The following is a 288358-nucleotide window of genomic DNA, read 5'->3' as shown; positions in this document are numbered from 1 at the left end:
CTTGCGTATCTATCTTCCATGCAAATTCCTGTCAACCACAGGCAGTAACCATGAAGTTTTACACTACTGGCCACTATAATTGCTACTCCAAGAGGAAATGCAGGTGTTAAACGGGTATTCATTGGACAAATATACACTCCTGGAAATGGAAAAAAGAACACATTGACACCGGTGTGTCAGACCCACCATACTTGCTCCGGACACTGCGAGAGGGCTGTACAAGCAATGATCACACGCACGGCACAGCGGACACACCAGGAACCGCGGTGTTGGCCGTCGAATGGCGCTAGCTGCGCAGCATTTGTGCACCGCCGCCGTCAGTGTCAGCCAGTTTGCCGTGGCATACGGAGCTCCATCGCAGTCTTTAACACTGGTAGCATGCCGCGACAGCGTAGACGTGAACCGTATGTGCAGTTGACGGACTTTGAGCGAGGGCGTATAGTGGGCATGCGGGAGGCCGGGTGGACGTACCGCCGAATTGCTCAACACGTGGGGCGTGAGGTCTCCACAGTACATCGATGTTGTCGCCAGTGGTCGGCGGAAGGTGCACGTGCCCGTCGACCTGGGACCGGACCGCAGCGACGACGGATGCACGCCAAGACCGTAGAATCCTACGCAGTGCCGTAGGGGACCGCACCGCCACTTCCCAGCAAATTAGGGACACTGTAGCTCCTGGGGTATCGGCGAGGACCATTCGCAACCGTCTCCATGAAGCTGGGCTACGGTCCCGCACACCGTTAGGCCGTCTTCCGCTCACGCCCCAACATCGTGCAGCCCGCCTCCAGTGGTGTCGCGACAGGCGTGAATGGAGGGACGAATGGAGACGTGTCGTCTTCAGCGATGAGAGTCGCTTCTGCCTTGGTGCCAATGATGGTCGTATGCGTGTTTGGCGCCGTGCAGGTGAGCGCCACAATCAGGACTGCATACGACCGAGGCACACAGGGCCAACACCCGGCATCATGGTGTGGGGAGCGATCTCCTACACTGGCCGTACACCACTGGTGATCGTCGAGGGGACACTGAATAGTGCACGGTACATCCAAACCGTCATCGAACCCATCGTTCTACCATTCCTAGACCGGCAAGGGAACTTGCTGTTCCAACAGGACAATGCACGTCCGCATGTATCCCGTGCCACCCAACGTGCTCTAGAAGGTGTAAGTCAACTACTCTGGCCAGCAAGATCTCCGGATCTGTCCCCCATTGAGCATGTTTGGGACTGGATGAAGCGTCGTCTCACGCGGTCTGCACGTCCAGCACGAACGCTGGTCCAACTGAGGCGCCAGGTGGAAATGGCATGGCAAGCCGTTCCACAGGACTACATCCAGCATCTCTACGATCGTCTCCATGGGAGAATAGCAGCCTGCATTGCCGCGAAAGGTGGATATACACTGTACTAGTGTCGACATTGTGCATGCTCTGTTGCCTGTGTCTATGTGCCTGTGGTTCTGTCAGTGTGATTATGTGATGTATCTGACCCCAGGAATGTGTCAATAAAGTTTCCCCTTCCTGGGACAATGAATTCACGGTGTTCTTATTTCAATTTCCAGGAGTGTATTATACTAGAACTGACATGTGATTACATTTTCACGCAATTTGGGTGCATAGATCCTGAGAAATCAGTACCCAGAACAACCACCTCTGGCCGTAATAATGGCCTTGATACGCCTGGGCATTGAGTCAAACAGATCTTGGATGGCGTGTACAGGTACATCTGCAGATCCAGCTTCAACACGATACCACAGTTCATCAAGAGTAGTGACTGGCGTATTGTGACGAGCCAGTTGCTCGGTCACCATTGACCAGACGTTTTCAATTGGTGAGAGATCTGGAGAATGTGCTGGCCAGGCAGCAGTCAAACATTTTCTGTATCCAGAAAGGCCCGTACAGGACCTGCAACATGCAGTCGTGCATTATCCTGCTGAGATGTAGGGTTTAGGAGGAATCGAGTTAAGGGTAGAGCCACGGGTCGTAATACATCTGAAATGTAACGTCCACTGTTCAAAGTGCCGTCAATGCGAACAAGAGGTGGCCGAGACGTGTAACTAATGGCACCCCATACCATCACGCCAGCTGATACGCCACTATGGCGATGACGAATACACGCTTCCAATGTGCATTCACCGCGATGTCGCAAAACACGGATGCGACCATCATGATGCTGTAAACAGAACCAGAATTCATCCGAAAAAATGACGTTTTGCCATTCGAGCACCGAGGTTCGTCGTTGAATACACCATCGCAGGCGCTCCTGTCTGTGATGCAGCATCATGGGTAGCCGCAGCCATGGTCTCCGAGCTGATAGTCCGTGCTGCTGCAAACGTCGTCGAACTGTTCGTGCAGATGGTTGTTGTCTTTCAAAGTCCCCATCTGTTGACTCAAGGATCGAGACGTGGCAGCACGATGCGTTACAGCCATAGGGATAAGATGACTGTCATCTCGACTGCTAGTGATACGAGGCCGTTGGGATCCGGAACGGCGTTCCGTATTACCCTCCTGAACCCACCGATTCCATATTCTGCTAACAGTCATTGGATCTCGACCAACGCGAGCAGCAATGTCGCGATACGATAAACCGCAATCGCGATAGGCTAGAATCTGACCTTTATCAAAGTCGGAAACGCGAAGGTACGCATTTCTCCTCCTTACACGAGGCATCACAACAACGTTTCACCAGGAAACGCCGGTCAACTACTGTTTGTGTATGAGAAATCGGTTGGAAACTTTCCTCATGTCAGCACGTTGTAGGTGTCACCACCGGCGTCAACCTTGTGTGAATGCTCTGAAAAGCTAATCATTTGCATAGCCGGCCGGAGTGGCCGTGCGGTTCTAGGCGCTACAGTCTGGAGCCGAGCGACCGCTACGGTCGCAGGTTCGAATCCTGCCTCGGGCATGGATGTGTGTGATGTCCTTAGGTTGGTTAGGTTTAAGTAGTTCTACGTTCTAGGCGACTGATGACCACAGAAGTTAAGTCGCATAGTGCTCAGAGTCATTTTCATTTGGATATCATACCATCTTCTTCCTGTCGGTTAAATTTCGCGTCTGTAGCACGTCATCTTCGTGGTGTAGCAATTTTAATGGCCTGTTGTGTAATTACCTACTCGAAAAAATAAAGTTAGGTGATCTTTTGTCAGTGAGCTGCACTGCTTTTGGCTCATCTAGCAGCGTACGACAGTACTTTGTACCACTGCGGTATGTTATGAGACGTACCACGACGAAAGAGACGTCTCTGCAAGCAAACAAAAATTTAATTTCCTAATTTATTTCCGAGATGGTAATTACATTATTCCTTCCATGTTTTTAACTTTTTCATCTTAGCTTAATACTGGTTTGTCATCTGAGTTCCTATAACAACAGCTCAGATAGCAATCCAGTATTAAGCGACGTGGGGGAAGATGGAAAGAGTACATTCTTTGTTATTATTTAATCTTATACATCAATTACAACAACAAATTCAACACATATTTTAAAAAAATACGCATGTGGAACAATTTACACTGTATGATCTTGAATGACTCAGACTACAAAAGAATGTCTAAAGAGTCAATTTGGCGGAGCGCTTCGTCAGAAGAGTTATGTAGAGCCTTGTTAGCACCACGGAAACGTCTGTTAAGGCACTAATTTACAATGTGGCTCATTGTCTGAATATCACCACAGTCACACCAACTGTCAATGTGAAAGCCCCACTCGTGCATGTTGAATCTGAACTTATCTTCTTCAGTATGGTATTTCTTAAGCCGTACCCACGCCTCCCTTTGATAACGAAAGACTCGAACTTTAACAGTTTAGTTGGCAATAAGTTCGTGGTTCTGGGTTTCCGTGGCTTGCCACTCACGTTTCCATTCAGCATCCTTGTTGAACCCAGTGGAGATTGTTTGGACTCCTTCATATACTAGTCTTCTGGAACTGAGTCGTTTCCCAGGTAGCGAGAGCAGTTCTTCGCGAAGCAGGACTGACTCACTTTTAGAAACTTGATGGAAAACGTAGTAAAGACCAAAGGATAATGACCGTAAAGGCAGTATTACATAAAAGGAAGAGGAAGTAAACGATGATGAGATGGGAAACATGATACCGTAGGAAGAATTTGACAGAGCGCTGAAGTAGACGATATTGTCTCAGAATTATTAAGACTTTTGGTGAGTCAGCCATGACTAAACTATTTCATCTTGTGTACAAGACACACGAGGAAGGTGAAATACTCTCAGACTTCACGAGGCAGGTAAAATACCCTCAATCCTTAAGAAGAAACGAATAACTCCAGTTCAAAGTTTGACAGGTGCTGACAGGTGTCAATACTGGTGAATCATCAGTTTAGTAAGTCATGGTTCCAAAATACCTACGTGAAGTATTTACAGAAGATCGGGAAGCCTGAAAGCAGCTATCCCTGCGAAGGACATATTTATTGTACAGGATGGCGGGTATGGGCAGGCGGTGGGCGTCATGGATTAATAGGGTAATTTTTAGAGAAAAGCCATTTATTGGCTAAAGCATGATGAAAAGGGGCTAGGGAGGTGAGGGTGAGCCAGAGCTTACAATTTGGCGAACATTGTTCGCGAAGCTACCGAAAGTGGTTGTCTGCCAAAACTAAGTCCACAGTGCCGCAGCACCGGGAGAAGCGGGAGATGTTCAATGCTACAGGGCGCGCATCCGACTCGCGGGTGAGCAAGAATACAAGAGAGCGGGCCCGGCGACGGGCGGCCGGGTATGTTCGACGCACCACGCGGCTTCCTCCGCCCTGATTGGTCAGGACCGAGCAAACCGTGCTGGCGGCATGGAACTTTCCAGAGCGTTGCCTGTTAAGCGACGCCTGGGGCGGCGTTACCTCGTCAGCACATGAGAGAGGCGCGTGAACAAGGTGCCCTTCATCGGTGCTGACTTCCTGTTACTAAACCGTGGGACGAAAGAATTTACAGGCAGCTAACACTGCCGGCCGTGGCTTGGCCGTAATGGAAAAATGAAGTTACCGGTTTGAGGCTCATATAATAAAGTAAAATCCCTTATTGTCTGGCTCATCCTTTACATTCCTCCCCCTTCCGTGGGAGCGGAGAACGTATGTGAATTCGCTCAATGTAATTAGCATTTAAATGTAAACAAATTTAGCTTGCAAAACAAAGTAAACATTACTTGATTAAGAATGGCCCTCACGGAAGACGGCAGGGGTCTTAACCTACTGGAGGATATAGAGACTCTAAAGACCTCCTAGTGGTCGCAAAGGAACTTACACATGTCAACAATATTGTGTGTATACAAGAATCATCATAAAACATCAAAACATTGTAAAACATCAGATCATCGTAAATATCATAGAATATCAAAACAAAATTAGAACAAAACATAGCAGTGTGAATTAGATAAACATGCCAAGTGTTCTTGTTGCTAAGTTGAAGTAAAAATGTTGCCTGCTCCACAAGAATTGAATAAAGAACTCCCCAATCCAATCACAAATTTCATTTAATATCGTACTTTCGCTTATAAGCGCTGGTGTGATACTGCAGTCAGTAAATACTGCAACTGCCTAACTGTCTTCATCCTTGGTTTTAGGGATGTCGTGTGAGAAAAGTGCGAGTTGCGTTGGCCGTCGACACAGTTTCACACCGTCACCTAATAAACAAAAGCCATGCATACGGAATATACGAACTGTTTTTAGTGGAAGACATCCTAGCAAACAGATCCCAATATGCCGTTCAAATGAGGTGCCATAGTCAGTAGCATCCGGCGTACCTAAGGAAATCCAGACGCTTGAACAATAGGAAATTTGAAAATAATACGAAAAATCCACTGTTATTTTGTTATTGTGCTGTTGAAGGTGATCACATGTTTTAGGAATATTTATACTAATAGTAGTATTAATTTGGTGAAAACGATTTTACTTGGATTAATCTAAGAGTAGAACGAATAATGGCAGTTAATACAGCAGCTTATAAGACATTTGAAAGAAGGATCAGTAGGAAGAACTTGTGCTAACTTACCTGCGTGACGTTCTTGATCAAGTCCAATACATTTTAGGCACAGATGTAAATTATCAGGTAAACAGTTCAATTGCCGGAGTATTCAATTCACGACATTCAATGTATATTATGCTCGATTTGTGAAGTCCAGTATTATACGTGTACAGGTTCACAGTTTGAAAGCTTAAGCCTTGTTGAACGTCAACTTATTAATTTAGGGAGACATCCCGTACTTACTACTTACGTTGGAAATAACAAACCTCACCAACCCTGAATGAATCTTTCACTAACAAAAAGTGCTCTGTTTTGAAATTATTCTGGCAAACTGAAACTGTGTGTCGGACTAGGATCCCGACATGAAACAACAGTTCCATCTGTCTGAAGCATTTATTTTAAAAAACAGCGCTATATATGTTATCACTGATGATTGGGAAGAAGTTTTATGTAACTTAATTCCTGGTTGAAGACCAGATTGAAACATAAGTGAGTACATTTTTAGTGGTGTCTCTTGCAGAGTGACAGTACTTCTCGTACTGAATCACTGCTTATAATTTTTTGATCTGGATGTTCAAGAAATAAATCATTGATATTTACAGATAAAAGAACACACGTCGCCCACAAATTTCCGAGAGAGTATAAACTCTTTTTTTATGGATACACTCCCAAATGTCAATGCGGTACTTTTTTCGATTGATGACACTCTAATCTTTCTGTGATGAACATTGGTGATGTTATTCGTTAATATTGATACATTAGTTAATTCAGTATTAATCAAAATACAATGATATAATTTATTTCTAAGGAATTACTTTACATAAATTTACGCAGTTTGTTGCAAGTGCTAGCTTAACTCGAATTTTTTTTATAGATACACTTCCACATGTCTATGTGGTTTCTGAAAATGCTAGTTTCACTCATGAGCGCTTATGAATATACTTCAGTTACAGGAACTGAACCTCAGTCACAGGAATTTCAGCCATTAATTGTGTTTCAACAATACGATTCAACGCCACAGAGCGGGTTATTTTGCTCACGAGTTCTTGGATGAAACCTTTCCGGACAGATTGATAGGTAGAGACGGCCCGGCATTCTGGCCATCACGTTCATTAGACTTGATCCCTCTTTCTTTTTTTTTTGTGCTGTTACGTTAATGGAAAAGTGTTCAGTCCACCAGCAGGTGGTGTGCAAATTCATACAGCCCGAATACGAGATGCTGAAGAAATGTTGGGAAAGATATGGAGCGAAATTGAGTATCACTTAGTCATTCTACGGCAACAAGCGAACCACGTGTGAAAGTGCATTCAGAAAAATCTTTGAGTTAAGCTACCATTTGCAAGAAACCACATAGCTGTGTCTATTACAGTTCCTTCTTAATAAATTTTTGTAACCTGGCATGACTTTATGCTTATCCTGCATAGCCTTTTACGCACTTTCTTTTTCTCTACCGAGATAGGAGACAACCGACATCAGCAATAGCACAAATGCTCTTACAAATGATGCTTTCAAAGGATAATAAGCAAATTACACATCGTGTGTGATGGATCAGCTTAATGAAGAAGTCAGGTGTAAAGTCCGTTATGTGTCTATGAACTATATGTACAGCTGTCATCCAATAAATGTTTGTATAATTTGGCGTATAGATAACACTTACAGTTGCACGTGTATGTTGAATTCATATTCACACGAATGAATACATGTGGTGAGTCTGGAGTCAAATAAGTAAGAATACTGTAAGCATAATTTAGGTATTCTCGGAACTGTATTGAGTGGTACTGGTACTGAAAGGTAGTTTAAATATGATTAATACGTCTGCGTGAGCGCCAGATAGACAGTAACCAATTTTCTGTGTAAGAAGGAAAAAAAGGGTGAGCGTGAGTTTTAACTCTGGGAAAAGATCGCAGTGTCTGCACATGGAAGGCGATGACACTAATCAAAATAGATGTATGTTCCATACTCGAAATTGTATGGTAAAATAGAACGCGATACCTCTAATGAATATCTAGAAATCAGATGTCGAACAGTCGTATAACTTAGCGATGTTAAGCTCAGGAAGACAGCAGGAATGGAGGTGCTGATCTTCGATATCTACTGACAGTCTTTCCTAGCGCCCCTTACTTCAGAGTGGAGAAGAGCGATGAGACGCCTCGAGGTAGGCAGCCGGACGACACACGCAGAGCTTCTGGTAGGAGCTCCGAACAGTTTGCTAAGAGGAAGTCGTCTCAAACCTGCGCCTTTCAGACTCGCTCGCGATAAGTTACAATTCTTGAACAACTTACTAAAAGTCCTGCCGCATTACAGAACATGATATAAGTCCATCTCATGCTCGTAAATCTCTTAGCAGTATTTAGGTCACTCCGGGGACAGACTTCAACTACATAACTCATTCCTAAAATCGTGTGCATAGCGTAGAGCCACAGATTGCACACGTTGCTACCCATTTAGATGATAACAATTAAAAACATCATGTTTTTACACTTTCACACTGCTTCTTTAATATCCTTCAAATATTTACCTTGAGCACTGACGCATCGTGTAGAGTCATTCTGGGGAGATTATATGGACTCATCGCAGAGTATATCCATGTTATAAAGCACTTAAAGTATTTGCGAGTCATCGGTGTTTCCTCACAGACAAAACACACGAGATGTTACATCTAATGACCGTACAAGCCACTTTGTTTTTATTCAGATAACTGATTCAACATAGAGAAATGTACTTTTAACCCTTAAGTGTCAAAACGGCGCAGCCAGAAGAACAATGAAATACTTGTCAGTAGTTACTCTTCAGGAATAGTAAACAGTAGAGCTCTTCAATTCATTATTTGTTTCCAATTCCATGGAGTATCAAAAATTCATACCTATAAACCAGGAGCACAAAACCGTACCTGTTAATTTCACTGATAAGTTTGAAAAGATTTGCAGGAAATATTCACTGTGAAATTCCTTTAGTCACAGATGCCCTCAAGAGGGAGGCATATCTCAAAGGAACGGGATTCATAAACAGCTTTAGACCATGAATATAAATCCACATTTGCAGCCACATCAACATCAATCAGTTTCACGACTTTCAAAAACTGATTCTTCAGGCATAGGCAAACAGTCTACACTACCTGCTGAATCAGTACTAGATGTTTCACCCACATGTCCGTATCACTCAGACTACCATCAGTTACTATAACAGTGTTTGAAATGGTAGAGACAGTAGCTACATCATCTGCATCGATGTCTCCTCCAAATTCTGAATTTCTGCATGCTCCTCTGTACCTCTTCCCAGCGGTTCATTACATGACCCACCTGGACTTCATCTTCCATGGACATATGTCACTTCCATGAAGTCAGGTTCAATATGGCTCTGAGCACTATGCGACTTAACTTCTGAGGTCATCAGTCGCCTAGAACTTAGAACTAATTAAATCTAACTAACCTAAGGACATCACACACATCCATGCCCAAGGCAGGATTCGAACCTGCGACCGGCTCCATGAAGTCAGCCTTATAGATCTAAAGAAATGTTCACTAATGTCAGTATGATGCCTCTTACTATAAAAACATACTTACATGAGTAGACGGTATGTCTATTACACTCAAGTGTGAACATAATCTGTTTTCGTCATGTTACATATTTTCAGTAATTATCCTACTTGTGCACTGTCAGCGGGCATATTTATATTACTTCAGTGGCTAACAGTTTAGAGATAATTTACGAAACAATATTATCAGCAATGTTCATTCTTCGTCAGAAGAAGCTTTTCACAGCATAAAACAGTAACATTGGATGTCACTAGGAATTCAATTCACAATAATCTATTACCTTACTTCTACGGCGCGGAAGAAAACTATCTGTAATTATGCTGACACATGACTCCCGTATTGATCTTATACTTTATATTTGGGAAATGTTTCTGTGAATTACGCGTACCGCCGTTTATACAGGTATCAATATATCGAAGAAAAAATCCACAGGCAACAAATTTTAACTGAACACAAAATCACTTCTGAAGAAGGTTGCCTTAAAGACCATCGTCAAATGTTCACACCATTTGTTCGCTGATATCTCATGTCTAACGACTTAAAATAGATAAATGCTATTCATACTTACCAGAGAAACTAAGAATTCATCTACTTACCTGTGTGGAATGGAATCCGGCATGCTCGTACGCCATGGACTGTGCCACGTCCAGTGGAATGCCTTCCACTGACTGCTTAAGCGTATCTTTTAGGAACCTTATATATTATAGCTGGTAGCGGTTCCGTCAATAAAAGATGAACCAAATACGCCATTCTTGACAGATCCGCACTAAAATCGTTGTTTATCTCTTCTTTCAGTCAGCATGGATTGTCAGCTAACCACTAGAGCATCTTGTGAATATTAATACGTCCGTATTTTGTAAGAAACGTATCATCCGTAAACAAAATTCATAATAAAAACATCACTACACTTTGCAGTTTTCGGAAAACTGTAACCTATTTTGCAAGTCATTTCCATGAATCTTTTAATGGAGTGAAATTCGGAAAGGATGAAATGCGTTGGAGAGTAGTTTACGCAGAACACTGCTACTCCCACATTCGTTCGCCGCTCATGGTCACGCGGTAGCGTTCTTGCTTCCCAGCACGGTGTCCCGCGTTCGATTCCCGGCGGGGTCAGGGACTTTTAGATTTTCACCTGCCCCGAGATGACTGGGTGTTGTGTCGTCTACATTATAATCATTCATCTACATTACGGTCGGAGGAAGGCAACGGCAAACCGCTTCCATTAGGACCTTGCCTAGTACGGCGGTGCGAGTCTCCCGCATCGTTCCCTTACGCTCTGTCAAGAAGCATGGGACTTCATTTCCATTCCCACATTCAAGCTGCCTTGCAATGACGTGTGAGTGCTGCGTACTGCTGCATTTCCTGTTCCTTTTCGTTGGCGTCTTTTATTCTCCACACTTCAAGTCCTCGACATTTTTTAAATATTTTTTCAGAGACAGATCGTGTTGACTTGGCAATCCCACCGCTGCTAGAACAGTTTGACGACATTATACATTATTTTGTGTTAGCAGAAGAGCCAACACCGTGTTACGAGTGGAGGCCGAAATGCACGCGTTTTAGCTCACGTAGGCTGGCGTGAGGAGGGAAGAACTATACTGACGTGAGGTCTGGAACATAACAAGGAATGAGAATTCAGAAAGCGGACGTAATTAGTTTGATACTTAACTTTAATCCATTAATGATGAACGTCGCTCTTGACGGTACATGATTCACAATATTGTTCAGAATACATTCATAGTAGCTGAATATGGCGCCTTGCTATGTCGTAGCAAATGAAGTAGCTGAAGGCTATGCTAAACTGTCGTCTCTGCAAATGAGAGCGTATGTAGACAGTGAACCATCGCTAGCAAAGTCGGCTGTACAACTGGGACGAGTGCTAGGGAGTCTCTCTAGACTAGACCTGCCGTGTGGCGGCGCTCGGTCTGCAAGCGGCGACACGCGGATCCGACGTATACTAACGAACCGCGGCCGATTTAAAGGCTACCACCTAGCAAGTGTGGTGTCTGTGGGTGACACCACACATTAACTAAAATCACATGTAATACTTTTATTGCTGTCTACTGTCGCATTTCTGTTAATGGCCGGTTTCGTTCAAATTTCGAACATCTTCAGCTCTGTTAAAACAAGTTACCTTACGAAACTAATCTAACACACACATATGATGAATATAAAAGTGTATACGATACCACTGTAGTTGCAGAGCAGATATGTCGGTTCATATTCTGTGTGTAGCTTTCAGAGGTCACTAACGTACACACATTACAAAGTCAAGTCTTATAGAGAGTGTGAGCAAGCGTGGTAGGTTCGCCTTCTTACGCGATACATCAGGATGCTATGAAGTCATTGAATTAAGAGAAATAGTTACAAAATAAAGAAAAATTATGGCCAGTGTATAAAAGTGAAATTGGAATGGAAGAGAATCTCGCAGTTCGCATTTCGAACACATTTTCTTCAGTCTTGAATATTAGTGTACTGCTTTTTTGCGAGTATTCTACCAGAGGGCGTCGCTTTTCGTCGCTCAGAAACACACAATGCACCGTACAGTCCAACTGCGCTGCTGGGCTTTTCTCTTCGCTGGCGAATTAATCACACCGGCCAATGTAAAAGTGCGGCCTAACTGGGCCAATGTAAACTGACTGTTCCAGCCTGTATGTGGCGATATCTGTCTACGAAAAACTGTGCATCTGAAAACAGTTTTGTTCGATAAGCAGTTTGCCTGGCTACATCAAGCGATGAGCGAAACTTTCAAGTTCCTCCAGCAATTGAGAAAATTACTCTTTGTGGTAGTTTGCATTACTTCCATGCGTTACTGTGATTTGTGACTTATGATTTGCATGGTTTATGTACGTACCAATCCAAGTTTTATTATTTGTACCTCCGTGTTCCTTTAACAGTATACGGAAATGGACCCAGCCTGTCCTATGTAAAACTTAACACACTCTGCACAGTTTACTTTGTCTTTCTGATATACTGTACATTCATGTGAAGTCGTTGAACATACATCGTAGTCAGCTTTCACTGGAACTTGTGCTTTAAGAAAACATCTTGCTACTTTTTTGCAGTATGTTTCCTGTATATCTTTCGTGTTAATGGTACGTATAGATTTGCTTTTTGAAAGTTGTTGCATTTTACTTTCAATTTTTACGCATTTTAATTACTTATCTCATTTTAAAGCATGTATCAGTGCCACTTGCTTCAGGGTGTCTAATTGGTGAAGCTTTTCTAGTTGTCAAGAACAGTTTTAAAGGTCTATTAATCACGCTATTAATGAAAACTCTTTTATTGACCTGCCCAGATAGCCGTACGTGTTGAAGCGTCGTTTCCAGGATGGGAAAGTGTGCCGACTCCAGATACAACACATCCATGCCCTAGGCAGGATTCGAACCTGCGACCGTAGCGGTCGCGCTGTTCCAGACCGAAGCTCCTAGAACCGCTTGACCACAACGGCCGGCCCAGATACGACAACACGGCGGATTAACGACGAGAGTCAGTGTGCCGGGTAGCCTGGATGTGGTTTTTAGGCGGTTTCCCACATCCCACTAGGACCCAAGTTCCACCTCAGGTGCAAGATTCGTAAACATTTTGAAAAACATTCGCTCATTTTCACACGACTCACAATACACGCAGCCAGGTGAGGTGCATGTATTCGGCCTCAGTGTGTAACAGCGTGGCGTCAGGAAGAGCATCCGGCCACCGCTTAAACTAACCATGCCAAATCCCTTAATAACCATGCCGACCCTGCGCCGATGCGGCCAAAAGGCACAAAAAAGGAAGAAAAAAGTAAGGTCATTTATGCTGTATGGTGTGGCAAAAGAACGTCGGTTTTCGAACATGTGTTCTCCTTCATTTGTAGAGATGGCTGTGTCAAAAAGTTAATAGCTTCATTTTCTTAATATTCAATGGCTAAGCTGATTTGTGGATGTTGCTCGTTAAGTTTGGCTGCTATGCATTCGATGTCCTGCTTCCCTCCTTTAAGTGGCATGATCTAGTTACGGACATACATATTATTCTGTCTGTGGTATGCGGGTTATTTTATTCGATATATTTTTATAAACTTTAATACATTGCGTTTTTCATCTTGATGTGCTACAGATGCTTGATCATACATCTTCATAAATACTGGCTTTGTAACATATGTACATTACGAAGTTATGGAAGTTGCACGCAGCATGTAGAACGACGGGTTACTCTGCGGCACAATCGATATCTTATACAGTTTTATATTTATCATAGCAGAGTTTCAGATTAGTAATGTAATATCAAACTTAGCAGTTTTTTATATGTAACAGATCTTAAGATATTCGAAATTAGAACAACAACTGTAATTCTTACAGAGAAAAGGCAAGAATAGATTGCATCAAATAAAGATTTCTATAATAGTATCATGGGTATACCTCTCCACTCGACTGAAGTATAACTGTGACAGTCTGAATAACTTTATGAGCAAGTGGTCTGTTCGCAACAATTGCAGAATAACAGACTGATAGGCAGATAACACAGATATCATACGAACGATGCCTGAGGGCAGACGATTGTGGCACTTTTCCTGATGTGGAGAGAGTGTTCTCCAGCGCTGTTATCTTGTTACTTTTTGATGAAGTTCTGCACATGTTATGTCGTCGAAGACGTCTTCGAAAGTTCTTTCCAATACTGTAGAGAAGCACAGAATTACACTTAAAAAAAGGAACAAGTCCGTGTCATAACTGCAATCGCTATCATTGAAAACTGCTTGAGTACGTGATAAATTTCACCATATTATCCTTTCACAACTTAGCAGAAACCGCACCTCATTTTGATAACTCTTTATGACTATATTTTGAGCAGCCTCTCGTAACTGCCTCACCTGCCTGAGTGAAAATTGGCTTAGCTCGATAAATCTTCTCATGGAATGTTTTGTCCAACTCTGAGTGTCAGTACACAAACTTCTTTTCGGTTCACATTACAAATGAAATTGGGTTTCAAACTGTTATTTATGTTGTCAGTCTATGACACCATAGCTGTAAAGATCTACTGATTTATTTTGCCTTTTGTTTTATTTAATGTTATAACATTGAGTATCTGTAAAGGCTGTTGGACTGAATCGATAGCACAAAATTGTATACTCCTTTCTTTGTAAAAACTTTGATGTCATGGTTTGATTCTATGATTCTATGCAATTTAGTATATCTGTCATTTAAATTCATTGTCTCAATTGGAGGGAAACAAAACTTACTGTATACATTTGGAATTTGGGTGAATAATTTTTTTGTAGAAATACTAAAATGTGCAAATGTTCTGTTTTATTTAAAATGTTTGTTTGCTGTTATGTAAACTGCTGACCTTCACTTAGGGTTCTTAGTTTGTATGGTAAAGGTACAGTGTGAATTTTAAAATTTTCACGGCGAATTGACTGTTCAAACAAATTTCGGGCATGCAGCCGGTCGTCGTTCAATACTTCGCACGATATTTCAACTGGGCACCTGCCAGTCACCTTCAGGTGAGCCGTCGCAGACTGGCGATAACTTTTTTTTTTTTTTGTCTTTATTGTGATTTTGATCACCTTACACAAGGCGGGCTGTCAGCAGCTGAGTACGCCGCTCTTCAGCCTTGAGTTTTACAATAAGTAATAGGTGGCACAGAGAATACAATCAAAACGGTGGGCAAAAAATATAGACACTTAAAAAACAGAAAACATGCAGCCGTTCACGCTGGACGAGAAAACATCACTAACACTAGTTGGTTCAAATGGTTTAAATGGCTCTGAGCACTATGGTACTTAACATCTGAGGTCATCAGTACCCTAGAACTACTTAAATCGAACTAACCTAAGGACATCCCACATATCCATGCCCGAGGCAGGATTCGAACCTGCGACCGTAGCGGTCGCGCGGTTCCAGACTGAAGCGCTTAGAACCGCTCGGCCACATCGGCCGGCAACACTAGTTGACACGGCGCACATAACAGGGACGATGGCGACGGTGCACGTGGACAGTGGTGGCGTGACGGCGAACAAACACTAAACACAAACGAAGAATCCGTAGAAATACGACTGGCGGAAAATCTGCTAAACCGTGACAGCGGCTACCAGCTGGGCAGTGCATGGAATCCCATCATCTCCACGATTTGCTCAAATCGAAGACGACAGAGTGCGTCGACGGCCGTGGCAAACAGCAACGCAGAGGGCGACTGAGTTCCGCTATTCCACCAGCGAGGGCGCTGCCGGCGGGCAGTGTTGGTTCAACTATCAAGCTTTCGACGCATGCGCAGAATAGTTACAGTACGCTACATACTGCGGAGCGGAGGACGTTATCGCGTCTGCGACGGCTCACCTGAAGATGACTGGCAGGTGCCCAGTTGAAATATCGTGCGAAGTATTGAACGACGACCGGCTGCAAGCCCGAAATTTGTTTGACAGTCAATTCGCAGGGAAAATTTTAAAATTCACATCAGACGCCTTTACGGGGAGGAGATGGCCTCACATATCCGAAGTTTCGAGAAGCTACGTGGTAAATGAGCAAAGATTTATGTTCATTAACCTTTTTATTGAGATGTCGGGACGACGGCATAATACCAAAATTTGCTAGAGTGTCTCATTTCATTAAGACCGCTACTGCACGGAAGATTACTGAGAAGGCTAGTCATGCTATTGTCAAGGAGAGGATTTGCTATACAAGACGAAGGTTAAATGCTATTTCAGCAGAACGTTACCAGTTACATCTGAAGGTTGCAAGGTATCTTTCTCCTGTACCATGGGACTGGGTTGATGGAGTGACTTCGGCCAAGTTCGAGTGGATCCACAATGATGCTAATTGTCGGCAGATATCAAAATTTGATCGACTGTTGCCACAGAAGCCGTCGCCACAAGGGATAATGGTACGACGTTCCATTGTCAATCTCACGGAGAAGAATTTGGACGAAGCTACGATGTCTGTATTAAGCAAGTGACTCAATTTTGCACCTACACATACAGCACCGCCATTAATAAGTATTTTGAGTTGTGTTGAAGAAGCTGTACGACGTCTTCCTTTGGATGCCGCAGACGAAATAAGAAGGGAAACTTGCCGTGCTCTGTTGAAGGCTCCTACTCAACGCAGTAATTTAACCTCTGCAGAAAGGGCTGCATTACGAAATCTGAGAGAGGACCCTGACGTAGTGGTATTGAAAGCTGACAAAGGTAATGCAACTGTTTTGTTACCTCGTGGTGTGTATAAAGATAAGATGTATGGTCTGCTAAGTGACTCTCCCTTTAGGAGGATTGATTACGATCCTACAGGACGTGTGCAACGAAAAACTTCAGCACTATTAAATTCCTCCTCCTTACCGCAAGAGACCATCAAGAGGTTAAAACCACATGGTTGTGTACCTCCAAGACTGTATGGCCTCACAAAGATTCATAAAGAGGGTGTTCCTCTGCGTCCAATAGTGAGCAACATTGGAGCTCCTACATATGATTTAGCTAAACATCTCGCTTCCTTACTGAGACCTTTCGTAGGCAAGTGCTCACATCACATCACATACGAAACTCAGCTGATTTTATCAATAGACTGGGGGCTCTTCGCCTTAGCAGTGTAGACCTTCTAGTAAGTTTTGATGTGGTCTCACTTTTTACAAAAGTACCTCTTGCAGATTCTTTGACACTGATTGGTAACACGTTTCCTGTTGATATCACTGCTTTGTTCAGGCACGCACTTTCCTCAACTTCTTCTTCTTCTTCTTCCTCAGTAGCTCTACAGCCCTTGGTGAGCCTTGGCTTCTTCAACAATCTTCCTCCACACTTCTCGGTTATTTGCTGCTCTTTTCCACCCCCGGACTCCCATATTGCTGATGTCCATTATTACCTCATCGATCCATCTTCTTCTAGGTCTCCCTTTTCACCTAACTGAATGGATCATACCTTTCATCATTTTCTTTGGAATTCTATCCTCTGCCATTCTCTCCAAGTGTCCTAGCAATCGTATTCGCAGTGATTTAACAAATTTTACTATGTCCCTGCCTTGTATTAACTCCTGTAATTCAGCACTGTAGCGTATTCTCCAGCCTTCTTCCTCCCTTATTGGCCCATAGATTTTGCGTAGTATTTTCCGCTCAATGCTTCTTAGAGCATTTTTATCGTGTTCTGTCAACGTCCATACCTCTGAGCCGTATGTGATAACTGGGCGGACTAGGGAATTATATATTAGCAATTTAGTTTTTCTTGTAACAAGGCTACTTTTGAAAAGCTGCATATTTGCAAAGTAAGCTCTGTTTCCTGCTTGTATTCTTTCCCTTATAGCCTTTCCAATACTGTTATCATTTGTTATTAGGGCTCCCAAGTAGTTAAAAGAGGACACTCCATTGAAGCATTTCCCATTGATGTTTAGGTTTTTAGGGGTTCTTCTGGCCTCAGATTGTGACATTACCATATATTTTGTTTTGTTTACATTTACTATGAGGCCAATTTTTAACGCTTCTGTTTCCATTGCCCGGTATGTTTCTAGGAGTGTATTGGTATTTCTTCCTACTATAGCAATGTCATCAGCGTATGCACATATCTGGCTAGTTTTCATAAATATGGTGCTTCTTTTGTTGATTTTATTTACTGCACTATGCAGGACAATGTTGAATAGGACAGTAGAGAGACTATCCCCTTGCTTCACACCTTTATTAAAGTCAACGCTTTCACTTGTTCTGCTAAGGACCTTTACTTTTGCTCTTGTCTCTGTCATTGTCATTCTGATTAGTCTTATTAATTTAGCACATATACCAATTTCTTTCAGTACTCTGTATAGTTCTTGCCGATTTATGCTGTCAAAGGCCTGTTTGAAATCGATGAATAAGAAATGCAGATCTATATCATATTCATAGAACTTTTCCATGATTTGCCTTATCACAAATATTTGATCAGTTGTTCCTCTGCCCGGTCGAAAGCCACAGTGATATTCCCCTAGTATGCCTTCTGCACACTTCCGTATCCTTTCGTTTAATATACTTGTGAAGATCTTATAAGCTGTACTTAGGAGTGTTACACCTCTATAGTTTTCACATGCAGTTCTGTCCCCTTTCTTATAAATCGGGACTATTATTCCAATTTTCCAATTATCTGGCATAGTTTCTGTTTCCCATATATCAGATATTAATGTGTGCAGTTCCTTTATTACAGCCTCACCACCAGTTTTTATTAATTCAGCAATTATGCTGTCTTCCCCAGGGGCTCGATTGTTTTTTGACTTGTGCACAGCCTGGGAGACCTCTTGTAGTGTTGGTTTTCTTGCCTCATTGGTTTCATTGTCTACTTCCAGCTCCACTCTTCCCTCCTGTGCAGCTGTCTCTTCATCTTCTAGGCTGGTGCTTAGTGTACCTTTGAAATATTCTGCCCATCTTCCCGCTATCTGTTCTTCCTCCCTTATCATTTTCGCATCTTTACTGGAACAGGCACGCACTTTCCTCAACTTATTTTATGTTTAATCAAGCATATTTTGAACAGACTGACGGTGTCGCCATGGGTAGCCCCCTGTCTCCTTTGGTCGCCAACCTTTTTATGGAGGATTTTGAAGAGAGAGCGCTTGAATCAGCTGCCCTGAAGCCAACAGTTTTTTGGCGGTATGTGGATGACGCTTTCATAGTGTGGCCTCATGGAGAAGATAAATTAATGGAGTTTCTACATCACCTCAACTCCATTCATAGCAACATCCTGTTCACCATGGAAATAGAGAAAGATGGTTGTTTGCCTTTCTTGGGTGTCCTGGTTCGAAGGAAGAATGATGGTTCTCTAGGGCATTCAGTTTACCGGAAACCCACTCATACTGATTTGTACCTGCAAGCATCGTGTTGCCATCACCCATCGCAAACCAAGAGTTTGCTTAAAACACTTGTTCATAGAGCTCATACTGTCTCAGATCTACATATCTTGTCTCAAGAACTCGCCCATCTAAAGACAGTATTCAGCGGAAAACTAAGCAGCAGGAAGTGAATAAAGAGGAGAACATGCCGGAACAATCTTTAGCCTATCTTCCTTTCGTTGGCAACACTTCGTCTAAAATAGCAAGAATCCTCCGAAAATTTCAGATAAAAGTGGTTTTCCGCCCACCATCTGATTGCGGACCTTGTGGGATCAGTTAAGGACAATCTGTTACTACGAAAGGCCGGAATTTACAAGATACCGAGCCAATGTGGTATGGCTTACATAGGTCAAACCACACGCACCGTGAAAGAACGCTGCACTGAACATCAACGTTACACCCACCTTTTGCAGCCAAGCAAGTCCGCTATTGCTGAACATTGTATTTCTACTGGACATTCAGTGGAGTATGAGAAAACAATGATTTTGTCCACAGCAACGTCTTTCTGGGACTCCATTATTAAAGAATCCGTAGAAATACGACTGGCGGCTACCAGCTGGACAGTGCATGGAATCCCATCATCTCCACGATTTGCTCAAATCGAAGACGACAGAGTGCGTCGACGGCCGTGGCAAACAGCAACGCGGAGGGCGACTGAGTTCCGCTATTCCACCAGCGAGGGCGCTGCCGGCGGGCAGTGTGGTTCAACTATCAAGTTTTCGTCGCATGCGCAAAATAGTTACAGTACGCTATATATTGCGGAGCGGAGGACGTTATCGCCAGTCTGCAACGGCTCACCTGAAGATGACTGGCAGGTGCCCAGTTGAAATATCGTGCGAAGTATTGAACGACGACCGGCTGCAAGCCCGAAATTTGTTTGAACGAGGTATAGTGGTTCCCCTCGGGAACGGAACTGTGTAGCGCGCGCAAATTGTGGTTGGCCTAGGTAGAAAAGGTGGAACAAGAGTCAGTCTGGGACGAGCTACCAAACTGTGCACTGCCCATGTAAAAGTTGTATATTGTGCTGGTTCCGAGAGAGGCTTTTCCTGCCGCTTACCAATGCCTCGGATGGATGGATAAAGAGCTGGAACTATTCTTGAATTGGTATCTATCATCGCCACCAAGAAGGGACAGAGTTCAGCAATTCTACTTGCAAATCCACCTACCATCATGCAATCTCCACCATATTGTGCAATCACTATAATGGAGCACTATAGTAATGTACAGTTAAGGATCAGCTCATTGGATGTTTTAGTGTGCACAAATATAAGGTAACTTACAAGTGAATTCATGTACCTACCTTGATTTTTTCCCTATCACAACACCTTTCAGGTTCTTCACCATTTGAACTATGATTACGGAGTGTCCTAGTTTGTGAAAAAAATGAAAGCCTCAAAGCCAAATAGTTAATTAAAAAAAATGTTGTTTGATCTTTGGTAAGAAGGGAGTATTCAGATTTACTGTGGATTTAGTGAAATTGTGGGAGGTAGTAAATGTGGTTTTGTGAAAGCCTCCATGTGATGGAAACAGTCCAATTTAAAGTTTTGTGGAGTTTCAATGTCACCTATTTAATCATTTACTTGAAAGTAGAAGACTGTGGTAATGAAGACAATTTTCTGTTTCTTTTAAAGATTAAAAGTTCTTAAAACTAAGGATTATAAAGTTTTGCTTAGTTAATGATCATAGTGCTGCCTGTAGTAAATTTTAAAAGGTGAGTCAATTTCTTGCAACTTTCTCAACATTGTGTCTCACTGCAGTAAAAGTCGTGAATTGCAGTTATGGAAAGTTATATACTCACGCTAGCTAAGCACTTGTTTCTTTGGGGTATTGAAAGTGCATATTAATAGTGTAATAAGATCCACAGGTTATCCTTTACAATTTTTATGAAAACAATAATTTCTTTATTCAAAAGACATTGAGAAGTAACCTGTTAGTGAATTCCATTTAACTTTCATTCTAAGTAGCATAGTATTTAGTTGAGAGATATTTAACCTGTGACCAGTTCATAATTTTGCAGTGAACTACATTTATAATTTTATGTGAGCTAGGAAAATGTTTGAACAATAATACTAAACCTATGTCCAATTAATGATTCTGCAGTGAATATTAATAGTAATGTTATAAAGACCATTCAGTTTAAATAAGCCCTGAAAGTAATAGTGTGTTTCGTTATCTGTTATATTTATGCAAATAGTTTGTTTAGCTCTGTCAGCTCAAATCTTACCGTGAACATATGCAGGTATTAGAGTTCATTGCACTCGCGTGTAGCAAAGTATATGTTGTGTTTGTCCGTTATGGTTATTCATACTTAATTTCTTTAACATGAATTTCAATCATTCTCTCGCCTAATTAGGCTGGCGACCGTTTTCCTTGTTCTTTGAACAGTGTAGATAGGTATAATATTGTTGTACTGTTCAAATATTTACGTAATTCTGACTTTCATTTCCGATAAGCCACCCCCGTTCGGTACAACACGGTCAACATAACAAAATTCCTCTCAGAGTGTAACATTGCTCTGTTGCTTTATACCATAATTGCTCTAACAAGATAGTTTTATTTCACGAGCTGTCTCCAACTTTAAGGTTATGGTATAGCAGTAGCGGACAGGAGTGTTATAAGTCGACACGCGAGAAACCACCTAAAATAACCAGAGTGCGGCAGAGCTGATTCGTGGGAAGACAGCCAAGCTAGTTGATGAAGAGAGAACACCACAAATTCAAGGGACAATAATTTTCATTGGCATAATAGTGCCTTTGACAAATCTGCTCAGTTCTGCATTTCCAAACATGTAGCAACGGCAGATAACTTACGCAGATGTGCATTGCTTCGTAGCGATGAAAGCAGAGTCGCTTCGCGCGGTTCGCCGCGGCACGTTGTATATTCATGAGGAGCAAAAAGAAATAGGAAGAGGAATCTCGTCCGTGCAGCCACGAAATTTAATGAACCAACGGCAGACTTCCGGATTTCCCCGTTGGCTCCCGTGGTGCTACTGGCTTCAAACGAAATAATCTCCACGTGCGTTCGCTTTGGTGATGCCGTTGAGCTTAAACGAGGCGTCTGAAGTGAGAGAGGGAGATAGAACGTCAGAGAAGCAGAGAGAGAAAATCGGCTTAGCTTATGCGCGCTGAAACTTCTCCATTGGTGCGGTTGAACTCCTCTGTTGCTGAAAATGCCTACACGTGTTTCCGCGTTATAATGCTCACGTCCTGCCGCCCCCTCCCTTCTCACCACGATACTAAATAGTGCCTTTTATTTCAAGTCCTAACTGACACCTTAGGAAGTAATTTTGGCAAAATAACAAAGGGTAACAAAGGGCTATGTGGTTCACTGGAAGGATACCACGGAAATGCAGTTTATGTACAGAAGTGTATGCATACAAAACACTTGTACGAGAGTTAGGTGAATGGCGTTTACGTTTTTGAAATCCATATCACGCCGAACGATTGGGAGCGCGCAAAAAGGAAAGCATTGTGAACGGTCACGGGATTATTCTAATGACATGTTTCTATGAATGATGATTTATTTTAAAGATTTTTACTAGCTGAGCTCGCAAATGGCAAATTTCATAACGAGTTTCGACCAGTCATCTTCAGATCAAATATACACAGCAGTGTACAGACGACACTTAGACAGTTCTGCGTATACCTTGATGTGAAAAGACCGGTAAAGATCGAAACTAGTTACGAAACTTTCTGATTTCATAAAAGAAATCCACATTTATTGCTATAATAGATGTCGTCCCTAGACTGACCATTTCAAGCAACGACAACATTTGGCTTTCTTGTTCGCACATAGGACGTGTTCTGGATCAAATACATTACCGACGTCCATCCTTTCCAAAGTAAAAATCCAAGTCAGTAATGGTTTACATTTACAAACCAATAGTGTGCCCTGAATGCAAAGTTAGGTGAAAAACGGCAATATTTTCCTCGTAATTTTTCATTCTTAGAAGAATGTGGCTACGTGAATCGACAATATCCATCGACAAGCTACAAGATGGACAGTAGAACTGGAGAATAAACACGGTAAACGGATAGAAACAACAGTAGGGGTTAAGAGAGGAAAAGGATCACGTTCATCAATGGTACACAACGAATCAAAGAATAAAGGATTTCCCACCCCCACCCCCCCTTCCACCGAGTAAGTGTCCTACAATTCCTCAAAGTTTCTCAGGATGACCTCTGTTTGGACATATAAAGGACGAAATTAATACTCAATTAAGTTAATAGGAAAACTTATGTTTGGTAATCAACTTCGGCTTCGTCGGTTACCCTTAGTGGATAATGGTAAGTAGAAGAAGGTATAATTAGATAAATGGCCAAAACTCACTTCACTTAACGAAGATTTGTTCAGCACTTGAACATAAAATAGCGCGGAGCGAACTGCCTCTGGCCAGAACACATACGGTATATATACAGTTACACACATTACAGTACAGTGATTCTTGACGTTTGTGGATACTTCTAGAATGTACTCGAACCGAGTATAGAAATTAAAATTTTACATTTCAGGTGAGCTTCTTGTTTTTATTTTTATTTTTTGTTTATTTTTTTTTTATAGTGGACCGGTGGGTGCTCGGGGGGCAAAGTGGGCAGGGGTCGAAACCCGAGGCCTGGCCACAGTATCCCCCTCACCACCACAGAGCCTGTGGGGCATAGGGAAATGGAAGACAAAGGAATCAACAGAAGTGGAAGGCGTTGTTGTTTATTTATTTATATTATGTTTTTGTAATATTCACTATTATCATGAAATTATGTGGAACACATCGGCGACAGAGAACAAATATGTAAATGCTGGGTAAAGAAAAAGAAAATAAAAAGCAAAAGAAAAAAAGAAATAAAATCCGCGCAATCTACGACGCTCTCTCCCATCCGCGTAGAATCGATTATAGGCGGCTTGAACTCAGACACTGCTGGGGGGGGGGGGGGGGGGGGGGGGGGGGGAGGGAGACGTGCCCTCTGCTCCAGGCACCGCCCAACTTAGAACTTAGTGGAGGTCTAACAAAGACCCCTCGAAGGTAGTTAGCAAATGATGTTCGGTAACGTGGCGCGTTTTCGAGAGCTGCATGGGCTCTTCGTAAATAGGTCCAGAAGTCGAGGCGGGATTTAGATCCCCCATGAAAGGGATAAGCGAGCGCCCATCCTTAGACCCATGTAATAGCATGACATTTGGCGGCGGAAAAATGTTTGTCCTCCGGGTATAGAAACATTCGAGGTTCGATTGTGTCTGATGGCAATCGGAGACAGCAGGCAATGATTTGCTGCACAAAGCGCCAGACATCTTGCGAAAAGGCGCATGTCAGACGGTGGTCATCAGTGTCCAGTTGCTGGCAAAGGAGACAAAGAGGGGAATCTGACAAGGCAATGTTGTCCAGTCGCTGTTTCGTGGAAAATTTCCTGTTGACTATGCGATACCACGGTTTCCGGACGTTCGTAGGTAGGAAGGGCTGGTGGACGGTAGTCTACACTACGGGCCACTGGATGTAGGGATGTTTGGTCTCAATCACATTCCGGGGAACGGCGCAGTAGCAGGCTGAAAAAATCCTTAGTCCTGGCTGGGAGACTGGTATGTACGTAACTGTAGTCGACGAAACAGGTCGAAATATGAGACAAATGAGGCACTATATGGCCGACAGTCACCGGTGGTGAGGTGGAAGCAGGCAGGAGGACCTCGAGCAAGCTGCGTGTTTGAGACGAGCCGCCGGCCGAAGTGGCCGTGCGGTTAAAGGCGCTGCAGTCTGGAACCGCAAGACCGCTATGGTCGCAGGTTCGAATCCTGCCTCGGGCATGGATGTTTGTGATGTCCTTAGGTTAGTTAGGTTTAACTAGTTCTAAGTTCTAGGGGACTAATGACCTCAGCAGTTGAGTCCCATAGTGCTCAGAGCCATTTGAACCATTTTTTGAGACGAGCCCCGGCCGGTCCACTGTCTTCTCATGGTACTCATGTACAAGGCTGCAGCTCGCATACGGACACTGACGAGCCCGAGGCCAGCATCCCGTGGGGGCAGGGTAAGTGTATCATAACAAACTTTAAACATGAACCAGCCGTGAGATAATAGCCAAAAGCCACCTGAAGGTTGCGCCCAATCGCAGTCGGCAAAGGGAGAACTTGCGCGAAATGGACCGATTTTTATGTCACATAAAGATTAGGAAACTCAAGTGTGTCCTGGCGTCGCAAAAGGTTCTGGCTGATGTAATTGCGGATGACATGCAACAGGCGACGGAAATTCTTTACCGCTGTGCGCGAGACCGCGGAAGTTCCGCACAAGTGGCAGGGGTGCCACTTCACCTTCCTGGAGGCCTCGTTCAATGTGCACTGCACACGATTTGGCGACATTCATGGCACTGCCAGCGGCAGCCCCATAACGGGTAATCAATTCGAATCTCAGAGCCGGAGTGAATGAGGAGGAGGAGGTCATCAGCATACGCCCGACAGCGAGAAGTGTGTTGGCGTAGGGTGAGGCCAGAGAGCTTGCTTGTCAAGCCCCCAATGAGGGGCTCAAGGGCAATGGCATACAGGAAGGTAGAGAGGGGGCACCCTTGCCGTATGGAACGGCAGATGGGTACCGGCCCTGCTAAACGTCCGTTGACTTGGACACGTGAACTGGCACTGTTGTAAAGACACTGGAGGACGTCGAGGAATGGAGGGGGGATGCCCATTCGGGCCGCCACCGAAAAGAGGAAACGATGGCGCACTTTATCGAAGGTGCTGTCGAAGTCTATAGCGACGACCGCTGTACGGTGTCTGCAGGCTGCCGCCATGCAATTAAGCTGCGGCATTCCCCTGTGGCAGTCTGTATGTTAACCTGTCCCCTAGGCGTCGTTTGTTCTGGGGAGAGGATATGAGGGAGTATTGTTCGGAGCCGCATTGCCAGTAAGCGCGCGAAAGTCTTGTAACCGGTATTGAGTAGGGTGAGCGGTCTGTAACTCGTGACCATCGAACCACGGACTGGTTTGTGGACTGGTATGGTGATGCCCTCAGCAGAGGCGGGTGGGATTGCTTGGCCACGTGTCATCAATCTGATATATATAGCCGTCCACCGCGGTGCCATGAGGTCCCGGAAGGTACGGTAAAACTCAATCGGTAAGCCGTCAATGCCGGGCGATCTGTTGAAAGCACCCTTGTCGATTGCGTTGTCGACTTCGTTTCGCGTGACTGCCACTGTCAAAGCATCCGCCGCTGTGTGGGGGAGGGTGCGCGTGACGTAATGCAAAATGGAGCCGTCTGCTTCAGTATCAGCATCTTCTTCTCTGTAAGTACGACGGTAGCGTTCGACGAATGCGTGGAAGATGTCATTCTGATTGATCACCTGCGTGCCATGAGGCGTGGTCAGAGTGTTAATGATGTGCCGAAGACGCCGTCGCTCGTCGGACACTGTATGATGCGTGGATGGAACTTCTAAACCCGCGTGATCGTGGCGCAGAGTCCGCATTACCACCCCCTGCAGTTTCCGGCGTGCCAGCGCAATTATCCTCGCCTTAGTTCCTTACCGTCCCAACTGGTTGTCTGGGGTTGGCGGCTGAGTGTCCAGATCTCGGACAATCGCCTAATAGAAGTCAACAGTGTTGCGACGCCAGTCGGCCATGTCCTTCCCATATCTCATCAGTGTCCTCCGGACCGCCGGTTTGGCGCAGTCCATCCACCATGTCAATGTCGATTGGTAGCGGGGAAGGCGTCGTTCACAGGCTGTCCATGTCTCAGTGACTTGTTGGTGACATGCCAGGACATGCAGATGAGAAGTATTTAGTTTCCATGGTGTACGGCTGCGCCATACAGATTGCGGCGGAAGGGGGACCGTACAGATGTAAGCGCAATGGTCGGAAAAGGCCAGTGGCCAGCTTTCGGCGCCCCGTATCGCAGATCTAAGAGTTTGTGAGGCATATATCCTGTCTAGTCGGCTTGTGGAATGACTAGTAAGAAACGTATAGCCAGAACGGTCGCCGTGTTGAACTTCCCAGGTGTCGTGAAGCAGGAGGTCCCGCATCACTATACGTAGTTCCTGGCATGTAGTATTGTGCGGAATCTGATGTTTGGGGTGCAGGACGCAGTTGTGATCACCTCCTAGTAGACAGTGGTCATATAGTCCTAAAACAGGGGGAGGGGGGCTGACGTAGATGGCCACTCCGCGGCCCATATGATCACTCGCGGAGGTGTGGGCGGTGTAGCCATTGATATTGTAATATCCACGATATAAATTTTAGCTACAGTGAGACGAGAGAAAATTATGCCTCCAACAGTTATAAACATTATCTATCCGACATATGAAAAAAAAACAGTGAAATAAAACGATGATAAATATTAATTATTTATATAATACCTTATGATGTAATTGGACATATCGATGTGTATCATACAAAAGCAATGATAATTGTAAATTTCTTGTATGATCTGCGTTTGTCTTCCTTTGTTTTTACCTTTTGTTGGTTGGCTTTTGTAGGTTGCAGACGCAAGACGTATATCAAACTGAGGTCTGTTAAGAAATTGTAATTATTTGTTAATTATTACTTGAGAATACAGTTCATTATTATTATAAATATGAGTGAATAATCATTTGTAACTTTAATTCCTCTCTCAATAAGCGTTATCTGAGTTAGTTATTTCTTTCCGCTGCAAGGAGCGCAGCCATTGATGATAGCGATTTGTATCTGTGTTTCTTACGAAAGTATCAAAGGTTTCCTTGATGAAAATTAGTCTAAATAGCGCACAATATGAAAGGAAAGTTTAATAAGCATTTCAAATACTTGTCCTGTTAAAAGGAAATTTGCTCTAACAATAGAAAGTCTCTATCAATTGTATGTCGCCATCTTAACAATTATCTCAGAGGCAAATTCAAATTACGCAACTCTGCAGACATAAATGCCGAAGGTAATAAAAATGTGTAAAAATAAATTTTAATGATAATAATTAGAATCAGATTTGTTCTTTAAAAAACAGTGTTCATAGGACGATCCATATAACAAACTTTCCTTGCTGATGTATGGAGCTGAAATTAATTACGCACGAGTTGCGAAGAATATTGTTTCAGGTAACATACGTCAGTGTTGTGCGCGGCTGATATTCGGTGGTTTTAATGATCATTTTGCTGAAGATAACTGTTTCCATCGTAATCAACAGTTGAATAGAATCTGATGTATGAACTGTAATTTAGTGACACGTCTTGCGTCCGCAACCTACAAAAGCCAACCAACAAAAGGTAAAAACAAAGGATGACAAACGCAGATCATAAATGGAATTTACAATTATCATTGCCTTTGTATGATACACATCGATATGTCCAATTACATCATAAAATATTATCTAAATAATTAATATTTATCATCGTTTTATTTCACTGTTTTTTCATATGTCGGGTAGATAATGTTTATAACTGTTAGAGGCATAATTTCCTCTCGTCGCACTGTAGCTAAAATTTATCTCGTGGATGTTACAATATCCGGGATAATGGCCAAGTGAACTTCCTGCAGAATTGCGAAATCAATATCAGAAGCCCAGAACATGTCCTGCATTTGGCGGATTTTCACCCTGGAATGGATGTTGTTGGTGTTGATGGTTGCTATCCGGTAGGCCTGGTGGCGGACTGCTGGAAGCTGGTCCACTCTGCCTTCAGCGCTAGGGCGCGGGCGTCGCAGTGGAACGTTATCCCGCTCGCCCGCAGGGTAGTCTGGGGAGAGTATGATCAGTGGTTCGGCCCCGACGGGGCAGGGTCCCGTAACGGGTCCTGCTCCTCGACCTCCTCCTCATGTCACGCCGTGGAAGCGGGTACCGGTGTATCGTCCATTTTGTCTGCAGAAGATGTTGTAATGGTGCGTGGTGTAGTGTCGCCTGTGATATGTGCGTGAAGTAGTTCAGCGTCCGCATGGGGCGTCGGGGAGACGGGCGCAGGCACACCCGTGGATGTTTCCGCGCTCATAACGTCTTCGCCAGCAGCAGCAGGTTCTGGGGCGTCGTGCTGGTCGACGGTTGCGTCATCCTCTTGGCCGGAAACGGTGCGGCGCCTTCGCTTGCGACGTTTCGCAGAACATTTTTTCCTTATGCGATCCTCCGTGTCCGAAGACGGATGGGAGTCGCATTGCTCTGGCAGGAACGCCGCCGTAGGGACGATGAGCGATTCGATCTCCATCGTGTTGCCGTGGTCAGGGTCAGCGTCCGGTTGCGTCGGCATCATCGGAGCGGCGTCGACGGCCGGCCGAGGCGGCGGGTCATCTGAGGCGGTCTCCGTCGGTGTCTTGTCGGGCTCGTTGGTGGCGTCGTTGGTGGCGCCCGGGCGGCGTTGCGAAGCGGTAGGAGAAGCTAGAGCAGCGGCGTAGCTCACCGGTAGCACTGTAGGTTGCGACGTGGGTGGTCCTTGGGCAGCTGTAAGTTGCGTAATACGCCGCTGTAGGCATTCGGATCTAAGGTCCGAGACTGGCCGTGGCATATTATTGCACGGCATCCGCCGATCTGTAGGTAGGATGGGACGTGGCTTCGGAGATCAATGGTAACCTGTCGGACCCCGTTAACGACAGGATACGTCCGAAACTGTGTCCTCTTTGTAATGGTACTTGAATTACGTAACCATTGCGGCACCTCAACTCAACCTCTCGATACCAGCAATATTCTACTGTGTTTCTGTAAAGTAGTTGACATATTTCTGAGACAACATTCAGATTTGATTTCATTAATGTACAGTTACTTTGATACATCGATATGTTTGTATTGCAATGATATTATTCTTATGTATATTCTTCCTTTTGTCACTATGATCTTTGACGTAATTGTAACTCTGATATTTGGGCGCGTAAGCGATTATTAGTTAGTTGTTAGAGAGTCGGACCTTGAGAAAATCAAGTCTTGGTCGTCATGTGGGAAAGACGCATATTGTAGTCAGCTTATAAAATGTGAACTTTAACAGTGAGGAAGATGTTTTCAAGTATCCTTTGTTTTGTGAAGTGATGTTTTGTGTGTTACGTGACATTGCAGCAAAAGTAATAAAAAAGAAGTGTAACTTAAATTCGGACTGCTGATTACTTTTTTACATCACCATTGTCCTGCAAAAGTGTAATCTTCAAGAATGGTTTTTGAAGCGCATCTACAAAACTTTTGAATATCGCAGAATAAAAAAAAAAAAAATGGTTCAAATGGCTCTGAGCACTATGGGACTCAACATCTTAGGTCATAAGTCCCCTACCACAACAAAGGTCAAAATTTAATAATGATTTTGGTGTTGCTCACGCTGCTAAATACTGCATTTTCGGGCAATAACAGAGTTATTATGTGACAGGTGTCATTAGAGCACAGTTAATAAAGTCATTTCATGTAATAATGAATAAACTAGGCACTCATATTTTCGTGTTTCCCACGCTAGTCTCGTTGTCAACTCATGGGTAAATCGTCGAAAATCTAGGTGGTGATGATTCCAAGCTCGGATGCAAAGAGGCTTAGGTTTTATTCTGCGCCGGCCGCGGTGGCCGTGCGGTTCTGGCGCTGCAGTCCGGAACCGCGGGGCTGCTACGGTCGCAGGTTCGAATCCTGCCTCGGGCTTGGGTGTGTGTGATGCCCTTAGGTTAGTTAGGTTTAAGTAGTTCTAAGTTCTAGGAGACTGGCGACCAAAGATGTTAAGTCCCATAGTCCTCAGAGCCATTTGAACCATTTTTTTCGGTTTGTTACCGAAATGAATAGCGGACCATTCTGCTGCTTACAGTGCGTTGCGTCAATCATACAGCCTGGAACACACAAGGAACACACGGCACCAGGTCAGAGGAACTCCCATTCGTCAAGGCCATCTATCATGACAACGATGCAGTTTCAGATAAATGTTCATAGGACCTTTTTACCCTCCATTTCCAGTCCAGCGGCGTCGGTAGCAACAAAACGAAACGGAGTAGAAAATCGAGACAGGCGGGCGAGAACCAGAGAGGGCAGACTGAGACAAGGAACGGGTTCGAAAGGAGACTGAATGCGGCGAAGAAGATGAGTCATGTAACACTGCTGAGATAGAAGAATAGTGAGGGCATAAGACAGGAGTGATGTGTGAACAAGTTTTATTTATACAAACTTCTGAACAGAATGAACGAATGTGGTGCACTCCTAAGAATTTGTGATAGCTGTTGTTGGCAAAAATGATAAATGAAAAATAATAAACGACAGATCTAATAGAAAGAATTGTAGGTCTATTATTTCGTTGAATTACTAAAGCGGTGCTGCTAGTACACTCCATTTAAAGCGTTTGCATGCCAGTGATATTAGAGAACCACTAGATTCATTGTCGTGGTACTCTGTGGCATAACAAGAATTTTCCTATGTTAATAGCCATGAAAAATGGCCTTTGGATGTGAGAATGGACCCACCTGTGTTTTATTTTAGTCTGTCACACATCCCATTTCCTGAATGAGATTTTCACTCTGCAGCGGAGTGTGCGCTCATATGAAACTTCCAGGCAGATTAAAACTGTGTGCCGGACCGAGACTCGAACTCAGGACCTTTGCCTTTCGCGGGCAAGTGCTCTACCAAATGAGCTACCCAAGCACGACTCACGCCCCGTCCTCACAGCTAGAGTAGCTCAGTTGGTAGAGCACTTATCCGCGAAAGGCAAAGATCCCGAGTTCGAGTCTCGGTCCGGCACACAGCTTTAATCTTCAAGGAAGTTTCATCGCATTTCCTGTCTACACCGTTCGATGAGTGTGTGATTGCATGAAGTTTGAATGTGATCGGATATAGAAAGGTGAGAAACTAGCCAAAGTGGGCTTTGTCAAAGTATAACCCGTGGGAAATCTAAGCAAAGAGATTGCCTGAAGATTCCGGAAATGGTCGACGGAGACGAGAGTGGAGGGTGTCAGATGTCTACAGACAATAGGAGAGGTTCCCCTCTAGGCAGTTCGAACAAGGAGACGTCTCTGGAAGTCCGCCATACGTGGGCACTGTTGGACGAGATAGCCAGAGGTGCAGATGCTATTGTGGAGCTCTTGTTGATATGGTGAATGAAAGGTACAAAAATAAGTTGCATCATCGTGGATGACGTTTGCAATGCATCGTGTAGAATCAATGTAGTTATGGCCGTGTTACAAGACGATTTAATTATCATAATGTTGATGGTGTAAAGTAAAGTTCTGTGGTTGATTTATCATCTTAAAAGTTTGCTAAAGAAATTAGAAGTCGGGCCAGAGTATTTTCATTGAATTATTTTATAAACTTATTTTCTATCAATTACTTAATAAACATTGAGCACTCTTTTGTGACCTGTCATGGAGCTATAGTGCTCGCCACTGGGTGCATGGAATATGTTCTCAGTCCACGAAAGTATCAGTGTACATTAAAGTGTGTTAATGTTTTCTAAAACTGATTCTAAGGAATTTGATACGATTTTTGTGAGGATTTTTAACTTGTTTCTTTGTAAGTGAGATCTGTCTATATGTGTAACAGTAGTTCACGTGGTACTTAAATCAGGAGTGATTCAGATATTGTTTAATTTCTTGTTGTAGAATATAATGACTTTCATACTCCTCAGCCACGTAATACATAACAATTTAATAATTCTCAGTGAGTTGCTTTTATGAATGCTAACAGACCCCACGTGTTCGCGTGATTGTGTGTTCACTATCCCGTGTCCGTCTAAGCCGTTTGTCTCAATCCTTCGGCGCGTAATAGTCGCCCATGAAAGCTAAATTCATTAATTTATAACACATTTGCAGCTTCATTCATCTGTTTTTCATTTGTTGAGCCACCCCTCCACAGCTTGTTTTGATAAAACGATATCAAATACAGTGGCTTTTGTGTTTGTATACCTACATAATTTGTGTACCAGTGCTCATCAGTGTGGATTATACAAAGCCCCTAAGCAATCTCCGCTTTGTTTAGCGTTCCGATGGTGCAAGCTGGCGCATTTCGTCGAAATACTGATCATGTCTTCACCCCCTCCCCTCTTTCCAGCAGTCGTTACGCGTTCATGTGTGAACATTATGTCGCGTCCTGCTACACTGAGCGACACTGAAATTGATCCATGCTTCTACCCTGCAGTATGACTGAAATTTATTTTGTACCTAGGAGACCAAGTAATGTAAAATCCTTAACTGCTGTCATTGACTGAAACGTGGTTATCGTACTAATAATCAATGTTAAATATACAACGTCATATTGAAAGCAGGGTCTTAGACGAATACATGTAGATAATTATAAAAAAACACATTTTGAGATAGATATAACTAGATCACCACTCCTTTTCCTTACTTAATGCAGATTGTGTTGGACCTCATTTGCAAGAATTGATTTGAAATATGAAGTAAAAGATTGCAGGAAGAATGATTAAAGTTTTAATGATTCAGAAGTCAATAACAGGCTAAGTATAGAATGATAAAGCAGACGTTTACCTCCATCTGTACTGAATGTATTGGTACGAGGTACAGTAAGTCTTATCCGTTGTATTGTTAAATTGATGAGATTTCAGGTTCCTTGTAGAAACCGTAAATATATAATTAAAATAGGACAGTCCTTGTTAATTAAAATTCCTGTACTAAAAACCCCAACATACAGTAAGAGTTTGAGATGTGGTTAGGAATTATCAGAGAGTAGATACATGTATAAGCCCATCGGCATGAATATTGAGCAGAATAGCACACAACAGGACAGTATGTGCAGTTCATGTACCACAGTTATACACTATACCAATGATGGTAACCGTGCATCACTTACATACGAAACATCTTGAAGTATGGATCGATGCACTCGAGCTCAGTTCACCATCGTCGTTTAAATTATAGCAGATATTATATATGTGTCGCAGAGTAATTCTTCCAAGATCGTGGACATTTCAGTGATCACATTTAAGAGTTTTCGTGCTGCGGATTATTAAAGTAACATTTTTGTAGCAGACATCTAACATCATAGGGAAAGGTAAAATCCACTGCGCAAATAAAAATTAAAAATTAACTCTTAAAACTGCATAAAAAGTTCAGTACTACTTTGGGTAACATTGGTTCCACAAGTAAGGACTGGAACAGACAGAAACAGTAAAAACAGTTAAATCAAAGTACATTTAAATGTAAAGACCCACAGACAATAAGACATTGTTGCTTGCCTTTCTGATATCAACTGTTTCCTACCCTGAACGTAGACAGTGAAATAATTTGTAGCAGCAGCGACTACAAAAAGGTCAAATTACAAATGCTTCCAATATCATATTTCACATTTGACGGCTATTTATAAACATATACTCCACACTGATTTACAGGCAAGAGGCCGGCCGGAGTGGCCAAGCGGTTCTAGGCGCTACAGTCCTGAACCGCGCGACCGCTACGGTCGCAGGTTCGAATCCTGCCTCGGGCATGGATGTTTGTGATGTCCTTAGGTTAGTTAGGTTTAAGTGGTTCTAAGTTCTAGGGGACTTATGACCTCAGCAGTTGAGTCCCATAGTGCTCAGAGCCATTTGAACCATTTTTTATAGGCAAAAGACAAATTCAAAATAAAAAGTATTTTGCTGTTTACATTGTAGTTGTCCAAAGCGCAGTCCATAATAATTAATGACCACAAATATCTTTAAGGAGAGAATGTGCTAAGAAGTCAATGTAACAGTTACAGAAAGTGTACAAGACGTGTTGTTATTTAACTTTACATTTAACATTACATTTCATTGTATTATTCTTTTGAATAAATTTATTACTCGACTGCGTTACTCCACAACACAGTTCTCTGAGACAAAAAGAAGTTCCCGAAATACTATGGCGTAATTTCTGGTTGATAACTAAAGAGACAGTGAGTGCAAAACATGCTGAAATAATTGATGGCAGTTCTACTAATGAAACCATCTGTCAAGAAATTACGAAGAGGAGTCAAAAGAAAATGATTTCATTATCGAGCCAATACCTGACGGAACAGGCACAATTTACACTCCTGGAAATGGAAAAAAGAACACATTGACACCGGTGTGTCAGACCCACCATACTTGCTCCGGACACTGCGAGAGGGCTGTACAAGCAATGATCACACGCACGGCACAGCGGACACACCAGGAACCGCGGTGTTGGCCGTCGAATGGCGCCAGCTGCGCAGCATTTGTGCACCGCCGCCGTCAGTGTCAGCCAGTTTGCCGTGGCATACGGAGCTCCATCGCAGTCTTTAACACTGGTAGCATGCCGCGACAGCGTGGACGTGAACCGTATGTGCAGTTGACGGACTTTGAGCGAGGGCGTATAGTGGGCATGAGGGAGGCCGGATGGACGTACCGCCGAATTGCTCAACACGTGGGGCGTGAGGTCTCCACAGTACATCGATGTTGTCGCCAGTGGTCGGCGGAAGGTGCACGTGCCCGTCGACCTGGGACCGGACCGCAGCGACGCACGGATGCACGCCAAGACCGTAGGATCCTACGCAGTGCCGTAGGGGACCGCACCGCCACTTCCCAGCAAATTAGGGACACTGTTGCTCCTGGGGTATCGGCGAGGACCATTCGCAACCGTCTCCATGAAGCTGGGCTACGGTCCCGCACACCGTTAGGCCGTCTTCCGCTCACGCCCCAACATCGTGCAGCCCGCCTCCAGTGGTGTCGCGACAGGCGTGAATGGAGGGACGAATGGAGACGTGTCGTCTTCAGCGATGAGAGTCGCTTCTGCCTTGGTGCCAATGATGGTCGTATGCGTGTTTGGTGCCGTGCAGGTGAGCGCCACAATCAGGACTGCATACGACCGAGGCACACAGGGCCAACACCCGGCATCATGGCGTGGGGAACGATCTCCTACACTGGCTGTACACCACTGGTGATCGTCGAGGGGACACTGAATAGTGCACGGTACATCCAAACCGTCATCGAACCCATCGTTCTACCATTCCTAGCCCGGTAAGGGAACTTGCTGTTCCAACAGGACAATGCACGTCCGCATGTATCCCGTGCCACCCAACGTGCTCTAGAAGGTGTAAGTCAACTACCCTGGCCAGCAAGATCTCCGGATCTGTCCCCCATTGAGCATGTTTGGGACTGGATGAAGCGTCGTCTCACGCGGTCTGCACGTCCAGCACGAACGCTGGTCCAACTGAGGCGCCAGGTGGAAATGGCATGGCAAGCCGTTCCACAGGACTACATCCAGCATCTCTACGATCGTCTCCATGGGAGAATAGCAGCCTGCATTGCTGCGAAAGGTGGATTTACACTGTACTAGTGCCGACATTGTGCATGCTCTGTTGCCTGTGTCTATGTGCCTGTGGTTCTGTCAGTGTGATCATGTGATGTATCTGACCCCAGGAATGTGTCAATAAAGTTTCCCCTTCCTGGGACAATGAATTCACGGTGTTCTTATTTCAATTTCCAGGAGTGTAAAAAGAGAGTTTTAATTTCAGATCGCAGCACTGAACAGAAGAAAAAATTTTGATGATGATTTTTCTCATCAATTTTAATTCAGAACCTGAAAATATATGACAGGGTATCTACCTTTTTCCCCTTAGAGGCCATTCGGCTTTTCCTAGAGATCTCTCCTTCATTTCATGTAATAAGATCAATCAAATAATTGGAAGTACCAGATGACTGAGATATCGTTATTACTCGTTCTCGACGCCACTAAGCACCTTTTAGCATCTGCTTAGAGAATCAGTCAACGGCATTCAACGTGAAGCAACCTGGTGACAGGTACTTTCCCTCTTCTGTGAAATAAAGTGCTGAATTCAAGAGACAATACAAAAAGTTTGATACCAAGGCAGGTACATTTTTGAACGGGGCAGTTACGCTGAGTTTTGCCCAACAAAACTCAGTGAAGATTCTACACGAGTTAACGTTCAACCACGTTTACAATGACAAAATAAACGCTAAGAAGACTTCGCCGAGAAATGAGAGGCAAAACTTCTATAATATACTAATTACAGGAAGAAGACTGACTGACGACAGTAGTCGAGAGAAAACATGAAAAATCTGTTATTTTTTAGCTATCTGCAGTTGCGATATAATTTTATCTCACTTCCACGTAAATATTAGCGTGCCAGGATGTTAGCAACAAATTTCTACTAAAAAAGCCAATTGTCCGTGAAACTGTATTTTACAAAAAAATTCTCCTTGTTTGGCAGCAATATACATTACTCTTATTTCATTACTTGTGTCTTCAATCATGTAGTACATTAGAAAGGAAGAAATTCTCGACATGGCCTGTTATTAAAGTATTTATTCACCATAATAGCGAGTTCGGTCTATTACTCCATTTTCAAGTGATGGCTTACTATGAAACGCTTCAGTGTATCGCTCCATTTAAGACAACACTGTCCTTCTGTCGAACCATGTTTGGATATTCCTTGTGTGAAACAAGACGGGAGTATTCGTCATTTATAGAAGTGTTATGTTCTTTTATTTAATGGACAAGGGCTTCGGTTTTATTATAGATGTGGAACATGTAAACATGGTATGAAAGGAGAAGAATGTCCTCTTAAAGGATTCATAGTTATCTATCATTTGAAAATGGCATAACGGGCCGAATTCGCAATTGTGATAAATAAATACACTAACAACAGCCCACATGGAGAATGATTGGTTTTTAAAATAAGTCACTGTGATGTCATATGTACATTGGAATATCAACAAAAAACCATAGCTGAGATACAGATCATATTGAACATGTTATAAGCCTCCCGTTTACTTGTTTACAATTTTTTTGACTGTCGGAATACTGATTATCGACTTTCGATCATACCATCGTAGAGGCAAGTTTTATGATTGAGACTAAAATCTTAAAAGACTGTATCTGTAATTTCATTTTCCACTATCGTCTAGATTTTGCTATTTCTTGCAGTACCAAGGTCTGAATCTGGCACTCCACTATCAAGCCCTCACTTGCATCGGAGTGTGTTAATACTCTCAGCAGGTAAAGACGGGCTGCCAATTACGCGACACGAACTGCAATGCAAAAGCAGCAAAATCCTAGGGACAATTACGTGAGACTGTAATGTCAGGGAAACGAGACTTGCAGCAAAAAGTTTTCCGACTCAAGCAATCTAAACTTTGAATTAACACTGCGACTGTTTACGTGTCGAATTTGTCAGCGAATAACCGGCTCCCTGGATCTCGTAATGTAATTAAAACTTGCGCTGATCAGAACTGTCTTGCGCTGGGATAGCCTCGAGAAAGCACGGCCGGCGTCTGTTTGCTAATGGGCTGCATGCGAAGTGTCGTCCCATTCCAGCTCCAGCGGACCGCGCTTAGTCTCCTAATGCACTCCATTAACACGTAAATTGAAATTTTAATAGCCTGATCGGCTGCCGATATTACTTCTCATCGTCCGCCGTGTTCCGAAGCGAGTGCCTATGTCCTAGCTTTCAGCGGGCGTCTATTTCCTTTAGCACGCGGGTGGGCGACAAGCGAAAATATAATCCAATTACTACCTATTCCATATCAATGAGTCTCATTTTTACGCTGTGTGATGTGTCTCACCATTATGCACATCTTTACCACTAACTGTTGGTTAGAAGAACAGCGAAATGAAAGCACAAGCACTCTTATTTATTTTTTTAATTTTTTATTTTACATGGTTTGCTTCTGAATATATTTACAAACTGCGTGGTCGTTTGATATTTGTACGGAGAAGTTTCGATACACCTCACTTATCTTTTTTAGCTGCAAGTTATCACTAAAGATAACCAAGAAAAAAACCTTCCTTTTTTTTGTTTCAACAAGTGACATAAAAGTCTTTTGCCGAGGACGTTACTAACTGTAATAGTGTGGTACTCGTAGTAACTATGAGATTTATCACTAGAGATACATAAGTAATACATAGCAGGGGTTCAGTCTGTGAACAAATAACCACTTAATGTATAAATTACTGCACACGGTTTCTTCTTGTTGACCGATGTGTACCTGTAAATTAATCAGACAATGTGGATGCTGTGGATCGGTTAATCTACATCATGTAATTTGTAGACGAATGTCCATTTCTTAAAAATTGAATCATATGTGGGCATAGATTTTTGTCTGCACCACAAGGTTCGTGCACTTTTAAGAAAGTGAATTCCCAACTTGACTGTTGCTTTATAGAGTTTGGCTTTGGTCATTTACTACTACCAGTTCTGATGGATGATCTTCGTGGTATGACGTTTGAAACGATGGAGATGTGCACGATAACACCCATGTCCTCTTTAAGTTCTTATTGCTGATCTTAAATGACGTCTTGTAAGTTTTTGAGTACCAAGTTCCTTACCGAGAGAACGCTTGAATGCTTGAAATGTTCCGTCCTCACGCTATCAAAGAGGTTGTCTGTGAAACATAGACGTACTGAAAATGGCAGCCTTCGGCGATACCACTCTTTTCTAAAATGTATTTCATTGTGAGTGATTCCCGTCTGTCCTTTTACTTAGAGTTGTTGCACTTTTTTGCGTTGCAATACATTAGTAAGTTAGTTCCTGAACATGAAAGAGGTAATACGGGAGCATGCTGGAAAGTAATGACTCAGATCGTTTTACGTGAAAACTCTTATATCTTTTTAAACAAAACGAACGTTATTAACAATATACGTCCTTATCCTTGATATTTACATATTTATTTCTCAACATAGCAATCCTGGCAACGAGCACATCTCTTCCAAAGGCTGACCAGTTTGTTGATACCGCCACTACATAATGTTTGTAGACCGAGCCACAAACTAACCTCTGCTTGAACCGCTTCATCAGCATCGAAGTGATGTCCTCGAAGATGTTCTTTAAGTCTTGGAAAAATGAAAATCGGATCGAGCCAAGTCGGAACTGCAGGAGGATGATCGATCAGCAGCGCGGAGTGGCAACGCGGTTCAGGGCACTCTGTTACGGATTGAGCGGCCCCTCCTGCCGGAGGTTCGAGTCCTCCCTCGGGCATGGGTGTATGTGTTGTCCTTAGCATAAGTCGCTTTAAGTTAGTTGAAGTAGTGTGTAAGTCTAGGGACCGATGACCTCAGCCGTTTGGTCCATAGACATTCACATACATTTGAACATTTTTTCGATGATCGATGACAGTGAACCCAGTGCGTCGGATTGTTGCAGATGTCACAGTGCTCGGGGGTGACCTGGCATTGTGATGCTGCAAAGGGTGGTCTTTGTATGGACGAACTCTTCGGATTCGAAACTCGATTACAGCATGCTGTTTCTCACACAGTGAAATAGCTACATCACTCAACGCAATGATACACACTACAATTCGGAGCCTTCTAACGGCAGGTGGCTGCAAATATGTAGACATGAAGAATAAAGATGTAGAATGTTAATAACGTTTTCTTTTTATTTAAAAAATTTTAAGAGTTTTCAAAAATAAATTCCGAATCATTGCTTGTCAATGCGTTCCAGCAGTTCGTTTTCAAGAACCCAGATTTATGTGAATATTGAAATTTTCCCTGCAAGAAGTCCTTAACTTCTCAGGTAATTTCTTTTGTCACACCTGTCCCAGGTGCGGTCTGAGGGACCGCTATATTCTACCAGCCATAAAAATCACATTTATCAATTCCAATGGAACAGTTCATATTTTATGTAAAAGGTTGCATTAATAACACACAAAAGATATATTCAAATAAATTGAAAAGTTAATTTTTACGAAAAAAGTTTTAAAGTAAAAACTGTGTAAAATAAACACAATATTACATGATAATGTTAGAGCTATGAAAACTCGAATACCCTGCACTTCAAATTTTACTTTTTGTTACATTTTTATTGTTAATTGCAGATGTAATAATACAAACACAAAAAACACCAACAAAACATTTAAAAAATGCAAATTACCTCAGTACTTTCGACGGGGCGGGGTTGGTGCGCTGCGATGTGATTTAATTACTGATGTCCACCTACCTCAGTACAGCGTCCATTCACCACCCGTTGCTCTGCGTTCGTAGGTACTATGTAGACGATGAGAAAAGCAGCGTTGAAGAAAACCACCGTTCATACTTACGATTACAAAGGCCGCGTAACTCAAGTAACAACATAAACCTGTAAATCTCTATTAATAACGGGAAAAGTGGGTGCTTCCTCCCTTCACTGAAAATGTTTGTTTGTAGACACTGATGTTTTATTACGGTCCTTTTCATTTATGGTGTCACCAGGCCCACACTTACGTTGGTAGTACATCCACTACTAGTTCGTGAAGCTTACATGACACGTAAGACAGCCAGAAATGTGCTGAGTTCAACTCGAAATGTTACGAGATTCACACAGACATTCGGTCTTTTTCAGTGGATTCTTCGAATGAAGATGCTCTCCAAAATGTTCTGTACATGCATACGGATCACGCCATGCACAATTATACACAAAGGCTTACAGTTTTGCACGTGGTATTTTTTGCAACTAACATTCCAAAACCTCTCAAAACTTCACCTAAATGTCAGTAAATTCCTCTACTAGCACGGCGATATAAACCGAGTGCGATTTAACCGTCATTTTTTCGTCTTACAGATAATTTTTTCGGCCACATTTAACATGACCTTCTCGTCCGACACCGACTCCACGAGTGCCTGAATGCCGTCGCTCACAGGGCATATAACTCATTCAATTACGCGGGAAAGACTTCTCTCTCATCGGTTGATCATAACGATCATCCAATCCGATTAAGCTTTCATGATCAATTTCGCGCGCAAAGCCGTTTTACTCCAATCATCATTCGCAGATGCATCTACGTCATTTCATATTGCAAAAATTCACAAAATGTTCCATAAAACCAAACGAAACGAAAATTAAAAGAAAAGTATGGTTGAAATATAGTTTAGAACCAAGTATTCTCTTACTATCTTTCTGGCTGCCTCATTACAAAAGCAAACGCTCCTAGACATACGTCATCCACCAATTAGGGGGTTTCACCTTTTTCAGGACACCCTGGTTACGAACACTTGCTAGTTACGGATGGTGTAATACATTATATAAGTGAAATTTGACATATGTCCCCGCATACACACTCACATTCACTTTCACCCACTCCCACCCTAACACAAAATATAAATATCAACTTTTAAAGTATTATTTTACTTATGAAAGCACAATTATTAAAAGTTTAGAATTAAAATTCTTTAAAAATAGCTTGTGCGCACTGAGAGTGCTGTTAGTATTTTCAAATGACATAGAAACTTAAACTATCATGATTCCTATCTGAATTAGTAAAGTGTCGGTTAAGTACTTTTCAATAGATTTTTTATATTTTCTGCAAAACTCTGCGGCCGTGCAAATAGCTGCCCCCCCCCCCCCCCCCCCCCGACCATGAACCATGGACTTTGACGTTGGTGGGAAGGCTTGCGAGCCGGCCGGAGTCGCCGTGCGGTTCTGGGCGCTACAGTCTGGAGCCGAGCGACCGCTACGGTCGCAGGTTCCTGCCTCGGGCATGGATGTGTGTGATGTCCTTAGGTTAGCTAGGTTTAATTAGTTCTAAGTTCTAGACGACTGATGACCTCAGAAGTTAAGTCGCATCGTGCTCAGAGCCATTTGAACCATTTTTGAAGGCTTGCGTGCCTCAGCGATACAGATAGCCATACCGTAGGTGCAACCACAACGGAGGGGTATCTGTTGAGAGGCCAGACAAACGTGTGGTTCCTGAAGAGGGGCAGCAGTCTTTTCAGTAGTTGCAGGGGCCACAGTCTGGATGATTGACTGATCCGGCCTTGCTGTGCTGGTACTGCGAACGGCTGAAAGCAAGGGGAAACTACAGCCGTAATTTTTCCCGAGGGCATGAGGCCTTACTGTATGATTGAATGATGAGTCCTCATGGGTAAAATATTCCGGAGGTAAAATAGTCCCCCATTCGGATCTCCGGGCGCGGACTACTCAAGTGGACGTCGTTATCAGGAGGAAGAAAACTGGCGTTCTACGGATCGGAGCGTGAAATGTCAGATCCGTTAATCGGGCAGGGAGGTTAGAAAATTTAAAAAGGGAAATGCATAGGTTAAAGTTAGATAAAGTGGGAATTAGTGAAGTTCGGAGGCAGGAGGAACAAGACTTTTGGTCAGGGGAATACAGGGTTATAAATACAAACTCAAATAGGGGTAAAGCAGGAGTAGGTACAATAATGAATGAAAAAATAGGAATGCGGATAAGCTACTACAAACAGCATAGTGAACGCATTATTGTGGCCAAGATGGACACGAAGCCCACGCCTACTACAGTAGTACAAGTTTATATGCCAACTACCTCTACAGACGACGAAGAAATTGATGAAATGTATCGTGAGGTAAAGAAATTATTCAGGTTGTGAAGGGAGACGAAAATTTAATAACCATGGTGACTGGAAAGGGACAGAACGAATCACAGTAGGTGAATATGGATTGTGCGTAAGAAATGAAAGAGGAAGCCACCTGGTAGAATTCTGCACAGAGCATAACTTAATCATTGCTAACACTTGGTTCAAGAATCATGAAATAAGGTTTTATACATGGAAGAAGCCTTGGATTACTAGAAGGTATCAGATAGATTGTATAATGGTTTAGGAACCAGGTTTTAAATTGTAAGACATTTCCAGGGGCAGATGTGGACTGACCACAATCTATTGGTTATGACCTGTAGATTAAAACTGAAGAAACTGCAAAAAGATGGAAATTTAAGGAGATGGGACCTGGATAAAGTGACTAAACCAGAGGTTGTACAGAGTTTCAGCGAGAGCATAAGGGAACAATTGACAGGAATGCGGGAAAGAAATACAGTAGAAGAAGAATGGGTAGCTTTGAGGGATAAAGTAGCGAAGGCAGCAGAAGATCAAGTTGGTAAAAAGATGGAGGCTAGTAGAAATCCTTGGGTAACAGAAGAAACATTGAATTTAAATGATGAAAGGAGAATATAAAAGTGCAGTAAATGAAGCAGACAAAAAGGAATAAAAACGTCTCACAAATGAGATTGACAGGAAGTGCAAAATGGCTAAGTGGGGAGGACAAATGTAAGGATGTAGAGGCTTATCTCACTAGGGGTAAGACGGATACTGCCTACAGTAAAATTAAAGAGACCTTTGGAGAAAAGAGAACCACTTGTATGAATATCAAGAGCTCAGATGGAAGCCCTGTGCTAAGCAATGTAGGGAAACCAGAAGTGTGGAAGGAGTGTATAGAGGGACTATACGAGGACGATGTACTTAAAGACAATATTATGGAAATGGAAGAGGATGTAGATGAAGATGAAATGGGAGATATGATACTGCGTGAAGAGTTTGACAGAGCGCTGAAAGACCTGAGTCGAAACAAGGCCCTGGGAGTAGACAACATTCCATTAGAGCTACTGATGGCCTTGGGAGAGCCAGCCCTGACAAAACTCTACCATCTGGTGAGCAAGATGTATGAGACAGGCGAAATACCATCAGACTTCAAGAATATAATAATTCCAATCCCAAAGAAAGCAGGTGTTGACAGATGTGAAAATTACCGAACCATCAGTTTAATAAGTCACAGCTGCAAAATACTAACGCGAATTCTTTACAGACGAATGGAAAAACTGGTAGAAGCCGATCTCAGGGAAGATCAGTTTGGATTCCGTAGAAATATGGGAACACGTGAGGCAATACTGACCTTATGACTTATCTTAGAAGAAAGATTAAGGAAAGGCAAACCTACGTTTCTAGCATTTCTAGACTTAGAGAAAGCTTTTGACAATGTTGACTGGAATACTCTCTTTCAAATTCTAAAGGTGGCAAGGGTGAAATACAGGGAGCGAAAGGCTATTTACAATTTGTACAGAAACCAGATGGCAGTTATAAGAGTCGAGGTATATGAAAGGGAAGCAGTGGTTGGGAAGGGAGTGAGACAGGGTTGTAGCTTTTCACCGATGTTATTCAATCTGTATATTGTGAAGGAAACAAAAAAAATTCGGAGTAGGTATTAAAATTCATGGAGAAGAAATAAAAACTTTGAGGTTCGCCGATGACACTGTAATTGTGTCAGAGACAGCAAAGGACTTGGAAGAGCAGTTGAACGGCATGGACAGTGTCTTGAAAGGAGGATATAAGATGAACATCAACAAAAGCAAAACGAGGATAATGGAATGTAGTCAAATTAAGTCGGGTGATGCTGAGGGAATTAGATTAGGAAATGAGACACTTAAAGTAGTAAAGGAGTTTTGCTATTTGGGGAGCAAAATAACTGATGATGGTCGAAGTAGAGATGATATAAAATGTAGACTGGCAATGGCAAGGAAAGCGTTTCTGAAGAAGAGAAATTTGTTAACATCGAGTATAGATTTAAGTGTCAGGAAGTCGTTTCTGAAAGTATTTGTATGGAGTGTAGCCATGTATGGAAGTGAAACATGGACGATAAATAGTTTGGACAGGAAGAGAATAGAAGCTTTCGAAATTTGGTGCTACAGAAGAATGCTGAAGATTAGATGGGTGGAACGCATAACTAATGAGGAGGTATTGAATAGAATTGGGGAGAAGAGGAGCTTGTGAAACAACTTGACTAGAAGGAGGGATCGGTTGGTAGGACATGTTCTGAGGCATCAATGGATCACCAATTTTGTATTGGAGGGCAGCGTGGAGGGTAAAAATCGCAGAGGGAGACCAAGAGATGAATACACTAAACAGATTCATAAGGATGTAGGTTTCAGTAGGTACTGGGAGATGAAGAAGCTTGCACAGGATAGGGTTGCTTCGAGAGCTGCATCAAACCAGTCTCAGGACTGAAGACCACAACAACAACAGTACTTTCACTTCCCAGAGATTTTCTTTGCACTTGCTAGAAATTTTTGTTGGGATTTCAAGTCAGATGGGCTTCTTCAAAGAATGGCTAATGTAACTTGTGTTTCTCTTCTTTCTTGAGTCACAGGTGGAGCATGGTTTGCGTCTTTCGAATCGTTCTCGACGACTTCTACAATTGGTTATGTTTCGGGAGTGCAGTCATTTGTCGTCCACCACAATCTGGGTACCTACCAAATATGTTGAGATGCGCCGCCGAAACTGATATCGGCTGTCTCGTCGCACAACTTAGTAACGTCACGTAGCACACGGCTAGCAGGCAGCGGCCCCAGATGACGGAAATGTAAGACTGTCATGTGTGTTGCCACTCGCCGTGGTCCTCAGCACCTGTCGTCTTCTCTGAGAAACCGTGGTTCTGATTAATAATTTTTTCCATTTCCCGTATCTCCAGGTCTCTTTAATACTGGAATCCCAATAAGAATTATCAATTGCTGGAACTGTTGATTTATCTTGTTCCAATGAATGCTCGCCGAGTACGAACTGTCCAGTAATGGCAGACTTCATGGGTTGCTAGGCGCGAATATAGCGTTGATGTTCTGCGCAATGTTATCTCACGGTGCCTGGGGTCTAACTTACACGAGCCACACAACACAGAGAAGGAATTTTATTCGTACGTTCCTGCCTTCCGCCGATCCAAGTTGATCTGCTATTTAGATGGTGGGTATAAAACCATTCTAACTTGAAATTTCCGGGTTATCCTGTCGAACTAGGAAAATACGTAGTCAACAAGCGGAAGATATCGCTGGCATACTAGCCCCCTTATATAAGTGCTTGCTTTTGGCTTTAACTGTAAACTACTGCCATGAAGTTCCACTGGACTGAAAATCTACTGTCCCTTAAGACTATTCTTAAATACTCAGCTCCTGAGACAAACTTACAGAGTCCGAAACTGCGTGTGCCTTTTGTGCAGTGACTGAAATACTATCTTGGTTTACAACGACAACTATAACACTGTAATTATAAACCAGTGTGAAAGGGCTCACGCTAAACTGGATAAACCATCCGGTACCTTTTTCTATTCTCTTGATGAGCTAAATGTTCTTACGAAGAGAGCTGATGTGGTGCGAAAATTCAATTAATTTGTCCTCTCCATGTGGTCACGCGATGATTGGGTCAGCAACGTATCTCCAAGAAAACAGTTAAGGGCTAATCATTCCATGGCACGTTTCTTCAAAATCCTTGTAGAAGTTTGGTCACCAAGGGAGAGAGATGAGCTACCGTGGTGACCCCGTCAGTGTGTTCAAAACGTTCCCTGTTAAGCATAAAATACGTCTCCATCTACATTTGCATAATTACACCGCAAGGCTTCATATGGTGTATAACGGAGTTATACGTTTCTATTTCACTCGCAAATGGAGCGAGACCTAAGTTCTCTTGCCTTGTCTTCGCAGTCCTTATGCGAAATGTACTTTGGCGCCAGTAGAATCGTTCTGCAGACAAAGAACGTCGTCATCCCACCAGAGTTTCCAATTGAGTTGAAGAAAAATCTCCGTAAACAAATTTAGCAGCGTGGTTCTGAAATGCTTCGACGTCTTCCTCAAGACTAGGTCACGTAAGTGTTCCCTAAGCTGTCTTCTTTAGAGATGAGCTACACTTTCCTAAAATTCCCCTAATAAAACGAAGTCCACCATTCACCTTCCCTACCAACGTCCCTAGGTGCTCGTTACGTTTCGTATCACATTGAAATTTTTCATCTAGACATGACTATATAAAGTGGCACACCGCTAGTATCTGATTCAAACATTACACGTTCTTCCCACTCATCTCCATTAACTTACATTGTTCTATATTTAGAGCAAGCTGACATTTATTACTTCATAAAGAAATCCTGCATCAGTTATCCTGTGTCCTTCTGCAGGCACCCAGTATACTGCAGCGTCATCAACAAACTGTCGCAGAATGCAACTTATCCTGTCCCTCAGAACCTCAGATCATTTAAGTACCCTATGTGATCAAAAGTATCCGTACACCTCCAAAAACATACGTTTTTCATATTAGGTGCATTTTGCTGACACCTATTGCCACGTAATCGATATCAGCTATCTCAGTAGTCATTAGACACCGTGAGAGCAGAATGGGGCGCTCCGCGGAACTCACGGACTTCCAACGTAGTCAGGTGATTGGGTTTCACTTATGTCTTACGTCTGTACGCGAGATTTCCAACAGGCCCATCTCGTCTGTTGACTGACAGAGATGGCGGACAGTTGAAGACGTGTAATAGGCATACATCTATCCAGAAGATCATACAGGAATTCCAAACTGCATCAGGATCCACTGCAACTACTATGACAGTTAGGCGGGATCTGGGAAAACTTGGATTTCATGGTCGAGCGGCTGCTCATGAGCCACACATCACGCCGGTAAATGCCAAACGACGCCTCTCTTGATGTAAGGAGCGTAAACACTGGACAATTGAACAGTGGAAAAACGTTGTGTGGAGTGACGAATCACGGTACACAATGTGGCGATCCGATGCGGTGGTGTTACGGTGTGGTCGTCTCTTTCATGGAGGGGGTTTGCATCCCTTGTTGTTTTGCGTAGCACTATCACTGCAAAGGCCTACATTGATGTTGTAAGCAACTTCTTTCTTCCCACTGTTGAAGAGCAATTCGGAGATGGCGACTGCATCTTTCAACACGATCGAGCACCTGTTCATACGGCACGGCCTGTGGTAGAGTGGTTACACATCCCTGTAATGGACTGGCCTGCGCAGAGTCCTGACCTGTGGGCTGTCTTGAAACGCCGTCTTCGAGCCAGGCTTCACCGACCGACATCAATACCTGTCCTCAGTGCAGCACTCCGTGAAGAATGGGTTGCCATTCCCCAAAAAACCTTCAAACACCTGATTGAACGTATGCCTGCGAGAGCGGAAGCTGTAATTAAGGCTAAGGGTGGCCCAAAACCATACTGAATTCCAGCATTAACGATGGAGGGCGCCACGAACTTGTAAGTCATTTTCAGTCGGGTGTCCGGATACTTTGATAACATACTGTGTATACGTTGAAGTTAGAGGATGCCGGAATAAGCCTGTGATATCTACCTGAATTTTATTGTTAATCACTATCACGGTGTCTGCGAGTGGGACAACATCAAAATTGGTTAAAAGACTTGTGTTGCTTAGACGAACTGCACAACGTCTGCTGATGAAATCGATCCAGTTGCGAATGTGACTTAAATATTTACGCACAAATGGCGTGTCAGGCAATGCCATCACATTGCCCACTGTGAACGGACAAAGGAGACCTGAGCTCAATCCAGAAAATGGTAAAGACCCACACACTGTCGAGCCTGAGGAAGGGTGATGGACTCATACGGACTTTGAAGATCGCCCCCCTGGCTAACTTAGGAATTCATCACAGTTAACAGCCACACGCCAGGGAGTGCGGGCCCGGAAGAGTATACGTCATATGAGGGATTCACGACGCTATGTAGACGTTGGCACAGTGTGTGCATATCAGGTGGGCAAGAGAGCAGAGGCAATGTTCATCGAGTCCAGACCTGATTCGTTACACCAACCGTCTGCTGTTGAGAGCAGCAGAGAGCCGCAGGTCAGCGTTAAAATCGATTTCAAGCAGCTTAATGTCTCGGTGACGTTGAGCGGTTCAGGCCTGCACCAATACACATAGCTCGCGATTTATAGTCACTGAGGCAACTGCCCGACGCGTCGCCGTAGTTCGCCACCCACTCCAGCACCTCTCGGGTATCATCAGCACTTCGAAGGCAGAGGATCAAATCGTCCGCATAGGCAGTACAGTGGAATCACCCCCATCGTCAGTTGTTACCGTAGTCCACATAATAATGGCTTTAAGGCGAAAGCGTACAACAGTGCAGACAGGGGACAGCCCAGTCACAATGAACCTGATCAGGTTCAGTTCTGTGAGCCCACCATTATACAGCAGCCGGGATGTCGCACCTTGAAGGAGACGTATGACCACCTTGGCAATAGTTTTTGTGTATCCCATGCGATGGAACACATACTTAAGAAAAGCTCCACCTAGCGATACCTGATCATGGGACGCTACATGATTGGCCATCCTGTTAAGTCTCGCTGCCAAAAGACGTGTAAAGATCTCCATCTCGCAATTTACCAGAGTCAAAAGGCTGTAGTCTTCAACTTGTGGAGCGCCATTGAGTTTGTGAATAGGGACCATGAGGTAATTGGGATCTTCACCATGGGGGACATCACTTCTGAACAGGTAACAGTCTACATGGGTAGTAAGAGATGTCACAAAGCACGACAGAATTCGAGGGGGATGCTATCAGGGCCAGATGACTTATTAGCAGTTTCTGCTTGCATAACATCAGGAACTTCGTCTTCCGTTAATGGTGCCTCCAAAGTCAGTGCCACATCCTCTGGTATGGTGCCAAATATGTGGCGAGAGATTTCTTCAGTGGCAGCTGGTGAAAGGGGTTGGTTAGCGTAAAACCTAGCAAATGTCGCATGTTGCCAGCCTTTGTCATGAGTGATGGTTCAAATGAGGGTCCGGCGCCATCGTCAGCTGTCTGTCAGAAGGTGGTACATCGACGAAGCTTCCAAAGCCATACAGTCACAAGTGTAGGCTCACCCCATGGTCTCTTTGAGCTGGCAATGCGTAAGGGCTGTGATCTGTGCTTTATCATGGTTCACTATTGTACCTCAGGTGAAAAAGGTATTGTAGAGCAGCCCGTCTACACTTGATAATAGAAGTTCATCGATTTCTCCTCGAACCTGAGTCTCTGTCATACATCATGTCTGTTGGAGGGCAGGTTTCACACAGGACAGTAACCATGGGCAAGCGCAATGGCAGTGGTGACATGAATACTAACTCACCTCAATAAGCTGCCAATGGTCGGCAGACGCCAGTAGTGCCACATTCACAACCCTTCCATTCCACACCCACTAGCGGTCGTGTGTGTCTGTGCACACATACGCTGCATAGTCGTAAAAAGTGAAAGGCAAAATCTCAGCCGCTTTGGTTCCTCACACCAGTGAGCGCTATGTATAAAATAGATCAATACGACTGGAAGAATGCGCAGTGTAGTTAATGAAACTGGGGATTCGCCATATGCCCACCAGGTGGAGACAGTCGATGATAGTGCAAGCTCTGCACAAGGTGAATGACGCGGCAACTGATCTTTGGGGCGTACTGGAGAAAGTCGTCGTCCCAAAAGATTGCAGATATGAGGCATGTGAACGTGCGTTCTCCTTGATGTATGGCCAGGAACTAGTGTAATTTTCAGGTACTTCTACCGCCCCCCATCCCTATCTCACCCTCCCTCCCTCCATCTATGCAGGGGACACAAGTCTTATCAAGTGTCAACTGCTACTGAGGACCTCACGGCCTACCACCCTCCACCAACACAACAGAATGTAAAGCCAAACAAACAATACAATACACTATAAATGAAGGCCGCCCCAACTGCAACTTTTTAGTTCTTTTAAAAATTAGCGGCACCGCTCCGCCCCACACGCTGCCCCATGGCTGGGACACAGCTCCCTAGGATGATTACACAACCATCTCCACACAGCCTCCGCAAACGCCCATCGATTTGAACGTGAAAACACTGCACTGTAACAATTGTATTTAACATTAAAGCATCTCTTGTAATCAGCCATCTATTAAAACGAAAACACAATCACGATGATAATAAATGTCCTCTTTCCACGAAAATAGGCGCAGTCCATTTTCTTTTAGTTTTATGCGCAAAATCGATATAGATTTTACGTACGACTGCAGATAATAATTTGCATCTTATTAATTTGAGACATCCAACGAAATGCATAGCCCCCGATTACAGATGGCCAAAATTCAAAGGTCGGGCTATACACCACTTATAATAAAATTGGGGAAAAAATCAGCTACTATTTTACTTCGACAACTATCGATCACCACGGATTGTGCTCATTATTTCGAAATCGTCATCGAAGGAAAAACACCTATATTAAACAGATGGACAAATTATATGACCTGAGAGCATCTCTTGCATTCAAATCAATGTCTGTAAATAAACTGTTATGCATGTTGTAATATTTCTGGCTTTACAGCCATCATATTTGGCTACAAGAAGCTCTTCTTAGAGCAGTTTAGAAGGCAGCAGTGGCAAGATGGCGTAATTTAGTGAGATACCAACGACAGATTGTTTGTTTAGTGCAGGTATCATAAGAAAGAGCACCTAAATTGCGGCCCTTCTCTAGGATTGGCTGCTGCGTTCGGAAATGCGCGCCAAAGTGATAATATGCTGTTATTAATATTAGAATAACTAAACAGCGTTTTTACTTGCATTTCTTATTAAAGCATCTCTCAGTATCTTGCTATCATTCCATTATTTCAAAAGTATTAATAACCAGCAGTATAATAACTGCCAAATGAAAGGCAGACGAAGCGCTTTGATGATCTCCCGATAGCGCCTAGCTTGGATGGTGGACGATGTAGTTCGGCTGTAAGATCATAGCTGGTTGGGCAGGATCAGAGGTCAGACATTCTGTATGCCACGGTCGGTATCAGTTAAGACTTTATTAGCAATCTCTGTTATTTGATGTACTTGAGAACCATGTGATAGTGATTATGGAAACACGCAGTTCTTTATTTCATTGAAGAAGGGAAATTATTTGTGAGTCTAAAGCGGAAGGAAATTGTGGAGTTTCTCGTGTTCTGGTAGTAATAAAAAGCCAGTGGCATCCCATATAAACAAACTAATTGGAAATTTAATTGTTTATAACATATCAGTTTCTGCCAAGAGTTTATTAGAGCCTCAAGATGATGGGTTCACGATGTACACGGTGTTTTCTGCACAGGGGACAATAACTACAGAGATTCCAGCTTGGTGAACATTACTTGGAACTTTTTCATTCCACTCACGGCTCTGGAAGCAAATAGGCGCCTCACCTGTACTGCAGTCTGAGTACAAATGAGATCAGTGACTCGTCATCTGTTGTAGCACGGAAGAGATATGAAGGAGAGAAATTTTCGAAGGAAGGAGTTTATCATACAAACGTGTATATCACCCCCTCCTCCCTCACTACTGGTTAGACACTGGACTCGCATTCGGGAGGACGACGATTCAATCCCGCGTCCGGCCATCCTGATTTAGGTTTTCCGTGATTTGCCTAAATCGCTCCAGGCAAATGCCGGGATGGTTCCTTTCAAAGGGCACGGCCGACTTCCTTCCCCGTCCTTCCCCAATCCGATGAGATCGATGACCTCGCTGTCTGGTCTCCTTCCCCGAAACAACCAACCAACCAACCATCCCTCACTACACACACACACACACACACACACACACACTCCCTCTCTTCCTCTCTCTTTTCAACTTGCCGCAGGTGGCATCCCTTGGTGGGATAATCTTGCAAGTCGAAATGCTTTGGAATTACGTGACTAGATTTTACTAGCAATAACTGTGAACTGTAACCCACCAGCAAACTGTGTAACGACTGTGATACATCTGAACTGTCAATGACCAGATAACTGCATGAGAAGTAGGCTTTGAACTGTGTTTAAACAGATTTCCAGCTTTAGTTGAACTATACCTGATGCCGCAAAATCAAATTTTCCGTTACAATTGAAGTAGCGTCGTTGTAATGCAGGAATAAAAAGTGCTGAAGTGTTACGAGAATAAAAGTTAAAGCTACGTGTGCGCTACATGGGATTACGTTATAAATCATCCTTCAAAATTCTTCATGCTACGGGAGGGCGCAGTGTGTAGAGCAGCAAGACTCGGCCACACGGAACAGGTTTGGTGGCAGCAGGCAGCGGCCGGAGCAGTTAGCAGTTCAGCACAACACGATAACGGAGTTCCAGCCGGCGGTGCAGCCCACAGCTACGAGAATCAGCGGCAGTACGTCGAGGTTGGAAAGTAGTGTGTTGCACTTGCATATGGCAGTTTGAGATTAGTAATTGGAACATTGGTATTCGTAAAATATCTGGGAGAAAGGAAGTAAGTCATGGTACAGCATCAGCTGACACTTTTCCAACTCAGAATCATCAGTATAAAAGGTCTATGCTAAAATTAATTTTGCAAGAACAAACAGAAAATAAGAAGGAATTAAGTAATAAAACAGATAAGGTGTTTAATGGACATCAATGTAGGAGTGTCTCAAATTAATGCTATGTTCGATGCTTTGGAGAAAAAGCTCACAAATCATGCAGCTAAAACTGAGGGATGTAGTAAGGAAATAGATTATGAAACAATAGAATGGGGTAAAAAATTTGAATTCTGTAAATCAGAAATAAATCAAAAGGTTGACTATGAAATCAAAAAGTTAAATAAGAATTTGCAGGATCAAATTGGGATGACAGAAACAACAGTTAATGAAATTAGTAATGTAAGACAAAGCTATCAAAGCATGCCAGGATAAGGACACAATACTACTGAATAGCTTATGAGGTATCAGAAACTATCATGGAATAGTTAATCATAATATTTCACATGCAGAATCCTCTTGTAAAGGCAACACAATTACGATTCATGGCAAATTGAGAGAAAAAGAGTAGAAAGTAGTTACTGACGTGCAAGAAAAAACGGAAAATGAATTTAAACAAAAAGTGTAAATTTCGTGTGAACTAGAAGGAAAGGAAGGTGTGGTTCATTTAAGTTACGTAGCAAATTATGCTAATGCGTATAAATTCCATCATTTATCTACTAATGGAATTATACACCTAGTAGCCTTCATTGAACAGTTTGAGGGTATCATCCTGAAAACATGATTGAAGAACAAAAAATGGAATCTGTGGCCAGTAGAGTAGAAGGAGAAGCAAAATCATGGGAAACAGGTGTAAGTAACACATGCAAAAGATATAAAGATTTTGTTCAAGCATTCTTGAATCAAGACTGGTCTTGCAGCACACAAAACAGAGAGAAAGGTGAAGTATATGTGGACAGAAGGTTTGATGGCGGAAAAGTCATTTATCTGAAAAGGATAGGAGTAAAGTACTAAAAGGTCCCGTGCCGAAGTTCAATGGCGTCAAGATATCAATAGACACAAATATGACAGCCAGCTTTTGTCAGAGGCCACTAGCAAAAAATTATCAAATGAATACTGCATTCGTCTATGGAAGACAAAGTTATCAGTTCAATTCTAAGAAGTATCATATAGGGATAGATTACGTTGCTGAATTTGAGAAAATTGTGAATGAAGTGCCTCGTTCTACCACGAAAATACCGCTACTACAATTATCAGATGAAATGTCAATCACTAACATGAAAAAATCTTACGACTACTAACCTCAGGGGGCAATAACGTTCTTTGTATTGCTAGGTAATTGATGATTACCTGGTGCCCGGCCGCCCGCTGTGACCGAGCGATTCTAGGCGCTTCCGTCCGGAACCACGCTGCTGTTACGGTCGCGGGTTCGAATCCTGCTTCCCGCATGGATGTGGGTGATGTCCTTAGGTTAGTTAGGTTTAAGTAGTTCTAAGTCTAGGGCACTGATGACCTCAGATGTTAAGTCCCATGGTGCTTAGAGCCATTTGAACCATTTGACCCTGGTGCCTAGTTAACTGACAGCATCTACATCTACATCTACATCCATACTCCGCAAGCCACCTGACGGTGTGTGGCGGAGGGTACCCTGAGTACCTCTATCGGTTCTCCCTTCTGTTCCAGTTTCGTATTGTTCGTGGAAAGAAGGATTGTCGGTATGCTTCTGTGTGAGCTCTAATCTCTCTCCATTGAGAATGACATGCTGCGTTCTGTTATCTAGGAACTCTTCAATCCAATCACACAATTGGTCTGATAGTCCATATGCTCTTACTTTGTTCTTTAAACGACTGTGGGGCACTGTATCGAACGCCTTGCGGAAGTCAAGAAACACGGCATCTACCTGTGAACCCATGTCTATGGCCCTCTGAGTCTCGTGGACGAATAGCGCGAGCTGGGTTTCACACGACCGTCTTTTTCGAAACCCATGCTGATTCCTACAGAGTAGATTTCTAGTCTCCAGAAAAGTCATTATACTCGAACATAATACGTGTTCCAAAATTCTACAACTTCATTTTCTTTTCCTGCTGTTCGTTCTTCACCTCCTTTCATTCAAAACTATATCTATTTTCTTTAACACCCTTCAGTATTGAGCTTAAGATGAGCAATTTTATTACACTGGATGTGGCAACAAATGAAAAAGTATGACAAAAACAAAGCAGCCCAGCAGAATAAACATCTGCATAGGACGGGTGAAAAACATTTACTGGAATTATGTGGAAAGGCCCTTGCATACGAAGTATAGGATTACAGATGCACCAGCGAGAGAACGCAGTATATAGTTACAACAAGACACTAGCATTTCATTAACGCACATGGCAAAAACATATCAAACATATCATACAGTATATAGTGGCACAATTTTTAAACATTTATAGCAACGATAAACAAAGCTTTATGTCTGAAAATATTTTCAGAACAGGAAAGCAAACGAGGGCTATTAAATACAAAGCACAAAAATAAACTGAAAGCTGCAGAATAAGACGACGACACTAATCCAGGTAAGTGAAAATCACAATGTATAATAGAAACAATTCTGGTGGCAAAGATAATGAAAATAACTAAATCTTGTCTTGAGATGATGTACAGATTGTGGCAAAATAGACATATCGTTACTCTTCAGTATTAATTGAAAAGGCGAAATGGTTTCCGATATAATAAATTATGATACAGTAATAAGCTAGGAATTGTCCTGCCAAAGAGGTAATGGTAGACGGAGCGTTTTGGTTACTAGGCGATTGAAAAGTCTGCACATTATTTACGAACAAAGAAAATAGGTAAATTGAGAGTTATAGATTAGCTGACAGAAAAGACAGCCAATTATTTACATACAGAGAGAAAGGAGAAGTATGGTTTCTAGGTAACAGGAAAATACGCCAGTCATTTATGAAGAGCGAGGGAGGAAAAGCAAAAGGCGATCTGTACATCGGCCATTAAGTAGTATTCATAGGCGAAGTTGTTCCTCCAACTATTTTATGAAGTACAGGGGAGCAGATATATTGTCAACATAAGATGCTGCACTGATATGAAAAATCTCATGCAAGACGTAATCGTAGTAAAAGAGGTTTAAATACAACGCTACGTAATATGAAGTATAGAGAGTAACGATACACACTGGTTTTAAATATGATGGAAGCTAGAATAAAGATCTAGCTAAGAATAAGAAAGTTAGCCCCTACATATTACAAAGCTACAGAATACTCGTATCTGAAAGTCATTAGGTAATACATAGTCATTACGTGAATAAAGTTCCACTAGTACTTTCTGTAGAAACAGTGACACTTACATATAGAAGAAATGATACCTCATACAGTGGATTTAAGAAACGATTTGATAAATGAGAGTTTGTGCCTTATGTACGAAGCACGATTCTTAAAGGTTCTCTCGATGCATCTGTGAATCGCAATTGTAAGCCCTTGTAGCTAAGGTTTAAAGAGCATAGCAGGTGTCGACGGGTAGCAGTGTGAGTCATTACCGAAGCGGGACAGTAAGTAATAAGATTGTGCGAACAAGTTCAGAGCTCTTAAAGAGCGTGAAGGGCAATACCTTGGCTGTATGTAGCTACAGCTGTGAAAAACAAAAAAAAACCACTGATGAACCACCGTCGTTCGCAGTCCGATGTAAACAGTGGCATTGTTTATAAACACCCAAAATCAGAACAAAATATTACATATTATGTATTTATATTGTAATAATGTATGTAAATATGTTTACTTAAAATTTGCTCAAAATTATTAGGAAACTAATCTAAAGTATATTGTGTTGCTTCATGGAATTGTACTGGAGCTATGTGCTGAGACTGGAGATGGGAGAATGGACTGACAGTTGTTCACTTTGGAAGGCATGGAGTTCTACAACGCAAGGCCACATCATGGGCAACAGAATAATAGGTATGGGTTGCTGTTGTGGATTGCTTGCTTATGTTCTGGTAAAAAGGTGAGAGTGTAATGTTCTTCTGTTTCCACATATTTGTGAAATGTATTGGTGTTGTGTTTGTTTTATTTGTAACCATGGAAGTGGACGTCTTTATGACGCATTAAAATACAAATAAGCGCAGAACGGAATGGCGCCCACGCAATAGTGAGAAAAAGTGTAAAGTGTGACGAATGTTTGATCGAATTGAGAGGATGGCAATGCACAGATATTTGTTGAATGGCAGTGTCACTTATAACAAATAATTGCTCAATTTAAAAGAGCAGCAATGTGACAAAAGTGAGTAGCAATGTAAATTCTTATTGAGAAGTATTTTGTTGAATTTAATGGACGGCATTGCACCGATAGTAGCTTAACAGCAATACAAAATGTTGTAAATGAAACTTGCCTAGAAGACAATGCACTGCTGTAGAGTATTCAGCAGAAAATGATAGATTGTAAATTAACTAGAATAATGTAATTAGTCCAGAAAATGTTACTAAAGATTAACGATATTTGGACATAAAGTCATACACAAACTGACTGAGGATAACAATCATTTTTTCTAATGTCAAAGTAATTAAGTCATTGGTTATATAAGCAAATTAATAATCCGAAGCTGCTCATCAAAATGATAATGTTCTGAGTCATTTTTTTTCTTTTTTTTTTTTTGTACAGGAGAAAGATCATATCCGGCAGCCTGTCAATCACAAGAGAGGATTCCTGTATTGTTCCTTCATGAACAGTTTAGCACACTGTGTTTTTCGCTGTAACACATCCAAGCAGTGTACAACAACAGCTTAGTACACAGCCATACGAGTACACTCTGTTTTTCCGCCATGAGTTCGAGGTCTGTGTCAGGTGCTGAACCAGCATCAACATATTTGGATCTATTGGCTCTCACAGATAGCTGAACATCACATGGTGTAAACTAAGCAGCTCCCACAACATGCAGGTTGGTAAAAATAAAACACAGAGGCGATGTTTCTCATTGACAAAAATGTGGAAAACATTACAATATGGAAACTAGAAGAGTTTGTGGCACTGTAGATCATTTTCAAAAGCTATCCAAAAATGATGACCTATAAAGCTAATCTTATCTTCCACAGTGATGGGGTAGTAGATGTCTCAGTTTTCCTTTTCAGAGAGCATTTTTTCCTCATTTTGCAATCGTGTACATGATAACTGTTCCAGTGTTCACTACCACCAGAAGGTGCTGTTCACAGCACGTGTGATGCAGTAGAAATGAAAGGAGATACTGTTATCTTATTGGTGGGAAAAAACAAAACATGTGGGGGGTATCGCACCATATGGAAATAGGTCGAATCTGCGGTATTGAGCAGTGCTTCCAAACAAATGTCTGAAGGTTTAATCCCATGCTTCACAGTGACAGATAGCAGATATCCAGTGTTCCAACAAGACTCCCTCCATCTGAACCAAGTGGTGTCAGTCAATCATTGTGTGGTAGTCAACACAGTACCAGTGGAGAGATGGGATGGAAAAGACACCAGTGATATGAGACAAAGTACTGTAATATGCAGCTCAGTTGATAGTCTGATCAATTTTAGCAATTTTACCAGTTGTTCTGTAATTTCAACACCAGCCAATGACACAGCAGATTGCTCCCCAATTTCTGTATCATCGCTAAATCATCCTCCACTACTTTGCAAGTACCATATACTAGATTTCAAACGCAGATAGATGATTGTGCAGCGCGTCCATTCGGCCATATACACCAAAGTATACCAGACAGCGTCCCATAACGATGCAATTAGGTTATCTACATATTTCCAGCACATCAGTCGTAGTGCAGAATTTACGATTACGTCTGACCACCTTTCTCTGTGTGGATGGGCGTCACAAAGTATTCTCGCATTCATAGGATGAAGTCGCAGATTGAAAGGTCCTCCCACACTGTCCTTGACCAATCCTCCCTACAACACAGTCGCTACTTTAATCTGAAACTAACCAGAAGGATGAAGTCCTACCCTCACTACATTCCACGTCTCACGTAGGAACAGGGTGAGCTGTATCAGAAACTTCTGTTCAGAAAAGACTGTCCTGCACCAGTCTTAGCCACGGCACCCATCCAAAGGCACAAGACCTCTCCAGATGCATGCATGTCGAGGAGGGTAGCACCTCTTATCGATGTATAGTAAACATGAAAGTGATGCGGTGATATAACAGATGGTTAAGAATAAAAGTGTGGTTTACACGTGATGGAGCTGCAGACGGATGGATTTTGAAACATTTCTCGTAAATCATTCGTGCTATCAGTTCTGAAGCATTGTTACACTATCTGAAGTCAGCACCAGGAAGGTACCAGCATGAGAGAAATGATCGTAGAGCATAAATGTACACGCCAGTGATTACACAGTTCTGCACCTCAAAATGCTATATTGTTACAGCCATATGGTTTCCGAAGAATTAGTGGTGTGGAATGCAACGCTCTTAATACTCTAATGCTGGATATATTTGTCCGAGATCAGACATACAACCACCTCACAAGTTTTCTACTCCAATCACTATGGTGACAAACTTTAAAATGATGAAATTACTTCCTTGTACACCATTTTTGTCTCCTAGGAAATGTCGACAGTGTATATCTGCTCCTCGAGCTGCTTATAAACCAACTAGAACAAAGTCAGGATACTACTGTTCTGTCTCTTACGAAATTAATGGATTTTTTACAGCCATCGTTTAAGATTTTGTACGTCTTTTCCAGTGAGGAACTTAAGTACTCTCAAACACACTTCCGACATCAGTCCTGCTTATCATTAGTGGTAGGACTATTGGTTTTGACTTGGAAATAGAGCTAGGAAAAAACAGCATCAATATTTTCGACAACTGATACATAGGTACCACCCACGCCCTGTTACAAGAAAATGCACGCGAAGAAGCAGCAACTTATTATGAGGGAGTAAGCACCATCAATCAGTAAACAGAGGAGATGTAGCAGTCTTTTTGTTGTTTACAGTCTTATTGTTGTTTAGAGTTCTGGTAGCATTCCTCCCACACTAATACGTCCTGGCCTGATGTTAGGTAGTTTTCCTCATGTGTAGGATAATACAAGAATTTCATGCTAACACCACATCTCTCGAGTACACCCCCCACACACTATTAAATGTGATATATGTGGCATCGTTCCATTCTCCAACAGAACGCTCTAGGGAATGGTTCAAGTCTGATAAACACATTGATTCTTCTCCTTAATACTGAAGGAATAACATTGTTTTTGAGTACGAACGGTAATTTCGTAATATTTATATTTGACTGCAAGTGTAAGAACACAGTTAAGGACTGGGATACACATGTTTTACCTCTGTGTAATACTTACGTCGCCTTTGTTGAAGTATTGTTGTGTTACAAAAACTCATGTAGTTTACAGGGGGCGGGGGAGGGTTAAAAGTGAATGAAGTCAGAGGATAATTTTTAAGCTTTTCTGGGTTTTGAGTGTCTCGGTACCACCCAGCCCACCTCATTTCCCCGCATTTCGTGGTACTTTATGTCTAATTTTATATATTCTCAGCCAATTAACCTAATTTTGGAAGTTTTTTCGAGATTTTACAAATTTCGTAGCATTTCCCTCAATTTTATGTATTTCCCATCCATTTGTCGTAATTATACGAGGTTTTCCTCGATTTTTACCGATTTTATGCCATTTTTCATGCTCTTTGATATTTTTCAGCACGTATATGATCAAACTGCCGGCATACCCGTAAGTTGTCTGATTTTATACGAGGATATTTGCGTGTCCTATACACGAGCCTACTAAAAAAAGTCCTAAGAATTCCCCTATTCCCGGTTATCTAGATGTATGCATTTTGTTTAGGAATATCATGAAAGGTACAGTAACGCTCGCCTCGTACCTAGATGAGGCTCAAGGAGTGGTGCACATTGGAAACTCGTAGTGTGGAAACAAATCACTGTACTGCTACGACACGTCAGAGAGCCTGTCGGCAGACTCACGTAGCGATGCACTTGATGGAAACTCAAAGTCTGACACAGTTCTGCACGTCACCTGACTCAAAATCTACCGTGTAGGGATCTGCATCAGGGAGTTTATACGTGTACAGAGTTGATTTATGTTGCTGCTCTGAGATATTTTTCCCACAAATGAATGCTCTGATTACTTACCAGATGAGCTTCGCTACTTTTGTTTACACCTTCCAACTGTGATGTGTCCCCACAACCATGTCACGACATCTATAAACTGTAGATTTCGGGTGTTACAGTGTGCGCACCCCTGCCAACGTAATTTATAGCTGAATAATTAACAAATTATGTGTTCGAACCGCAACCGTCCGCCGCTGACAGCTCGACACACATACACTCCTGGAAATTGAAATAAGAACACCGTGAATTCATTGTCCCAGGAAGGGGAAACTTTATTGACACATTTCTGGGGTCAGATACATCACATGATCACACTGACAGAACCACAGGCACATAGACACAGGCAACAGAGCATGCACAATGTCGGCACTAGTACAGTGTATATCCACCTTTCGCAGCAATGCAGGCTGCTGTTCTCCCATGGAGACGATCATAGAGATGCTGGATGTAGTCCTGTGGAACGGCTTGCCATGCCATTTCCACCTGGCGCCTCAGTTGGACCAGCGTTCGTGCTGGACGTGCAGACCGCGTGAGACGACGCTTCATCCAGTCCCAAACATGCTCAATGGGGGACAGATCCGGAGATCTTGCTGGCCAGGGTAGTTGACTTACACCTTCTAGAGCACGTTGGGTGGCACGGGATACATGCGGACGTGCATTGTCCTGTTGGAACAGCAAGTTCCCTTGCCGGTCTAGGAATGGTAGAACGATGGGTTCGATGACGGTTTGGATGTACCGTGCACTATTCAGTGTCCCCTCGACGACCACCAGTGGTGTACGGCCAGTGTAGGAGATCGCTCCCCACACCATGATGCCGGGTGTTGGCCCTGTGTGCCTCGGTCGTATGCAGTCCTGATTGTGGCGCTCACCTGCACGGCGCCAAACACGCATACGACCATCATTGGCACCAAGGCAGAAGCGACTCTCATCGCTGAAGACGACACGTCTCCATTCGTCCCTCCATTCACGCCTGTCGCGACACCACTGGAGGCGGGCTGCACGATGTTTGGGCGTGAGCGGAAGACGGCCTAACGGTGTGCGGGACCGTAGCCCAGCTTCATGGAGATGGTTGCGAATGGTCCTCGCCGATACCCCAGGAGCAACAGTGTCCCTAATTTGCTGGGAAGTGGCGGTGCGGTCCCCTACGGCACTGCGTAGGATCCTACGGTCTTGGCGTGCATCCGTGCGTCGCTGCGGTCCGGTCCCAGGTCTACGGGAACGTGCACCTTCCGCCGACCACTGGCGACAACATCGATGTACTGTGGAGACCTCACGCCCCACGTGTTGAGCAATTCGGCGGTACGTCCACCCGGCCTCCCGCATGCCCACTATACGCCCTCGCTCAAAGTCCGTCAACTGCACATACGGTTCACGTCCACGCTGTCGCGGCAAGCTACCAGTGTTAAAGACTTCGATGGAGCTCCGTATGCCACGGCAAACTGGCTGACACTGACGGCGGCGGTGCACAAATGCTGCGCAGCTAGCGCCATTCGACGGCCAACACCGCGGTTCCTGGTGTGTCCGCTGTGCCGTGCGTGTGATCATTGCTTGTACAGCCCTCTCGCAGTGTCCGGAGCAAGTATGGTGGGTCTGACACACCGGTGTCAATGTGTTCTTTTTTCCATTTCCAGGAGTGTACATACAGAGACCATGCGCGCATGTTACCGATTGCCAAGTCTCGATTTGAACGGCTTGTACTTTATTATCGACAGTGCTGCAGCCCCGAAAATAGCGAAAAACTCTAAGCAAAATGATTCTGTAGGGAAGGTAAGTACTTTTGAATTCATCCTGCATTTTCTATCCAATTTATGTTACCGATATTTCGTAACAATATCACCTGGATTCTCCAGTAATAACAACAAACCAAGACATAATGCTGCGCCTATCACACCTCTCTTTATACTCTTAAAGATCCACGATTGCGGCACATAACCATCCCGATTCCACCATTTCGTGTGCTAGACGTGTGTTGGAAGGACGGATACAGTCCTTCATGAGTATTATTCTTATGTACAAGACAGAACAGCACATTGGGCGGATGGTATAGTATAGCACTGTAGTCGGATGCGCCCAGTCTTCCATAACCAAATTTTCGTCAGATGCAGTGCATTTGCTCTATTTTCTGGATGTCTATGACTTTGCTTGTGTCATGGATGGGTCCTTATCTTTAGATTGCGAGGGATTTTTTCAAATTTTATTTCTTTTGTGTTTTTTTCAAACAACTTCCGTGACTGTAATTTGAACAAACATGTATTGTAATACAGTGCTACATGCGTGCTAAAAGACCTGCAGCAGAAGTAGAAAATTTCCAGTCTTGGTGAAGTAGAAATAAGTAAAAAAATGTAGATTTTGTGTCACGGTACAATGAAAAACTTTGTGGTGCTTGCGACAGACGTTCTAGAAGTTGGAAATACAGAATGTCAATAAATCTTTACCCTGTTTTCAAGATTAAATATTAACTATATTAACCATGGCAGTGTTTGTTTCTTGTTGCAGTTGTATTAGGGATACCATGAAGTTACTGTACAGCTGTGTCTCATTCAAATCCTTTTAGGAACCCATGAAGTTTCTGTACAACTGTGTCTCAATCAACACTTTCGCCACAAGGAGCACTGTTTGAGCTATATCGTAAGACCAGCTCCCTCCCCCCTCTCCCCCCCTCCCCCCCCCCCCCTCCCCCAGGAGAAAACGCAATTTGCTGTGTGGATAGCAGAAAGCAAATCACCGAGTACTGTGTAGCGAAATTTTATGTCCCATTATGGAAAGAAAGCACTCGACATCAAGTTAATCAAAACATGGATAAAAACTTTTTTAGCAACGGAATCGGTTCAGAAACGTACAAGCAGCGGGAAACCATCAGTTTCAGCGGAGACTGTGAATGCAGTTCGAACCGCATTCACGAGATCGACACAGAAATCGATTAGACAAGCTTTGCCAGAGCTTCAAGTGCCAGAGAGTACAGTGCATAAAGCGGTTCACGAATGTGTTAAATTGTATGCATAGAAGGTCCAAATTGTTCAGGCGTTACAACCAGATGATCGCCCAAAATGTGAACAATTTGCAGTGAACATGCTGAACCGTTTGGATGAGAACAATATTTTCTTCAAGTGTATGTGTTTCTCCAATGAGGTTGCATTTCATGTTTGTGGGTGAATCAACCACCATAATGTCCGGATCTGAAGATCAGAAGATCCTCATGTCGTACGAGAACACATTCAGGACAGTCCAAAGGTTAATGTGTGCTCGAGTGATTGGCCCATTTTTCTTCCTTGAAAGCGTTGTAAGTGGATATTTTTATCTAGATGTGTTGGTGAATTCTACAGCTACAGGACATGCAAGACACTACCATCTGCCAGAAAGATGGCGCTCCCGCTCACTGGACTCTAGAAGTCTGCGATTTTCTTAATGAAACCTTCCCCAATAGGTGGACTGGCAGTGACGGCCAAATTCCATGGAGCCCAGGATCACCTGACATTAAGCCCTTACATTTCTTTATTTGGGGATATGTGAAAGATATTGTGTACAAAGCAGCAGTTCCATATATTGTGACATTGCAACAATGCATCAGAGAAGCGACTGGGACAGTCACGCCAGACATGTTGCAGAGTGTGTGGCAAGAGATAGGATATCGGCTTGATATTTTGCGTGTTACTGGTGGTCCCACATTTTGAAGTGATTTAAATGTTGAAGCCTATTATCTGTATTAAAAGTTTATGTAAACTTCAAAACTTAATGGGACATAAGTGATATACTGCATGTTTCATTTACTGTATCCAATAAAGAGTTACTTTTAATTGTTATCTGGGTAAAAATTTATGAACAACCTGTATTTCATTCACCAACCAGAACTAAATTATTCTCAAATAATTTTTTGAAATAAATGGTAGAGTAAGATGACTGAATATTTTCTCTATTCGTCATAAGTTCACTCTATGATGTGGATGGGGAGCATATGGTTCAGTGATTACAACGTCCCTGCGGTTACATTCCGCGAGTGACGGTTTACCGTATCATCGCCGCACTACGGCAGGACTTAGCTGCAGCAGGCGCTCGATCTGCCGCCGACGCGATTACGAATGTCTGCCCACGCTAAACACATCGCAATTTCCCAGCCGGCAAATCCATTTTCGTGCGCGGCTAACCGTTTAAGCTGCATTAACCGCTCCGTCCACCGCCCACGTTCATTCGGCCTTGACTAATCGTATCTCTCCTTCGATGCCGTGTTCCTGTGCGCATAAGCAAGAAGAAGCCACTAGGCTCTGCCTGTCAAAGAACACAGCCAAAAGAAAACACACATTGAATCATAGTCTTTTCCTTTTGGGAGATGAGGCGTGGACTGGTGTGATGCGACCCACTATGATTTCCTTGTCTATCATTCTCTTCGCCTGAACGTAACAGTTATGACCTATAACCTTAATAATTACTCAGACGTATCCAATATCTGTTTCCCCTCTACAGCTGTCTATCAACAACAGAACCCATGGTCTAGGGGTAGCGTCTTTGATAAGAAATCAAGAAGTTCCTAGGTCCAGTGTTCGAAACCTCCCACTGTTTACATTTTGCTTAACAATCAGTATTGGCGGCCGAAGACCCTCATTCTGCCAACGGCCTTGTCAAACAGAGCGGAGAAGCAGACGGAGGTTCAGAGCATTCTCTTGCCCTGGGGATGGGAAACTGCTCCTAAAAGCAGAAGAATCAGCAATAATCAATGGCATGAGGATGCAGAAGGCAATGGAAACCCACTGCATTAAAGACACGTTGCGTGTATCCATAGTGCCTGTGGCATGTAACTGAAAAAAATGTCACGATGATATCCCCACTGGCAACAGATTCCGAAATAGTCCTCCATTCGAATCACCGTGAAGGAACTGCCAAGGGGGAGGTGACCATGAGAAAAATATTGAATAATCAACGAAAGGATAACGTGGTATGTCAGAAGCTTGAACGTGGCAGGGAAACCAGAAAATCTGAAAACGGAAATGCAAAGGCTCAATCTAGATATAGTAGCGGTCAGTGGAGTGAAATGGAAAGAACAGAAGGAGTTCTGGTCAAATGAGTATACGGAAATATCAACAGCAGCAGAAAATGGTATAACGGGAGTAGAATTTGTTATGAATGGGAAGGTAGGGCGAAGAGTGTCGTGCTGTGATCAGTTCACTGAAAGGGCTGTTCTTACCAGACTCGACAGCAAACCGACACAGACAACGATAGTTCAGGTATACAAGCAAGCTGGAGATGAACAGGTGGAGAAAGTGTACGAAAATACTGAAAGGATAATGCAGTACGAAAAGGTAGATGAAAATCTAATAGTCATGGGGGACTGGAATGCAGTTGTAGGGGAAGGGGTAGAAGAGAAGGTGACAAGAGAATATCGGCTTGTGACAAGGAATGAGACATGAGAAAATGGTTCAAATGGCTCTCAGCACTATGGGACTTAACATCTGAGGTCATCAATCCCCTAGAACTTAGAACTACTTAAACCTAACTAACCTAAGGACATCACTCACATCCATGCCCGAGGCAGGATTCGAACCTGCGACCGTAGCGGTCGCGCGGGTCCAGACTGAAGCGCCTAGAACCGCTCGGCCACTCCGGCCGCCTAGACAGGACAAAGACAAATTGAGTTCTCTAATAAATTTCGTCTAGTAGTAGCAAATTCTCCGTTCAAGAATCACCAGGGGAGTAGGTATATTTGGAAAAGGCCGGGTAATCTTTCAACTACACTCCTGGAAATTGAAATAAGAACACCGTGAATTCATTGTCCCAGGAAGGGGAAACTTTATTGACACATTCCTGGGGTCAGATACATCACATGATCACACTGACAGAACCACAGGCACATAGACACAGGCAACAGAGCATGCACAATGTCGGCACTAGTACAGTGTATATCCACCTTTCGCAGCAATGCAGGCTGCTATTCTCCCATGGAGACGATCGTAGAGATGCTGGATGTAGTCCTGTGGAACGGCTTGCCATGCCATTTCCACCTGGCGCCTCAGTTGGACCAGCGTTCGTGCTGGACGTGCAGACCGCGTGAGACGACGCTTCATCCAGTCCCAAACATGCTCAATGGGGGACAGATCCGGAGATCTTGCTGGCCAGAGTAGTTGACTTACACCTTCTAGAGCACGTTGGGTGGCACGGGATACATGCGGACGTGCATTGTCCTGTTGGAACAGCAAGTTCCCTTGCCGGTCTAGGAATGGTAGAACGATGGGTTCGATGACGGTTTGAATGTACCGTGCACTATTCAGAGTCCCCTCGACGATCACCAGTGGTGTACGGCCAGTGTAGGAGATCGCTCCCCACACCATGATGCTGGGTGTTGGCCCTGTGTGCCTCGGTCGTATGCAGTCCTGATTGTGGCGCTCACCTGCACGGCGCCAAACACGCATACGACCATCATTGGCACCAAGGCAGAAGCGACTCTCATCGCTGAAGACGACACGTCTCCATTCGTCCCTCCATTCACGCCTGTCGCGACACCACTGGAGGCGGGCTGCACGATGTTGGGGCGTGAACGGAAGACGGCCTAACGGTGTGCAGGACCGTAGCCCAGCTTCATGGAGACGGTTGCAAATGGTCTTCGCCGATACCCCAGGAGCAACAGTGTCCCTAATTTGCTGGGAAGTGGCGGTGCGGTCCCCTACGGCACTGCGTAGGATCCTACGGTCTTGGCGTGCATCCGTGCGTCGCTGCGGTCCGGTCCCAGGTCGACGGGCACGTGCACCTTCCGCCGACCACTGGCGACAACATCGATGTACTGTGAAGACCTCACGCCCCACGTGTTGAGCAATTCGGCGGTACGTCCACCCGGCCTCCCGCATGCCCACTATACGCCCTCGCTCAAAGTCCGTCAACTGCACATACGGTTCACGTCCACACTGTCGCGGCATGCTACCAGTGTTAAAGACTGCGATGGAGCTCCGTATGCCACGGCAAACTGGCTGACACTGACGGCGGCGGTGCACAAATGCTGCGCAGCTAGCGCCATTCGACGGCCAACACCGCGGTTCCTGGTGTGTCCGCTGTGCCGTGCGTGTGATCATTGCTTGTACAGCCCTCTCGCAGTGTCCGGAGCAAGTATGGTGGGTCTGACACACCGGTGTCAATGTGTTCTTTTTTCCATTTCCAGGAGTGTAGATTACAACAACGTCAGACAGAGATGCCGAAATCAAATACCGGATTGTAAGGCGTATCCAAGAATAGATATAGCCTTAGATCGCAATGTAGTAGTGATGAAGAGTAGGCTGAAGTTTAAGACATTAGTCAGGAAGACTCAATTCGCAGAGAAGCGGGGCACAGAAGTACTAAGGAATGACGAGATGTGCTTGAAGTTCTCTAAGGTTATAGATACAGCAATAAGGCATGGCTCAGAAGGCAGTACAGTTGAAGAGAAATGGACATCTCTAAAAAGAGCCAACACAGAAGTTTGAAAGAAAGAAATAGGCACAAATAAGGTGACTGCGAAAAAAAAAAAAACAGGAATAACCGAAGAAATAGTTCTGTTGATGGATGAAAGACGGAAGTACAGAAATGTCCCGGGAAACTCAGGAGCACAGAAATAAAAGTCACCGAGAAATGAAATAAATAGGAAGTGCACGGAAATTAAGACGAAATTGCTGCATGAAAAATGTGAAGAAATCGAAAAAGAAATGAGTGTCGGAAGAACAGACTCAGCGTATAGGAAAGTCAAAACAACCATAGGTGAAAATAAAAGTATCAGTGGTAACATTAAGAGTGCAACGGGAATTCCACTGCAGAATCGGTGAGGAAAGAAATTTGTGGGATGCACTTCCTAAAACAAGTGACAGGATGATTCACAACATATTAAAATGTCAGGGAATAGTTTCCATGGCACTTGCGGGTTCTTTTTTCTTTCTTTCTTTTTTTTTCAGTCATCGGTCTCCAGACTGGTTTGATGCGGCCCGCCATAAAATCCTCTCCTGCGCCAAATTCTTCATCTCAGAGCAGCCGTTCCAACCTACGTCCTCAGTTATTTGCTGGATGTATTCCAATGTCTATCTCTCTCTACAGTTTTTGCCCTCTTCAGCTCCCTCTAGTACCATGGAAGTCATTCCCAGATATCTTAACAGATGTCCTATCATCCTGTCCCTTCTGCTTGTCAATGTTTTCCGCATACTCCTTTCCTCTTCGATCCTGTCCGGAAACTTCTCGTTCCTTACCCTAATAGTCCAGCTAATTTTCAACATTGGTCTGTAGCACCATATCTCAAATGCTTTGATTCTCTTCTGTTTCGATTTCCTCAGAATCCATGTTTCACTACTGTTGTATTCTCCAACAGTTTATTCGACGTAACTTCTTCTACAATACAATATCTGGCTGTACAATAGATGTAGATGTCCGTCGATCCAGCCGGAGATGTGGTTCCTCTCGGTCGGCTGGTACTTCGATCGGCGGTGCAGTACAGCGGCTTCGGTGATATCTTCTCGGAGACTCTGCTATAGCGGTTGCCATTAGCAGCGGACGAAGACAAGTCTGCCTTCGACCGGCCAGGCCTATATAGTGAGCTGGAGCCAATAGAAACCCGGCTTAGGAATCCGTGGCCGGATATGTCGCGGCGACCTCTGCAAGGAAAGGTTCATATTAATAGACTGGAATCTTCGGCGTGTTTTCCTGATGTCCTCGCCTGTTTGGCTGTTGGTTTGTTTCCCTCATAGCGTGGCTGTTATGTGCGGTGCTGCCTGCCATTTAGGGGAACCCGATGGCAGACAGTACAACTACCATACAGTGATGTACTCCAGACGTACATTCTCAGAAATGTCTTCCTCAAATTAAGGCATATGTTTGATAGTAGTAGACTTATCTTAGTCAGGAATGCCCTTTTTGAAATTGCTAGTCTGCTTTTGTTTCCTCCTTGCTCCGTCCGTCATTGGTTATTTTGCTTCCTAGATAGCAGAAATCCTTAACTTCATCTACTTCGTGACCATCAATCCTGAAGTCGATTTGGAGGAGGTAGGAGATCCAGTATTTGAATCGGAATTTAAAAGAGCTTTGTAAGGACTTAAAATAAAGTAAGGTGGAAGGGATAGATAATATTCCATCAGAAATTCTAATATCATTATGGGAAGTGGCAACAAACTTTCTATTTACATTGGTGAGTAGTATGTATGAGTCTGGCGACATACCATCTGACTTTCGAAAATATATCATCCAGACAATTCCGAAGACTGGAAAAACTGGCAAGTGCGAGAATTATCGCGAAATTAGCTTAAAAGATGATGCAACCAAGTTGTGGAGGGCGGACGTGATCCACCAGAACTTTGAGGACGCGAATGTCTTCCTTTGTGTTCCCATGCAGTCGAACATCGAGTCATCGTCACATTCAATGCTCCTTAAATATAGATATCGCGCATTTCGACCATGCCTGCTAATTTCGCTTAACACAAACAATTCCATTGCAACTGTAATCATTTACCACCATTGGCGTGTATGTGGCATACAACTAAGTCTTCTGGGTGCTTAACTTCTTTTATGAGGTGGTGTATTATCATAACAAAATCTGACAAAGAGAATACTCTATAACGCATGAAAACAAAAAATATATAAATAAAAGAGAGGAATTCTTCACCAAAAACTACATAAGTAAGTTAAAACCCTACAAACAGATTTCAAACACTTGATAAGTAGACTCTTAGGAAAACATAGCATACATTTTCAGCCAAGGAGAAATACAAACGTGTACAAAAGAACTTTTATGTACCTAAGTTTAGATGCCACTGTGTAAGACAGAAATTCTCATCTTACCCACAGAAAAGTTCAAGGCAGAAAAAATGCAAACGCTGCTCACCTTCTACCATAAACCTGCATCTTATACAACACTAAGAACAAAAATTTAGCTAATACATCACATGAGGGATATAAAAATTCCGTGTGCAGTAACACTGATGTCCTTTCATGTAGAAAGCATGTACTGTTACATACCTGTTGATGAGACCATAAAACTTACAGTACAAAGCCCAACAACATACAGCCAACTGAAGAAAGAATATGTATATGAAACCACATAACTATTTCAGGTACCATTACAACAGAACTAAACAAAAGATAGAAAAAGGCTTACCTAATGGCTCACGTATTTTAGGAATACTAGCCAACGTCTTCATTAATTGCACAGGAAAAGTAGTATTTAAACGTGTAATGCAAATAAGGCCACACCAGCATCTACTGAATCAGGTACGTAGATGACATAATATACACGATGGATGAATCTTGGATCAAAACATAATTGGAGAAAAACGTAAATACACTGAACCGCCAAAGAAACTGGTATAGGCATACGTCTTCAAATACGCAGATATGTATACAAGAAGAATATAATGCTGCTGTCGGCAACGCCTATATAAGACAACAACTGTCTAGAGCAGTTGTTAGATCAGTTACTACTGCTACAATTGCAACTTATCAAGATTTAAGTGAGTTTGAAAGTGGTGAACTTTGAATATCAGGAATTCGGTAAAACATCAAATCTCCGACACTGCTGCGGCCGGAAAAAGATCCTGCAAGAACAGCATCAACGATGACTGAAGAGAATCGTTCAACGTGACAGGAGTGCAACCCCTCCGCAAACTGCTGCAGATTTCAATGCTGGATCATCAGCAAGTGTCAGCGTGCGAGCCATTCAACGAAACATCATCGATATGGGCTTTCGGAGGACCACACGTGTACCATTGATGACTGCGCGACACAAAGCTTTACGCCTCTCCTGGGGCCGTCAACAACGACATTGGATGTTGATGACTGGAAAAATGTTGCCCAGTCGGACAAGTCTCGTTTCAAATTGTATCGAGTAGATGGACGTGTACGGGTATGGTGACAACCTCATGAATCCATGGACGCTGCATGTCGGCAGGGGACGTTCGAGTTGGTGGGGCCTCTACAGTGGAGTGGGGCGTGTGCAGTTGGAGTGATATGGAGTCCCCGATACGTCTAGGTACGACTATGACGGGTGACATGTACGTGAGCATCCTGTATGATCACCCGCATCCTTTCACGAGCATTGTGCATTCCGACTGACTAGGGCAATTTCACCAGGACAATGCAACACCCTACACGTTCAGATTTGGAACAGAGTGGCTCCAGGAACATTCTTCTGAGTTTAAACGCTTCCGCTGGCCACCAAACTCCCCAGACATGAGCATTATTGAGCATATCTGGGATGGCTTGCAATATGCTGTTCAGAAGAGATTTCCATCCCCTCGTACTCCTATGGACAGCCCTGCAGGATTCATGATGTCAGTTCCTTACAGCACTACTTCTGACATTAGTCGATTCCATGCCACATCGTGTTGTTGTACTTCAGCGTGCTCTCCGGAGCCCTACACGATATTAGGCAGGTGTACCAGTTTCTTTGGTTCTTCAGTGTAGAATACACAATATAAGTAGCCTGTTTATATGTTTGTACGTTGGCAGCGCTGTAGACTGCATTAATATCACTGACAGCGCTGTGCACCCTCTGTAAGAGACTCTGTGGCTGGTCGGACTCGCAGTTAGAAGTTAATAGTTAGCAGTGATGGAGGTGAGAAATAGTGTTAGTGCGAGCGGACGGTCTGGACGTGTGTCCGTCATGGAGATAATATTGGTTGGATATGGATTATAAAATGTGGATAATGGAATTATTGAGGGTCATAAATGAATACAATAATTTTGAGCTGTATTTGTCAGTGTTGAAACGATAAAGACAAGCAAAGTGACAGTACTTTAGTTTCATTCAGTAGTTTTAGAGTTAAGTAAAGAAGTTTCAACAAGAACGTAACGTTTTCGATAAAGAACGAGAACAAAACGTTTTCTGGACGTACCATGTAAAAAGGACAAGCACAACCGGCTTCTTACATATTCAGGATGTTACACAACTCCTATTACAGGCTGGCTGAAGGTGTAGAGCGACCTTAGTTGGTGAGCTTTCGATAAGGAACAGATATCCAGAAGGGTGCCTGTTTGATATACAATAAGTTTGAAGACAGGATCATCCCTCGCTTCATGGTACGCATACAAAGTAAGATGAAGGATATGTCTTCAGTCTTTGTTGTAATTACCAGATCACAGACAATTTTCGTCTGAATACAACACCTGTGAGAAACTGGTTCGTTGGTAAGAGGAGGGTCGACTGTGATGCTAAATGGACGCGCCGCACTCTCGACATTCAGGAGACTGTTCTTCGTCATGAACAGGAGAACCCAATGGCTACCAGTTGGTACATTGTCCGTGCCGTGGACTCCTGTAGAACAGACAGGTCAAATCTCACTGTCTTCTCTGTTTACATATTGTGAAGTGGGAGATTTGAAAGTGATTTGATCTTCAAACTTATTTTACATCCCAACTGTAAATTTTCGGGCTTGTATTCCTTATCAACATTTTGACTTTTAAATCCCCTCTGGAAGCCCTAGAAGCCTGTAATGTAAGAAAAATGCAATACCCACAGCCGTCCTTATAATGTCATTTATTCTATGGCGACCAGTTTCGGTGCTTCAGTGCACCATCTTCAGTCCTGTATGCAAGAACATAATGATAGCATCATCAAGTTACCCACCATGCAATACAAAGACGAACTGAAAACGGAATAAGAATTAAGGACAAGACTCTACAAGTGAATTTGGAGCAATCACTTGATAAAACCAACAGATGCATCCATCGCCACGTATCTAAAGTATGCCATAACGAATTTGCACTCTATAAATTGTAAAAATATACTATTTATTAATAATTTAATTCAAGAATGGCTCTGAGCACTATGGGACTTAACTTCTGAGGTAATCAGTCGCCTAGAGCTTAGAACTACTTAAGCCTAACTAACCTAAAGACATCACACACATCCATGCCTGAGGCAGGATTCGAACCTGCGACTGTAGCGGTCGCGCGGTTCCAGACTGAAGCGACTAGAACCGTTCGGCCACTCCGGCCGGCTAACTTTATTAATTAAATATTCCATGATTTTATAGGACGTTGGACGATACATTACACAATCGTGAAATAACCTACTAAACGACAAAAATAATTGTAGATAATGATAAATGTACGAAAGAAACTACAATCTCAGAAATAAGTAAAGCGAAGAAACATGCCTCTATGCGCAAGTGGTCCTTGCACATGGACAACATCACATCAAAATTATAAAATGTTAAGCTGAAAACCGAAAACAGGCATATATATATATATATAAAATGAATGTCCAAAAACGTGTCTAGAGTCCAGGTGCAGAGAATCACCTATGTCATACCATACACTGCATATATATCGGTAGAACTCAAGATAATGTTCAGGATGAACAACTTCTACACATCCATTAGAATGTAGTTCTTGCTGAAAGACGAACTAAAGAAAATATACTTGTCAGTATGGTAAGCTGTCAAAATGACAATACAAATGCATCTATGTGTCATGACAAAGTATAAAAATACTCAAGATGTAAGCCACTGAGGGGCATACTTATGTCACATACATAAAATTAATGTCCAAGACGTGTCAGAGGACCAAATATAAGACACCACTAACAATTATAAAATATGCACAATATATGAATAACCGCACAAGAAACTATGCATGGTGAACAACATTCATGTCCGATTGCATCCAAATATCATGCACTGCCCTGAAACACTAACATGCAAGGACACTATCTAACTAGCCTACAAGTATGCAGTGCACCATAAAGGATAACTCAGTCGTATCTGTTCATGAAGTATCAAAAAGCTTTCTGACTAGCGAACCATTCCAAAAGTACTCATTTGTATTAAACACAAGTGAACACAGAAAGTAAAATGAAATTTAAAATTACATATGCGTACGAATAAATGTACTATTATGTACTATAACCAGTACACACCTTGGTCTTTCAACCAGATTAAAACCAAAAACCATTACGTCCTCACAATCAAAAGTTCAAAAGAAACAAACTGGTCATGCATATCGTCTAAAAGACAAACCACTCTATTGATTGACCAGTGAGGAGGCCACAGAACACTACAGTAACTAAAAAATAAGAAAATCCAACGCATATGTGTAATGTAAGATTGCGAACACGTGACAGCAATCTATGATTTGACAATACCTACACTATTATAACAAGAACACTGGCAATCCCCAAGCCACCTCCAGTGGGACCTAAGTGAGGGTAATCGCAAATCCATGTAAAAGCTGAAGACGGCTGCATAATCACTAAATGTCTGACATACGACTAAATTAATTGCATGTTGAAGACAGGAGACATGCGAAGATATCTAGTTGTACTTATAGGGATAACACGCACAGTTCTATCACTAAGCACCTAACTACAGTCATGTCCAGTGGAACCCAAATGAAGGTAAATGCAAATCCATGTAAAACTGAAGATGGGTGCAAAGCCACTAAATGTGTCACATCTGACTAAAATAATTTAATCTAGTTATAATTCTAGAACTAACACACACAGTTCTACCACTGGGCACCTAACTAGAAATCAAAGACAGCAACATAAGCATCAGCATAGATCATTACCCGAAAAATCCTCTGAAATATGCTACAAACAATTTATCATGTATGAAAGCGAGCGCGATCACATAACCCAAACCAAGTCCAGTAACAGTTGTATCATGAGGCAACCAATTACCAATGACAGTGGCATTGCCAGTGGTTTTGTTATAATAGTGTATGTATTTTCAGCTCATAGACTGCTGCCACGAGTTCATAGTCTTATATAAAACAGACATATTGGATTTACTTATGATTTGGTTACTGGCATGCTGTGTAGCCTCGTCACTGGTCAATTACAATATGTATGGCCAGTATACTTCTTCTGAAATTTGATTGCATGGATGTGTTGAAAGACCAGGGCGTGTACTGGTTACAGTACATTTATTCATAAGTACATGTAATTCCAGATTTCATTTTATGTTTTTGCATTGATTTGTGTTTAATACATAGCCCATTTCTGTTACCATCCTCGCGAAGCTTAGACTTGTGCTCTAAGCCTTGCAGGGCAGTAATGTAAAGAGCATGGAAGCAAATCTTTATTCCACTTAATAAAAAAGGTTTATATAACTTATACCTGGAAAGTAAGAAATCCACTTTTTTATTTTATAAATTTACGTGCAAAGGTTATAGTCACTATATAAGTTACAGATAATCGTTGTTTCCCAGTAAAGGGCTGCATTATTTAATAAGTTTAAAATTTCTAACAATGAAGACTTACACCGTTTTACAAGAAAGAGCTTTTCAGGAAAGAGAAGTTATTTATGGAGTAACGGTTAAAACCTTCAGGTTATGTAGGTAAAAACCTGCTGGAAACATTGTTTCGATGATAAAAGATTCTGGTAATCAAAGGATGGGTTGAAGTGATTATTAAAAAAGCTGTGCACAGTGATAAGGTGCTAGACATTAGATAGGACGGGGATTCAAATGCAGCATCAGATCCTTCTAATTTTTATCTTTGTAGGGGCAGGCACCTGGTGGCATCCTTAAACTCTGAAATAGTGCAAAAGGAAAATGATGATGTGCTAGGTGAAATTTTAGGAAGCTGAAATCTGTGAGACGAGATTTTAAGAAAAGAAAATACACAGGACAGGCAATTCTGATGCTATTCTTGCTAATGGAAATAAGACCCAAGAAATGCCAAGACAACCAAAAAAACTTTTTTATGTCAAACAAGCGTTCAACAATGTGTGAAAGTTACTTAAAATTCTCAATAGAATACATGCGCTCGATGGGGAAGGAAGGTCAGTACACAATACGTGTAAGAACCCAGAGGTAACAGTATGAACTGAAGTCCACGGGAGAAGTGCTCACATTACAATAGGCGTGAGGCAAAGAAGCAGTCGTTCTTCTCTACTTTCCAACGTCTGTATCGAAGATGCAAGTGAAGAAATAAAATAAAGAGTCACGAGTCCGACAACATTTCAGCGTGAAATAATATGAGAAATAAGACTCGTCTACATCTACATTGATAATCTGCAAATCACATTTAAGTGCCAGGCAGAGGGTTCGTCGAACCACCTTCACAATTCTCTATTATTTCAATCTCGTATAGTGCCCGGGAAGAATGAACACCTATATCTTTCCGCACGATCTCTGATTTCCCTTATTTTATCTTGGTGATCGTTCATCCCTATGCAGGTCGTTGTCAACAAAACATTTTCGCATTCGGAGGAGAAAGTTGGTGATTGGAATTTCGTGTGAACAATCCGTTGCAACGAAAAACGCCTTTCTTTTAATGATATCCAGCCCAAATCCTATATCATTTCTGACACACACTCTCCAATTTCGCGATAATACAAAACGTGCTGCCTTTCTTTGAACTTTTTCGATGTACTCCGTCAGTCCTATCGTCGATGATATATTTCATGTAATGAGCTACTTACTAAGCACAAAATATTGGAAGCGGACCAAAGAAAGACGAAGGCACTGAGAAATATAATAAACAATGTTAGTGACAAGGTAATTATTAGAAAAGGGGAGCATAAGATAGAGACTACCATGGACAAAGGGAACATTCCTCGCCGTGAAGTTTACTAGTATCAAGCGTCATCCTTAATTTGAAAAACAAATTTCTGAGGATTCTCACCTGGAACACAGCACTGGAGGGGGGAGCGGAAGAAGGGACAGGATGCTAGGATGTATCTTGAGACATCAGGGAATACCTTCCACGGTAGCAGAGGGAGAAACAGAGGATAAATGTGGGGAAGGCGGACATTGGAATGTATCTAACAAGTAGTAGAAGATGTCGGGGCCTACAGCTATTAGATTGACACAGGAACGGAAATTGATAATATATGAAACCAGCGAGAAGAATGAGGACTCAATATACGATTGTATAAAGGAAACTTAGTCGTAAAAGGTGTCGTTTGGATAGTCTGAACAGTATTTATTAAAAGGTTAGCACAACGCATTGCTGTAGAGGTAGTGGACAGCTTGTGTGATGGAAACACATCCAAACGATAGAAAAGCAAGACAGTTATGTCCTGGTCGAAGCCAAAAGACAGTAAGGTGACATAGCGATATGATTACTGGGTTTTCCGCTGACTTTCTATTCAGAACCCCCTGTTGTTGTTGTTTTGGTCTTCAGTCCTGAGACTAGTTTGATGCAGCTCTCCATGCTACTCTATCCTGTGCAAGCTGCTTCATCTCCCAGTATGTACTGCAGCCTACATCCTTCTGAATCTGCTTAGTGTATTCATCTCTTGGTCTCCCTCTACGATTTTTACCCTCCACGCTGCCCTTCAATACTAAATTGGTGATCCCTTGATGCCTCAGGACATGTCCTACCAACCGATCCCTTCTTCTAGTCACGTTGTGCCACAAACTCCTCTTCTCCCCAATTCTATTCAATACCTCCTCATTAGTTATGTAATCTACCCATCTAATCTTCAGCATTCTTCTGTAGCATCACATTTCGAAAGCTTCTATTCTCTTCTTGTCTAAACTATTTATCGTCCATGTTTCACTTCCATACATCGCTACACTCCATACAAATACTTTCAGAAACGACTTCCTGACACTTAAATCTATACTCGATGATAACAAATTTCTCTTCTTCAGAAACGCTTCAGTTATTTTTCTCCCCAAATAGCAAAACTCCTTTACTACTTTAAGAGTCTCATTCCCTAATCTAATTCCCTCAGCATCACCCGAGTTAACTCGACTACATTCCATTATCCTCGTTTTGCTTTTGTTCATGTTCATCTTATATCCTCCTTTCAAGACTGCTCTTCCAAGTCCTTTGCTGTCTCTGACAGAACTACAATGTCATCGGCGAACCTCAAAGATTTTATTTCTTCTCCATGGATTTTTCTTTTGTTTCCTTATTGCTTGATCAATATACAGATTGAATAACATCGGGGAGATGATACAACCCTGTCGCACTCCCTTCCCAACCACTGCTTCCCTTTCATGTCCCTCGACTCATATAACTGCCATCTGGTTTCTGTACAGTTTGTAAATAGCCTTTCGCTCCCCTAAGCAGTACAAATTCCTCGCTTCCAGCAGTCAGCACTATTCAAAGTAAGCTGCAGCTCATATTGCACACATGTGCGTCAGCAGGGGCCAAGAACGACCACAATGCGCTGAAGTGTGGAGCGCTATGGCGGCTGGGGCGTTGTTTTCACGACCACGCGAGCGTCGTAAAACCCAGCAGAGGTCCAGCTGTCCGCCGTAAGCCGTCGTAAACGCGGCGGTTGCCGGCAGAGCGCGCACCCCACAGTAAAGCCGCCTGCCGGACTGCCTACTGGAACTCCAGCACTGCACAGCGTAGAGCCTGGGATGTGCAAGTCGGCCTAGTGCTGCACATGTTATTTATCATGTAACTAGTGTCTGCACAGAAAGTGGAATTACGACATGTAGTAAGAAGGGCAGTTTACATTTCAGGTAATACAACTCTCAGAAATTCTCTTTCTACTGTACACTATCACACCGTTCGCCAACAAAAAGAATCATCGCACATATTTCCTGAATTTCAGAGCCATTTGATGCACTAACTTACTCTCTACCGCCTAGATCCCGCACTCTGATAATTTTGTCCGCTCAGTCAATGTACCATATCACAGTACAAGTGTATACTTTTATTTTTATAATTATATATTTTATGATTTTGGTTGGGGTGGCTATAAATATTGTGGGCTAGCATGAGACTTTTAATTAACTTATACCACGATAACACTCGTACGGACATCGGCTGCCCTGAAGTACGTCCGATATAATAATTTTTAAACACAGCGTGACTCACCGCCTTCTAATAAATAGTTTGCGTGAGCGCTGCTATTTACAAAAGAAAATATGCGTATTCTTACGCAAACTGTAATTATTAATATGGGTCTCAGGGGTTACTGGTTATTTATGTAGCAAATTACATAAAGATTAACTAAGATATTGCAGAATGTAATGATTTTCAACATTTCTTTTTCATTATTTGCAAGCCAAATATGGAGAGAATCTCGTCTGCTGTTAGGCGGCCAAAATGAAACATGCTGAAATCATTTAGTGCTGTGAATTTTGGTAACTGAAATTAATTTTAACTTCGAAATCAATGAAAGATCAAAATTGAGAAGTCTCTCGCAATTACATTTGATAACATGAATCGTCAGCGTAGTGGCTGACTAAATCCTCCTAGGGGAGATGAGATCCCTGCACTACGAAGTCCTGTAAAAACTTTGTTAATTATAATTAATGGTTGCAATCTTGAAAGATGACAACTAAGTCAATTACACACACTTTCTAATAACAATTTCTATTATATGTTTCAAAAATACAGATTAAAGTTACGTTAATTATCAGACACCACTACAATGGCGGCCTACCGCTAGACGAAACAAAGCAGGAGAGATAGTTCAATCATAGCACTGTCTCTGATCTTCATGGCCTATGTTACACAGAGATTATTCCAAAAAAACTGTGTTTTGTTAATTACATCGATATTTGTGTTTTGATAATAATAACTTACGTTCTTTACTATTTGTTACACATTGCGCACACGTACACAATCTTGAAATAATTTATAATTCACACGTCTCATAATAAAAACTTCCTTTCCCTTTCTCCAAATGTCCATTTATGTGACGTACCGTCACAACCACCTCCAAATCGCGGAGCAGTGCCTTCTGATTGGCTGTAACACAGTGGTATTGTGGACCTAATCTCGTTGTGTTACACTGAATGATCTTAAGTGTGTTAACCAAGAGTGATTAATGTCACATGTACGATTCGAGCAGTGGCTATCAAGGTTGCAGAATCAGCATCGCAGCCTCCAGTAGTAAAATAAACCGTCAGTAAGGCACTATTAATACGCGGCTAGGATACCCATCTGGGATCCGCTGGGCAGTCTGGCGGCCGTCACTCGAACGACATGGGACGTCGGACGTCAGAGTCCGTGGTTCGGCGCTGCTCGGGCCACACAGCCTCACCGACGCCTTCAGCACTTTGGTCGTGTCTGCTCATGTTGTGGGGTTCGAGCAGTGATGCAGGCAAGCGCATGAACGACTCCAAACTCCGAACTCCAATGTCCGTTGACGAGTGGCAGCCGTCGGCCATTAACTATTCAACAGGTCCCGAACAGATCATCCGGTGTCTGATTCGGTGCGTGATAATAGTCTACTACGGGTTGACATGCTGGTTTTGGAAGCGACATCACGTAGCTGCCTCTTTTGACCCATCAGGGACAGGGGACATCAACTGGAGAAGTAATTAGCAATATCAATTAAATTTGCCAACAGCGGTGTAAGTGAGATGTTATTTTATTTTATTTTACTTTGACTGCCGGTTTGGCATTCCACTATGCCATCTTCAGGCCCCTGCGTAATAAAAGAGTAACATGTAGCATAAATCAGGATATACAAAGAAAGCTTACACAAGGTGAAGGGGAATCATAAAAGCACTTAAAGCAACAAAATGAAAGTAGTGGTGCTAAGATAAATCTCTGTGTACATCCAGAACAATAGAATAACACATGTGTACATATCTTTTAGTCATAAAACTATTTAACACTACGGAATTACAAGAGAAAATGCAAAAATTTTGAAAAGGTCAGAACTAGACAGTATACAATCAGGAGCTGGGCTGAACAAAGCTTGTCATTTATATATATAAATTCCCATGTAATTCCTATAGATGACGATATACTAGGGATTTCCTCATTTATAAGAATTATATAGGATTTTATATACATATATATATATATAAACAAATGGCAAGTTTTGTTCAGCCCAGCTCCTGATTGTATACTGTTTAGTTTAGAACTTTTTAATATTTTTGGTTGTTATCTTGTAATTCCGTAGTGTTAAACAGTTTTATGGCTAACAAATATGTACACATGTGTTATTTTATTGTCCTGGATGTACAAACAGATTTGTCTTAACGCAACTAATTTTCATTTTGTAGCTACAAGTGCTTTTATGTTTACCCGTCGCTTTGTGTAAGCTTTCTATGTACATCCTGATATACGTTACATGTATACTCTTTTATTATGCACAGGCCTGAAGATGACATAGTGGTATGCCGAAACTGGTACTCAAAACAAAATAAAATAAAATAAAATAACATCTCAGTTACACGGCTGTTGGCGAATTTCATTGATATTGACAGTCACGTAGCTGCCGCCTCTGCAATGCTGACGACATCCTGGACAGGCAGAGTTTGACGGATGCTGCAATTTTGCCGTAATATTGAGCACGTCAGTGACGTATGGCAACTTCTGCAATAGAGGCGGAAAGCGGACGGCAGTGCAATAGTGCGCATTACGAAGTTTTTGGAGAACGATTGTCTGTTCTATATTACTCAACATGGATTCCGTAAGTAGAGTTCTTAAGAAACATAGCTCTCTGTCTCCAACTGTTCACTCTAGACAAAGGATACCAGTTGGACATGCGGCACTATACAGCATCTCGTCGACGACTCTGGTCCTCATATTGCACAAACTGTGTTAGTAGCAGTTTATAACAGAACCAATAGTATGTCTTTGTCGCTTGTTTGACCTTTTCTGGATATGTAATGTTCCTAATCCATTATAAAGGGTGAATCAGGAGGAAAGATACGTGTTTTGACGGGTGATAGCATTAGTGATTCTGAACAAAGAACTTGATGTGGATATATGTCCTATTCCGAATGGTTTCCGAGATAGAACACTTTTAATGTACACTTCTATTTATTTTCTGTATTATTTATTGTCATTGTTTAATACGTACCACAGTAATATCAAGAAAATTGAGACGAACGTTTTGATACAGGACGCTTGTGGTCTATCAAGTCGGAAAATTACCTGAAACTGGCCTACAAAATGCACCTAAGCTACAGGCAAGCGCGTCGAGTGAGATTTTCAATATTCTCGCGCAAACAGTTAGTCCTCGAAAAAAAAAATGAATAGCACCTTTTTTGTAGCAAATTTAATTTAGTTTAATTGTGTACTGAGACACGTTTTCGTTAGAGTAATTAAACAAAAATGTACAAAAGTGATATTAAACGTGTTGTATCTCGGAAACCATTCGTAATAGGGCACATGTCCACATGAAGTTGTTTGTTCAAAAACACTAATACAATCGCATCCCAAAGCAGGTACGTTTCCTTCTGACTCACCCTGTATAAGGAAATATTTTCATGCGTCATTCTTGCATTCACGGTACCTAGTGGTCAAAATTGGAACTAACAATTTTTTTTTCCTGTTGTAAATCGGTTTCGCATTAGAGTACCATTACATTTCGCTACTATATGATAATTACGGTGTGCACTGGAAGTCTTTGAGTAGCTGCACTTTAATACCGCCCGATGTATAGGAAGGTTGCAACGCGAAATACTGCATCGAATTGCAGCAATATCGGCAAATTATCCACCGATAGGTGCAGGAACAATCCTGAAGGTAGATAAATGAAACGTAGTGCGCATAAACAGACAGAGACATATGCTACTGTTATGTCCAGATATTGACAATAAACCGCTCGAAATAATATAAATACATTACTGGCCATTAAAATTGCTACACCAAGAAGAAATTCAGATGATAAACGGGTATTCATTGGACAAATATATTGAACTAGAACTGACATGTGATAACATTTTCACGCAATTTGGGTGCACAGATTCTGAGAAATCAGTACCCAAAACAACCACTTCTGGCGGTAATAACGCCCTTGATACGCCTGGGCTTGAGTCAAACAGAGCTTGGATGGCGTGTACAGGTACAACTGCCCACGCAGCTTCAACACGATGCCTCAGTTCATCAAGAGTAGTGACTGGCGTATTGTGACGAACCAGTTGCTCGGCCACCATTGACCAGACGTTTTCAATTGGTGAGAGATTTGGAGAATGTACTGGCCAGGGCAGCAGTCGAACCTTCTCTGTATCCAGAAAGGCCCGTACAGGACCTGCAACATGCGGTCGTGCATTATTCTGCTGAAATGTAGGGTTTCGCAGGGATCGAATGAAGGGTAGAGCCACGGGTCGTAACACATCTGAAATGCAACGTCCACAGTTCAAAGTGCCGTCAATGCGAACAAGAGGTGACCGAGACGTGTAACCTATGGCACCCCATACCATCACGCCAGGTGATACGCCAGTATGGCGATGACGAATACACGCTTCCAATGTGCATTCACCCCGGTGTCGCCAAACACGGATGCGACCATCATGATTCTGTAAACAGAACCTGGATTCATCCGAAAGAATGACGTTTTGCATTCGTGCGCCCAGGTTCGTCGTTGAGTACACCATCGCAGGCGCTCCTGCCTGTGATGCAGCGTCAAGAGTAACCGCAGCCACGGCCTCCGAGCTGATTGTCCATGATTCTGCAAACGTCGTCTAACTGTTCGTGCATATGGTTGTTGTCTTGCAAACGTCCTCATCTGTTGACTCAGGGATCGAGACGTGGCTGCACGATCCGTTACAGCCATGCGGATAAGATGCCTGTCATCTCGACTGCTAGTGATACGAGGCCATTGGGATTCAGCACGGCGTTCCGTATTACCCTCCTGAACCCACCGATTCCATATTCTGCTAACAATCATTGGATCTCGACCAACGCGAGCAGCAATGTCGCGATAGGATAAACCGCAATCGCGATTGACTACAATCCGACCTTTATCAAAGTTGGAAACGAGATGGTATGCATTTCTCCTCCTTACACTAGGCATCACAACAACGTTTCACCAGGCAACGCCGGTCAGTTGCTGTTTGTGTATGAGAAATCGGTTGGAAACTTTCCCCATGTCAGCACGTTGTAGGTGTCGCCACCGGCGCCAACCTTGTGTAAATGCTCTGAAAAGCTGATCATTTGCATATCACATCATCTTCCTGTCGGCTAAATTTCGCGTCTGTAGCACGTCATCTTCGTGGTGTAGCAATTTTAATTGCCAGTAGTGTAGTAGAGGATCTAGGTGAAAACCTCCACACAGTCCTAAAATGGAATGACTACATCGAACTTATTCTAGGAAAAGATCTTAGACTGAAGTTAGTTGGAAAACTGATAGAGAAGGTAATTCATCGACGAAAGAAGTGGCATACAAAACACTTCTCAGACTGATTCTTGTGTATTGCTAATCAGTGTGCGACACTTCCCTGGTTGGGTTAATATTTATGAAACTAGTTTAGCGCCCGCTGCTTCGCTCCCGTAGACTGTATATTCTGCACAATTTCTTTTATTTTTCTTTTATCGGATTTCTATGTTGATCACAATTTGCAACATGTTTTAAACTTTTCACGCTAATTGAGGTCATAGAACTTCGGTCAATCCGAATGTACTTTTGACCAAACAACAATTTTGGTAGCTGTAGTCGGAGTTCTTTCTTAATCCTGCCTGCGTTGTGAGTTTCTATGAATTCATCCACTAAAACATATTTCTTTAGAAGTCAAATACCAGTTTTCGTGTATTTAGCTTTAAATGTGTTTTGATATAACGAAAAATTTTTATAAAAATTTCATCTTCTGCTTTATCCCCTTAGGACTTGAATTTACAAAACACAAAAGGACGCACTTTTTATATTTATAACCGAGAAGCAGAATATAAATTTTCTTATATTTAGCTTTAAAATTTTCATAAAAGTAGTTCAGTAACTATTTATTTTCAAAATAAAGTTTCAGCCACTATACACCTCCTTACTGCTTGAATTTCCAAAAGTTCTGAAAGCACTCCGTCTTCAGGCCACAAGTGGACCTTCGGTACCATCCGACCGCCGTGTCATTCTCAGTTGACGATGCGGATAGGAGGGGCGTGTGGTCAGCACGCCGCTCTCCCGGTCGTTATGATGGTTTTCTTTGACCGGAGCCGCTGCTATTCGATCGAATAGCTCCTCAAATGGCATCACGAGGCTGAGTGCACCCCGAAAAATGGCAACAGCACATGGGGACCCTACTGGTCACTCATCCAAGTGCCGGCCACGCCTGACAGCGCTTTACTTCGGTGATCTGACGGGAACTGCTGTACCCACTGTGTTACTGAGAAATCAAATACCAATATTCGCAATTCTAGATTCAAAATTGCCTTAATAGCGACATATTTTCAAAATTATTTCATTCCCTACTTCCAAAAGGGGCGAATTTCTAAAAATCCCTTCTTAAGTGTGGCATACATTTCCGAATTTGAGGTTTCTATCCTTACCAGTTTGCGGTGGCCGATGAAGAGCCAGTCAGTCAGTCAGTCGTTAGTAAATTTCGTTTTAGATATATAGATAGAGAATATCCAAAGAATAGTGGTGCATTTCGTCACGGAATCGTATACGAAGCTCGAGAGCGGTATGGAGTTGCTGAGCGAAATCCAGTGGCAAACGCGTTATGGAGTCGTGCGAGGTATTTCCTCCATCAACATAATCTTCACGAAATGATCACGACGAGAAAATCAGGTAAATTAGAGGTCAATGGAGGCTCATGGACTGTCGCTCTTCCCATGTATCATTCGCAAATAGAATAGAGAGCTGCTGCTACACACTGAAATTGTGCGGAGCATATATCCTGATGCAGACAAAAGTCTTTCTTCAGGATTTGCAGAAATGAAAGTAAATCTGTGTTGCAGGAATGTTTCATTGTATTTTTGCACACAGAGGCAACAATGTCTTTAGTTTTAGCTATTACTCATTGCCTATTATAGCTGGATCTATAACTTCATTATTACTTGTTGTCATGACGTTTGACTGATTTAAGCAATTATCCACTGGTAAGACATTGTGGCATTTTTTTGGCAACTCTTAACTTACTAAACATACTATGTTATGCATTGAGGTGAAAAAAATCATGAGATACCTCTTAATATCGTGTCAGATAGCTTTTAGCTGACGTACAGCAGAAAGTTGACGTGGAATGGACTTAACGAGTTGTTGAAAGTGCCCTGCAGAAATATTGAGCCATGCTACCTCTTTAGCCATCCATAATTCAGAAGGTGTTGCTGGTGCAGGATTATATTCACGAACTGACCTCTCGACTACACCCCATAAACGTTCTGTGGGATTCATGTCGGGGAAGTTGTTTGGTCCTATCATTCGCTAGAATTGTCCAGAGTGTTCTTCACACCAATTGCGAACATTGCGGCCCGGAAAACGGCTCTAAGCACTATGGGACTTAACATCTGAGGTCATTAGTCCCCTAGACTTAGAACTACTTAAACCTAACTAACCTAAGGACATCACACACATCCATGCCCAAAGCAGGATTCGAACCTTCGACCGTAGCAGCAGCGCGGTTCCGGACTGAAGCGCCTATAACCGCTCGGTCACAGCGGCCGGCGATTTCGGCCCAGTGACATGGCTACAAATGGTCTCCAAGTAGCTGAAGATAACCATTTACAGCCAACAATCTGTTCAGTTGGACTGGATGATCCCGTTCATTGCATGTAAGCACAGTCCACACTATTATGGAGCCACTTTGCGTAGTTGACAACTTGGACCATGGTTTCGTGGGGTTTGCGCGACACTCGAACCCTACCATCAGCTCTTACCAACTGAAATCGGGACTCGTCTGACCAGTCCACCGTTTCCCTGCCATCTAGGGTCCAACCGATATGGTCGCGAGTCCAGAGGAGGTGCGGCCATGGTGTCACCAAAGTCATTCGCGACGGCCATCTGCTGCCGTAGCCCATTAGCGCCGTATTTCACCGCACTGCCATAGCAGATACGTTCACCGTACGTCGCAAATTGATTTCTGCGGTTATTTCACGCAGAGTTGCTTGTCTGTTATCACAGACAACTTTACACGAACGCCGCTGCTCTCGGTTGTTAAGTGAAGGCCGTCGGCCACTGTCTCGTTTGTGGTGAGACGTAATGGCTGAAATTTAATATTCTTGGCATACTCTTGACACTGTGGATTTTGGAATACTGAATTCGCTAACAATTTCCGAGATGCAGTGTCCCACGCGTCTACCTCCAACTGTCTATCGTGCGGCTATGACAGCCCCGCCTATGCACTGCCCTTTTGTACCTTATGTACGCGATACCACCGCCGTCTATGTACGGTATTTGCATATCGCTATCCCATGACCTGTGTTAGCTCAGTACGTACGTAGTTTGTCTATCGTGCTCTGATGATGATGTCTGGTTTGTGGGGCCTTCAACTGCGCAGTCATCAGCGCCTGTTCGTGCACTGAATTTTTATAGAAGTTAAACACTGTGGCCGGCCGAGGTGGCCGAGCGGTTCTAGACGCTACAGTCTGGAACTGCGAGACTGCTACGGTCGAAGGTTCGAATCCTGCCTCGGGCATGGATGTGTGTGATGTCCTTGGGTTAGTTAGGTTTAAGTAGTTCTAAGTTCTAGGGGACTGATGACTTCAGAAGTTAAGTCCCATGAGTGCTCAGAGCCATTTTTTTAAACACTGTGAATGAAACTGAACAACTTGCCATATCACCCAAACAATGGATAACAAAATGTTAATAACTGTTACATACACAGCTGCCGTGAACAACAACGGAGATACTCTGCGAAAGCGATTGTCGGAACGTTATAGGTGTTCCCTAAAGCCCCACAATTCTTCGTCGGAGAAAATAGGCAACAGAGTGGTCAAACGCCACATCAAACGAATTTGAACATTTCTCGTTATTGAAAACTGTTACTGTTTGCAATAAAGTACTGAAGATTGTAATCAATGGGTATCACCAGAGAGTGGTTAAGGTTCTTCACCTTTAACTGTACAGAAATGTTAACCCTAAAATTTCCTGGCAGTTTAGAACCGTGTGTCTGACCGGTACCCGAACCTGTAATCTTTTGCCTGTCGTGGCCAAGTGCTACACCAACTAAGCTATCCAAGCTCCACTCACGGTCCACCCACGCAGCTGTGTGTGCGTTTCGTGTTGATAGCTCAGTCCCGGGCCTCCACACAGTTTTAATCTGCTGGGAAGCTACAAATCAGCACACGCTCCATTTTATGGTGGAAATTCATTCTGGTATGTCAAAATTGCTGGTTAAGTAGTAGTGTAAGCTTAGGGACTGATGACCTTAGCAGTTACGTCCCGAAAGAAACAAAATAACAAGATTAAAAATTACGATAAACAGTTTCTTCCAGGATAGTTGTTTTATCATTAAACATGTTCAAGCGTCCTCCAGCGTGGTCAAAGTCCCTGTCTGAGAAACCCTGTATACCACGAAGTAATTCAATTACAGGACAAGGACAGCTATGAAATGACTGATTTCAAAAAAATGGCTCTGAGCACTATGGGACTTAACATCTGTGGTCATCAGTCCCCTAGAACTTAGAACTACTTAAATCTAACTAACCTAAGGACATCACACACATCCATGTCCGAGGCAGGATTCGAACCTGCGACCGTAGCGGTCGCGCGGTTCCAAACTGACGCGCTTAGAACCGCACGGCCACACCGGCCGGCTAACTACTGCATACATTCAGTATCAATATCTTCCTTTAATAATCACAAACTGAGAAGAGGCCTACGTGACAAATACTTCATCGTAACTAAACTGAATGTTTATGTTATTTCTTTATAATTTATTATGATAGAAAATACGCCTCTAGGCGATTTATTGATGGTAGCTAGATTTCCCGGTATTCGTTACAGTCTTGTGGCGTTGCAACTTCCTGCTGTACAACAACTTATATATCGAGTTGAAAAAACTCGTGGCTTGCCTCCTAATATGGTGTCGGACCTCCTTTTGCCCGGCGTAATGCAGCAACGTGAAGTGTCATTAACTCAACTAGTTGGAACCATTTATAGTTACGAGAGTGTTTCCGGTGCTCGATTTTGTGAACGAACTTTCCTCTCGATTACATCCCACAAATTTTCGATGGGTGCTCAGATCATTCGGCCGATGTGTCCAGAGTGTTCTTAAACCAATCGCGAACAGTTGTAGTAGCGTAACATGGCTCACTGTCATCGATAAAATTTCGTTCTTTTTTGGCGACACGAAGTCCGAGTAGCCGAACGTAACTATTTCCAGTCAATGATCCAGTACATTCCATGTCAATACAGCCCAAACTATTATGCAGACACCAGCAGCTTGCACAGCGCCTTGTTGACAACCTTGGTCCATGACTTCGTGGGGTCTGAGCCACACTCTAACCCTACCATCGGCTCTTATCAACTGAAATCGGGATTCATCTGACCACGCCACGGTTTTCCAGTTGGCTAGGGTCTAATCGATATGGTAACTAGTCTAGGAGAGGCGCTGCCTTGTTGTTATCAAAGGCACTTGCGTCGGTCGGCTGTTGCTATAGCTCATTAACGCCACACTGACCTAACGGAAACGTTCGTCTCACAGCTCACATCAATTTCTGCTGTTATTTCATGCAGTGTTGCTTGTCTTTCAGCACTGTCCACTCTACGCAAATGCCGCTTCCCTCAGTCGTTAAGTGAAGGCTGTCGACCACTGCGTTATCCGTGGTGAGAGGCAATGCCAGCAATTTGCTACTTTCGGCCCACTTGTCGCGTAATCCCCACCGTGTTTTTGACTTTATATGGAATAATATTTTAATTAACTGTATAATGCTTATTGTTGCGAGCACAATAGACAAAATGCGATTCTTATTATTAGTTTCTGCAGTTGAAAATATTTTAACTTTGTGCACTTTGATCTATTACGTAGGGATTCGCACAACATTAAAAGATTTCCCGCTGTGCACGTATGATCTTTAATTTGCAAACTATTTTTGTGTAACCCTGATCTGGCTTGTTATAAATGGAACACGGTATCATTACTTTAACTAATTATGAATTTAAACATGTCCTTCGCTACTTTCATCTCTGTGATGCACTGAAAATTACTCTTATTATACGTACAGAAGTTACAGTATGCTATGTTCGCTAAACGTAAAAGCTGCAGTGGATTTTTTAAATATATGAACACTATTGATTGCCACGACTAACACGAGAGCATGAAACTAAAAATGGAATTTGGTTTTTGTATTATTAGCCAGAACAGGTTTCATCACAGCAGTCTTTGATATCACACAAGTAAAATTTTATTGCTCTTATTGACTTAAATTAATTAGGTCACTGATATTGTAATAGCAGTTGGCCATGTCCACCTGAAAATGACATATAAAATCCACTATTCACGTCTGATGTCTCCGGGAAGTTGAAAGAAATAATTTTAATGTTGCGGGAAAAAAGCTTTCACTCAATTTAATTTGAATTTGCCGCGGCAGCGGCTCCCGCGATCTCTGCACACCTCTGCGTCATGTAAAATTCTAAATATGCTGAAAACGGCTAAAAATGTGGAATGACATACTGGGCAAGCTAGCAATAAATTATTACAAGTATTTTTAACAATTTCTATATTCAAAAATCAACATTAATTTAATGTGCACACCTTTTTCATTCATTAGCCTCCAATGGCGTCTTTCTCGAACAAGGAACAAAAGAATGTTAACTAAGCATTCAATCGAGCGTTACAGGCTCTAACAACTTTAACGGATACAAGAAGACAGAGAGAGTAATGTCTTACCCTCCACTATTTATAGGCAATTTAATATGCATCTTCGTTATTTTTTTAATTATCATTGTCTGCCTCGATTTCCATACTCGCCGACCACAGACGTTATTTGCAAAATATAGATATATAATTATTGCACAAACATATAAATGAAAAAAGATTATTTATTTTTTTACAAAGTCTACATTATCGACAACCGTTCATACAGATATGAAATAATAATAATAGTAGAGATAAATGTTTCTTTTTTCACATATATTGCAACGATTTTGTGAATGTCTTGCCAGGGGACGTCACACACTCTTGACACTGTGGTTCTTGGAATATTGAATTCCCTAACGGTATCCGGAATACAAAGGTCCAAGCGTCCAGCTCCAACTACCGTTCCCGATTCAGTCTTTTAATTCGCGTCTTAAAGCCATAATCACGTAGAAATCCTTCTCATATGAATCATCTGAATATAAACGATAGCTCCGCCAATGCGCTGCCCTTTTATACCTTGTGCACGCTATACTATCGCCATATATATATGTGCTTATCGGTATCCTATGATTTTTGTCACTTCAGTGACAGCCAGGATCGTATAACACTCCCTTTGGATACTGCGCAACTTACTTTTCCCGCTGACAATTCGTCCGTTTAAGAATGACGTGTTGGGTACCATGATATTGTTCACAAGTCTTCGTTCACGCCTAACACGGTGGTAATAAAGTTTTTCGATCAGGTTATTCTATACAAGCGGTTGACGTCACTTTATAAGTGGTAGTTACGAGAACGAAGAGAGCAAATTATCAAGGATTGAACACTGGCGGTCTCCAGAGCACACACATTTCCATAATGACTTCTCCAACCCCAGCCGAATCGTCGACGTCTGTTTTTAAGGTAGGCATCGAATCACAGTATTACAGTGAAAAATTCCGCTCCTAACCAATACGTCGAAATCAAGACTATCAAAGGCCTTGCTGGAATCAACCAATGTTAAAATTGTTGCTTCATGCCAGTCCATGTCACGTTTGATGTCACAGCCATGATGTTTTCAAAACCCTGATTGATAATTGTCTTGGCTCTTAAACGATTTGAAGGAATCCGACAGCTGTTTATGAAAAATGTACACTAATGATGTCATCTCTGTAACTACGATTTCGGCGATCGTGCTATGACTGAAAGGAGGAACCGTATTACGATCTCCTGCGACAAAACAGTTTCGGAAGACCGAACTCAGTATTTCTGTTTTCACTGAGGTGACAAAAGTCACAGGATACCTTCTGATTTCGTGTCGGACTTCCTTTCGCCGACCACTGTATGGACTCAACAAGTCGTTAGTGACCCCTGCAGAAATACTCAGCAATGCTGCCTCTACAGCTGTCCATAACAGAGAAAGCGTAGCCGGTGAACGGTGCTCGATGTGTTCCACGAACTTACCTCTCGATCATGTCCCATAAATATTCCTAGGGATTCTTGTCGGGAGATCTGGGTGGCTTAATCATTAGTTCGAAATGTGCAGAAAGTTCTTCGAAACAATCGCAGTGACTTGGTCCATTATCATCCGCAAAAATTCCTTCGTGATTCGGACCATGAAGTCCATGAATGGGTGCAAATGGTGTCAGTTGGTCCAGTGGAGCCTGTCCACTACACATAAACACAGCCCATACCATTATGCGGCCACCATCTGCTTGCATAGTTCGTTGTTGACACTTTGGTCCACGGCTTCGCGGGGTCTAGCCATACTCAAACCGAAATCGGGACTCATCTGACCAGGCCACGGTTTTCCAGTCATCAAGGGTCCAACCGATATGGTCACGAACAAGGAGAGGTTCTGCGGACGATGTTCTGTTAGCAAAGGAACTCGTGAAGGTCGTCTGCTGCCAGGGCACATTAACTCCAAGTTTCGCCACACTGTTCTATCGGATACATTCGTCGTACGTCCCACACTGATTTCTGCGACGATTTCAAGCAGTGTTGCTTGTCTGTTAGCACTGGCAACCCTACCCAAACGCGCTGCTCTCGATCGTGAAGCGAAGGCTGTCGGCCACTGCGTTGTCCGTAGTGCGAGATAATGTCAGAAATTTGGTATCCTCGAGACACTCTTGGCAGTGTCGATCTCGGAATATTGGATTCCCCAACGATTTCCAGAATGGAATACCCCGAGCGTCTAGCTCCAACTACCATTCCGCGTGCAAAGTATGTTACTTCCCGTCGTGTGGCCATAATCGTTGAGTACAAATCACAGCGCCGCAGATGCACTGCCCCCTTTTTACCTTATGTACCCGATACTGCCTCCATCTGTATATGTGCATATCGCCATCCTATACCTCTTGTCACCTCAGTTTAGATAAACAGTAATGCCATCTCGTGCCGTCCTGTTGAACGCCTCTTGTCTTACTATGTTCCTCACTGGAAACCAGTGCTTACGCTAGATTGACAAAAATAAAATAAAACAAATAAAATAAAACATGGAAAAAAACAAGTAATGCTTTTAACAGTTTCCACAATGAAACATTGTCTCAAAATATGGTAGAAAACCCGAAGAGATTCTGATCGTATGTAAAGTACACCAGTGGAAAAAAACAGTCAATACCGTCACTGCGCGATAGCAATGGAAATGTTATGATGATGGTGCCACTAAAGCGGACTTACTAAATACACTTTTCCGTAACTCCTTCACGAAAGAAGAGCAAGTAAAATTCCAGAATTCTAAACCAGAACAACTGTTAGCATGAGTGACATAAAAGTAGATATCTTAGGTGTTACGAAACAACTCAAATCTCTTAAGAAAGACAAGTCCTCCGGTCCTGATGGTGTACCAATCACGTTTCTCTCGGAGTATGCAGACACAATAGTGCCTTTCGTAGCAATCATATACAACCACTCACTTGACGGAAGGTCTGTTCCTAAAGAGTGGAAAGCAGCACAGGTCACACCAATATTCAAGAAAGGAAATAGGAGTAACCCATTGAATCACAGACCCTTATCACCGACCTCAATTTGCAGCAGGATTTTGGAGCATATACTGTACTCGAACATTATGGTTCAAAAAAATGGTTCAAATGGCTCTGAGCACTATGGGACTTAACATCTATGGTCATCAGTCCTCTAGAACTTAGAACTACTTAAACCTAACTAACCTAAGGACAGCACACAACACCCAGTCATCACGAGGCAGAAAAAATCCCTGACCCCGCCGGGAATCGAACCCGGGAACCCGGGCGCGGGAAGCGAGAACGCTACCCCACGACCACGAGCTGCGGACGGCGCGAATATTATGAATCACCTTGAAGATAATTACTTATTGATACATAACCAACACCGATTCAGAAAATATCGTTCTTGTGCAACGCAGCTAGCTCTAATTCCATGAAGTAATGAGTGCTGTAGACAAGGGATCTCAGATCGATTCCATATTCCTAAATTTCCAGAAGGCTTTTGATACCGTTCCTCACAAGCGACTACTAATCAAATTGCTTGCATATGGAGTATCGTCTCAGTTGTGTGACTGGATTCGTGATTTCCTCTCAGAGAGGTCACAGTTCGTAGTGAAAGACGGTAAGTCATCGAGTAGAACAGAAGTGATATCTGGCGTTCCGCGAGGTAGAGTCATAGGCCCTCTGCTGTTTCTGATTTATATGAATGATCTAGGTGATAATCTGAGCAGCCCCTTAGATTGTTTGCAGATGACCCTGTAATTTACCGTCTAGTAAAATCATCAGACGATCAATTCCAATTACAAAATGATCTAGAGAGAATTTCCGTATGGTGAGAAAAGCGGCAATTGCACTAACAGAAAAGTGCGAGGACATCCACATACTAAAAGAAATCCGATAAATTTTGGGTATTCGATAAATCGCACAAATCTAAAGGCTGTCAATTAGACTAAATATCTAGGAATTACAATTACGAGCAACTAAAATTAGAAAGACCACATAGATAATATTGTGGGGAAGGCGAAACAAAGACTGCTCTTTTTTGGCAGAACACTTACAAGATGCGACAAGCCCACCAAAGAGAGAGCCTACATTACGGTTGTCCGTCCTCTGCTGGAATATTGCTGCGCGGTGTGGGATCCTTACCAGGTAGGATTTACGGAGGACATCGATAAAGTGCAAATAAGGGCAGCTCGTTTCGTGTTATCGCGCAACAGGAGCGAAAGTATCACTGATTTCATATGCGGGTTGCGGTGGCAGTCACTGAAACAAAGGCGAATTTCTTTGCGACGAGATCTATTTACGAAATTTCAATCACCAACTTTCTCTTCCGAATGCGAAAATATTTTGATGACAACCACCTACGCAGGGAGAGATGATCATAATAATAAAATAAGAGAAATCAGAGCTAGAACGGAAATATTTAGGTGTTTCTTTTTCCTACGCGCCATTCTAGAGTCGAATGGTAGAGAAGTAGTATGAAAATGGTTCGATGAACCCTCTGCTAGGCACTTAAGTGTGAATTGCAGAGTAACCATGTAGATGTAGAAACTGATATGAAAAGACGCCTTTAATGTTCATCAATCCTGCTTTCTGTGTAGGGAGTGACCAGAGCAGAAGTATGTTCAGTGAACAATTGGCAGAGAGTACTCTACTCAGTCCGCCACACCTAGATCTCAATAAGTGACACCTCGAGCCGAAGGGAGGTGACAGTGAGCTCTACAGACTTTCACCTCACTTCCTTTTCCTTGTCAGACAACCTGGTTTCTCCCAGGCGGCATGACAAGCGGGTAACGAAGCGTTCGGTTCAGTTGGAGCTGTTACTCGGTAACAATTTGCATGCCGTGCACTCGCGCAGTGTGACAGAACGTCAGATACGGCGTGGCCTCGCGTTGTTATTCAGATCGCATCACGCAGATAAACAGCTTTAAATATTCACGAGCTGTCCTCCGGACGTTCGTGGCGACATGGCTGTTCCCCTCCCGCGAACAGCTCTCCTCCACGGATTCGCGTGCTCTTATCAGTATCGCTGAAAGCATAAACCTCGCTCGGCGGCGTGGTCTAAAAGCGGAAAATAGCACCCAGATTACGTGTTTGTACAACAGATACCATCTTCCATAGTTACGACTTTATGCAGCCAGTTTGGTTGAAATCCCTAAACTAGCAGGACAGAGCGGGTGAGGTTACATTTGTAGAAAGGAGCCAAACTAAGTTCCTGTCAGTTACACTCAACATATAAGTTTTATTAGTTAAAATACACAATAACATAAGCAAGAATTAAAAACTCTCAAGGTTTTAACAAAAGAGCTCCTTTGATTTGATTTAAATCGGCTGAAAGCCACATATAAAAATCCAGGGTCCAACAGGTAAGCAAGGAATTGAGGTCCAGGAGTTCTGGAAGTTTCACTTCTTCAAAAAAAAAATTTTTTTTTGCTTCAATAAAAATAGGCTGATGGCCACACATTAAGCAAGAACAGTGTTACGGCTTAAGGCCAAAACAAAGATTTTCAATGTTAATTCTAAATAGGCTGAAACCTGGCTGAAGGCCACATTTCACCCACCAAACAATTTAACGGCTTACAGCCTAGGAAGAAGGGCTTTCAATTTAACAAGCTAAGGGCCTTAGCTTGAAACATTTCATGCAAACTCGGCTGAAGGCCACATACTAAAGAATAACGATCTTATTACTTAAGGGCAAGACAAAGTTTTCAATTTTCAATTTAAGAGAGATTAAACTCGGCTGAAGGCCACATACTAGAGAATAAGTCTTATTACCCAAGGGCAAGACCAAACTTTTGAAATTTTAATTTAAAGGAGATTAAAACTCAGCTGAAAGCCACACACCATGTCAAAACGATTTTACAGCTTAAGGCCTAGGAAGAAGGGCTTCAATTTGAAAAGCGTGAGGAACTTAGTTTAAAACATTTCATGCAAACTCGGCCTAAGGCCATGTACACCCCCCCCCCCCCCAACAAAAACAATGTTATGACTTAACGGCAAGAGAAACATTTTAAATTTTCAGTTTAAGAGAGTTTAAAACTCGGCTGCAGGCCACACATCATGTCAAAACAATTTTACGGCTTAAGGACAAAAGAGAAAAAAACTTACATTTTTAATAAGCTAAAACTTGGTGAAGGCCACACAGAGTACTTACGACTAAAACGAAGTCACTGTGTAAAACACAAGGAGAGGCGCTCAGAAGGTTCCAAGGGTCGGTCTTGGAAGTAACACTAACGCACGTTTAGGTGAGGCAGGCAGCCAGACCGACAACCTCTTGATCGGAAGGCAACACAACCGAAGGCCAGCCGACATACCAACCAACCAAATCAGTTCTGCTCCACCCGACAAGCAAAACGACAAGAAGACGTCAATAGCTCAACATTCTGGATACTGGTGCCCAATCCAGCCTAGTCAGAATAAACGCCCAAAACTACCAACACATCTCAGCTGTCGAACTACACGCCGTGCTCGATAGCAACAACACGACGAGGAAAATACACTGCCAAAATCTATGTCAACGCCCAGGGCAGGTAACCAGAACGTCAATGGCCGCAATACAGAGGATACCGCTGGTGTGCTTCACTAATGAAGGAGTGAATTAAATTAAGTTAAACCCCATCCAAGAAAACGGCTGAAGTTCTAGCCGACTTCAATGCACACATGCTGCTGCGCTTGGGAATCTAGCAGAAAGCAACAAAAAAAATGTTCAAATGTATGTGAAATCTTATGGGACTTAACTGCTAAGGTCATCAGTCCCTAAGCTTACACACTACTTAACCTAAATTATCCTAAGGACAAACACACACACACTCCCATGCCCGAGGGAGGTCTCGAACCTTCGCAGGGAGCAGCCATACAGTCCATGACTGCAGCGCCTCAGACCGCTCGGCTAATCCCGCGCGGCAGAAAGCAACAACCAGGATCAAACGAAGAGAAGTGATAGCAGCTGAGGCTTGATAGTAGGCTAAGTGAGCAAACTTTGTGACCCCCTCAAGAAGCGCCTTACAACTCCAAGCGCGCGTGCACGCCGCCAGCGGCTCCGGCCCGGCTCTGCGCGATTGGGACCTCCTCGCTGCTCTGCGCCAACCGACCGACTGCCCGACACCGGGAAACGGTCAAAAGATCAAATACACGTCGGCCGATGAGATGACCGACTGAACGACCAACCAACGGTCGTTCCCGTTCCAGTCTTCTTCAGTCGGGCAGTACGTGTGTCGCCAGCAGTCGGCAAGCACTGGCTGTCCGCGCCTCACCAGCGCTCCGTCCCCGACTTCACTGCTGCTGCGTCCCGACTGCACTCCTGGTCCGTCTCCAACTCAACTCCAGACACACGACGACCCGGAAGAACTATCGATCTATCCCGATATGTGGTACGACAGTGCACTTATCGATAAGCGCTGCTGCTGCCACTCACGGGCAAGTAAGGCAGAAATTAGTGCCACCAGTAAATGGAATAAGAAAACGAGGTGGCATTACCGTAAAAGAAGATGACAAACAATAAATGGCATGAACACCAGCCGCGCATTGGTAGTACATCTACTTCTCTACTCTGCAAATCATCTTGCACTAAGTGGCAGGGGCGTACTTTTTATCGTTCGACACAGAGCGCTTATTATTAATTGTGTACTTAGTGAGTATATCTTATACCCAACAGCAAAAATGAATGTACAAAAATTGACTATTAAACTACATACGATTTCGCCTGCCGGGGTGGCCAATCGGTTCTAGGCGCTACAGTCTGGAACCGCGTGACCGCTACGGTCGCAGGTTCGAATCCTGCCTCAGGCATGGATGTGTGTGATCTCCTTAGGTTAGTTAGGTTTAAGTAGTTCCAAGTTCTAGGGGACTGATGACCTTAGACGTTAAGTCCCATAGTGCTCAGAGCCATTTGAACCATTTTTACATACGGTTTCTGCTTGAGTTACTTTTGCTAAGAGCTTGGCACTTTTCAATTCGACATTGGAACCATCTTGGTGTGCTTATGCGTTGTTAATAGATAACGCAGAGTGGTTCACTGATTTTATACGAGATATTTTACTTGATGCAGCATAAGCATACTTAGCAAGTATTGTCATTTGCATCGCGTGACAGAACGAGCCATTTCTAACTTAAATACATGCAGTCATCCCAGAATCATGTCAGATAGAACAAGCTATAAGGGTCAGGAGTTATTGTATTTTTGGTATTCCTTTATCTGGTACTCTACACTGATAAATGCACTCCACAACCCACTTTATGCTCCATGGCTGGAAATACTTCGTAGCAGTAGTATAGGATATCCGTTCTACTGCTTACATGTATTGAGCGAAAAACGCTCCTACATGCCTGTCCCCGCCTTAATTACTCTTATTCTCACGATCTCTATACAAGTTATGGCAGCAGCAAATCATCTCACAGTCTTCGTCATATATCGGTTCTCCGATTTTTGTGGAAACGAAAATGTCCTTTGTTTCAAAGAGCCCCCCTCAAATTTCCCACGCATCACTCTTGTTCTTTCAAATGAGCTATAGCGATGTGTTATGAACCTTGCAGAGCATCTAAATTATTCCGATATGTGTCCAACGCTTGAGCAATATCCTAAATTTTGCCGCACTTGTGTCTTGTATGTTGTTTTCGTCACAGTCTCAATCCCACTGCAACTTTTACGTGTTAATCCCATTTCATATCGCTTCTTAATATCATCGCTGATCACTAAAAGAATGGACATGCTCTACAAGTTCACCGTATAACTTCTAGTTAGGGACTTCTTTCTTTTTGTGATGCAAGCCATATCATATGCATCCACATTCAAAGAAAGCTGCCGTCTAGTAAACCAAGAGGAACTTGAATTCTTTCTACATTTTCAACAATAATATTCTCCTGTGCACAACAGCATCGTCAGCAATCTGTTCGTCCTGCTGACCCTACATGATAAGTCGTTTCTATAAACTGAGAAAATCACGCTTTTGGAGCAAATTCGATGTTACTCTCGTTTCTATTTAACAGTCAGTTACAATCAATCCACAATTAGTAATTTAAATGTATCCAGAAAAAATCTTTTCAATGGTTTAAAGAACTGCTTGCATAATTGCTGTATATATAAACCATCCTGTTATAACCAGGAACAACAGAATAAATGTCTCCGTTCTATGGTTTATTGACACAGTATTGATACAAAATAATTCTATTACCAAGCGCCAAGTTGTAGATGAACACTTTACGGAAAATTATATAAATTGATGGTGGCTATGCCACTGTCCAGGAAGTGCAACTGGAACCCTAATTATGGCGGAAATCACAAGTGAAGTCAAAGTTCCAGTATAGGATTCGGATTCTAAGTCCAGAGCACAGCCAAATCAACGTTGAACAGCAGGTCCATGACAGCGTAGCACTTCCTGTTCTGAAGTAGAACACAGCACGATGAGAACTGCCTTGCGGAGGATTTTTTTTTTCTTTATTGTAATTTCATTCCCCTGCCCCATATGGATAGGGGAGCGCTGGCAGAGCACAGTCCACCGCTCTTCAGCCAAACGGGTTTACAAAATACATGAAAGGGGAATCCTTACAAAAAAGGGGGGATAAAAGGGGGTCATAAAAAACAAATTAAATGGAGATGATGAGAGTTAAAATATAAACTAATTCAGGGACATGAACAGGGGGATAGTTAAAAAGTCGACATAAAGTAAAAAGAACACAGCTGGCAACAAAGTCGGCCACAGTATAAAAAATCGTACAGTCATGGACTACATACAGGTCGAGCACACAATTAAAACCACATCACTTGGTGACACTGTATAACGGCACCGAACACAACACTAACATAGCACACTCGATAATGAATAAAAACCTGGGAGGATCTCCCAGGGGTGACCTACAAGGTAGAAGGGAAAAGGAGACGAGAAGGAGGGGAGAGAAAGGGAGATGAGGTGGGGGGCGCGCCGAAAAGGTGCCAGGGAGGGAAGGGTCAGGAGAGAGCTGAGGAGGGGATGCAGGAACTCAGGGTGGAAGGAGGAAAATCCTCTCTGGGGGAAGGAGGGGAGAGGAAAAGGGGAACCCTGAGGAGGAGGGAAACAAGGCCAGGCTACAGTTAGTAGGAAGTGTAGATGTCAAGGCAAAGTTCAACATCTGGGGGGGACAGGTGCTGAAAATAGCCCTGATGAAGGAGGTGGAGGGTGCAGAGGTGGAGAGAGGGAGGGATACAGCGATAGACGTGTGGCAATGAGCAGGGAGTGGAGAGGAATGAGGAAATCAGGGGGTGGGGGGGATTGAGTTTGCAGACAGTGTAAAGGATGTGGAAATGTCTCTAGGAAAAGGAGGAGGTGGGCAAAGGGGATAAGGTCATACAGGAATCGTGTGGGGGAAGGAAGGCGGATACAGAAGGCAAGGTGGAGTGTGTGCCATTCTAGGATTTGGAGGGCCTTAGAATAGCAGAGGGGGAGGGGGCAGAGATCCCGGCAATGCTGGCATAACAGAGGACAGAGGACAGGACTGATGAGGGATTTGTATGTGTGGAGGATGGTGAAAGAATGCAAACCCCATGTCTGGCCAGACAGGAATTTCAGGAGGCAGAGGTGGGAATGGGATTTCTGCTTTATGATCAGGAGATGATGGGTCCAGGTGAGGTGACAGTTGAGGCTGAGGCCAAGGTATCTCTGGGTGGGGTGAGCTGGATGGGATAACAATATGTGGTGAGGAAGAAATCATGGAGACGGAAGGAGCAGGTGGTGTAGCCTATGGTGATTGCCTGCATTTTTGAGGGGTTCATATGAACGAATCACTGGTTACACTGAGTGGTGAACTGGTCAAGGTGGGTTTCAAGGAAGTGCTGGGACTGTTGAATGGTAGGATAGAAAGTCAGGAAGGAGTGTCATCAGCATATTGGAGGAGATGGATAGGTGGGGGTGGCTTGGGCAAATCGGTGGTGTATAGGAGATAGAGGAAAGGGGAGAGGACGGAGCCCTGGGGGGGGGGGGGGGCAGCAGCGAGATAAAAGAGACCGGAGTTGCTGTCATGGAGGGATGGAGGGTGACATAGGAAGGATGGCTTGAGAGGAAGGAAGTGACCAGACAGACAAAATTGATAGACAGGGTGTAGGTTTGGAGTGTTTAAAGCGAAGACCAGGATGCCATATGCTGTCATAGGCATTTTGGAGGTCGAGGGAAACAAAAATGGCAGAGTGACAGGAGTTAAGTTGGAGGATGGTGGAGGAGTTTAAGGAATTGGTCTTCAGTAAAGAAGGAGGGTCGGAATCTACACTGGGTAAAGGGGAGGAGGTGGCGTTGATGGAGGTAGTGGTGGATACGAAGGGAGAGGATGGATTCGAAGACCTTGCTGAAGACAGAGTTGAGGCAGATAGGACAATAGGAAGAGTTGAGAGAAGGGAGGTTGTTGGGTTTGAGGAATAAGAGGATGCGGGAAGTCTTCCACAGGTCAGGGTAAAAGCCATTAGAGAGGATGACATTAGATAGATTGGCAAGGACAGTCAGGAAGGAGAAGGGTCATTCTGTAAAGTGGCAGTAGGTGACACAGTCATGACCAGGGACCATGTTGCGTTTTGATCGGAGGATAAGTTCAATCTCTTATGCTGTGATGGGAATGTTGATGTTGGAGAGGGCAACAGCCTCAAGTACTGGAGACTGGGAGCAAGTGGAGTGACCGAGATATTGGCGCATTCGATAATGGTGGTGAAAAGAGAATAACCAAAGTGGGGATCATCAGGGATGGAGAAGACCTTGGAAAAGTGGGAAGCGAAGTGGTTGGCCTTACTGAGGTTGTTGGGAAGGGGGCATTCGTTATCGAGAAGGGGGTAATGGGGTGTGAAATGGGAACCAGTAAGGTGATGGAAGGCTGACCTGTACTGGGAGGAGTTTATAGGGAGGGTGGCGTTCAGTTGTGTACAGGTCTGGCGCCATTCCCGGCATTTCTTTGCTGTAGTAAGGTTCCATATATGTTGCTGTATTTGCCAGTGGGATTGGGGTGTATCCCTGTCATGAGTGCGCAGGAAGGAGCAACAGAGGCAGCAGGATTCATGGAGGATGTAGACAACTGGCAGAGGGAGAGTGGGATGGTAGAAGTGGAAGGTTTCAGTGCAAACATGGGCCTCCATGGCGTCAGTATTGGCCAATGTCGTCAGGATGGTGGCAGGTAAGAGTGTGGCTTTCGACCTGAGGGGCGATGGATTCCCGGTAGGCATCCCAGTTGGCACAACAGTAGTCAAGGACTACCTTGGGAGGGAGTGTAGGGTGGGGAACTGCAGGCAGTTGGTGAGCAGACATTATGGTGAGTAGGTCGCTACCTGTAGTGTCAAGGATGTCGATGGTGATATGTCCAAGGCGGCTGACAGAGACAAAAACAACATAGGGGGTGGCATCACTTTCAGGACGGGTGTGCTGGGGAAAGGGAACAAGATCACCTTTGATCACGAGGTTGAGCTGATGCCACTGCCGAAGGAGTGGCTATGGATGTTGATGCCAGCAGCAATCATATGGAAGTCTCGGTGTGGTCAATGTGGGAGGGGAAGTCTAAGGGAATAGGACCAGTGGAGCAGACATAGCTGGTGGCGCAGGTGATGGTGACAGAAGGGAAGAAGACACTGAGGGTAAGGTGTTCAATGGGGTCATTGAGGAGGGGTTGTGGCTGGACAGGGGTGTTTTTAAGGTGGCCAATGGTGACTCCACCCTGCACTCAGGGACAAGGAACATCAGTTCGGTGGAGGATTCAGGGAGAGGTGTGGATAGTATGGTAGGCTGGAGAAAGGTTTCGTTCAGGAGGAAGGCGTCAATCTGGTGGTGAGAGAGGGTGTCCAGGAGTAGGTAATTGTTGGCGCAGGAGGAGTGGATGTTCTGGAAGAGGATGCACCATGCCATGACTGGAAGAGAGGGAGGTGAAGAGAGGGTACAGAACAGGTGTAACTAGGGTGTTGAGGCAGGTGAAGGTGAAGTAGGCTTGGTTGTGGGAGTAAGTGGCGACGGTGTTGAGGTGAAAGATGGAGCAGACAGTGAGGGAGATCTGTTGGAGGGTGTGGAGGCATTCAAAAGGGTGAATGTTTTGGAGGACTATGGTGAGGAAACGGATGATATCTCTGCTGTGGGGGTGGATAGAAGGAATTGTTGGGGTGGGTTGGGGTATTGATGGGATGGACAGGGACATTAACTCAGGGATAACAGGAAGAGGCTTAGCTTTACACTTGTGGGAGTAGGTAGGGTGGGGGCCATGGCAGGTGTTACAGGAAGGAGGGTTGGCGAGGTTGGGGAACTTTTTGAAAAAATGGGAGCCCTGCAATGGGGACAGGTGGAGGGTTTTTGCAATTGGGGGTCAGGACATAAGGCAGTGCTCACAGCAGTAGGATTGGAGAGAGGATGTGGAGGATTCAACAGGGTGGTGGAGGTGGAAAATCAGGGCACTCTGGATGAGAAGGTGGTCAATGGAGGGGATGGGCTCTGAAGAGCCTGCATGAGATAGGTGGGACAGGAGGAACTGTGGATACGGCGGGCAGAGCGGTTTCCAGGTCGGGCTGGGAGTTCAGTTCAGCCAACACCACCTCCGCTGTGATGACTGGGCTGAGCTTGGTAAGCATGGCGGTGTTAGTTGTGGGGCAGTGGGAAGGCTGAGGCTCGCAACGAGAGGAAGAGAAGACGAAGGGTGTCAGAGATGCATGGGGGCCAAACATGATAAAAGGGAGTTTACAAAGGAGGTCTGTATGAAGGGAGGGGAGGAGGTCTTTGAATCCCCACAAGGAATCTACATCTACATTCATACTCCGCAAGCCACCTGACGGTGTGTGGCGGAGGGTACCTTGAGTACCTCTATCGGTTCTCCCTTCTATTCCAGTCTCGTGTTGTTTGTGGAAAGAAGGATTGTCGGTATGCCTCTGTGTAGGCTCTAATCTATCTGATTTTATCCTCATGGTCTCTTCGCGAGATATATGTAGGAGGGAGCAATATACTGCTTGACTCCTCGGTGAAGGTATGTTCTCGAAACTTCAACAAAAGCCCGTACTGAGCTACTGAGCGTCTCTCTTGCAGAGTCTTCCACTGGAGTTTATCTATAAGCTCCGTAACGCTTTCGAGATTACTAAATGATCCTGTAACGAAGCGCGCTGCTCTCCGTTGGACCCTCTCTATCCCTTCTATCAACCCTATCTGGTATGGATCCCACACTGCTGAGCAGTATTCAAGCAGTGGGCGAACAAGCGTACTGTAACCTGTTTCCTTTGTTTTCGGATTGCATTTCCTTAGGATTCTTCCAATGAATCTCAGTCTGGCATCTGCTTTACCGACGATCAACTTTATATGATCATTCCATTTTAAATCACTCCTAATGCGTACTCCCAGATAATTTATGGAATTAACTGCTTCCAGTTGCTGACCTGCTATATTGTAGCTAAATGATAGGGGATCTTTCTTTCTATGTATTTGCAGCACATTACACTTGTCTACATTGAGATTGAATTGCCATTCCCTGCACCATGCGTCAATTCGCTGCAGATCCTCCTGCATTTCAGTACAATTTTCCATTGTTACAACCTCTCGACATAGCACAGCATCATTCGCAAAAAGCCTCAGTGAACTTCCGACGTCATCCACAAGGTCATTTATGTATATTGTGAATAGCAACGGTACTACGACACTCCGCTGCGGCACACCTCTTACTTCGGAAGACTTCTCTCCATTGAGAATGACATGCTGCGTTCTGTTATCTAGGAACTCTTCGATCCAATCAAACAATTGGTCTGATAGCCCATATGCTCTTACTTTGTTCATTAAACGATTGTGGGGAACTGTATCGAACGCTTTGCGGAAGTCAAGAAACACGGCATCTACCTGGGAATCCGTGTCTATGGCCCTCTGAGTCTCGTGGACGAATAGTGCGAGCTGAGTTTCACACGATCGTCTTTTTCGAAACCCATGCTGATACCTACATAGTAGATTTCTAGTCTCCAGAAAAGTCATTATACTCGAACATAATACGTGTTTGTAACGTTCCCTGGCAAACTCACACATTAACAAACTAAAATTTATTTGTACCATATACGCCACTCTGAGCATTTGTATATAATGTAATTATTTAACAAAAAATATTATTGAATTTTGCGTAAAAGACATTTGTTATTATTGTAATATTTTTTGTAGTAATATTCTCTCTGTATTTAGGATGGTAATATTTCTATGTTAATAATGTAATTGCGAAATGTGTCAATATCTGTGATAACAGAGACGTGAAATTCAGCCAGAGGGAAATAATGTCGTGAAATTACAAAGAAATGTTAATAGTCAGCAATACTATAAAAGCACAATGCACTATGTATTCTTTGGTCTTCCTCGTTTAGAGCTGAAAGCGGTAGGAAGCTGTGTCGATGTATTTGGTGAATGGGTAGACGTCATTTGTCTGTATCTAGATTTAGCCTCCATTGAAGGAGAAATTACGAACTAATGTGAGTTGAATATTTGTTGTGGTAAAAATATATTGAAATTTATAAAAAGTGTGTAGTATTAATGTAAATTAGCTTGCCCATGTCATCTATAATATTTTTTTTAAAGAGTTTTCAACATTTTTTTAGCGGTGTTGCTAGGCTGTGCCGCGACCGATCGATTTGCAGCGGCGGCACATTTAAAAAATTGTTCCGCTAAAGGGAAAATCAACCAAACCCGTAAATCGGGAACAGATAGATAAAAATTAACAGTGAATTAAGAGAATGTTCTTCTTTTACAGCGATCCAGAGACTGACTGAGATTTTAAAAATAGTTACACATTTGTGCATTCTTAGATGGATAGTTAACATTGAAATTTAACAATTTTGGTTCTTTCAAATAACTTAAATGTATAGCGAAGTAGGTTTGATCAGTGATAATTAAATGTCGGCTTGGTAATAATTAACCATTTTCTGCTAATAGTGATAATCTTGTGTTCAAAAGCTAACGCCGGGAAAGAATTCAGTAAATATTATTTAACAAAAAAAAAAAAAAAATAAATAATCCACTGCATTTAGAAAATGTGTGCCAAGGCCGAATGATGTAAAGAATTTAATTTTCAACTAAATATTCTTAATCAGTTAATATGAGTTCACGTAATTTTTAAATGTACGTAATTCTTTAGAAAGTAAAAAAAATTTTTATTACCACACGTAAATAAGAGAGAGGTTCTACAACAAAGTTCTTACGTACAGAAAAGAAAAATTAATTAACTTAAACTCAAATTTTATTCTTTGACGAAAAATTTCATAGCAATTTCGTTAAATTGGCGCCCAACGTGGGGCTCGAATATGCAGTGGCCACTAAATACCCATGAGATAACTAGGGAATTATTATAGTCGGACTTTGTTGGAGAACATTTAATAATTTTTCCATGTATTGTATGTATTGCCTAGCCAATATTGTGTGGTAATACCTGTATATGATTTTTTGCATGAGAACACTATATACCCAGAGGCAAGCTGAAGAAGAGAGCTCATTATTTCGAAAAATTAATTACCTACCACAATACCAGGGGGCAGCTGCACCCAAGATAGATCACCAAAAGGTAAAGCTACAGTGTAGTTGTCCTGTGGGTAGTAAAGTAGCCTCAGAGCAGTGTTCTCGGATCATTAGTGGTGTGCTTGTTGTTAGTGCTTTGTTTTAAAATAACAGGACATTTGAGTAGTTAGTCATTGTAGTATATAATAAGTGTGTTTTAACAAATGACCATTTCTTGTGTGATTATGTCAGTGAAACCTGAGTGTTAGGATATTTAGTTCAGATCTTATTTCTTTAGTTTACTATGGTTAGATTGCGTAGTCAGAAGGATATCAACATGGATAATGAACAACAGTTAGTAAGTAGTGATACCGAGTTAGAAAGTGGGACACAAAGTAATGTTAGTGACGTAGTTCAGGAAGTACAATGTGAGAATCTGGGGGCAGTAGGGCAAGAAATGTTGCCACTGCCACCCAGTAATTCAGTTGATAGCGGAAATACTGTGCCACCCGCAAGCACTGGACACGGACCAGAGAGTGGTGAGGTGTCAGAAGTGCAATCATTAAGAGTTATGTTCGAGCGCATGCTCAATTTCCAAGCTGAATTTGTACGTATGCAAGCAGAACTTGAAAGAGAACGTGATGCTGAACAAGCAGAGCGTGACCAGAGATTGGTAGCTGAATTTGCATGTAAACAAGCAGAGCGTGACCAGAGATTGGTAGCTGAATTTGCATGTATGCAAGCAGAACGCGATAGTGAACGTGATGCTAAACAAGCAGAGCGTGATCGACGCATGCATGAGAGAGACTTGCAGTTAATGCAATCTTTAGAAGCTATGCAAAGTGAGATTGTTAGTATGAAGCAAAACTATGAAACCTTACCCAAAGCGGTGAAAGAACTAAGCGAAAGAGTAGATAGCATCCAAGTGGCCAACGCCAGTATCGTAGAGGAAATCAGTGTACTGACCAACAGGGTGGAACAATTAGAGATTCACACAAATCAAGTAATTGAGCACAAGGTGTCCGAACAACTGCACGCCGCGATTGAGGCCAAAGACGCGGGCTCCAATGCGGAAATAAAGGACCTTAAAAAGGCGGTGCACACTGACATTCCGCTATGGCAGCAGAATGTCAACCGTCGTCTTGCCGAGCTAGAAATCAGCTTGTGCACGGCGCCGCGCAGGTCCAACAATGATAGGCTTATAAATACAGCAGTAAAAAATTGCGACTGCGAGACAGAACAGGCAACTAATGTAAGCGAAACAAATAAATGTCATTCCAAAGTAGTGATTGAAGAAAGTCTGATTAGAAACCGACAGTTTCAGATCTTTACAACGGAGAAGAAATCTGTTCACCCTGTAGTGTTTATCAAGGGATTTAGAAACATTTTGCCTAGCGTTTGGAGTCATACACAGAAAATACAGTTCGTTATGTCTTACATACAAGGAGATGCTGCCTTATGGGCAACCGAAGCAGCTGACAGTTGCGATACATATGAGCAATTTGAAAAGGCATTCTTGGCCAAATATTGGTCAACACGTATTCAGGAGAGATTACGGAAGGAGGTATATAATCCAGAGCCGTATTCTCCACGATTAGGCAATTTGCGAAAATATTTTGAGAAGTACATTAATAAGACCCGTTATTGGGACGAGCAGATTTCATCCCGGGATTTGATCAGACTTTTGAAATCACACTTGCCAATACACGTAAAGGAAAAACTTATACACGTGCCCGAAAATGACATGGAACATTTCTTGTCTGTTCTGGACTCAATTGACCTGATTCAGGAGGATGTTAAGGCAGCCTCTGAACAGGCTAGAAGTAACGGAAACGGTTACAGAAATGGTCGAAATAACACGCCTCCACCAAGTAATGGAAACGGCGGAGGTAACAATAGGAGAGAAGATTATGTACAAAACGGGAATAGAGGTAGAGACCGGAACGGCAATAGTCCGCCGGTGAATAATGACCGGAAAAGGAGGTCTGATGATCGATATGAAACAGGCCCACCAAGCAATAGTAGATGGAAAAATGCCAGGGGGCCGTGGAACACTTAATACTTATAATGATGCAAACCGAACTTGGCCACAGAACCAGAGGCCCAGTCCGGACCGGCAAAAGATATGACAATAACCGACCGCCACCACAAAATGCGCCAATTGCGCAACCGTGGCGGCCGACGCGACGAGGTCAGGGACACAGAGCAGCCACACCCATCCACCAGCAATAATCCAACAAACTAGATTCAGCCGAGATACGCTCTCCATCGTCGGCTGAGGTTTGGAGTGAGAGCAGCCCGACACAGAACAAAACATCGGGAATCTGTATCCTTAGGTATAATGACGGGGTACAGATGGGACATGAATTAATAACTGAACTATCCACGTGCATAAAGGAGCACAAAGACAAAGTACAAGCGATAATAGAGATCAAAATTAACAATATTGATGTGCAAGCAATCGTAGATACAGGTGCTACTGTCAGTGTCATGAGTATGGACTTATTCAGAGTACTGGGGAAAGAAAAGCGTATGCTGACTTTTCCCGTGAATAACTGTAAAGTCACTGGAGCCATAAGTGCACAGCGACAAATAATTAAACTCCAAGTGCGGGTAGAGATGTATTTAGGGGAAGAAGCAATAGCGTGCTCATTCCTGGTAGTAAAGGGTTTAAAGATAGCCTGCATTTTGGGGGGTAGATTTTTTGAGAGAAAGGGACGCAATAATCGACCTTTCTCGGGGAAAATTAAGTTTGATGAACGTGGGTAAGAGGATAGAATTGTCCATGCTCAGATCTGAAGAGGTACCTGTGCCTAATTGTAATACTATTAACATAAAGTGTAGGAATCAGTGGATACTACATTTAGACAATCATTGTCTAGGACAAAATCTCTATTATCCAGACGTACAAAGTGATCAATTAAAAACAAATGTGGACGCACTTGTGAACAAAGTATCACAGTCCGAAAATTTGAATTCAATGCAACAGCAGGATTTGGTACAGTTATTATCTAATTATGCAGATGTATTTTCAGAACGACCAGGAATTGTTAAGGGATATCAGTACAATATCGAGGTGAAACCTCACAAAACCTACTGTCGAGCCTCATACTCCATTCCTTGGTCCAAGAAGGAAGTAGTAGCTAAAGAAATAAGAAAACTGATCGTGTGGGGAATAATAGAACCGTCTTTGTCCCCTTATAGTAGTCCTTTGGTGGCGGTAGCAAAAGCAGACGGACAGGTACGGTTAGTATTAGATGCGAGAGACATAAACGAAATTATTGTACCTGTCAGGACTCATCCGGAAAACTTAGATGAGCAAATTCAAAAATTCCATGGAGTGCAATATTTGACATCTATTGACATGAAAAGTTCATTCTGGCAAATACTGCTCACACCCGAGTCGAGGAAATACACTGCATTTACGTTTGGGGGAAGGAGCTACCAATTTAGGGTACTACCTTTCGTCTTAAATGTAAGTGCAGGGGTTTTCATAACAGCCCTCGACGCGGTTTTAGGTCCGGATTTGCTGCAAAGGGTAACAGTGTATGTAGACGATCTGGTGATTGCTACTGCCACCTGGGAGGAGCGCGTAGAACTACTGAGTAGAGTTTTAGAAAGGTTTAAGCAAGCGGGAGTAACAGCGAATCTTGAGAAATCCAAATTTGGACGTAATCAGATTAAATTTCTAGGTCACATAATAACACCACAAGGCATCAAACCTGACAGCAAAAAACTTGACGCAATTCGTGGGTTTCCTAGTCCGAGAACTAAGAGACAACTCAAAGCGTTTATAGGTCTTGCATCCTTTTTTAGACGGTTTGTTCCAAACCAATTAATGAATAACGAATCTTTATTGAGCCTGTTGCGTAAAAATGCGCACTGGGTGTGGACAGAAGAATGTCAACGCGCATTTGACGCTATCAAAAACGCCTTGGTGAATGCAAACATACTGCGACACCCAGACATGACAAAAGATTTTTGCATAGCGACAGATTCGTGTTCATACGGTCTGGGTGCTTGTCTATTTCAGTGGGACAGGAGCAACGACCCCACAACAATCAATGTAATCGGATTTGCCAGCCGCACACTAAGCAGCTGCGAAAGAGCATATTCCGCTACCGAATTAGAGGCTCTTGCAGTGGTTTGGGCGGTAAAGAAATTCAACTATTACATCTATGGTAAAGAAGTCAAAGTATTCAGTGACCACCAGGCTCTGAGCTATTTAATGTCTTGCAAATTATACCATACCCGCTTGCTAAGATGGAGGTTAGCATTGCAGGAATATAAAATTAAGATTATGTACCTAAAAGGACAAGATAATGTTGTAGCTGACGCCTTGTCGAGGCTTCCACTAGGGCAATCCTCAATGTCTAAGATTTTGGAACAATCGGAGGAATATCGAATACTCTTAGTACAAGATAAGGTACATAGAAAGGACTTTTTACATATGTGTAAGAATATGTCTATATTGCAGGAAACTGATCCGATTTGGCGAGATATCATTAGCAAAATTAAAGAAGGAACCAATCTTAAAAGTGTTCAGAATTTCAAAATAATAGATGATATTCTGTATTATAGAACGGGTGTGTCAAATGACCATAGAGTCGTGTGTATACCGCAACAGGCTATCCCAGCTGTAGTGTGGCACACGCATTTAGCATGGGGTCACGCTGGGATAGGCAAAACAATAAGGATTTTATCCAGATTCTGTTACTTTAAGGGAATAAGCCAGCAGACTCGTACCATTATCAGGACTTGTCCTCTGTGCCAAAAAGCTAAGTTTCAAAATAAGTCCACAAGGTTTGAACTGCATCCTATAGTGCCTCATCGGCCACTTCAGTTAGTATCTATAGACATAGCAGGACCCTACCCACGAGCCAGGGGTGGATTAAAGTACATTTTAGCGGTATATGACCTTTTCTCTAAATACTTAAAAATATACTGCCTTAAATCAGCCACTGCTAGTGGAATAGTTAAATGGTTAGGGAAAGAATATTTTACACAAGTGGGTAAGCCTGAAGCGATAATATCGGATAATGCTTCCTACTTTACAGGCCATATCTGGAAAAACTATTTACATGAACAAGATATAAAGCACATACTAATTTCCCGTTTTCACCCACAAGCAAGTTTAGTAAACATTTGGAGAGTTAAATAAATTTTTCAGGTTACATTGCATATAAGCGCACAAGATGGCCAGATCTGATACCTAAGTTTGTGGAAATTCACAACGCAACCCCGCATGCTTCTACGGGGTATCAACCAAGCGAGATTATAATGAATAATAATAGAGTTCTGAATGAGTGGCTGGCACCTTTGCCTAAGGTCCCAGTCATTCCTGAGCCTAAGGAAGAGAAGATAAGAAAAGCAGGGTGCAACCTTACCAGGTGCGGTCAGAACAGGAAAGAAAAATATAATCGACATGTGACGAATAGCCAAAAATTTAGTGCTGGGGACTTGGTACTCTTACGCAATCATCCTAAGTCCTCGGCATCCTTGAAACAGAATAGCAAGTGGCAATTGGTGTACAATGGACCTTTTAGAGTAGTAAGTGTGCCACATGAGTGTAGCTGTCTCTTAGCAGATCCCCACTCAGGGAGAGTACGGGGACTGTATCCGCGTAAGGATGTAAAAATATTCATACAGTAAAAGACTAATAGTCCTATGTGGACACCATTCTTTTGTAAATAATGAACATTCATGATGTGTGATCTGTAGAGATAATGTACCAATGTAGAAGTATCTAGTTATAAGAATATGATTGACTTTCTCTTTTGTTTATGAATATTTGTGTTATGTCTTCTTTTAATTTGTGTTATCTAAAACATGCTCTAAATGTCTGCACAGATAATCTGATTAGTGCAATTATTAGTAGTGTTAAGCTGTGACAGAGTTCAGTCAAGAGGAACATTTTAGTAATGATTAGTTAGTGTACTGCATAATTTTCTATATGTGTGTCAAAATTGAAATATTCTTGGCACAATCTTTTCTATTATATATGTATATATGTGTAGCTGTCAGATTGACAGATTCGAACCCAGAATAATATCAATAATATGAGGCCCTGAGAACTTTATTATCTAACCAATGTTATCAGAGAGAATAATGCACCCAGTAGTGACCCGAGGGCACCATGGGAGGCAAACTTATTGCAAATTTAAGTAACGCAAAGTTACGCACAAAGAAGTTTCAATTGAAGCATATGCAGATTCAATCAGTAAAAAAAAAAGGGAACTAGCCAGATACAGTCCAAGTCAATTTTAACCTACAGAGACTACACTGTAGTTACGTAGGACCTTGATAGTAAAGTGTAACATGATTTCAAAGGAGTTATTGAACAATATGCCTGAATCCGGCTGGAATGCACAAATAAAATCTACTCGAACACGAATATAGATGATTTTTGGGCAAACTAATACGAAATTTTAATATTTGTTACCATGTACGCAAATATCACACACCTTGGTAAAGAGTTACGAATGTGCTGTTACAAAAATTGCACAGCGGACATTGTAAATAAAAATAAAGGAACTTAAACAAAAGTGCAGTATTGTGTGGCAGAGACAGACAGTGACTGTTAAACCTGCAGCAATACGTCACGAAGTTGTTGTGTATAAGTAATAAAAAACTGTATTATCGCCGTGTGTGCAAGTGGACAAGGAACTAGCACGACACGAACAGTGAGCCGATAACGGACGGTGGACCAAGTTAGAGTCAAACTTTAATTCTTTGTGTGTCAAGGGACGCCAGAAAAGCGCATTGACTACAGAGATACATTTTGTCCTAAGGTGAAACTTGCGTGTGACTAATGACAAGTCATGACATGGTGAAAAATATTGTGTGTCCATAAAACGTGTTACTGTGACAACGAAACATTGTGCAAACCAGACTAGTGAAGGCCTACTGAATAATAACTGCCAATAACTGTGTGCGTTCTTTCCCACAGCAGGAAAAATGCCCATTAGGATAGTACACTGTTTGTGAACTTGTTGCATGTTTGCTGGAGCACTGCAAGAAGACGTCACACGGGCGAGCTGATATCCAACGCGCATCCGGCTACATCAGCCATGCAGCGGCCGCAGCAGCCCGTAGCAGACCAGACAGCCACGCCCCTCCGCGCCGTAGCTGTCAACTCCGGGGCCGGTGACCTACACGGAGCCGACGCGCCGCGCCGAGCGCCGCTCAACAATCACTCCGCACCGCTCACCGACTACAGCATTGTTGTCATTTTCCAAAATATTTACACAAACTGCATAACATGTCAATGACTCCATTTTTGATAAACATTGAACATTTATTATGTATACCTGTGAACTGATAAGAGAAAATGAACACTAACAAGTGTAGGAGATGGATTTGTGACACGTAGGTAGTGGGAACATTATAAAAAGTGATGCTGTGCTAAATGATTTCAAAAAACTAAGTGATATATCCTAGGACAAGTGACCTTGCGGTATATCGTTGAACTGTATGTGACAGTGATATTATGTAACCGTTGATGACAAACTGTTAAATCAATTCAAAAGAATGACTACTAAAGAGACAAGATTAATCATGAACCAACTGGGATGGCTGGGCTCCGGCACAGTTTTGCCCAGGTTTCCTGTCTGCCTTCGCCCAAATGGGGGAGCCATAAACATATATAACCCTGGGACTAATTAAAAAAGCCATTCCATAAAAAATACAGAATTGTAAAGAACGTTACTGGCACCATTGTGTCAAAGTATAGAAACTCTTTGCCAAATGCTGCCAGGGGGCAATGTAACGTTCCCTGGCAAACTCACACATTAACAAACAAAATTTATTTGTACCATATACGCCGCTCTGAGCATTTGTATATAATGTAATTATTTAACAAAAAATATTATTGAATTTTACGTAAAAAACATTTGTTATTATTGTAATATTTTTTGTAGTAATATTCTCTCTGTATTTAGGATGGTAATATTTCCATATTAATAATGTAATTGCGAAATGTGTCAACATCTGTTATAACAGAGACGTGAAATCCGGCTGAGGGAAATAATGTCGTGAAATTACAAAGAAATGTTAATAGTCAGCAATACTATAAAAGCACAATTCTTTGGTCTTCCTCGTTTAGAGCTGAAAGCGGTAGGAAGCTGTGTCGATATATTTGGTGAATGGGTAGACGTCATTTGTCTGTATCTAGATTTAGCCGCCATTGAAGGAGAAATTACGAACTAATGTGAGTTGAATATTTGTTGTGGTAAAAATATATTGAAATTTATAAAAAGTGTGTATTATTAATGTAAATTAGCTTGCCCATGTCATCTATAATATTTCTTTAAAGAGTTTTCAGCATTTTTTTAGCGGTGTTGTTGGGCTGTGCCGCGACCGATCGATTTGCAGCGGCGGCACATTTAAAAAATTGTTCCGCTAAAGGGAAAATCAACCAAACCCGTAAATCGGGAACAGATAGATAAAAATTAACAGTGAATTAAGAGAATGTTCTTCTTTTACAGCGATCCAGAGACTGACTGAGATTTTAAAAATAGTTACACATTTGTGCATTCTTAGACGGATAGTTAACATTGAAATTTAACAATTTTGGTTCTTTCAAATAACTTAAATGTATAGCGAAGTAGGTTTGATCAGTGATAATTAAATGTCGGCTTGGTAATAATTAACCATTTTCTGCTAATAGTGATAATCTTGTGTTCAAAAGCTAACGCCGGGAAAGAATTCAGTAAATATTATTTAACAAAAAAAAAAAAAATAATCCACTGCATTTAGAAAATGTGTGCCAAGGCCGAATGATGTAAAGAATTTAATTTTCAACTAAATATTCTTAATCAGTTAATATGAGTTCACGTAATTTTTAAATGTACGTAATTCTTTAGAAAGTAAAAAAAAATTTTATTACCACACGTAAATAAGAGAGAGGTTCTACAACAAAGTTCGTACGTGCAGAAAAGAAAAATTAATTAACTTAAAAGCAAATTTTATTCTTTGACGAAAAATTTCATAGCAATTTCGTTAAATGTTCCAAAATTCTACAACTGATAGACGTTAGAGATATAGGTCTATAGTTCTGCACATCCGTTCCACGTTCCTTCTTGAAAACGGGGATGACCTGTGCCCTTTTCCAATCCCTTGGAACACTACGCTCTTCTAGAGACCTACGGTACACCGCCGCAAGAAGGGGGGCAAGTTCCTTCGCGTACTCTGTGTAAAATCGAATTGGTATCCCATCAGGTCCAGCGGCCTGTCCTTTTTTGAGCGATTTTAATTGTTTCTGTATCCCTCTGTCGTCTATTTCGATATCTACCATTTTGTCATCATTGCGACAATCTAGAAAAGGAACTACAGTGCAGTCTTCCTCTGTGAAACAGCTTTGGAAAAAGACATTTAGTATTTCGGCCTTTAGTCTGTCATCCTCTGTTTCAGTACCATTTTGGTCACAGAGTGTCTGGACATTTTGTTTTGATCCACCTACCGCTTTGACATAAGACCAAAATTTCGTAGGATTTGCTGCCAAGTCAGTACATAGAACTTTACTTTCGAATTCATTGAACGCCTCTCGCATAGCCCTCCTCACACTACATTTCGCTTCCCGCAATTTTTGTTTGTCTGCAAAGCTTTGACTATGTTTATGTTTGCTGTGAAGTTCCCTTTGCTTCCGCAACAGTTTTCTAATTCGGTTGTTGTACCACGGTGGCTCTTTTCCATCTCATACGATCTTGCTTGGCACATACTCATCTAACGTATATTGTACAATGGTTTTGAACTTCGTCCACTGATCCTCAACACTATCTGTACTTGAGACAAAACTTTTGTGTTGAGCCGTCAGGTACTCTGAAATCTCCTTTTTGTCACTTTTGCTAAACAGAAAAATCTTCCCTACCTTTTTTAATATTTCTATTTACGGCTGAAATCATCGATTCAGTAACCGTTTTATGATCGCTGATTCCCTGTTCTGCGTTAACTGTTTCAAATAGTTCGGGTCTGTTTGTCACCATAAGGTCTAATATGTTATCGCCACGAGTCGGCTCTCTGTTTAACTGCTCAAGGTGGTTTTCAGATAAAGCACTTAAAAAAATTTCACTGGATTCTTTGTCCCTGCCACCCGTTATGAACGTTTGAGTCTCCCAGTCTATATCCGGCAAATTAAAATCTCCACGCAGAACTATAACAGGGTGGGGTAATCTACTCGAAATATTTTCCAAATTATCCTTCAGGTGCTCAGCCACAACAGCTGCTGAGCCAGGGGGCCTATGGAGACATCCAATTACCATGTCTGAGCCTGCTTTAACCGTGATCTTCGCCCAAATTATTTCACATTTCGGATCTCCGTCAATTTCCGTCGATACTATTGCACTTCTTATCGCTATAAACACGCCTCCCCCTTCACTGTCCAGCCTCCAGTTGGGAGGTGGGAGCACCAGGGAGATACTTTCATATCTCCATGGTAAATGTACTTGCATCAAGGAACTTGGTGTCCAGGGTTGACAGGACAAAGGTGTGGAGGGTGGGGCTAGGGTATGGGTGACAGGAGAGAGGGTGGTGTCCATGGAGATGATGGGAGGAGGGGAGGGGCTGGTGACTTTTTGTGGGAAGTGGCGGGAGCAAGGTCGGCAATGATGTGCTTCTGGGGTTTTTTGGAGAGACTAGGCTGGGAGGAGGGGAGAGGGACCGGTAGGAGAGGGAGGTTGTGGGCGCCAGATCCTGTAGGCGTGGTGGATACGTTGGGAGATGCCGCTGGTTCAGTGGTGGCGATTGTGGCGTGGAGTGAAGTGATGTGATCAGGGGTGGCAGATGATAAAGTGACAGAGGGGGGGAGGGGGGTGAGAGAGGGGAAGCCTACCACCTGAGGGGTAGCAGCAGAGGCGGCAGCGGAGGCGAACGTGAGAGCGGGGGCAGGAGTGGGAGCTGTTTTGGCTGTGGAGGCTGGTGGAAGGGTGTAGATGTTGGGGTAAATAGCAGGGGAGGAGGTGGGGAATGGGTGAGTTGGGTGGAGGCGAGGTATAAGGAGGGAGGCCAGGGATGGCACGTCAGGAAGTGACAGTGGAAGTGGGGGAGGGGAGGTGTATAACAGGTGGCGACGATGGACGGTGGTGGACGGACGGACGGACGGAGACGGATGGATAACAGGCGGTGGTGAGCACCACGTGGTGGGGATGGGGACAGATGACAGTGGCCGGCCGACAGGGAGGCAGACGAAAAGGCAGGCATGCAGGCAGGCAGGCAGGCAGATGGCAACAGAAAGAGGCTCTTCCAAACCGTAGATTGCACCCTGAGGGTAGCCCAGGCAGTGTAATTCGTCGACTTGGAATGATGTAATCCAACTCTCGAGATGCGGAGATAAGTAGCCGCTTTACATAAGGCTTCATAGTTAACGGAGCCGGCGGCTGGGGTCGCTGTACATTCTGGGCGGCCAATCGTTGTGTTATGGGTGGCCAATCGCCAGTAGTTTGAAGCGCAAGCGTGCGAAGGCGGACTGCGATGCTAGGAGTGGGCCGCGCACGAAGAAGTGCGGCCAACGATTCGTTTCTCAGCCACGCGTAATGGAGCGCGCCTCTGTTCGGTGTGGGGGTAATAGTGGTGGATACCACATATCCAAAATAGTGATATAATTTCTCATGAGCAGTATTTTTTACCCTTGTTCTGGTAGGAATTTACAATACTGTTGGAATAAACAAAGTGAAAAGTTATGAAATACGGTTAGCAAATTGCATGCCAATTTCATCATAAATTAGATTATACTTATCATTCTGAGTCAGACAGCAGGGAAATTCACTATGAAAATGTTATTTGTATTATAAACGACGGTGAATGGCAGTAGGGTGTTCTGCGTAATCCGCATGTCTCTACTTTATTAACTCGGTGACGGTTTTTAATGGATTGTGAATGTTTCTGGAGCACTTGCTGATGTGATGTGCAGTGCATTGAACTTGAGACAGAGCAACAGGAAACACTTTGGCCAAGCAGATCGGTGATTGGTGCATAGGACAGTGGCCTGGATGGCGTAAGATTCTAGGGAGAGGTAGGCCCGGAACCCACAGTGGATGAGAGGCATTGTCCTCCCGCATGACTGCCTGCAGCTGATGTCCAGTCGGAGGACGGTACGCCACCGTGGGTGGGCGTCGCGGGCGCCTTTCCATGTTTTCTTTCTTCTTTTGAATATAAGCTTCTGCTGCTTGTAGAAATCGAAGGCCACAAGTTTTTGAACCCAGCTGTGGGGCTATGGACATTGGCGTGTGGTTCACGTAAATATGTGTGACATCAGATCACAAATGAATATTTTTTGGTAGTGGGGGAGAGTTTCATGTTGTCATTGAAGGCTGAAAAAAAAACGCCCTGCTATTGGCGGTATTTCCTTTTGGAAGGAATCCTAGTGATCGGATCGCAGTAGTTCCTAATTTTTCGATTGGCGACTGACGCCTTGGTATTTCCTGTTGGAAGGAATCTTAGTGATCGGATCACAGTAGTTCATAATTTTTCGATTGGCGACTGACGCCTTCTGTTTGCAAGGAGTAAGCAGTGCGCAAGTAAGAGCCGCAACGGATGCCGTTCGGGTCAGGACGCGAGAGTGTCCGCATTGGGATTGGGGGTAGGACTCCTGGTCGATTTGGCGTGGCAGCGCGGTAGAAGCTGCCACATCTTGGAGTCCCGCAAAGGTGTTGCGTCTTCGAGAAGGGGCCAGCATATCCCATTTTGATATCCATCCATTTGTACTGGGTGCTTCACATTTTTTGTCAGCCAGTGTAGTTCGTTAATAAATGAAACATATAAACTTAATATTTGTGAATGTCACTGATTACACTTTTTATTTAATTAGAAGAAAATTCACTAAATGATTTCATCCCGCTGTTTAAAACAACACACACCAGACAATGTGAAGTACTTTGGCTTCAAGAGCCTTGTCCGCAGCTCGTGGTCTAGTGGCTAGTGGGGGTCCCGAGTTCGATTCCCGGACGGGTCGGGGATATTCTCTGCCTGGGGACTACGTGTTTGCGTTGTCCTCATCATCTCATCATCATTCGGGTAGTGCCGAGACTGGAAATGGAAAGATTTGAAACTTTTACAGAAGCTGATGACCACGATGTTGAGCGCCTCCACAAACCAAAATCATCATCATCGTCAAGAGCCTTCTTAAAACTCGAAGAATTACCAACTGTTGCCTCATCGTTGCTCAACACCTGCACACCTGCACATACCTGTACACCAGGATATAGTTCATGATGACTTTCCATACGGTTAAAAGCGTATTTTGAATGAAAGAAGAACTTTTCTTACGTCACGTGTTCGTGGGTATTATCACCATGGAAAGATTTCTGTTGAATTGGCGCCTCCAAGTTAATGCGAAAATGATAAATACAAGTGCTGTGATGTACTGAGTTCAATAACAATTTTTTGAAAGTCATTAGCCGCGCGGAGTGGCCGCGCCGTTTGAGGCGTCATGTCAAGGATCGCGCAGCCCCTCCTGCCGGAGGTTCGAGTCCTCGCTCGGGCATGGGTGTGTGTCTTGTTCTTAGCATAAGTTAGGTTAAGTTAGTTTAAATAGGTGTTAGTCTAGGGACCGATGACCTAAGCAGTTTGGTCCCTTAGGAATCCACACATTTGAAAGTCATATGGGGAGAATTGGCTTTACAGACCAGAGAAGTTCTTAGAAGTCACGAATGTTATCTGCTCCATATTTAATTGGCTCGTGCAATGACATCTCGTGGCAAAAGTGAGGGCAGGAGTTTAGTGCGCCGCCCAATCCCCTTGAGTGAGACGCCAGTCGCCTGCTGGTTACCCAACGGCAGTGCCAATACTGTGTCCAGTTGACCTCATCAGAGGTCGCTCACTTCCTGGCTACACGACTCCAGCACCAGTCAGGTGCGAACTACGTTTTCCGTGTGATCTTTCCACATGGTTCAAATGGCTCTGAGCACTATGGGACTCAACTGCTGTGGTCATCAGTCCCCTAGAACTTAGAACTACTTAAACCTAACTAACCTAAGGACATCACACACATCCATGCCCGAGGCAGGATTGGAACCTGCGACCGTAGCAGTCGCACGGTTCCGGACTGCGCGCCTAGAACCGCGAGACCACCGCGGCCGGCGATCTTTCCACATATTCCACAGAATAACCTCGCTATGAAGCACACTCTGCCAGACAATATTGGTGCGGAGTGCCCTCTGCCGCGCCACATAGATATTGAGCAACTTCTGCCTCACTATATCGGTGCGACACGTACTCTGCCACGCAAAACTGTAAGAAGAGGTACACTGCAGGAAAAAAATAGTACTCCATTTTAGAAGTTTGCAGTTCACTCAGGATTCATTGTTACAACAGTGCATGTGGTGTACATGAAATAATTACATGTCAATGGTATAAGCGGTTGTGAGGTATCCATACTGAAACACTCATATTAGTACGTGCCGTAACCTCCACAGAGAACAATTCAGGCGCTGACTCTGGAGTCCAGTCGATCGTATAGAGGGCGAATACTATCCTAGAATACGATGTGCTACGCCTTCTCGGCTTTTTCACGTAGTTCTGTAAGAGTTGTTGGTTGACGGGACGTGCGCTTCAGTTCTCGTTCCATCGTATCCGACAATTGCCCCATTGGAGACAAGCCCGGAGACGTCTTGCAAAGCACGTTGAATTCCTCGGGCAGTGTTTGGACGAGCATTACCCTATTGGAACAACACATTACCTTGCTACTGCAAGAACGGCAAAAGAATGGGCCTAGCAACATTCTGCCTGTAACAAGCGCTGGTAAGCGCCCCTCCAAAACACCATAGGTGAACGAGAGTTGTAGCTTATAGCACCTCAGACCATAAGGCCTGGTGTCGGACGGGTGTGTTTTGGACAAATGAAATCTATGAAAAAGCGCTCACCACATCTACGTCCTACGAGCAAACGAACATCACTTACGTGCAGACAGAATCTGCTTTCATGGCTGAAGACTACTGCGCGTCATTCGATCTTCCAAGTGATCCCTGGCAGCACCAGTCCGGCCGTGCACGTCGATGTTGTGGCGTGAATGGAAGACGGGCTAGAGCTGTGAGTATCCCCATAGTCCTTCTGCTAATAACCTGTCCACAACAGCTGCTGTTCACATGTGTGATTTCACAAACCCTTTTATTGGTACTTTGGTTGCTGTACGATCTGCCACTGATGCTCTTACACTACGATGATCCCAGCCGGCGTCTGTGCTGCGTAGGCGTCCAAAATAATGTCTACGTGTGTGAGAATGTTCACGTGACCAATGACACCAGCAAAGTTGTGCAACTGGCGCATCACGTCCAACTTGTACGGTATTTCTGAAAGGACCACCCCGCCATTCAGAAGGCCGCAATTTGACCTCTCTTAAACTCGCTCAGTTGGCTGTAGGAAGCATGAATGCGTCTCTGAGGCACGGTTGCCTACTTGCTTGTGGTTTGCACCACGCTGAAAAGTCTGGCTGTGAGCAGGTTAGACACACATGGCGCTCTCTGGTGGCTATACCACTATGGCATCTATTGGCGAACGACGGTGAAATAATTATCAGTACTTTTGTTAAACCCCAGGTACATACGTCCTCATCGGGTTAAAATTGATGTCGTCTTTCCAGGTGTACTGATTATTTTCCGGTGGCGTATGTGTCACCCAACGTTGGTAAAAAGCGCCCTCTGACAGCCAAGATTGATACCAAGACCCCCTGCCACGTAGTACAGATGCAGAACAAAATGTGAGCAGCTGCGGTTCTAAGAAGTTCTGCTATTTACCAACAGATCAAAACGACACCGTATTCACAGCGACAGGAGACCACGATTAATCATAGTTAGCAAACGTCCACGAATTATTTATCAGTTGTATACACAAACCTACCTCGTAAATCAGTCTAATCTGCAAAACGGTATCCAGGCCGAATGTAAAGAACTGCGACAGCTGACTTCAGTTAATTTATGTGTAGACAGCAAAAGATAGAAGACAGATCGATAAAATCACGCAATATACAGCCTGCTGGTTGAAAGCGTTAATCCAGAATTTGCGTAAACTTTATCAAACTCTTCCATTTTCAATTTATTACTATCCATTGGAATATTTTCGCCGTTAATTGTAAAAACGAATTCGGATAATAGTCTCTCGTCTCATCAAGTGAAATTGTGCTGGTCCCATTCCCATATGAGTACTTTATAAATCCGTCCTTGCCTTTTGGCGGTCAGTAGCTTGAAAAATATCCGCGCTTAAGCATTCTCTTTCTTTTCTCTCGGATTACTTTCCTGATTTTTTTTTTTTAATTTTTCATTTTGTCCGCGTTTGTTCGTTGTATCTGCTCGGGGCGGACGTCGTAAGACATCCGATTAAGTTCGTTGATGATCGATTAACTCAGTTTTTCTTATTACAGAGGGTACGTAACCCTCTGTGCGAACACGCTGAGCTACCATGCCGGCGAATTAGACCCTACCGACTTTAACTTATTGCTACATAGAGGATAGCCTACACTACTAAGCACGGTTCTCATGCAGATGCAGTTAAGAGAAAAACAGTCATTCTGATTCACACTGCACTACTGTTTATCAAAAGTGTTACACCAAGAAGGTGGCACGTAACAAATATTATAAGTGACACGAAGTGTATTGTGCAAATGACTAGCATTTCATTGCAACCACAGAAATTAGATACAGGGCCAATCTATAATTTGCACACTTTAAGACAAAAAATAAAGATGAAAAACGAAGGAACTATCCTAATGATACGGAAATCGGTAGATCTAACGTTCATGTACAAACAATGATCAAAATTTCACAAAAATTGGATGATCCATTCAAGAGGAGAAGCTTGAGGATTTGTGCAAGTTCGCGTTGGTACATCTCTGGCCCTTATGAAAGCGGTTATTCAGCTGGGCGTTGATTCATAGAGTTGCTGGATGTCCTCCAGAGGGATACTGTGCAAAATTCTGTCCAATTGGAGCTTTAGATCGTCATAATCCAAGCTGGTTCGAGAGTACTGCCCACAATGCTCCAAATGTTCTCAATTGAGGAGAGGTCCGGCGACATTGCTGGCCAATGCAGGCTTTGGGAAACACCAAAGCAAGCAGTAGCAACTCTCGCCGAGTGTGTGCGGGCATTATCTTACTGAAATGTAAACTCAGGAACGCATGTCATAAACGGCAACAAAATGGGGCGTAGAATATCGCCAACGTACCACAGCGCTATAACAGTGCCGTAGATGACAACCAACGATTGTGAAATGAAATTGCACCACAGACAGTCACTCCTGGTTGTTAAGTATATGTTGTTGTTGTGGTCTTCAGTCCTGAGACTGGTTTGATGCAGCTCTCCATGCTACTCTATCCTGTGGAAGCTTCTTCATCTCCCAGTACCTACTGCAACCTACATCCTTCTGAATCTGATTAGTGTATTCATCTCTTGGTCTCCCTCTACGATTTTTACCCTCCACGCTGCCCTCCAATACTAAATTGGTGATCCCTTGATGCCTCAGAACATGTCCTACCAACCGATCCCTTCTTCTGGTCAAGTTGTGCCACAAACTTCTCTTCTCCCCAATCCTATTCAATACTTCCTCATTAGTTATATGATCTACCCATCTAATCATCAGCATTCTTCTGTAGCACCACATTTCGAAAGCTTCTATTCTCTTCTTGTCCAAACTATTTATCGTCCATGTTTCACTTCCATACATGGCTACACTCCATACAAATACTTTCAGAAATGACTTCCTGACACTTAAATCTATACTCAATCTTAACAAATTTCTCTTCTTCAGAAACGCTTTCCTTGCCATTGCCAGTCTACATTTTATATCCTCTCTACTTCCACCATCATCAGTTATTTTGCTCCCCAAATAGCAAAACTCCTTTACTACTTTAAGTGTCTCATTTCCTAATCTAATTCCTTAGCATCACCCGACTTAATTCGACTACATTCCATTATCCTCGTTTTGCTTTTGTTGATGTTCATCTTATATCCTCCTTTCAAAACACTGTCCATTCCATTCAACTGCTCTTCCAAGTCCTTTGCTGTCTCTGACAGAATTACAATGTCATCGGCGAACCTCAAGTTTTTATTTCTTCTCCATGGATTTTAATACCTACTCGAAATTTTTCTTTTGTTTCCTTTACTGCTTGCTCAATATACAGATTGAACAACATCTGGGAGAGGCTACAACCCTGTCTTACTCCCTTCCCAACCACTGCTTCCCTTTCATGTCCCTCGACTCTTATAACTGCTATCTACATCTACATCTACATTGATACTCCGCAAGCCACCCAACGGTGTGTGGCGGAGGGCACTTTACGTGCTACTGTCATTACCTCCCTTTCCTGTTCCAGTCGCGTATGGTTCGCGGGAAGAACGACTGTCTGAAAGCCTCCGTGCGCGCTCTAATCTCTCTAATTTTACATTCGTGATCTCCTCGGGAAGTATAAGTAGGGGGAAGCAATATATTCGATACCTCATCCAGAAACGCACCCTCTCGAAACCTGGCGAGCAAGCTACACCGCGATGCAGAGCGCCTCTCTTGCAGAGTCTGCCACTTGAGTTTATTAAACATCTCCGTAACGCTATCACGGTTACCAAATAACCCAGTGACGAAACGCGCCGCTCTTCTTTGGATCTTCTCTATCTCCTCCGTCAACCCGACCTGGTACGGATCCCACACTGATGAGCAATACTCAAGTATAGGTCGAACGAGTGTTTTGTAAGCCACCTCCTTTGTTGATGGACTACATTTTCTAAGCACTCTCCCAATGAATCTCAACCTGGTACCCGCCTTACCAACAATTAATTTTATATGATCATTCCACTTCAAATCGTTCCGTACGCATACTCCCAGATATTTTACAGAAGTAACTGATTTCTGTACAAATTGTAAATAGCCTTTCGCTCCCTGTATTTTACCCCTGCCACCTTCAGAATTTGAAAGAGAGTATTCCAGTCAACATTGTCAAAAGCTTTCTCTAAGTCTACAAATGCTAGAAACGTAGGTTTGCCTTTCCTTAATCTTTATTCTGAGATAAGTCGTAAGGTCAGTATTGCCTCACGTGTTCCAGTGTTTCTACGGAATCCAAACTGATCTTCCCCGAGGTTAGCTTCTACTAGTTTTTCCATTCGTCTGTAAAGAATTCGTGTTAGTATTGTTAAGTATATGGCAGGTGGATATCAGGTCAGTACCCCACCGCTGTCAGAGGTGTCTCCAGGCCCATCTTCACTGATCACCGGGGCTCAGTTCAAAGTGGTACCCATCACTGATGACAGTTCTACTTTATTCTACTCCAGGCAATGAGATTCCAGGCCGAATGTGCTCGACACACCTGCGGAAGTGCTTCATCATTGCTGTCCGGTGTCAGAATGATGTGAGGTCCACTACATACATCTGACGCTTCTTGTATTGTCGTCCACTTCAGATGACTCCTCATAAGCGTACATGGGAAGTATCGAGTGATCCTTTGATCCAGTCTACGTAAGCTAACGAGGGAGGTTCTACTTTGGATTAGGATGGCTCCTTAACAATTTGAGTATTTCGTAGACTCAATGCCATGACAAAAAAGGACTGCAACATTTTTTTTATAGATGACTCTTGTTCAGTTACTCGTGAGTGTCTTTGAATATACTCACTCACACATTTTATTCCGGACTCCAACGTGAAGTAGAGCCTTCACTGGCGTGTAACGAGTCAAGTAACTCATTGACAGGCAGAATCAACCGCTAAACGATGTTTTGGCAAAGTACGCTCACAACATATTGTTACTAGTGCTATTCTTCTCTCACTGATAATTATTAGAATTACGTTTAGATTGCTTTGTGAACCCTTACGTTTATTAGGAAAAAAGGAGCTACTCTGGAAAGAGACGTCACTACTCCTCCGACACTACTCAACTGTTGTTTCCATCTTTCGCTTCATACTAAGGATTTATGTAACTTTATTCGTTTTACACATCACTCGTACTATTGGTTGGCTATCAACTGGGAAATGTAGAAACCTGGTTAATAGGAACTTATGTACTAAGCATTATTTATATTCCAAAGTCCAAATGTCGACATAAATCACAGAAGAAGTCTCTAACAAGGTACTCTTTTACTTCGTTTTTGAATATCTGGGGATATACAATCTGCTTCGTGACGCATACTGGCAAAGCGTTACAGATCTTTGCACCAGAATGTAAAATTCCGTTCAGTGTTCTAGATAGGGATGTATAGTCTATTGTAAATTAATTTTACTTCCATAATTGTAGTAATAATTTTCATGGTTCATCATAAATTCAGTCAGTACGACAATCCCAAGGTTCCTGATAGTTTCTGCAAGACGTTTAGTTGTCAACTTACATAACATTATTAGTGATGCCTTCTACCTAATAAATACCGGTTCTTTTCCTGTAGCAGCAATGCACCACAAGATTATGTGAAAGAAAAGTAATAAGTGAAAGTATGCAAAGTGTGCCAGCAGGTCTATACACTAAAGAAGATTCCTAAAAGAGCTCATCTTGTTGACTAAATTATCCAAATGTTGGTATTATCTCAGCTGATAGCCATCTGGGTGGCTAATAACTTCACACTTGGATTCTCAGTCAAAGTGTATTCATTGATCTCTACTTCAAGTACTTGTTATGCATTTTTATTTATCCCTAACTGCACGATATGAGTGTTTATAAGATGTCAGATTAAGTTGCTTGCTGTGAACTAGCTGTAAGAATGTTTCATTATTCTCCTGGCTGTCCTCGTACTGACACTCATAGAGATCTCTAATGTTCTGATTGAATCACTCATACAGAAGGTCCGGAAATTCTCGTTACAAACTTCTACAACTTGTCGAAGGGAGTGAGTACATAATATTTTGAATAGGGACCCATATCCGGAAACGTACTTTTTCCATTCTACGAGGGTTATAGTCCAGATGTTTAAGTCATCCACTTCCGCTTGAGGAACTGAATTAGGCGTGACATAGACCATTATTAGGCAACAATTCGAAAGGAAACGTAACGAAACATCCATTTATCACTTAAACACATCTGTTTGTGTTAACGCTTAAACATTGCGTATTTACTTTACTCCAAAACAAAGGAGAACTGAACGTACTGTACGCATAGAACAACACTGATGCATTATACACTCCTGGAAATTGAAATAAGAACACCGTGAATTCATTGTCCCAGGAAGGGGAAACTTTATTGACACATTCCTGGGGTCAGATACATCACATGATCACACTGACAGAACCACAGGCACATAGACACAGGCAACAGAGCATGCACAATGTCGGCACTAGTACAGTGTATATCCACCTTTCGCAGCAATGCAGGCTGCTATTCTCCCATGGAGACGATCGTAGAGATGCTGGATGTAGTCCTGTGGAACGGCTTGCCATGCCATTTCCACCTGGCGCCTCAGTTGGACCAGCGTTCGTGCTGGACGTGCAGACCGCGTGAGACGACGCTTCATCCAGTCCCAAACATGCTCAATGGGGGACAGATCCGGAGATCTTGCTGGCCAGGGTAGTTGACTTACACCTTCTAGAGCACGTTGGGTGGCACGGGATACATGCGGACGTGCATTGGCCTGTTGGAACAGCAAGTTCCCTTGCCGGTCTAGGAATGGTAGAACGATGGGTTCGATGACGGTTTGGATGTACCGTGCACTATTCAGTGTCCCCTCGACGATCACCAGTGGTGTACGGCCAGTGTAGGAGATCGCTCCCCACACCATGATGCCGGGTGTTGGCCCTGTGTGCCTCGGTCGTATGCAGTCCTGATTGTGGCGCTCACCTGCACGGCGCCAAACACGCATACGACCATCATTGGCACCATGGCAGAAGCGACTCTCATCGCTGAAGACGACACGTCTCCATTCGTCCCTCCATTCACGCCTGTCGCGACACCACTGGAGGCGGGCTGCACGATGTTGGGGCGTGAGCGGAAGACGGCCTAACGGTGTGCGGGACCGTAGCCCAGCTTCATGGAGACGGTTGCGAATGGTCCTCGCCGATACCCCAGGAGCAACAGTGTCCTTAATTTGCTGGGAAGTGGCGGTGCGGTCCCCTACGGCACTGCGTAGGATCCTACGGTCTTGGCGTGCATCCGTGCGTCGCTGCGGTCCGGTCCCAGGTCGATGGGCACGTGCACCTTCCGCCGACCACCGGCGACAACATCGATGTACTGTGGAGACCTCACGCCCCACGTGTTGAGCAATTCGGCGGTACGTCCACCCGGCCTCCCGCATGCCCACTATACGCCCTCGCTCAAAGTCCGTCAACTACACATACGGTTCACGTCCACGCTGTCGCGGCATGCTACCAGTGTTAAAGACTGCGATGGAGCTCCGTATGCCACGGCAAACTGGCTGACACTGACGGCGGCGGTGCACAAATGCTGCGCAGCTAGCGCCATTCGACGGCCAACACCGCGGTTCCTGGTGTGTCCGCTGTGCCGTGCGTGTGATCATTGCTTGTACAGCCCTCTCGCAGTGTCCGGAGCAAGTATGGTGGGTCTGACACACCGGTGTCAATGTGTTCTTTTTTCCATTTCCAGGAGTGTAACAGTGGCTCGATGGGGTGGCCCCCAACGTTGGTTGGTCGGTTGGTTCGGAGGGGGAAAGGGGGGGGGGGGAAGCGACCAAACTGGTTGATCATCGCTCCCCACCAACGTTATTTCAGACATTGTAAATGTAAGCCTGTTCTGGTACACATACTCCAGCCCACGTGGTGTCTCACCAGTTTCTAGTGCAGTGGCCATACTCGAGCCAGCGAATCTTCCTCGGTCTCACCGGAGTCTCGTAAGTTAAGGTTTTCATGGCAGACGTTGAGTGACATCAGGTGACCGTCTGAAGCAATACACGGCGTCCTGTCTACCCTACTCCATACCATCCTCTTAGCAGACGCGGACGTGTTACACATTTGAGTTCAAACCGTCGTAGAACGGAATCGGTACGATTCCGGACATGGATCTTTATTCAGACATTATGTACTCACTCCCCTCTACAAGTCCAAGAAGTTTGTAATGGGAATGTTCGAACACCCTGTATAGGTCAAGAACGGGAGTGGGCCTAGTATAGAACCTTGCAGGACCCCATAAGAGTTACCACTCAAAATTTAATCTTATTCCTTATAATTAGTTAGTTGTGGGTTTCTGTTTTCTGTTGTCTAGATCCGAAAATGGCTATCAACCACTGGAATCGTTGATCTTTTATAATAACTTTGCAGATAAGGACCTTTTCAAACATCGTTTGTCTGTCAAAGTAAAGTGAGGAACTTCTGTCGAATAAGAAGATTTTTATGTGTAAAAAGGAAATAAGAAGAAGGAGACTTTTTGTCCTCACATCCAATAACAATGAGATACTACACGTCATTTGAGAGACTGAAGTATGCGTGGAGACAGCCGAAAAGGAAAATATCTCCAGATAATAGGTCAGAGACGATGTCTTTAGCTACGAAAAACCAGACGGGGACACTGCCTGACGCGGAGTACATCACAGAGGCCAACAAAAACAGCATACACCGAGGCTGGACTCCAGGATAAACTATTCAGAGTACTGGAGTCGTTACCATCGCTGGCAGTGCTCCATTCAGAACGGAGCGCTGCTGCTCTTCTTCCTTTGAGCGCCTGCCTTATTACTCAAAGGGTGGTCCCCCGCGGGCGATATAACCTGATTACCCCGCCTTGGCTTTCATTTAGAAAGCTCTGAAAATAATCCGGGTGCCCCAGGCGGCTTATCAGATTCCCCGCCGCCTGTTACTGCGTTCGGACGGAAAGATGTTGAGCTCTCAGACACCGTCCTATGAATATTAAACAGCAGAAAGACCTCCTTCAAATTTCTTTGTGTAGTGGCTGGTCGTTTCTGTAAGCCATAAGATGGTTCCTCTAAAATCTTGAATACATAGAGCATACTACGGAGATCTGTTTATTCTGTACAATTATAGACAGCATAAAGTAGCTTATCGAATGAGATATCACGAACGGTGAGTGCAGAATATTTTCATATGACATAATCAAAGTAGGAGTATAGATTAGCTGCGAAACAAAATTCTAGATTGCGAACCAGTAAAACGTTTAAATAATCATACACATACCATTTTATAAAACTACAGGAAGTAGTACAAATTTACTCAAAATTATCTATCCCCTACCATAGCTGCTTACCTTAACTGTGGTACGTGTACGGAACGACTTTGACTGTAAGTGTAAAGCGATCGAAATCGTCAGACAGTCCATGAATCATCTTCGATATGCTGACTTCATTGTGCTCATAACTGAAAATTTGAAAAAAGTAACATAGTGATTCAGAAACTGAAACTGGCTTCTTCATCGGTTGATTTTGAGATAAATGTTGGGAAGAATTAAGTTTTGAGTCCAAACATCTAATCAGTTAGATTTCATCGGAGATCTACAGTAGTTTTCGGATTCCGAGAGAGCACCAGATTGAAATGACATTAAGCTGGTCATATACCGCGGCGAGACCCGAAAAGACGGAACAACAAGATAGAGAGTTAGAGACCTTGGAGAGACACATAAGACGCATTGGAAAACCCAGAAGTCATGACTCCACGATGTCAATACAACCACTGGAACACGGTGGATCCTCACGGAACAGAATCGAGTGCACTGGAAGAATATGTAGGGAGCATTTATTGATCTGTGGATAGATAAAAGCTATAAACGGAGCAGGAAGAAAGAAAGATTTATTCGCCTTAAAACGAAACAGAGTAGAGTAAGAGATGTAGAAGACCATGATGATGGCATAATCATGATGATGAAAAGAAGAAGAAGAAAAAGAGAAGAGTGTCAGGTTCTCCTGTTTCAAATCCTGTTCAGCTTTGAACATAAGTAAATCATATTTTTTTATTAAAAATGAAACTCCCGCAGCTATACTTAAGATGTAATATTTATTTGCCTACTAGCTTCGATGTTGCCTCAACGCCATCTTCAGGCCCTATACAACAGACCATAAGTAAAACAAACAATGTGAGACATTAGAAGTCTGTGAGCTATTGTACAAAATAAATATATTATAAACATATTATTTAAAGGATGACTTCATTAGTTACATTTCGTTCATTGTCACTAAGATACAATTTACCTTGACATTAGCAATTTATGTGGTACATGCAAGTACAAATGAGGTTATATATACATGGTTATTTCCATTGCAGATCAATACCAGACATTTGAATAAAATGGGGGTATATATAAGTCTAGGTGACAAACCGTTACTCTTAGAGATAACAATATAGGCATGATACAGTACTAAAATTGTGTTAAAACAGAATAATAATACCCTAAACACTTGTTTGTGTGCACAATTCAACTAACAGGAAGGCAATGCAGATTTTCCTTCCCGTTAGTTAAATTGTGCACACAAAGAAAGTTTGAGGGCATTATTATTCTGTTTTAACACAATTTTAGTACTGTATCATGCCTATATTGTTATCTCTGAGAGTAACGGTTTGTCACCTAGACTTATATATACCCCCATTTTATTCAAATGTCTGGTATTGATCTGCAATGGAAATAACCATGTATATATAACCTCATTTGTACTTGCATGTACCACATAAATTGCTAATATCGAGGTAAATTGTATCTTAGTGACAATGAACGAAATGTAACTAATGAAGTCATCCTTTAAATAATATGTTTATAATATATTTATTTTGTACAATAGCTCACAGACTTCTAATGTCTCATATTGTTTGTTTTACTTATGGTCTGTTATATAGGGCCTGAGGATGGCGTTGACGCAACATCGAAGCTAGTAGGCAAATAAATATGAAATCTTAAGTACAGCTGGAGGAGTTTCATTTTTAATAGAATTATACCAGCTGATGTCCCACCATCATCCGATTTAAATATGAATGTACGAAGATAAGTGAATCAAGATGCCAGGGGAAGGAATTATGAGTGAATGCGAAAGTGGTTTCCAGGAGGGTCAATTCATAATGTGTAATATCCACAGGGTGATAATTATTGAACTATATGAAAAAAACATGAATTAGTTACAAACTACGGCGTGCACACACTTTATTCAACATGTAAACGTCACTACAGATATTCTGATCTAGGTTATGACACGTTCGATATGCTTGCCATCATTGGCGATGATGTGGCGCAGACGAATTGTGAGATTCTGCATGATTCGGTGAAGTGTCGCAATATCGATGCTGTCGATGATCTTCTCAATGGCAGTTTTCAGCTCAGCAATGGTTTTGAGGTTATTGCTGTACACATTGTCTTTAATATAGCCCTACAAAAAGGAGTAGCATGTGTTCAGTTCCGGATAATATGGCGGCCAATCGAGGCCCATGCCAGTAGCCTCTGGGTTACCCCAGAGACAGGATGCGGTCCCCAAAGTGATCCTCCAGGACATTAAACGCTCTCCTGTTTCGATGGGGTCGAGCTCCGTCTTGCATGAACCACAGCTTGTCGAAATCAGGGTCACTTTGGATGGGGGATGAAATTATCTTGCAAAATCGTCACGTACCGTTCCGCAATCACAGTGCCATAAATGAATTTCGTACCGATTGTATCGGGACTGGACACTTTACACCACACAGCCACCTGTTGAGGGTGAAGAGACTTCTCGATGGCGAAATGCGGATATTGAGTCCCCCAAATGCACTTGTTTTGGTTGTTGACGAACCCAACCAAATGAAAGTACGCTTCGTCGCAGAACCAAACCATGCATGTGCATAGTAGTTTCAATCATGCCCCGCGGCTCATTCAGCGCAATAATTGTCAACCTGTTACTGAGAACAAAATTAAAAGTTACCAGTAAATGTAATGAAAAGTTAAGATATTCAGATATACTTATTACTACTAACAAGGTCTACTTGTGTAAAGATTTGTACATTGAGTATAATCCTCTTTTATACTTACTTACTTGCAAACAATTTAACTGAAATGCCGAAACTACTATTCTACTGTCACGTGGAAACCACAATCAAGCCCGCATCCGAAGGCAGAGACATCAAAAAACTACAACACTTAGCACTAAAAGCACTTCTATTACTGACGCCAGATGTGAACTCCTGGTTGGAAAGTACTGCTATTTATACAAACATCGAACCTTCCATAATGTTGCTATTTAAACGGACCTCAGGTACTCCAGAATATATAAACACTACAAACAGTAAATATTTCAAGAACCTTCCAGAAATGATAAATACTAAATAACAAATGACTACTGGTGGTCGGGATACTACAGACCCAAAATTTCACCTCACTTCGGGACTCTGGCTATAACTCTGCTATTCCATTACATTCTTCATGTCCTCTTGTTTGTATAGGAGGCTGGCATTTATCATGACAGATTTTGCGTATATACTCAGAAAGCACGGGTGGTTGACAAGAATATGAAAACACCAAAACCACAAAACAGTGTCTAATATTGTGTAATAAAATGGCTTCAAGTTGTCTCCGAATAGATAAATATAGATTTTTATAGTTTTTGTGGGAATCTCATACCATTCTTACCACAAAACAGTGGCAAGATCAGGTAGCAATGATGGAAGTGGAAAGCGATCACGCACCCCTTGTCTCTAAAGTGGGATTAATAATACTGCGACATGGCGGCTGTGGTGACCAGGGAAGAAGCAACAATACATCCTCGTGCTCACAAAAGCAGTCTAGGAAGATGCGAACTATGAGAGTGGGGGGTCCTGTCATCTTGAAACGCAGCTTCAGTATTCGGGAACATTGTGTCGGAGGTTGGACTGATCAGCCAAAATGGTCACATTCTTGGCAGTAATGTGACCTTCCAGATGAACGGCGCGGCCCATGGAATACCACGACGTTTCTTTTCCTTAAGTCTTCTGACTGGTTTGATGCAGACCGTCACGAATTCATGTCCTGTGCCAACCTCTTCATCTCAGAGTAGCGCTTGCAACCTATTTTCTGAATTATATGCCGATGAATTTCAATCTCTGTCTTCCTCTACAGTTTTTACCTACTGCAGCTCCTTCTAGTGCTATGGAAATTAACACATGTTCTATCATCCTGTCCCTTCTTCTTGTCAGTATTTTCCATGTATATTTTTCCTCTCTGACTCTTTGCTGAATCTCCTCATTCCTTACCTAATCAGTCCACTTAATTTTTCAACATTCGTCTGTAGCACCACATCTCAAATGCTTCGATTCCTTTCTGTTCTGATGTTCTCAAGTCGATGTTCCAGTAACATACAATGCTATGTTCCAAACGTACATTCTCTGAAATTTCTTCCTCAAATTAAGGCCTATGTTTGATACCAGTGGACCTCTCTTGTTCATTCTGATGAGAACAGTCCTGTCACCGAGCTGTTCACAATAACTGGCTCTCTGCCCTACCTTCCGATTAATGACAAATCCTGCTCACGTTACACCATTTTTATTATTAGCCAGTATTCATCTGACGAGAGATCCGTATCCTCTTTCCATTTCACTTCTCTGCTTCCCACTAGAGCCTTTGCACTTTCCTTTGCAGATTTTCTAGCTTCCCTAGCACGTTCAAATTTTGACATACCACGCCCAGACTCGTAGAACCTTATACTTTCGTTGGTTATTCAGTCTTTTTCTCTTGGTCACCTCCCACTTGGGAGACCTGTCTTGGACATCCGAATGAGGAATGTTCCTGACTCTTTCGCCGATGGAGAGATCAACATAACACTTTTTCAATCACAGGCCACATTTCCTGTGGATACACATTATGTGTCTTTAATGCAGAGGTTTTCATAGCCTTTTGCATCCTCATACAGTTGATCATTGCTGATTCTTCCGCTTTTCGGGGCAGTAACCCACCCCAGGGGCAAGAGAGTGCCCTGGACCCCTGTCCGCTCCTCTGCCGTCTGTGACAAGGCTGTTGGCAGAATGACAGATGCTTCTTATGCCGGAAGTCTTCGGCTGCATTGCTGATGATTTTTATTCAAAATTTATGCGGTGGCGGGATTCTAACCCGGAACCGAGGACGTTTTGATTACTAATCAAAGACGCTATCCCTAGACCACGATACGGTTGTCCAAATCTTCACCGAAACCACACCATGTTTCACTCTTGGGAGGTAAACTTGGCCAGAAGTTGGAGACAGTGTGGAACAAGACTCATCAGACCAAATTACATTACTCCACTACTCCGAACACCAGATTTTACGGCCTAGGTACCACGTTTTCCTGTTATTGGCATTTACATCAGAGATGAGTGTTTTTTGGATTCCGTTTGTTGCTGAGAGGGTTGGCGAGAGTATCATTCAGGTCGGCAGTGACTTTTGCGGCCGTCTTCTTCGTACATTTCGTCGCAATTCTTTTCAATGAGCATCCCTCACGAAGGCTCAACACACCCTTTCGTCATCGTTGTGACTTAGCAGATGACGTTTTTCCACTCTCTCCGTAAAGTCTTCAGTACGATGCCTCTTGGCTCACCGGACTCTTCGGCTACCGTGGTTACGTGGTTATACATTTCAAATCGAATGAATCTTTGCAAAAAGAAGTAAAGTCTGGAAATATTACAAAATAAACCATCTATGCACATTTTAAGTACATTCCAAGTGTTATTAGTAGAAAACACTGTATGAAATGTTTATTTTGTAGGTAACAAGTGACAAGAAATAAAATAAAGGAAATATTTCCCGAACATAAACTTCCGAATCGGATACGAAATCCGCCAGGGGAAGTTTTTTTTTTTTTTTTTTTTTTTTTTTTTTTTTTTTTTTTTTTGTTTAATCGGTTGACGAAGTGCATAAGGGACTACGTCAGTAAAATCCGACAGTGTGTGTATATAACAACATTGTTCTTAAAAGTGCAGTTTGCACTGTCAGATGGTGAAAAGCAACTAATCCGTTCAGCAACGGAAAAGGCTGCCATCTGGGGAACGGTATCTGAATCTTTGGCAGAATCCGATGATTTTGCAATGGAATTGCCATCTAGAAGAAGGTGGCTTTGTATAAAATGTAATAAAAGAGCGTCTGGGGCTCAGTTCATTTGTGGAGGGTGTTCCACGCCCCCACACCGTACCTTTACAGGGGACGCCATATAGCTGCGTCATGTGATCATGTATCATGTGACACCTGAGACGAAGAAAACATCGTCACACCGAGACATCCCTCATACAAGCCTTCCATCCCCCCCCTCCCCCCCCCCCCCCAACTCACATACCCACATATAGTAAATTCAACACAACTGTATCCGCGAAATTATAGCCCCAGCAGTCTTCTGGGATACTAGGGTGTTCTGCTGGCTGGGTTCTTTACTTGTGCAGAGACTGCGAATGCTGCGCTACCAGTACTATACTATATTCGAATGGTCGCAGTAGACGATTCGGAAGAAATGACCGGGATTGTATTAGGAAAGTGCCGTGTTGTTGCACAACAATGCGCAACCGCGTACACCCTCGGGAAGTCTTGATTTCGTTCGAATTTTCTAATGCACTGTATTGCAAAAGCCTCCTTATGGCCTATATGTCGCACCAAGCGAATTTCGTCTCTCCGGACCATTGCAGAAGCACATGACCGGTCACTACTTTAGAAACTACGCCGCCATTCAGGAGATTCCTGTTGGACACAGTGCCTCCTAAGGTCTGGACCCTGATTTCTTTTATGCTGGTTTCGGCAGGTTGGTTTACCGATGAAACAAATGCTTCGACAACCAAATGCTTATACAGCCATGATAATTATGTGGAAAAGTAATTAGTGCCTTTAGCAACTTTATGTATCTCTTACCCTTCCTGGACAAACTTTTTCTCGGAGAGGATTTGTACATTACGTTTTGAACCACCCTCGTAGTAGATGAGTTTTCCTATTTGGGAAGAAAAATAACTGATGACGGCAGAAGTAAAGAGAATGTAAATTGCAGACTAGTAATAGCAAAGAAGGCCCGCCCGGTTAGCCGTGTGGTCTAACGCACGGCTTTCCGGAGTGGAAAGGAGCGCCTGGCCCCCGGCACGAATCCGCCCTGTGGACTTGTCTCGAGGTCCGGTGAGCCGGCCAGTGTATGGACGGTTTTTAGGCGGTTTTCCATCTGCCTCGGCGAATGCGGGCTGGTTCCCCTTATTCCGCCTCAGCTACACTATCTCGGCGATTGCTGCGCAAACAAGTTCTCCACGTACGCGTACACCACCATTACTCTACCGCGCAAACATAGGGGTTACACTCGTCTGGTGTGAGACGTTCCCTGGGGGGTCCACCGGGGGCCGAACCGCACAATAACCCTGAGAGAGTGGTTCGGTGTGGGGCGGCACAGGGGTGAAGTGGACTTCGGTAGTCGTCGTGGGGTTGTGGACCACTGCGGCTGCGGCGCGGATGGAGCCTCTCCGTCGTTTCTAGGCCCCCAGTTAATATACAATACAACAACAAAGAAAGTTTTTTTTAAAAACAGAAAACTACTTCAGCTTTATAAAAAACTACTTTCCCATTTAACATGAACTTTAAATTCTGAGAAGTCTTTTCTGAACCGTTTGTTTGGAGTGCAACCTTCTTTGTATGTGGAACAGAGACGATAAAGGGTACAGGCAAAAAGAGTATAGAAGCTTTTGAAATGTGACAGAAATTTGCTTAAAACTGGATGGTGATATCGAGTAACTAACGAAAAGATAATGAATGGCATGTATGGTACAACTTTATGAGGAATAATTTGGCACTGGAGGGAAGCGTGTGGGGCAAACACGTACAGAGGATGTAACGTAGTTCAAATGGGTGTAGGTTGTAGATGTCAAATATGAAGAGACTGGCATAGGGAGACTACCGTGGTTCGGACTAAAGACCACAACAACACAAATGAAACTAGATGTTTATTCGTCACTTCTTGTTCGTAGGGCATGACTGTATCGTGGATGATCGACGACAGTGAAACCGAGGCGTCGGGTTGTTACAGATGTCACAGCACTCGAATGTGGCTTCGCATTGTCATGCTGAAGAAGAGAGTGCTACATGTGAGAAGTAACTCTTCGACTTTGAAACTCGATTACAGAACGCCGTTTCTCACGCAATGTCAGTTATGTTACACACCTCCATGTTACACGCTACGGTTCGGACCCCTACCGCAGCAGACGGCTGCAACTACGTAGCCATGACAAATAAAGATGTTGTATGTTGATTGTTTTATTTACAAATTTTTAAGAGTAATCATTTAAAAAATACGGAGCCACTACTTTTCTTATAACGTAGCCTTATCACTATCTGCGTTTGACTGGTGACAATTAACCAATATGATTCATGATACTCTGTTTAACGCTAGGGGCACTTCTCAGTACGTGTATCCACAAGACTGCACAAGCCTACACTTCAAAGCTCCTTTTCATTTCAGTCCTCTCACCGAAGAATCAACACGTATGCTGAAATTTGGGCACCAGTTCGGATAATCTTCAGGAGTTGCATGCACAAATAAAGAAGGACGCGTGTTGTGTTCTGGTTACAGTGAAACAGGAACACATCACGATGTCGTCAGTTTCCCCTCTCTCTCTCCTTCTCTCTTGTTCTCATAGTTCTACTTTTCGTATTTAAACGTCTCTTCCCCAGACGTTTTCGTGCAGAGCTAATTTTTCTCCTTGGGTCTCCTTTAAAAAAAAAAAAAAAAAAAAAAAAATTAGATCAGGGAAGAATATTACTGTAGCTTGTTTGTGTAAAACTTTATTTATTTCGCTTGCTTTGTTGCTATTAAACACCGAGATAATTTGACAGCTTTCTTCAAATCTGCACTATCGCGAGAAGTGTAGAGTTGTCTTCAATACACCCAAAAGTACTCGCCAGACATTTTCTAAATCGTTTCCGCACATTTCACCATTCGCAGCACTGTCGCCGATGTACATACGCCTAAGAAATTAGCTTTTATTGGCCCTGAATTGTTTACATAGAGGTATACAACTGCTGTTTCCTGTTTTTGTTCAAGTAAGTGAATCTAGACACGACTGATAGAATGGCAGCGGAATGAAACGCTACAGTTTCTCACAGTCGTTCTTGCGGTAAAAATCATTATAGCTGAAAAGTGAAGCTAGCCCCTTGTGTGCGAGTATAGCATTTCAATTAGAAGTTCTACTGTACCATTGCTAACCAATACGCAGCAAGCCATAAGACAGAGGGGAAACGTAGATTAAATGTTAAATGTCAAACGATGTATGAACAGATAGGAGTTAATCCAGAGGGGAAACGTAGATTAAATGTCAAACGATGTATGAACAGATAGGAATTAATCCTATCGAATTCAACATATTCTCGTTAGCAAAAATACTGCGTGAAACGAACATTTACATTTTTGTCTTATTTTTCTTTTGTTAATTCAGTCATCCGCTCTCGTAAACAAGATTACCATGTGAAAGGAACATTAACATTTCTTTAATTACTTGGATAACTGATTCTGTACCTTTTCGTGTCCCTCTTCGCTACGTGTGAAACCATCTCCATGACAATTCAGAATGTTAGGAGCTTCCTTTGACATACAGGACCAGCTCTGACACGTTTTTAGATAAATTGTAAGATATGTCTGCCCTTGGAACTGTAGAAGAGGTTAAAATATTTGTTCTGTACTCGACTGATTAAATCAAGGATTTAACGTCTTAAAATTTCGTTTCTTTTAATTGCTCATTACTTGGATGTTAATTCACAGATATAAAGCAACATCATAAACGTCTTGCGAATTGCCTTCGTGAAAAAAATTTATCAGCTTACAGTAGGTAACAAAAATGGCTACCATGTTGCAAATTAGTAATAAATCTAAGCGATTAACCCGGAATCAAACAGCACTTGTAGTACATAACGTCTTCCAGCGTAACAAAAATGTGTGTGTGTTTTTTTTATAAATTTCACTTAATTATTGACCGAATTTAAAAAATTAAAATGCTGTCATGATCTACTCATTGTTACTTTAAAAGTAAAAATGTCGTATGACTAGGGCCTCCAGTCGGGTAGACCGTTCGCCAGGTGCAAGTCTTTCGATTTGACGCCACTTCGGCGACCTGCGCGTCGATGGGGATGAAATGATGATGATTAGGACAACACAACACCCAGTCCCTGAGCGGAGAAAATCTCCGACCCAGCTGGGAATCGAACCCGGGACCCTCAGGATTGACATTCCGTCGCGCTGACCACACAGCTACCAGGTACGTACCACTTTAAAAAATCAACACAATGAAACAAGTGTTAAAGTTAGAAACGGTGTATCCTGGAACAGCATAACTGATGCCGTACAAAGACACGGACTTTATTCCTCCAGTATTTGAGAATGAGTACACTTAGCGATTTCCAACAAAATTCACACGTAAGTTCAAACCCTTACCCTTGTAAACTGGAAAAAGTTCATCGCTGACTACGTTTACGCTGCTCATGCAGTAAAACTTCAGTGTCAGATATGTTTTAATTTATTACTTCTTTATTATCATTTCTTTTCACAACACAGTTTGCACGCAGTATCTACATATATCACTGCTAAATTATGTCAATGCACGACAAATAGTTCAGGAGATATGACGTCATAAACGTTGACATGAGCGAAAAACTAGCTTCTGATTAAGATGGAGCACAAATTACCCATACTACATTCATCCAGCGTTCAATAATTAGAGCACTAAACGACTTCCAACAAACTGTAAGCACAGTTTCATAATGTTTCTAAGCCTTTTTTCTCGTACATACATAACGTCAAATATAAAACACTTTAACTCTTATGTAATCAGACGTTTGAAGCTCTTTTATACTCGAGAATTCGATTCTTTAAGGAATCGCGGCTTCAATGGTATCGTCTAATGGAGGACCATAGCGCATATACGTCTACTTCGTAAGAGCCGTTAGTGACAACTAAACGTCCTGTTGAAGCAGCTCAACAGGTTAATCTGTAGGTGTGGAAACAACCTTCTAGCACGAAAACAGGATGGGCAAGGGGAATACTGGGACTCTATATTACCAACATGGCACCCATTGTGGAATGTCACCTTGGATGCAACTCGTAATTTTCATGTGGTAATGGGGTGCTGTAAGACGCCACTTGGATGCAAATTTTAATTTGTGTATGGTTATGGAGTGATATGTCACATATCAAACAGATACTAGGTTGGGACTGAAAAATAATGTCATCATAAAACTAATCACGTACACATATAATGTAAACTGACTAGTTGCATATCATTTCGATAAACAAAATAGTTCAAATGACCAATGGACCATGCAGTTAAGTAACTAAGTTACTCGAGAAGAAAAATGGCATCTTTCATTTAAGCACAGCTTTAATCGGTATCGAGTGATACGAGATGTTTCTTCCTTTCAGGTGATGTTGACACAAGTTGAACACGCTGAGGTCGTCCTGACAACAAGAGAGAGAAGCACACATTGCAGTGGTTTTGGTTCAAATGGCTCTGAGCACTATGGGACTCAACTGCTGAGGTCATTAGTCCCCTAGAACTTAGAACTAGTTAAACCTAACTAACCTAAGGACATCACAAACATCCATGCCCGAGGCAGGATTCGAACCTGCGACCGCAGCGGTCTTGCGGTTCCAGACTGCAGCGCCTTTAACCGCACGGCCACTTCGGCCGGCTTGCAGTGGTTTTCTTCCATATAAAATTAAATGATATTTATTTAAAATGTAGACTTTCACGGCCGGAAATGTCCTGTCCATTACAATTATCCGGGCTGTTATGCCGTGGTCGGTTGGTGAATTCTTTGTCAAATCCCACTAACGTTCTTAGAACTGTGTCACGGTTAATAAAAAAATTCCTCCATTGAAGATAGTGTACAGAAAGGCCTCTGCAGTTCGGCTGCGCTACCACCGAGGCTTTATGGATTGCCCAAAATTCATAAAGAAAATGTACCGTTAAGACCGATACCAAGTGCCATTGGTTCGCCCACCTACTCGTTAGCCAAGTTTTTGACTACGCTGTTAAAACCACATGTGGGCCGTTCGAGCTCTTATATAAAGAATTCGACACATTTCATCAGCAGATTGAATGGCATAGTGGTCCAGCCGGAGAACATATTGGTCAGCTTCGATGTGGTATCGCTGTTTACCACGGTTCAACTTAATGATGTATTGGAACAGCTGGGTCGAATTTTTCCTGCCGATATTTCAGAACTGTTTAAGTGTTGTTTGACGACCACATACTTCAAGTGGAATGAACAGTTTTATGAGCAAACGGATGGCGTGGCTATGGGAAGCCCCCTAAGTCCCGTAATTGCAAACTTCTTTATGGAGAAATTCGAAGAACAGGCCTTAGGTACTGCCAGCAAAAAACCAAATGTATGGTTCCGATACGTGGATGACACGTTTGTGCTGTGGAGACATGGTAGGGAGGAACTAAGCCGGTTCCACGAACATGTGAACAGTATAAACTAGAGAATTCAGTTTACAATGGAGGAGGAGGTAGACGGCAAATTACATTTCCTCGATGTGCTTGTTTTTAGAAACGAAAATGGTAGTTTGGGCCACTCAGTGTACCGCAAACCCACGCACACGGACCGTTATTTGTACCGGGATTCTAACCACCACCCACAACAGAAGCGGGGTGTTATCAAGACGTTAGCGGACAGAGCTAGAAATATTTGTGAACCTGAGTTGCTCGACGCTGAGATGGAACATCTCCACAATGCACTAATGAAGAACGGATGTTCGTCCGCCGAAATAAAACGTGCGTTGAGGCAGCCACGCAGAAATCATACTGACGTATAGGCTACTGCAAAATCTAGGGTTTTCCTGCCGTTTGTTAAAAATGTAACGGAAAGAATAGGGAGGATCTTGACGAAGCGGAATATTACCGTAATTTACAAGCCCACCAGGAAGATACAGGAATACCTTAAATTAGCCTGCCAAGGACGCTCGCAAACCATTGGAAAAAGCTGGAGTGTATAGGATCCCATGCAGCTGTGGAGATGTTTATGTGGGTACCACTAAAAGAACAGTTTCAAAACGTTTGGAGGAGCACGAGGGCAATTGTAGAAGAGGAGAAACGGAACGATCAGCTGTTGCGGAGCATGCTTTCCAGCCAGGGAACCACCATATTCGTTTCGAGGAGACGCAAGTACTAGCGGCCACAACGGATATTACGAAAGGCTCTACAGGGAGGCAATCGAAATCACTAAACACCCTAATAATTTCAATCGTAAGGAGGAGGGTGTGAAATTAAACGGTATATGGATGCCGGTGTGAAAGAAGATGTGTACCACCCGTCCACTATTGGATGATGGCAACGGCGATCGACGGCAACGGACAGCGGCCAATTGCACTGACGATTTCAAAACACGAGACGTCACGCCGCGGCGCGGGATCGCGCGGACACGAAATTTAGCGGCAGTCAGTAGCGAGCCAGTGGGTGTGGTGGACCTTCCATCGAGCTACAGACCGCCTTGAAGATGTCTCCCGCAGACGGGGACGAAACGTTGGGATTTAACAAAGAATTCACCAACCGACCACGGCATAACAGCCCGGATAATTATAATGGACATGATATTTATTTACCGATCTCTTCTGATGGAAATGATCGATATAGGGAATCTGGATGTCATGATGCATTACGACATCTAAATATGCTAACATCACGAGTTGTCCGTAACGTGAAGTTGCAGATAGAGGGTTATGTTGGATAAACTGCAAGAATAAATCCTAGCAATTTGCCCTCAGTCCTAAGTTGTCATTAGAGTAGAAGCCTGCTTATCTTGCACCTTCTATAGCTGTCTCGCTGCACTTAGCGGAATTCTTCTCTGCAGGTCACTGTTTCTGAAAAGCTAGTTTAATCAGTGTGTCTTTTGGTATTGCTGTTATGCTCGCGGCTGTAATATTCAAAGTCTTTTAGGAAAAGGGATGCCACGTTATTTACTGTTGCAATTAGATTAAGGGAAATTTCCTCAACATAACACAATCAATCCTATATGAGCGGCAATATCATCTCATAAATCATTGTAACGATCGTGGAGTCTGATTGTAATACTTCGAGTATAACAAATATTGAACTTTAATTCACTATGTTTACTTTCATGTCTCTTAAGTTAAAACTAACGTTTCTGGGGACAAAATTGTATTTTAAATTTATTTCTCTTAAATGAAATATTCACTTTTAATATCAGTGTTCGCTTTTTGGAGACTAGCTGATGATACCTCCAACGCTGTTAGTAGACTGTGTCTGTTTGCCACCCGCGTGTGCAGGGCGCACTTTCGTGGTAATCTGCTCATCTCCGCCGATATTCGTTAACAGTCGTCAAATACCTCTGTAAACCTCTGCAGGTTATTTTTAATAAATAAAAATGTAATTATAAAGACATCACTGTGCGTAAAGGCTTCGATCAGCCAAACAACGAACATTAATACTGGATGATAAGTATCTTGATGCCACATATGATGTCGCCGTCCCTTAGATCCGCCTTCGCTCAACGACAAAGGCGACTACTATAAGAGCTCTCCCAAGTTCCGAGTACACGTGAAGTGACCATCTGTCAGTTGTGGAGTGGACAATCTACTTCTCTTGAGACTCACGTACCAGAAAGACCACCAACTACCCAGAATCTGGCAGTGGAATTTCGAGAAATGTGCGTTATAACTGCCAACTTCAAACCGGAATATACTCGATCGCTGCAGGTGCAAGAAGGACTGGACTAACGGAACCATCACGATATGTAAACATCACCTGAAAATCAGCCCGAAAGAGAGGCCGGTCTACTTGCAAGCGATCGTGAATTTCTAGAGAGCCCGGTTACACATGATGCGTACTCTTGTCATGAGGCCGAGCGGGGTAGCTGAGCGGTCTAGGGCGCCTTGTCAAGGTCCGCCCCCCCCCCCCCTCAGGTCGGAGGTTCGAGTTCTCCCTCGGGCATGGGTGTGTGTGCTGTCCTTAGGAAAATTAAATACAGTTCGTGTATAAATTAAACAGTGCTTGTAAATATTTTATTCATAAATTTATTAACATTTACAATTATTAGTACATACAATTCATCACAACTAATTCACATAACCGTAAAACACATATAATAAGTCGTTTAAAAGCTGATGATCCAGAGATCACGAACACAAGTTACTTTTACATTAGAACAAAATAGCAAATGGTTGCAAACATCTTATATAAAAGTCATCAAAGTTATGGCTAAATTACAATTTCTTCTCATGAAAACACGATATCAGACTAATATAAATTATTTAGATACATGTTATTTACATCACAGGAACGATTCTTTTATGGAGATGATGTGGCACGTGTCAGATAACGGAATATAATATGTATACATGACTAGAGTTAATATTAACGAACACATTATTCTTTAGCCCTACAGAAGCAAATACACTTAAAATCTAATCTTTCGCTTTTTTTACTGATTAGTAAAAAGAAATTAAAGAAAGATTTGTCCAAAAGAAATTATTTTAGTTTAGACTGAAAGTTGCTTTGTTATTGTAGAAATCATGAAACATCTTTGTTGCTACATATTCAACCTCCTTTCGAGCCACTGACAGCTTAAATAATGAATAAGAAAAGTTATTTTTTGCTCTTGTGTTGTGGGTATGGACATCATTATTCTTGTCAAATTGTGATGGATGCTTTACGAACAATTTTAGTTGCGAATACGTGTATTATGTTCTGCATCCATATCTATGCTCTGCAAACCACCGCGAAATGCATGGCAGAGGTTACGTCCCATTGTATCGGTTATTAGGATTCCTTCCTGTTCCACTCACGTATGAAGCTTGGGAAGAATGAATGTCTGAATATCTCTGTGCGCGCAATAATTAGGCTTATCCTCACGATTCCTTTGTGAGTGGTACATAGGGGATTCTAGTATATTCCCAGAGTCATCATTTAAACCCGGTTCTCGGAAACTCTGTTAACAGACCTTCTCATGATATTTTAGAACTATCTTCAACAGTCTTCTAGGATTCCTTGAACATCTCTGTGACTCTCTCCCGCGGATTAAACAAACCTGTGACCATTCATACGCCCTTCTCCATATAAATTTACTATCCCTTTTAGCCCTATTTGGTGCGGGTCACACACTCTTGAGCAATATTCTAGTACCGGACGCACGAGTGATATGTAAGTGATCTCTTTCGTAGACTATTGCACTTCCCCAGTGTTCTACCAATAAACCTAAATCCGCCACTTGCTTTATCCACGACTGAACCTATGTGATCATTCCATTTCATATCCTTAAAAAGTTTTACACCCAGGTATTTGTGTGAGTTAGCCGATGCCACCACTAACTAATTGATATTACAGTCACAGGATACTACGTTTGTTCGTTTTGTGAAGTGCACAATTTTACTTTTTTGGATATTTAAAGCAAGTTGCCAGACTTCGTACAATATCTTTTTTCTAAGTAATGAGTTACCACAGAAGATTATTCCATAAGACGTTGTTGAATGGAAATATGCGAAATATGTCAGGATACTGTTCGTTTCTTTCCAAGACTAGCAGTTACGTGAAGAGCGGAATAACTGAACCATGGACCTTGCCGTTGGTGAGGAGGCTTGCGTGCTTCAGCGATACAGATAGACGTACCGTAGGTGCAACCACAACAGAGGGGTATCTGTTGAGAGGCCAGACAAACGTGTGGTTCCTGAAGAGGGGCAGCAGCCTTTTCAGTAGTTGCAGGGGCAGCAGTCTGGATCATTGACTGATCTGGCCTTGTAACACTAATCAAAACGGCCTTGCTGTGCTGGTACTGCGAACGGTTGAAAGCAAGGGGAAACTACAGCCGTAATTTTTCCCGAGGGCATGCAGCTTTACTGTATGGTTAATGATGATGGCGTCCTCTTGAGTAAAATATTCCGGAGTTAAATAGTCCCCCATTCGGATCTCCGGGCGGGGACTACTCAAGAGGACGTCGTTATCAGGAGAAAGAAAACTGGCGTTCTACGGATCGGAGCGTGGAATGTCAGATTCCTTAATCGGGCAGGTAACTTAGAAAATTTAAAAAGGGAATTAGATATAGTGGGAATTAGTGAAGTTCGGTGGCAGGAGGAACAAGACTTTTGGTCAGGCGAATACAGGGTTATAAATACAAAGTCAAATAGGGGTAATGCAGGAGTAGGTTTAATAATGAATAAATAAATAGGAGTGCGGGTACGCTACTACAAACAGTATAGCGAACGCGTTATTGTGGCCAATATAGACACGAAGCCCACGCCTACTACAGTAGTACAAGTTTATATGCCAACTAGCTCTGCAGATGACGAACAAATTGAAGAAATGTATGATGAAATTAAAGAAATTATTCAGATAGTGAAGGGAGACGAATATATAATAGTCATGGGTGACTGGAATTCGGTAGTAGGAAAAGGGAGAGAAGAAAACGTAGGTGAATATGGATTGGGGATAAGAAATGAACGAGGAAGCCGCCAGGTAGAATTTTTCACAGAGCACAATCATAGCTAACACTTGGTTCAAGAATCATAAAAGAAGATTGTATACATGGAAGAAGCCTGGAGATACTGGCAGGTTTCAGATAGATTATATAATGGTAAGAATTTAGGAACCAGGTTTTAAATTGTAAGACATTGCCAGCGGCAGATGTGGACTCTGACCACAATCTATTGGTTATGAACTGTAGATTAAAACTGAAGAAACTGCAAAAAGGTGGGAATTTAAGGAGATGGGACCTGGATAAACTGACTAAACCAGAGGTTGTACAGAGTTTCAGGGAGAGCATAAGGGAACAATTGACAGGAATGGGGGAAAGAAATACAGTAGAAGAAGAATGGGTAGATCTGAGGGATGAAGTACTGAAGGCAGCAGAGGATCAAGTAGGTAAAAAGACGAGGGCTAGTAGAAATCCTTGGGTAACAGAAGAAATATTGAATTTAATTGGTGAAAGGAAAAAATATAAACATGCAGTAAATGAAGCAGGCAAAAAGGAATACAAACGTCTCAAAAATGAGATCGACAGGAAGTGCAAAATGGCTAAGCAGGGATAGCTAGAGGAGAAATGTAAGGATGTAGAGGCTTATCTCACTAGGGGTAAGAGAGATACTGCCTACAGGAAAATTAAAGAGACCTTTGGAGAAAAGAGAACCACTTGTATGAATATCAAGAGCTCAGATGGAAACCCAGTTCTAAGCAAGGAAGGGAAAGCAGAAAGGTGGAAGGAGTATATAGAGGGTCTATACAAGGGCGATTTACTTGAGGACAGTATTATGGAAATGGAAGAGGAGGTATATGAATATGAAATGGGAGATACGATACTGCGTGAAGAGTTTGACAGAGCACTGAAAGACCTGAGTCGAAACAAGGCCCCAGGAGTACACAACATTCCATTAGAACTACTGACAGCCTTGGGAGAGCCAGTCCTGACAAACCTCTACCATCTGGTGAGCAAGATGTAAGAGACAGGCGAAATTCCCTCAGACTTCAAGAAGAATATAATAATTCGAATCCCAAAGAAAGCAGGTGTTGACAGATGTGAAAATTACCGAACTATCAGTTTAATAAGTCACAGCTGCAAAATACTAACGTGAATTCTTTACAGACGATTGGAAAAACTAGTAGAAGCCTACCTCGGGGAAGATCAGTTTGGATTCCGTAGAAATGTTGGAACACGTGAGGCAATACTGACCCTACGGCTTATCTTGGAAGCTAGATTAAGGAAAGGCAAACCTACGTTTCTAGCATTTGTAGACTTAGAGAAAGCTTTTGACAATGTTGACTAGAATACTCTCTTTCAGATTCTGAAGGTGGCAGGGGTAAAATACAGGGAGCGAAAGGCTATTTACGATTTGTACAGAAACCTAGTACTAAGGAATGACGAGATACGTTTGAAGTTCTCTAACGCTATAGATACAGCAATAAGGAATAGCGCAGTAGGCAGTGCAGTTGAAGAGGAATGGACATCTCTAAAAAGGGCCATCACAGAAGTTGGGAAGGAAAACATAGATACAAAGAAGGTAGCTGCGAAGAAACCATGGTTAACAGAAGAAAGACTTCAGTTGATTGATGAAAGGAGGAAGTACAGACATGTTGCGGGAAAATCAGGAATACAGAAATACAAGTCGCTGAGGAATGAAATAAATAGGAAGTGCAGGGAAGCTAAGACGAAATGGCTGCAGGAAAAATGTGAAGACATCGAAAAAGATATGATTGTCGGAAGGACAGACTCAGCATACAACCTTTGGTGACATTAAAACCAACGGTGGTAACATTAAGAGTGCAACGGGAATTCCACTGTTAAATGCAGAGGAGAGAGCAGATAGGTGGAAAGAATACATTGAAAACCTTTATGAGGGTGAAGATTTGTCTGATGTGATAAAAGAAGAGACCGGAGTCGATTTAGAAGAGATAGGGGATCCAGTATTAGAATCGGAATTTAAAAGAGCTTTGGAGGACTTACCGTCAAATAAGGCAGAAGGGATAGATAACATTGCATCAGAATTTCTAGAATCATTGGGGGAAGTGGCAACAAAACGACTATTCACGTTGGTGTGTAGAATATATGAGTCTGGCGATATACCATCTGACTTTCGGAAAAGCATCATCCACACAATTCCGAAGACGGCAAGAGCTGACAAGTGCGAGAATTATCGCACAATCAGCTTAACAGCTCATGCATCGACGCTGCTTACAAGAATAATATACAGAAGAAAGGAAAAGAAAACTGAGAATACGCTAGCTGACGATCAGTTTGGCTTTAGGAAAAGTAAAGGGACGAGAGAGGCAATTCTGACGTTACGGCTAATAATGGAAGCAAGGCTAAAGAAAAATCAAGACACTTTCATAGGATTTGTCGACCTGGAAAAGGCGTTCGACAATATAAAATGGTGCAAGCTGTTCGAGATTCTGAAAAACGTAGGGGTAAGCTATAGGGAGAGACGGGTCATATACAATATGTACAACAATCAAGAGGGAATAATAAGAGTGGACGATCAAGAACGAAATGCTCGTATTAACAAGGGTGTAAGACAAGGCTGTAGCCTTTCGCACCTACTCTTCGATCTGTACATCGAGGAAGCAATGATGGAAATAAAAGAAAGGTTCAAGAGTGGAATTAAAATACAAGGTGAAAGGATATCAATGATACGATTCGCTGATGACATTGCTATCCTGAGTGAAAGTGAAGAAGAATTAAATGATCTGCTGAACGGAATGAACAGTCTAATGAGTACACAGTATGGTTTGAGAGTAAATCGGAGAAAGACGAAGGTAATGAGAAGTAGTAGAAATTAGAACAGCGAGAAACTTAACATCAGGATTGATGGTCACGAAGTCAATGAAGTTAAGGAATTCTGCTGCCTAGGCAGTAAAATAACCAATGACGGACGGAGCAAGGAGGACATCAAAAGCAGACTCGCTATGGCAAAAAAGGCATTTCTGGCCAAGACAAGTCTACTAATATCAAATACCGGCCTTAATTTGAGGAAGAAATTTCTGAGGATGTACGTCTGGAGTACAGCATTGTATGGTAGTGAAACATGGACTGTGGGAAAACCGGAACAGAAGAGAATCGAGGCATTGTGGTGCTATAGACGAATGTTGAAAATTAGGTGGGCTGATTAGGTAAGGAATGAGGAGGTTCTATGCAGAATCGGAGAGGAAAGGAATATGTGGAAAACACTGATAAGGAGAAGGGACAGCATAATAGGACATCTGCTAAGACATGAGGGAATGAGGGTAATAGAGGGAGCTGTGGAGGGCAAAAACTATAGAGAAGACAGTGATTGGAATACGTCAAGCAAATAATTGAGGACGTAGGTTGCAAGTGCTACTCTGAGATGAAGAGGTTAGCACAGGAAAGGAATTCGTGGCGGGCCGCATCAAACCAGTCAGTAGACTGATGACCAAAAAAGAAACAGAAACCAAATGGCAGTTATAAGAGTTGAGGGGCATGAAAGGGAAGCAGTGGTGGGGAAGGGAATGAGACAGGGTTGCAGCCTCTCCCCTATGTTATTCAACCTGTATATTGAGCAAGCAGTGAAGGAAACAAAAGAAAAATTCGGAGTAGGTATCAAAATCTATGGAGAAGAAATAAAAACCGTGAGGTTCTCCGATGACATTGTAATTCTGTCAGAGACAGTAAAGGACTTGGAAGAGTAGTTGAACGGAATGGATAGCGTCTTGAAAGGAGGATACAAGATGAACATCAACAAAAGCAAAACGAGGATAATGGAATGTAGTCGAATTAAGTCGGGAGATGCTGAGGTATTAGATTAGGAAATGAGACACTTAAAGTAGTACAGGAGGTTTGCTATTTGGGGAGCAAAATAACTGATGATGGTCGAAGTAGTGAGGATATAAAATGTAGACTGGCAATGGCAAGGAAAGCGTTTCTGAAGAAGAGAAATTTGTTAACATCGTGTATAGATTTAAGTGTCAGGAAAACGTTTCTGAAAGTATTTGTATGGAGTATAGCCATGTATGGAAGTGAAACATGGACGATAAATAGCTTAGGCAAGAAGAGAATAGAATATTTCGAAATGTGGTGCTACAGAAGAATGCTGAAGATTAGATGGGTAGATCACATAACTAATGAGGAGGTATTGGATAGGATTGGGGAAGTTTGTGCACAACTTGACTACAGGAAGGGATCGATTGGTAGGACATGTTCTGAGGCATCAAGGGATCACCAATTTAGAATTGGAGGGCAGCGTGGAGGGCAAAAATCGTAGAGGGAGACCAAGAGATGAATACACCAGTCAGATTCAGAAGGATGTAGGTTGCAGTAGGTACTGAGAGATGAAGAAGCTTGCACAGCATAGAGCAGCATGGAGAGCTGCATCAATCCAGTCTCAGGACTGAAGGCCACAACAACAACAACTTGTTTGAACACAGTAATGTGCTTCTTTCAGTTCAAATTTTCGTTAATATGTACACCAAAAAATTTGGAGCTTTCTATCTGTTCCCATGGTACATCAGGTGCACAGAATTAAATGTAGTGCACAGAATTAAATGTAGTGGTTTTTTTTTCTAAAATTTGAGAAGAGTCTGTTCCAAAGAACCATTTAATAATTCTTTGAAAAACATCATTCATAATCTTTTGTGTTGGTTTCTCTCTGACAGGAATTATTATAACACCAGTATAGTCTGCAAAATTTTGTAATTCTATTTGTTGGCTGTCATTCAGATATACATGTGGAATACTAGTGGACCGAAAATTGAACTCTGTGGGGCTTTTCCAGTGTTTTCCCCCAATAACTAACATTCTATATCCTTCCAACATTGTTTGAATTCACTATAGCTGACACATTCATCGTGAGAGAGCCATCAACTGATGCCACTACTTAGTTTTAGATCGGATGGTGATCCAGAGAGATAAGAACATCTCATATAATTAGAAATAGGCAGCTGGGACTGAATAATAAATGACAATCGTTTTAAATTGTTTCAGTGAATCAGGATCACTTTGTGAATTCTGTTTGAGTCTTGTAATTACAACTTGTTTCTTCCTAAAGTAAACCAGTATTATAAAACTTTTTTTTATAAGACGGTAACGTGAATTACACAATCGAACAACTTGGAAAAATCACAAAATCTACTGATTGGTGTTATTTCAAAATTTAAAGCTGAAATAATTGCTAGATAAATGTTTCTTACTCAAGCAAGGCGTTTGGAATGCATACTGTAATGTGCTAAGTAAATTATTTTTACTTAAGTATGAGACCACTCTTGAGTACATTACTTTTTCAGATAGTTTCTGAACTAACGTCGGTAAGGAACAATAATTACTGAAGTTTTTCTTTTAACCTTTCTTATACATAAATTTAACAACTCATATTTTAAATTGTCTGGAAAATTCCCTATGTCAGTGAAGTTGGCATGTAAAATTTATTTTAAAGGCTCGAGTCAGAGCTTCACAAGTTTCCTCCCAGAGCAACTTCAGCTGGGCCTATGTGGCACACGTTGCCTGCCTTTTAGAACCAAGGCAGCTCTGTCCAGTTAAAGCTGCTGACAAGAGACGCCTTGAGCCCTATGCTGAAATTGCGGGAGAATTCGCACCATCAGTTTTAGCCAATAGCGTGCGTGGGATACAGGTCGTGATCCATACCTCGAAAACAGAATAGATGTCTTCTTGGGAGGCAGAGCCCTTGGCTCTGCGTTCCACGACCAACCACCGACATTAGTTAAGATGAACCGCCTCCCAGGCATTGCCCACTTCAGTTAGTTGATCGATGTCCTAGACCGGCCTAAACCTGGTAACTTCCGACCCTAGGCGGGCCCCTTGAATAAATATCACTAAGGACATTGATTATTAAGTTACAACAACTCCATCAACAATACATGACCTTCTGTCTTTTAGAAGTTTTAGAATTACGTTAATTTCAGTGATTATTTTGAGTGTACTTCTAGTTACTTGAAGTTTTGTAGAATGATAGTTTTAAGTTATTCTCTTGCTTCTTCAACTGAACCATTTAATCCTCTTTTCACTGGTAAAACTACTTGCAACATGTAAAATATCTGTCACCACATCATTGTTTACTTTAATTGTTATGGTATCTTATACATTGACAGGCTACCCATTTGAAAATATGTCATATAATCTTATTACCTGTATTATTTATTTCTGTTAGGATGTGCATACTTTTAAACATTTCAATAACTTTCTTGAAAGTGTTACAGAACTTCTGTAGTATGCAAATAATGTCAGATCTTGACTTACTCTGGCCTTTATGTAGTCTTCTGTTGTTTTTTTGTGTAGTGGAATTTCTGCATAAATTTTCAGAAAAGACACTTTTTAAATAGTGACACAAATTTACTGTGGAATAAACTGAACTTGACATTAGCTTCACTTTCTACAAATACCCCCTCCTGTAAAAGCTTTTTTAACTTACTCTTAAAGCACTGTATCCTGTTGTCATTAATAGACCTCACTGATTCTTACCAATATGCCTCAGATCTCTATGGTGCTACATTGTTTATCTCCATTAGTTATGCATCATGATCAGATAGTCCATTAACAATAGGGGACACATTAACTCTTCCAACATGAGCACTGACTACAAAAATGTTATTGACCAGGGTGCTGCTACATGTTGGAAAATTAGCTACTGAATTAGACTGAAACACTCAAACAATGATTACAGTCATTTTTCCAGTTTGTATCGTTTAAGAAATCTACAGTGAAATCTCCATAAACTACTAATTGTTTCTCCTTGTCTGACACACAGCTTACTAATGCATCTAGATTTCTCATAAATAGCTGAAACTCTCCTTGATATTATACGTAGTCTGTCACAATTATTAGAGAACTATTCTGCAATAACAACTTGCAACACATGCTTACAGCTTCTGATCTCCAAAAAAGCATTTGTTTCAATATTTCTGATATTGTGCTATCTTTTACATATGTTGCAACTCCTCCTTTTTGTATGTTAACAATACACGAAATGATACTAGTTTATAATCTTTGATACTTCAGTACTCCATCCCTGTGGTCACCAGGTATTCAGAAAAGCAAAGAAGTTGTACCACTTCAGAAATTTCTGCATCTTATGGACACGCAAGAACCTCAACAATCTTGTTGTTCTAATGACATAAATCAATTTTACTTTTCTGGACCCTGTTACATATATTATGGTCCTGTTCTGCTCAGATTTTTTTCAAGACTGTCGAACTGCAACCCAACTAATATAAAATAATATGCTTCTCTGACTCCAGCAATCCGAGTACCTTACCCAGCTGATTCCTATAATTAACTATTATGTTGTTTATAATGTATTTAAAGTTGATCTTTTGCCTAGAATCAGGTTGTAGTGATGGATGCAACAAGAATATCATAAAGTTATCTAAAAAATTTAGATTCAAATATTCCTTCATGAGGCTGCAAGTAGCCAGAGTGTTGATCATATGTTCTAATACGTATATGAATGTCCGCTTTATATTTGAATTTTTGAACGATGGTCACATTGAAAATAAGGACACTGAATAGCGTAATGGTTTTGTGACTGATTCTTTAAAACAGTTTGCATATCAGGGTTCGCTGTTTTTAAAGGTCTCTTGGTCGGTGTTGGTCAGTTTGGTAAAGCCTTTTGTTGGGTTTGGACAACCAGAGCGTCGCTGCCCAGATTGAGTTAGTGGGACTAAGAATATTTTCGTAAGTGCACGATAAGCACTTATAAATATTTAGGAACCTTAAATTTGGTTGAGACTTGGAAATTTCGAGTCCCTTTCAGTGGGTGAGTCTTGTTCATTCTAGCGAAGTTTATCATCGTGTAACAGTTTGTAAGCAGCTGTGAACTTTATTGATTTTGTCATATATTTTTTACTTTATTTTAATTATATGACAAACTTCTTCCATATTAGTCGCAGCCTCGCGGGATTAGCTGAGCGGTCTGAGGTGCTGCAGTCATGGACTGTGCGGCTGGTCCCGGAGGAGGTTCGAGTCCTCCCTCGGGCATGGGTGTGTGTGTTTGTACTTAGGATAATTTAGATTAAGTAGTGTGTAAGCTTGACCGGAGTACTCTCTTTCAAATTCTAAAGGTGGCAGGAGTAAAATACAGGGAGCGAAAGCTATTTACAATTTGTACAGAAACCAGATGGCAGTTATAAGAGTCGAGGGGTATGAAAGGGAAGCAGTGGTTGGGAAGGGAGTGAAACAGGGTTGTAGCCTCTCCCCGATGTTATTCAATCTGTATATTGAGCAAGCAGTAAAGGAAACAAAAGAAAAATTTGGAGTAGGTATTAAAATCCATGGAGAAGAAATAAAAACTTTGAGGTTCACCGATGACATTGTAATTCTGTCAGAGACAGCAAAGGACTTGGAAGAGCAGTTGAACGGCATGGACAGTGTCTTGAAAGGAGGACAAAAGCAAAACGAGGATAATGGAATGTAGTCGAATTAAGTCGGATGATGCTGAGGGAATTAGATTAGGAAATGAGACACTTAAAGTAGTAAAGGAGTTTTGCTATTTGGGGAGCAAAATAACTGATGATGGTCGAAGTACAGAGGATATAAAATGTAGACTGGCAGTGGCAAGGCAAGTGTTTCTGAAGAAGAGAAATTTGTTAACATCGAGTATAGATTTAAGTGTCAGGAAGTCCTTTCTGAAAGTATTTGTATGGAGTGTAGCCATGTATGGAAGTGAAACATGGACAATAAATAGTTTCGACAAGAAGAGAATAGAAGCTTTTGAAATCTGGTGCTACAGAAGAATGTTGAAGATTAGGTGGGTAGACCACATAACTAATGAGGAGGTATTGAATAGGATTGGAGAGAAGAGAAGTTTGTGGCACAACTTGACTATAAGAAGGGATCGGTTGGTAGGACATGTCCTGAGGCATCAAGGGATCACAAATTTAGCATTGGAGGGCAGTGTGGACGGTAAAACTCGTAGAGGGAGACCAAGAGATGAATACACTAAGCAAATTCAGAAGGATGTAGGTTGTAGTAGGTACTGGGAGATGAAGGAGCTTGCACAGGATAGATTGGCATGGAGAGCTTCATCAAACCAGGCTCAGGACTGAAGACCACAACAACAACACGCATAGGGACTGATGACCTTAGCACTTAAGTCCCTTAAGATTTCACACACATTTGAACATTTTGTTAGTTGCGATTATCTTCCTGATAGTGAGAATTAAATTTCGCTATCGAACTTTTAAATTTTTCTCGCGGCTCTTCATGAATTGATGTGCAGTTTATGCAATTATTCTGCACTTGCTGGTGATTGTAGATGCTCTATTGTAACTACATAACCATATTTCCTTCAATGAGTTCAATACTGTTCAGCTAATTTATCAGTTTCATGTGATACTACTATTCACACATAGTTGTGCACTTATTAAAAATAAACTTTTGATTAAAATTATAAACATCACGGCGTAGGAAACATCAGTATTCTGTTATATATTTTTCATATATATTTAGACCTACCTCTACCATTAACTATTTATTTACTGTTCATATCTTGTCTGCGCAAGTGCCATAGTGTTTCGTGTTTGCCCTGCACCGACCTTGGTAAAAGGCTTAGTGCACTCTGTAAGCCAACACCATTCAAGATAACTTGCCTCTGATAATTCTGTATGCTGACAGCAAAATGAGTCAAGAAGTATAAGCTCCACCAAGGATCTTTGTGTCATGATAAATTTTCAGATCGATAGCAACTGAGTGTTTTAAAGATTTCACTTGAAAATATTTGCAGTACCAGCAGTACTGGAACGAATGAAAGTCATTTTGTGTAATACCATCGATGAAAGCTGCATGATTTCAGTATTTATGTCGTCTGCTGAAGTAGTATCAGACAGTATGGTCATATTCAGCAACGTGCTAACAAAAGCCAGAACGATATTTGCACAATCTGACATTGTATAAAAATGAACTCAAAGCAATAACAAACATTCTCAGAACTATATATTACTATATCAAGACAGCATAAAATTAGTACTGTTACGGTGTTCATCCACAAATATGGTATATTAAGGAGAAATCCGTCAACAAGTAAACGGAGGGAAAGAGGTCCATAATTTATAGAAGTTACACTACGAAACAAATTAAAATAATACAAGGAAAGCTCCCAACTCGAAATACTGTTGGACGTATTAATTAAGATAAGTGCATAGGAAGCAAGGAAAGAAGCTTCGGACGTAAGGTCAGTGTTAATCCAGTATTCCTGACATAAGGTGAAACTATGTGTTAACAAATATAAATACAGTGTGTACATAAAGTCTGGGAGCACTTCCAATTATTTATTGCACAAGAACCAAACATTGTACAGATATCATACATGTGTCATTTTGAAGAGAAACCCCGAACGTTTCCTTCGTGTATACCGCCACAGCGTAGTTTGTTAACTTGCCGATAGTCAGCGCTAGTCGCAAACATGGCGAGTTCAGGTACGGGGCGAGCTTCCTGCGTGTTAGAGTTCGACAAAAACAAGTGTGCTATAGCTGTTAAACAGATGTTTAGAACTAAGTACGCTAAGAAACCACCAACAAGGAAGGCCATTTACCACTGGCACAAAAATTCGTTACGACGGTTGCTTGTGCCCAGCAAAGAGAAGCGGGCGTCCCAGTGTGAGTGAAGTGAATGAATGTGGAGCGCGTACGAGAAACATTCATAAGGAGTCCAAAGAAATCGGTCCATTGTGCATCCCGTGGACTCTAAATGGCTCCAATGACAGTGTGGAAATTCCTGAAACAGAAGCTGTCTATGAAATCATTCAAATTGGAGCTAGTGCAGAAGCTCAATGACGACGACAAAGTTTTGTTCACAGTTTTAACAATTGAATGAGGAGGGGGATGGCATTGTTGATCGCTTAATTTTTAGCCACGAAGCCACTTTTCCCACTAATGGGAAAGTGAAAAGGCATAATTGTGGAATCTGCGGTGCAAAGCATCCACATGAATACATTAAATTTGAGCGTGATTCCCCAGAGGTAAACGTTTTTTGTGCCTTGTCACGGCGAAATCTGTACGGGCCATTCTTCTTCGCGGGGAGCACTGTACTGGGTATTCCTACTTGCACACGTTACCAATGGCTGATGGCTCAAATGCAGTCGGTCTCTACGTTCATCTTTCTCCATCCCATTTTGATTGTAAAGTTCGTGGGTACCTGAAAACGGAGCTGCCGCATCGATGGATCGGCCGTGCTACAGACAGCTGTTTCATGAAATGGCCTCCCCGATCATCGTATCTCACTCCGCGTGACGTTCTCCTGTGGGGACACATTAAAGATCTGATGTATGTACCGCCTCTACCACGTGATGTAGCAGAGCTCTGGGAGAGAATGCCATGCTAGGACGGGTAAGACAAGAATTCGATTAAAGTATTAACGTCTACCGGCTCACTCATGGTTCGCGTATCGAATGTTCGTAAAAAAAAAAAAAAAAAAAAAAAAAAAAAAAAAAAAAAAAAAAAAATTCAGGGTTTCTCCTCAAAATGCTATATGCTATAAGTATGACATCTGAACAACGTTTAGTTCTTGTGGAATAAGTAATTGAAAGTGTTCCCGGACTTTATGTACAACCTGTATAGATGCAACATGAAACTTCTATAAAGGGACTGAGACATACAGTCGTACTAGAATACCTGAATACGAGAAACATTCAATAAGTAATGCAACACTTTTTCCTGAAAGCAGGCTGGTTTTATTCAGGATTCCAGTATACCATATTATACCCCACTCTTTTGGCTACAAGGCCCTATTTTTCAACATAATCTTTGATCTTTGTTCGGTGCCACGACCGTACGCCAGCTGCTTGGCCCTGTGTGCATACATGGTACCAGTCTATAAATCGACGTCAGAGCCAACGGCTTGCTTCGTCAATAATCTATCCATGATCCACGTATTGCTTCCCGTGGAGTGGTTCCTTCATTGAGGTCAGAAACCTGAAAGTCGGAAGGTGCGAGATCCGGGCTGGAGGGTAGCCTAATGAAGTTTTGTGAGCTCCTTCCGGGTACGCAGGCTTGTGTGAGGCCTTGCGTTGTCATGAGAAAGAGAAGTTTGTTTGCATTTTTTTGGCGAAGAGTATGCTGATGTCGTTTCCTCAATTTCCTGAGCCTAGTGCAATACAGTTCATAGTAAATCGTTACGTCATGAGGGAGAACATTAAACAGAATAACCCATTCAGAGCCCCCGATGACGGTCGCCAGGACTTTACTGGCTGAGGGTGCGGCTTTGAACTTTTCTTTTTTCGGAGGAGAGGTGGTCTGGTAACGCACAAGTTATTCCGCTCTGGTGGTCCTTTGTTGCTCTTTATGGTCTTCAGCTAGGTGGCGAGCAACCCAGCGCGGACACACCTTTGAGTACCCCACCTGGTGGATGAGAGTATCACCACTACCAACAGTGACGTCCAGCTGTGCAGCGAGGTGTTTGACTGTGGTCTGTCGATCACCTCGAATGAGAGTGTCTGCACGTTCCAACACTGCAGCAGCCACAGCTGAGTGCGGCCGGCCGGCACGTGTGAGAGCGGACGGGTATGCGCGACCTCGTTCCGATGATGACAGACACATCACCCAACGACTCGCGGACCTTTTGTTCTCTGGCAGGCCTCTGTAGACATTCTGCAACTGCCCATAAATATCTGCGATGCTCTGGTTTCCCTCCAAAAGGAAATGGCAGCGTCTCCGTATCAGAAGGCTACGTACAGCGCCGCCACCTATCGGAACTTTATGATACTATAGGGGCGTAAGCAGGAATATTCCACGATTTCCCGCATCAAATTCCGCATTTTTCAACCTAAATTCGCCAAAAAAAAAAAAAAAATGCGTTGCATTATTTATTAAGCGTCTCCTGAACGCCATCTATGATGCAAAAGTGAATCATATGTTTTTAGTTTACGTTTTCCTGTAAGCTATATAAATAATTGTGTCCTTGGGTAGTTGACACCTTTAGTTGGTACCCAACTCCTTTTTACTTCTTCGCTTGTGTCTAAGCACACCCACAATATATTTCAGGTGACTTACTATTAAACATCCCTGTTTAATAGTAGAGGGACAACCTATGTGCCGAGACACGCTGCATTGTAACCAAATTTATTTAAGATGGCGGCGATGACGTCATCCAAGGTGACGGTATGTATACTTGGCAACATCGCATGACGTAATCCAAGATGGCAGCTTTTGGCGGCAAAATAGGCCAATTGTGCTACGTCCACTAACCTAACCTCAAGAAAAAATGGCGGGAAGTTTGAATTTTGGCGGGAAAATAGCCTAATTGTACTATGTCCACTAATCTAAGCCACCAGAAGAAAAAATGGCGGGAATTTTGAATTCCAACAGGATAATGCTTGCAAAAACCGTACTTTTCTTTATTATTATTGATTATCATTTATTAACATTCATTATCATTCATTGTCATTTATTATCATTCATTATCATTTATTATTATAGGCGTAACTCAACTAGAAAATTGCGCCAAATTCAAATTCCAACACGATATTGTCTCGAAAACTGTACTTCTATTTATTATTATCATTTATTATTTATTCAAGATGTCCAATTTTATCGGTGATAAAGCCATTTTCCTTACATACCTTAACAAAAATCTATCACAACTTCGAATCCCAATACCATAGTTGATCACACTTACGAGCTTTCTCTGTCATTTATCTTTTTTCACTGTTAGCCTGTCATAATCGCCTCAAATAATAAACTGCACTTATAGTAACGTAAGTCACGTCATTTGATTTTTCAGGGGGGAAGGGACTGAAGACTTTATTTCAAGCAGTACGGTCATCACTTGTTCTCCAACACAGTGAGCACACACATCTTTGATATCGCAGTGCAGTCACCACGACGTCCGCGCTCCAACTGAATTAGTTCAAATCCTCGCCATCCCCTGGCCAGCGAGCGGAGACACTGCCGTTACCCGTCACGTGAGGCGGCCGCCCGCGCTGGACTGCCGGTACGCTGGGGGCGAACCCAGCAATCGCTCCCACGTCGTAAACATTTTGGCTGGACACGCTGGAACTTGCCAAGTTTGACGTCACAGCGGTAACTTGTCCGCTCACCACGTGTATTCGTCGCCTCCGCACGTTCCCCACCAAAATTGTTTGCCTCGGAGCTGAATCACACAACGGTCGGTTGTTCCCTGCTACACTTTTCGCGCCAAAGTTGTTTTCCTGGGCACGTTCAAACCTGTCGACAACGACCACACACCGTTCACCACGTGTCCCTGTGCGAGCGAGAATGCAGTGTTACACTTTTGGCGGCAAAGTTTGCTCGACCGGGGAATCCACCATGACTACATAACAGCACGTTTGGTCCGCACTAGAACGCTCGCTAATTGACTCACTCTCGCACGCGCGTAGTAACTGTACAATCGCTGTGCCGCCGCCCCGCTTACGTCACACACCCTCCATACACGCGACGGACATAGTCTTCTGAAATACCTAAGTACTTAATTCCATTTCCATTTTAATCATAATAAATAATTCAATTTACAATTTCATATACGTATGCAAAGGTGTTTAACTACCTAATTTCAACCACTTTTCGAGGTCCAGACAGCCACCTCTCCCTAGGAACCAGCGACGAGTTTGAATTCTGGCAGTAAAGAAAGGGCATTTGTACCAACCTCCTAGGAACCAGCGGCAAATTTGAAATCTGTCAGTAAACAAAGCTCACTTGCACTCGCACCACCAACCTAAGAAAATTGTTGCAAACGAAGCTCATCCCCACTAAACTAAGCCACCAGCACCCAACCTCTTCCTACACGTTTCAGCTAAAAGGACTCACCCGGCACTAGGCCCATGGATGGAGAAACCAACTTACTTTATTTAGGAGTGGACTGTATGTATCACACCGACATGTTCCACACCATACAGACCTGCAAAACACTCCTACGTAATTCATTTATAACGCTCTAGACACACACGTGCTAATTGTAAACAGTTAAAAATAACTCATAGCACAGCCTACAGACATGCGAACCGCTCGTAAATAATGCAAACACTTACGTCCAAATAGCCAAACAACTGCTAATTCTCCGCAATAATTTCAATGCATAGGCTGATCGAAGGAGGAACGAGTGTACTTTATTTATTTGGGGCATATCTTTTTGAAACTTTTGCATCTCATAGGTTTCGATATGTAAGGCTGACATAAGGCAGTTTCTGAACTCCAGTAGTGCACTACAACCTAACCTGCAGAAAAAATGGCTGGAATTTTGTATTTTGTCGGGAAAATCGACCAAGTGGGCTACATCCACTAACCTAAGCATCCATAAAAAATAAGCGCGAAGTTTGAATTCCAAGAGGATAATGCATGCAAAACCGTATATGTCTTTATTATTATTCATTATTATTGATTATCATTTATTATCATTCATTATAATTCATTATTATTTATTATTAAGTTCTAGGGGACTGATGACCATAGCTGTTAAGTTCCATAGTGCTCAGAGCCATTTGAACCATTTTATTTATTATTATTGGCCTACCTTCACGAGAAAATTCACCCCAAATTCAAATTCCAATACAGTAATTGCTTCAAAATCATACTTGTCTTTATTATTATTCATTATCATTATTTATTATCATTTATTATTTATTATTAGTTATTATCATTTATTATTATTTATTATTATTGGCCTACCTCCACTACATAGAAAATCGCGCCATGTTCAAATTCATACTCCATAATCTCTGAAAAACCGTACTTTTATTTATAATTATTACCATTTACTATTATTTATTATTATTTATTATTATTTGTAGTGGCGTGGCAAGACAGCCAAGCCACTTGGAGGAAGCCGAAAGGCACGCTTTAAGCTCACGCAGATTGGCGTGAGGTCTCTAACAGGTCAGAGAAATAAGACTAGCAAAACAGGAGGTACTGGTAGAATACTTAACTTTAATCCACAATCGGTGTACATCACTCTTGACTGTACATAATTTCCATTTCAATATACACTGGTAATGGCGCCTTGCTAGGTCGTAGCAAATGACGTAGCTGAAGGCTATGCTAACTATCGTCTCGGCAAATGAGAGCGTATTTGTCAGTGAACCATTGCTATGAACGTCGGCTGTACAACTGGGGCGAGTGCCAGGACGTCTCTCTAGACCTGCCGTGTGGTGGCGCTCGGTCTGCAATCACTGACAGTGGCGACACGCGGGTCCGACGTATACTAACGGACCGCGGCCGATTTAAAGGCTACCACCTAGCAAGTGTGGTGTCTGGCGGTGACACCACATTATTTATCATTATTTATTCAAGATGGTCGATTTTTGCGGCAAGAAAGCCAATTCCCTTACTTTCATAACAAAAAATCCCTCACAAATTCAAATTCAAACACGATAATCTGTCACACCTACGAAAAAAAAAAGAGACCAACTGGGCCATGTGCACTAACCTAAGTCCACCTCATCCTACGAAGTTTGAATTTTTCGCTGTCACTTATTGTTTCACTCCTAAGCTATGAAAATCGCGTCAAATAATAATAAAGTGCACGTATTATGACGTTCTTAGATAATACAAATCTCCTTCATCATAACCAACATGGATTCCGCAAACAGAGATCATGTGAAACTCAGCTCGCCCTATTTGCCCAAGAAATTCACAGTGCCGTAGACACTGGCGAGCAGATTGATGCCGTATTCCTGGACTTCAGGAAGGCATTTGATACGGTTCCACACTTACGTTTAGTGAAAAAAATACGAGCTTACGGAATATCGGACCAGGTTTGTGATTGGATTCAGGATTTCCTAGAAGAAAGAACACAACATGTCATTCTTAACGGTTCAAAATCTGCAGATGTAGAGGTAATTTCGGGAGTACCGCAAGGAAGCGTGATAGGACCTTTATTGTTTACAATATACATAAATGACTTAGTTGACAACATCGGTAGCTCCGTGAGGCTATTTGCAGATGACACGGTTGTCTACAAGAAAGTAGCAACATCAGAAGACTCGTACGTACTCCAGGAGGACCTGCAGAGGATTAATGCATGGTGCGACAGCTGGCAGCTTTCCCTAAACGTAGATAAATGTAATATAATGCGCATACATAGGGGCAGAAATCCATTCCAGTACGATTATGCCATAGGTGGTAAATCATTGGAAGCGGTAACGACCGTAAAATACTTAGGAGTTACTATCCGGAGCGATCTGAAGTGGAATGATCACATAAAACAAATAGTGGGAAAAGCAGGCGCCAGGTTGAGATTCATAGGAAGAATTCTAAGAAAATGTGACTCATCGACGAAAGAAGTAGCTTACAAAACGCTTGTTCGTCCGATTCTTGAGTATTGCTCATCAGTATGGGACCCTTACCAGGTTGGATTAATAGAAGAGATAGACATGATCCAGCGAAAAGCAGCGCGATTCGTCATGGGGACATTTAGTCAGCGCGAGAGCGTTACGGAGATGCTGAACAAGCTCCAGTGGCGGACACTTCAAGAAAGGCGTTACGCAATACGGAGAGGTTTATTATCGAAATTACGAGAGAGCACATTCCGGGAAGAGATGGGCAACATATTACTACCGCCCACATATATCTCGCGTAATGATCACAACGAAAAGATCCGAGAAATTAGAGCAAATACGGAGACTTACAAGCAGTCGTTCTTTCCACGCACAATTCGTGAATGGAACAGGGAAGGGGGGATCAGATAGTGGTACAATAAGTACCCTCCGCCACACACCGTAAGGTGGCTCGCGGAGTATAGATGTAGATGTAGATGTATATCACCTCCTGTGAATTCGTGGGAAAAGGACTGAAGTCTTTATTTCAAACAGTACCGTCATCACTCGTTCTCCAACAGAGTTCGTACACATTCTAGAGGTCGCAGTACAGCCTCCACGAGGTCCCCAGTCCAACTGAATTAGTTCATATGGTCGCCACCGACCCGCACAAGACCGCGCGGCACCGGCAAGCGAACGGTCGCCTCACGTGACGGCCTTCCGGATGCGTCAGTGCCCGCTGCCGGTCCAGCAGCCGCTCACGTCACAGCCTACTACCGCCGGCTCGCTTCACAGGCCCGCGTTGGTCCAGCGATGTAAACATGTTTTCGTGGACAGTGGAGTCCGCCCCCACCGACCAGTTGGCGCCAAAGCTGTTCGCTGAACAGGTTGGAACCTGCCGATGCAGCCTTCTTAACGGTCGGTCGGTTGATCCAGCACCTGCTTGACAAAGAATGCCCTGCCGCACGTTTGGCGCCAAAGTTTGCTCGAGAATGGAATCCTCCATGATGTCACAACAAGTCGTCCAGCACATACGCTCGCCACGTCGTCGTTCCTAAGTTAATTGATCAATCCACTCTCATTATTCATTCCACATTCTGCACTTACCTAATCGAAGATCATCGCGAAAACACACGCCCGTACACGCGAGCCTTCGCGCATGCCGAGCTTAGTACCTCCGCAAGTGAATGTAACAAAGTTCCCATGACTACTTAATAAAATTTATCAATTAATTAATCTCTCTGATGCGGAAAACTTCCTCGTCCACCTAGACCGGTAATCAATTTTCACCAGTGCCACCCCCACCTGTACTTGGAATGAAATAGTTAAAGTCCCTACCGACCACCACGGCCCCTTACCGACCCATGTTCGTCGGCTAACATGTACTAATGTGTACTGCCGTTTACTAACGTGCACCAACCTACATTAAGGTATATCACATTTTTTTCTATACAAATAAGCCAAGTTTGAATTCTGATGGTCAGTTCGTGTTTAGCTACCAACACAAGAAAATTGTGGCAAACGAAGCCACTAACCTAAGTCACCTGTGATGATTCAAAATCGTCTGCTTTGCCTCTCTCACACACCACGAGCGCGAGACCACCCACGTCATAGCCTGGACCTTTATATTCGCATCGGACATACTACTCTGTAAATATTATACCTAAACTATGGCCCGAATAATGTTGTTCAAACCACACGGTCTAGGACATGGCCAGAGCACACCCCCAGTACCTAAGCCGAGAACATCGCTCGCCCCACCTGTAGTTAACCGCTGAGAGACGTAGATATGCTGCAATCACATCCCTCGCGCTCTCGTAGCTACTTGCAATTCGATCTAACAAAACCTCCAAGTAGAAAAAATAATAACCAACTCGAACTCTCTCATATTCTATATCGTCCCACAAATACTTAACGCACATTTTATTTAGGCATCGAGTATATCTATCACTCTCAAACAAAAAACACTCGCCCTGAGGGACCTGGTGTCATGTTGCACAGTCAGTGGACACGCAAACAGCTCCTAATTTCAGTGCACAATATTAAACTGCTCCTAAATAATACAGTACACATAACTCTAAACATCATCAGTACTCGTAATCTGTCCAAATAACGCACAGCAAAATAACTCAACAGACGCGCGCAATCAACCTGTCCCACACTAAGTCACACGTCCGACAGCTCTCAATTCACTCAAAGGTCTCTGTTCGACCCCTCAAACATGACTTGATGACAGCCGCATTCACACCTAACACCTGACAAATTCATATCACCTAGACGCCGAACATGACTATCCAAGCCAGGCCGCGCGCGTCGTCTGTCACCGTCCTAACTCAGTGCGGTCCAACACACATGTTAAGGCCGCATTCCATTGCTTGCCGGCCTATTTGCGACAAATCTCCACCTTTACGTCTGTTGTCAGAAGAGCCGTTAGCGAGTTCAACAACACATCCCAGTGCTGCCCTCCCCTTACAATCTAAAACGATCATCATACTATTTAAAAACCTCTCCAAAATTGTATAGTGACCCCCCCCCCCCCCCCCAGAAATAGTTAACGCTCGCTTTCGTGTTTTCTGAGCTTATTTGTAAATTCAAATTCTTACCCTAACAGAACTTGTTCACCAAAATAATACTGAATGCGCTCCTCACCTCATACGCTTCCAGCTCTCAACATACGCAAAAGTTCTCAACCCTCCTATATCCCAGAACAACCGATTAATCATTCTCATTCCTTTTTATCGAATTTACAGGCCTAATTTCTTAAGAACCCGTTATCGAAGTACCATCCTGCTTTTCTTCCTGAGGCTTTCTGTGCTTACTTTCACAGAGATCGCTAAATTACCTCCACAGCCCCTTCAATTTATACACACATATACACACACACACACACACACACACACACACACACGGTCATCCACTCTACTCATCCCATAACATAAGCAATACTAACTTTACAATCCATTATGTACAAACCCTACACAATGTAAGCCAGAGTAACTTTACAATACGGACTATATGCCCCAATGCTCTCCATTCCTAAGGAAGCGCTGTGAACCTGCTCTTTCTTTCTACCTTATACATCAACGGACAGAAGTCCCTCTCATAATTGGTCCACAATTTCGGCGATCACTTCCCCTCAACCCAAATCCGTCACTTTCTCTTCTTCCTTGCCTTCTCTCCACACTCAGACTACAAGAACACACCAAAATTTTTCAAAGTACAGCATCCTGTAAACCACTGAGTAACTAGAAACAAACAGACCAAAAAATGATATTCTCACTCTCGAATACCGAAGTCGTTGATGTCATTATAGTTACAGTTAAATCTTACGATCGCGGTCTCAATTGACTGCCATTCGACAATGAGCTAAGTATCGGAAATACACTCTCTTGACCCCTGTTACTCTGGAAATATCTCTACCGTCCTTACGACTTCCTCTCTACTCATCACATAACATAAACAATATTAACTTTACAATACCATATATACAGGCGCTACACAATGTATACCACATTAACTTTACAATGCAGTATATACACATTTGACACAAAACAGTGTACTTATCCAGTATATGTCTACAGCATGCGAAAAAAAATTTCCTATTCCTACAGTATCTATATACCCCAATGCTCTCCAATCTTAGGAAAGCACCGTGAACCTACTCTTTCTCTCTACGGACCCGACACTCAAAGCTAATCTTCCCTCTTATATCAACGGACCTAAGTCACCCTCAGAACTCTTTTTACAAATTCAGTATCATCCCCTCCCTCAGCACAAACACCTTACTGTCTCACCTTCCTTGTCTGTTCGCTTTTCTACAAACAACCTCAGACTCATAGACTGCAAGAACACATGTTCTTTCCCCATAATATTACACGATTTTAGCTGTACTTCTCAATATCATGCACTAGGCTACACCCTACCGATCACTAGTTCATCATAATTCCCAAGATATAGACTTCAAATTAATTCTCTACAAACGCCGAACTTCATCTATGTGCAGCATGCTGTAAACTACTGACTAACTAGAAACAAACATACGCAAAATGATATTTCCACTCTCGAATACCGGTCCCAGTCATGTAACATATTCGAGATCTTGGCTATAATTTACACGTCAACTAAGGTCTGTCCCAGGTCTAGAGAACAGACAAGCGTGTATCCAACACATCACAATAGATCTTCACTCAACTAAATAAAGGAAGCAAAATGTGCAGAAGTAGTCAACCGAACAATCTACATCCCATCGAATAACACTCCAACCCAAATCAATCATCTTCTCATATTCTGACTTGATCACCAAAGCCGCCCAGCACATACTGTTAGTTCGCTATTCGGTCGTCTAGAGGACATCAAAGCTAACTCTTACAGATCGATACGCTCCAACAGGTCTCTGCATTCGGACAGCTGCTCCAGTTATTTATTATCATTTATGATCATTTATTATTATTTATTATTTATTATTATTTATATCATGCCCGTGTGTTCGCTACGAGGTCCGGAGTCCAACTGGGTTAGTACACATCGCCATCAGCAGAAGGCCTCATTCAAGATGTCCGATTTTGGTAGGGAGTTTGAATTTTGGCGGAAGATCATGCAATTCGTTTACCTAACAAAAATGGCTCCAAGTTCAACTGTGTTTAGCTCCTATCACAACCACCAGAGCACTCTGTCATCACGTCAGATGATTACGCAATTAGCATTATTCAAGATGCCGAGCAGACGAATATACCTACGCTTCACCTCTCTTGACTGAATAGAGCTTTCCTACTCCTAACGCCTCCAAGTGCACCACATTTCTCGAGATGTCTTGGAGCTTAGCACACCATATCGATCTATAGTAACAGATCTCATAGTGCCTTAATTTAATAGCATACCAAATGGAGTGATACTTATACGCAACTTAGTTCGACACATTTTTACGTAAATCATCCAATGTATCACGTGTAAAGTATTGTAGCTGCATACGACTAGAACGCAGGCTATATCACGTGACTTCCAGATAGAGCATTGGAAAAAAAATCGACCTTCAGCAACTTGTCTTTCTCCAGAATAAATGCGTCAACGTTTAAACCCTACCTAGTTACAGCTCTGTCTCAATCGATCATCCCGTACACTCTCTGTTATCCTTTAATACAGAGGTGAGTAAGTTTAGACGTGAATGATTCTCTCTCCTCCTCAAAAGCATCAAATACAGTATTCAACTCACGTGTATCACTGCTACCTGCATTGAAACTTCGCGCCTATTTTTTCTGGAGGCTTAGGTTAGTTGATGTAGCCCAATTGGTCTATTTTACCGACAAAATACAAAATTCCAGCCATTTTTTCTGCAGGTTAGGGTGTAGTCGAGTACTCGAGTTCAGAAACTGCCTTATGTCAGCCTTACATATCGAAACCTATGAGATCCAAAAGTTTCAAAAAGATATGCACCAAATAAATAAAGTACACTCGTTCCTCCGTCCATCAGCCTATGCACTGAAATTATTGCGGAAAATTAGCAGTTGTCTGGCTATTTGGACGTAAGTGTTTGCATTATTTACGAGCGGTTCGCATGTCTGTAGGTTGTGCTATGAGTATTATTTAACTGTTTACAATTAGCAAGCGTGTGTCTAGAATTATGTAGGAGTGTTTTGCAGGTCTGTATGGTGTGGAACATGTCGGTGTGATACATACACTCCATTCCTAAATAAAGTAAATTGGATCCTCTATCCATGGGCCTAGTGCCGGGTGAGTCCTTTTAGCTGAAACGTGTAGGAAGAGGTTGGGTGCTGGTGGCTTAGTTTAGTGGGGATGAGCTTCGTTTGCAACAATTTTCTTAGGTTGGTGGCGGGAGCGTAAGTGAGCTTTGTTTACTGACAGATTTCAAACTTGGCGCTGGTTCCTAGGAGGTTGGTACAAATGCCCTTTCTTTACTGCCAGAATTCAAACTCGGTGTGGCTGTCTGGACCTCGAAAAGTAGTTGAAATTAGGTAGTTGAACACCTTTGCATACGTATATAAAATTGTAAATTGAATTATTTATTATGATTAAAATGGAAATGGAATTAAGTACTTAGGTATTTCAGAAGACTATGTCCGTCGCGTGTATGGAGGGTGTGTGACGTAAGCGGGGCGGCGGCACAGCGATTGTACAGTTACTACGCGCGTGCGAGAGTGAGTCAATTAGCGAGCGTTCTAGTGCGGACCAAACGTGCTGTTATGTAGTCATGGTGGATTCCCCGGTCGAGCAAACTTTGCCGCCAAAAGTGTAACACTGCATTCTCGCTCGCACAGGGACACGTGGTGAACGGTGTGTGGTCGTTGTCGACAGGTTTGAGCGTGCCCAGGAAAACAACTTTGGCGCGAAAAGTGTAGCAGGGAACAACCGACCGTTGTGTGATTCAGCTCCGAGGCAAACAATTTTGGTGGGGAACGTGCGGAGGCGACGAATACACGTGGTGAGCGGACAAGTTACCGCTGTGACGTCAAACTCGGCAAGTTCCAGCGTGTCCAGCCAAAATGTTTACGACGTGGGAGCGATTGCTGGGTTCGCCCCCAGCGTACCGGCAGTCCAGCGCGGGCGGCCGCCTCACGTGACGGGTAACGGCAGTGTCTCCGCTCGCTGGCCAGGGGATGGCGAGGATTTGAACTAATTCAGTTGGAGCGCGGACGTCGTGGTGACTGCACTGCGATATCAAAGATGTGTGTGCTCACTGTGTTGGAGAACAAGTGATGACCGTACTGCTTGAAATAAAGTCTTCAGTTCCTTCCCCCCAGCAAAATCAAATGACGTATCTTACTTTACTAAAAGTGCAGTTTATTATTTGAGGCGATTATGACAGGCTAACAGTGAAAAAAGATAAGTGACGGAGGAAGCTCGTACGTGTGATCAATTATAGTGTTGGGATTTGAACTTGTGATAGATTTTTGTTAAGGTATGTAAGGAAAATGGCATTATCACCGAGAAAATAAATAATAAATGATAATAATAAATAGAAGTACAGTTTTCGAGAAAATATCGTGTTGGAATTTGAATTTGTCGCTATTTTCTAGTGGAGGTACGCCTATAATAATAAATGGTAATGAATGATAATAAATGACAATGAATGAAAATGAATGTTAATAAATGATAATCAATAATAATAAAGAAAAGTACGGTTTTTGCAAGCATTATCCTGTTGGAATTCAAAATTCCCGCCATTTTTTCTTCCAATGGCTTAGGTTAGTGGACATAGCACAATTGGGCTATTTTGCCGCCAAAATTCAAACTTCCCGCCATTTTTTCTTGAGGTTAGGTTAGTGGACGTAGCATAATTGGCTTATTTTGCCGCCAAAAGCTGCCATCTTGGATGACATCATGCGATGTTGCCAAGTCTACATGCCGTCATCTTGGATAACGTCATTGCCGCCATCTTGAATAAATTTGGCAACAATGCAGCGTGTCTTGGCACATAGGTTGTCCCTCTACTTTTAATGGATCCTGTGCATATAAGCCGGCCGGAGTGGCCGAGCTGTTCTAGGCGCTACGGTCGCAGGTTCGAATCCTGCCTCGGGCATGGATGTGTGTGATGTCCTTAGGTTACTTAGGTTTAATTAGTTCTACGTTCTAGGGGACTAATGACCTCAGCAGTTAAGTGCCATAGTGCTCATAGCCATTTTTGTGCGTATTACACAGGGTGAGGCAGTTTTATTACACAGGGTGATTACAATAAAAGTTAAACTTCCAAAACGCTGTAGAATGATTTTAAATTGCAACGGAATACTATAGGAGAAGGGGAAAACGTATGGCAGAAGAATAAAAAAAATTGTGTCTGAAAACTGATCAATAGATTGCGCTGTATGTGTCAGAATACGTAAAGGAAAACACCTGCCGCGCGGGATTAGCCGAGCGGTTTAGGGCGCTGCAGTCATGGACTGTGCGGTGTTTGTCCTTAGGATAATTTAGATTAAGTAGTGTGTAAGCTTAGGGACTGATGACCTTAGCAGTTAAGTCCCATAAGATTTCACACACAGTTGAACATTTTCACGACCCATTGAAGTTGATATAAACACGCCGGATTCGCGGCTTTTCCTCCTTTGCATCTGCGACGTTCGCCATGACTTTCTCTATACAGGATCGCGCTCTGCTTGTAAAACTGCATTACAAGAATGAAGACTGTGCACACATCGCTCTGCAGAAGTTCCGGACACTGAAGGGCTTGAAAAAAGGCGTTGGTCCGATGACTGCCGTGGGTCTGGAGAAAATGATTCGGAAATTCGAAGAGACGGGTTCTTTTGGTGTTCAACCTGGTAGAGGGAGGAAATGAATTGATTCGACGTCAGAGGAAGCAGTGGCTACAGCACTGCAGGAGGAGACGAGTGGTGGTGTGGAAACGTGTAGTGCAAGGAGAATTGCCCAAACATTGGACATACCCGAGAGCACGGTGCGTAAAATCATACGAAAAAACATACCCGTGAGCACAGAGCATAAAATAATACGAAACATGCTTCTTTGTTAGCTATTCTAAATTACCCATGGGCACGAGTTGCTTCCTGTTGAGTTCCCAGGAAAAGAGACCTTTGCTTTGGAATTTTTTGCTCCCATGAAAGTGGACAATGATAAGCCGTGGAGCATTTTGTGGACAGACGAATCCCACTTCCATGTGGCAGGATATGTCAATACACAGAACTGTCGAATATGGGCAACGGAACAGCCACACGCAAATCAGCCAAGTACCACTTCATCCTGAAACGGTCACTGTGTGGTGCGGGTTTACGGCATCATTTACTATAGGGCCATATTTTTTCGAAGAGACAGATACTTCCGGTCCTGTTACCTGTACCGTCACTGGTAAGCGCTATGAGTGTCTTTTGGGCAACCACGTCATTCCTGCTCTCCAACAACGTTGATGTGTGGATAGGACCATTTTTATGCAAGATGGCGCACCTCCACACTGCAAATCCAGTTAAGCAGCTGCTGAAGCACCATTTCAGAAATGCTAGAATTATCCGCCGCCATTTCCCTACAGCCTGGCTGTCCCGATCATGTGATCTTAACCCTTGTGAGTCCTGGCTGTGGGGCTATCTGAAAGATATTGTATTCATTGTTCCGACTGCAAATTTAGCTGCATTGAAGGCATGCATTGCCCAACACATTCTGAGCGTGACCCCAGAAACACTTCGACCAGTTGTGGAACATGCAATTTCTCGATTTAAACTTGTTACAGAAAACCGTGGACAGCATATTCAACATGTTTTGCGCCAGTCACACGGAAATTAATAATCCGATTTGATTTTGATTGTTGTTTTTTATGCGGTTTTTGGCCTCAGGAAAATTAAAAACCGATGTGATTGATGCTTTTTATGCGGTTTTTGGCCTCAGGACAATTAAAAACTGATTTTCCCTACCAGATATGAGATGACCTTGTCCGGTGGATGGGCTTACGTAACTAGCAGTATCACACTTGGCATACCCTTGGACACGAAGTAGTGCAGTTTGTTTAATGTCACAGGTACACATTAGGCATTGTTGTATGATTCATTTGTCATTTGTAGTCGACCACTATTAAATTATGATGCTTACAGCGTGACCTATTGCTACATTTTGTAACTATTTATTTTTCTTCTGCCATACGTTTTCCTCCTTCTCCGATAATATTCCGTTGCAATTTGACGTCATTCTGACCAGTGGTGTTATTTCTACTGCAGTTTGAAAGGTTTATTATAATCACCCTGTATTATATCTCATCATATATATTATTATATGCGGAATGAGTAGGCGAAGAGATAAGCCGCGGCGCGGGATTAGCCGAGCGGTCTAGGGCGTTGCAGTCATGGACTGTGAGACTGGTCCCGGCGGAGGTTCGAGTCCTCCCTCGGACATGGGTGTGTGTGTTTGTCCTTAGGATAATTTAGGTTCAGTAGTGTGTAAGCTTAGGTACTGATGACCTTAGCAGTTTAGTCCCATGAGACTTCACACACATTTGAACATTTGAACAGAGATAAGCCATCGGAGTAGCATTTTGCAGGACAGCGGATGAAATCACCATCTGTACCAATGTGTCTTTTTTCAGTAGCAGATGGCAATACATATCTGTTTAATGAACTGTTCGATACTATTTATATGTTGACTGTTCCTTTGCCGGCCGCTATGGCCGTGCGGTTCTAGGCGCTTCAGTCTGAAACCGCGTGACCGCTACGGTCGCAGGTTCGAGTCCTGCCTCGGGCATGGATGTGTGTGATGTCCTTAGGTTAGTTAGGTTTAAGTAGTTCTAAGTTCTAGGGGACTGATGACCACAGATGTTAAGTCCCATCGTGCTCAGAGCCATTTGAACCATTTTTTGAACTGTTCCTTTGAAAATTGCATACCTTTTGCTCATTACGGGAGCCTTTGGGTTTATTATGTTGTTTGGAGATTATTATTTGAAATTTCATTTACCTTTTTATATTTTTCCTATTATATTTTGAAAATCCATTTCTTTCGTTTTCATGTTATTTATGAACACGTTAATTTCTCTGACAAACTGGATTTGTTTCTTTCGTCAGGCTAACCAGCAGACAATTATGTATTTAATATTACCTAAATCACGAAACTTCAGTACCAAAAATTATGCTTAAGAATACATTTTTTCTTTGTAAAATACTTGTGTTCTGATTATTACTTTTCTTATAAATTACCTAAATCACGAAACTTCAGTACTAAAAATTGTGCTTCACAATACATTTTTTTTATAAAATACTTTTGTGTTTTGATTATTACTTTTCTTACACATGTTAACTCAGACTTGCTGGAATGTTACCTTACAAGCTCTACTTCTACATCTACATCTTCACAGATATTTCGCAATCCGCCGAACGACGCAAGGCGGAAGGCACCCCTGCCGTTACTGGTTATTTCGTTTGCAGTTCCACTAACAAACAGAGTGAAGGAAAAACGATTGTCTACGTACCTCCGTTGGAGCATTAATTTCTCATATCTTATCTTCGTCGTCCTTACGCTCAATGTATGTTGGTGGCAGGAGAGTCGTTCGGCAGTGAGCTTCAAAATGACGGTTCACTAAATTTTCTCAATAGTGTTCCTCGAAAATTATGTATCATTCCTTCCAGGGATTTCCATTTGAGTTCCCCAAGCATCTCTGTAACACTTGCGTGTTGTTCGAACTTACCAATCAAAAATCTAGCAGCCCGCCTCTGAGTTGTTTCGATGTCTTTCTTTAATCCGACCTGCTACGGATCCCAAACACTTGAGCAGTACTGAAGAATACGTGGCTCTAGTGTCCTATATGCTGCCTCCTTTACAGATGAACCCAATAAATAGAAACCGACTATTCGCCTTCCCTACCACAATCATGCACGTTCCGTTTCATAGCGCTTTGCAAAGTTGCGCCCAGATACTTAAAAGGCGTCAAGCAGGACCGTATCCGAACATACGGGTTTGTTTTTCCTGATCACCCTCACTGATTTACGTGTTTCTACATTTAGAACTAGCTGCCATTCATCACATCAACTAGAACTTTTGCCTAAGTCTACGTCTATCCTCTTACACTCACTCAGCTTCGATACCTCACCGAACCCCACAACATCATCAGCAAACAACCGCAAATTGTTGCCCACCCTGTCCACCAAATCGTATGTAGAGAATAATAGCGGTCCTATCACTGTTCCCTGTGGCACTCCTGATGATACCCTTGTCTGTGATGAACACTCGCCGTCGAAGACAACATTCTAGGTTCTATAACTTAAGAAGTCTTGGGGCCACTCGCGAATCTGTGAACCTGTTCAACATATCTTCTTTAACAGCCTGTCATGGGGCGCCGTCTCAAAAGCTCTCCGGAAGTCTAGAAACATGAAACATGCCCTTCATTATTAATTCTCAGTATATCATGTGAGGAAATGATGCTTTCTAAAACCATGCTGATTCGTGAAAATAAGCTCCTCGGTCTCAAGTAAATTTATTATATTTGAACTGAAGATATGTTCAAGAATTCTGCAGCAAACCGATGTTGGCGACAATGGCCTGTAAGTTTGCGGGTCCTTGCTTTCTGACCTTACTGTATTCAGGAATCACCTGCGCTTTTTTCCAGTCGCTTTGGGCTTTGCGCTGGGCGAGAGATAAGCGATAAATGCAGGCTAGGTAAGGGGTCAGTGCCGGACTGGTATTCCATCCGGACCTGATTACTTATTTCTTTTCAACTCCTTTAGTTGTTTCTCTACGCCAGGGATGCTTCTTACTACATACTGGAGTCTGTTCGATTGACAAACTACAGTATGTTTGTACGACTCTCCTGCGTGAACGATTTCTTAAACACGAAATTTAAAACTTGGGCTTTTCTTTTGCTACCTTCAACTCCCACACCAGATTGGTCAACAAGCGAATGTGTCCCTCTGTCTGTTACTCCCTTAGCGACTTTACATAGGACCAGAACTTTCTCGGGTTCTCTGCCAGATCTTTTGCTAGAGTACGATGTAGGCCTCGCGCATGGATCTTTTCACAGACGCACGAATCTCTGTTAACCGTTGCTTGTCGTCATCTGCCAATTCTCTTTTGTACCGAGAACTGCTTCCTTAGCATTTTCCGCATCTCGATATTAAACAATGCTGGGTCTTTGTTTACTATAATGTAACTTTGTCTAGAGAGTCTCTGAAGCGTTTGAGGAGATCCGTTATATGAGGCCAAGTCTGCCACTTATTTCCAAATGAGATCACGCAAAATTTTTCTCTTGAGCTGACTACGGTGAAAATGTCTGTATCAAGAATGTTAACAATTATACTGCATCAGTTTGAGAAGAAATATTAAAGCAGTGAGTCTTAAAATCAGTGCTTCACTTGAAAGTGGATATTTTCAACTACTTTCATTCATTATGTAAGTGAAGAAAATCATATTACTGAAAGAGCTAACAGCAAGAACATATTACGTTAATCAAGCCTTACGTTTTTCCATAAATCTAATAATATAAGGCCCTCGGAGTGCTACTGGGCAACGAGCGAGCCAACAATATCTACGAAAAATCGAGACTATATTTATTGACTGTTAATTACTGCTACAATCGACTTAGGAACAGCCTACACTAATTCCATCTCCTCCCCCCTATCCCTGTCCATCTCCCCCTCCTCTCTTTATGTATCTCTTGCTCCCCAATCTTCCTTTTCATCTTCTCTCCTTTCCTATCTGTGTCCATCACCTCTCTCTCTCTCTCTCTCTCTCTCTCTCTCTCTCTCTCTCTCTGTGTGTGTGTGTGTGTGTGTGTGTGTGTGTGTGTGTGTGTGAGTGTGTGTCTATATTTCCCCTCCCCCATCTCAGTCCATTTCCTCCTTCTCCTCCCATCTCTGCCTACCTCCTCCTTAACCCATGTTGTCTGTACATCTTGTCGTCCTCCCTTCTCTCTCAACGTTATCACTTTCGCCCCAACAGGAGGCTAATGGTTCTTACCTGTACAGTATTTCTTTCCGTATTGTAACTAATATGTGTATGAAATTTGACTGAAATCGTTCCAGTGACTTAGGATGAGCTTTTTACCTGTGCCTTTGCCGGCAGATGCACGTGTCAAATACATTTCACACATTTGTATCATATGTCATGAGTATTCGCACACATAGTTCACCTGTATGTCTAGCGAATTTCGCTCTGCAGTTTCATTTTCGCGCAGCTTAATGTTTATCATGTACTATCTTGAACTATGCGTTGTATAATGATATAATGTTGCAGATACATCCAGTGTTATATATTCCTGCTGTCTCCAAAACGTGTTGTGAGTACGGTTACTAGTAAAGTAATGTCGTATGGCATGCATGGCTTGGAAGCCTCGAAGAGCCGGTTCATCCACCTAATTGGAAGGGTTTTCTCTATCCTTCGCACCTACAGGCACCTTTCTTTCGCGAAGTATGATAACTGTGTGCGTACATGTATCTGTCTAGTGTAGGTGACTGTAATGGATGTGTGTGTAGTATAGTGTGACGTTCGTGTTGGAGATTATGGGAGAAGGGAGAGGGTGAAATCTGGCTCCGGGTCATAGCCTGCTCCCCTCGAAGAGCACCAAGGGAGCCGGCGAGCTTAAAGCCTAGTTTACACGTCGACACTAGGTTGCAGGCAACAGCGCTACCGACCACTGCGCATGCGCGCCGCGCGTTTGGACAACTCGTCGGTGAACTAAACACTTTCGGCGTGTTCCAACTTTGGCGAGACTAGTTGCATGAGTTTTGAGGTTATGTTTTCGTAGAGTGTAGACAAACTGAAATATGGAGTGGAGAACAGAGTAATGTTCGCTTTTTGGATATGTATGTTTTGCATAGGCGTTTGTGGTATTTCAGTGATGCTGATTACAAAAATCAGCAACATCTTGCTGCAGCTGAGACCGTGCGTGCGATCATAACGTAGGTGGTTTGACAATATCTGAGCTGCAGGGCAAAATTTATTGATTTAGGAGCAGATATACAACTGAATTAAGAAAAATACAAGCAAGTGGCAATGCTCTCGTCTACAAGACTAAAATCCTATCGTTCGATCTGGCCAACTCTATGTTAAGGAATACTGTTACAGGAGGGAAGGCTATACAAATTCAAGAAACTGCATTCTTTACTCAATATTCATCTATTTAAAACGTCGCTGCAGTGCTCCCGATTCACATATGTTAGAATTTTGAAATATTGCCACTGTAAAGATTTCTCTTCAAGAGAGTAGTTTGCAAACCATTCTCTTCTCAATGAGGCCTACTTCGAGTAATTATTGTTGCTAATGTTAATAATTATTACTGTTAATGTTAATAATTATTGTTGTTAATGAAATAGCGTCATCAGCAACTAAAACCGTATCTTATAGCACGCCGAGTGTTCTCGATTGTAATGCACGCAATATGATATGTAATTACAGTTCTGGCGACAGTGCTTCATGCATTACAGCACCTTTATTCTTATCGCATAATTAACTCGATTTAGAAGGAACGTGAACAGTTTTGGTGACATTCAAAGATAATTAAAAGAACTTCTTGCATCTTCCGTTATAAATTATTTCAGCAAGGATGCTTGTCTTCATCCAGTCACGAATCGAAACACGTTTCTTATTTTTTTCTTATGCAGCGATTCCACGCAACAAACGTTAACTCCATCACAGCTCGTGCGACATGCAGCTGCCAAAACTTTCATTTCAGACACGACACTGGGAACCACAAAACGACGAAACTGAAGTGTATACTGGTGCCGCCGTATCTACGGTCATATATGAAACCACTTGCGTGCAACTCATTCCACGCAACCCAATGTCGTCGTGTAAACTAGGCTTATCGTTCCTATTCGACGGACGGATGACCATCAACAGTGTCAGATCCCCTCACTTTAAGAGAGTGCGGAGAAATTTGGTGGTCAAATCAAGACATTGGCGCGACCTCTGGTGACCAGAAACATTACGTCACCAACTCTATTCACCAACTCTATTCTCTCTGCCGGCCAAATACTGGCAGTGAAAATCCATCACCATGATTCTAACCGGTTTACCTCCGGGTCGAGCGCCAACGGAGAGGCATGCATTAGCGGCCTCGGCCACGGAGGCATGTACTTAGCAGTAAAGAGGTAACAAATTGAAACGTCATGCTTCATGGGGTCGTTTTACTGCAAGAACAACGAAAATGCGGTAAGTGACACACCTTTTCCATTTCGTAATTTTGTGGAGGTTTTAAGGGAGAAAAAGTTTTGTAAGGGTTTGACATTATATGTAAAGATACTGTAGTTGCAAGTGTCTAAGTGCTCCCAATCTCAAATACTGGATGACGGATGTATGGGTGTTTCACGTCTGTAGCTACACCGCTTCTTCACCCCCGCCCCTCTGATAGGTGTCTGCTTATTTCCCCCACAGTGGTTCTTTCCAGACAGTGAATGATATGTCCACTAATTTCGGTCCAGTGGTTACGGAGGAGACGTCACACACACATACATTTGTACATTCACTTTTAAAATTTGTATGGGTTACGTAACAAATGTACACTCAGACTGCTAAGCATTAGAGTTTGAAAGAGCACAGTCGGGACTTGGCCGCTGTTCCACAGCGTGGAGAGAAGTGTTGGGACGCTGTGGCTGGCAGCACAGCGTTAGGAATCGACGCGAGGGACGGAGCGCAGCGCGCCCACAATGAGCGAACTGATGGGCGCGGACCGCCCGCGGGTGCGGCGACGCGCTATTGGCAGACGTCACGTGACGTCACGGCACAGTGCTGGCAGCTCGGCGGTCATGCTGCTACGGAAGCAATGTGCGGCGCAGGGGTGCCAACTGTACTACAGCGGTTCTCAACTTGTGTTCGCGCCCACCAAGGGAGACGTGACAACATTAAAAGGGTGCTCGAGCTTCAAAAACTGATTAATTTACTGAAAGAAGGACAAAGCAAAACACATTCTGGTATAAAAAAATTAAAATTTATATTTACAGTGATATAATGCAGCACGATGCTGTCCCACTAGTAACTGCATTATATCAGTGTAAATGTGCATTTTAATTTTTTTATACCAGAACATGTTTTGCTTTGTTCTTCTTTCAGTAAATTAATCATTTATTGAATTCATATTTTTTTCTTCTCAATAAGCTCTCGCACCCGTTAAATGCTATTACGACACCCATGGTGGGCGTGGACACACGTGTGCAATGTGGTTAATAACTTACCTTTCAGTACTAAATTAAAAACAAGGTAATCGTACAGGTTGAACTGCTCTTGTTTTCAGTACACAAAACTCATCATGGACTCCTGTCCAAAACTGAAACAGCGATTTATTGCTAAATTGTCTTTTAATTTCACCACTTGCCTCAAGTCTATAAGGATTCTTTTTTGGCAGTTGAGAGATATACGAGAGTATTTCGAAATGGATCCCTAATCCACACGTAACATGCTACCAACTTTCCATCAACAAAAAAATACTTTTTAAAAATCTTTTCCGGTGTTGTTAAATGACTTTCATTGGTTACAAAACCATTTTTGCACGTTTTTCTTCAGCCTTTCAAGTTTCAAAACATTCATCCTCATTCCCGAACGTTTTTAGCTTATTTGCTTTAAATTTCTGCCCCACAATTCCAATATTTTACAAAAGCCGTTAACTTCATCGGTGGTTTCCAAGATGTGTGTCGGAGTTAAGGATTCATGGTAGTTTTTTCTCGAATATCTTGACCAATTAGTTAAACTTCATCGCAAGTGAACCCTCTCGTAGCGTCTGGCGGTTTTCCTCTACTGGGAAAATCGAGGTATCGTTCCTTATTTTATAAACACGTTACACTTACCCACATCTTGGCTCACAATAAAATAGTAACTACGAATATGCTGCGCTCATGTCTATACAAAGCGCAAAAGAAATCTTGATTTTGGGTGTCTCATCCATACTGATATTATAAACGCGAAAGTAACTCTCTTACACTTTCACGATTAAACCACTGAACAGATTTTGATCAAATGTGGTTCGGAGATACCTTGAGCGTTGAGGGAGAACATATTCTACTTTAGAAAGGGTGTAGTAGAACATATTTACTGATTTAAGGAATGTAATGGGAAATATGGAACAATAATTAATCTTTGAAAAAGCTATTTACTCTTTGAATTTTGAACTTTATCATATTCGTGAAAATGCTTTTATTGTTTGGTACGATTCAACATAACGAATACAATGCTTATACAATACTCTACGTGTTTAATCCATACTTCAATACTAATACCAGTCACAAACCCGTCACATTTTAGCTGCTGAGCATCATGTTTCGTTTATAACGTCTTTGTAGCATATTTATTTGCGCTAATAGCTGTGGTCGTGCGGTTAGCGAAATAAACTCTCGACGACAGGTTCCCCGATTCAATTCCGGCTCGGGTTTTCTCTTCTGGATGCGTGTTGTTGTCATCACCATTTTATCATAACTTACGTGCAAGTACCAAAGTAGAGTCAAATAAAAATATTTGCACCAAGCACCCAAACATCCCATTCGTGGTTTCCCAGTCATTAAAGTCATTATCACATTTCATTTTACTGATACACGAGTGCAGCCGTGTGTAACAGTTACAAAACAATCTTACACAGGCTATGACGAGCAAAGGCATTTGCGTTGCACGTCTGCTGCCGTAGCCCATATAATACCAAATTTCGCACCTCTGTCCTAACAGATACGTTCGTTGTTCGTCTCACATTGATTTCTACTGCTATTTCACGCAGAACTGCTTGTCTGTTAGCACTGACAACTCCACGCAAACGGCGCTGCTCTCGATCGTTAAGTGAAGGCCTTTGTCCACTGCGTTGTCCGTGGTGGGAGGTGATGGTTGAAATCTGGTACTGTCGGCAAACTCTTGACAGTGCGGATCTCACAATATTGAATTCCCTAACGGTTTCCGAAATTGGATGTCCCATGCCTCTAGCTCCAACAACCATTCTGTATTCAAAGGCTGTTAATTCCCGTCCTAGGGCCATAATAACGTAGGAAACTGTTTCCCATGAATCACCTGAGTACGAATGACAGCTCATCCAATGCACTGCCATTTTAAACGGTGTCTACGTGATACTACCGCCGTCTGTGTATGTGCATATCGCTAGGCGATGACATTCATTATCTCACTATACGTTGTAAAATGACTTTTATCAAAGCTGTGCCACTTGTAAGCAGCTTAGCAGTTCAGTTCAGTGCTTCTTCATTAGCAACGTGGCCGACCCATCTAATCTTCTGTAGAACCACATTTCGAAAGCTGCCATTCTCTTTTTATTTAAACTGTTTATAGTCCATGTTTCACTTCAATACATGGATACACTGCAGACAAATACCTTTAGAAAAGACTTGCTAACGCTTAAATCTGTATTCGATGTTAACAAATTTCTCTTCTTCAGAAATGTTGTTCTTGCCACTTGCCATTGCCGGTCTACATTTTATATCCTCTCTATTTCGGCCATCATCACCTATTTTGCTGCACAAACAGCAAAACTCGTCTCCTTCTTTGTTTAGTTTCCTAATCTGCTTCCCTTAGCATAACATGATATAATTCGACTACTTTCCCTTATCCTTTTTCATCTTACATCTTGTTTTCAAAACACTGTCCATACCGTTCAACTCCCCTTCCAAATCCTTTGCAGTCTCTCACAGAATTACAATGTCATTGGCAAACCGCAAAGTTCTTATTTCTTCTCCCTGAACGTCAACTCCAAACTTTTCTTTGGTTTCCTTTAATGCTTGTTCAATGTACAGTTTTAGTTACATCGGAGATAGGCTATGGCTGTCGAAATGAGTATAATGTCTTGTTATATCAGATGGATGAATAAATATACACATACTATAAAAATGAATGTGCATACATGCGTATGCTTGTATGTTCCATACCTCCTCCTAAACCGCGGTGCCGATTTGAGTCAAACTTGGTACACATATCACTTACTGTGTAGAAATCATCGCTGCGGGGGTAAAAACTGTTGTGGCTCGGCAAGACCGCCAACCCACTATGAGGAAGCCGAAAGGCACGCGTTTAAGCTCACGCAGGCTGGCGTGAGGTCTGGAACAGGTCAGGGATATGAGACTAGCAAAAATAGTACGTATCTGTTGGAATACTTAACTTTAATCCATAATTGGTGAACATCGCTCTTGACGGTACATGTTTTACAGCATCAATAGTAAATGGTAATGGCGCCTTGCTAGGTCGTAGCAAATGACGTAGCTGAAGGCTATGCTAACTATCTTCTCGGCAAATGAGAGCGTAATTTGTCAGTGAACCATCGCTAGCAAAGTCGGCTGTACAACTGGGGCGAGTGCTAGGAAGTCTCTCTAGACCTGCCGTGTGGCGGCGCTCGGTCTGCAATCACTGACAGTGGCGACACGCGGGTCCGACGTATTCTAACGGACCGCGGCCGATTTAAAGGCTACCACCTAGCAAGTGTGGTGTCTGGCGGTGACACCACAAAAACCATCTGCCTATGAAAGTGGTGGGGGTGAAAAAGCAGTGTAGCCCAGGAGGTGTGAATGCTCATGCGTAAGTCGTCCAGTATTTGAAATGAGAGCACCCCATCTGTATGCTTATAGTATAAATCATGGAAAAGTGTGGATGTGTGTCAAATGTCTGTGGGTCGTGTAACTGAGGCGGGACGTGGGGACCAGCCCGGTATTCACCTAGAGGGATGTGGAAAACCGCCTACAAACCACATCCAGGCTGGCCAGCACACCGGCCCTCGTCGTTAATCCGGCAGGCGGATTCCATCCGGGGCTGGCGCGCCTATCCAAGTCCAGGAAGCAGCGCATTAGCGCTCTCGGCTAACCTGGCGGGTCCACATCTGCCACTGAATATACCTACAAAAATATAGCATTGTACGACACATAGTTCAGGACATATCAAAGACTGAGACTCGTGAAAACCTGCCATATTTACTAATAACTCTATCTGCAACGTATTTCGCAGACATTAATCATATATACCACTGGATATAAAAGTTAAATTATATTATTGTACAGCACATAGTTCAGGAGATACGTCATTAAAATTCAGAAGCGTGAAAATGAAACTACAGAGTGAAATTCACTAGAGATGCAGGTGAAATATGTGTACAAATAAATGTGAAATATTTTAAATATGTGTTAAATGTATTTGACATGTGGATATGTAAGCAAAGCCACAGACGAAAAGCTCATCTATATTTGGTACAAATATTAATTACAGTCCAGAAAGAAACACTGTGGGGTTAACAACCACCAGCCCCCTGTTGGAGTGAGCGTAGTGACGTGGGGAGTGACGGATAGAGGAAGAGATGGACAGATGGGGAGAGGGAAGGAGAGAATGGACACAATTAGGGGGACAGAGAGAGTGCTCGATGGGTAAATTGACAGAGAGAGAGGAAAGGAAGAGATGGACAGAGAGATGAAAGGGGAGGAGATTTACAGAGACAGGGGAAGAAAGAGTTAGGCAGAGAGAGGAGGGGAAGAGGAGATGGACAAAGGGGAAGACGAAATGGACAGAGTAAGGAAAGACGTGAAGATAGACAAAAGGTGACAGGAAATGGACAGACAGAGCATAGTGGAGAACAGGGAGAGAGGAGAAGGAGACGAACAGAGAGAGGTGGGAAGAGGAGACGGACAGCTGGAGGAGAGGAAGAGATGGAAAAAGAGAGGGGGAGAGGTGGGATGAGAGGGGGAGGAGATGGAGAGAGAGACTTTGAAGGAGGAGAAGGACACAGAGACAGGGAAGGAGGAGATGAACTAATAAATGGCTCTGAGCACTATGCGACTTAACTTCTGAGGTCATCAGTCGCCTAGAACTTAGAACTAGTTAAAGCTAACTAACCTAAGGACATCACACACATCCATGCTCGAGGCAGGATTCGAACCTGCGACCGTAGCAGTCGCGCGGTTCCGGACTGAAGCGCCTAGAACCGGTCGGCCACCGCGGCCGGCTAGATGAACTAATAGAAAACTGCAATAAATACATACACAGGCTCTGCCACGTACTCAGTTAGTCAGTAACAAAGCATAACATATTCGTATCGTGTATATGGCACACCATCTGCTGCCATCTCTCTCTAGGAGCATACGGATGTGCCAGAAGCGCATTGTGAACTGCTGGGCACGCAGAGGCGTATGGGAGGGGGCCCTTTGGTGCCTGAAGCACCAACCCGCCAGCGGCAGGCGCCCTGCTGCTCTCCAGTGTGTCTGCGAGAGGAAGAGGAGGGGCCCAGCCTCTCTCTCCAGGGCTCAGCCCGCCTCAGCGCGCCCTCAGCGGCGCTTGCGATAACAACGGCCTCTGTCGGGCTCCACTACGTCAGCAGGCGCTCTGTCTGTCTCTCTCTCTGTATTTCTGTCCAGTGAGGACCACGGACCACTACCCAGAGGAAGTCGTGTAAGAGCACTGTGCCACAGCGCCATCTATGGCCTGTTCCGGAAGAAACGGCTGCAGGCGACTCTGTCAAAACTCAATGGCAACGTTGCAGTCTGATCGCCACCTCGATGTGCTGATAAGTCCAATATCGATGGAAGGACGCCCATTTAGTAAAAGCATTTATTTACTTACTTAGTATGTCATAATCAGAACGTACTGCAGTATCGCTCAAGGAACAGTCCAATGAAAACGAGACAGATAGAAAAAATTAGTCCAGGTGTGAATAGGACTCGCGCTGAGGCTTCCATTAAAACTTAATTATCCTGGTAACCGAGAATCTTGAAAAGTTTTGCCCTTTGTCAACATTGATATGGCAACCAGTGCCGAAAATTCCAATACTTCCGAGAATGATGAATTTTAAATTTGAAGTCGGATAATAAGTAACAAAATAAATATCTTTTTCGTGTGATATATTCACAATTTTCAGATTTTTTTTCCTTTAATTGCACTGTGAAACCTTGCTTCTTGCTAAATTTCGTGATTCTTGGTTAACAGGAACTACATTGTAAGTTTTAATGAATGAGTTTGCGAGTGTCAAAATATGTAACGTAAGTGGCCTTACCTTATCGTTGCATTGGCTTAGAATCTTAAATATTTTAGTATACAACGTAAATGTCAACTTGATACGGTCTACTCGTTCCTCAGAAAAAAGGGCTCTTAACAGATGGACAAATAGATGATGGGACAACAAGTGACAGAAGAAACATTTCTTTTTTTTTCTTGTGATATAATTACAAATTAACACTTCTCGGGTGTTGTCGTTTATTTTTACTTTTAAACCTTCCTCCTTGCTAAATTTCATGATTCTAGGTCTAGGGGAAGTTTTGCATCAAAATACGCTGAAGCACCAAAGAAACTGGTATAGGCATGCGTATTCAAATGCACAAAATACGGCGCTGCGGTCGGCAACGCCTATATAAGACAAGTGACTGGCGCAGTTGTTAGTTCGGTTACTGCTGCTACAATGGCAGGTTACCAAGACTTACGTGAGTTGGAACGTGGTGTTACAGTCACCACACGAGCGATGGGACACAGCACCTCCGAGGAAACGATGAAGTGGCGATTTTCCCATACGACCATTTCACGAGTGTACTGCGAATATCAGGAATCCCGTAAAACATCAAACGAGATGACGATGACTGAAGAGAATTGTTCAACGTGACAGAAGTGCAATCGTTCCGCAAATTGCTGCAGATTTCAATGGTGAGCCATCAACAAGTGTCAGCGTGCGAACCATTCAAAGAAACATTATCGATATGGGCTTTTGCAGGTGAAGGCCCACCCGTGTACCCTTGATGGCCGCACGACGCAAAGCTTTACGCGTCACCTGGGCCCGTCAACATCGAGATTGGACTGTTGATAACTGGAAACATGTTATCTGGTCGGGAGAGTCTCGTTTCAAGTTGTGTCGAGCGGATGGATGTGTACGGGTATGGAGACAACCTCACGAGTCCATGGACCCTGCATGTCAGCAGGGGACTGTTCAAGCTAGTAGACGATCTGTAATGGCGTGCAGTTGAAGTGACATGGGACTTCTGATACGTGTAGATACGACTCTGACAGGTGACACGCACGTAAGCATCCTGTCTGATCACCTGCATCCACTCATGTCCATTGTGCATTCCGCCAGACTTGGGCGATTCCAACAGGACAATGCGACACCCCACACGTCCAGAATTGCTACAGAGTGGCTCCAGGAATATTCTGCTGAGTTTAAACACTTCCGCTGGACACCAAACTCCCTAGAGATGAACATTATTGAGCATATCTGGGATGCCTTGCAACGTGCTGTTCAGAAGAGATCTCCACCCCGTCCTATTCTTACGGATTTATGGACAGCCCTGCAGGATTCGTGGTGTCAGTTCCCTCCAGCACTACTTCAGACATTAGTCGAGTCCTTGCCAAGTCGTGTCTCGGCACTTCTGCGTGCTCGAGGGGTCCTGTACGACATTAGGATGGTGTACTAGTTTCTTTGGCTCTTCAATATATGTGACATATTTGTATATATCTTTCTTTTGACTGCATTGACTTACAATCTTCAGTTTTCTACAGCGTCAAGGGATTTTAGACTTTAGCATGTAGCATAAATATCGAATTGATACATCTACCCGTCCCTGAGAAAAAGTGTTTTCAACAGTCGGACAGACAGACGGATAACAAAATGATCCTATATGACTTCCATTTTTCGATTGAGGTACGGAGCCCTGAAAATAAATAAAGCTGTTTATTATTTCAAAAGTAATCGCCGTAACTGTTAGTACATTTATTCTACTGTGAGACCACGCCATTAATGCATATATGGGAAAATGTTTCCGGTTGCCTGTGGAACCCTGATTATACCCAGACTTGCACCCCTTCGTTCGAAGCAAATCGACGGCGACGGATGTTTTGTTCCAGGTCTCCTAAAACATGTTAATCGCATGGATAGAAAGTGGACCGCATAGAGAATGTATAAGGTCTTCCTAGCGAAATTTCTGCAGCGTAGTCGAAACATCTTTGAAAAATATGGGCGGGCATTTTCTGACAGGTTCTTTCGACTACGATGCAGAAGTTCCACTGTGAGGACTTCACACATACTCTACACAGTACCGATCTCTTCCCATGCGATTTGCATATTGTAAAAGCTCAGAAGAGAAGCATTCGTGGACATCGATTTCCTTCGGACGAAGAGATGCACGTCTGGTTACAGTCATGGTTCCATAGGCCACCGAAACCATTTTTCCATGAAGCGGTTGACCGTGTTGACTCACAGTGGAATAAATGTATGAACAGTTATGGCGATTTCCATGAAGCGGTTGACCGTGTTGACTCACAGTGGAATAAATGTATGAACAGTTATGGCGATTACTTTTGAAACAATAAACAGTTTACTTCCTTTTTTCATGTGTCTCGTTTTCATGTGACTACCCGTTATATTTATAAAATGACTTAACCTTCTTTTTTCATATACAGGGTGTTAAGAAATTTCCGTTACAAACTTCTACAACTTGTAGAGGGGAGTGAGTGCATGATATCTGAATGGGAACCCATGGCCTGAAACGTACTTTCTTCCGTTCTACGACAGTTTCAGTTCATGAGAGTGACGCGCCCACGTTTGCTAAGGAAAAGAGAAAAGCCTCAGAACTGATTATCCTGGTATGCAGTAGGGTAGACGGGATGACGTGTACAATGTCTGTAACAACGATGGTGGTTGCCACATCCAGATTCTGTTGTAATGCATCGATACTGTTCTGTACATAGAGTATCGTGGGTTCTTTTTTGTTTGGAATATTGTAAAGACGTAATGTGTAAAATGTTTAAGTGATAATACAAAGAAGTGTGCTTAAGTGAAGAATGGATACTGCGTTATGTTTCTTTTCGAATTGTTGTCTAATAATTGTACTGCGTGACGCCTAAGTCAGTTGCTCAGTTAGAAATGGGTCAGCTAAATATCTGATCTGAAACCGCCGTAGAGCGTAAATGGCGCGTTTACGAGCATGAGTTCCTGTTCAAAATATTAAGTGCTCACTCCCCTCTACAAATGCTAGAAATTTGTAACGGGAATTTCCCTACACCCTGTACATTTATTCCCATTACTTACAGACCTGAATGTGGTGTAATTTGTTAGCAACGTACATCAAGTTTTCTACCTTATAGTCGCACGGGTTGAATGTGGGTTCGAATGGTTATGTGACACACCTACAATATGAATCCAGTTTATTGCCAATTCGCTACAGTCTGTCAGACATAATTTATTGAATTTCGAAGTGTAAGTAGGCTGTTTAGGTTTTTATGTTGGTAACGCTACGTAGCGCTCTGTATGAAATCACTGACTGCGCTGTGTGCAGTCTGTGACTGGTTGGCATTGTTGGAATATTCGCTATTGTAGTCTTGGGCAGTTGGATGTGAACAGCGCGTAGCGTTGGGCAGTTGGAAGTGAGCCGCCAGCAGTGGTGGATATGCGGAGAGAGATGGCAGAATTTTGAGAGCGGACGATCTGGACGTGTGTCCATCAGAAAGAGTAAATTTGTAATACTGGATATCATGAACAGATATATATATATATATATGATGACTTTTGAATATTATTAAGGAAAATACATTCTTTGTTCTCTATCAAAATCTTTCATTTGCTAACTATGCCTATCAGTACTTAGTGACTTCAGTAGTTAGAATATTTCATTTAGCTGGCATTATTGGCGCTCGCTATATTGCAATAGTTCGAGTAACGAAGATTTTTGTGAGGTAAGTGATTCATGAAAGGTATAGATTATTGTTAGTCAAGACCATTCTTTTGTGGGGATTATTGAAAGTCAATTGCGTTGCGCTAAAAATATTGTGTGTCAGTTTAGTGATGATCAGAATAAATAAAGAGAGAAATGTCTCAGTATGTTCAGTTTTGCTCCGTTGTTTGAAAAACAAATAACGTAACAGGTTTTCCAGCACAATCATTCATAATTTTTCTAAGGGGAAGTTTCGGAGGTACATGCTTGCTCTGAGCTACGCTAGAGAAGCCGATAAAGGTGTTGCACCCACGGTGTCATTGATGAATCCCCACATGAGAAAATCAAGCTGTGCAAGGTTTGAAGAACGTGGGGGCCGTGCAATTGGCGTAACTCGACCAATTCGTTGACCTGGAAAGCGGTTTCAGAGGAAAACCCGAGTGTCGGTAATGTAGTTCGGCAGTGCGTAATATTGAGTTCTTGGACAGCGTCGCCAGTCAGCGGTATTAATCCTCGAGCGGGCGGGCTGTTGTAAAAACTACAACAGCTGCAGTTTTTATGCCTACATTTCAGACTTGGAGGAAATTAGATTTGAGTGATGAAAACACTGAACAGAACCATGGCAGTGAATTTGAACTTGGAGGTGAGGATGGTGACGATCCTGAAAAGGCAGCAGATGCATGAGGGTTCTTTATTGAAAGGACAAAGTTTTGAATTGATGTAGAAGCGAATGTGCTAAAACATCAAAACCAACAGAAAAAACATTGCACAAATTCCATCAGATCCGAAGAGGGAAGTGACGGGTATAACTGATGAAGTTAGTGCTTTTTGAAAGTAACTGACCTTGACATTATTGAAGAAATCGTAATCTATAGAAATACCTATGTAAATAAACAGCGAGACAAACATCAATTCTCTCGCAAAAGAGGTAATAAGGTGATGAAATAATGGCTGTGTTCGGAATTTTTTATTTTTATTTATTTATTTATTTTGAAGAAGAAGAAGAATAAAACGCCATCATGCTTATGTACTGGAACTCTGGGTAGCAGATGAACAGGAATGCTACTGCTTAAGACTGCAATGAGATACAATAGGTTTCTATTTTTATAAACTGTATGCGGTATGGACAATATTGGGTGTCTAATGTTCCTCAGGACAGTTAAAAAAATGTGTGGTGCCTTTAGAAAATTCTAACAGGAACCTTACAACTGACAATTGGTACACAAGCTACCTCCTTTCTGAATATTTGCTGCAGAAGACTATCACTTGCATTGGTGCAATGATGAAGGACAGACGTGAAATTCTTCTAAAATTTCTCCCAAACAAATAGCGCATTTAATTTTCCATGTAAAAAAATCTCCCGCAGTTATCCATGTGCTGAATCTATACGTCCCTCATGATAGGACACACAGCCACCCTCACTAGTCATCCCATAACATAAACCATACTAACCTTACAATGCAATATATACACAGTGTAAGCCACAGTTACTTCACAATACAAAATATAGACATTTTACACAAACAGTGGAGTTATCTTTTATATCTGTACAGCACCCGAAAAAATTATCCTGTGCCTACACTCAGACCGTCTACATGTCACGATCCCCACCCCCCCCCCCCCTTTCCAGTCCTAGGGAAGCACCGTCACCCTTTTCTGTCATTCTACAGACACGACATCCAGCAGTAATAAACAATTTTTCACTGATCACCACATTGCACCGAAAACTAAACCTCGCAAAGTTGTCTACAGATAATCAAATATATACAAGACTCGCAAGAATATTGTACCATGAAAGTAAGAGAGAGAACATAAATACACGCACTCCTAAGACTACAACGTTTTGCACTTAAAAACGGGCTATAATATTAGATCGCATACGTTTCCGGCCTATCAGACATATATCCTTCCTCACGGTTTCTCTACGCTGAACTATCTTATCGAATCGTAATACGAAAAAAACTACTTTCGTAAAACATTTACTTTGCATCATACGAATATAATATAACTTTGCGGAGATGTATAGTGTCCACTGTTCACATCTGATCACAGTTCAGAAATTATACAATGCCTGCATCAGGTCTATGTAAAATGATAAAAGTGGGTGATACATCCTACACGGAGACAGATAAACGCATAGCAGCAGCGTCCGACATTTGAAAATGACAAGTCTTTCCACGACTAACTCTGTAAACACCACATCTGTCAGGCAAATGTGTACACAGGGAGTGTAGCGCGTCACAAGCTCATACTGCTAACTTAGTTATGACGCTGAAGTCTCGATTTTACTGCCAAGTTACGACAGGGGCGATCGCAGAAACCAAAGTTCGTTTAGATGGAAGTACTCCGATGAACGACAGGTTTACCGCTAACGATCGTATAGCTGTATACAAATAGAACGCAATGTGTGTCACGTGACTGATGCATCTGGACAGAACACTGGGAAAAAATTGACCTCCAGCAACTTGGCCTTCTCTTGAATGAATCTGTCAGCCATTAAATCGTACCTCATTACAACTTCATCTCAATCGATCACATGGTCCACTCTCTGTTATCCTTTAAAGCAGATGGAAGTAAGTTTAGAAATTAATCGTTCTCTGTCATCCCCAAAAGCTTCGAATACAGTAGTCAACTCACGTGTATCCTGGTACCGCAATAGACATACAGTATAATGCTGCCCCAATGGGAAAAATTGAATGCCTCCCTTATTCCCTTCGTTTCGATGTCCACGTTTTCCCAGATTCCTCCTGTTGCCGCATACTTGGTCCCATATACAAATTGTTCAGCGTGAACCAGAAGATAGCAAAGTGCTTCATCAATTTCACCGTATTTGGGTCAATATTCGGTCAATTTATACCCATTAGCTAATCATTTTTCACAAATTCAATCGATTTTTGGTCAGATCTATCCATTCGACCGTGACATAACATCTAGTTCTGTGTTCGAAAAATTGCTTGTAAATGTAGCACAGCTGCCAACACGTATCCCAAAAGCACTGATTGGGAGGTGTAATATAGCACTGTACTCGAATGTATCCAGTCAGCTCCACATTCGGAGAGCGTTTGCTCTGTTTTGTGTATGTCTGTGTATATGTACACATAACGGGTAGGATAATTTTTTCGAGTGCAGTACAGATATAAAAGATAACAGCACTGTTTGTGTAAAATGCCTATGTATTTTACAGTTACTTTCGCTTAGACTGTGTAACCTGTGTATATATTGCATTGTAAAGTTAGTATGGTTTGTGTTACGGGATGACTAGAGAGGATGACTTTGTGTTCTGTCGTGAGGGACATATAGATCCAGTACATGGATAACTGCGGGAGAGTTTTTTACATGGAAAATTATATGCGCTATAGTTATTGAAGCACAATGATGAGGAGGAGACTTTACCTGCACATTGATCGGTGTCAGACTGTAGCAGCAATAGTAATGTTTGATTGTAGTTACACTGGTAAATATCTTCCTGACTTCCAATATTCTTGTGAGTCTAGTATGTATTTGATAATGTGTAGACAACTTTATGGGTTTAGCTGACAATGCAGATTAACAATATGCACAAAATAATTTTACCTCTGAAAGCCCCAGAAAGAAAAGGTGGATGGTGCTCCCATACCGATGGTATCAGTAATTGGGTGGGTAAATGCGATAAGAGCGAATCATAGTGCTCCATCGTCTGTGCTGGGATATAGGAGCCTCTACATAGCGGAGGGAACATTTGTGTATGCTGAGAGGGAAGAGCGCAATCGATGTAAACAGGATCTGTTAGGGTAAGAATTTTCCTGCATACAAGCTGACACATCAAGAAAGAGAGCGTTAACTATATCTGTGGCGCTATACAATTCACAAGAGGTCGACTTGGTTTTCTTTTTTTTTTTTTTTTTTTTTTTTTTTTTTTTTTTTTTTTTTTTTTTTTTTTTTGTCACAAAGCCATGTGACGTAAGAATAACATTGAGAATCTTTCAGATGCTAAGTCGCCATGCGGCAAGGCAGGAGCCACATTGGGCCGGGTACACATGGCTGAACGCATGTGTCAACACGCCCTGAGCTGTTCTGCCTTCATAGGCAGAGACAAGTGGGGCCTGGAGACGTCTTGCATATGAGACTGGCGTGAGCGCGCCTTGGAATGCTATGATCTCAGTATAACCCTAACTGTATACAGGGATGCAACTTTCACCTGCATTCGATCACCGTTTCTAGCTGTGGCTGTGACAGAGCGCACGGGAGCTGAGCGGGGGCCTGTCTGTGCTTTGACAGCTAACAGCCACCTCACTTTGCGGTGATGGCGCGCGCTAAATCAGCCTCGATCGTATGTGCGGTCTGTAAATATGTATTCGCTTCGGTGCGATAGCGTCATCATCTGTGTCTAGGTGATACAAATGTCTCAGGTGTGATGTATGGATGGGGATGCCCCAACCTCATGCTTGTGGACAGCTGTGAGCGGTTTGACATCTGATGGATACGTCACGTAGCGCTACCTCCTGCGTAGTCTACTGGACAGGGGGCGGCCGATTGTGCTTGCGTGCGTTGATTGCATTATTTCACGAGCAAGTCTGTAGGCCATGCTGTGTGCTATTTGGACAGTTTACGAGTACTGATTGTGTCTACACATCAGTGTGAAGCATTATTTAGCAGCATTTTGCTATTGTATACTGAAATTAGGAGGTGGTTGCTTGTCTGTTGGCTGTGCAACATGATCCCAGACACATCAGGGTGGGTGTTTTATATCGGTGTGATAGATATACTCCATCCCTAAATAAGTTGATTCAAAATAAATAGAGTACAATCCTTCCTTAATGTCCGCAGCAGCCCATAGCAGGCTGAGTCATTTTCGCGCCATATTCCCCCCACCATCTTGGATTACATCACAAGAGGGAAGACAGCAATCATCTGGTGACAGTACTGTGTGCCAGGTCTGTAGTAAGAGACTAAGAGTCTAGTAAGAGACTATGCATCATTAAAATGTTAGGATTAAAGAGTCAATCAAATAGATTAACAAGATGGGTGCTCAAACTGACTGCATGAATTTTTATGGCCAAAATTGCATTCAAGGCTGTTTTCTATTGACTGTTTTCGACAGGTAGGACTGTCATATTCAGATCTTTAAAAATCTTTTTGGTTATACATCATGTTGCATTATCACTTGTTACTGACGCCATGGTAACATTTTAGTAGAGAGTATATTACACATTCGTCAGAGTTTTGTCAAAAATAAAATTACAAACAGCTTTGTCACAACTAAAAATATACACAGCTAAAATGCACCTTGTGGAACTTGGCATATTTACATATGTCGCACTCTTTGATGGCTGTCAGTTGTTAAAATGCACAATATATAGTGAAAGTGAACATTTGTGCCAATGTTTACATTTTAATCATCAGTGAACTTCACCTTGTAACATCTCCCTCTATACACATAGTGCTAATGATGCCTCCACGTTACTTAAAGTCGCTCACGGTCTGAGGGCAGCCGCGCGGAGTGGCCGCGCGGTTTAAGGCGCCATGACACGGATTGTGCGGCCACTCACCTCGGAGGTTTGAGTCCTCCCTCGGGCATGGGTGTGTGTTATTCTTAGCTTAAGTTAGTTAGGGACCGATGACTTCAGCATTTGGTCCCTTACGAATTGACACACATTTTTTTTTGTCTGAGGGCAACTCACAATGGACTCCTAAATAGGCACCATGTTTGATTCTTGCTGGACCATGAATGTTGACTCTCTAAGTCAAACGAAAGAAAGTAGTTCATTTACTGAGCTCCGCAACATTTTTGAAACACGAAGACAGGTTAGAATCAGGAAAAGATCAGAAACTTGAGCCACATGCTATAACCGCTCTTTTAATTGAGAACAATATTATCAGGCTTATTCTTATATAAGAGAGAGGTGACCGATAATATCGGAAATAATTTATAGCATTGAAAAGTTTTAATTAAAATTATCCATATATAATCTCCAACGCGGCTACTTTTGTTTCCAAATTCTACTATGTAAACCATCCGCAGGTATGTTGGTTCTCTTGTCTCATTTTCTGCGCTCTGAATAAGTCTACGTAGCTGCGGCGTGCTATATAGCTGGCATTTCCGTGTGATATGCTACAGAAGGGATCAAGGCACTTCTGTTAAACTTCAAGAAAAGTGGCTACGATTAATTTATACGTGACAGACTTACACTGAAACATATGGTGAGGTCTAAGTAGATCTTTGCCGTATGGTCAAGGACTGAGAATATTCGAGAAATTGCGTGCCTGAGAGAAAATAGCACTCAGTATTAAACTCTATTACATGCCGAACAACCGATAATAGGATCTGTAGACTACACGAAGGGACGTTAAATTGAGTATAAGAACGGAATTGGGCACTTAGCTTTGCGAAAGTAAAAGCGTACGATGTTTGACTGACTGTAACGAAGTTTAGTAATGGACCATAGTCCTTCCTACAATACATTTGACTGACGAACTATAAAAATCGAGGACATTTTAGTTGCCGTAATTGCTGAGAGTAATTGTAGGATCAACCCTCCCTTCCTCTATATACAAAACACAGTCATTAATGATTCTTTATTTATTATTAAATGTTATTAATAAAAGACTAAAGTGATTTCCACAATAGCGTGTGTATTATTCAACGATAATCATAGGCAAGCTGCAAACTGTATCTCTGGATGACGGAAGGTTCGATTATGAAATATTACGAAGCGTAAATTGTGACTTAAAAGCTATTAAACATTTCATTTCCAATCGGACAGAAATAATACAAAATCAGAAACAGTGCGGATAAGTAGTAAGGTCGGAAACAGGAAGTTGAAATAATAACTAAAATCCAAATACGTTATTAACTATCTTGTCTTCGGTAACGCAACAACAAAAGGTGTCTTCGGTAACGCAGCAAAAAATGAAGGGTGATCGACTGTGCAAACAATCAACATTAATTATTATCGTGAAAACCCGAAATTTAGTCACCGTTATAGTGAAGATGTTTGTGGCTGCTCCATCTGATGTGTAGATATAACGAAAAGTCGGATACATAGAGTATATAACAACATCGGTATCTTACGTGAGAGAAGTCGACGACAACAGGTTGACGGAGGGCGGCGAAAATGTTACGGCTATCTTCAGACCAGATAATCAGCTCTTCATACGTTTCTCTTCAGTAAATGTTGTTTTTCCGCCATTACGCTCTTGGCTTGCATTACAGTGCACGCGCCGGCCGCGGTGGTCTAGCTGTTCTGGGCGCTCAGTCCGGAACCGCGCGACTGCTACGGTCGCAGGTTCGAATCCTGCCTCGGGCATGGATGTGTGTGGTGTCCTTAGGTTGGTTCGGTTTAAGTAGTTCTCAGTTCTAGGGGACTGATGACCATAGATGTTAAGTCCCATAGTGCTCAGAGCCATTTGAACCATTTTTACACTGCACGCTTCGCCGCCATTTCCATAAAGGTCATGACCCCGAGATATTTCTATTGAATATTTTGTATCACATGGAACATGCATATCAGAGATATTGAAATAACCGTAGTCAGTATTAAAAAGCAATTAAGACTAATGGAGGTAAAAGAGCACCAAACCCTCAACGAATTTCTATCAGATTTTACATTGCAGATGAAGTGAAATCAATACCCTTTTCATCTCATATTTATCGAGGACTGCTTACTCATCCAACAGTCCACAATGCCTCGAAAGAATGTGGGTCAATCATGTTTACAAAAAAATAACGGGTGTACTGAGTTACAGATGAATATCGCCGACGTATGTCTATTGCGTGAGTCTAGCACTTATTGTGATCTTATACATTATGACGTTGCTGGAAGAAATTTTCTCAAATAATCAGCACAGTTTCAGAAAATTTTTCAGAAAAATCAGTTGTGTATAAATGAGCTTTCTTTATTCATATACGTTATCTTGTGTAGCGGGTCGGCGTTTAGTGACACCAGATATTGAGCGTCAGTGATGAAGGGGAGCAAAGATCGTTATTTTGTCAGGGATGGCGGGAGGGAAAACGACACTTTGTGAAAGGTGGAGTGGGCTCTTTCCTTGGCTCAGACGGTGAGGTGTGAGTGAAACGTTGGTAGTTCCACTAACAGTCATTTACTGAGACACGAGATCCTTCAAACAAACAAATTCAGTGTGTTTTAACTCTCTCAGTTCCTCGTAGCTGCTGAACGGCGCCGGCCGGGGTGGCCGAGCGGTTCTAGGCGGTACAGTCTGGAACGGCGCGACCGCTACGGTAGCAGGCTCGAATCCTGCCTCGGGCATGGATGTGTGTGATGTCCTTAGGTTAGTTAGGTTTAAGTAGTTCTAAGTTCTAAGGGACTGATGACCTCAGAAGTTAAATCCCATAGTGCTCAGAGCCATTTGAACCATTTGCGGAACGGCAGAGTCGTAGCGTGCAACGGCCCGTGTTGCAGCGGCGCGCCGGCGGCGTATTCTTCCTTTCAACACCGTGCCCGTGATCCACCATGGCGGCGCGGTCTCCTCCTTGTGAATTCGCCCTTTCGTTCTTAACAAACGGCTAGGGCGTGGCGCGGAGTGCTCCGTCCGGAATCGAACCAGCGACCCTCAGATTCGATGTCTTCTGGTGATGTTCATTAACCACATTAACAGGTGACCCATTCGGTGAGGCGGCAGTCCATTCGTCCTCACCAGCCACCTGGGTAAATAGGGTTCGAGCTTCTTTCTGCTAACATCTGGGATAAAATCTTCTGCATTGTCCTACTGGCGGTGCACCGACGTCTTCTTTCGAGCAGCGACGCGACTAAGTCGTTGTAGCGAAGTATGACGTTCGCTGACTAACTATAGGTCCCCTCGAAGGACCTCCTCAAAGGACCACCTCACGCCCGTTTGTGGGAGGTATTTATTCGGTGTTTTTGCCAATGCCGCCAAGTCTCTAGGGCGACGACTGACTCTTCAGTCGTTGATCTATGCTTCTCACGTTGGGCAGAAACGTTACCAATGTTGACATACATGCCGGCTGTCCATTGTTTTGCCTCCTTGCTGGCGTGGTCGGGCGTTGCCATTTGGTCCTCCACCGCATCGCCAGATACGTCAAGCATGTAAGTTGAGTATGCTGACAGTTCCTGGAACACTGACCGCTGTTGTGCGAACTGCGCTGGACGTTGTTCTCCTTGGAAGCATTGCCCGTCTGCTCGGTCGTTGATCTGTGGAAGTGCTGACTGCTGCAGCGCAAATTTCCGCTGGTCACCGGCCTTCTCACGTTGGGCAGAAACGTGATGAATGTCGACTCACGTGCCGGCTTTCCTAGTTCCACTGCTGTCGCTTCCGAATATTGTGGCGTAAGGTATCATAGTCTCTAAAATGTTCACTTCACCTATAATAAGTCTTCACGTACTTTTCGGCTTTGAACAGCCATAAATAACACAAAGTTACTATACAAAATTATTATGCACCCCACACTTGCAAATGGTAGATACGAGTGAATTGCTAGATTCCGTTCCCTTACGCTTCTGAAAGGCATTGGATGATGTACCGCAACGTCGATAAACAACCAAGTTCGATCACCCAGTATATTTACACATATATGCGATTGTCCTCCCGATTTTTTGACAAATTTTAACTAACAAATTATACTCAGTGGCGAATGTGAAAAACAACGAAAATAACGTCGAGTGTACCCTATGGAGTGTATTAGGCCCTCTCATTTTCTCAATATATGTAGACTATTTATCAGATAGAACCAGCTGCACTATCAGATTGTACACGGAGAAAGTTGTTGTCCACAACAAAAGCAGCTTCTTTGAAAGATTTTAATGAAACGAAGAATGCTTCAGTATCTTATTTGCCGTTGAATTTGAAAAGGGCTATGTTTATTTTTTACCTTTCCTGCGTTGAAGTGACGGCAAATTCTTCTGCACGTGGAAAGCATACTATGCGTTTGACGTGCAAGATAGATTGGCGCAACGTGACGGAAGAAAAGAAAGGTGCGTGGATGGTAGAGTGGGGTTTGACGGGACCGCCGATCCATTTGTGTGATAGTCACGATCTCCACACCACGTTATGTTCTGATATCGCGTTTTTTTCATACTCTAGCAGTCGACTGTAACGTTGAAGCTACAGACAGAAGACATTCCAGTAACATAGGATATCGAAGTATTCTTTTCGCCTTGGCAACACAAGGCTCATTTTTAAGTCGCTTCATCATGAGCGTATTATTTTACCTGTACTATGGTTGACTCTACACTTCATATGAACTGTGGGCTCTTTCTAGACCAACCTAAAGTTTATTACTTGGTAATTCACGATATTTTACTTAGGAAATTATAATAATAAGGTATATGTGGAGTCCACAATCAGTTTAAATCGTATACATTGTCCGTCCAAAAATTTGTAAGATGATTTTTATTCCTGGTGTATAAGCGACGCAAGGCAGCAGCTTGAAGTAACAGCTGTAAACAACCGATGCGCGTTTGACCAGTCAGCTGTGAGCAGGCTGTGTTAAGTAGTGAACGTGCGGCCGTAGTGTGACAGCGTTGTTGGGTCACAAAACACGATGGAGCAACATCTCTAAATCAAGCGTTCAATACATCCTCTAGAATGTTTTGAAGAAGAGAAAAGTGTGCGCAAGGTTAGCCACGCACACCGTGACTCTCATGCAAAGCCAAGTGTGGCCGCCTGCCGCGGCTTGATTAAAATACCATTCGCGGACAGTTCATTTCTGAAAAAATCGTCACGGTTGCAAGACTCGATATTATCAATGCGAACCTGCCATACAGTGACAATGGGCAGAAATTCACACGACGAATCAACGCTTTGACGATATAATCCACATTCAAGACAATACGAAACTACAAGTTGTACAACATCCCAAAGAAGTACTTTCCTGAAAGTTACACATGCTTGTGTGAACGTTTTGTGTATTGTACTCAAAGTGAAATGTAAGTCCAGAATGGTTCACCATGAAGGGCAACGAAATGGAACGTAGAATATCATTGACGTACCGCTGTGCTGTAAGAGTGCAGCAGATGACAACTATGGGATTCCTGCTATGAAATGAAATGGCACCCCTGACCAACGACATGTCCTCTCTCAGATGCTGTTCTTGCCCCTCCCTGTGAGGCATAATTACAATCCAGCTGCGTACACGGAATGAAACTCGGAAAGATTTTACGTCCTGGTATCGACATGTCTCCTGTTTACAACCCTTGCAAGCTACACAGTGAAATTGCGCTGCAGCGTCACACATTCATCCATAGGCCGCCGAAGTTTACAGTTATGCACTCTCCGTCGATACCTAAATGAATATCAATTTGTTACCAATTTTCACAACTGCTTCGTGCTGCGTCATGTGTTTTTTTTGTCTTAATGTATATGTGTTTATTATACATATCTGCATAGGTTGTTAAAGTATAGTGTGACATTTTGGCGAAATGTAACTTCTGCAAAATAGTCACTTATAACTCAAAAATGACCAACAAGAATAATCATGTAAGAACACTTTTAAAAATTCAAACTGGTGAGTGTGCTACGTTAATTGGAATAGGAAGATTTTACAGTGAGAAACTGGAGAAAAGAATTACTTTCATGGAGAAGTATGTATCAGGCTCCATTATCAGAAATTTATGCTCTACAGACCTTCAATTCATTTTCCTGGGCTGTGCCGGGTAGCCGCGCGGTCTACGGCGCCTTGTCGCGGTTCGCGCGGCTCCCCCGTCGGAGGTCCGAGTCTTCCCTCGGGGGCATGAGTGTCTGTGTTGTCCTTAGCGTAAGTTATTTTAAGTTAGATGAAGCAGTGCAATGCTTAGGGACAGATGACCTCAGCAGTTTGGTCTCATAGGACTTACCACAAATTTCCAAATTTTTTCCATTTCCATGGAGAAATAACGATTATAAAAATATTAGGTGCATTAAAGAAAGAGTTACTAATAACTAATCGATTACATAGCATTCAGTACAAAAATTATTCACACTGACACAGATCTTGCACTTTGTCCAACACTAAGTGTGTTGTGTTTTATTATGTCTTTCATATAAAAAAGGTTTCTGCTGCTGTTTCTCTGTTTTGATTGTTTCAGTTCGACAGGTGCCTAGAAAGCTGTTGAAGTTGGTTTAGCTAAGAGCACATGTGTGAAATGGTGTGTTTAGTAGTATAAGACTTGTGTGTCTGTGCGCGCGCGAGTAAGCAGCAGCAGCTTTATTCATCAGTAGATCTCTTTTTACAAGGATATAGGACATGTCAAAGTATTTACAAGTTGAGACCAATTTAAAATAAGCAAATTTGTATACATATATGTTTACAGACTTCTGTGTGTGTGTGTGTGTGTGTGTGTGTGTGTGTGTGTGTGTGTATGAGAGAGAGAGAGAGAGAGAGAGAGAGAGAGAGAGAGAGAGAGAGAGAGAGATATGGAGAGAGAGGGTACACTTTTGGCCACTGAAATTTCAACACTACGAAGGCTGATGCAACGAATGTTTAATTGGCTGAATGTCTACTACACGCTTGGATACACAAATGATTATTCTTTCAGAGTAATTACACAAAGTACAATGTAAGTAGAAATGAAGTACGTATGGAGGCTGCAGTTAATTGTTCCACGTTATTGCTACTCTCGTTATTCATAAGCAGTGCTTTCATAAGGGCTGTTCTCAACGTCATGTGGGATCTCATCATCCCCGCCCAACTAACGCGCAAGAGGAAAAGAGGACAGGTATATAGTTCGCTCAGCCGTGCAAGATCCCGCAGCTACATCAGATAACGGGCTATTTGAAGGAAGACAATTATCCAAACAGACAGTGTGATGATTTCTGGAGGAACATGAACTGACAGCAAATTAATCACTGCTGCAGCTTCCCTTGGGGCATCCACAGAAAGCAGTGCGCTCATGGTGATATGTCCAACAACAACACTGGACATAGAGATGGGATCTCTTTGAGTTTTTAGATACCTTCCGGTTGTTTGAACAGCATCACGATGAACATATCTGTGTGAGGAGACATCGAAGAGAACGAGTATTCCTAGATTGTACTCGCTATCATCGTATGGGCCCGGGACGTGGCCTGATATGTGAGGTTCCATTGCGTACACAGTAACTACTTCTCGTTTCCATGGCTGGTAATTTGGGCAGTAGGTGTGATGTATCTGATGCCTTAGGAGCAATAAGTGTGTCCTGTCTTAGAGGCTTCTGTGACGTTATTTTTCAGCAAGACACACATGACCGCATGTAGCCCATGTTTTTCTCACTTAACCTAGATACAGAGGGTGCTCAACTCTTATCCTGACCTGCTGTCTATCAAGAGATCTCACCCAGTTAAACAGTCCGCCTCGGTAGCTGAGTGGTCAGCGCGACGGAATGGCATGCAAAGGGACTCGGGTTCGATTCCCGGTTGGGTCGGAGATTTTCTCCGCTCTGGAACTGAGTGTTGTGTTGTCTTCATCATCATCAAATCATCTCCATCGACACGCAAGTCGTCGAAGTGACGTCAACGAAAAACACTTGCACCAGGCGACCGGTCTACCCGCCGGGAGGCCCTAGCCACACGACATTTCATTTCACCCAGTTAAGCTCAATACCAAATTCAGTTAGAGTCGTGGTTCTGTTAGTGGGGTGAAATGGACTGGTTACCAAAGAAAGGTATCGACAGAGAAGCGGCGGGGAGGGGCTGTTTACCCAGGAAAGACATGCTTTTTTAAAATTGTAACATATATTTCCCAGAGTCGCTTCGCGTCTTCTGCGCATTTTAAAGGAAATTTGGTACAATAGGAACCCTTATATGAAATGAACACTGCATAAACAATAATTAAATCTTCAGACCAATGTACTAATCTCAGTTATTACTGCCTTTATCCTAATTTGGAACAAAAGGTTTCAGCTAAAGCAAAAGCTAAAATTAAGAAAATCTATCCTTTTTTTAACGCATAATGGACTATAGTAAATCTTCCAATATTCAGTATGAATTTATGTAAAACGTAAGTAACCACATAAAACTCAAGATTCTGAAAGCATTTCTTCAAGCTGATTAAAAGAATTACACATGTTTCTGATACACTTAACAGGGCATACATCTGTCACACAGTGAGAAAAGTTAGTAATAAGAAACACATAAATTCGTGAATGAACTGGCTTCCGTACAGTGAAGTGAAATGGCGCTCCCAGCTTACACGCTCACCTCCTCGTTAACATAAGCCAGCTTAGTATGGACAAGGAACCACACAACACGCCGCTTGTTACAACAAAGGAAAAAAGCCAAGTTACCAGAACGGTAATCGCAGGTCGCACAAGATAGTGCTGAATTGCGGAAGCAAAATCGAAAACAAAATTTTAGCAACGTTCCGTACAATAGGCGTTAAAAGGTAGCTCAAGCAGAACACGAATTCAGAAACTGTCTGCTGAAGGTATTTCCATAAAACAATCAAAAAAGGTAACAATTAACTGCTTGCCAGCCTTCTAAGGTATAAACTATTTCACTGGGGAAGCAGATTAGCATGGACGAATTAGATGTTAGAGCACGGCGAGGGGCATCACAAGAACACGTGGGTCTGAACACAGCAGCAAGATTTTCTCTCAAACAAGTGCTCAACAGTTTCAATTCTTGTGTCACAAACCCGACATCTAATAGTCCCCAGCACCCTTTGGGAAGCAAGCACGGATAACTAATCACTTAACGTACAGCGCAGTCGGAAGTGACTTTTGCCGAGAACTCCCATTTAATCGTCCGACCAATGGTTCGCCCCACATCAACGAAGTAGCGCTGCTCCGCCCCCTCTGCCCACCGACTGCCGCCCCGGGAAGCGACCGACTCTCCCACTGTGCAGGCGCGCCCGGCTCTAAGTACGCACAAAGGCCTGGCCAGACAGAATCCGGCCTGCCGCTGCGACGGACGGCTCAGCGGCTGGCCGGACCCGTCAGCGGCCAGGGACGCCACACAGGCAACGGCCGGCCGCAGCGACTCTTGATGCGTCAGCTGTGCTGCACTGTGGAAACGGCCGATCCCCATTATTGAGTTTGCATGCGTAGCGCGATTGTCTTGGCGTTAGACGATTTGGAAGCTTCATGAGGGACACGTTACCTTTGTGCGAGTCCTTTTTTTATTTTTTTAAGTGCAGTACCTCGCACTAGCGATACGAAATGGCACCAAGAAGAGGAGATTTTGGGTGCACGACATTAGTAGCAAGAGAGAAAGCTTCGGAGAATACCATCGTCTGTGTATTGATCTAGAGTCTGAGGAGATAGGTTCTTCAAATATTTTCGTATACGGCGAGAATGTTTCGAGGAACTGCATCGCCTGATAAAACGGTAGCACCGAGAAGTGCACAACGAATTGGAGAAAGCCAATTGATACAAGGCACAGACTAGCCATTCGTTTGAGGTAAGTTTCACCGTTTGTGCTTCAAACAGAAGTCATAAATTATTCCATTTCAGTTTTGCTGTATCATATGAAAGGTTCGACGGAAGAAAGTGCTATCGCACTACGTAGTTACGAGTGGAGTGATAAATTTAAATGCAGTGTTTTCGAATACAGCAAACGATAGTAACATCTAGTTCCGCATGTCCCGCTAGAGAGAACTTTCTACTTAATACATTGTTTTGTTTCATTGTATTCATAACATTGTCATTGTGTTTAAACAAATTTCTTTGGTCGTTAACTTATATATTCGTTCTATCGGCATAATTTATTTTAATCTTTGCCAGATACTTGACTACAAGCGACAGTCACCAGAACATAGCTTTTTCTTTTCGGTTAGGTCGTTTAACAGTCTCAGAAATTGTGAAACAAGTGTGCCAGGCAATATGGACTCTTCTACAGCCCAAGTACTTACCTACTCCTACAACAGAGATGTGGAAGAAATATGAAGAAGGATTTCTAGAAGTTTGGGGGTTTCCGAACTGCCTTCGAAGCATAGACGGAAAGCATATTAGGTTAAAATGCCCGAAGGATAGAGGATCCCAGTTCTTCTGTTACAAGCAATTCTTTTAGCTGCTTCTCCTGGCGATCGTTGATCCGTACTACGAGTTTACAGTAGTTGATATTGGAAATCATGGAAGCCACAGTGACAACACTATTTCTGAGAATTCAGCTTTCCATCAAGAGTCTATCGAGGGCAAAAGTATTCTATCTCCAAATCACGATCCCGCGTGTCATACAAAACGTTGTCTTCTCTCACCTCCTCTGTAAGTCTTTCTGTGTCCATGATGCATGCACTACGAACTCTAAGACAATAACCACCTCACGCCGCTGCTTCCAGTGTGACAGCAGAGCAGTTGAGTGCGCCAACAGAGGCAAGCAGCCGCTGCGGCTTGCGGCGAATCTGTAATCTGTGACAACCCGGTGGCGGCCGGTGCGGCAGGCCGGTTGCCGGTGCGTCAAAGCCGCACTCTGTGTCACCGCCACCATACAATAACGAGCGATTCAACAGTGCGGCCTGCCGGCTGCGATTCAAGGCCACAGGAAAACGTACCTGCAGCAATGACATCAAGTATCTCTGATCAGCGCCGTCAACTGGAGCCGTAAATCGGCGTAAGTGGCAGCTCTTTGCACTAAATTTCGCACCGTCTACAAATTTAAGTGTGCGTTCCCCGAATTGTCCCCCGTACATATAATAAATACGAGGATAATCACAAAAGTAAGGTCTCCTATTTTTTATAAGTACAGAACTCTGTTTGTGTGGCAGTTGATCACACTGTTATGAAGAGTGCTTCACGCGCTGTGTGTGAACATGCGCACGCCGCGCTGAGGCGCTCAGTCTTGGCTTTAGAGGTGGGTCGAACTCGTTCATTCCCGTGAACTACTTCATTCATTTCACTCTTTGCCGTGAAGCGTTCAAGTGAAGTAGTTCATTCGTGAAGTACGGAAGCCTAGCGAAGTTGCCCAGTTCGCCGCTCAGCCGCTGCTATGCTCGCTTCGCCTCGCTCGTACAATACAGCTTCGTAATACTTCACAATTTTACCAACAGATGGCGGAACTATGGAGTAACGTGCACGCAACGTTTTACGCTCTTACAGCGTCTGAGTTATCTTAAATACAGCATGGTCGAAGGGGACAAAGGGCGTTTCTGTCTGTGTCCAAGCGTCTGAACAATTTTATCTTGGACTTTACGCCCGTGAACGGCACCTTGTATTTTAAAAAGTGTTTGGCTCCGTTTATATGTCCACCATCTTTTTTCTCTATAATAATTGTCTTCATTTCTATCTTTTGTGTTTCTCTGCGGCCAAAGAGCGGCGTAGTATGCTGCTGCAGGCCTGCCTGTATACAGGTTTCAAAATGACAACAAAGAAAAAAAAAGGGGGACAAAGGAAAGATAAACAGAGAAGGCTGTCACATATAAAGAAGGTACTACATTTAATCTTGCTCGACATTTTCTCATGAAGCGCCCAAAAAAGTCATTATCTGCCAAATGAAACATTATTTGTTGTATTCATGAACTGAAAAATAGGGCTACCAACGAAATGCAGTCCAATTTTATGTTCCTTTTAAAATTTAATCCAAAATAGAATGAGTATGTTTAACACTGTCACAAAGTCTATATACCTACGTTAAGTAATTATTCAGAAGTTTTCCTGTAGATTTTATTTTTGTTGACAGTAATAACCCACTAGATTCAAAACGTAAACTGTCACCTGTAGTCACTGGTACGATTTCAGGTAAAATCCCTCTTGCAGTGTTATTAACAAACCTTTTATTTTCGTGTTTGCTGTGCGTGCTCACACAGATAGCCACTTCGTTTCTATCTTTAATATTCATTTGTCTTCAAGCGCTGCCAACGGTAGGCTACCCGTAGACGCGAAGTTTAACTGCACAAATAGTCACGGGTAATGATGTCAGCACTGCAGGTAGCAGCTGACGCTGCCTTCTCCTCACCCCTCACCTCCTCCACCCGTCATAAACCTATCGTTCCCCACTAACACCGCGTGATTCGTCGACAGGCAGGACAGGGAGGAGTGAAGTGGTGGGAGGAGGAGTGACGTGGGTGAAGGAGAGGGGAAGAGAGTGAGTGAACTAGAAAAAAGTGTGGAGTGTGCTATCTGTGAAGAGTTTGAAGTACCAGTTCATTGAAATTGAATGGTTAGTTCACACTTCACAGGAGTGAAGCGTTCATTTGAACGACTCATTCACAAGCTCCCCATCACTACTTGGCTTGACAGCCGTTGAGAATGGAGCTCCCGTTGGTTGTTACTGCCAAGCGCTAATTGCGCGCAGTTATTCAGTGTTTGAACAGAAAGGGCACTGCACCGATTGAAATCCATCGGCAATTGACGGAAGTGTATGGTGAGTCGTGCATGGATGTCAAAAATGTTCATAAGTGGTGTAGAGAGTTTGCAGCTGGTCGGACCGAAATTCATGAAGAACAAAGGAGCAGACAGTCAATTTCTGAGGAGGCAGTGTTGAAGGTTGAGCAAAGCATGCGTGAAGATCGGCGGATCACACTGGATGATCTCTGCACGTTGTTTTCTGTGGTTTCCCGAAGCACCGCTCGCAGAATTTTAACGGAAACATTGAACTGCCGGAGGTTGTGCGCAAGATGGGAGCCACGCATGCTGACTGAGCACCACACGCGGCAACGAGCTGATGCTTCCCGCACATTTGTTCACCGCCTTGCAGCCGACAAGGACAACTTTCTGGACTCAATTGTCACGGGTGACGAAAACTGGGCGGACCACTTTACCCCTGAGACCAAGCAACAATCACGCCAGTGGCGGCACCCCTCTTCGCCAGAGCCGCGGAAATTCAAACAAACGCAGTCTGCCGGTGAAGTCATGAAAACCGTTTTTTAGGATCGGAAAGGGGTATTGTTGGTCCACTTTATGCCCACTGGGACCACAATTAACGCTGACAGGTACTGTGAGACTCTGAAAAAACTCAAATGGGCAATTCAGAATCGGAGAAGAGGAATGTTGAGCAATGGCGCACATTCTCCATGACAACGCTCGTCCACACATCGCTCGGCAAACCGGTGCTCTCCTGCAACAGTTTCAGTGGGACATAATCACCCACCCACCCTATAGTCCTGACTTGGCGCCCAGTGACTATCACCTGTTCCATAGGTTAAAAGAACATTTGGGAGACCTTACTTTTGGGATTACTCTAGCATAATTTTTTTATTTCTTGTGTCTCCTGGTTTTTCAGTTTTAGCAGCTGGTGTTGAATACTTCACAGAAAAAGAAGGGGTAGAGGCTGAAAATTGAATTACCTTCCATTTTACACATGTTCCAATAACATTACCGAGTGTGCGGTATTCCTCCTTAAAGAAAAGGTCATTTGTAACTGTGGATGTAATTGAGGGAGTTACACCTTAGTAACACTCAGCACGAACCTCTAAAAACAACAGAAAATCTGCTGTTTATCATTCCTATGATTTCAGACTTGGAAAAAGCACCTGATGTCGTTAGCAGGGTAAAAAAACTGTAAGAATTTCCAGATTATCGCAACTACTAGTTTTGTGACTTCGTAGTTTGGTGGAGTAGTCGACAGACACAAAATTAAGTCAACGACGGCAAGATTCTTTCGGAATAGTTTTTCACTGAGTGAATCCATTTAATGTATAGAAAATAAAGTGAAGGATAAGTTTACGGTTCTTAACGAGATTTTCAGCCCTCAAAAGAGCATAGTATGTGATTTACAATTTCTCGCCCAAAGACTTCCCACTTTTATTCTGCTAGGAAGACGTCTACGAGGTGAACAATAAACTTGTCATTTTGTGCCACCCACAGGCAGTCTGAGCATTGTTCGGAAGGTCATCGCAAATGTTGACGCGAAGTCAGTTTGGTCTCCACCTATGCGGTTTCAATGTGGCACAGGTGTGGTTCAGAAGGAATCCAGTCGAGAATAGAAATTTAGTTTTGTTCTGCAGACAGCACACGTGTACTCAAGACTAGTCAACACATTATCCTTTTGGATACAGTTGTATCACTGGTGGGATCGTAGCATTACTCATAATTTGAGAATATTGGGTGACATGAAGTCGGCCATATATCCTTTGAAGTGTTCCAAGGCCACGGGAATACATCCAGCCTCAAACTCATCGTGCGTGTGCAGTAGATCTATTTGAGGTTTAAACAGTGTTAATGCGGACAACATACTTGTTCTGGAAAAGCATCCGCTGAGGAAAATACTGATTCGTCGGAAAATATTACTTTTTGCCAGTCACTATAAATGTTTTCCTTGAAAAGCGCTAATCGGTTAGAATCGAGGGTCACCACGGAATGATTTCTCTGGTTTCTCCGGGTCATTGATTAATAGTGTGCTTCCGGGCGTTCTGCTCCGTTGTTGCCGTCTTAAGGCAATGTCCTGACTGGTCTCACTCAGCGTTGCCCTGCCGAAACCGCTAAGGATACAAACCTGAAATCTGGTGAAGGTGAATATCTTATACTGTAAGCATCGTTTAAGAAATTACCTCCCTAAGGGGGCGAAATAGGGGACAAGAGATTTTTTTTTTTTTAATGCCGCTATTAAGGAAATTTGGAAACTAGGCCCACGAGAATTGGTATTTGTTTCCTCGGTCAGAAATAAAAAAAAAAGTGTTTTAGCATTTATCGAAATTTAACCCTATGGGGGTGAAATAGAGGGTGAAAGTTTTATTTTAAAATACGTTATTATTACAGAACTACTGAATTATTTTTAAAGCGACATCTTTGAACACTGTTTTTTGACAAAAAAATTACGTGTTTCAGTGTTTTTGGAAGCTGAACCTCTAAGGGGCTGAAACACGGGATGAGGTTTTCATGAAAATATTTTATTATGAGAGAATTTTTTAAGTTATATCTATGAAAATTTAAATTTGGCTTCTCAGTTCGAAATAAAAGAATACATGTTTCACTGTTTTTGGAAATTCGACTCCAATGGAGGTGAAACGGCGGATGGAAGTTTTTATGGAAGTATTTCATTGTGCGATCAATGTTGAATCTAAATCTATGAACATTTGTATTTGGCGTCCCTGTTAGAAATAAAACAGACGTATGTCACTGTTTTTGGAAATTTAACATCTAATGGGGTGAAATAGGGTGAGACTGATTTACTGACTTCATCACCCAGCCCAAACCGCTAAGGATAGAAACCTGAAATTTGCAGAGGACGTGCATCTTATATTGTAGGCATCGTTTAAGAAGGGATTGCCCGATATTCCACTCCTAAAGGTGTGAAATAAGGGATGAAAGGCTTTTTGAAAGTATGTTGCTATTAAGGAAATTTTGAAACTACAACTACGAAAACTGACATTTGGTTTCTCAGTCAGAAAATAAAAAATGTATGTTTCAGCATTTTTGGAAATTCAACCACTAAGGGGGTAAACTAGTGCATGACAAATTTTTTAATGATAAATAATTGCTAAGGAACTACTAAAGGATCTTAAGGCTATATTTATGATAAGTGGTGTTTGACTTCTGGGTTGGAAATAAAAAAAATACATGTTTTAGTGTTTCTGGAAACTCAACCCCCAAGGGAGTGAATAGGGGTTGAAAGATTTTAAGAAAATATTTCGTTACACTGAGATATTTTAAGGTTAAATTCATGAAAATCGATATTTCATTTCTCGGTTAGGAGATGACAGTTGCTGTGGAAATAACTTCAGAAGAATGCGAAAGGCATAATTAACAAAAACTCTGGACTCCAGCTCCCAGAATCGATTTTTGGTCAGAGGTAGTTTATGGCCTCAATTAGCGTAAAAACTTATAGGTGCTGCAGTTTATGAACAACATAAAAATTCGATTAAACAAAAATAAAGCTATAATTGCAAGCCATATAGACTATGCGAGCGAAGCAGAGCTCGCTAAGCTAGTTCCGTTATATAGTTAATTAATTTAAAGAGATCCGCATCAGTTGTACAGAGCATTTATTCAAAACGCGATGGGTTCAAATCCCATCTTCAGGTGTATAATATTATTGTGTTTAGTCACGCGTAACATGCGACAGGGCGAGTAAGAGCATCGTGCAACATAGCCGGCTATCGCAGGGCACGCCCTCCCCTGGCATGTCGGCATCTCGCTTAGCGCTGCGCACCCTTTCTGCGTTCAGCGAGGCAGCCTGGCGAGGGTCGTCTGACAGAGATTGGCGGAATCCTGCAGCACGCACGCCTCCGGAAACTGCAGCCCGTTTCTCTCCGGCGGGATCCAAGCCGTGCCTGCCCGAGGGGCGTGTACGCGTTGTGAGCTCACGTAGTCTTCTCGTCCTATGTATAAAAGATGTCATCAGTCGCAGATTTAATAAGGGCAACCGGAATTTATATATTCGCAGGGAAGAGCTCACAGGCAGATAAGCAGGGGAAGCCTAGTACCCCTCCACTGCCTCTGTTTCAGTTTTGACGCACTTTCATTATCAGCCATATAACTTCAAATTATCAACTCTAGAACAATTATCTAGATTGTTTAATTAAGAACAACTGAAGCGTGTAATACAGTCGCAGTATATCTCAACACTAATTATGCAACATAGTAGACTGTCCGTTCACTATTATTGCAGTACACATCTTTCACTGTCTTTCACTACCGCAAACGATACATAATATACATAAAAGAATACAGGTAGCAGTTTTGTCACCAAATTCCTGAATTTACCTTACAGTTTTAGTTGTATTTATAAGTCCGTAGATGTACATCGTGCCGCATTCCTGATCGATGTGTTACCGCCACCTTTATATTCGCATTCACATTCATTGGGTTCGGCAAATCACAGTTAGCCATCTTCGAGCCTTACTTAGTCCTTAGCTACATTATAGATATCTGTCACCACAGCCAAAATTTCAAGGGAAACACTACCACAATCTACCCATGAACTATACCATTCTTGATTATTCCCAAATTTATTTTATGTAAGTTTAGAGTACTGTTCTTGATTAAAAAAAAAAACGTACGACAGTATGAAAGCAACTGGATTTACTTAAAACATCACACAACACCAGTTACCGTTTTTTAATATCAGATGCTACTGCATACTTTAATTTTTTACTCATTTTTAATCGCTATAATAACCTACTATAATATCTTTACATGTAATTTTAATTAATTTACTTTATTTTCCCCGGTTTCGCTTTTTTTCTCATCTCCTACATTATTGACGAACATAAAATCAGCTATTTCACCACGCTGAGTGTAGCTTAACTCCACTGTTCGCCTTCAATTCATAGCTCGCAACGACTCTGAGGCAATAAATCTAACCGATTCAAAATAACCAAAAACAACGAAAAATACAATATACTCGAACGAAATATCTACATTGTCGAAACTACAATGCACAACGAATGTCGACTACTTGCCCCAGTAGATATGGAACGTTTCACAACATGTAAGAGAAAAACTTACGTGTATATATATCTGTCACGCAGAGAACCCAGGTTTGGTTCCTGGTACTGATAGTGATTTTTCCTTGGTGGGAGAACTGAAACGGGCTCCACTCAGCCTCGTGACGCCAGATGAGGGGACTGCTGACCGAGTCGTCGCGGCACCAGGTCTGCTACCCTGACAACTGACCGCTACTCCCTCCATACCGAAGGCACTTAAAACCACTGACTGATGTTATGACGCGGTGGTCCGTCTCAGAACGGTGACGCTTATTATGCGCATGACAACTCATCACCCAGTGAAGAAAAATACATTTAGTATAAAACTGAGAGCACTATGTAAAACCTGATTGTTGTTGTTGTGGTCTTCAGTCCAAACTGATCTTCCCCGAGGTCAGCTTCTACTAGGTTTTCAATTTGTATGTAAATAATTCGTGTTAGTATCTTGGAGCTGTGACTTATTAAACTGATAGTTCGGTAATTTTCACACTTGTCAACACCTGCTTTCTTTCGGATTGGAATTATTATATTCTTCTTGAAGTCCGAGGGTATTTCACCTGTCTCATAAATCTTGCTCACTAGATAATAGAGTTTTGTCAGGGCTGTCTCTCCCAAGGCTATCAGTAGTTCTAATGGAATGTTGTCTACTCCCGGAGTCTTGTTTCGATTTAGGTCTTTCAGTGCTCCGTCAAATTCTGCACGCAATATTATATCTCCCATTTCATCTTCATCTACATCCTCTTCCATTTCCATAATATTGTCCTCAACTACATCTCCCTTGTATAGACCCTCTATATACTCCTTCCACCTTTCTGCTTTTCCTTCTTTGCTTAGAACTGGTTTTCCATCTGAGCTCTTGATATTCATACAAGTGGTTCTCTTTTCTCCAAACGCCTCTTTAATTTTCCTGTAGGCAGTATTTATCTTACCCCTAGTGATATATGCCTCTACATCCTTACATTTGTCCTCAAGCCATCTTTGCTTAGCCTTTTTGCACTTCCTGTCGATCTCATTTTTGAGAGATTTGTTTTCTTTTTCGCCTACTTCATTTACTGCATTTTTATATTTTCTCCATTCATCAGTTAAATTCAATATCTCTTCTCTTACTCAAGGACTTCTAATAGCCCTCGCCTTTTTACCTACTTGATCCTCTACTGCCTTCACTATTTCATCTCTGAAAGCTGCCCATTTCTCTTCTAGTGTATTTCTTTACCCTGTTCTTGTCAGTCGTTCCGTAATGCTCTCTCTGAAGCTCTCTACAACCTTTGATTCTTTCAGTTTATCCAGGTCCCATCTCCTTAAATTCCCACCTTTTTGCAGTTTCTTTAGTTTTAATCTACAGTTCATAACCAATAGATTGTGGTCAGAACCTACATCCGCCCCTGTAAATGTCTTACAATTTAAAACCTGGTTCCTAAATGTCTGTCTTACCATTATAGAATCCATCCGAAACCTTCCGGTGTCTCCTGGCCTTTTCCACGTAAACAACCTTATTTCATGATTCTTAAACCAACTTTTAGCTGTGATTAAGTTCTTCTCTGTGCAAAATTCTACCAGGCGGCTTCCTCTTTTATTCCTTACCCCCATTACATATTCACCTACTACTTTTCCTACTCTTCCTTTTCCTACTATCGAATTCCAGCCCACATGGTTATTAAATTTTCGTCTCCCTTCACTATCTGAATAATTTCTTTTATCTCATCATACATTTCTTAAATCTCTTCGTCATTTGCGGAGCTAGTTGGCATATAATCTTGTAGTACTGTGGTAAGCGTTGGCTTCGTGTCTATCTTGGCTACAATAGTGCATTCACTATGCTGTTCGTAGTAGATTATACACGCTCCTATTTTTTATTCATTATTAAATCTACTCCTGCATTATCTTGATTACAAACCTATATTAACATTCATTGTCCGATAGAAGTATTCTCTAAAAACAGTTTACAGGTTGTCGAAAGAAGGAAAAGAAGAAGTTGCAGATGTATCAATTAAATTTTATAGTAGGGAACAACCGCATCTCAGCGAGTAGCAGTTTAACATATTTCTGTCACACATTTTCAAATGAGAAGATTCATTTTTAATGACGTGCAGTATATTTCGGATGTTACAAAACTACCCCAAAAAAGTAAAGTTTCTGCAAATGTGAAGAAACATTCCAAGGAACAACATGGCCATGCACCTAGAACAAATAATCTATCGAAATATAAAAGTGCAGCAATCAAGAAAATTATACCAATACTATATTTAATAATCTATCTGTCACTTTATTACTTTACGATATTCCTGAAATCAGTCCGGCAGAAGTATTATCATAAACCACTTAAAAATTCTGAAATAAAAGCTACTGGAGAATAACAAAAATTTCCATATATAAGACAAGTAATATTTTTAAGACATTAAAGAAACTAATTTTTTTTAAAGTATCATATGTTTCATGATAGAAGAGCTACTGTTTCAGAGTTCATGATGGTGCACGACTGTTGAAGCAGCGCTTTAGGGTTCACACGTCCACACGCTGTACAAGGCGGAAAGAAACAGTCTGAAAAACTTATAAAGGTGTTAAGGGTATGCTGTGCTGAGAAAGAAAAAGAATCTGATACAGTGCACCACTTCCGATTAAATTAGAATTAAAAATGAACAGTCACACCCGCAAGAAACTTGTTTCTGTATGAGGTTGCAGTTTCGGTCTGTTTTAGACCATCTTCAGACCTACCACCACCATGATGGTAGAACGAAGCAGGCGCTACGACTCCACAAACGCTAACTGCTGGAATCGTAGCGCCTGCTTCGTTCACCATCACCGTCTACCATCATGGCGGTAGGTCTGAACATGGTCTAAACAAAATAGGCCGAAACCGGTAACCTCACAGAAAAAGAATTTTGTTGTGGTTGTGACTGTTCATGTTCATTTTCAGTAAAATAACCTCTCTTCTCAGAGAAATGTTCTCAAAAATTATTATTTAGAATTAGTCAATCAGGTCGTTGCGCAGGCTAAAATGCGGTAATGCACAGAGTTCTGTGGGTTCGAGACATACCATTTGTTCAAATGCTCATTACCAGTTGAAATGTGTCGTTTTCGTGTGTGTTACATTTAAGCTAGGTGAGCAAAAGCTACATTTATTCGGTATGAGGAAAACTAATGAAAAATACGTTTGGCGACACTGTTTGTCGACAGTGCCTCTGGCAGGCTGCTTGGATTTGTGCACACAACGACCTGATCGGATAATTTCAATGCTAATTAAATCGAAACGAAGCAAAGTATCGAATTTCTTTCTTAACAATTATTTCTCTGCACAACCTACACTACAACACCCCACAAGCTTTCAGACTGTTTCTGACGCCCTGCATGTCTCTAGTGTGCATGCCTTTATGTGATCTTAAAATGCGTCAGTAGACTGAAACACCGGCCAGGAAACATCAGGAGTACCCATGTACATTATCCTCCAGTAGCAGCACTCTCTCCTACGTAGTAGCAACTCATCACGAAAACTTCTTCACAGTGATGACAGCAACCAACAATACTTACGAACTGGTTTGAGGTCGTCACAGGTCTGTCTCAAACTTTATTAACAATACGTTCAGAAGAGTTCAACACTTCTCCATTATTCTAGGATTACAAAAGTTACGGGATGTTGTGCTTTAATATTTAGTCACAAGACTTTGATTCAGCTCTCCACATTAGTATACCACGTGGAAGACTCTTCCACATCTCTGCATAACTGGCAAGATATATAATCAACTGAACCAGCTGACAGTACTGGAAGACTTGATGGATCTAGCAGTACGATTTTTATCGATCACACTTTCCTCAGTTATCGAATTGACGGTTCCTTGATTTCTCAGTATGTGTTGTCAATTCATCTCTTCTTTTAGTCAAATTATGTCTTAAACTTCTGTTCTCCCCGATTCGAGTTAATACTTCCTGATTAGTTATCCGACCTACCCACACAATCTTTAGTATCCTTTCGTAACATCCTATTTTAAAAGCTTCACATCTATCATTGTCTGTATTGTTTAACCTCTTCGTTTCGCTTTCGATTAAGGCTACACTCCAGACAAATACTTCCAGAAGAGACTGTGTTATAATTAAATGTACAATAGATATTAACATATTTGTTTCTATTTTAGAAAGGCTTTCGTAGCTGTTGCTACTCTGCATTTTATAATCCCTTTACTTCTCCCATCGTTAGTATTCTGCTCACCAAACGCCAAAAGGAGTCTACTATTTTCAGTGCATCATTTCCAAATTTAACCAGCTCACTGTCAGCTGACTTAATCCGACTAGGCTCCAATAGCAGTGTTTCACGTTTGTTGACGGTCGTGTTACAACTTCTTTTCAAAACATTCGCTCCGTTTACCAGATTTTGCGTCACTTCTGTATCTGAGAGATTTTCAATTTCAGTATCAGATCTCAGTGGTCCTGCTTGTTCTCCTCGTACATCAACGTATTTTACAAATTTCTCCTTAGTTTCGTATACTGTTTGTTCCACTAACAGTTTGAGTAACATGGGGATAAGCTACGATCATGACTTTTTATTTCAACTTCTGCCTCCGTTTCGTGTCGTGTTAAGTGATATTTTTTTCTTTCATTAAATCATATCGTGAAGTGCTCAGGAACTAAGGAGGATGATATCTATCTTTGTCGACGTACTTTTAACTTCGTGTGGAGCGGATTTCAGTGATGTAAATGCTACTTCCGTAGCTATATCTGTGAATTTTTGTTACTGATGACTGGAGAGACGATTCGTAGAAGGCTGTGGGAATAGTGTGCGCAACAAATCCACTGTGTAGCATCTGTCACGGTCGCGTGCTTCCTGTTTGTGGCGGCCGTGGGAAGCGACCCCGGTGCCAACAGGTGGCGGCTGGAGGCTCTCAGTCTGTGTGGGGACCTCTCACGGGCCATTGTACCGCCACTCACATTGATCCCGGCGCTGCCGCATGGAACAAAGCGGAGCAGATGCGTTCTCCTGAAAGCTTCCCACACGTACCGAGAAACACTGACGCACAAAGAAATAGGGCACCAGGCTTGGACTGTACCAGTCGCCTGAACGGAAATGTTTGAATTAACTGTTTAGCCGTCGTGTGAGCGCCCATCCAGTCCTCAGATTACTCAATAAATTATTCAGTCCCGGTTAGTGAAAGCTGCAGATGCTGTCAAATGTTCACAGAAATTCTTTGTCAAAGCGACCATCAAACGTAGAGTGACATGGCAGGCCTCTTTGGATATAAAGTAGCCACGTACACCCTCACACAGCTTAATGGTCTTTGAAACATCAAATAAAAGCAGTCCTGATTCTACACAGTATTCCGTGAGAAAGCTCATCACAATCCTTAGCTACAAAGGCCTATACCGAAAATCTTCTAACTTTGTCAAAGTGCGACAGACAGGGCGTTCATTCACAAAACCTTCCATCTTTTCGGCACCAACCCCCACCGATCGCTCGTACCAGACTGATTCCAGATTCCAATTTACCCCTCATATTTACAGCCTGCTGTTTCCCATCACCTGCCACCATGGTATAATCTCTTCTTTGCACAGTAGAGGATCAATTATAGATTTATTAATAGGCTCTACTAACACATCCTAATTGTACGAGGGTTGGAACTTTAATAGTGGCAACTATTTATTTACAGCTCGTATAAAATAGGTACGTGTTTCAAAGTTTTACTGACCTTCAGAGTACTCACCAGCATTGTGTATAACCCGTTGCCAGCGATGTGGAAGCCGTAGGATACTCTTAGCAGTGCTAGTTGCGTTGTCAGTTCGAGCGGCGTGGTCTGTTGCCCGACCAATTTGTAGCAGTTCTGAAGCGAATGCCATGAAGTGTTTCCTTCAGTTCAGAAATCGAGTTGAACTTACGAGGGCTTAAGTCAGGGAGTGAAGTATTTGGTATAGCACTTAGCAGGCCCATCACTGAAACAAATCAGTAACAGCTTGCACTGTACCTGCTTGAGCATTGTCCTGCAAAATGATGGTCAGATCCTGCAGAAAGTGTCATCACTTCTGTCTCTAAGCTCGTCGAACATTGTGCTCCATAAATGAACAGCATAGAGACAGAAGTGATGACACTTTCTGCAGGATCTGACCATCATTTTGCAGGATAATGCTCAAGCACGTACAGTGCAAGCTGTTACTGATTTGTTTCAGTGATGGCGCTGCTAAGTGCTCTACCATCTACTGCACTCCCCTGACTTAAGCCCACGTGAGTTCAACTCGGTTTCTAAACTGAAGGAAACACTTCATGGCATTCGCTTCAGAACTGCTACAAATTCGTCGGGCAATAGACCGCGCCGCTCGAACTGTCAACACAACTGGCACTCCTAAGAGTATCCTACGACTCCCAGATCGCTGGCAACGGGTTATGCACAATGCTGGTGACTACTTTGAAGGTCAGTAAAACTTTGAAACACGTATCTATTTTGTACGAGCTGTAAATAAATACACTCCTGGAAATTGAAATAAGAACACCGTGAATTCATTGTCCCAGGAAGGGGAAACTTTATTGACACATTCCTGGGGTCAGATACATCACATGATCACACTGACAGAACCACAGGCACATAGACACAGGCAACAGAGCATGCACAATGTCGGCACTAGTACAGTGTATATCCACCTTTCGCAGCAATGCAGGCTGCTATTCTCCCATGGAGACGATCGTAGAGATGCTGGATGTAGTCCTGTGGAACGGCTTGCCATGCCATTTCCACCTGGCGCCTCAGTTGGACCAGCGTTCGTGCTGGACGTGCAGACCGCGTGAGACGACGCTTCATCCAGTCCCAAACATGCTCAATGGGGGACAGATCCGGAGATCTTGCTGGCCAGGGTAGTTGACTTACACCTTCTAGAGCACGTTGGGTGGCACGGGATACATGCGGACGTGCATTGTCCTTTTGGAACAGCAAGTTCCCTTGCCGGTCTAGGAATGGTAGAACGATGGGTTCGATGACGGTTTGGATGTACCGTGCACTATTCAGTGTCCCCTCGACGATCACCAGTGGTGTACGGCCAGTGTAGGAGATCGCTCCCCACACCATGATGCCGGGTGTTGGCCCTGTGTGCCTCGGTCGTATGCAGTCCTGATTGTGGCGCTCACCTGCACGGCGCCAAACACGCATACGACCATCATTGGCACCAAGGCAGAAGCGACTCTCATCGCTGAAGACGACACGTCTCCATTCGTCCCTCCATTCACGCCTGTCGCGACACCACTGGAGGCGGGCTGCACGATGTTGGGGCGTGAGCGGAAGACGGCCTAACGGCGTGCGGGACCGTAGCCCAGCTTCATGGAGACGGTTGCGAATGGTCCTCGCCGATACCCCAGGAGCAACAGTGTCCCTAATTTTCTGGGAAGTGGCGGTGCGGTCCCCTACGGCACTGCGTAGGATCCTACGGTCTTGGCGTGCATCCGTGCGTCGCTGCGGTCCGGTACCAGGTCGACGGGCACGTGCACCTTCCGCCGACCACTGGCGACAACATCGATGTACAGTGGAGACCTCACGCCCCACGAGTTGAGCAATTCGGCGGTACGTCCACCCGGCCTCCCGCATGCCCACTATACGCCCTCGCTCAAAGTCCGTCAACTGCACATACGGTTCACGTCCACGCTGTCGCGGCATGCTACCAGTGTTAAAGACTGCGATGGAGCTCCGTATGCCACGGCAAACTGGCTGACACTGACAGCGGCGGTGCACAAATGCTGCGCAGCTAGCGCCATTCGACGGCCAACACCGCGGTTCCTGGTGTGTCCGCTGTGTCGTGCGTGTGATCATTGCTTGTACAGCCCTCTCGCAGTGTCCGGAGCAAGTATGGTGGGTCTGACACACCGGTGTCAATGTGTTCCTTTTTCCATTTCCAGGAGTGTAGTTGCCACTATTAAAGTTCCAACCCTCGTAATTTCACCTGTGCCCGTGCTCTCACAAGCTTATAGGTTTGACATTTAATATTCACACTATTCAGAAATTAAATTCAATTGTAAATTTCATCTGATACACAAGTGAACCATTCGACGAATAAACTCTGTACCAAACTCTATTGCTAATGTACACTCTAAGATTAAAAAAAAAAAAAAAAAAAAAAAAAAAGCCGACGTACCACGAAGAAATTCCCCGAATGGGACCAAAACCGGCAGATATGATGTAAACCTGCAGACAAGCAAATGATTACTATATCAGGAAAGCTGGATTATTCATTTAAGGGAAAGGACTACACAAACTATGCAAGTCAATAGCGCGTTGGTCCACCTCTGGTCCTTACGCAAGTAATTATTCGGCTTAGCATTGACCCAAAGATTTGCTGGATGTCGTCCTGAGGGATAGAGCAGCAAATTCTGTGTAACTGGCGCCTTCGGTGGTCAAAATCTCAAGCTGATTGAAGGGCCCTGCCCATAATACTCCAAACGTTCTCAGTTGGGGAGAGATCCGGTGACCTTTCTGGCGAAGGTAGGGTTTGGCAAGCGTGAAGACAAGCGGTAGAAAGTCTTGCTAAAATGTTAGCCCAGGATGTCTTGTCATGAAGAGTAACAAAACGGGGCGTGGTACATGACCAACGTACCGCTGTGCTGTGGGCTCGATTCGAAGCGAGACTCATCACTGAAGATGATTTTACTCCAGTCAACGAGCTGCGAGGACTAGGAGTGTCTGAAGACTCCAAGGACAGCGATGGGATACCAAACTGCCCACCATAAGGCGCTCTGGGGTGCCACTTGTTTTCAGCAGGACACCTTTGGCTATCATCCGCGGCGTCCTTAAAGCACAGTGGTTCATCGACGACATTCTGATATTGTCCGCCACCACACAGCGAGAGTTTCCATTGCTTTTCTTCGTGCTTGCTAAAACCCACCTTGGCCAGCAAGGTCACCGGACCTCTCCCCAATACAAAGCATTACGGGCAGGGCCCTCCAAACAGCTCAGAATTTTCGCAACCTAACGCTGCAATTTCACAAAAGTATGGCACGATGTCTCTCAGGAGGACATCCTACAGCTCTGTCAGTCAATGCCAAGCCGAATAACTACTCCCATTACGGCCAGAGGCGGACGAACGCGCTATTGAGTTACACAATTTGTGAATCTCTTTCTCTTGAATAAATTAATCATTTTTTTCTGAAATCGAAATCATTAATCTGTCTGTACACGTACAACATAATTCTATCGTGGTTCGTCGTTTTTTTTTTTTTTTTGTCTTAGAGTTTAATATGTCACATATGAACCTCCAGTGTTTCGTTTATAAATGAATCGTTAGTTATATAGTTTATTAAGCACCATCTTTGTGAATATAATCACGTACTTAAAGGAATTTGTATGTCTACAAAACAATAATCCTGTTTGCTGGGATATTCTGCTGCGATAAAAACGGTTTTTCTAGTCAGGTACATATATGTTAATCAATTAATTACTGATATTAATACTTTTTAATCTTACAAAAATCAGAGTACCGGTAAAGAAAATATGATTACATGATCATGAGCTATCTAACGACAGTTTGTTTGTTGATATCGCATAATGCGCTTAGAACTTTTTAGTCTTTTAACTATCGTATGCTTAGAAGTTTATAGGCTTTTAATATCGCATTATTCCATCCATTACAGTGCCACTAAATACCACCGCGTTAAATGTAATGAGCAGCTACTTATAAGTATTTAATCACCTCATTAAGCTCTTTCAAACTGTAGTACCCTCTGACGTTCTCTGTTCAAATTTTTTCATCATGGTTGCAGCTTGCGCTCATTTTGTTGGTCGTACCATTGCGTGGTCGACTAGTCATCGTCACTGGTTGCCAGATCCTTCTCACAGTATCCTCGCGCTTACTTGCTATGGTACGATATCTCCGGCTTGTTTGTTACGTGCTTCTTTCCATCAAAATGGTTGAAATGGCTCTGAGCACTATGGGACTTAACTTTTGGGGTCACCAGCCTCCTAGAACTTAGAACTACTTAAACCTAACTAACCTAAGGACATTACACACATCCATGCCCGAGGCAGGATGCGAATCTGCGACCGTAGCAGTCGCGCGGTTCCAGACTGTAGCGCCTAGAACCGCTCGGCCACTCCGGCCGGCTTCTTTCCATCAATGGACGCTATAAGCATACTGCCCATTCTCAAACCGACTGTGAACACTTTCACCACTACTCCACACCGTGTAAGCTTTGCGTCCAAAAGTCTCCATCCAAACTGCAGCTACCGTAAGTGCCGACATATTGGCGCAAAGAGCCTAAGGCTAGTGCCTATAACATCAATTCAGAGCAGAGTTTTGCCTTATTATACCATATTGTGGTTTTAATGCCTCATTTCTTCTGTTGCTTGATTGAAGTGTTCACCTTAACAATCAGAAGTATGTAGTATAGGAGTAAGTTCGGAAGATTATTTAGATACTGCATTTAGATACTGGGATGTATCTCTGACCAATAATGTTTTGAGTATAGGCAATTCCTCTATTTTCTTTTAATGTGTGTGTCAGTTATGCTATATGAGTACACAATGAGCTCTTTTTACTTCACTGTTGCTTATTTAATGTCATAATTAGCTGCGGCGATGTGAAGTAGTTTCTTTGGGTATATTTCTGAGACTTTTCAGTTCATCTCCAGGAATTTGCAGCTACTAAAATGTATCTCGCAACCACAAAGTGTACCGTCCGTTCAAGGCATTTTCTTCCGTTTCGATTGCGCGCCTGACCCGTCCCACTTTCTTCCAGTGTTTCTATAAGTACTGTTCCTGCACCCCGGTGAGAGCAGACTCTTACGCCTTGCTCCACATACATGAGAGCCTTAGGGACTGCACTAACCCCTCCTGCTCGAGAACCGCTTCTCGAACGACGTTGAAATAATCGGCGATCTGGACTCTTTTACCTTGATGCGGATGAGTTTTTATTGCAAGACCAGCAACAGACGCGAAATTCACGTCTAGGCCTTGCAAGAAAAGCCGCAAACCATCAGATTATGAAAATCCTGGTATTACTTACCACACTACCAGTGGGACTAAGAGACTTGAGGCACACTACATACAGTCATAATTACCAGATTCGTCTCGAAACCACTGATACGCAGTGTGACTTGCCGCAACGAAGGGTTGAACTTTCTCTGTCTTCAAATTCTGTTCTTTCTGCCTCTCCTTACATTTTTCTTCTCATCTTGAAATCTTTCATAAAAGGAAGTTGCTTGTTACTGTTTAACTCACTGCATGAAGCTAAGATGTAGTAAGTGGTGTACCTTACTAAGAATTATATTGAATTATGATGGATGACTGATCCGCCGTAACCCTGTAATTTGTTAAGTGAGGATATAACATACTAGTTATCCCACAGAGGGCAGACGAAGTGAACTATTACGTGATATATGATGATATAGGTGATAATAATGAGAGAGCTAAAATCATCCCAGTTGAATATTATAAAGAGTAATGTTTACGCCGCGCGGGATTAGCCGAGCGGTTTAAGGCGCTGCAGTCATGGACTGTGCGGCTGGTCTCAGCGGAGGTTCGAGTCCTCCCTCGGGCATGGGTGTGTGTGTTTGTCCTTAGGATAATTTAGTTTAGGTAGTGTGTAAGCTTAGGGACTGATGACCTTAGCAGTTAAGTCCCGTAAGATTTCACTCACATTTGAACATTTTTTTAATGTTTACGACTAATACCGATAATAATCAGGAAGTGCATGCCCAGTCCTTATCAGTAGCGAGTTAACTAACACAACCGTCACTCTGTATCTTGTATCTGCTAATCTCACTCTACACCTATTAAATCCATTATGCTGTTATCAGTATTCCATGCCAATAAGTGAAATTTTTTAGCTTTTTCATTTGTATCTAGTACCTGCTAAGAACAAGAAACCTCCTGTAAGAACTATTGTGGCTCAGTGAGCTTATTTGGTTCGCCCTCATAGTGGGTGGGTTTTAAGTGGTTGTGTTGTTGTGTTTTTCAGTGCGGAGACTAGTTTCTTGCAGCTCTCCGTGCTGCTCCATCCTGTGCGAGCCTCTTCATCTTCAGGTACCTACTCCAATCTACATCCGTCTGAATTTGCTTACTGTATTTATCTCTTGGTCCCCGCTACGATTTTTACCCCTCAAACTTCCTTCCAATAGGAAATGGTTATCCCTTGCTGTCTCAGAATGTGTCCTTTCAACCGATCCCTTCTTTCGATCAAGTCCTGCCACAAATTTCTTGTGTCCCCAATTCTATTCAGTACCTCCTCATTAGTTACCTGATCGATCCAATTAATCTTCAACATTCTCCTGTAGCACCACATTTCGAATGCTTCTATTCTCTTTTTATCTAAACTGTTCATCGTCCATGTTTCACTTCGATACGTGCCTACACTCCAGACAAATAGCTTCAGTACAGACTTCTTAACACTTAAATATATATTCGATGTTAAAAAATTTCTCTTCTTCAGAAACTCTTTTCTTGCAGTTGTCACTCTACATTTTATATCCTATGTAGTTCGGCCTTCATCAGTAATTTTACTGTTCATCTACTACTTTAAGTACCTCATCTCCAAATCTAATACCCTAAGCATTACATGATGTACTTCGACTACATTCCCTTACCATTGTTTTGCTTTTGTTGATGTTCTTCTTACATCCTCCTTTTAAGACACTGTCCATTCCGTCAAACAGCTCTTAAAACTCCTTTGATGTCTCTGACAGAATACGTCATCAGTAAATCTTAAAGTTTTTATTTCTTCTCCCTAATCTGTTTTCCTATTAAAATTTTTTCATTGCTTATTCAATGTACAGACTGAATAGCATTGGGGTTAGTCTACAGTTCTGTCTCACTCTCTTCTCAACGACTGATTCCCTTTATGCTTCTCTACTTTTATAACTGCCGTCTGGTTTATATACAAGTTGTAAATAGGCTTTCGCTGCGCGTATTTTAGTGATCAAAACGTCCTCGGTTCCGGGTTCGAAACGAGCCACCGCTTAAATTTTGATAAATAATCAACATTGGCGGCTGAAGACTTCCGACATAAGCAGTCACCCCTCAATCTACCAACGGCCTTGTAAAAGAGGGCGGAGGAGAGAGACAGAGATCAGGGCACTCTCTTGTCGTTCGGGTGGGAGAATGCCTCCATAAGGCGGAAAAATCAGCAATGATCAACGGCAAGAGGATAAAGAGGGCAATGGAAACCACTACATTAAATAAACATAACGTGTATCCACAAGACATGTGGCCTGTAATTGAAAAAGTGTCATGATGATCTCTCCATTGGCTAAAGGTTCCAGAATACTCCCCCATTCGGATCTCCGGGAAGGAATTACCAAGGGAAGGTGACCATGAGAAAAAAATCGAATAACCAACGAAAGGATAACGTTCTACGAGTCGGAGTGTGGAATGTCAGAAACTTGAGAAAATCTGAAAAGGGAAATGCAAAGGCTCAATCTAGATATAGTAAGGGCCAGTGAAGTGAAATTGAAAGAAGACAAGGATTTCTGATCAGATGAAAATAGGGTAATATCAACAGCAGCAAAAAATGGTATAAGGGGAGTAGGATTCGTTGCGAATAGGAAGGTAGGGCAGACAGTGTGTTACTGTGAACAGTTCAGTGATAGGGTTGTTCTCATCAAAATCGACAACTATAGTTAAGGTATACATGCAGACGTCACAAGCTGAAGACGAAGAGACAGAGGAATATTGAAAGGGTAATAAAGAATGTAAAGGGAGGTGAAAATCTAATAGTCACGGGGAACTGGAATGCAGTTGCAGGGGAAGGCGAAGAAGAAACGATTACAGGAGAATAAGGTATTGGGGCAAGGAAAGAGGGAGGAGAAAGACTAATTGAGTTCTGCAATAAGTTTTAGTTAGTAATAGTGACTACTCTGTTCAAGAATCACAAAAGCAGGTGGTATGCTTGGAACAGGCCGAGTGATACTGGAAGATTTCAATTAGATTACGTCATGGTCATACAAAGATTTCGAAATCAAATACTGGATTGTAAGGTCTATCCAGGAGCGGATATAGACTCAGATCGCAATGAAGAATAGTGATGAAGAGTAGGCCGAAGTTTAAGAGCTTGGTCAGGAAGAATTAATACGCAAAGAAGTAGTATACGGAAGTTCTAAGCAGTGACGAGATAGGCTTGAAGTTCTCTATGGCTATAGATACAGCAACAAGGAAAGCTCAGTAGGCAGCACAGTTGAAGAGGACTGAACGTCTCTAAAAAGTGCAATCACAAAAGCTGGAAGGAAGAACATAAGTACAAAGTACAAAGTAACTGCGAAGAAACCGTGGGTAACAAAAAAAATACTGAAGTTCAGCGGTGAAAGAAAGAAGTACAAAAACATCCAGGGAAATAGAGGAATAGGGAAATGAATAGGGGAATGAAATAAAAAGTAAGTGCAGGGAAGCTAATACGAAATGGCTACATGAAAAATGAGAAGACATCGAAGAAGAAACGATTGTCCGAAGGACTGACTCAGTATATAGGAGAGTCACAACAACCTTCTGTGAAATTAAAAACAAGTGTTGCAACATTAAAAGCGTAACGGGAATCCCACTGATAAATGCAGAGTAGAGAGCGGATAGGTGGAAAGAGTGCATTGAAGAAAATGGTTCAAATGGCTCTGAGCACCATGGGACTTAGCTGCTACGGTCATCAGTCCCCTAGAACTTAGAACTACTTTAACCTAACTAACCTAAGGACATCACACATCCATGCCCGAGGCAGGATTCGAACCTGCGACCGTAGCGGTCGCACGGTTCCAGACTGCAGCGCCTAGAACCACTCGGCCACACCGGCCGGCTGCATTGAAGACCTTTGTGAGAGGGACAGATGTGAAAATTACCGAACTATCAGGTTAATAAGCCACGGCTCCAAAATACTAACACGAATTCTTTACAGACGAATGGAAAAACTGGTAGAAGCCGACCTCGGGGAGGATTAGTTTGGATTCCGTAGAAATGTTGGAACACGTGAGGCAATACTGACCCTACGACTTATCTTATAAAATAGATTAAGGAAAGACAAACCTACGTTTCTAACATTTGTAGACTTAGAGAAAACTTTTGACAATGTCGACTGGAATACTCTCTTTCAAATTCTGAAGGTGTCAGGGGTAAAATACAGGGAGCGAAAGGCTATTTACAATTTGTACAGAAACCGGATGGCAGTTATAAGAGTCCAGGGGCATGAAAGGGAAGCAGTGGTTGGGAAGGAAGTGAGACAGGGTTGTAGCCTATCCCCGATGTTATTCAATCTTTATACTGAGCAAGCGGTAAAGGAAACAAAAGAAAAATTGGGAGTAGGGATTAAAATCCATGGAGAAGAAATAAAAACTTTGAGATTTGCCGATGGCATTGTAATTCCGTCAGAGACTGCAAAGGACCTGGAAGAGCAGCTGAACGGAATGGGCAGTGTCTTGAAAGGAGGACATAAGATGAAAATCAAAAAAGCAAAACGAGGGTAATGGTATGTGGTCGAATTACATCGGGTGATGCTGAGGAAATTAGCTTAGGAAATGAGACGCTTAAAGTAGTAAATGAGTTTTGCTATTTGGGGAGCAAAATAACTGATGATGGTCGAAGTAAGGAGGATATAAAATGTAGACTGTCAATGGAAAGGAAAGCGTAAGAAGAGAAATTTTTTAACATCGAGTATAGATTTAAGTGTCAGGAAGTCTTTTCTGAAAGTATTTGTATGTAGTGTAGCCGTGGCTAGGGTAAACCAACCACAACCAGAGTTTCCAGTAGCGCCGTCCAGAGTAACATTAACCCTGTAGCCACGGAAGAATATAGGTCCATTTAATATAACTGCTTGGGATGTTCCATTTCCTCCAAGTTTATTCTCGAGGCTAATAATATGTTTGTAGACAGGCATGCGGTGGCAGCGTCGACGAGGCATAGTGCTTCAATGCTGTTGCAGATAGAGCTCACAGCGGAATGGTTCCGCTGGTGCGCACTGCACGCTTATATAGGAGACGAGTGACCTTGATTACGTAAGGCGCTGATAACGGACTTAGACTAGAAGCAAATTGAGACGCGTACAGCACGTGTGACGTGACACGACACTACAGCGTGACACGCATGCGCCGCACGGGTCGCGCGGGTCCGGCGCATATTGTGACGCGTACACCATACTTCGCACACGCCGACTGGCGACGCTCTGCGCTGACGGAATCGAAGCGCGCGCAACCTATTATCTTTCTCAAACGATTTTACAGAAACTATTCTCTGAAAATATATGATTTTTGCCTTACTTGTAGCGTTCTTTTTCAGCTTCGTGAAGAAGTGTCCATCAACTCGCTAATGGCCATTCTTATTCTGATGTACACATTTTAGTAAGACACTTCGCAAAACTCAAAAGTTTGCAACGAAAATTAGTGGTCGCTATGATTTTGCGTTTGGTGCGTATTACACCATATGTTGCTGCGTATGAAATTTAGCTAACATGCTGAATTTTTGTTTAGGCTTGGGAGGAGATCTCTATCTGCCTCCGATCTCGAGAAAACGGATCCCATGTAGCGCGCTCACTTCCGATCTCACGTCCGCGAGAATGAAATACTCGCAACATCTCTCACATCTGCTAAACCGCTCGAGACATCGAAACGAAAGTTTGGCGAATGATAGCACACAAGGAAGAGAGTGTTTTGCCAATTATTGGACACAAGGAACTTTCTTATCTATGGCGATCTATCACTACTTATCCTTCTTTTTTTACTTATTTCACTCCAGAGACTGTAATGTTTTAAGAGTTATCGACAGCTGGAGAAACAAGAGTTTCCTAGTATGAAAATAAACACGAAATTTCTCCTTTTATGTTATTGCAAACCGATACTAGGAGGTTTTTCCTAAGCTATTGAGCTTTGTGATTGCCAACTACTTGTTTAATGAGGACCTCCGTTTCGGAATTCTGTCTCAATAGCTGCTGTGAGATGAGTTTGGCAAATTACATTGTGACAAAGGAAGTACAATTAAACCAGTCACCAAGAGAAATATGGCCTTTACTCATAAATGGTGATGCTTAACAACCGACACAAAAACAGATGGCAATTCTCTTGGAATTTTGGTGGAATCCCCGTAACCCATCGTATTTTTAACACTGAGCGACTGGAATGGAAACTTACCAAAGGATTTTATTTCTTCTCTTGATCTGAGCAGTATTAAAATAATGACGAGCGTTCCTTCAGGTGGAATGATAGGCACATGCCAGATACTGGATACTCACCTAGGGCTTGCCAAACTGACAATGCGTGATCGCGAATAAAATAGTTGTTATTGAGAAAAATAAACAATTGATCTGTCGCACAACACAATGGTCGGTGTATTGTCAGCAGCGAAGGATAATGCGCGCGACAGGAATGCACAAGCTAGCCATGTGTGCCTTGTGAGTTGTAGATCGAAAAACATTGTCATGAAAGTAGATCTGCCTTTGTCAGCAGCACATTTCAACAAATTAAATATATCTAATCATAACACTCTTTTAGGATATTCCTACTTTCGTAATAATACCGACCATTTTTTTCATTTGTGTAGCCAGTTGTATAATTCGTTTATTAATGCTGATAATGTCCATGCAACAATTGATATGCTTTTTCTCATCACGGAGAACCAATTAAAACATTGTTATTTGTGACTGCTTTTCGACTGTTTCTAGCTAGCAGTGGAAATATGATGTTGACATGCATGTAGTACAGCGTGTCGTATTGCATTATTACATCTATATCGGAGTAATCACAGTGAAACTTCTATACTTCAGATCTTGGACGCTTTTTACCAGAATCGCAAAGGGATCACACCTGTGGAGATTATCCCTTTCTAAATTTTTGTAACAGATCGTACAGATACGCTAGCTTATTAGCAGCGAGAATATAACCTTGCCTTAGTTCCCTGCCTTCATTCTTAATCACATGATTAGGGACAGAGGGTAGTGAATAAGGAAGCAATGAATATTATAAAATCATGTGATTAAGAATCAAGGCAGGGAAGTAAGGCAAGGTTATATTCTCGCTGCCTAGTAAGCTAGCGTATCTGTACGATCTGTTACAAAAATTTAGAAAGGGATAATCTCCACAGGTGTGATCCCTTTGTGCTTCTGGTAAAAAGCGTCCAAGATCTGAAGTATAGAAGTCTCACTGTGATTACTCTGATATGGATGTAATAATGTATTACGACACACTGTTCTACATGAATGTGAACATCACATTTCCACTGCTAGCTAGAAACAGTCGGAAAGCAGTCACAAATAACAATGTTTTAATTGGTTCGCCGTGATGAGAAAAATCATTTCAATTGTTGCATGCACATTACCAGCATTAATAAACTAATTATACAACAAGCTACACAAATGAAGAAAATTGTCGGTATTATTACGAAAGTATGAATATCCTAAAAGAGTGTTATGATTAGATATATTTAATTTGTTGAAATGTGCTGCTGACAAAACCAGATCTACTTTCATGACAATGTTTTTCGAACTCCAACTCACAAGGCACAAATGGCTAGCTTGTGCATTCCTGTCGCGATCATTATCCTTCGCTGCTGACAAAACACTGATCATTGTGTTGTGCGACAGATAAGTTGTTTATTTTTCTCAGTAACAACTATTTTATTCGCGATCTCACATTGTCAGTTTGGCAACCCGTAGGTGAGTAACCAGTATCTGGCAAGTGCCTATCATTCCGCCTGAAGGATCGCTCGTCGTTATTTTAATACTGCTCAGATCAAGAGAATGAATAAAATCATTTGGTAAGTTTCCATTCCAGTCGCTCAGTGTTAAAAATTACTTTGTCATAGTGTAATTTGCCAAACTCATCTCACAGCAGCTATTGAGACAGAACTCCGAAACGGAGTGCCTCATTAAACAAGTAATTGGCAATCAAGGAGCTCAACAGCTTACGAAAATCCTCATAGTGTCGGTTTGCAGTAACATAAAAGGAGAAATTTCATGTTTATTTTCAGACTAGGAAGCTCTTGTTTCGCTACCTGTCGATAACTCTTAAAAAATTACAGTCACTGGAGTGAAATAAATAAAAAGGGAAGTATAAGTACTGATATATCGCCATAGATGAGAAAGTTCCGTGTGTTTAAGAATTGACAAAACACTCTCCTCCTTGTGTGTTATCATTCTCCAAACTTTCGTTTCGATGTCTCGAGCGGTTTAGGAGATATGAGAGATGTTGCGAGTATTTCATTCTCGCGGGCGTGAGATCGGTAGCGAGCGCACTACATGTGATCCATTTTCTCGAGATCGGAGGCAGATAGAGACCTCCTCCCAAATCTAAACAAAAATTCAGCATGCTAGCTAAATTTCATACGCAGCAACATATGGTGTAATACGCACTAAACGCAAAATGATAGTGACCCCTAATTTTCGTTGCAAACTTTTTGTGTTTTGCGTAGTGTCTTACTAAAATGTGTACATCACAATAATAATGGTCATTAGCGAGTTGATGGACACTTCTTCACGAAGCTGAAAAAGAACGCTACAAGTAAGGCTAAAAATCATATATTTTCAGAGAATAGTTTCTGTAAGATCGTTTGAGAAAGATAAAAGGTTGCGCGCGCTTCTGTTCTGTCAGCGCAGAGCGCCGCCAGAGGGCGCGTGCCGAGTATGGTGTACGCGTCACAATATGCGCTGCAGCCGCGCGACTCGTGCGGAACAGACTCTGCGTGCGCGGACACGGAGGCGTTATCCCATACGCGTGCTGTAGCAAAGCTAGCAGCAAGCGTACCCTGGTACGAGTAATGATGAAAAAATCCATGTATGGATGAAAGGACTTGGTGTACTTGCTAAAAATGTAACTGTTACTGGAGATATTACTTTGTACTACAGTTATTAATAAAGTGTGATCCAGGACGTCTGTAATCGGGGAGCGTACATCGCGAACGGGTGCTCAAGGATGCAACAGTTTGAAAAAATTCGAAAGCATAGTGCCGCATTGCCCGCTGAGCTCCTAGCAAGTCGGTGATGCAACCCGCTTGACTTGGCTTGGCGCCAGGCCTGCGCACCAACGTACGCGTGCTGCTAGCTTTGCTACACCACGTGTACGGGACAACGCCTGCGTGTCCGCGCGCGCAGAGTCTAAGTCCATTATCAGCGCCTTGCGTAATCAAGGTCACTCGTCTCCTATATAAGCGGGCAGTGCACGCCAGCGGAACCATTCCGCTGTTGTGAGCTCTATCTGCAACAGCATTGAAGCACTATGCCTCGTCGACGTGTGTATCGTCAACGCCGCCACCGCATGCCTGCCTACAAACATAATATTAGCCTCGAGAATAAACGTGGAGGAAATGGAACAGTCCAAGCAGTTATATTAAATGGACCAATATTCTTCCGTCTTCTCTTCTATTTGGGGAGCAAAATAACTGATGTTGGTCGAAGTACAGAGGATATAAAATGTAGACTGGCAATGGCAAAGAAAGCGTTTCTGAAGAAGAGAAATTTTTTAACATCGAGTATAGATTTAAGTGTCAGGAAGTCGTTTCTGAAAGTATTTGTATGGAGTGGAGCCATGTATGGGAGTGAAACGTGGACGATAAATAGTTTAGACAAGAAGAGAATAGAAGCTTTCGAAATGTGGTGCTACAGAATAATGTTGAAGATTAGATGGGTAGATCACATAACTAATGAGGAAGTACTGAACAGAATTTGAGAGAAGTGAAATTTGTGGCACAACGTAACTAGAAGAAGGGATTTGTTGGTAGAGGGAGACCAAGAGATGAATACAGTAAACAGAGTCAGAAGGATGTAGGTTGCATTAGGTACTGGGAGATGAAGAAGCTTGCACAAGATAGAGTAGCATGGAGAGCTGCATCAAACCAGTCTCAGAACTGAAGACCACAACAACAGCATGAGAGTGTCTGAAGTGATAGAAGAAGAAAGAAGAGTCGATTTAGAAGAGATATAGAATCCAGTCTTAGAATAAAGATTTAAAAAGATTAGAAAGACTTAAGATCAAGTAAGGCAGAAGTGATAGATAACATTCCATCAGAATTTCTAAAATCATTGGGGGAAGTGGCAACAAAACGACTATTCACACTGATGTGCAGAATGTATGAGACTGGCGACATACCTTTCAGCTTTCAGAAAAATCACACAGTTCCGAAGACTGGAAGAGCTGACAAGTTCGAGAATTATTGCACAATCAGTTAACAGTTCATGCATCAAAGTTGCTGAGGAGAATAATGTACAGAAGCATGGAAAAGAAAACTGAGGATGTGTTCAATGACGATCAGTTTGGGTTTAGGAGAGGTAAAGGCACGAGAAAGGCAATTCTGACATCGCGGATAATAATGGTAGCAAGACTAAAGAAAAATCAATACATGTTTCTAGGTTTTGTCGACCTGGAAAAAGCGTTCAATAATATCAAATGGATGAAGATTTTCGAAATTCTGAGAAAAACAGCGGTAAGATATAGGAAGAGACGGCTGGTACAGAAATTGTACTCGTACAAGAGCCAAGAGCGGACGACATAGAACGAACTGCTCGGATTAAAAAGAGTGTAAGACAGAGATATAGTCTTTCGCCCCCATTGTTCAATCTGTACATCGAAGAAGCGCTGATGGATTAAAAGAAAAGTTCAGTCGTGGGATTAAAATTCAAAATGAAAGCATACCAATGATACGATGCACTGATGACATTACTATCATGAGTGAAAGTGACGAAGAATTACACGATCTGCTAAACCGAATGAACAATCTAATGAATACAGAACATGGACTGGGGATGAATCGAAGAAAGACGAAAGTAATGAGACGCAGGAGAAATGAGAACAGCGAGAAACTTAACTTCAGGATTGACGGACACGAAGTAGGTGAAGTTAAGGAATTCTTCTACCTGGGCAGTATAATAACCAATGACAGACGGAGCAACGATGAATCAAAAGCAGACTAGCACTAGGAAAAAGGCCATTCCTGGCCAAAAGAAGTCTACCAGTATAAAAAATAGGGCTTAGTTTGAGGGAGAAATTTCTTACAACGTACGTTTAGAGCACAGGATTGTATGGCAGTAAAACATGGACTGTGGGAAAACCGAAACAGAAGAGCCCGAGGCATTTGAAATGTGGTGCTACAGGCGGATGTTGAAAATTAGGTGGACTGTAAGGTGAGGAAAGAGGAGGTTCTGAGTAGAATCGGAGAGGCTGAGCAGAATCGGAGAGGAAAGGAATATGTGGAAAACACTGAAGAGGAGAAGGGACAGGAGGATAGGACATGTGTTAAGACGTAAGGGAATGACTTCTGTGTTACTAGAGGAAACAGTAGAGGAAGACGGAGACTGGAGTACATCCATCAAATAATTGAGGAGCAGGTTGCAAGTGCTACTCTGAGATGAAGAAGTTGGCGCATGGAGAGGAATTCCTGACTCAGGATAGAGTAGCATGGAGAGCTGCATCAAACCAGTCTCTGGACTGAAGACCACAAAAACAACAAAGCCAGTCATTCGTCGTCTACTATATTCCTTTCCCCTGTTTTAGTCAACTGTTGCCTAATGACCCTCCGCCCCCCTCCCCCCCCCACCCCCTGAACTTTAAACAACTTTGGGTTGTTTCAACTCTTCCAGGTCCCATCTCCTTAACTTCCTGCCTTTTTCGAATATCCTCAGTTTTAATCTAGAATTCACAATCAATAAATTGTGGTCAGTTCAGATTCCACATATGGCCGTTGAAGTCTTACAATTTAAAATCTGGTTCGTAAATCTCTGTCTAACCTTTATACAATCCGCCTGAGACCTTCCGGTGTCTCCAGGTCTCTCCCACGTAAACAACCTTCTTTTGCGATTCTTAAGCCAAGTTTTAGCGATGATTAAATTATACTCTGTGCAAAATTCTACCAGGCAGCTACCTCTTTCATTCCTTTCCCCGCAGTCCACATTCACCTACTATTTTTCCATCTCTTTCTTTTCCTTCTACCATATTCCAGTACCCCATGCAATTAAATTTTCGTCTCCTTTAACTTTGTGAACAATTTCTTTTATCTCATCATATACCGTATTTCTTGACTCTCTTCATCATCTGCAGAGCTAGTTGGCATATAAACTTGTACTACTGTGGTAGGTGTGCGCTTCATGTCTGTTTTGGATACGATAATGTGTTCACTGTACTGTTCATAGCAGCTTACCTTCGTTCCTATTTTCTTATTAATTATTAAACCTTCTCCTGGATTACCCCTATTTTACTCTTTATTTATAATCCTGTATTGGCTTAAACAGTTGGTCATAAACGTTAATAAGTTTGTGAGAAGGAAGGCCCAGGTTCATACCTATTTGTATTTTTTGGAGAGTTTACGCATGTCTGAAGCTTTTGATGTATTTCATGGCACCCTCTTTCTTCTAGCGTATAGGTCTTTGTGATTCGATGATATTAGGAGGTTTCCATTATCCAGATTCGTTGCAAAATTTTAATGTACTGTATTTATCTTGTATATCTCTTTTGTTGACAGGAATTTTGCTTTTGTCTTTCGAAAGAATGCTTTAAGTTTTCTTGATATTTTCTGCTATGCAACTATTTGCAAGCCTACTTTTCTTTATGCACTTTAATTCTTATGTCCGCTGAACTGCCCGTTTCCCTCCAGTCTTTTTTTTGTAAAAAATTTCTGATCTATTCCAGTGAAATTAATGTTCACATTTTTTACTTAAATTTTTACACGGTATATGAAGTTCAGTCTGCAGTACTCTTTCACTCTCCAACCCTTGCGTATCGGAATTTCTTGGTCTCGAAGCAACTCGGTTGTGATTGTACCCAGATAGCGAATTCATAAGATGACTGGTCAGCGTCTTCTGAATTGTGTGTTTGCTGAAAGTCAAACAGAGGTGCACTCTCCCATCCTATATCTGTTTCAAAATTAAAACAAGTACAGTACCAACGATCTGAACTGAGCCTTCTTAAACGTTTTTCCTGTGCTGCCTAGCATTTGGTTTTGGTCACACAACAGTTAAGATCCTTTCATGCTCTAAATTTGGTATTACTAAGTGCGGATTATTACCGGTGTTCGACCGTCTGGTAGATACCGTTGGCATACATTGCCTTCACGCATACTTAATGATTACTACAGTACACGCCACCTGCTGTACTTCAAAAAACATACTGTTTTCTCGAAGGTCGCTTTAGCAAGCACACATTTGGTGTGCCGAGTGCTGGAAGCGCCACCTACCCCTCACCGCCCTCGCCATTCCTCCTCCCTTGCGCCAACTCCACCCCCTGCCGCCAACCACACCCCTTTCCTCCTCGTCTCTCCATCTTTCCCTCTTCCTAGCGATACCGCCTTCTCCTCCCTTTACCACCACCTTACGCACCCCTAACTGGGGCCATTCGAGCGGAATATTTGCAGAACGCGCCGGTACGGCACCCGGTATAGATGCAGTGGTCCAGAAGAGTCGTAACGTCTGAGGCTGTGGGAATTCACTGCTTGCCAGCCTCATCGCCCGTAGCGAGACGGAAACAGCACAGCTGCAGCCACAGTGCTGTGGGCCACGAGAATCAATTGGGCAGTTCACACGCTGGGTGTTCGAAGAAGGGCGAGCTGATTGTAGTCAGTGCTGGGAGTGGAGCTGCCAGTCGACAGCAGACAGTGTGGCGAGTTCCGTTCCAAGTGTGTGACAACAAAGGGCAAAAGATGTCAAGCTCTCGTGGCTTGTTCCCTTCCATTTTCTTTTCTTTTTTTTTGTGCCGATACAACTTCAACTTTTCCTCGTTAATGAAACCTGGTAGTCAAGGGAAGGCAGGATTCCGTTACGATTGTGGATGGGGCCGTAATCAGTTACTATTGGTTGCCTTTTACAGCTACACACTATTTTAAACCAGTAATTCCAGACTCAAAAATAAATAAAAATACCACACGTTATTAATGAAGGAATAAACAACTGTGTAAATAACAATGTTTTCAGTCATTTACAATTTAGCAAACCACCATTAAATACAGATATAACAGATAATGTTTTAAAAGCAAGCCATTGTGATCTGGGCAGAAGGCCTTACACGCCAGGAATGGCAATAACTTAAGAATTGTTTAAAACTCGCTGCAACTTACGAATTACAGGTATTCAAGTATTAAAGGCAAGTCGCCACAAACACAGCAGAAGGCATCAGACCCCAGGAATGGCAGTAAATAGGGTTTTAAGGCTTACTGCTAAAATACAAATACCGAATTAGAATTTTAAGGCAAATGACCACAACCGCGGCTGAAGGCCTTACACGCCAGGAACGGCAATGATACAAAAATATGAGAAACCTGCTGCAAAACAGCAAATACAATAGCAAAGGTTAATTAAAAAGCAAGCAACTGATCACCAAACGGGTGAAATAAGATGATCGTAAACTTTGTTACACAACCCTTAACATCCATTGAACACTATACTGCTAAATTTATTCCAGAAAGTGACCAGAACTATTAACTAGACATTATAACTTTTAATGTAGGCATTACAAGGTATTGTAATAAATAATACAAAAATAAAACACAGGGACCAGTACATAAGTTCCTTAAAGGGTACTGAGGCAGATTATACCCGCAGAAGGCGTGGATTCAAGGAGCTTTACTCTGAACCACTGGCCATCAGACCTCCTTTTAGAACACACATGTCTTACAAGAAGCAAGGGGCCACAGACGGTGCTCCAAGGATCGACCTTTGAGAAGATCCGGCAACCAACACTTTGCGAGCGATGAGACAGGCAGCCAGGAGTTGCATTCACTTCACAAGGTGGTAACTCAGACTAGAGGCAGTCTAACGAATGACTAATGATAATCTTGCTGAAGCTACCTGACATCCGACAAAACCAACGCAACGACAGAACAATACGCCAAAGCCGGAACCGGCGTTCTGCACTACATCCCCAGAATACCGTATTTAGAGCACCAGGAACAAGAAAGGAATCACTACCATGAGAGTAGAAGAATCAGCAACCGGCCTACAATCAAGAAATCTGTCAAAACTACTCGCCTTACCGGATAGCAGCGGCAGGGCAAGGAAACGTACACTGCCATTACATACGCTGAACACCAGGACAGGTAACTGGGGCGTTAGCGGCCACCAGGTAAGAAAAATTATCGCTAGTTGAACTGAAAGCTTGCTGGATCCGGTTCACGACGAGGTCGTGCACCCTCATGACCAGAGCCCTTCCATCTGGCAGTCCATGCGTGCCGCCAGCGGTCCCTGCGTGTTCTGGTATTGCGCGGATCTGGCTCCTCCTGAGTCCCCAACCGAACTGGCCCACTCACACGACACGGAAAAACAACGACGTCGCCCCAAATATAGGGCAACAGTTACTACATATCGATAGCCGCCGCTGCTGCCACTAGCGGACAGGCAACGCTTGCGGAACCGAGTGGCGCCAGTCAACACGAGAAGACAAACAACTTCAACCATGCCAACCAAACGATACCGTCTGGCCTCCGACAGAGGGCGGAAACCTAGAAACAGCACCAACGCGAGCCGCAGCACGGCTCAGTTAGGTTTCCGAGTGGTGAAGGCTAATTTAGGTGAAAATGAAATCTGGAATGGGAGCTTTGATTTTCTTCAAATAGAAACTGGGTAATTGGGCTGGCAAGCTTTGTTAAGCGTGGGACGAAGTGTGGCGGCACAGCTATCTGAGCGACATGAGCAGAGCACTGCCCACAGGGGGTACAGGGGGGTGCCTAGCGTTTTCGCCTTCTGTAGTGAGACGAGCAGGGCGTATGGACGCGGAAAGCGTCGCGGCCAGCACCTCGCAAAACGCTTTAGTGCTGTGGCTGCCGCCGCTCGCCTACAACGCGACACCAGACAGCTGCATTGTCTGCGTCGGTTTGGAGAATTTTAATGTCTGTGTCCAGGGGGCGTCGACAGTACGCGGCCCACGTAGATCACTGCTGTGCAACGGCCAGAGGTAGTTTCAGGCTTCTGCTTTCCCGCGCATAGACCGAAAACGCCATCTGATTTGTGGACTGGTATGACGTGTGATTATGCGAAAGAGCGCACTTCAAATTTGGTGGGATGACCTCCGATAAGAGGAAGGGTTGGGTTGTTTGTGAGGGGGGTGGGGGTGAGGGAGGGGGGGAGACCAGACAGCGAGGTCATCGGTCTCATCGGATTAGGGAAGGACGGGGGAGGAAGTCAGCCGTGCCCTGTCAAAGGAACCATCCCGGAATTTGCCCGGAGCGATTTAGGGAAATCACGAAAAACCTAAATCAGGATGGTCGGATGCGGGATTGAACAGTCGTCCTCCCGAATGCGAGTCCAGTGTGCTATCCACTGTGCCACCGATATGAGAAAAATTTGTTGTAATAGTGTGGAGGGGAAAGGAGCGACAGAAACTAAGAGTGTGATTGGCAGCTGTTTCTGTGTCCTCCCACAATTAGAGATTTGCCTGTGCTGTGGGGACAAGGCGCAAATCTTTCGGCGTTAAGACGAAGTGAGGAGTTCAAGGGAATTCGCGTCTAGACGGCCGGAGACATTGGTCGTATTTTGCTTCTGGATCGCCAGAACGCTGGGGTTCTTCACTACTGGTCAGCCAGAGTGAAGGTGGTCGCAAGTGTCGGAAGTATTACCTTCACGATAGTCCGGGTAGAGCCTGTTACCACTTCGTGACAACAGTCGGCATTGCTTGTCGTTTCACGCTTGCGCTATGTCAGTCGGGTCTTTATCTACGGGCGCGGACCGCCACTGAGAGTAACTGCAGCATCATCTCTGTGTGCTCAGAGCTGCCGGGGCACACCAGTCTTTAGGGACTTGTCTAATTAATTTGTCCCTTGCCAGCTTATGCTGTTGCCTTGTTGCCATACACAGCCACGGTTTGCATGTGTGATCTGTATCAAGGGATCTCATTTCTCATCACTATCGTTTGTAATAGTCAAGGGTACAGTGTCAAGGCGTACTGTCACTCACAAAATTTGCAGTGCTCCATAACGTGATAGTGCATCCCATTCCTGTACGTGAATTCAGATAACACTTCATTACCCAAGTTACATTGTTCTTATTTATATTCCATTCAGTACTTTTGTCTTGTGATACTTTAGGAATTCTCGTAATAAATCACTTTGCGATACCAAAATCTTTGTATTATGTAGTAGTTGAATACCACCTTTACTATCAGCGGCCTTTGCCAGAAATGAGTGATCAGCTATTAAATTATCACAAATAGAGTTATTCAGGAGGCGCAACTCTTAAACTAACCACAAGCAGGGGTATATCATAATTTCCTCCATAAATTTGTTGCATGACAGGAAATGTGGTACTGCAGTAGTTAAAGGGGTGAGGAGGGGGTGGGGGGTGGGGGTGGGGGGCGGGGGGAGTGAGTGTATTTACCTAACTAATACGGATTTCTTTAATAAATTTTGATAACATGTCCACCTCTCAAGCCCGACACCTCGAAAATCACTACCACAATGTGTCATTAGACACAGACAAAATCGACTTGGAGACTGAGGCATGATCGAAATAACAAATTATTAATAACTTGGTATATAGCTGACTTTGCTCCTCGATCTGCGAGTGTGTATCTCTACTTTTAAAACTAAAAACTCTTTATACATCCTTAACATAAAGAGTGACCTGTAACTGACTTCATAATCAACATGTGGAAGTGAAACATTGCACAACTCCGCAAAGCGAGTGACCGTATCCCACAGTACGGCGAGTCTCAGCCGGTAGCGGCCAAGCGCCAACATACACAGAGGTCACAAAAGTCATAGGACAGCGATATGCACATATACAGACGGCGGTAGTCTCACGTACACTAAGCATAAAAGAACAGAGCATTAGCGGAGCCGCCATTTGAACTCAGGTGATTCACGTGAAAAGGTTTCCTACGTAATTATGACCACACGACTGACTCTTATAGTATTCATTATTAGACGCAAGGGACTTTCCATTTCTGAAATCGTTAGGCAATTCAATTTTCTGAGATCCACAGCGTCAAGAACCTGCCAAGAGCATCATATTTCAGGCATGAGCTCTCACTAACAACAACGCACTGGCCAACGGACTTCACTTAACGACCGAGAGCAGTGCCGTTTGAGTACAGTTGTCAGTGCGAACAGGCAAGCAACAATACGTGAAACAATCACAGAAATCAATGTGGGGCATACGACGAAAGTATCCGTTAGGACGGCGTGGAGAAATTTGGCGTTAATGGGCTGTGGCAGCAGACGACCGACGCGAATGCCTTTACCTGCAGTGCCTCTCCTACCCTGGCTCGTGACCAAGTCGGATGGACACTAGACGTCTAGAAAAACATGACCTGGTCCAACGAGTCCAAATTCCAGTTGGTAACAGCTGATGGTAGGTTTCGAGTAAGGTGCAGACACCGCGAAGTTGTCAGCCAGGCACTGTGCTAGCTGATGGCGGCTCCATAATGGTGTGGCCTGTGTTTACACGGAATGGACTGGGTCCTCAGTATGTTCGGCTACTTGGAGACCTTTCGAAGACTTTCATGAACGCCAAAGAACAATAGAATTTTTATGGATGACAATGTGCCATGTCACCGGGGCATAATTGTTCGTGACTGATTTGAAGAAAATTCTGGACAATTAGAACGAATGATTTTGTCATCCAGATCGCCCGATATGTGTCATATCGAACGTTTTTTACGCGTAATCGATAGGTCAGTTCGTGCACAAAATCTTGCACTGCAACACTTCCGCAGTTACGGAGGGCTACAGAGGCTGAATGACTCAGTGCGTGTGCAGGAGACTTGCAACGCCTTGTTCAGTCAAAGCCACTTGGAGTTGCTGCATTACGCTGGGCAGTAGGGGGTCCAACATGATATTAGGAGGTGATGCGCTACCTGGGATTTATTGACTGCTGAAGGATTGGAAGGATTTGACATATATAAATATTAAGCGCCATTCGTAAAATACGGAAGACAATTTATTTAAAAGTACATAACAATATTGAAATCTTATCTTCAGAGAATATTTAAAACAATTTTATTAATAATAAGAGCCTTTATGTTTCGTTAGATCTTTGAAATAACAACTGGAAAATTATTCTGAAGCACTAGTCGCAAACCAACGGCCAAACTGAACGTAATTTGACAAGGATTATTAATTAGCTTTTAAACTTTACACGATTAATAATTAACTCTACTAATCAGGAAACCAAAAGGGAATAAAATTTTATCAACAAGAGCAATTATAGAATAACACCGGTATCAAGAATATAGCAACATTGGAATTACTGCCAACCACCTTAGCCGCTATATATGCAGATCACGTTCATAGCCTAATAAAAGGTAACTTGTAAATTCCTAATAATTTCAAAATGTGTGTAGGACGAGGCTTGAATGCGGACTTCTATTGTAGGTAGGCAACATTCTTACCAAATCAGTTATCCAAGCATGTCTTCTAGGCCTGTCTAAATTCTTATAACTACCGCCACCTCTCTCTTTTTCACAGACACCAATTTACCATCCTACAGATGAGCGAAAGATTTACTGTTAAGAGTCACTAAGATTTGAACACAGGACACACCGGCGTCCAATAATGTGTCTAAGTGTTTAAGAAATGATCAGAAGTTCATATAGTGCTCGTATCTAATTCATTCTTTTTACAGGATCTGGAAAATTATAAGTAAATAAAAACACTTGAAATGAAATGCGTGCGTAGGCAAGATAACAGCTAATCTCCCGCTCTCTTCGAAGAAGATTGAAGGATATTATTTATCACTTAGTTTTTCGTATGTACTTGTTTTAAATGATTTTTATCTTAATTGTTTTCAAAGAAGAGTGAGACAGAATAGTAAAGCCTACAAAATCAAATTAAAATAATACCACGAATTACCGTAAAGTAAGGATCACGAACGCACTGTCTTGAAACAAGCTGTCTGGCACTTACGGATGACTTTTTCTGTACCATCTTAGTCCAGTACACTCAGAGATGCGAAGAACATCTCCTCTAACAGGTGGCCAGTATATCAGGATAGAGAATCTTCGCACAGAATACTAAATTTAATATTGAAACCCACCAACACTTTTAGTAAAGATAATTCAAGAAAATTATCTACAGATATTTACTATAGTAAAGAAAATTCAAGAGAATTATTTAGAAGTATGTACCATAGATAAAAAGAAAAACAACATGTAAAGAACTGGCATATGTCCATACAAAAAATGCGAAAATTTTGCTATAAAGGTAATGGAATGAGAATGCCCATTTACATGTGAACGACTAGCACTAAACTAAAAATTAGATATGCAGTGACGGTAAAAAGTCGCAACATCAAGAAGGAGTTGGGCGACATAAACGAAAGTTGGTAGGAGTGTTTCCACAACTGAAAGATGACGTCTGTTCAGACTTCGCGCCAGTCGCATAAGAGTGACCCTAGCAGCGCTACTACGAGGATGAAAATCAGGATTGCTTTAAATACAAGCTGCAATAATCGTGAGCATTATCGATATCCCACGGAGTTTGAACGAGGTCGTGCAATGTGGCTACGAGAACCTGAGTGTTTTTCTTGTGGTATTACAGAAACACTTGGCGGTAATTTAGCCGTTGTATATGATTGCTAGCAGGGGTAGTCAGGAGAATGTACAGTCGCAGGAAGACCGGGATCCGGTCGGCCACGTGGCACTACCGAAAGGGGAGACCATCGTGTTGATGTATGGCTCTCGCTCATCTGCAGCAGCAATCTGAGCAGCAGCTGGCACCACAGTGACACAACGAACTGCTACTGATCGTCATCAACAACTTATTTTCAATATAATAATGTTTTTTTATGAACAGATTGATGGGGTGGCTATGGGAAGTCCTCTTAGTCCAGCGGTGGCTAACTTGTTCATGGAGATCTTTGAACAACGTGCGCTGCAAACAGCTAGCAAAAGACCAGCCAGATGGTATCGTTATGTAGACGATACATTTGTTATATGGACCCATGGGGAAGGGGAACTGGATGCCTTCCTGTTACATCTGAATAGTATTAATCCAAGAATTCATTTCACTATGAAAAAGGAAATCGATGGTCACCTGAACTTCTTACATGTAATCAAACGGGAGGACGGTTCATTGGGTCATAAGGTTTTCAGAAGACACACACACTGATCGTTACCTGCAGAAAGATTCTAACCACCACCCAAGACATTAAAGAGGGGTGATTAAAACATTAATAGGCAGGGCGCACAAGATATGTAAACCAGCTCACTTATATGATGAGATTGAACACCTCAGAGCGACCTTCATGAAGAATGGGTATTCCAACAGAGAGATGATCGTGCACTACGCCCTAGACTGACAACCAGGACGGACGAGGATCGACACCAACCCAAGGGGAAAGTGTTCTTACCATTCATCAGTAAGGTCACTGATCGTTTTGGAAAAATTTTTAAGCAAGTACAATGTGGAAACTGTTTTCAGACCTACTACGAAAATAAAAGAATGTTTAAAATCCGCAAAAGATAAGCGACATCCGCTAGCTACACCATGTGTCTATAAAATTCCTTGCAGTTGTGAAAAGGTCTATATAGGCACAACAAAAAGAAGCGTCAACACCCGTCTGGGTGAATATAAAAGGGACTGCCGCCTCGGACATATTGTTAAATTGGCTGTAGCGGAACATGTGTTTGAGGGAGGTGACCATGAAATACAGTTCAGTGAGACGACCGTCATAACAAAGACGTCGCATTATTATGCACGAATGTACAGAGAGGCCATTGAGATTGCACTGCAATAATTTTAATAGAAAAGATGAAGACATTAAGCTGGATAAGATATGGATGTCAACATTGCAGCAACAGCGTGACAATCGATTAGTTTCAATTGAGAAAGTTGGTAATATCAGAGATCATAGCACAGCCGACGTGATTGACAGCAGCGCCCTCTGGATGGCCTATATATACGGCGCTCACTCGTGCTCTCGTTGCAGTTCGCCGATTGTCCTCGGAGGATGCCTTCCGCAGTCGAGGGCAAAACGTCAGGGGAGAGTCTTATGTATGGACCACGGTATCTCAGCCCAGAAATGTTAAATGATGACAACACCTGCCGTGAAAGCCTCCATTATATGATACTACTGATCGGTTACTTCAAAGGAAAGCTCCATGCCAGACGCTCTGTTTCGTGCATTCCACTGACCTCAAACCATCGCCATTTGCGACCCCAGTGGTGTCAAGCGAGAGCTCACTGAAGGGCCAGGTGAAGTTCTGTTGTGTTTTCTGGTTAAAGCTGGTTCTGCCTCACTGCCAGTGATGACCGTGTGTTAGTTAGGGAGAGGACAATGGAGGACCTGCAACCAACCTTTTTGCGTGCTAGTCACACTGAAATTACACATGCAGTTATGGTCTAGGGTGTGATTTCGTATGAGAGCAAGAACACTCTCGTGGTTATCCCACGCATCCTGACTAAATTTGTATGTCAATTTGTTGATTCGATCTGCTGTTCTGCCATTCACTATCAGCATTCCAGGAGGTGTTTTTCAACAGGATAACGGTCGCCCACACACCGCTGTAGTAACCCAACGTGCCCTACAGAGTGTCGGTATGTAGCCTTGGCCTGCTCGATTATCAGATCAGCCTCCAGTCGAGTACGTATGTGAGATCATCGGACGGCAACTCCGGCGTCATCCACAAAGAGCGATAACCTTCCCTGTACTGACCGACCAAGTGCAACAGACATTTAACTCCATCCCACAAACTGACTTCCGGCACCTGTGCAACATAACGCAAGCACGTTGGAATGCTTGCACTTGAAGGGCTTCATATGGGGTAGTGGACGATATTAAACATGAATAAAATATATTAATGTGACAGTGATGGCTAACTACCACTACTGCTGAATCAAAAGCGATATTCGTGCGGTTCTAGGCGCTTCAGTCTGGAACCGCTTGACCGCTACGGTCGCAGGTTCGAATCCTGCCTCGGGCATGGATGTGTGTGATGTCCTTAGGTTAGTTAGGTTTAATTAGTTCTAAGTTCTAGGCGACTGATGACCTCAGAAGTTAAGTCGCATGGTGCTCAGAGCCATTTGAACCATTTGAGCCAAAAGCGATATTCTAAATAACTTGTATTTATTGTAAACTATCTCACGGTAGAAACTAGATCATATTGAACAAATCATGAATGAAATCAAATTAAACAAATTCTACACCGTACTTAGATATACTACACTGGTAAGACTGACTCTCAGCTCTTAATGTTAAGTTGATGCGAAGTTAGATTTAATTATGCCCCTGGATAAGCAAATGGTAAATTCGATCTGACTGCGTTCCTATAATCTCTTTTGTGTCTGAAATAATACGTACTTCGGACACCACCACCAAGAAACAAACCAAACAACATGCAAAAAGACAAATAACCAACAACGAATCGTAAGCAAAACTGTACGGATGCTCAGTGGATGGCAAGAACACGATCTAACAACTATTTCTGAACTTTACTGCCACTGCTGCAAGTCTTACAATGCCGTCGACCAGCGTGCTGGTTCCGTCGATACTGCTGGGGCGACGACTGCAGCTGCAAAGTCGCTGAATTAAGATAAGTCTCTCAAATATCTTGAGAAGAATAAACTACTCAGAAACTACTAATACCCCGAGCCCTATATTTCCTTTACATGGTATACAACGCTTTCAAGACTGGCTCAACAACCTTTAAGGTGCAGCCCAGTGTGTCTTGTACTAATGTGCAATACCAGTATGATAGCTCTATGGACTTGTTGACTACGTTCAATGGTGACTGCCAGCCTATAAGGCGGAATCAACTGCAATTATACTAGTAGTCAATGCAATGCCCATCGTGGACGCCGATGTCCTGCTGTAGCTGCACAGAACAGTCTTCAGAATCTAAGTCCCTATCTCAGAGCTACCGAACTTTGCGACTGTCCGCTTTAACGGCAGAAGATGCTCTCCCATCCTGCCTCGCTCTGCACGATGCTCTTGCGACAATCTTGCCGTCAAACTCTAATCAGCCAATCCCGACGATGCAAAGGCCTCCCACATCTCCCTCGTGGAGTGACACAATTTCTCCACCTATCCAAAAATTTCTCTGTTCAAACAGCGGGCGTTGACCCTCAGCGTTTCCCGCACTTTCTTATGAACTGCCCAACCAGAGCTCAGCCCATTTGCCGCTAAAACAGCGCGCGACCGGGCGGCGCCAGTGCGTACGTTGGACGCTCTCTGTCTGCTCGACATTTCCCCTCTCTCTCTCACCTGACACCCGGCGGCGTTCCTTTTGATGCTTGCAGGTCAGCGGCCGCATCCCCTGGGACACCCGGCCCCTGCACAATGCTCTTCCAGCACTCACCGGCCTTAGCCTCCCCGGCTGCGCCCGACCACACCTCGCCTCCACTGGCAAATTTACTTTGCTTACACCTACAGCATGCAACTAAATATTATCATTACCAAAGCCCGTATTATTTCAGACATGTGTTTAATCATCATGTGTCTCTCTTTCTAATCCACCTAATAAGACTAATTAACCATTATATGGGTTTATTTACTTCAAACATGCAGAATAATCTGCGAAATGAACGTCACAAATGAAAGCCACCTTTCACACTCAACATTCTGGCGATGACATCGGATAATATTGTACCAGGATTTCACATTTGCAATGGCTTACATCGCGCTTACATTAACCTGTGATCCTGCAATGTTAATCACCTATATATACTATCTAGGCAAATGTATTCTCGAAATATCATTACTGTAAATTAATTATTTTTTGGTGTTGCGATTTTTTTCCGTTGGTGTACTAGAAGCGCTACAGAGACTAATTTTAAGAATTTTTTAGAACCATAGGAGTGTGTCAGTCAAGTAGTAATGATGTTAGTTACCTGTTACATAGATTGATTGAACTTTTCTTTCTAAATGATGTGTTACGAGTCAGTTTACAGAACAAGTACACATGTTTAATTTCGACAGATAGCTGTATGTTGGCCATTTACAAGTCTCTAAATGACACACTGGCTTAAATTAAGCATTAATTAACATATTTTTCATCCTACTCATGCAGCTACACTTAAAACTGGAATTTGATTTCTTCTAAGGCTACTAGTTCAGAAGTAAAATTTCATATATGGAATAGAAAGAGTTGTCCAGATGAAATGACTTTATGTTAAGTTTAAAACTTGCTTTATGCGAGCTAACATCCCAAAGATGTTCGAATTCACTTGCTGCTTCTCTTCGTCGAAATGTTTTGCCGCAAACTCGTCTAGAGGTTGAACCGCATGTGTCGCATTACGCGCCTTAATTAGACACTTGTGACCCTTTGGTTAAATTGTCTGACTGATGGCAAGTTTGCGAAATTGTATGAAACATACAACGTTAATAAAATATATAACAACAGTAATAATAATATCGGGATCTAAATTAACGACCTATAAATGATGTAGGCCACACAGTTGCGATTTGGTTAGAATAATGTTTATTCAGAAGGAAAACTAATAGCGATAGTGCTCGTATTTAGAATTACTATTGCACTCGAGCGCATATCCATTTGACACAGTTCGATCACTCACAATCGTTAATACGCGAAAAGTTAGAGTTCACAGCAGGCGCGCGGCTGATCACCGCTCAGAGACTAAGTCTCGCGATACCACACAACGAGAAATTTTCTTTCACTCCCTAGCTACCTAAAGACCGACCGTCCGCTTTCGCGTCTCCACCAGCACTGCTCTCCGCCCGTCCCCGGCCGCGTTTCCCGCGCGCCGAACATCCTGAAATACTGAAAATACTGATAATTTAAATTTACTATATCTTTTAAACAAATAAAGTTACAGAGTTGATATTTACAACATTCGTAATTTTAATGATGCGCTGCTATATGAAATATCGGTCGTTAAGATCGAACACAGCATTCAGATTTTAGCATTCGGGTCTTTTTGTTTCAAAACTTATTAATTTCAGTTTAACAGTAAATCCTACACTATTATAGATATGATCAATATTTAAGTTTTATTGTGATCACCATGAAAATTTATGAAGGATGGCAGATTAAAATTACTGTGGCTTCATTCACTGAATTACTACAGAATTTAATAGTATTCGTAAATGTTTCCCTTTATGGCCGATCTTAGGTCCGCCATATTTAACACTGCTACGTCTCCCTGGTCACAAACAGCTTGTAGGGGGTTCCCTATGACGTAGGTTCTCGTCTGTCTCACTCGCACACTACAGTGCTTAGGCCTCATTCAGCACAATAGACGCCTGTGAGTTTCCCCATCTCGTGGCGAATCTGCTCTCTTTGTGGCACGCGGTCCTGGACGACAGGGTTAGTTTCACAATTCCTGAAGGCTGACTCTTTCGAACATATACTTAAATGAGAGCTAAATCCTCGTTAACTCACATTTATCACTGGTGAGACATTTTTTGCTGTCGGGAAAAAGGATAAAATTTTTTTTTATGCATATTGAATGGCTTTCTGAGTCTTCGACAGCTTCAGTAATGAGTCACAAAGGACATTTTTCTTCTTATGTTGTATGTATGAATCTCACTATTCTATTTAAATTGTGATGAATCATTTATAATGAATGTCATTAATGTGTATACTGTTAAGGTGCAGTTAACTACCTGAAAAGGTGCTGCTGGTAAGCGCCACATATTTTTCTTACTGTTCGCATTCTCTCTAATTGATGTGGTATCTCAGAAAATTATTTCATAAGACGTCGCTGAGGTTTAGGCATATGGGCCTGTTCTGTCTTCACTGTAACCTGTTTCTGGCTGCTTCTGTCCTTCCTCGTGACTGATAAGGAGTAGCCTGTCGTGGGACTCTCTCCATACTCGTGCTTTGTAGGTGGTTTCCATAATGTTCAATTTTTATGATTTTTTTTGGTTAATATTATAAATATAAAGTTGATTCCTAATATCCTCATCTTTTTCTGTTAGAAGAACAAAGTTATTTCCGGAAAGTCCGTTCATGCAGTGCTAATATATTTACCTTAAAAGGAATTGTAGAGAAACGACAGGAAGGCAATTTAGAGACACCTACAGCTTTCATTGACTTAAAAAATTTTTTTGGATCTGTGGACAGAAGCAATTGTCAACGAACTCCTGTTCGTGATGTAATATAACGAAGCATAGAGAAACTAACAGAAACAGGGAAAGGAAGCTGATACTGAAATTAACAGGAACGGCGAAAGGAAGCTGACCGGGACAATGGACTAACAGTGCAGATCTTCACATGTCCGTGACAAGAAATCAATAACAAGCAGGTTCTGACAAGTTAAAACAGACCTAGAAACAGACAAAATAAATGAACAAGCGGAATAGAGAAATGAGAAGCTGAATAAAGAAATGTTTTCAGATGGAAAATTTTTGAAGGGTTCCATTGTCGAAGCTGTAAGAAAATAGTATGAAAAGAAAATGCGGAGGAACTTCAAACGGTGCGTGATCCATGGCTGGCAGTAACCAGAAGAAAAACAATGTTCTTCTTGCATTATACCAACTGTGTTCAGTGGAGCAAAGTCAGTTACACATTCCATTGACCTCTTGTATGATACGTCGTAATGAATTGGAACAACTCAGTTTACAGATTACTGGTTTCATTTATATTTAAATATGGCTCTATCTTCACCATTTTTAAGTGAGCTGACATAATAGAAATGAATATTTAGTTTAATAGCGGAAGTTATATGAACCGCATTTGCACTAAACAAACTTCCAAATAAAAATTTTTCCGTGGATCTTTATACAGTATGACCTTTTTGAACTTACTCACTGTTGTAGCTTTCACGCTTCTTGTGGAAAATAAGTCTAAAGGTGAAATTAGGTCACTCTGACGTTACAAAAATATGTAAATTACATTACTGAGTCTATCAACGAGGAAATGAAAAATATCCAGTCGAAGTATTAGCAGGAAAGGTAATATAGTATATGTTATTTCATTTTATATTTGTTTGAATCGGTGAAATAAAGGCAGGAAATGTAAAGATTGAGAATTTCGCTTGAAAAGAATTACTCTCTTGACCGTACCCTTGCTTCAAAAGACATATGCAGCGAGAAGCATCAGAAAGGAAGTCACGAATACAATAAAGGCGTTATTGGCCTTCCTTTTGCTGCTGCTGGCAACTGAACGAAGGGCAGGAGTGCAGCTGAACGGCGTAGTAAAAGACGATACTGCGAGGGGATGAAATACGAGTCGGAAGTTACGGAAGCGAAGTGTCGAAAGGCGCCAGAAAAGAACCATCTAGACTCCGTTTCAAAGCTCTCGTCTGGCCACGTTCTTCAGTTCAGTACGAAGACAATCTCTTCCACATGATCAAAAGTGAATTCGCAATGCACGAGTTGAAAGCGGGCGACTATAATGCTGAAACTCTAGGGATTAAAGCAGCTAGAATTTCCAGTGTCTCTAAAGAAATACTTGAAAGTATTTGAACACTGTAACTCGCGATAAGCAGCGCATGAGCTTTTCTTCACATTCTACCACTCACACCGCAGTTAAGTATCAAGTTGTTAATTACTTATGGCACGTGTTAGAACTAAACCGATATTTTCATTAATTTGTGGAGTTCAGACAGCAAATGCGCATAACAGAATAACTTCCAGCATCCGAAGAAGACGACTGGGTCGGTAATCGAAATATTGTACATAAAATGGAATCAACAACGCGGTTGTACACCCGAAAAAGCTCCATTAGTCTACCATTCAAAGAAAATCTAAAAGAGCACACTTCTTTCATATTTATACCACCTCATTAAACCAAGTATCAAAATAGCCCAGCTCGTCAGTTGTACTGTCTAGAGCAGTAACCTATTTACAACGTCTGTTGCAACTTTCTAGCTACTGAAAACAGATTTTCACGATCTGAGTGCAGACATGTTTTGAACTAATCGTGAAGAAAAACGTTATTATGCAAAGTGATACTTATTAACGTTCAAAAATCCCCGAAGCGACGTGTATGACTCTGAGTCAGGTAATTTTATATAAGGTACATATAGTCGAAATCGAAAAGTTGGTGAAAAATGTTGAACGTGTGACGTCACCAAATGACGTATCTCGCCGCACGTGCAGCGGCTGAGCTTGCTGGTCTGTCACACCTGATCATCCAAGTCAACTGTTCGGGTCGAGGTGGCTCCGGGCCTAGGTGCTCAACTGTAGCGCCCGAGGCTCAGGGCTTGACTCTTCCATGCGGCAGGCAGTGTTTTTTCTTTATTTTTTTGCGTTGCTTTTGTCCGCCCCGAAAGCTGAGTGATGCCGGCACGGTAGCTCTGCGTGCTTGGTCAGAGCTACCCTCTATAACAAAAAAACTGAGTGAACGGATCAACAAAGAACCTCTACGGCCGTCATCGGACGTCCGCCACGAACAAATTCATCGACCAATGTAGAGCAAAATGAGATTAAAAAAAAAGAAAAATAGTGGTCAGCGCGGCGGTCTGGTATGCCAAAGGGCCCGAGTTCGATCCCCGGCTGGGTCGGAGATTTTTTCGCTCACGGACTGGCTTTTGTGTTCTCCTCATTATCATCTCATCATCATAAGTGGAAGGCAACGGGAAACCACCAGTGGAATCACTTCCCTAGACGCTTATGCAGTGGACCTCTGACGAAGCTTCCCCCCATGAAAAGAACTACCGTAAGGCAGAACATAAAGTTATGTAAAGGTGCGTTGCTTTAGACAGTTATGTGGTTACATTCAGGTAGGATCTAGTATTTTATTTGCTGGTTTATTTGCAAAGTGTAATAGAAACCTAGCGTCTTGCATCACACGTAAATGAGTATAAGCTTACCAATTGCGTCGCTGCCAGTGTATGACCTACGTTTTCTTTACTAAATAACGCTCGTAAACGAAAAAAGAAGAGACAAAATAAAAGAATCATAATAAGAACATCTTGTTGTTGGTTACAGCAAGGACATTAATTTTGTAACTTCTACGTTTACAACAGATAATATTTATAAAAGGTGTTCCAAAACAGGTTAGCGTAAAGGAGTGATGTGCGGCACTGCCCCCTACCGGCGAGGGTAGGAACTACAAGTCCAGTCGCTTAAAGTGTGGCAGGTAACTCATCTGGTGACGTCACATGTTCAACATTTGTCATGTATTTTTGGGGTATTTCCCGTCATTTGCTTCCTCATGTGTCTTATATTAAATTACTTGTCTCAGCGTCATCTACGTCGTTTCAGGAGTTTTCACATTAAACTGTCGATAAACCCTTTACTGAACAATGATGAGAAATGTAAGGAGAAAAGTGCTGTAAGTACCGTACGTTAACATTGCCTTTCGGCATCTATATGCTGAATAAATGTAACGATCGACTTAAGAACCACTGTCTCAGGAGCATAATATACTAGAAGGTATGTACTACAAGCGAGTAAAAAACTGCCAAACGCTACTTTTCTCAGATGCCATTCTATTTATGTTTAGCAGAGAATCTCAAGCTGTGGAAATGGCAGAATCACTTGCGAAAAGAAGCGAAACTGAGAATTTTTGGCTCAACGGTATAAAGACGTTAGACTGTTTATAGTCACTGAGCGCCAATCTTGTACTTTCACAATAACGGGTGTTTCACTCGTGAGAATCTATTTATCTCAGAGGAACAACGGTAACTCATATCAATTTGAAACAGCTTCTGTATTGAAGGCTTAGTCCACCTCTACAATATTTACTATACACGCTTCCCTCCATTAATTACTTCTTGAGACCGCAGAATGTGTCCTATCAACGAAAACCTTCTTTTAGCAACTTGATGCCAAAAATTTCTTTTCTGTCGTATTCGATTCCAGAATTCATCGTTAGGCATCAACCCACACAGTCCTCAACATTCGTCTGTAGCGCAGTCTTTCAAAATCATTTGTTCTCCATTCCGTTTACCACCTTTGACTTTCAGAAGAATACTGTAATGACCGAACAATGAAAGGTTGTCAGAGAAAAAGGAAAGTGATACAAATATGAATATTAGCAGTAAGTCTTGTAAGTCAGGTAGAGGCAAATGTTGGAAGCCTCTTTCTCGAGTCCATCAAGAGGTAACACACATTGAGAAGCGGCTGATTCCACCCTCTAATGGCGATCTGGGGGTAAAAAGTGGCGTAGTCATCTACAAGCAAACAGCTTCAGCCTCAGCGGCCCTCAAACGAGAAGCAAGGCAGAGTTCAGCAGATTTTGAGAGTTCGAGAGATCTAGCGTCAGCCACGTCGGGTGGACAAGTCTACAGCAGACGCTGTGTAACTGAGCAGGCAGACTCAGCTAACGTTGTGCACTAAGAAGGACTTGCGAAGCTTAAATGTACGTACCTCTGGGCTAGGGTTATTGGGTCCCATAGTAAATTTGACTAGGTGTACCTACGTCTGTATGTCACTTACACTGCGACGAGTACTTGAACCTAAGGGTTCGATTAGGGAGAATAGAATTTGGCATTTCAATGGTTCATGGTCTATAGTACCAAACATTACTTTGTATACACCAATCTTAATCATGTTACAGGCCGTGGTAGCCATTTGTATTGGTAAGTGATTGGAGAATCTAATGAGCCTCAGCTATGTTTTTATAAACTAGTGTCTGTGCTCTTCATCATGTCCTTGGCTAACAAGTGAAGAAGCAACATAAAGCAGACCAGTTTGCAAACCCAGCGTTTTATTTCACTATCATCACCATATCTACCTCCTTAGCCTAACATCCAAGTCATTCTGCACAGTCTCCAGCCACGGAGACCGGAAAAATCTCAGCTTGACTGTGTCACCATTTCACTCCTCTAAGCAGTCGCTTGCGTACCAAGAATCGGAAGACCTCAAAAGCCCGCGTCACCTCTGATCTGAGAGTGAGCTTCTAAGTCAAGTATGTCGCGACCTACGTCGTCTTACGACACTACATTGGTGAAAAACATTTTTACAAAGTTGTACAAACAATAAAAGTTATCTTAGATAAAATAATTCGACTACAATCCATCGCAATCCTTGGTTGTGTCTAACAGACGCACAATGTAATGTGCAAACCGCAAAACTTTTATTCCTCCTCTGTGCATTTTAATTCCCAATAACGTTTGTTTCCTTTTACTGCCAATGAAGCCAGTGAGTAATTTCTGGGATAGGCTACAACCCTGTGCTACCTTTTATTCCCTTCCTGCAACGTAGTAGGTAACAAACCGCCTTGCACAGAAAGCAGAAGACTTAACACGGGTGCTTGGTTGAGCTATAACACAGATGTACCTTCCTATACTGTGTACTCGGAGTCCAGCACGTCATATCCGACCTGTTAATTTTACCTGCCCTTACCTGTTACGCAGTTGCTGTGCTGTGCTCCCATATGTGAAACTGGAAGTTTTGCATTAACGCAACAACGCTCACCAGGAGGGTTTGGTAAATCGTAAAATAAATACGAGACAATCTGGAAAAAAAATAATATTCAGGGCGTAACAGGTGTAAGTGGAGATATTTTTATTGGTGACAGAGCATAGTGTACTGAGCAACACACTTCAGTTGCAGACTAATAATTATAGTTATTAGGAGTAGTATGTTTTTAGATTGGCTAGTACCTCCGAGTACATGTGCCAAAAGCAAGCCGTTAACGCTAATTTTCCCCTGGGCAGCAGGTTATGTGCTGAAGTGCGGATGTGTGGACGCAAAGTGATTAGCGTACGCTGACAGGCGCAGTTCACTTGCTGGTGCAGTTGCGACCGTGCAGAAAACATCAGCTAGTAAATTATGTGACTTGTTTGTGGGAAGACTGTTCGACACAGAGAGAAAAACAATCAACACACTCTGTGTACATATTAAGTTACCATATGTAAAAATATCTGCAGTTATACCCGTTACACGTTGTATTGTCAAGGCCCTATGTTCCCCAAATTGGTTGGTGTACTTCAGTTACAACAATTATGTAAAGCTACAAGTGGCACTCGTCACCATTCACGGAATGTACGGGACTGAGAATGAATTTCTTTTACCCAGACAATTCCGATTTTACTGAAATAACTACTCTTACTGTATAATTTTACCATAACACTGGTGCTCTGTCAAGTGAAGTTAGAAGCATAACGCCAGGATAGTTTTGGATCTGCTGATAAGTCACACGATATTCTCCAAGGCATAAAATAATGTAGCCCCAGAGTCGCGACGAGAGGGTCGTAAGCGACAATCTGTTATCAACACTGAGACAATACACAACTAGATATCCGACTCGTTCAACTTACCAATAGAAGGTTAAACCATGGTGTGTTACGCAACATAAGATTCTTTTTTTAAAAAAAAGACATCATATTCCTCGTTTATTTCATAAGTGTAATTACGGCCTTTGGGTCATTTTCAAGTGGCACTCCATTACACTACCTTCGTCTCAGGCTATTAGTACTGTGGCCTGAAAAATATACTTTAACAACACCAATTAAAAGCACTGCCTACGCAACTTTACATATTCGGACTTCATTTACATAAAATGGAGAAATACAAAGCTTGTTACGCAGCCGAGCTGGAAATGCAGTTTAACAGGTCCTGTCTCCGCCAACATCTAAAACGTTCTCTCATCCCTATTTATAACTTTTTGGACCAATGTGATATTAGCAAACCACTTTGCTAAAATATTTCCTTTTAATAATACAGTGTCCTGCACCGGACCCACCTTTGGAGGCTCTTTCAGAACACTACTTGAAATAATTTTTCCCTCATAGTAATTCTTGAAAAACGTAATTTTTGGGTGTACTATACCTCCTTACCTGTGCTTCAAGCCTGAGAGAAGTCCACCCGCTTGTTGCTGAGGGATATCTGACCCCCCCCCCCCCCCACCCCCTGCATTGCATAAAACTTTTAGTTCTTGCTCTCTGTATCCTTGCGCTAGTTTCCCTGTAACTTCCCACCATGGTGACTTGCTATTCCCGGGCGCTCAGCAGAGTCGCTGTGTAATCCTATAGCCATATTGCTTGCTTAGTTGTGGAGTATCTTTGCGGGCAGCCGCGTCTGTAGAGAGTCGAGCACGGGACACGAAACTGTTGTGTTGTGTAGTGTGTAGCTCTGCATGTGAGAGGCATTGTTAGTATGGAAGCTGAAGTGTTACCACAAGTGCTATTACAGTAAAGTGATGAAATAAGTAAATGGTTCAGAGGAAAGTGCGTCAAGAAGTAATTTAAAAATGAGTGTCAATCATCCGCGCCGTGTTCGGTCTCCCAGAATGAACTAATGTAATCAAAGAAAAAATTAGTTACCATAAAAGAGTGCAAACAAGTGCCAGTGTGTTTTAGCGAGCGTGAGAACGTGCGTTCGATCATCGCGTTTCCGCATTATAAACAATCAGCCGCGCCGCGACGGTCACGCGCACGTTCTTACAAGTGAGAACTGAGAACTGAAAAACTAACTTTACGAACAGCGTGAAAATAACTTTACTAGTGTCAAGGAGGACTGGTACCAAATATCTGTGTATGCGTGACGAGCGTAAGAACTTTCGTGCGATCATTCGGCTTCCGCATCATCAACAATCACCCGCGTCTTGTCGGTTACCCGTACGCTCATCCGAATGATATTGTGGACTGTTAATCATCCATTAATTGGGATAACACTTCTGAATTGGAATGTAAACAGTGCAACCTGCGATTTTCCTTTAATCGTCTCAGAATATAGTTGTTCATACCAGACATCGAACAGAGTTGTGTTTTAAAGTTGAGTGGCTCTCCTAAACCCGCTTGCATAATTCGATAGATAGTTTCAGGCCAGCCAGTAGCAGTGTGGAGCAGAACAGTACGACCGAAGCGGGATTACCAGGTACGTGGAGTGGACAGGGCGCACGGTCAAGGAACGAGAAGCCAGTTAAAAGTACCCCACCCATTTGTACTCCCGGGCGTGTTACAACAGCACGATAGTGAATGCCTTCGTCCGTCACGTACTACAACGATTTCTGATTCTAGCACTTAATCTAAATAAAAATATCTCGTGAATTATAGCTCGGTCACGAAGCAGTTTGCACCAACCTTAATTAAAAGACTGCTCACGTACATATTATGTTTCAGTCTTTTTATCTTAATCAACTATCGTGATTCCATAATTCAAGAGCTCGGAAATGAGGGAGGTCAGTGAGGTCACATTTAACCGCTGCGTCTCACCTGTCTCACTCGCTTCTGAACCCGGGCCTTCTTTTATGTACTTCGACTGTCAGAAGTTCAAGCTGGTTTCCGTAAGAGGCATAGATAACCTCATCCTGTCTGTATTTTATCCTCGCTCCCATCAAAATTTCAAATTGCGGTCACCATTGTCAAAAGCTTCTACTAATCATACAAATGCTGCAGTACAAACGCATTTTTTCCATTCCTTGGTCTATCAAGTAGTCTATCCAAGATATTCATAGGGTGAGCATTGATTCGTGTGTTCCTAAATTTCTCCGGACCCCAAACTCATGCTTTCTAACATCGGCCTTTGCCAATTGTTCCATTCGTGTTATTACGAGGGATGTTCAGTGAGTAATGCAAAACTTTTTTTTAAAAGCAGATTACTTATCTTCAGGATTCCAATACACTACGTTCTTCCTTACATTTTTGGCTACAAAAGCCTATTTTTCAACATAGTCTCCAACCAATGTGACAGCCTTACGCCACCTTACTGAGAGGGCCTGTATGCCCGCATGTTACAACTCTAGTGGCCGACATCGGAACCAACTGATGGACGAGTGTCTCGGCAGACTAATAGAGACGTCGACCTGTGGAGCGAGGTGTTTGTAATCCATCGATCACTTCGAATGAGAGTGTCAGCACGTTCCAACACTGCAAGTGTCACAGCTGTCTGCGGCCGGGCGGCATGCGTGGGATGGGACAGGTTTCAGCGACCTCGTTGCGATGATGACAGACTCGTCGCCCAACGACTCACCCTGCTTTTGTTCACTGGCATGTCTCCGCAGTCGTTCTGCAAGCACCTTTGAATATCTACGACGCCCTGGATTTCTACCAAAAGAAAGTCGATGACAGATGTCGGCTTCGAACGCAGCTCCGCTACAGACGCCATTTTGAAGGCTACATGTAGCACAGCCACCTATCGAAATTTCATGAAGCTGTGGGGGCTGAAGTAGGAGTATTCCTCGATCTCCCACAACAAAAGCTGCATTTTTTCACCCGAAATTAGCCGAGAAAAAAATATGTGCTGCAGTACTGATTGAACGCCTCTAGTATGTTGTTTGCGATCATGACCTACTAAGCTATTGGTTTGCTAAGATTCTGAACTATCTTCTTTGGTATTGGGATTTATAGACATCCCTTGACGTCTGAGGCTATATTACCTCACGTATCTCGCACATCAGGTGGAATTACTTTGTCATGGTTGATTCTTCGCAGGCATTTCAACAAATCTAAGGGAATGTCTTCTACTCAAAGTGCCTTGTTTTGTTTTAGATCTGCAGTTTCTTTTGGCAGTATCATTTCTCCCATCTCATCTTCATACACTTACTCCTCTCCACCATACAGCACGCTACGCACACATGCAACATACGCGTACACACACAAACCATGTACACAAAATTTTCATTTTTGTTTGGGACAAAGAATGTCATCGTCCGAGAAATAAGTTAAAATCACTGCACAAGAGACTGAATTCCTCCTAATTTACGTTGGATCTAAAGATGGTGCAATGGAACACAGTCACAGGTTGCATAAATAAATTAAATGCTAAACAAACGGCTGCATGTGTTCTAATTTTCATTTCATAAGTTAAAATGATTCCAATCTACCAGTACCGATGAAGGTTTTTGGGAGGTTTTCCTTGATCTTCAGGTAAATACCGAAACTGGTGAGCCCTTCCTATTTATTCATAAGAGGGAATCTCCTCTGACCACTTAGCAGTTCGCCTGGTATTAGCCCAAAACAAACTCGACTCTGGAATTTGTGCCTGGTCTAAAACAGCACACTCTACGCCTTGAAGTGAAGAACGAGAAATGCAAAAACATAAAAAGTTCTTCCCATCTCCCCACCTAAAAAGAAAATCGTATTGAGCAATTACATTTTCCTACACACAGAGATATTTGATTTTGTAAAAAAAAAAATTTCCAATGGTCAAATTAAAAATAGTTGCAGTCCCCGCTTCTGGCGCAGAATTTAGGGAGGTTTGCCTTGGTTATAAGGTACTGTAAGAGGCAAATGCCAGAATGAGCTTTCATTAATCATACAGCTGCCACTGTTTTCTCCCATAGTTTCTTTAATTTTCCTATAGCTGCTATTAATCCAAATGCCACAACATTTTTACTTTTCCCATTTTGCTTTGCCATTTGCAGTCTCATTCTTTAGACATATACATTTCCTTTTGTCTGCTTTATCTGCTGCATTTTTACATTTTCTCCTTTCGTCAGTTGAATTCAGTATCCCCCGTGTTATCAAAGATTTCCACTGCGGATTGTCAAAGGTACGCAGTCGTCTTACGTTGTATTTATTTCCCGCGTTTGAGTCAAGCATTTCTTAATGCTCCCTTTGAGATTCTCAACAACCTAACATCCTTTCAATTTATCCACACCCTCTATTTTTAATTATCTACTCTTTAGCAAATTTCTGCAGTTTTAATCGGTAGTTCATAACCTATAAATTATGGTCTGCTCATCGAAATGAATGGCAGTTTAAAATCGGTCTCCAAATTTCTGACTTACCGTTAAGTAATATGTCTAACACCCGGCTGGCTCCAGGTCTCTTCCAGGTATACAACCTGCTTTCATGATTCTAAAACTGCTGATTCAATTGTTTTCGTGATTCCCTTTGTTGAAATGGAGCAAGTTCTTTCGCATAGCTGAATTTTTATTCCGTAATCACTTGTCTCAATATCTGACTTTGTGGCGTTCGTATGATTACTGGCAGAAGATAGTGTGCTACGCTGTTCCTTCAATGACAACATATAATGACGAAAAAAGTGCTATTTCAAAATGGCACACACATTCTGTACAGTATTCGAAAGAATACTGACTATCTCATTGTTATTTATGCAATATAGTTGTCCTATTCTTTTGGGTTGTTTCTTTATTTTGGGATTTGTCTCGATTTATGGAAATCGTTGTAAGTGGGCAATGCATTATAATCTGGAATTCCAACATGCAAATGTAGTCATCCGCCATACTGCCAAATGCTTTTTGAACAGCCAACGTGACTACGCTAAATAGCGTCCTCTATTCCCATCACGATTCCGTCCCTGTATTGACCTTGTTTGCCCCTTAAGTACTGGAGGGCTAAGTAACCTCTCGCTACACTGCAGCGAGGCTGCTCCGCGAGCTACGGACAAAGTCGCTAAAGAGCCTCTCCTGCAACCGCTAAAGGCACTCTATCCCTTTATCCCTTCAGCAGCGTGCGTTGCTGCCCTGCTGGGTGCTCTCACGGTGCGGTCGTTACTATGGATACAGAGCGACCTTCAAAATCTCTCAAGCCCCAACGTATCTAATTACGAAGCATTCTCAGTACATGTTTATTACACGCAGATAGTAAATGTATTGTATAATGTTTGCAGATATATTACTATATTACAGTTTTTTCTTTACTCTCTTATTGTTACGCAAATTTCTACTTGCTGTAGAGGATTTGCAAGATTTGTGAGAATAGAGTACAACTGTTTTTGCCTTCGTGAATAAAATTCTTTCCACTACGTGGCCGTGTTACCACGTTGTCACCCAGACCGAGGTAGTCACTGTAGCAAATGATCACTAGGATGGTGTAGTCCACATGACAACATGTTCCCTCTGAAGCTCTTAATTGCCTCTTCTTCTTTCAGTTTATCAAGATCTTCTCCTCTAAATTTTATTCCAGCGAATTTGTTCGATTTTAATTTGCATATCATAACAACTCTTGGGAATGTTTTGCAGGATTTATTACACGTTGTTCCTTATACAGACTACATCACAATTAACAGCGAAACTTGAAACCGGCGAAAACATACGATAGTAGAAGCAAAGATATTTCGGTAAGAGTGGGTTCACGGATGAATGGTTTACGAGATAATTGCAAATATGAAGCTCCTAAGTTCCTACGTAACTGATCTCAAATTTCACCCACGGCCTACCTTAGCAAGAAATACAATACTACTTAGCGCGTCTCGTGTTTTATGTTTCTTCAAGCTCGTGCCTATTAAAGGAGGTGTCCCACATGTAATCCTCGCATTTGTATGCAGTACTGCACTCGTGTCTATAACGAGTTACGGATACTTTCAAACACCCCGAATCATCTCATAAATCTCGAAAGATTAAACAATTCGCTTTGAGGGCCTCTTCGGGTTTGCTGCCAGATCCTAAAATCAACTTGATATTTCGGCGATCCAACTGGTCGCCATCTTCAAGAGAATGCTTCTTCTGCTGATGAGTCCTGCTTCGATTCTTCAGCCGTATCAACGATTGATTCTGACATGACTCCTGACAGGAAAATCGAGGGAACTGAAGGCAGGTGACGTTGGAGACAGAAGTATAGGCCACGCTCAACATATCTATCTTGGACTATATTGGTTCGTTAGATGTCGTCTACGACATTCTTATGAAATAGGCTGCAAAAAATGTACGTTTCAAATACACTAAAGAGCAAACGAAATTGGTACACCTGGCTAATATTGCGTAGGGCTCCCACGAGCGCGCAGAAGTGCCGCAACACGACGTGGCATGGACTCAACTAGTGAAGTAGCGCTGGAGGGAACTGACACCATGAATCCTGCAGGGCTGTCTATATATCCGTAAGAGTACGAGGGGGTGGAGATCTCTTCTGAACAGCACGTTGAAAGGCATCCCAGATATGCTCAATAATTTTCATGTCTGGAGTTTGGTGGTCAGCGGAAGCTTTTAATCTCAGAAGAGTGATTCTGAAACCGTTCTGTAGAAATTCTCGACATGTGGGGTGCCCATTGTCCTGCGCGAATTGCCCAAATCCCTCGGAACGCTGAATAGACAGGAATGGATGCAGATGACCGGACAGGACGCTTACTACGTGTCACCTGTCAGAGTCGTATCTAGATGTATCAGGGGTGCCATATCATTCCAACTGCACACGTTCCACACCGTTACAGAGCCTCCACCAGATTAAACAGTCTCCTGCTGACATGCAGGGTCCATGGATTTCTTAGGTTGTTTCCATACTTGTACACTTCCATCCGCTCGAAACAATTTGAAACGAGACTCGTCCGACCAGGCAACATGTTACCGATCATCAGCAGTCCAATGTCGTTGTTGACGGGCCCAGGAAAGGCGAAAAGCTTTGTGTCGTGCTCTCATCAAGGCCTCCGAAAGCCCATATTGATGATATTTCGTTGAATGGTTCGCACGCTGAGACTTTTTGGTGGCCCAGCACTGAAATATGCAGCAATTTGCAGAAGGGTTGCATTTCTGTCACATTCAAGGATTCTCTTCAGTCGTCGCTCGTCCCGTTCTTGGAGGATATTTTTCTGGCCTCAGCGATGTTGAAGATTTGATGTTTTACCCAATTCCTGACATTTAGGGTACACTCGTGAAATGGTCGTACGAGAAAATCCCCACTTCATCGCTGCCTCGGAGATGCTGTATAACATCGCTCGCGCTCTGACTGTAACACCACGTTCAAACTCACTTTGATCTTTGTAACGTGCCATTGTAGCAGCAGTAAACGATCTAACAACTGCGCCAGACGCTTATATAGGTGTTGCCGACCGCAGCGCCGAATTCTGCCTGTCTATATATCTCTGTATTTGATTACGCATGCCTGTACCACTTTCTCTGGGGCTTCAGTGCATATTTCTAGTAACCATGGCAATAATGGATAACAAAGTCCAAAAGGTCCAAATGGCTCTGATCACTATGGGACTTAACATCTGTGGTCATCAGTCCCCTAAAACTTAGAACTACTTACACCTAACTAACCTAAGGACATCACACACATCCATTCCCGAGGCAGGATTCGAACATGCGACCGTAGCGGTCACGTGGTTCCAGACTGTAGCGCCCAGAACCGCACGGCCACACCCGCCGGCTGATAACAAAGTCAATGACAGTATATATATAGAGTGTCCCTCATAAGAAAAGCGGATTTTCTCTGGTGTTTAGGCAGATATTTGCAATTTGATTTTTGCACTGTGTAGATTAAGTAAGCCCAAACAAATAATGTTCATCGCGTCTTTTACCGGACGCCCAGACTTCTTCCAGTTACAAACAAAATGATTTTTGAGGCGGAACGTTACGTGTACATTCGAAAGAGCGCTCCCAGGTCAGTCTAGTGCGATATTTATTTTATCGATATGTATTAACAGGGTCAGAAAAACAGGAAGAATAACCGCTACTCTAACACAGAGAGCACCGCTCTGGCCCGCACCGACCTCTATCGCCAAACAGAAGCGCCGCTGGAGTAATGGTTATTCTTCGTATTTTACTGCCGCGCGGAGTGGCCGCGCGGTTTGAGTCGCCATGCCACGGATTGCGCGGCCCCTCCCGCCGGAGGTTCGAGTCCTCCCTCGGGCATGGGTGTGTGTATTGTTCCTAGCATAAGTTAGTTTAAGTCAGTTTAAGTAGCGTGTAAGTCTAGGGACCCATGACCTCAGCAGTTTGGTCCCTTAGGAAGACACACACAATTTTACTGTCCCTGTTAATACATATCGATAAAATAAATATCGCACTAGACTAATTTGGGAGCGCTCTATCGAATGTATCGAATGGTCACGTAAAACTCCGCTTCAAAAATAATTTTGTTTGTAACGGGAAACAAACCTACGCTTTCCGTCGACAATGGGCGTCACCTGAAAGACGTAATGAGCAGTATTTATTTAGGCTGACTCCAGCTACACACTACGAAAACCAAACTGCAAATACCTGTCTAGACACTGGGAAAAATGTGCCTGACGATTCTTAGAAGAAACAGCATATATAAATACCACGCTCTGGCTGTGACGGACGAGCACAGAATGCCTGCCAGCTCCGATGGCTTCCTCCACCAGCTGCACGATCTGGAGGATGTCATATGAAGGGCGAAAGTTCAGTACAACTGTCTTCCTGAGGTTATTCAGCTGGTCAAACCTTGTAGCCGCTATTTCTCAATTTCTGGATTTCCGGAAAGCTTTTGACACTGTACCACACAAGCGGCTTGTAGTGAAATTGCGTGCTTATGAAATATCGTCTCAGTTATGTGACTGGATTCATGACTTCCTGTCAGAGAGGTCACAGTTGGTAATACACTACCGGCCATTAAAATTGCAGCACCAAGAAGAAATGCAGATGATAAACGGGTATTCATTTGACAGATATATGATACTAGAACTGACATGTGGTTATATTTTCAGGCAATTTGGGTGCATAGATCCTGAGAAACCAGTACCTAGAACAACCACATCTGACCCTAACAACAGCCTTGATACGCCTGGGCATTGAATCAAACAGAGCTTGGATGGCGTGTACAAGTACAGCTTCAACACGATACCACAGTTCATCAAGAGTAGTGACTGGAGTATTGTGACGAGCCAGTTGCTCGGCCACCATTGACCAGACGTTTTCAATTAGTGAGAGATCTGGAGAATGTGCTGGACAGGGCAGCCCGTACAGGACCTGCAACATGCGGTCGTACATTATCCTGCTGAAATGTAGGGTTTCGCAGGGATCGAATGAAGGGTAGAGCCACGGGTCCGTAACACATGCGAAATCTAACGTCCACTGTTCAAAGTGCCGTCAATACGAACAAGAGGTGACCGAGACGTGTAACCAATGACACCCCATACCATCACGCCGTCTGATACGCCAGTATGGCGATGACGAATACACGCTTCCAATATCCGCGCACCGCGATGTCGCCAAACACGGATGCGGCCATCATGATGCTGTAAACAGAACCTGGATTCATCTGAAAAAATGACGGTTTGCCATTCGTGCACCCAGGTTCGTCGTTGAGTACACGATCGCAGGCGCTCCTGTCTGTGATGCAGCGTCAAGGGTAACCGCAGCCATGGTCTCCGAACTGATAGTCCATGCTGCTGCAAACGTCGTCGAACTGTTCGTGCAGATGGTTGTCGTCTTGCAAACGTCCGCATCTCCTGACTCAGGAATCGAGACGTGGCTGCACGATCCGTTACAGCCATGCGGATAAGATGCCTGTCATCTCGACTGCTAGTGATACGAGGCCGTTCGGATCCAGCACGGCGTTCCGTATTACCCTCCTGATCCCACCGATTCCATGTTCTGCTAACAATCATTGGATCTCGACCAACGCGGGCAGAAATGTCACGATACGATAAACCGCAGTCGCGATAGGCTACAATCCGACCTTTATCAAAGTCGGAAGCGTGATGGTACGCATTTCTCCTCGTTACACGAGGCATCACAACAACATTTCACCAGGCAACGCCGATCAACTGCTGTTTGTGTATGAGAAATCGGTTGGAAACTTGCCTCATGTCAGAAAGTTGTAGGTGTCGCCACCGGCGCCAACCTTGTGTGAATGCTCTGAAAAGCTAATCATTTGCATATCACAGCATCTTCTTCCTGTCGGTTAAATTTCGCGTCTGTAGCACGTCATCTTCGTGGTGTAGCAATTTTAATGGCCAGTAGTGTAACTAACGGGAAACCATCCAGTAAAACGGAAGTGATTTCTGGCGTTCCCCAAGGTAATGTTATAGGCCCTTCACTATTCCTTATCTACGTAAACGATTTGGGAGACAATCTGAGCAGCCGTCTTAGGTTGTTTGCAGATGACGCTGTTGTTTATCGACTAGTTAAGTCATCAGAAAATCAAAACAAATTGCAAAACGATTTAGAAAACATATATGTATGGTGCCAATATTGGCACCTGACCTATAATATCGAAAAGTGTGAGGTCATCCACTTGAGAACTAAAAAGAATTTGTTAAATATAAAAAACGTAAATTCAACTGGATACCTAGGAATTACAGTTACGAACAACTTAAATCGGAAAGAACACATAGAAAATGTTGTGGGGAAGGCTAACCAAAGATTGCGTTTTATTGGTAGAGCACTAACAAAATGTAACAGGTCTACAAAAGAGACTGCCCACACTACGCTTGTCCGTCCTCTTTTAGAATACTGTGCGCAGTGTGGGATCCTTACAAGATATGATTGACGGAATGCATCGAAAAAGTTCAAAGAAGGGCAGCACGTTTTGTGTTATCGCGAAATAGGGGAGAGAGTGTCATTGAAATGATACAGGATTTGGGGTGGACATAGTTAAAACAAAGGCGTATTTCGTTGCGGCGGTAACTTATCACGAACTATTAATCATCAGCTTTCTCCTCCGATTGCAAAAATATTTTGTTCATGCCGATCTACAAAGGGAGAAACGATAACCATAATAAAACAAGGGAAATCAGAGCTCCAACGGAAAGATATAGGCGTTCGTTTCTTCCGCGCGCTATACGAGATTGAAATAATAGATAATTGTGAAGGCGGTTGGAGGAACACTCTGCCAGACACTTAAACGTGATTTGTAGACTATCCATGTAGATATAGATGTAGAAGTAGCTACTTAATCCTCGTCATACTAATAAAGTCACTTAATACATAAAAAATATTACTAATGTGTCTTCTTATCTATAATCGCTTAGGCAGGATGTTCAGCAACGTGAAAGTTTGCCAGGCTTTGCACACGAGAAACATTTCTTTTTGTTTTGTGAGAGGTCTTTGAATAAGATTCTCCTACGTTAGTCGCTGACAGTCAAACATTGCCATATTGAAAGACAAATTAGTTTGTTTAGGATTTATCCATGTTTAATCCTAAGGTTTGTCACAGAAACTCTATAGCATGGATCTGCAGCTCGTGGTCTTGTGGTTAGCGTTGCTGCCTCTGGATAAAGGGGTCCCAGGTTCGATTTCCTGCCAGATCGGTGACTTCCTCCACCCGGGGACCGGGTGTTTGTTTGCATTGTCCTCATCATTTCATCGCCATTCAGGAATTAACGAGACTGGACATTACAAAGATTGGGAATTTTTTACGGGCGCTGATTACCACGCCGTTGAACGCCTCACAAACCAAAATCATTGTCATCGTCTATACCATGGAATATCCCTCCAGTCACCAAGCCTCCTAGCATGTAAGTAGAACTGTCCTGAATCAGATCGTCTGGTGACCGTAAAATATGAGCTTATTGATCCGTGAGAAAACAGTAACTCCAGGCTGATAAAACCAACGTCATTGTTCCGGCTGATTGCTGGAGGCAATAATTGATCACTGCACTCCCATAAAGTGCAGATAAGATAACATAATTCTTGTTGAATTGGTGGCGGACATTTATTTATTGCCCTATATCATACAACCGTTGCTCTGAGATGAGTTAGTGAAACAGTAACTGTTACATGTGACTGTGGACAATTTAAAATAATCGTCGACTGCTAATAATCTAACTAACTGAAACCCGACTGAGATAACCTAACATATTCACTGTCGTTTTGCGTTTACTGCTTTCAGTAATATGGTGTCACATAAATTTTCAAATGAACATATATGACACGAGGTTATGCAACGTTCAAGACTCATCATCGCAAAATATAGTTCAGAATTTCTGTGATTTTTCATTTTCTAACTTTCATAGGTACTTTATGTTATCTGTGCTAGAGACAAAATAATTTATGTTAATATGTGTTACATTTCTAGACAAATCATTTCTGAGTAACTTGTGTCCCAGCGTCTATAAAATCCAATCTGTTTTTAATTAACTGAAGTGATAGTCAAATGACCACATTCAAGGCATGCATAATTCTTCGTATTTGGATGGTACTTACAAGGAAATAAAAAGAAATTGTAAAGATATGTAGAAGTGTTGATAGTGATATACGTTTTTCCACGTTTGGTGCAAGAGGGAGCCCTACGGTCCAAAGAGACGTAGTGAAATAAGACAACATATCATTGTACGAAACATATTTCAGGAGATAGAATGTCATACACATCAGGCACAAGGCCAGATGCTCCGTGGTATCAGAGTGGGCGCAAAGTTATATATAAACACCTGTGCGATGCCAGATTACTCCACTAGTAATAAATAAACGCTAATCTAGATGGTATCAATCAAACATTATTTCTGAGAGTAATTTGTGTGCTGAGATATCCCTTAATGCAAACTTGAGTAATTAGTCATTTGTGGGAAATAAGGTCCACTCTCCATACACAACGAAATCCGATAGGAAAGGCAGGCAGAATTAAAATCAAGAGAGAAAAACAATCAGTAACCTGCAATAAAAAATTTCTAGGTCTTAAAATTATGGATATAAATAATGTTTCTCTTATTCCTAAGCGTGACACACAGGTATCACTAAAATACGAATCCGAGGACTTATAGAAGATCCACATCCGTTTACAAATTGACATTCGCTTTTCTCTTTCCTCCTTACTTTTTTCCTCTCTCTCTCGCAGCCTTTCTGTTTCTATCTCCACCACATCCACATACTGGACCTCCATTAACTAGCCACTCACACACATATACCGCCACGAAATCTTTCTGAAGCACATCTTTGGAATGGAAAAAGTGGGAACACAAATTTGTCTTCATCTGTCATATCATTAACTTCCTCTATGAATATGTAACGAATCTTGGTAGTACCTTTTCACGTTTATTAATGAAAATACGAATATTTTTTTACTTTTCCTTTTCGTTTTTACTCCTACTATTTCCAATACTATAGAACCCATTGCAACATAATCTCCTGTACTTCACCTGACTCTCTCAGTAGCCTTAATACTCTAGGAAAATGAAAGGGAGGGGGGAGAGAGAGAGAGAGACAGAGAGAGAGAGAGAGAGAGAGAGAAAGAGAGTGAGTGGGGAGGGGTGCGAGGGAGAATTGTTTACGTTTGCATATCTTATGGACAGTTTTGTGTCACCAAACCATCACTAAACAAAATCTAACGGATGAAGTTATCTTAGACAGTATTTAACTTGTCAACAACTGTGGTGAAAAAACTAGGTACAGAAAGAAGGTGTACTAAATTGTCCCTCGCACTCCTCCCCACTCTCTCTATTTCTCTCTCTCTCTCTCTCTCTCTCTCTCTCTCTCTCTCTTTCTCTCTCTCCTCACCCTCCTCTTCCTAGAGTGTTAAAATTAACTGAGAGATTCGGGTGAAGTGCAGTCGATTATGTTGCAGTTAGTTCTACACTACTGGACATAGTTGGAGTAAAAACCAATAGGGAAGCTCAACAGTAAATAAACAATTGACACATTGTTTTCATGTCGTCTGAACGTGTGGTTTCAATCACAAGGTAGTTTACTGGAGGATCGAAAAATTCGCCAATACTCCTGGCATATGCAAAGGGTTCCTAGTGCACGAAAACGTCCAGTGTCGTATTTTATGACACAAGTTACATAGTGATAGTGATTAATACTTACGTATTTAGTACAAACATAAATTATTGTTCTTGCTTACTGGTTTATTCATCAAAACGATTATTATTATTAGTGAATTCTTCCAATAAATTGAAGACTTAAAACAATTAACTCAGTCAACTTTTCTTTAGGTTCCTCATGTTGTTCCAGTAGACTTTCATTCTTTCCGAGAAAATTTATTTTTCCCCTTCCGATCACTTTGGTCTGTACCGCTTTTCTTTTGATTGCTCTGATGTAACTTTCCATTTGTCTACTTTGCGTCTGAAGGTCTCTCTTCCTAAATTGTCTATTGGTCTTATGTTTGCATTGTTGAGGTCCTTTCGCGTTTCGTTCAGCCAAGGTGTTGAGTTCATAAGTGATGTTAAATGCTCTATTATCTTTTTTCTTAGTAGCTTTTCTGGTAGTCTATTGAGATGACCAAAGAATATCACTCGAATTGTCTAAATGTCAGTCTCTATGTCTGAAAACTTTTCTGTTCTTTTGATTGATTCTAGCCCGTAACCGTCTAGGGTATATCTTGCTCCTAAAATTTTCCTTACGATTTTTCTCTCTCCTTTGTTGATTTCTTCAAGTTTGTGTTTCCCATTACACGTCAAAGTGCTACGCTTGCGTAGAGGACTGTTGGTTTTATGACTGCTGTAGTGCTGAAGTTTTGTCTGTCTTGACATGGATTTTTTGATGTTTTGGACTAACCCTAACGCTTTTTTTACCTTTTAGAGGCGTTTTTGTTGTGGGACGTTTTCAAGACATATCTGTTTAATGAATTCTTCCAGATAGTAAAAGTACGACACTGTGTTGATGTTACTATAATTTGTTTTCAGGCTCTTGATTTCTGTCTTTGAACATAATAATTCAGTTTTCACAAAGGGTATTTGTAAACCTACGTTATCTGCACATTTCATAAGTGTCTCGAGCTGTTTGACGGCAGACTCTACGTCCTCCTCAACTATCGCCAGGCCGTCTACAAACGCGATGTGTTATGTGTAGAGGTAGTTTTTAGGAAATCGCAGAGGAACTGGCTTCCAAAACCCACATTTCTTGAGTTATTTCTCCTCTTCTTCTATAACCTTGTCAAGGACGAGGTTGAACAGAATAGGTTAGAGTCCGTCTCCTTGTTTCACATCTATATGAATGTCAAAGGGTTCTGAGATTTCCCCCATAAATTTTACTTTAGATTATTATTATTATTTACTCATTTATTGTCTCACTACTGACCCTTCCACTGAAAAAAATTGTGGAAAATTGGAAATATGTGGTAAGGCCTTATGGGACCAAACTGCTGAGATCATCGGTCCCTAAGCTTACACACTACTTAATGTAACTTAAACGTACGCTAAGGACAACACATACACACACCCATGTCCGAGGCAGGACTCGAACCTTTCAACTGGGGGAGCCGCGCGAACCGTCACAAGGCGCCCCAGACTACTCGGCTATCCCGCACGGCTAAAAAAATTGTGGTTCTCGGCAATAAAACTCTCACCCCTTTGTCCAGAGTATCCCCCATCACACACAATAACACACGCGCCTGCATGAGAAACAAATGAATATCAGACAGCACGCGCTGTAAACAGCATAGGCAGACAGCCATCACACACTAAAAACACACACGCATGCACACACACACACGCACACACACACACACAGACACACACACACAAAATGAAAGTCAAAGGTTTAAATGAAACGTGCTCACAAACGCCGAAAATCGGACATCCTGGTGCAAGCGACGGGGCATAATTCCATGGCTACAAATAAATTCGTAAATAGAGCTGAATTTAACTTTGTGAAACCTGTGCTCCAAAAATTAGTTTCTTGCCTACCAATAAGAGAATAACTAAGAAACTATAACGAAGTAATATATCTCTAAACACTGCACAACACGTTTATTATGTGCAAGCAACATATATGCATTATAGGATACTGAGAATGCTCCGTAAATGAAAGGAAATGGAACGTGTATGGCATAAAAATAAACAGCTCTTTAATTAGTTAAATTCACGGGCCATATCTCCAAGAAGATAATAATAATAATAAATTATTGTAAATACTAACAACTTCACAGAAAGGCATCATTTTATCCCAGGAAAAGTCAGTGGTCAGTGGCCCGCTTAGTGAGCAAAATTTTCTAGATCTGTTTTTATCTGTTATTACTGGATGCGGTCGAATTAGGCCACCTTCACTTTTCCCACTAGAATAAAGAAAAATAACTACATTAGTTATTCCACATCATGTCAGCTATTTACAGTAATATAAACTAGAGATAAATATGGAAGTGTAGCAGGCTGCCTAAAATAAAGGACTGTTGCTACCACCGTCTTCGGCCGGCGTTCGTCGTTACAACTATAAAAACAGAGAAAAAACCTCAGATTATTTGATATTACGTCAGAGACTTGATATTACTTACAAAATACAAACGTAGTACCAAATCACGTACGTATTCAGATATGATGTTGTGTTTCTTCTACGCTTATCATAAAAGTAAAAATATGGTTAAAATGTTATTATTATTATTATTATTATTATTTATTTTATGGCCTTCATTGGACCACAGTAGTCAAAAATACAAAGTTGTAGAGAAGTTGTTACACAGGAATACAATTTGGCTCAACAATAACTTAATATGATATTTAGGTGATATAATTATTAGAGTCTATTCTTATATGAAAGGTGTTTTGCTCTCCTGTCTGCCCAATATTTCTTCATTCTTTCAGATATTTTTTTTCTTTCTTCATCTGAGACCACTCTTCCTGTACTCCTTTTATTGTTTTTCATTTGTAGTCTGGTTTGCGGATCTTGCAGTATTCTGATTTTCTCTGTCTTGTTTCTTAGGTCATCTACTGTAGTTTGGAGTTCTTTTATATCTTCCTTAATTTCTGCGATCCATTTAATGTCGCTCTTGATATTCCACAATTTTTGTACTATTTTTTTACTAATTCTGTTTTCTTGAGTTCTCATCATATGTCCAACGAATGAGATGCGTTTCTTCCTGATTGTGCTCATGACTGGTTCTATTTTCTTAAATACTGTTTCATTTTATGCTATTCTCCAATGTCCATTTTTATACTGTTTATTTATACATGTCCTAATTATTCTTCATTCTATTTTTAGTATTCTATCAATTTCTGCTGTATTAGTTGTTTTGAAGATAGTTTCAGCTGCATACGTTATTTCTGGTTGTGTAACTGTTTTATAGTGTTTTAATTTTGTATCTATAGATAGGCTTTTTTTGTCTGTAGTTTTGGTAATGCAATTTGCTTAGTTCAGTTTTTTTTATTCTATTCTGCCATGATGGCTTCTCATTTAGATTGTATGTTATTTTTTCGCCTAAATATTTAAATTTATCAAGAATTTTGATTTCCTGTTTTCCTATTGTAATTTTGTTTGCAAGTGGCGAATCAGTTAGCATAATCTCTGTTTTTTCAAATGATATTCTAAGGCTTACTTTCTCTGCTATTTCTTGTAGTGATTTCACTTGTTGCCTGGCTTCTTGAACGGTGTTGGCTTGGAGAGCAAGGTCATCAGCGAATCCCAAGCAGTTTAAGCTAATATCATCTTTTGCACTTCCAGTTTTTATCATCTTTGGATTGTCCTTGTACCATTCTCTCATTGTGTATTCCAGTGCAGAGTTGAACAGTAATGGTGATAGGCAATCACCTTGTCTTAAGCCTGTTTTTATGAGGAATGGTTCCGAAATTTCTCCTCTAAACTTCAATTTTGATTTGGTGTTGGTTAGAGTGAGTTGTATTATTTTAATTAGTTTTGGATGGAGTCCTAGATTTCTTAAAATTTTTAATACTGAAGGTCTGTGGAGACAGTCATATACCTTCTTAAAATCTACAAATGTTATTGCCAGAGGTTTGTTCCGTTTCTTGTAGTATGCCATAATCAATTTTAAACTAATTATCTGCTCTGCAGAGCTTCTCCATGGTCTGAAACCTCCCTGATATTCCTCTAACTCCTGTTCTAATTGCTCCTTGATTCTTTCATATAGGATCTTGCATAGAATTTTGTATGTGCACTCTAGGAGACAGATTCCTCTGTAGTTGTCTGGGTTGCTCTTACCTCCCTTTTTGTGTAGTGGGTAGATGATAGCTGTGGTCCAATGTCCAGAGAATCGTTCTGTTACCCAAATTTTTGTTAGAGCCATATGTAAAGAGGTCTTGACTGTGTCACTTGCATATTTCCACATTTCAACAAAAACATGATCTTCTCCATATGCCTCATAATTTTTTTGTTCTATAAGAATTGTTTCTACTTCTTGGAAAGTTGGAAGGTCTAGTTTGTTAGGTTTGGCTTTTATTGGGGTATTTATGTTGATTTATAAGGGTTCTTTGGGTTCCTCGCAATTCAGAAGTTTGTTAAATGCTTTTGCCATGATTTCTGCATTTTCCTTGTTACTGTGTGTCATTCTTCCATCTTCATCTTTCAGTATTAGTGTAGGGTTCTCATATTGTTGTAGTTGTTTCCCAAAGATTTTATAGTAGTTCCTGGAGTTGGTTTTATAATAATTACCTTCTATAGAGTTTATAATATCTTTATATACTCCTCTCTTGATTCTTCTAATATTTTGTGTGAATTTTTTTCTTTCATTTTTTAGGTTGATGGCATTTTCTTCAGTTTTATATGTTTGAGACTTTAGCCATGCTTGGTGTCTATCTTCATGGAATTTGTCACATTCCGATGTCCACCATGCATGTTTCCTTCCTGGGTTCAAGGGAACTAGATTCTCTGCTTCTTTTTTAAGATTGGGCACTAGTTGTTCTAGATCATCTGTTAATTTGATGGTTTGTGTTATTTCTTGGTATTTATTATTTTTAATTAGCTGATGTGGGTCACACCTCCTTTTTATTTTATTAGTTTTTCCGATCCTCTTCTTTAATGGAGTGAATTTGATTTTAATTTTAACTATATAATGGTCTGAGCCTGTGTCTATTCCTCTCAGTACTTTAACATTGTGGATCTCCTTATGAAAATTTTTGTCCATACAGACATGGCGTAGCTGCCACTCCCCCTTCCTCCAGTCTGGAAGTTTCCATGTTTTATGTTTACTTTGCTTCCTCTTAAAGTATGTTGATTTAGACATAAGGTTGTGTTCTCTGTAGAGTTCTACAAGTCTTTGACCGTTTTTATTCGTAAATTTATATGGACACCATTTTCCAATTGTATCTTTATATTTCCTTCCTTTTCCCAGCCGGCCAAAGTGGCCGAGCGGTTCTAGGCGCTACAGTCTGGAACCGCGCGACCGCTACGGTCGCAGGTTCGAATCCTGCCTCGGGCATGGATGTGTGTGATGTCCTTAGCTTAGTTAGGTTTAAGTAGTTTTAAGTTCTGGGGTACTGATGACCTCAGCAGTTGAGTCCCATAGTGCTCAGAGCAATTTGAACCATTTCCTTTTCCCCACTGAGCATTGAAGTCTCCCAATAAGATTTTTACATTCTTTTTATTTACTCTGTTCACAGTTTGTTCTAGAAGGTCCCAAAATTTATCTACCTCTTCCTTTGTTTTTGTTAAACAATTTTTTTTCATTTGTTGAGGCATGAGCATTTATTATTGTATAGGTTTTATTCATTGTTTTAGAGCTTAGAGTCGCAGTTCTTGGTGATACCGATTGGAAATCCGTTACTGAATCAATTATTTTTATGTTTACCAAAAACACTGTTCCAAACTGGGGACATTGTTTCAGTGTCCTCGGTCCTGGTTACCCATTATAAATTCTGTATCCTTGTGATTAGAATGGGTCCTCTGTGGTTTTTCACATTTCTTGGATCCCTGTTATTAAATTTTTTTGTTTATTTAGTTCATCTGTGAGCTCCTTGAGTTTTCCGGTTTGAAGTAGTGAGTTTATGGTTTGTGTTGCTATATAATTTATCTGCTCATGTTTAATCTTCTTTTTGTGTCTTGGTGTGCAGTTTTATGGTTGCAAACGCTCAAATTCGTTGCTGTCTTCTAGTTGACTACCCACCGAATCCGCTGAAGCCTTTGCCTGATTTTTTTTTTTAGCAGGACGGTGGAATTTTTTTCCTAAATGACCTTTCCATTTTTGACTTTCGAAGGTTGTCAACCTTAGTTGGAGCAAGCTCTGGTTTACAACTACGGTTTTTAACCGCAGAAGGTGTGTTTGGTCCGCGAGAGCTATTTTATTTCACTCAAGTCCGCCGGTAAACCGGTGAGGACTTCCCTATCCGCCACCTGGGAAGCGCCACGTAGGAGTATCACCTCTGCTCCTACTATGACACCATAGTAGGTTCGTGGATTTTAAATACATTTTAAAATGTAATCTATTATAACAGCTTAGATTCTTACAAAAAAAAAGCAATACATATACTGTTTCAGCTATGGTCGAAGGGTTATCAAGACAATCTAAAACGTTAATAAAATACTTAACTAAGTGTTAATAAAAGAATTCTAATGTCTTATAACAGAACACAACCTGTACAAAAGCTCGTGACATAACTACCAGGGTTGTTAAATGTATCGATGTTGGTTGATCCCTTCATGACGGACACACATGAGATTTGCTAGCTGTGTACTTCGGAGGGGTCTACTCTGACAGGCCCTCGCTCAGTTTCCCCGATGGTGAAGACGCTCTACTTCACGTCGCCGCTGACCCATCCACTTCTGCTCGCCGCGAACAGCACGACCCTCAGAACAAACAACGAAACACACGTGCCCTGTCTTACATCTACGATTTTGAATGTCATGTGATGATAACTCGGTTACTGTTAAAATACAAAACATGATTCAATTGACTACGTATTATGATTAAATTAATGATCATTGTTGTTGTTGTTTTGGTCTTCAGTCCTGAGACTGGTTTGATGCAGCTCTCCATGTTACTCTATCCTGTGCAAGCTTCTTCATCTCCCAGTACCTACTGCAACCTACATTCTTCTGAATATGCTTGGTGTATTCATCTCTTGGTCTCCCTCTACGATTTTCACCCTCCACGCTGCCCTCCAATACTAAATTGGTGATCCCTTGATGCCTCAGAACATGTCCTACCAACCGATCCCTTCTTCTAGTCAAGTTGTGCAACAAACTTCTCTTCTCCCCAATCCTATTCAACACCTCCTCATTAGTTATGTGATCTACCCATCTAATCTTCAGCATTCTTCTGTAGCACCACATTTCGAAAGCTTCTATTCTCTTCACGTCTAAACTATTTATCGTCCATGTTTCACTTTCATACATGGCTACACTCCATACAAATACTTTCAGAAACGACTTCCTAACACTTAAATCAATACTCGATGTTAACAAATTTCTCTTCTTCAGAAACGCTTTCCCTCCCATTGCCAGTCTACATTTTATATCATCTCTACTTCGACCATCATCAGTTATATTGCTCCCCAAATATCAAAACTCCATTACTACTTTAAGTGTCTCATTTCCTAATCTAATACCCTCAACATCACCCGACTTAATTCGACTACATTCCGTTATTCTCGTTTTGCTTTTGTTGATGTTCATCTTATATCGTCCCTTCAAGACACCATCCATTCCGTTCAATTGCTCTTCCAAGTCCTTTGCTGTCTCTGACAGAATTACAATGTCATCGGCGAACCTCAACGTTTTTATTTCTTCTCCATGGACTTTAATACATACTCCAAATTTTACTTTTGTTTCCTTCACTGCTTGCTCAATATACAGGTTGAATAACATCAGGGACAGGCTACAACCCTGTCTCACTCCCTTCCCAACCGCTGCTTCCCTTTCATGCCCCTCGACTCTTATAACTGCCATCTGGTTTCTGTACAAATTGTAAATAGTTTTTCGCTCCCTGTATTTTACCCCTGCCACCTTTAGAATTTGAAAGAGAGTATTCCAGTCAACATTGTCAAAAGCTTTCTCTAAGTCTACAAATGCTAGAAATGTAGGTTTGCCTTTCCTTAATCTAGCTTCTAAGATACGTAGTAGGGTCAGTATTGCCTCACGTGTTCCAATATTTCTAGGGAATCCAAACTGATCTTCCCCAAGGTCGGCTTCTACTAGTTTTTCCATTCGTCTGTAAGGAATCCGCGTTAGTATTTTGCAGCCGTGACTTATTAAACTGATAGTTTGGTAATTTTCACATCTGTCAACACCTACTTTCTTTGGGATTGGGATTGTTATATTCTTCTTGAAGTATGAGGGTATTTCGCCTGTTTCATACATCTTGCTCACAAGATGGTAGAGTTTTGTCAGGACTGACTCTCCCAAGGCCTTCAGTAGTTCTAATTGAATGTTGTCTACTCCCAGGGCCTTGTGCTCTGTCGAACTCTTCACGCAGTATCATATCTCCCATTTCATCTTCATCTACATCCTCTTCCTTTTCCGTAATATTGTCCTCAAGTACATCGACCTTGTATAGGCCCTCTATATACTCCTTCCACCTTTCTGCTTCCCCTTCTTTGCTTAGAACTGGGATTCGATCTGAGCTCTTGATATTCATACAAGTGGTTCTCTTTTCTCCAAAGGTCTCTTTAATTTTCCTGTAGGCAGTATCTACCTTACCCCTAGTGAGAAAAGCCTCTACATCCTTACATTTGTCCTCTAGCCATCCCTGCTTAGCCATTTTGCACATCCTGTCGATCTCATTTTTGAGACGTTTGTATTCCTTTTTGCCTGCTTCATTAACTGCATTTTTATATTTTCTCCTTTCATCAATTAAATTCAATATTTCTTCTGTTACCCAAGGATATCTACTAGCCCTCGTCTTTTTACCTACTTGATCCTCTGCTGCCTTCACTACTTCATCCCTCAAAGCTACCCATTCTTCTTCTACTGTATTTCTTTCCCCCATTCCTGCGATTTGTTCCATTACATTCTCCCTGAAACTCTGTACAACCTCTGGTTTATTCAGTTTATCCAGGTCCCATCTCCTTAAATTCCCACCTTTTTACAGTTCCTTCAGTTTCAATCTGCAGTTCATAACCAATAGACTGTGGTCAGAATCCACATCTGCCCCTGGAAATGTCTTACAATTTAAAACCTGGTTCCTAAATCTCTGTCTTACCATTATATAATCTATCTGATACCTTTAGTGTCTCCAGGGTTCTTCCATGTGTACAACCTTCTTTCATGATTCTTGAACCAAGTGTTAGCTATGATTAAGTTATGCTCTGCACAAAATTCTACCAGGTGGCTTCCTCTTTCATTTCTCATCCCCAATCCATATTCCCCTACTACGTTTCCCTCTCTCCCTTTTCCTACTACCGAATTCCAGTCACCCATGACTATTAAATTTTCGTCTCCCTTCACTATCTGAATAATTTCTTTTATTTCATCATACATTTCTTCAATTTCTTCGTCATCGGCAGAGCTAGTTGGCATGTAAACTTTTACTACTGTAGTAGACGTGGGCTTCGTGTCTATCTTGGCCACAATAATGCGTTCACTATGCTGTTTGTAGTAGCTTACCCGCATTCCTATTTTTTTATTCATTATTAAACCTACTCCTGCATTACTCCTATATGACTTTGTATTTATAACCCTGTAGTCACCTGACCAGAAGTCTTGTTCCTCCTTCCACCAAACTTCACTAATTCCCACTATATCTAAGTTTAACCTATCCATTTCCCTTTTTAAATTTTCTAACCTACCTGCCCGATTAAGGGATCTGACATTCCACGCTCCGATCCGTAGAACACCAGTTTTCTTTCTCCTGATAACGACCTCTTGAGTAGTCCCCACCCGGAGATCCGAATGGGGGACTATTTTACCTCCGGAATATTTTACCCAAGAGGACGCCATCATCGTTTAACCATACAGTAAAGCCGCATGCCCTCGGGAAAAATTACGGCTGTAGTTTCCCCTTGCTTTCAGCCGTTCGCAGTACCAGCACAGCAAGGCCGTTTTGGTTATTGTTACAAGGCCAGATCAGTCAATCATCCAGACTGTTGCTCCTGCAACTACTGAAAAGGCTGCTGCCCCACTTCAGGAACCACGCGTTTGTCTGGCCTCTCAACAGATACCCCTCCGTTGTGGTTGCACCTAGGGTACGGCTATCTGTATCGCTGAGGCACGCAAGCCTCCCCACCAACGGCAAGGTCCATGATTCATGAGGGGGGGGGGGGGGGGGGTTCATTGAACGCTGAATTCCTTTTGTTTACATTTGTTTAATTTTGAATTTCTTCTAACACCATTACTTAGTTTCCCACGTTTGGCCATTTCCCGCCTGACATGCCAAACTCTAGTGCCATCTACAAAAGTATAGATCACAGATACAGCAAGATTATGGAACTTCCTAGGAGATTAAAACTGCGTGCCGGACCGGGACCTATGCCTTTCGCGGGCAAGTTAAAAAAAACTCATTTTGTTCGTTTTCGCTCATTTCATTTGCGCTAGGCGGACGTCGCTAGACACCCGTTTAAGTTCGCCGTTGATCAGTTAACTCAGTTTTTTTTTTTTTTTTCAGTGGGCAGCTAACCCTCTGACCGAACACGCTGAGCTACCGTGCCTCCTACCTTCCAAATTTCACAGAATGCAGAATTGAAGCTTTGAGGACGGGTCGTGAGTCGTGCTTTGGTAGCTCAGATGGTGGAGCACTTGCCCGCGAAAGGCAAAGGTCCCGAGTTCGAGTCTCGGTCCGACATACAGTTTTAACCTCGGAGGAAGTTTCATATGAGCGCACACTCCGCTGCAGAGTGAAAATTTCATTCTGGTAGCAAGATTATGTTTGACTGGCTGACTGCCAAAAAATATTTTTAAATACATCGGCTTAAAATTCTTACTTATAGGTAGCAAAGTGTCGTAGGACATCCGATTATTTAGCAGCGTACAAGGCAGCTGCGAAAGTGAGCACATATACGTGAAGCGCCAATTTAAAATACACTCCTGGAAATTGAAATAAGATCACCGTGAATTCATTGTCCCAGGAAGGGGAAACTTTATTGACACATTCCTGGGGTCAGATACATCACGTGATCACACTGACAGAACCACAGGCACATAGACACAGGCAACAGAGCATGCACAATGTCGGCACTAGTACAGTGTATATCCACCTTTCGCAGCAATGCAGGCTGCTATTCTCCCATGGAGACGATCGTAGAGATGCTGGATGTAGTCCTGTGGAACGGCTTGCCATGCCATTTCCACCTGGCGCCTCAGTTGGACCAGCGTTCGTACTGCACGTGCAGACCGCGTGAGACGACGCTTCATCCAGTCCCAAACATGCTCAATGGGGGACAGATCCGGAGATCTTGCTGGCCAGGGTAGTTGACTTACACCTTCTAGAGCACGTTGGGTGGCACGGGATACATGCGGACGTGCATTGTCCTGTTGGAACAGCAAGTTCCCTTGCCGGTCTAGGAATGGTAGAACGATGGGTTCGATGACGGTTTGGATGTACCGTCCACTGTTCAGTGTCCCCTCGACGATCACCAGTGGTGTACGGCCAGTGTAGGAGATCGCTCCCCACACCATGATGCCGGGTGTTGGCCCTGTGTGCCTCGGTCGTATGCAGTCCTGATTGTGGCGCTCACCTGCACGGCGCCAAACACGCATACGACCATCATTGGCACCAAGGCAGAAGCGACTCTCATCGCTGAAGACGACACGTCTCCATTCGTCCCTCCATTCACGCCTGTCGCGACACCACTGGAGGCGGGCTGCACGATGTTGGGGCGTGAGCGGAAGACGGCCTAACGGTGTGCGGGACCGTAGCCCAGCTTCATGGAGACTGTTGCGAATGGTCCTCGCCGATACCCCAGGAGCAACAGTGTCCCTAATTTGCTGGGAAGTGGCGGTGCGGTCCCCTACGGCACTGCGTAGGATCCTACGGTCTTGGCGTGCATCCGTGCGTCGCTGCGGTCCAGTTCCAGGTCGACGGGCACGTGCACCTTCCGCCGACCACTGGCGACAACATCGATGTACTGTGGAGACCTCACGCCCCACGTGTTGAGCAATTCGGCGGTACGTCCACCCGGCCTCCCGCATGCCCACTATACGCCCTCGCTCAAAGTCCGTCAACTGCACATACGGTTCACGTCCACGCTGTCGCGGCATGCTACCAGTGTTAAAGACTGCGATGGAGCTCCGTATGCCACGGCAAACTGGCTGACACTGACGGCGGCGGTGCACAAATGCTGCGCAGCTAGCGCCATTCGACGGCCAACACCGCGGTTCCTGGTGTGTCCGCTGTGCCGTGCGTGTGATCATTGCTTGTACAGCCCTCTCGCAGTGTCCGGAGCAAGTATGGTGGGTCTGACACACCGGTGTCAATGTGTTCTTTTTTCCATTTCCAGGAGTGTACGATGTTTACTGAATGCAGTAAGTGTCATCGCTGAAACTATTGTCGCGTTCTTAAACGCCGTATGTGCGCACTTCCGTCCGCAGCTCGTGGTGGTGCGGTAACGTTCTCGCTTCCCGCGCGCGGGTTCCTGCGTTCGATTCCCGGCGGGGTCAGGGATTTTCTCTGCCTCGTGATGACTGGGTGTTCTGTGATGTCGTTAGGTTTAAGTAGTTCTAAGTTCTAGGGGACTGATGACGATATATGTTAAGTCCCATAATGCTCAGAGCCATTTGAACCATTTTTTGCTCACTTCCGTAATTAATAGCTGGCTGTCAATTCTATGTGAGCGGCGAGCAAACAAAGCAAACATACAGTGTTATTCGTTGACGTGTTCAAAAATCACTAAAAGTGCCAGAGATGTATTACATAACATATCTGTTTAACTAAAGGCATATTTTATGGCTCAAATTTTAATAAAGAAGTTTAGAGAAAATAATGTGTTAAAATAATAAATGAATCTGCATAGTCAGATGAAATTGGGGAAAGGGAGAAAAGAAGATCTTTATTGCATTTGGACGTTAACAATTAAAATATAAAACTCTGGCAGACAAAACGTAAGGAAAAGTTACAAAACCATTGACCATATATATAACTACATAAATATGAGAAATAAGGCTTACTATAGCAAGAAAGCGACAAGTTGCAGAATTTCCATGACCACTGTGATGTGGTGCAGCTCAGTCAGTAAAATACGCGAGACTACAACTCGTTGTCCACAAGTTGTAGTTAATTTGTTATGTATGGAGTTACTATTAACTGAGGATACACGAACTAAACCAACATGTAGTCGTATATCGTGAGGGGTGTGAAGTCCACTAAAACGGCATAGAGGCTTGATCTTCGCGTACTTTTGTGTTTCCAACAAGATTGAGTCTCTGCCCAGTTCAGACGTCTTGGTCGTGAACACATTCATCAAATCGTTCTTGAAACGTGGACAGGAGGAGGAAGACCAGTTGTGTGACCAACTTCTCCACCTAGGCAGGCTGCACAGGATTTTTTCTTGTGGGGTCATGTGAATGGTCAGAATTTCCACTGTCTGTGCCTATATTCTACAAACACCGGTATTGTTGAAATGGATACGACAGAATTTTTCCCGATAATGCCACGTCTGCATAAGAGCCTTTTCTCAAGTCAGGTTGGAGAGACCATTTCCACTTTGCGCGCCATTCAGATATCGTGTATATCATTTTCCAGTTCGTTTAGATCTGGGCATTCGTCAAGTTATAATCCAGAATTAATTACCATTCTCCAGCGTGGTGTGGGCTGATTTCAAACGTTCTGGGGTATCAAAACTGTTTGCCGACCTGAGACGTGAACATGGAATCTTTACAAAAGTTCCATGTTGGGGACCCGATACAGCACACAGTTTAATTTTGCCATTATGATTCAAGTAAAACTGAGTTGGGATGACGGACCCAGCAGCAGCCGGCCGAGACACAAGCAGCAACAGGGAAGTAACCGATATTGTGACTTTTACGAGTTCCTAACCAGGAGCGAATTTTATAATATCATCTGTGTGCTTTAATAGTTTAGTTTCTTGACCTTCTGCTTGTTAATTTAATATGTAATAGCTACAGTTTTCGCGTTCTCGTTTGCGTCGGAAAGTAAACCGATTTAATTAAAATTTCCTAATCAGGGGCAAATTATTTAGTTTCAGCTGAGTGCTTCGGTAGTTAGGTTTTTGAATATGTGCGTATTACTAGACACAGTTCCTGCGTTTTCGTCAGGGTCTACCGACGAGTTCCGCAGCACGTGCCGATAGTCCGTTTATCTGCATAGTTTAGTTTTCCACGGTCTTTGGTATGGACAGGAACTGCGATTGTTGTGTGCGGATGCGAGCCGAGTTGGTGACACTTCGCTCTCAGCTTCGGGTTGTGATGGCTTCGGTTAACAGCTTGA

Source organism: Schistocerca piceifrons, chromosome 3 (assembly GCF_021461385.2).
Source record: "Schistocerca piceifrons isolate TAMUIC-IGC-003096 chromosome 3, iqSchPice1.1, whole genome shotgun sequence".
Classification (NCBI taxonomy): domain Eukaryota; kingdom Metazoa; phylum Arthropoda; class Insecta; order Orthoptera; family Acrididae; genus Schistocerca; species Schistocerca piceifrons.
This window is presented reverse-complemented; position numbering follows the sequence as displayed.